Genomic DNA, 272142 nt, shown 5'->3' with positions numbered 1-272142 from the left:
TCCCGTGTCTGCAAACCTAGAGATGTGTACAGTAGGTAGATTGGCCGTGCTAAATTGCCCCTTAGTTCGAAAAACGAATTGGACACTAAATTTTAAAAAAGCGAGTGGAGTAAGCAGCATTCTTTGCAGTGTGAACCAGCAGTGATGTCATTGGGCTGTAAATCACATTAAACAGATTTTTAGAAACACCCCCAAATAGGAAACAAAAAGCAGTTAAATACAGAACACTTTTAAAAATAGTTTTACATTTTAAATTAGTATTAAAAGTAGCTTAAGTCAATTAATAATTTAACAGCATTCCACAGACAGATTGAAAAGAGATTTTTTTAATTCCGTCGGATTTTGATAAGGAATTGGGAAAGATTATTACCTCTGGTTCAGCTTTCAGTTCAGAGCGGGGATAAAGATTAGGAAAAAACTCTTTTCAGAGGATTGTTTCCACATGAATACTTTACTGCAAGAAGTGTTTGACCATTGTTTTTTTTAAGGGAATAGTGGATAAATATTTGAAACAGAGAAAGGTGACGCTATGGCGTGTGAGAGCAGGAAATTGGATTAGTTTTGGGTGCTTCAACTATGGTCTGCTGAAATTCTATCTGACCTGCTCCCCTTCCTCCTTACAGTTCTCCTGTTGCCCACAGCCTTTAACGCACACATGCTGTGTCAGAGGATCCACATTAATAATTTAGCAAATATCTAGTATAACATTGAGTCCCTTATAAAATTTTAGTGAAAATTATTTTGAAAATCAAAAATGGTACTCTTTATTTGGTGCCGAAAAGTGACTACACTTTTAATGGATCAATCACTATAGGTGAGTTGATAATTGAGTTAATTCACTAGCAGTCTCAAAGGGGCCCATGATGAGAAGTTAAATGTCCTTATCGATTATACAGTTAATTAGAATCCTCTTCTTCGATCAGCAATGCCTATCTGGATTTTCTTTTTTTTATAAATGTTTTTTATTGGGTTTTTGAACAAGGTATATTTACCGTTATGTACACAGGATAAGAAATATATATATATATATATATATATATAGAAGGGAAGGGCACACCCAAACATACCAAAGAAAAGAAAATAGTACATAGTAAAAAAAAAAACTAATAAAAAATAAAATAGAATAACTGGGAGGGTATTGTGCACCAGCTCAACAGCATCAACTCTGTACACCTGGCACATAGGGAGGGGGGGGGGGGGGGGGGGGGGGGGGGTGGGGGGGGGGGGGGGGGGATTGGGGAGGCAAATATACATTCGGGTGCCGGAGAGATAATTACAGTGGGCGATACTCGGCTGTGTTTCATGTTGTTGTCGCTTGCTTCTCCCGGACAGATCTCACTGCCGTCTCGCGCTCGCCTCCGCTTCTGCTGTTCCTCCCGTCTTCCGTCTTTATTCTCCTCGTTCCCTGCTCCTGGAGATGCCATGCTCGTTTTTGTATCCCATGTCTTCCTTCCGGCTCTCATTTCTCTGCCTCCCCCACCTCCCTGGTTCTCCTCTCTTGTTCCCTGTCTCTTCCCTCTCCCCCCACGTGGTTCGCCTTTCTTTCCTCAGGTTTAGCTGTCTCCCCCCCCCCCCCCCCCCCCCCCCCCCCCCCACCTCCCTCTCTCCCCAGTCTATCTCTCCCTTTCATGCTTTGGCCACTTTCCCCTGATTCTTGGCTACTTTCCCCTGATTCTTGGCCACCCGGCTATTCTTCCTCTTGTTCGTTGGCCACAAACAGGTCCCGGAACAGTTGCGTGAATGGCTCCCACGTTCTGTGGAAGCCGTCGTCTGACCCTCGGATGCCAAATTTGATTTTCTCCATTTGGGGAGATTCTGAGAGGTCAGACAGCCAAGCTGCAGCTTTGGGTGGTGCTGCTGACCGCCAGCCAAACAGGATTCTACGGCAGGCGATCAGGGAGGCAAAGGCAAGGGCGTCCGCCCTCCTCCCCAGGAATAGATCTGGCTGGTCCGAGACCCCGAAGACCGCCATTTTCGGGCATGGCTCCACCCTCACCCCCACCACTTTGGACATAACCTCGAAGAAGGCTGTCCAGTACTCCACCAGTCTGGGGCAAGACCAGAACATGTGGGCGTGGTTGGCCGGGCCTCTTTGGCACCGTTCACATCTGTCCTCCACCTCCGGGAAGAACCAACTCATACAGGTTCTTGTTAAGTGGGCTCTATGTACCACTTTTAGTTGCGTCAGGCTGAGCCTTGCGCACGTGGAGGTGGAGTTGACCCTATGCAGTGCTTCGCTCCAGAGTCCCCACCCTATCTCCATCCCCAGGTCGTCCTCCCATTTCCTTCTTGTTGCGTCCAGTACGGTGTCGGCCCTTTCTATCAGTCGGTAATACATGTCACTACAGTTCCTTTGTCTAGTATGCTTGCGTCCAGTAGTTCTTCCAGTAGTGTCTGTTGAGGCGGTTGTGGGTGCGTCCTTGTCTCCTTTCATAGGAAGTTTTTAAGCTGCAGATACCTTAGCTCGTTCCCCCTGGCTAGCTGGAATTTCTCTGTCAGTTCGTCCAGTGTTGCGATCCTGTCGTCCGTGTATAGGTCCCTGACTGTCAGTGTCCCCCCGTCCTGTCTCCACCTTTTGAAGGTGGCGTCAGTCAGTGCTGGTGTGAACCTATGGTTGTTGCAGATGGGAGCTTTGTCCGACATTTTGGTCAGGCCAAATTGCTGCCGCAGTTGGTTCCAGGATTGGAGGGTGGCTGTCACCACTGGGCTGCTGGAGTGTTTTTTGGGTGGGGATGGGAGTGCTGCCGTGGCGAGGGCCCGGAGGGAGGTCCCCATGCAGGAGGCCTCCTCCGCGCGCATCCACTCGGCCTCTGGCTCCTGGATCCATCCCCTTACTCGCTCGGCTGTTGCTGCCCAGTGGTAGAATTGTAGGTTTGGAAGGGCTAGGCCCCCCTGGATTTTGTTTTTTGTAGGACCTTCTTTGGGATCCCCTCCTCCTCCCCCCCCCCCCCCCCCCCGCCCCCCCCAATACAAACACTATGATTAGTTTGTCCAGCACTTTGAAAAAGGCCTTGGGGATGTAGATCGGAATGGATCTAAACAGGAAGAGGTACCTGGGCAGTACGTTCATTTTGATTGTCTGGACTCTCCCCGCGAGGGAGAGTGGGAATGTGTTCCGTCAGACTGGTGAGGTTCCATTTGTGGATCCCTTTCCAGTCATGGACTAGTTGGATCCCCAGGTAGTGGAATTTGTGTCGGGCTTGTTTGAACGGCAGCCCCTTTAGTGCTGCCCCCTCCCTACTTGTGGGTGTACCGAGAAGATCTCGCTTTTGCTCATGTTGAGTTTGTAGCCCGAGAAGGCTCCAAACTCTTTCAGGAGCGCGATGATTCCGTCCATGCTGCTCTGTGGGTCCGAGATGTAGAGGAGCAGATCATCCGCATAGAGTGAGACTCTGTGCTCTCTGCCTCCCCTTCGGATCCCCCTCCAGCTTTTTGCTGCCCTGAGCGCGATTGCTAGTGGTTCGATCGCTAGAGCGAACAGCAGTGGGGACAGTGGGCATCCTGCACCCCTGTGCAGTTGGAAGCATTGGGAGTTGGTATTGTTGGTCCGTACGCTCACCATGGGAGCGTTGTATGGAGACTTACCCAGGAGGTGAACCCTGTTCCAAGCCCGAACCGCTCCAGTACCTCTATGAGGTATTTCCATTCGACTCTGTCGAAGGCCTTTTCTGCATCCAGGGAGACGATAACCCCGGAGGGGGTCATTATCACGTTCAGCAGACGCCTGATGTTCGAGGTGAGCTGTCTACCTTTGACGAAGCCTGTCTGGTCCTCTGTGACCACCTCAGGTACACAGTCTTCTAGCCTTTTGGCTAGGATTTTGGCCAGTATTTTGGCGTCTGCATTCAGCAGTGAGATGGGTCTGTATGATCCACATTCCGTTGGGTCTTTGTCTTTCTTAGGTATCAGCGAGATTGAAGCCTATGCTATCGTGGGTGGCAGTGTGCCCCTAGCTAGCGAGTCTGTGAACATCTCCCGCAGGTGCGGGGCCAGCGCTGTCGCCAATTTTTTGTAGAAGTCTGCTGGGTAATCTGGATTTTCTTAACTGCTCTCTGAATATCTGGAGGAAAACCATTCTGAGGCAGACATTCTTATGTTTCCTGAAAGTCATAAATGTTTTGCAAAGTGAACTGAACCATACATGAATGTACGGTAGGCCGATGTGGCAACAGTGAGAAATGAAAATTCATAAATAGAAATGAAAGAGTAGCAACTAATCTACAATATTTTTGTTTCCATGTGTTCGAAGCAGCAGGTGAAATATCTGGCTCCTCTCAATTTCAAAAAGTTTGAGAACCTTGTTGTAGTGTGGAATTATGGGGGAAAATCACCCCATCTCCAGCTCCTCACAGACCATGTTAGGGAACTGGAGCTGGAGCTGGATGAACTGAGGATCATTCGGGAAGCTGAGGGGATGATAGATAGAAGCTACAGGGACATAGTTACACCTGAGAACAAAGGTAGCTGGGTAACAGTTAGAGGTGGGAAGAGGAGGAAGCAGTCAGTGCAGGGATCCCCTATGGTCGTTCCTCTCAACAATAAGTATACTGCTTTGAATACTGTTGGGGGGGATTACCTAGCAGGGGTAGGCACCAGGTCCGGCTCTGGGGCTCAGAAGGGAAGGGGGGAGATTAGGAGACCACTAGTTATCGGGGACTCAATAGTTAGAGGTACAGACAGGCGGTTTTATGGGCACGGGCGAGACTCTTAGATGGTTTGTTGCCTCTGGGTGCCAGGGTCCATGACGCCTCGGATCGTGTCTTCAGGATCCTTAAGGGGGAGGGGGAGCAACCAGAAGTCATGGTGCACATTGGTACCAACGACGTAGGTAGGAAAAGGGGTGTGGATGTCATAAACGAGTTTAGGGAGTTAGGCTGGAAGTTAAAAGCCAGGACAGACAGAGTTGTCATCTCTGGTTTGTTGCCAGTGCCACGTGACAGCGAGGCTAGGAAATAGGGAGAGAGTTGAACACATGGCTGCAGGAATGATGTAGGAGGGAGGGCTTCAGGTATTTGGATAATTGGAGCGCATTCTGGGGAAGGTGGGACCTGTACAAGCAGGACAGGTTGCATCTGAACCAGAGGGGTACCAATATCCTGGGAGGGAGGTTTTCTAGTACTCTTCGGGAGGGTTTAAACTAATTTGGCAGGGGAATGGGAACCAGATTTGTAGTCCAGCAACTAAGGTAGCCAATGTTCAGGACATCAAAGCGTGTAGTGAGGCAGTGGGGTAGGTAACACTGACAAAGGAGAGTACTTGCAGGCACGGAGATGGGTTGAAGTGTGTATACTTCAACGCAAGAAGCATCAGGAATAAGGTGGGTGAACTTAAGGCATAGATCTGTACTTGGGACTATGATGTGGTGGCCATCATGGAAACTTGGATAGAAGAGGGGCAGAAATGGTTGTTGGAGGTTCCTGGTTATAGATGTTTCAATAAGAATAGGGAGGGTGGTAAAAGAGTTGGGGGTGGCATTGTTAATTAGAGATAGTATAACAGCTGAAGAAAGGCAGTTCAAGGAGGATCTGCCTACTGAGGTAGTATGAGTTGAAGTCAGAAATAGGAAAGGAGCAGTTACCTTGATGGGAGTTTTCTATAGCCCCCCAATAGCAGCAGAGATGTGGAGGAACAGATTGGGAAACAGATTTTAGAAAGGTGCAGAAGTCACAGGGTAGTAGTCATGGGTGACTTCAACTTCCCAAATATTGAGTGGAAACTCTTTAGATCAAATAGTTTGGATGGGGTGGTGTTTGGGCAGTGTGTCCAGGAAGCTTTTCTAACACAGTATGTAGATTGTCTGACCAGAGGGGAGGCCATATTGGATTTGGTACTTGGTAATGAACCAGGGCAAGTGATAGATTTGTTAGTGGGGGAGCATTTTGGAGGTAGTGACCACAATTCTGTGACTTTCACTTTAGTAATGGAGAGGGATAGGTGCGTGCAACAGGGCAAAGTTTACAATTGGGGGAAGGGTAAATACAATGCTGTCAGTTAAGAATTGAAGTGCATAAGTTGGGAACATAGACTGTCAGGGAAGGACACAATTGAAATGTGGAACTTGTTCAAGGAGCAGATACTACGTGTCCCTATCAGGCAGGGAAGAGATGGTCGAGTGAGGGAACCATGGTTAATAAGAGAGGTTGAATATCTTGTTAAGAGGAAGAAGGAGACTTATGTAAGGCTGAGGAAACAAGGTTCAGGCAGGGCGCTGGAGGGATACAAGATAGCCAGGAGGGAACTGAAGAAAGGGATTAGGTGAGCTAAGAGAGGGCTTGAAAAATCTTTGGCGGGTAGGATCAAGGAAAATCCCAAGGCCTTTTCCACATATGTGAGAAATATGAGGATGACTAGAGCGAGGGTAGGTCCGATCAAGGACAGTAGCGGGAGATTGTGCATTGAGTCTGAAGAGATAGGAGAGGTCTTGAAAGAGTACTTTCTTCAGTATTTACGAATGAGCGGGGCCATATTGTTGGAGAAGACAGTGTGAAACAGACTGGTAAGCTCAAGGAGATACTTGTTAGGAAGGAAGATGTGTTGGGCATTTTGAAAAACTTGAGGATAGGCAAGTCCCCCGGGCCTGATGGGATATATCTAAGGATTCTATGGGAAGCAAGAGATGAAATTGCAGAGCCATTGGCAATGATCTTTTCATCCTCACTGTCAACAGGGGTGGTACCAGGGGATTGGAGTGTGGTGAATGTCGTGCCCCTGTTGAAAAAGGGAATAGGGATAACCCTGGGAATTACAGGCCAGTTAGTCTTACTTCGGTGGTAGGCAAAGTAATGGAAAGGGTACTGAGGGATAGGATTTCTGAGCATCTGGAAAGACACTGCTTGATTAGGGATAGTCAGCACGGATTTGTGAGGGGTAGGTCTTGCCTCACAAGTCTTACTAAATTCTTTGAGGAGGTGACCAAACACATGGATGAAGGTAAAGCAGTGGATGTAGTGTACATGGATTTTAGCAAGGCATTTGATAAGGTTCCCTATGGTAGGCTTATGCAGAAAGTAAGGAGGCATGGGATAGTGGGAAATTTGGCCAGTTGGATAATGAAGTGACTAACCGATAGAAGTCAGAGAGTGGTGGTGGATGGCAAATATTCAGCCTGGAGCCCAGTTACCAGTGGCATACCGCAGGGATCAGTTCTGGGTCCTCTGCTGTTTGTAATTTTCATTAACGACTTGGATGAGGGAGTTGAAGGGTGGGTCAGTAAATTTGCAGACAATACGAAGATTGGTGAAGTTGTGGATAGTGAGGAGGGCTGTTGTCGGCTGCAAAGATACATAGATAGGATGCAGAACTGGGCTGAGAAGTGGCAGATGGAGTTTATTCAACCTCTCTTATTAACCATGGTTCCCTCACTCGACCATCTCTTCCCTGCCTGAAAAGTGTGAGGTTGTCCATTTTGGAAGGACAAATATGAATGCGGAATACAGGGTGAAAGGTAGGGTTCTTGGCAATGTGGAGGAGCAGAGAGATCTTGGGGTCTATATTCATAGATCTTTGAAAGTTGCCACTCAAGTGGATAGAGCTATGAAGAAGGCCTATGGTGTGCTAGCGTTCATTAGCAGAGGGATTGAATTTATGAGCCGTGAGGTGATGATGCAGCTGTACAAAACCTTGGTACGGCCACATTTGGAGTAGTGTGTGCAGTTCTGGTCACCTCATTTTAGGAAGGATGTGGAAGCTTTGGAAAAGGTGCAAAGGAGATTTACCAGGATGTTGCTTGAATGGAGAGTAGGTCTTACAAGGAAAGGTTGAGGGTGCTAGGCCTTTTCTCATTAGAACGGAGAAGGAGAGGGGAGACTTGATGGAGGTTTATAAGATGATTAGGGGACTAGATAGAGTAGACAGTCAGAGACTTTTTCCCAGGTAGAACAAACCATTACAAGGGGACATAATTTTAAGGTGAATGGTGGAAGATATAGGGGGGATGTCAGAAGTAGGTTCTTTACCCAGAGAGTAGTGGGGGCATGGAATGCACTGCCTGTGGAAGTAGTTGAGTCGGAAACATTTGGGACCTTCAAGCAGCTATTGGATAGGTACATGGATTACGGTAGAATGATGGGGTGTAGATTAATTTGTTCTTAATCTAGGACAAAGGTTCGGCACAACATCGTGGGCCGAAAGGCCTGTTCTGTGCTGTATTTTCTATGTTCTATGTTAAGTGAATAAAAGGTAAGAGTAGTGATCATTGATGACGGAGGACCAAAGTACCTCAGTGCCCCGCCTCAAATGCCCGGGAATATAAATTGACTTGCTGTATTCTTCACAAGCTCCATACTAGGTAATCATATGTAATCTTGTACTCAATATTAGAAGGTGGTCAGGGCATTGTGCAGAAGTCCAAAACCCATTTATTTACAGCCATCTCCAATACGCAATGGTTGTCGATACTGCAGCCTGCTGTAGGTGTGCATCAACACCTGCCAATTCCATAATTTCAATGCATCTTCACAACACTTAATGTTGCAATGGAACCTTCGGATACAAATCTGCGTGCCATGGGGGAATTTCAACTCACTTTGTAAATAGTTACAAGATCTTTAGGTGAATACTAATAAGAGTAGTTATTGGTTCAACTTAGCTCATCCACCCAGAATAAAGAAAAAATGTGTCATGCCCTTTAAGTCTCTTCAAAAGAACTGTTTTGTTCCACTACTTCACCCTAAAGATAGTTACCAGTGTTACATACGAACAAGGAGCAAGAATTGGCCTTTCAGCTCCTCGAGCCTGCTCTGCCATTTAAGAAGAATATGGCCGATCTGAGACCTCAAATCTGCATTCGCCTAGCATCTTATTATCCCCTTGTTTACCAAGAACCTATTCACCTCTGCCTTAAAAATATTCAAAAGATTCTGCTTCCACCAACTACTGAGGAAGAGAGTTCCAAAGACTCTCGACTCTGAGTGAAAAAAGTTCACCTCATCTCCATTTTAAATCGGTGATCCCTTATTTTTAACAATGACCACTAGTTCTAGATTCTCCCACAAGAGGAAACATCCTCTCCACATCCACACTGTTAATATCCCTCAGGATATTATATGTTTCAATCAAGTTGCTTCTTACTCTTCTGAGCTCCAGGGATTATAAGCCTAACCTGTCCAACCTTTCCTCATCAGGCAACCCACTCAATGTAAGTATTAGTCAGGTAAACATCTCTGAACTGCTTCCTTCCTAAATAAGGTGACTGATACTGAACACAATCTACTCCAGATGTGGACTCACTAGGGCCCTGCACAACTGAAGCACATCCTACCTACATTTGTACTTAATTCCCCTCACAATAAATGAAAACATTCTAGTAGCTTTCCTAATTAGTTGCTTTACCTGGAGACGGCCTTTTGTGATTCGTCTAGTAGGATATCCCAGATCCCTCTGTGCTGATCATTCTCTGCATGAAAACATTTTGGATATCTGACATAATTGTCTTTGTGGCAGTTTTAGTCTTTGCCCCCTTGTTCCACACTATCCAGATCAATGACATCTTATATCGGAGACAGTTATCACTACATCATCCCAACCTTTCAAATTACCATCCTGATGTGATCCTGCAACTAATAAATCTGAAAGCCCTTTCCGAATAATATATCATAATGGGCAGCACGATAGCACAAGTGATTAATACTGTGGCTTCACAGCGCCAGGGTGCCAGGTTCGATTCCCTGCTGGGTCACTGTCTGTGTGGAGTCTGCAGGTTCTCCCCATGTCTGCATGGGTTTCCTCCAGGTGCTACAGTTTCCTTCCACAGTCCAAAGACGTGCAGGGTAGGTGGACTGGCCATGATAAATTGCCCTTAGTGACCAAAAAAAAAAGGTTAGGAGGGGTTATTAGGTTACGGGTATAGGGTGGAGGTGAGGGCTTAAATGGGTCGGTGCAGACTCGATTGGCCGAATGGCCTCCTTCTGCACTGTATGTTCTATCATCAAGTCCTTCCGTTCTACAGTTCTATTATTCTCTTTTTTAATTATCAGATCTAACCATGAATTTATCAAATGGTGGAGCAAGTGCAAGAGGCCAAAGGACCTGCTCCTAATTCTTAAGATCATTATGAAAAAACTTGCATGAATTTCCTATTTTGTTTGTTTGCCCTGAACTCTAAATTGCCTTCTGTAGTTCTCTGCCCAATAGAAAGCTTATTTGGATCCAAATACTTCACACTATGTAAATCTTAATCCTCCATCAACGAACACTATTTAACGATCGCATGGCGTATGAGTGAGAGCGTGACGTGGCCATTTGATCATGGGAGAGGTCAAAATCTGGGCAGCACGCTAGCACAGTAGCTTCACAGCGCCAGGGACCCGGGTTCGATTCATGCTTGGATCACTGTCTGTGTGGAGTCTGGCCCATTCCCATTGACGAGAACCGAATCCCGCACTGACGTAGTGAGAAACCAATTATCACCAATCCATACAATTAAGAGGAACAACCCCCTATCTGATGTCGTCCTATATTCTAACCGCCTCCCCAGCAAGTTGTCATGGGGCGCCGATTAGTACACCTTATGAAAACATGAATCTGGCTGAATGACTGCTGTGCGGATCCGAGGTGGTGAGTATCCATCTTCAATCCCAGTTAGTTTCCTGGGGGCACTGCTGCCCCAGCAGGGGGGCTTTCCCCCCCCCCCCCCCCCTCCATCCATGTGGGGCGGCCTTGGCGGGTTCTGGTGGTGGGCCATCGGTGGGGAGGGGTAGGGCCACCCCTGGGCTAGGGGTGTGGTGGGTGCCTCAGCGTCCATGGGTCTGCCATACCACCCCGTGGATCATGTGTACCCATAATAAGGGCAACAGCAGCTCCTACCCGTCTGTCCCACTGGCCACCCACAACTCCCACTGACCGTGGCGGCTTCTGGCAATCGTAGTAAAGTGAACACTTCACAGCCCCAAACATGGGGTGTGTGATCTGTGAGCTCCTGCTTTCTTGCTGCAAGACTGCCTGAGGGCTTGCTAATGTTCCTTGGCTGTTCCCAGACTGCCTGGAGGATAGAGGGATGCCCCTGCTGCCTGGAAGAGGGAGAAGTGGATGTGTTACTGTAAGCCTACTTGTGACAATAAAATATTATATTACGTGGAAAATTGCCCAGGTGTGTACTGTACACGAGAAACAGGACAAATCCAATCTAGCCAATTACCGTCCTATCAGTCTACTCTCCATCATCAACAAAGTGATGGAAGGAAGGCAGCACGGTGGTACAGTGGTTAGCACTGCTGCCTCACGGCATCAAGGATCCAGGTTTGTTCCCAGCCCCAGGTCACTGTCTGTGTGGAGTTTGCACATTCTCCATATGTCTGCATGGGCCTCACTCTACAACCCAAAGATGTGTAGGGTAGGTGGATTGGCCATGCTAAATTTGTCCCTTAATTAGGAAAAAAAAAGAATTGGGCACTTTAAATTAAAAAAAACAAAAGAAAAATGATGGAAGGAGTCATCAACAGTGCAATTAAGTGGCATTTACTCAGCAGTAACTTGGTCACAGAAGTTTTATTTAGGTTCCGCCAGGGTCACTCAGCTCCTGACCTCATTACAATCTTGGTTCAAACTTGGAGAAAAGAGCTGAATGCCAGAGGTGAGGTGAAAGTGACTGCCCTTGACATCAAGCCAGCACTTGGCTGAGTACAGCATCAAGGAGCCTGAGCTAAACTGGAGTCAATGGGAATCAGGGGAAAACTATCAGCTGGTTGGAGTCATACCTGGCAAAAAGAAAGATGTTTGTGGTGGTTGGAAGGTAATCATTCAGCTCCAGGACACCACTGCATGAGTTCCTTGGATAGCTATTCCTAGGCTTAACCATCTTCAGCTGCTTCATTAATGACCTTCCTTCCATCATGAGGTAAGAAGTGGGGATGTTCCCAAATGACTGCATAATGTTCAGCACCATTCGCGACTCCTCAGATAATGAAGCTGTTCATGTCCAAATGCAGAAAGACCTGGACAATATTCAGGCTTGGACTGACAAGTGGCAAGTTACACTTGCACCACACAAGTGCTAGGCAATGATCATTTCCTACAAGAGAGGATCTAACCATCGCCCCTTGAAATTCAATGGCATTATCATCGCTGAATCTCCCACAATCAATATCTTGGGGGTTATCATTGATCAGAAACTGAACTGGACTAGCCATATTAATACTGTGGCTACCAGGGCAGGTCTATGGCTTAAATACATGAATAGGATTGGAATAGAGGGATATGGATTCAGGAAGTGTAGAAGTTTTTAGTTTAGACGGGCAGCATGGTCGGCGCGGGCTTGGAGGGCCGAAGGGCCTGTTCCTGTGCTGTACTTTTCTTTTTTCTTTGTTCTTTGTAATCCTACGGTGAGTAACTCACCTCCTGACCCCCAAAGCCTGTCCACCATCTACAAGGTACAAGTCAGGAATGTAATCCATTTGCCTAGATGAATGCAGCTCCAACAAGAATCAAGAAGATCAACACCATCCAGGACAAAGCAGCCCACTCGATTGCTCCCCCTTCCACAAACATACAAACTCTCCACCACCGACAAACAGTGGTAGCCAAGGTTCCTTGGACAGCACCTTCCAAACCCATGACAACTACCGTCTAGAAGGACAAGAGCAGCAAATACCTCGGAACCCCACTGTCATGATATGCACTCATGCACATAATGAGATACAGACAGGCAGTGAGACACCCAGTACAGCCAATCAACACACAGGACAGAACACAACCAACCACCAGGCAGAACACCAGAAGGTGATTTCCTACTATAAAACACACGAGGCATCAGCACTCTGCCTCTTTCCACTGGTGACAACTGTAGTGACAGTCAGGGTGTATATATCAGTTCGCACCTTCTACACGTGGCTCAGAGCTAGCCTGGTCTAGTTATTTATAGTAAGCACGCTTAGGTTAGCCGAGTGTCAAACCCACAGTGAATTGTGTGCACTGCTTAACAGGTTCAATAAAACGTATTGAACCAACATCAACATTTGGAGTCTACTTTCCAGTGCAACTGCCTCCAGTTGCAGTCCGTGTTACCCCATGCAGATTAACATGGCATGGTACCAGTCATCTACTTTCTCTAAGTGGCTTACCTCGAGTGATTCCGTGATGACCAGCAAGTGCCTTTTAGTGGCATGGAGAAGATCCAGGCCCTTCCACAGCTACGGATCTCCGGCAATCTCGGCGCCAACTGGCAGGTCTTCAAGCAAAGATTCCTTCTCTACGTTGAGGCCTCAGGCCTCGAGGATGCGTCCGATGCCAGAAAAATCACCTTGCTCCTATCAACTGCAGGAGACCAAGCCATCCAGATTTTCAACTCGCTTGATTTTACAGACGGCCAGGACAAGACCAAATTCAAGACCATTTTAGACAAGTTCGACAGTCACTGTGAAGTCGAAACAAAAGAGAGCTTTGAGCACTATATCTTCCAGCAATGCCTTCAGGGTAAGGATGAACCTTTCCAATCCTTTCTAACTCAGCTCCATATATTAGCGCAGTCCTGCAATTATGGTGACACCGCTGATTCCATCATCAGGGATCAGATCGTGTTTGGGGTGCACTCTGATTCCCTGCGGGAGAAACTCCTCAAAATTAAGAACATGACCCTGCCAACCACGATCGAGACGTGTATAGTGCATGAGCATGCGTGAAATCGGTACTCCCGTCTCAAATCGGCAGAATACGAAAAACTTGCCTCCCACGAGGCCGAGGGTGTACAGGCCATCGCCCGGATGCAGCGCCTCAATATCGATGAAAGCAGCCATTTTGCGTGCTTCCCGGGGCCCCACGCATGCGCAACATGAACGTGAGAACGAAGCGGCCGAAAACCAAACTGCGCAGGTGCGAACGTCGGCTGACCGAATTGCGCATGTGCGACGACGCACGGAGCGTAACAACGTCAACGTCATGATGTGCCCGAACTGTGGCACCGCCCATTTAAAGTGGCAAAGCCCTGCAAAAGGCAGGCGATGTTTAAATTGCGGGAAGCCTGGACATTATGCAGCCTTGTGCAGGTCTGCAACACCAGTCAAGGGCCAGCGATCCCAATTCCAATGCAAGCGCGTTCGATGTGTACAGCAAGGTTTACTGGATTCTGATCCTGGTAACACTACGGATCCAGAGGACGACTGCCTGGAGTCCCCCTATCGTGTGGGCATCATCACTACATGTGAGTATGCCTCCTCAAATTCAGCAAGGCGCCTGTCTATCCTCAATGTGGATTCCACGGACAAATGGCGTGCTGTCATACACGTAAATCAATGCAGCATACGGTTCAAGATGGAGACTTGTGCTTCTGCCAATCTCCTATCTCAAACTAATTTTGACCGCATTAAAAAGCAACCCAAAATTCTTCCGCCAGCCTGCCAGCTGTTCGATTATAATGGTAATGCCATAAATGCACTAGGATCCTGTCACCTATTCGTCTCCAACAAGACCATCAATGCCACACTGCGATTCGAAATCGTCAAGCCTGATAAAGCATCCCTGCTTGGTGCCCATGCGTGCAAGCTACTCAACCTCGTACAGCGAGTCCATGTCATGTCTTCTTCTGCCAATGTGGATCTTCAGGCTGACATTGATGACATCCTGGTTCAATATCCGGATGGTATTGTTATAACCGTATGCCATTCGGCATTGTCTCAGCCTCTGAAATCTTTCACAGGATCATGGAGCAGATGATGGAGGGCATTAAGGGTGTGTGTGTCTACGTAGATGATGTAATCATATGGTCCACGACCCCAGAGGAACACATATCTCGTCTCAAACAAGTCTTTCAACGTGTCCATGCAAACGGCCTCAAGCTGAGCAAGGCCAAGTGTTCCTTTGGCCTGTCATCCATCAAGTTCTTGGGCGACCAGATATCCCAGCCGGGTGTGTGACCAGATTCGGACAAGGTCAAGGCCATTAATGCCATGAAGACCCCGGAAGATTAAAAGGCAGTACTACGTTTCCTCGGAATGGTGAACTTCTTGGAAAAATTCTTTCCCAACATGGCCTCACACACCACGGCTCTCAGGCATCTGGTGAAGAAGCCCACTGCATTCCAGTGGCTACACACATACCAAGCAGAGTGGCTCAAGCTCAAAGCAAAGCTCGCCACTGCTCTGGTACTAGCGTTTTTTGACCCGGACAGGGAAACAAAAGTCTCCACAGATGCAAGCCAAGATGGCAGTGCGGTGCTCCTCCAGAGGGATGACTCCTCGTCCTGGGCTCCAGTTGCTTATGCGTCAAGGGCCATGACTCCTACTGAATAGAGGTATGCCCAGATAGAAAAAGAGTGCCTGGGCCTCCTAAACGGCATTGTAAAGTTCCGTGACTACGTCTACGGTCTACCACATTTACAGTGGAGACTGACCATAGGCCCTTGGTCCATATCATTCATAAGGACTTGAATGACATATCGCCCAGGCTTTAGCGCATTCTCCTTCGACTCCGAAGATACGATTTAGAGTTAGTATACACACCAGGCAAGGAACTGATAATTGCGGATGCCCTGTCCCGCTCCATTACCTCACCCTGTAAACAGGGGTTGACTTCATCTGCCAGATTGAAGCACAGGTGCAGCTGTGTGCCAGCAACCTCCCGGCCTCAGATGAAAGGGTGACCAGCATTCGTGAAGAGACTGCCAGAGACCCTCTTCTGAAGCGTGTAATGCACCACCTTGCAAATCGCTTGCAAAAATGGCAATGCCCTCAGTTCTTCAATGCGAAGGACGACCTGACAGTCGTCGAGGGGATCCTCCTCAAGCTAGATCGTATCGTTATTCCTCACAGTCTGCAGAGTTTAGTGCTCAAACAAATCCACGTCATGAGTGACAATGGTCCCTGCTTCAACAGCCCAGAGTGGTACAATTTCGCCAATTTGTACCAAATCAACCACATTACCTCAAGCCCACACTACCTGCAGTCCAACAGGAAGGTTGAGAAAGGGGTTCATATAGTGAAGCAACTGCTCTGCAAGGTTGCGGACTCAGCTTCTGGCTTCAGGGAAACCCCTTTGTCCACCGGTATGTCTCCGGCATAATTCCTCATGAATAGAGACCTGCAAACGACTGTTCCGGCCATACACTTACCAGACCTGGATTACCTCCTAGTGCTGCAAACGGTGCAGCAACTCAGGGACCAGCAAAAGCTGACATACGATGCTCATGCTATCGATTTGCCTGTGCTATCTCCGGAAGATTCTGTTCGGATCAAGCTACCTGATGGAGGCTGGTCAGCCCCAGCCGTTGTTGTTCGACAGGCTGCTCCCAGATCGTTTCTAGTTCGTATGGCTGATGGCTCCATTGTCAGGCGCAATGGAAGGGCACTGCGCAAAGTTGCCTGCCCACCACTAGATCCTACTTTTCCGTCTGTTGTTATGCCTCCTCGGACACCTCGCACCACGAGGCCACCAATCTGGCAGCAATCCCGCCTGTCAAGGCACCGTCATCCCCATCCCCACCGCTCAGGCGGTCGACAAGGATCCAACGCAAGCCCCAAAGATTGGACTTATAGACATTTATCTTATAAATTTTGTTCTGTACCTGCACGCTGGACACCTCCTATGTATATATTCATCCACTTTCCATTCAATGTAAATAGTTCCACATGTAAATACAGTCACATATCCTCCAAGAAGCCAACATTTTTTTTTAAAAGGGGCGATGTCATGATATGCACTCATGCATATAATGATATACAGACAGGCAGTGACAGACACCCAGTACAGCCAATCAACACACAGGACAGAACACAACCCATCACCAGACAGAACAACAGAAAGTGGCTTCCCACTATAAAACACACGAGGCATCAGCACTCTGCCTCTTTCCACTGGTGACAACTGTAGTGACAGTCAGGGTGTATATATCAATTAGCACCTTCTCCACGTGGCTCAGAGCTAGTCTGGTCTAGTTAATTATAACAAGCACGCTTAGATTAGTAGAGTGAGAAACCCACAGCAAATTGTGTGCACTGCTTAACAAGTTCAATAAAACGTATTGAACCAACATCAACGAATACTTTCCAGTACAACTGCATCCAGTTGCAGTCCGTGTTACCCCAGGGTGATTAACACAACACCCATCACCTGGAGGTTCCCCTCCTAGTCACTCACCACCCTGACTTGGAAGTATATCGCCGTTCCTTCAGTGTTGCTGGCTCCTGCCCTAACTGCAATGTGGGTGTACTACACCTCAACATTGCAGCGCTTCAAGAAGGCAGCTCACCACGATCTTCTGATGAGCAATTAGGGATGGGAAATAAATGATGGCCTAACCAGCGACACCCACATCTCATAAACAAATTTAAAAAAATATATATATATAGTCAACAGTGACAAAGTACGAACAAGATATGAGTAAGCTGCAAAAAACAATACAAGCAGGTCCTTCCTTAATCAAAAATGCACAAATCAAAAAGTATCCTAAACCAACCAATTATTCAAATAATTTCCTAATATTTTAGATATCATTTGCCTGTTAGATATTCCATCATATTACTATATATTTGAATGCTTTACAGTAGAATATTAAAATAAATTGCATTAAATTGTCTCCAGTGTGTAACTTGACCTGTAAAACTAGATTTTAAGAAAATGTATTATTGCCATACCAGGCTCTGCTATAACCCAGATTCTCATATGTTTATTTGCAGATTTGTATCCAACATGGCGCCAACTCCCCTCATTTTCCTTGCAGCCTGTTTACTGCTTGTCACTCGCATCCCTCCCTCTGTGTGTCGTGCTGTAGATTTGAAGATCTTTGACAAACGGGACCCCAATGTCAATACAGCCACTGATGAAGAAAATGACACACCTCTTTCCTCCAATCTGAAGGAAAAATTGCGCCAGTCTTTGGAACAAAATCCTAATTACTTGAAGATTAGTTCTTGGCTACCACCAAATTACCAGCAGATGGTGAAAGATATCTTTGCTAAAGAAGCCACTCGTTTCCTACGTGAACCTTCCTTAAATACAAAAAGCCTCATGTCCACTCAAGAAGCTGACCAAGATATGCTAGCGGCCTTTGCAGGACGCTCCAAGAAACGCGGTATCGTGCACACTTCCTTGGATGTCACGTTTAAACTCTTGCTAGAAATGATCATGATTTCAAAGTTGGAATTGGAACACAAATTGGCAGCGAAAAATCGTGAAATTATGGACAAAGTTGGCAAATGATGCATGTGTTTTGACTCTAATATTGATGACTTAGTTCTGTCATCAAGTTTGAGTTTAATCTCTGAGATTCATCATGTGGACCCCAAAGTCACTAAACAAAGCACTAACCAAATCTGTCTTATGAAACCCATGTAAATCTGAAAGAAATGTTCAGTTGAATGAAATGAAAATGAAAATCGCTTATTGTCACGAGTAGGCTTCAAATGAAGTTACTGTGAAAAGCCCCTAGTCGCCACATTCCGGCGCCTGTTCGGGGAGGCTGTTACGGGAATCGAACCGTGCTGCTGGCCTGCTTGGTCTGCTTTCAAAGCCAGCAATTTAGCGTTGTGCTAAACAGCCCCTGGCTGTTACAGCTAAACAGTTCCAAAATGACCAAATAAATAGATTATTCGTGAAATATTTGTTCAGCCTGAAATAATTTGTTGGTCTCATATTTTAGTAATAAAAATGATTTAAAAGCATTAGTTTGACTCAACACTTTGTTCAGTCTGAAAAGGCTGTATGATTAATGGTTGTAAAGGGACTAGGGTTATCAGGCTGCATCTTTGATTCTGTTAAAAGCCCATGTATAAAATAATGAAACCAATTATTGGTTGGGTTATTGAGTAGCTAACAGTTTCATTAATGTTTGACTTTAGGAATGGTGCAGAATTAAAAACCTTCAAATTAGTAATTGTCTTGGGGATAATATCTTCAAGTTTAACATTAAACACAGTACTGGAAAATAGTTTTTTTTACTTGATCCTTGTTCAAGTAATTTTGTGTTGGCTGATTTTAAGAAATTCAATTAATAGTAATTTACTTGTTAAACCAAACCGTCTTTTTCTAAAACATATTAACATGAATAATATTGAAGATGTTTTGCTTCTGTGAGAAGAATTGACTAATTAAATATTGTCATTAGATAAAGACAGTATAATGTGTTTTATGATGGACACTGAATAAATATATTTTGATGCAGGACTTTTGAAATAAATCTTTAGCATTGTCTTCAAACAGTGACTTCCGGAGGCGGCCATGGAGTTGAGTGGTCACTTTTTTGGTAGCTCCCGCTCGTGGTGGATCTTTGTGACCTTTTTCCCCCCGACTTATGGGGGATTTGATCGGCAAAACAGGAAATTGGTGAGGTAGAGGAGTAGGATTCCTCACCAGTGTCTGGATTCGTGGACCAGAAGTGGTCTGAAAAGGAGAGATCGTTGGTTAAAGAAGGGAGTGGAGTCTGCAACACAGAATAATATGGCCAAGGCTCAGGAACTGGGTCTGTCAGCCCAATCGTCAACAGAGCTGCTGGTGGACTTTCTCCAGGAGAACTTTGCCAAGCAAAGACAGGTCTTAATCTGGACCCCATTAAAATGGGGATTGACCGGGTGGAGCAAAGATTGGAAGCCTAGGCCAGGCGATCCAGAAGATGGAAGTGGCGGTTTTTGAGCATGATGACCAGCTAGCCACAATGACGGTGGAGATAGGAATGATGAAGGACCACCAGAAAAGGCTGCAAGAGAAGGTGAAGGTTCTGGAGAACAGGTCGGGGAGGCAGAACCTGAGGATCGTTGGCCTCTTGGAAGGCAGCAAGGGATCAGACACAGGAGCATATGTGGCTTGTATGTTCGAGAAACTGCTGGGGGAAGATGCGTTTACCTGGACCTTGGAGGTGGACAGGGTGCACAGAGCGCTTATGGGGAAGCTGCTGAGGGTGATGGTGGTACCAATGCACCAGTTCCTGGACAAGGAACAGATCTTGAGGTGGTCCAGGCAGACGAGGAGCTGCAAATGGGGAGACAACGAGCTGCACATTTACCAGGACTTGGGTGTGGAACTGGCCAAAAGAAGGGTGAGCTTCAATGAAGTTAAATCGACCCTTTTTAAGAAGGGTGTGAAGTTCGGCATGCTGTACCAAGCTCGTTTGTGGGCCACTTACGAGGGCCAAGAACTTTATTTTGGATCGCCGGATGAGCCGATGAACTTTGACTGGCAGGTGATGGAGGACATTGAACTTGGATGCGAGTAATTCTGTACTTATGCTTCTTAGATTTTTTTTCTCTTTGGGTTCTGTGTGCATTGTTTTTGGACTAAATTTTGGGCTGTTGCTCAGTTTTGTTTGCGTATGAACCTTGTTCTTAATGGGGGATGGTGGGTGGAATTTTTTTCGTTGTGTTTGTTGGGAATTGTGATGTTTTGCATATGTATGTTTAGGCAGTGGGGGGGGGGGTGGGGAGATCAGTGGGGGGTAAGCTGCTTGGCACCATGGGTGGGGGCTACCAGGCTAGCTGGGCAGGCTAGCTCATGGAAGCGCCGTGGGGGATGAGCAGGTGAAAAATTGTTTTGAGGGGGTTGGGATTGTTATTTTGTTTTTTTTGGGGGGGGAGGGGGAATTGTTCTGCTGACAGGGGAGGGACTGGCACTTGGAGACAAATTGGAGGTCGAGGACGGTGGGCATCCGAGGGTGGGCCTGAGGAGGCATGGGCTGAAGGCTGACCTAACAGGGGTGATGGCTGATCAGAGTGGGGGTGGGGGCGGGGGGGATGCTCCCCGACCTGGCTGATCACATGGAACATAAGAGGGGTGAATGGGCCGCCCAAGAGGGCTCGCGTGTTCGCGCATTTGAAGAGTTTGAAGACGGACGTGGCAATGCTACAGGACATACACCTGAGGGCAGTGGATCAGACTAGGCTGAGGAATGTATTTCATTCGGGGCTAGACTCAAAAACTAGAGGGGTAGCGATCTTGATCAATAAGCGGGTGTCATTTGAGGTGGGGAGTATAGTGGGGGATTCAGAGGGTAGGTACCTTATGGTGAGAGTGAAGCTAGGAGGGATGCCGGTGGTATTAGTGAATATCTATGCTGGGACAACGCTAAACTGGGATGATGCGGAGTTTATGAGTCGGGTGTTGGGGAAGATCCCGGACTTGGACTCAAATAGGCTGATCATGGGGGCGGACTTTAATACGGTCATTGATCTGAGGTTGGATCGGTCGAGTTCAAAGACAGGGAGGGTAACAGCCACAGCGAAGGAACTAAAATAGTTTATGGGGCAGATGGGCGGGGTAGTTCCATGAAGGTTCAGACGGCCAAGAACAAAGGAGTTTTCCTTTTTTTTCCCACGTGCACAAAGTGTACTCCCGGATTCATTTTTTCATTTTGAACAGGGCTTTGCTGGCGGGGGTGGTAGATGCTGTGTATTCGGCGATTGAGGTGTCGGACCATGCCCCACACTGGGTTGATCTACGGGTGAGCAAGGAGGGGGCTCAGTGCCCGCAATGGAGATTGGATGTAGGACTTAGTTGATGAGGAGGTGTGTGGGCGGGAAGGGAGGCCATCCAGAATTATTTGGAGATTTGCTGTATGTTGCACCAAGGGCAAGAATGAGGATGAATAGACCTACTGGACGCAAGTATCCTAGAGAAAGGGAACTGTAGTGACATGTATGACCGACTGGTAGATAGGGACGACACCGTACTGGACGCAACAAGGAGGAAATGGGAGGACGACCTGGGGATGGAGATCGGGTGGGGACTCTGGAGCGAAGCACTGCATAGGGTCAACTCCACCTCCACGTGCGCAAGGCTCAGCCTGACGCAACTAAAAGTGGTACATAGAGCCCACTTAACAAGAACCCGTATGAGTAGGTTCTTCCCGGAGGTGGAAGACAGATGTGAACGGTGCCAAAGAGGCCCGGCCAACCACGCCCACATGTTCTGGTCTTGCCCCAGACTCGTGGAGTACTGGACAGCCTTCTTCGAGGTAATGTCCAAAGTGGTGGGAGTGAGGGTGGAGCCATGCCCGATAGTGGCGGTCTTCGGGGTTTCAGAACAGCCAGATCTATTCCTGGGGAGGAGGGCAGACGCCCTTGCCTTTGCCTCCCTGATCGCCCGCCGTAGAATCCTGTTTGGCTGGCGGTCGGCAGCACCGCCCAGAGCTGCGGACTGGCTGTCCGACCTCTCGGAATCTCTCCAAATGGAGAAAATCAAATTTGCCATCCGAGGGTTGGACGACGGCTTCCACAGAACGTGGGAGCCATTCATGCAACTGTTCCGGGACCTATTTATGGCCAATGTACAAGAGGAAGAATAGTCGGGGGAAGGTAGCGGGAGGGGGGGGGGGGCTACAGGTTCGTTACGGGGGTTCGATGGCTAGCTAAGGCCCAAAACCAAACTAAATAAACATGTTGAGGGGGGGGGGGGGGGGGGGGGGTGGGGCGCAGTTACTACTACGAAGATGCTTACCTGTAAATATGTATGTTAATTTTTGCGTGTTTGTTTTTTTTCTTTTTTCTTTCTCCTAACAATTTGTAATTTGTTCAATATAAAATATGAAAACTGAATAAAAACATTTATAAAAAAAAAAGAATGAGGATGAATGATGTGAGCTCACAAAGCTTTGACACACGCAGGAGTACGAGGCAGAGGTGCCCGGTGCCGCCATGCTGTTTGCGGTGGCCATAGAGCCATTGGCGATGACAGTCAGGGGGTCGACGGAGTGGCAGGAGGTTATGAGGGGACAGAGGGAGCATCGGGTGTTGCTGTTTGCCGATGACCTCTTGCTGTATGTTTCGGATCCGTTGAAGAGCATGGGAAGGATTATGGGCCTGTTGGGGAGGTTTGGAGGGTTCTCAGGGTACAGGCTGAATGTAGGGAAAAGCAAGGTATTCTTGGTGAATGGCCTGGCACAGCGGGCTAATTTAGGGGGAATGCCATTTACAGTAGAGAGGGATAGGTTTAGGTACTTGGGGATTCAGGTAGCGAGGGAATGGATGGGGCTCCATAAGTGGAACTTAACGAAGCTGGTGGTGGAGGCTAGGGAGGATATTAAGAGGTGGGATACACTGCACTTAACGCTGGCGGGGAGGGTCCAAGTGGAGAAAATGAATATTCTGCCGAGATTCTTGTTTATCTTTCAAGCTCTCCCGCTCTTTATATAAAAGGCCTTTTTCTGGGATTGGATTGGATTTGTTTATTGTCACTTTCCGTGTGGAGTTTGCACATTTTCCCCATGTCTGTGTGGGTTCACCCCCACAATGAAGGGGAGGCAGGGGTGTAGTGGTATTGTCACTGGACTAGTAATCCAGAGACCCAGGGTAATGCTCTGGGGACATGGGTTCAAATCCCATCAGAGAAGATGGTTGAATTTGAATTCAATAAAAGCCTGGAATTAAAAGTCTAATGATGACCATGAAACCATTGTCGTTGTTGTAAAAACCCATCTGGGGAAGGAAATCTGTTCTCCTTATCTGGCCTACATGGATTGGATTGGATTTGTTTATTGTCACGTGTACCGAGGTACAGTGAAAAGTATTTTTCTGCAAGCAGCTTAACAAATCATTCAGTACATGGAAGAAAAGGGAATTAAACAAAATTCAAGAAAATACATGAGAATACATAATAGGGCAACACAAGATACACAATGTAACCAATACACATTGGCATCGGTTGAAGCATACAGCATGTAGTCTTAATGAGGTCAGTCAATAAGAGGGTCATTTAGGAGTCCGGTGACAGTGGGGAAGAAGCTGTTTTTGAGTCTGTTTGTGCGTGTTCTCAGACTTCTGTATCTCCTGCCCGATGGAAGAAGTTGGAAAAGTGAGTAAGCCGGGTGGGAGGGATCGTTGATTATGCTGCCCGCTTTCCCCCCGGCAGCGGGAGGTGTAGATGGAATCAATGGATGGGAGGTAGGTTTGTGTGATGGACTGGGCGGTATTCACGACTCTCTGAAGTTCCTTGCGGTCCTGGGCCGAGCAGTTGCCATACCAGGCTGTGATGCAGCCCGATAGGATGCTCTCTACAGTGCATCTGTAAAAGTTGGTAAGGGTTAATGTGGACATGCCGAATTTCCTTAGTTTCCTGAGGAAGTATAGGCGCTGTTGTGCTTTCTTAGTGATAGCGTCGACGTGAGTGGACCAGGACAGATTTTTGGTGATGTACAACCCTAGGAATTTGAAACTGCTAACCATCTCCACCTCGGCCCCGTTGATGCTGACAGGGGTGTGTACAGTACTTTGCTTCCTGAAGTCAATGACCAGCTCTTTAGTTTTGCTGGCATTGAGGGAGAGATTGTTGTCGTTACACCACTCCACTAGGTTCTCTATCTCCCTGGAAAGTAGGCACGATCATTTCTGATTTTGTATGGGCGGGGAAGGTGCCGAGGTTGGGGATGCAGAGGCAGCGGGGGGGTTGAATTTGCCGAACTTGCTTCATTATTATTGGGCGGCGAATGTGGACAAGGTATGGCGGTAGTGGGAAGGAGAAGGGGTAGAGTGGTTTAGGATGGAGGAGGAATCTTGTAAGGGGCCTAGTTTGAGGGCTATGGTGACGGCAGCATTGCCAATGGCTCCGAGTAGGTATTCAAGGAGCCCGGTGGTGCAGTCCACAGTGAAGATATGGGATCAGTTGAGGAAGCATTATAGGGTGGAAGGGATGTCTGTGCTAATGCCGCTGTGCGAGAATCATTAGCGGAGGGAAGTGGGGCTGGTCAAGGTGAGGAATCTGTATTTGGAGGAAGGGTTTGCCAGTCTGGAAGAGCAAAGGGAGAGTGTAGTGCTGCCGAGGGGGAGTGAGTTCAGGTATCTTCAGGTTAGGGACTTTGCGCAAAAGGTCTGGAGGGGGTTCCCTAGGTTGCCAGGTACACCCTGCTGGATGTGGAAGGGGAGGGAAGAATTGGGGATACATACAAGTGGCTGGGGGAGCAGGGAGACGAGTGGGTGGTGAAGATCAAGGAGAAATGGGAAGCGGAGTTGGGAGGAGAGATCAATTGAGGAACATGGAGTGAGGCACTGCGCAGGGTAAACAAGCTCTCCTCATGTGCAAGGATGAGCCTGATACAGTTTAAGGTGATACACAAGGTGAATATGACTTGGGCGAGAATGAGTGGGTTCTTTCAGGGGCCAGCAGATGAGTGTGAGAGGTGTTGGCGGGGGCCAGCGAATCACACGCACATGTTTTGGGGTTGCCAAAAACTGGGAAGATTCTGGGTGGGAGTGTTCGCAGTATTAGCCAAGATAGTGGAGGAGGGAGTGGGGCCGGACCCTTTGGTGACATTTGGGGTTTCAGAAAAGCCAGAGCCAATGGCGAGGCAGAAGGCTGATGTCTTGGCCTTCACCTCTCTGATTGCACGGCGGCGTATTTTGCTGGAGTGGCGGTCGGCATCGCCACCGGGGGTAGCATCATGGTTGGGTGATCTGTGTGGTGATATGCATCACTGTAAATACACAGGGGGTTAATGTAAATACACTAAGACTAAGTAAACACTCGAAGTAGCACCAGAGAGATCATGACATGCAGACATATAGCTAATGAACACATAGAATAGGACACGACCAATGGGCAGTCAAGACACCCAGAGGTGACACTACCATAAGGGGGCTATCCATATAAAAGGACAGGGCACATATGCTCTTTCTCTTTCCACAGGCGACACACAGAGAGAAGGACAGGGGCAGATCAGAAGCATCACACCCACCGCATGGCTTAGAGAAGACTGGTTATTTAGATTGAATTACTATAGCAAGATTAGCAGGAGAGTCAAACACAAGTAGGAGAATTGTTAACTGTTCAATAAATGTGTTGAACCTATCTTCAAGTCTGAACCTTCCTTTGTCAGAGCATACATCAAGGAAATGAATGAAATGAAATTAAATGGAAGCAGCTTAAGCTACATGAAGAAGCATAACACAACATGGTATCATTGAGTACCTGTTGAATCTATATAGTTCAACTCAAGATCCGTGACTACCAGCAACAGCACCCAGGCAAGATGTTCGAGATTCCGGTTCCTCAGCAGCTCAGGTACCACGGCAATCTCAGTGCCAACAGAGATTTGAGATTTATATGGTAGCATCCAACTAGATGGCGTGGCAGATGCTGAGAAGATAAAGCTTCTACTCAGTACGAGGCACAGGTAGGCTTTCAGCAGAGGAAAACGGCAGTTTTGATTAGCAGCCATCTTGAGAAAGGAGCCGCACATGCGCAGTTCCCCAGAAGATACGAAGATACGAACCGGCAAAACAGTGTTTTGCACATGTGCAGTTGCGCAAACAGCGCACAGTAAAGGAAAAGCGATTTGCACATGTGCAATCCATTCCTACACTCTACATCACAAGCATCATGATGTCAGAGACCCCGGAACATGCCCACTTAAAGGGGAAATGTCCCAAAATAGTGAAAAAGAAATTTGAAGCCGGAAAACACAATTCTTTCAACTGGAACGACAGCACAATGCCTGAACTTCAGCCAGTAACCTCAGCAGAACACTGCAACAAGCAGTTAGCATGGCCCTAAGAGATGATTTAGTCCTTGAAGACTACGACTCAGACATTGATTTCTTCCTTGGACATAGCGAGCACAATGACAGCTCCGACACAAACAGTGATGATATGGTCCTTGAAGACTACGACTCGGAAGATGATTTCATCATTGGACGTGGCAACCTCAGTACCAAATCCGAACCGCAACAAGATGATGTGTACATTTCAGAATTCGACACAGACATGGACGAGTTCTTCGGATTTGAGGATCCTCAGCCCAGCACAGACGACATCCTGACCCTTGAGTACAGGATTCTGCTGCGGCCTGATGCCAAGAGACAGAGAGCGGTACAAGCCCACAGAGAATGGCCTGACGCCAAGTGACAGAGAGCGGTACAGGGCCCACAGAGAATGGCCTGACGCCAAGAGACAGAGAGCGGTACAGGGCCCACAGAGAGTGGCCTGACGCCAAGAGACCGAGAGCGGTACAGGGCCCACAGAGAATGGCCTGACGCCAAGAGACAGAGAGAGGTACAAGCCCACAGAGAGCAGCCTGACGCCAAGAGACAGAGAGAGGTACAAGCCCACAGAGAGCAGCCTGACGCCAAGAGACAGAGAGAGGTACAGGGCCCACAGAGAGCAGCCTGACACCAAGAGACAGAGAGCGGTATGAGCGCACAGAGAGCGGCCTGACACCAAACCAGTACTCCACGCACCACAAACAGTGGTCCACCCACCACAAAGAGTCCCCGACTCCACAGAAAGCGATGACAGACTTCACAGCGAGACCACTGCACAACTCGTTGACAGACTCCAAGATGGAAGCAATGCAAGACTCCAGAGTGCAGTCCTTGCATGAACAAGCCCATGAAGGTCTAGCAACCTTATCTGAGAAGCCAGCAGCAGACGATGCAAGTCTGCCATGCTCAAGTGCACTGCAAGACAACTATGACAGTCTGCCACGCTCACGTAAACAACAAAAAGACTATGACAGTCTACCCAGATTATTTTGAGCCCAGAGAAGAAGACTCTGACAGTCTACCCAGCTCACCTAACCGAAAAGAAGACACTGAAGGTCTACCCACTTGATGCGACCATCAATTCAACCAGAGACACGAGTTGGAGTAAACTGTGGCTTTAATCGGCTTACAACTGAGCCTGCCTGCGACTGTGCTGAACTGAAGGCGGATTCGCAGGACTGCAGCACTTATACTGAAGGGAGAGAGCCACGGTTGGAGCCTTGTAAATGCTCCTCATCTCCCCCTGTGGGCAGATCCACGCAACGGCTCACAGATGGAGCCCACAGGGACACAGTAATGTACAGTGTGAATTATAGTGGTTACACATTCACCACATTCACCCCCTGTTAAAAAAACAACACCAGCTGGGGTGACGGGTCTACAAGTTCAGTCGGTCCGGCGCCCAAATCGTGCGTTGCGACCGACAAAGCATTGGTGTAGCAGCCGTTTCGAATGGCTGTGGAAGGATGTTCGGTGCGGGTCCGGGGGTGGACTCCGAGGATGGTTCTTCCTGAGCTTTGTTCCTGCGAACCGGTGTGTCGGGCGGAAGGGAGCGCGGGAAGCAAATAGGCACAGGGCCGCAGGGCTTGGGAAGTCGGTGAGGTGTAGTATGGGAGGTACATCGGCGGTAGTGGTAATAGAGCCTGCGGGTGCCAGGTCCCGGAGGGAAACGGTGTCCTGTCGGCCATCGGGGTGTTCAACAAACGCGTAGTGGGAGTTTGAGTGCAGGAGTTGGACCCTCTCTACCAGGGGGTCGGTCTTATGTGTCCGAATGTGTTTTCGGAGAAGGACAGGGCCCGGTGTCCTCAACCAGGGTGGAAGCAAGACCCCCGTAATAGTTCCCCTAGGGAAGGCAAATAGGCAATTATGAGGAGTCCGATTCGTGGCCGTACAAAAGAGGGACCTAATAGCATGGAGCGCATCGGGGAGGACCTCCTGCCAGTGGGAGGTCGGGAGGTTCCTGGACCGTAGGGTCAGTAGGATGGTCTTCCAGACCGTTGCGTTCTCCCTCTCCACCTGCCCATTTCTCCTGGGATTATAGCTGGTAGTCCTGCTCGAGGCGATGCCCTTGTCGAGCAGGTACTGACACAATTCGTCGCTCATGAAGGATGAACCCCTGTCGCTGTGGACATAGTTGGGGAAACCGAACAGGGTGAAGACACTGTGCAGGGCTCTAATAACTGTAAGGGAGGTCATATCGGGGCATGGGATGGCAAATGGGAAACGGGAGAATTCATCTATAACGTTGAGGAAATAAATGTTGCGATTAGTTGAAGGGAGGGGCCCTTTGAAATCGATGCTCAGGCGTTCAAAGGGTCGGGATGTCTTTACCAGGTTGGCCTTGTCTGGTCTATAGAAGTACGGTTTACACTCCGCGCAGATCGAGCAATTCCTGGTGACGGCTTTAACCTCCTCAGTGGAGAAGGGCAGGTGGCGGGCGTTGATGTAGTGGGCGAGCCGGGTGACCCCCGGATGGCAGAGGTCATTGTGGATCGCCTGAAGACGGTCGTCTTGCGCGCTGGCGCACATGCCGCGGGACAGGGCATCTGGGGGCTCGTTGAGCTTCCCCGGTCGATATACGATATCGTAATTGTAGGTGGAGAGTTCGATCCTCCACCGCAAGATCTTGTCATTTTTGATCTTGCCCCGCTGCGAATTGTCAAACATGAAGGCAACCGATCTTTGGTCGGTGATGAGGGTAAACCTCCTACCTGCGAGGTAGTGCCTCCAGTGCCGCATGGCTTTCACAATGGCTTGGGCTTCTTTTTCAACTGAGGCGTGTCAAAGTACGGAAGAGGAGAGGGTTCGGGAAAAGAACGCTACTGGCCTGCCTGCCTGGTTCAGAGTGGCAGCGAGAACGACCTCTGAGGCTTCGCTCTCCACCTGGAACGGGACAGACTCATCTATTGCACTCATGGTGGCCTTAGCGATGTCCGCCTTAATACCGGCTGACAGTGGGAAGAGGGTGGCCTTAAATAGTGGGCGGGCTCTGTCCGCATACTGGGGGACCCACTGGGCATAGTAAGAAAAAAATCCGAGGCACCTCTTGAGTGCCTTGGGACAGTGAGGGAGAGGGAGTTGTAAGAGGGAGCGCATATGGTCAGGGTCGGGTCCTAGGACTCCGTTTTCCACGATGTAGCCGAGGATGGCCCGCCTGGTGGTGCGGAAAATGCATTTCTCCTTATTATATGTGAGGTTGAGTTTTTGGGCAGTTTGGAGAAATTGGGGGAGGTTGGCGTCGTTGTCCTGCTGATCATGGCCGCAAATCGTGACATTATCCAAGTACGGGAAAGTGGCCCGCAGCCCCTACTGGTCCACCATTCGGTCCATTGCTCTTTGGAACACCGAAACCCCGTTCGTGATGCCAAAGGGAACCCGGAGGAAATGGAGGAGGCGGCCGTCTGCCTCGAACGCCATGTAGTGGCGGTCCTCCAGGCGGATTGGGAGCTGATGGTATGCGGATTTCAGATCCACCGTGGAGAACACGCGGTACTGTGCGATCTGGTTTACCATGTCTGCAATCCGAGGGGGGGCGGGGGGGTGGGGGGGGGGGGGGGGGGTACGCATCGAGGTGCGTGAACCGGTTAATGATCTGGCTGTAATCGATCACGATCCGGAGCTTTTCCCCGGTTTTGACAACCACCACCTGAGCTCTCCAGGGGCTGTTACTGGCCTCTATGACTCCTTCACGCAACAGGAGCCGGACTTCAGATCTGATAAACACCCTGTCCTGCAGACTATACCTCCTGCTACGAGTGGCCACTGGCTTGCAGTTGGCGGTGAGGTTAGCGAAGAGTGAGGGGGAGTCGACTTTCAGGGTTGCTAGGCTGCACGTAGTGAGTGGGGGCAGGGGCCCGCCGAAGCTGAGTGTGAGGCTCCTGAGGTTACACTGGAAATCCAGTCCTAGGAGGAGCGGGGCGCAGAGGTCTGGGAGCACGTACAATTTGAAATTCGTATAATTGTATTGTTAGAGTCGCTGAGTGCGACCCCGAGACGAGAGAGATTGTTTGCTGCATTGGGAATACCAGGTCTGGGTGAACGAAGCTCTCTGTGCTCCCGGAGTCGAAGAGGCACAGTGTCTCCGTTGATCCGGACGGCCGTCATGGAGCTTTTGAGGTGCTTGGGCCGCGACTGGTCCAAGGTGACGGCGCTGAGTTGAGGGTAGATGGCGGCGTGGTCGGCGGTGCTGGAGTGGCCCCTCGATGACTGTTCGAGTTGGGTAGCGGGTGATAGCCAAGATGGCGGCCCCGTTGATCGCACGTGGCGGGCGGTGAGGAAGATGACGTCCAAGATGGCCGCCCCATGGATCACACGTGGCGGGCAGCGAGGAAGATGACATCCAAGATGGCCATCCCCATGGATCGTACGTGGCGGGCGGCGAGGAAGATGGCATCCAAGATGGTGGCCCCCATGGATCGCACATGGCCAGCCGCGTGGGGGAAGATGGCCAAGGTGGCGGCCCCCGTGAGTCGCACATGTTGTGCAGAGGCGGAGGCGGTAGACACGCTGCCACATTACGGGGTCTGCAAGCCTGAGAGTTGGAGGAGCGAGTGTTCGAGTTGGGGTTTCAGTTTTTAGATTAGGCCAGGCAGACCTTAGCGAAGTGCCCTTTTCGCCCGCAGCTGCTGCAGGTCGCATTGCGGGCCGGGCATTGCTGTCGAGGGTATTGGGGCTGGCTGCAAAAATGGCACGATAGTCCTCCGTGGTGGGCAGGTGGCCGCGCGGCGCAGGCCTGGGGCAGCCTTTGGTCGGGGGTCCACGATGGGGTCGCGTGATCGGCCAGGAACGCAGTTAGGCTTTGAAAGCGACCTCCAACGAGGTCGCCGGCTTTACCGTGTCCTCCAGGTCCTGGGCCCCTTTCTCAAGAAGAGGCTGCCGCACATAATTTGATCGGACCCCTGCAACATACACATCTCGGACGGCGAGTTCCATGTGCTGAGAGGCTGTCACGGCCTGGAAGTTACAGTCACGTGCTAGGGCTTTGAGGTCGCGTATATAGTCATTTAGTGACTCCCCAGGGTGCTGGCGACGAGTTGTGAAGATGTGTCGTGCGTAGACTTGGTTCACGGGCCGCACGTACAGGCGGTCGAGCATCGCGAGGGCCTCGGTGTAAGTTGAGTAGAAATACGATGGCTCACCCGTGCTTGGAGAAGACTTAGTTACTGTTCATCTGTAACAGAGGAGGTCGTCGACATAGCCAGGTAGGCCTTGAAGCACCGAAACAAATGCAAGAAAATGTCCTTTGCCTCTGCGGCCTGTGAATCGAGTTCCAGTTGGTCAGGTTTGAGGGCTGTTTCCATAGTAGTTCTTTAAGCCGATTAAATTGATGCGACCATCAATTCAACCAGAGACACGAGTTGGAGTAAACTGTGGCTTTAATCGGCTTACAACTGAGCCTGCCTGTGACTGTGCTGAACTGAAGGCGGACTCGCAGGACTGTAGCACTTATACTTCCTGAAGGGGGCGGAGCCGAGGGCGGAGGCCTGTACATGCTCCTCATCTCCCCCTGTGGGCAGAGCCGCGCAACGGCTCACAGATGGAGCCCACAGGGACACAGTAATGTACAGTGTGAATTATAGTGGTTACACATTCACCACACCACTGTATGTGCGACAAGTGACAAAGGCTTCACAATTCCCACACAAGATGTGTGACATCTCAGCGAGACTGACAGACCTCAGCTAGTATGTACAGAAGCACTCAATGATCAAAGTGAGGTTACTAGTGACTCCTGTGACACCACGTTAATTCAAACCTCATCCACTCGAGCCTCTCCACAAGAAAATGTATTCCTGAACGTTTTGAGTCCGGACGGGGAGCATCAAGACACATCAGATGATTCAAGTGACACCTAAGATGATTCAGGTGACACCTCAGATGATTCAAGTAAACCTTAAATGACTCCAGACGGGGAGTGTCAAGAAACCAAAGCTGATTCAGGTGACCCAGAAAGGACTCCAGATGGGGAGCATCGATAAGTCAAAGATGATTCAAGTGAAGCGGACATGACTCCAGATGGGGAGCGTCGAGGAATCAGAGACGGCACGCTCAATCAAACAGCAGATACCACAAAGGACACTGACACAAGTAACTTTGTGAAGGACTCGAATTCTCCACTCGGTGTGGTCATTGAGCGCTACAAACAGAACAACAAAACCTACAAAAACAACAACACAGACAACAACAAGAAGCGTACCAAAGGCACCAACGTCAACAACAAGCACGACAAAAACAACAACACTGGAACAACGACTGGTACGACATGGTACAACTCTGCAAATGCATGACAATGTAACAGCACAGCTCCTAACACTGGCAAGAGTAAAGCCATACCATGGCTTGACAGCAAATCTCACCGATCCAAATTTATTCCACTACAAACAAGCAGACCAGATTTCGAGGCAGCTGACATACGGCATCAATACCGCAAACACAGACACCAGTCCAGGTCAGACAGGAAAGATGACATCAAGAATCGCTACCACAAGCATCAAAAAAAAAGAGTCCAAATCAGACAACAAAGTGATTTGACCATTTGCACACCTCCTGATGATTTCTTGGTCCTCAAGCACAAGGACACTGACGTCATTCACAAGGGAATGACAACATCAACATCGACACTTCCATAACAAAATAAGAAAGCCACTCGACCATATAAATTCATGAACTTTGGACTCATACATATTATTTGGTATTGTATAATCATCACTGTCATCATGACTTGTACATGTTATCACTTATCTACCTATTTTGTTCAATTTTCTTTAACACTGTACAGAAAATATGTAACATGAATAAAGGGGGCATGTGGTGATATGCATCACTGTAAATACACAAGGGGTTAATGTAAATACAATAAGACTAAGTAAACACTGGAGGGAGCACCAGAGACATCATGACTTGCAGACATACAGCTAATGAACACATAGAATAGGACACGACCAATGGGCAGTCAAGACACCCAGAAGTGACACTACCAAAAGGGGGCAACCCATATAGAAGGACAGGGCACATATGCTCTATTTTTTTCCACAGGTGACACTCAGAGAGAAGGATAGGGGCAGATCAGAAGCATCTCACCCACCGCATGGATTAGAGCAGACTGGTTAGTTAGATTGAGTTACTATAGTTACATTAGCAGGAGAGTCGAACGCAAGTAGGAGAATTGTTAACTGTTCAATAAATGTGTTAAAGCTATCTCCAAGTCTGAACCTTCCTTTGTCAGAGCATACGTCAAAGAAGCAGCTTATGCTACATGAAGAAGCAATACACAACCATCTACGACTTCCTGCGGTTAGAGAAGATAAAATATGAGTTAAGAGGCTCTTCACGGGGGGGTTTGAGGAAAGGTGTGGGATGTTTGTGATCGTGTCTGAGAGGGGGAAAGGAGGAGGGCGGGAGGTCGTGGGAGAGGGGAGGGGTTAAAAAACGGAAAAATCTGTACAGACTGTATAGTTGACTGCTGGGAAGTATGTTTCCCGGGTGTTTGTTTGCTGTAACCTGTTTTGATACATGTTTGTAATAAAATACATTAAAAAAAAGAATTATTTGGAGATAAATGACACACGGGAGGTTTCAGCAGCAACGGTGTGGGAAGTGCAGAAGGCAGTAGTTAGTGGGGTGCTGATTTTGATATGGGCTCATAGGGAGAAAGTGAAGTGGGCAGAAATGGATAGGTTGGTTAGATACTCCACGATTGCTTGGAGTCTGTGGACTGGTACATATTCAAGGCCGCCGCAGCTTACCTGGACGAGTACATAACCATCATCACAGACTTCATCAATAAGTGTGTCGAGGACCATGTACCAAAGAAGACAATACGGGTATTCTCCAATCAGAAACCCTGGCTCAACCAAAAGGTTCACTCCCCGCTGAAGTTCCGGACGGAGGCGTTCAAGTCTGCGATCCTGACCAATATAAGAAATCCAGGTACGATGTACGGAAAGCCATCAGGGATGCCAAAAGACAATACCACATCAAAGTAGGGTCCCAGGCCAACGACACAAACCCACGACGCCTATGGCAGGGCCTACACAAGATCACAGGCTACAAAGCAAGGCAGAATCTCTGGGGCTGGAGCATCCCTCCCCGATGAACTGAACAAGTTCTATGCCCGCTTTGAACAGTCATCCAACGCATCAGTGCCACCCGCCCCAACAGCCCTGGACACACCCATACCCACTGTTACAGCCTCGGAGGTAAGAGCTGCCTTCTTGAAAGCGAATTCGCGGGAAGTGACAGGCCCTGACGGAGTCCTGGGCGAGCACTCAGAACCTGCGCTGACCAGCTGGCGAGTAAATTCGCAGATATCTTCAACACCTCACTCCTCTGCTCTGAGGTCCCCACCTCCTCAAGAAGACCACCATAATACCAGTGCGAAAGAAGAACAAGGTAGCCTGCCTCAATGACTACCGACCGGTGGCCCTGATGTCTGTTATCGTGAAATGCTTTGAGCGGCTAATCATGAGACAGATCAATGCCAGCCTCCCAGATGGTCTTGATCCATTGCAGTTCGCCTACCGCTGAAACCGATCCATACCAGATGTTATCTCTCTGGCCCTCCAATCAACTCTCGAACATCTTGACAACAAAGACACCTATGTCAGACTACTGTTCATAGACTACAGCTCTGCCTTCAACATTATCCCAACAAGACTAATAACCAAACTCTGTAACCTTGAACTTGACCCCTCCCTGTGCAGCTGGATCATTGACTTCCTCACCAACAGACCGCAATCTGTCAGAATAGGTAACAGCACCTCCTCCACAATAGTCCTCAACACCAGGGTCCCATAGGGATGTGTGCTCAGTCCTCTACTGTACTCCCTATACACACGATTAGGTGGCAAGATTCAACTCTAATTCAATCAATAAGTTTGCAGATGATACGACTGGGGTGGGTCGTATCTCAAACAACGACGAATCAGACTACAGATGGAAGATAGATCACTTGGTTGCATGGTGTACCAAAAACAACCTCTCTCTAAATGTTGGAAAGACCAAGGAACTGATCATTGACTTCATGAAGCACAGCACGTCACACACACCCATTTGCATCAATGGTTCCGAAGTGGAGATGGTCGATAGCTTTAAGTTCCTGGGGGTCACCATCACCAACAGTCTGTCCTGGTCCAGTCATGTTGTTGCAACAGTCAAGAAAGCTCAACAATGTCTCTACTTCCTATGGAAGTTAAAGAAATTTGGGATGTCTGCATCGACTCTCACAAACTTCTACAGATGTGCGATAGAGAGCATCCTATTCGGCTACATCGCAGCTTAGTATGGCAACTGCTCGGCCCAAGATCGCAACAAATTGCAGATTGTGGTGAGCTCAGCCCAACGCATCACACAAACTTTCCACCCCCACATTGATTCTGCCTACACCTCCCTACTTGCCTAATTCCAGACCCTTCTAGCAGGCAGAGGATACAGAACTCTGAAGACCCGCACACCCAGACAGAGGAACAGCTTCTTCCCCACAGCTACTAGACTCCTCAACGACTCTCCCTTGGACTGATCTGTTCCCTGTAAGAACACTATTCACCACGCCCTAAGCTGCTCTCAGTAGGCCCTTGTTTCGCACTGTAACCAATCAGTATTTGTTGATGTACCATTGTCAATGTACTCTTTCGATTATTCTTTTGTCTACTATGTATGATCTGTGTACGTTCCCTTGGCCGCAGAAAAATACTTTTCACTGTACTTTGGTACATGTGACAATAAATATCAATCACTCAATCAATCCAGGTGGACAGAAGGTACTCTGAAGCCCTGGAGGTGGGGCTGTTGAAGGAGCGGCAGAAGCTGTTTGGAGTTTGGGCTGATGTCTACAGGGCAGGCAGTGGGGCAGTTGATGAAGGCGAGAGAGGCAATATATGAGTATGGTGAGCAGGCCAGTAGGATGCTAGCACACCAGCTCATAAAAGGGAGGCGGCCAGGGAGATAGGAAGAATGAAGGACAGAGGGGGGAACACAGTCTTGGACCCAGCAGGGTTGAACGGGGTGTTCAAGGAGTTTTACAGTCGGCTGTATAAGTTGGAGCCCCCAGCTGGGGTAGAGGGGATGGGGCAGTTTTTAGAGTGGTTGGAATTTCCGAAGGTGGAGGAAGGATTGGTGGAGGGGTTGGGAGTCCCGATCAGGATTGTAGAAGTAGTAGAGGGATTGGAGGCCATGCAGTCGGGTAAGGCCCCAGGACCGGAAGTCCACCCAGTGGAATTTTACAAGAAGTTTTCTGGGATCCTGGACCTGCTGCTGTTGAGGGCATTTAATGAGGCAAGGGAGCGGGGTGTTCTTCCCTCAACAATGTCACAGGCTTCAATCTCATTGATCCTGAAGCAGGAGAAGGACCCAGAGCAATGGGGGTGATACAGACCAATCTCCCTCTTAAATATTGATGGCAAAATGCTGACCAAGACTTTGGCCTCAAGAATAGAGGACTGTGTTCCAAGGATGATAGCCGAAGACCAGACGGGGTTTGTCAAAGGCAAGCAGTTAACGTTAGAAAGCTCTTGAATGTAATCATGATGCCCTCCAAGGGGAGGGAGGTGGAGGTAGTGGTTGCAATGGACGTGGAGAAGGCCTTTGACCGGGTGGATTGGAATTATCTGTGGGAGGTCCTGGGGCGGTTTGGGTTTGTGCAGGGTTTTGTAGACTGGGTCCGGTTGCTGTACCAGGCGCCGGTGGCGAGTGTGCGGATGAACCAGGTGAGATCGGACTACTTTACACTGCACAGGGGACACGACAGGGATGTCCACTCTCCCCACTGTTGTTTGCCTGGGCTATAGAGTCATTGGCGATGGCGCTGAGAGCGTCAAAGGATTGGAAGGGGCTAGTCTGGGGGTGGGTGGAACACAAGGCCTCGTTGTATGCAGACGACCTCCTCCTGTATATTTCTGACCCATTAGGCAGGATGGGAGAGATTATGCAGATATTAGGGGAATTTGGCCGGTTTTCAGGGTACAAATTGAAATGGGTAAGAGCAAGGTTTTTGTGATCCAGGTGAGAGGGCAGAAGAGGAGGCTGGGGGAGGTGCCGTTCAAAATAGTGGGAGGGTGTTTTCAATACTTGGAAATCCAGGTGGCACGGGGATGGAAGCAATTACATAAATTAGATCTGGCCTGGTTAGTTATGCAAATGAAGGAGGTGGGACATGAACCGTTGTCACTAATGGGGAGGTTACAGACCGTAAAGATGATGGTTCTCCCAAGACTTTTGTTTGTTTTCCAGCGTCTCCCTATTTTTATACCAAAGGCCTTTTTTAAATGGATGAATACAGTGATCTCTGGGTTTGTGTGGGTGGGTAAAACCCCAGGAGTAAGAAAAGTGCTGTTGGAGTCGAGGGTTGGCACTGCCGAACTTTAGGAACTATTACTGGGCGGCATATATAGCCATGATCAGAAAGTGGGTAGTGCAGGAGGGGTCGGTGAGGAGCGGGTAGAGGCGGCATCTTGTAGGGGCACAAGTTTCGGAGCACTGGTAACGGCACCTCTGCTATTCTCGCCAGCACGGTACTCCACAAGCCCGGTGGTAGTGGCCATGGTTTGGCCTGAAAGTTTGGGGGCAGTGGCGGAAGCATATAGGAGTGGAGGAAGTGTCGGTGTGGGCTCCAAATTGTGGTAATCACCGGTTTGCGCTGGGGAGGTTAGATGCGGGCTTTTGGAGGTGGCAGGGAGCAGGTATTGAGAGACTGGGAGATCTGTTTACCGATGGGCGCTTTCCCTGTTTGGAAGATCTGGAAGAAAGTCTTCTTCTAGGGGCTGGTTTAGCTCACAAGGCTAAATCGCTGGCTTTTAAAGCAGACCAAGCAGGCCAGCAGCACGGTTCGATTCCCGTACCAGCCTCCCCGGACAGGCGCCGGAATGTGGCGACTAGGGGCTTTTCACAGTAACTTCATTGAAGCCTACTCGTGACAATAAGCGATTTTCATTTCAAATTTTCATTTCAAGCGTTTGAATTGCCGGGAGGGAATGGGTTTCGTTATCTGCAGGTGAGGGATTTTGTGTGAAGACAGGTTTCGATCTTTCCGCTTCTACCACCACAGGGGATACAGGACAAGGTAGTTTCTAGAACGGGAGTGGAGAAAGGGATGGTATCGGAAATCTATAAAGAACATATGGAGTGGGAGGAAACCCAGATAGCTGAGCTAAAGCTTAAATGGGAAGATGAGCTGGGTAAGGAGTTAGATGCAGGTCTGTGGGAGGATGCTCTCAGCAGAGTCAACACGTCCTCATCATGTGCCAGGCTCATCCTGATACAATTCAAGGTGGTTCACATGATGGTGGCCTGGGTGAGCAGGTTTTTTGGGGTAGAGGACAGGTGTGTAAGGTGTGCAGGTGGGCCCGCAAACCATGGCCACGTATTTTGGGCATGTCTGAAGCTTAAGGGATTCTGGCAGGGATTTGCGGATGCCATATCCACGGTGCTAAAAATGAGGGTGGCGCCGAGTCCAGAGATGGCGATTTTTGGAGTGTCGGAAGACCAGGGGGTGATAGAGGCTGACGATTTGACCTTTGCCTCTTTGGTAGCCCAGGGACGGATCTTATTGGCATGGAGGGACTCAGAGCCCCCAAAATTGGGGGTATGGGTTAGTGACATGGCTGCGTTTCTCAGGCTTGAGAAAATTAAGTTTGCCCTGACAGGATCATCCTTAGGGTTCGTCTGGAGGTGGCAGCCATTTATCAACTTCTTCAGGGAAAACTAAACTGTCAGCAGATACAATAAGGTGGGGGGGGGGGGGGGGGATTAAGGGGGGCGGGGGAGTTAGGTTAGTTTAGTTTCGGCGGGAACAGTGAGAAGAGATAGAGGGGGATGTTACGCACTAAATTATGTTTATATTTGTATTTGTATCTTTTGTTGTTATAAAACAATAAATGCCTTCATATAATGTTTGTTTAAAAAAAAGCATTGTCATCATACCATATGAAATACTGTCAATCATTTAAAAGGCAAATCTGGTAAAAATTTGAATGCAAAGGACAAGAGACGTATCGAATAATTTAGGAATGTAGGAGAAGAGGTAGGGCATTTGTAAAGGGAGAATTGGACATCATTGGATGATAGATATTACTCTGATGTCAATTTAAAACTTTAGTTCCATTAGACTGGGAGAAGGTACAGAGTTACACAGTTCTAACTGGGGAAAAACAAACTGCTAAGTGTAATAGTACAAGGACACAATTTGTCTCGGACGAGATCAGTTTCCAGGGGTGGGATTTGCAAGTGTCAGATTTCAATATTTGTTGCTCAATGTGGGACACTGTACTATTTGCTATGGCTCCAATCTGACTGTTGATAACAGAGGGGAAGATAGATGGATAGCATCCATGCCTTGACAGGAGCCATTAAAACAGCAGGGGAGAGGTGATCGATGGCTACACCCGAGATATCAGGCGACCGATCTCACCATTTGCAAACCAACATACGTGCATTTGTAATGTTTGTACACTTTAATTTTTTTTAAATTAATTTTTAAAAAAAAATTTAGATTACCCAATTATTTTTTCCAATTAAGGGGCAATTTAGCATGGCCAATCCACCTACCCTGCACGTTTTTGGGTTGTGGGGGCGAAACCCATGCAGACACGGGGAGAATGTGCAAACTCCACACATACAGGGACCCAGAGCCGGGATCGAACCTGGGACCTCAGCGCCGTGAGGCGGTTGTGCTAACCACTAGGCCACCGTGCTGCCCCTTTGTACACTTTAATTAAGCATGTGGATTCTTAATGCGATTCTAATATACTATGCGTGATGTAACCTTAATCAATAATCCCGATTGGACAGAGATAACTAGTAACAAATGATTGGATAATGCTAATTTCTTATAATCGAATTTTGAAGTACAACAATTTATTATCATTAAATTAGGGCTTCGAAGGGTAGCACGGTGGCCTAGTGGTTAGCACAACCGCCTCACGGCGCTGAGGTCCCAGGTTCGATCCCGGCTCTGGGTCACTGTCCGTGTGGAGTTTGCATATTCTCCCCGTGTCTGCGTGGGTTTCGCCCCCACAACCCAAAAATGTGCAGAGTAGGTGGATTGGCCACGCTAAATTGCCCCTTAATTGGAAAAAATAATTGGCTAATCTAAATTTTAAAAAAAAATGAGGGCTTCGCTGGTGTCCCACTTTGAATGCCAGGAGCCCATACTATAGCTTGAATAAAACTGGATCCCTTACTCCAAGAGTCTTTGTCTGGTTTCTCATGAGTGGATGTGTGAAGTACAATAAGGACGAATAGCTGTACTTTTCTCCGCAACACCATTCAACATTGGAAGAATAGACTTAACAGGAACAGATAATTCAGATTCCTTCACAATCCGCTTAATTTAATCCACCTTCTGTTCCCGCACATATCCTCTTAGGTTTCTATTTTATAAACATCTGTGTAATTGCCTTTAAAGTATACATGTGGACTCTGCTTCTAATACATTTTGTGGCAGAAAAATTCCATTATAACCATGCGCAGGTAAAGACATTTTTTCCAATCTCTCTTACTGTCTGGTTGACAGGTTATTATACTTCCCTTACAACAACTCTTCATAATCTTGAAGATCTCCTCTAGTTACCCCACAACAACAGCAGCAGCTAGTGTTTAGATAGAGCTTTTAACATAGTAAAACATATCCACGGGCATCATCAAACAATGATTTGACAACTAGGACAACAAGATATTGTTCAACTAGGAGCCAGCAAAAGTCAGTGAGCACAGGGGTGGTGGATGAATTGAACTTGCTGCAAGTTAGGATAGACAGCAGACATCGCGGATTATGGAGATTAGAAGATGGGAGGTCAGCTAGGAATGAATTGGAACATTGGAACAGTCAACCTAAAGTTAATCAGCATGGATCAGGTTTTTAATAATAGTTGACCTGAGGCTGGGGTGATGGTATGGAGATGGAAGTAGGTGATTTTAGTGCTGCCATGGCTATGTGGTCAGAAACTCATCTTGGGGTCAGCTCGGACACCAGGTTGGAAACAGTCTGGTTCAGCATCAGATGATGATGTTGAAAAAACGGGGATTGTGGCAAGGAGCAAAGACAATGGGGTAAGCTTTCCGGTCCCATCCACCGCGGGAATCGTCACAGGTGAGGTAGATACTTTGACAGATTATTTAAAGGTCTGTTGACCTCTGGCAGGAGTCTTGGATGGACGCGACCTGAAAATCCCACCCAATGACTTTGGTCTTCCTAGTATGCTGCTGGAGAAAATTTCTGCTCATTCAGTACTGGGCGGCAGATAAGTCTGCCAATTTTGAGAAAGTGGCGTGATCAAGGGAGGTGGGTAAGTAGAGCTGGATGTCATCATCATTAATGTGGAACCTGATGTGTTTTCAGACAGTGTCATCAAGCGCAGATGGAGATGTAGCTGTGATGGAGAAAAACTCCAGCCTCTCAATTCTCTCTTCATAGCCTTTCCCCTTCCATCATCTTTCCTGAGGAATATTGTAATGTCTGCTTTTTAAATATATTTTTCTGAGGATTGTTCCCATTTTTTAATAACAATAAATGCAACAAATAACAGAAGAGTTGATGCCAAACTGGTACAGACAGAACAAGAGTTCTTGCCAACATAAATACAAGCAAAAGAGTGCAGAATAGATTCAGAACAGGTCAGTTGAGGAATCAGTGCCCCTAGCTTAAACATCAGATGAATCCCTCACAACAGAGGTTGCACACACCAAAGGATATGTGATTCAGAGAAACAACTTGAAATTAATTAATTAATTAATTAATTAAAGTGAGTTGAACTAAGATGAATTCACTCTTGGAAAGCCCAGCAAATGCATGTCAGCCAAAGTGGGGCCTATGAATTTAAGGTAGGGGTTCCATACTTTACGAAACACGTCGGGTTTAGAGTGGAAAAGAGATGCCAAAGTTTCCTTGGGATGCATTCCACAATCAGCCTCTGCCAATTTTTGATAGAGGGATATTACCCACTAATCCAGCAGTAAATGTCAGAATATCATGTAGATATTTCCATTAGAATCCGTAATACTCCTGATCGGGAGACCCAAAATCAGAAATAGAGGATTAGATTTGTCCAGTCCCCTGACAATATGGTTGAATCTAAACAATGAATATAATCGCCCTTGATCACCTGGAACTTTAGGCACACGGGGGTAAGGAAGGCTCAAACCTGTGTCCAACACTAGGCATAATTTGAGAACAGTGTAGTATCTTGAATTGGGCGTCCTTCATCATACTGCAAAGAAAAGTTCTGGCATAATCCCATATCTTACCCCACGTTTCCTCATCACTCTGGATAGCTAAATGCTTTTCCCATGCCTGCGGGGCATTCAGAATGGCGATGTGGTCCCTGGAGTTCAAAACATCTTACTAACCAATTGAGTAGGCTCCACAGAAATCAGGATTCTTTCCACTGTTGAAATTGAGGATTCAAGACGCAGGGAAGACTTAATTAAGGGTAAATTCTCTAAGTTGTAAACACTTAAAAAAGGATTGCCTTGGGATGACAAATTGCTGACGTGACTGCTCAAAGGATGATGAAAAGGGATCGCTAAACATGTCTCCCAGCCTACAAATGACTCTATCTCTCCAGATATCTAATCCATGGTCAATTAGACCAGGTGGGAAGTCTGGACTGCCCTGACTAGAAGAGAGCAGAAGTCAGTTTAGGTCTCCCTTCTAGTCAGCAAACCAACCTCCACGCACTAAGAGTATTAACAATAGCAGGATTATCACACTTACCAGTGCCCACCTCAATGTCACTATAAAATAACAAGACCTGTAGAGGGACAATTGACTGTACTGCTTCAATTTCAAGCCAGATTGGCACTTGATCCATCCTGATCCAGTTTCTGATGAATCTTAGATGAGAGGAAAGCTGATATAGCCTAATATTCAGGAAACACACTCCTCCAGGTCCTTGCCTACCTTCAGAATCAAAGATATATTAGCAGCAATATTCCTAACTCAAAAGAGAGACAATACACACTCAGCAAAGGGTCTAAATAAAAATCCTTGAACTCCCTATAAAACTTAGCTCCAAAGCCATCAGGTCCTGATTCCTTACTCGACTAAAGCTCTTTGATGGCCTTTCATACCTCCTTTCTAGAAAGAGGAGCATTAAGAAGCCCATGCTAGCTTTCTGAGGCCACAAGAAGCTTTAAGGAAGAGAAGAAATGCTCCATACCTGCCAACTCTCCACCAGATTCCCCAGACTTTTATAATCCCGCATAGAATTCCCTAAAAGTCCCATTTATCTCTTCAGTCTTTGTAACCCTTTCCCCTCCCACAAGCCACATATAGGGGATTGCTCTAGAGTCAGTCTTCTTCTTTGTCAAGCAGACTAAGTATGGGCGACATGGTGGCACAGTGGTTAGCACTGCTGCCTATGGCGCTGAGGACCCGGATTCGAATCCCGGCTCTGGTTCACTGTGGAGTTTGCACATTCTCCCCATGTCTGTGTGGGTTTCAACCTCAGAACCCAAAGATGTGCAGGTTAGGTGGATTGGCCACGCTAAATTGCCCCCTAATTGGAAAAAATAATTGGGTGCTCTAAATTTATTTTTTAAAAAGCAGGCTAAGTATTTTCTTAGCTTATTTCCAAGCTCATACAACTTCTACCTTGGAAACTTCAAGTTTTTCTCCACCTGCCGAGTCAATAAGGAGTCCAAAGCCACCCTCGCTGCCCCAATCTCCTTGAACAACTGTCTACTGGGAGTCTTCTTATAACTCTCCACCACCACCATCACCAAGCGATCCTTCAGCCGCAGCTGGCTCTCCAGCATCTTGCGCTTTTTAGTAGTTCTATATGAGATAATCAGCCCCCTAGCATAAGCCTTACACATCTCCCAAAAATGGAGGGGTGATACTGGGGTCGGGTTAACCAAGAGGAAAAACACAAACTCTCTTTTAAAGTGTTCAGTGAATTACGTATCTCTTGTCAGGGAGATATCAAACCTCTACGCTCGCAATAACCAAAAAAAAACACAACCACAGTAGATCAAAGGGGACATTCTTCATTGAGACTGAAGACCTGCACGATTAACCCCATAGTCATACTGTCCTTAACATCTGGATAAATTCTCCAGAACAAGGAGAATAAAAGAAATGTCAACAAGGGAATTGGAATCGATTGCCCTTCCCAGGTGACCTGTATCCACCACCCCCACCCTTCAATAATGACACCACTTGATTCTGCCATGACTAACACTCAGACAATAGAAGAAAAATGATGGATACTAATCACATTGCTTTTCTACCGCAACTAAAATGAGATGATACGATAATACAGTAGTAAAAGTACTAATAGGAGTCCTTGAAACACTCCAGAGTAGCAGAAGACAATAATTCAGTGTACATATTATAGCAACTCCAGTCAACTGGATACAAGATAATACAATCAGTCAACAACACCATGATGGGACAGAGTACACATTAGAGTTCGAGTTAGTCCGAGCAGCAAACCATCAAGCCTTGCCACAAAGAGTCATTGGACTCGTAACATCAGCTCTTTTCTCTCCCTACAGATGCTGCCAGACTTGCATTTCCAGCATTTTCTCTTTCAAGACAGAAAGGTGAATAAGTGACCATACTGCAAGCTTGTATAAACATCAATCTTCATTCAGTACCTAAACAATAAATTGTTTGTGAATAAATCGTTTCCTGTATTCTGCTTCATGAATTCTGTCCTCTTTTTCTTCTTGTGACTTCAGTATTGACTTGTGGGAAAGAATAGAACATTACACATCTATTATCTGTGGCTAGAGTTTCAGTGAGATCTTGAATGTTTATCCCATGATGAAAATAATTAAAGGAAGCAGATAGGCACATGCTATAAACTTATCAAATAATAAAACAATAAATCTGCCCATAAAATTTTTAATGTAGAAGCTCATTTTGTTGTACTCAGAGATTTTATGATCATTATCCCATCAAAAAATAGCGAGAAGACATCTGGTGACAGGATGTGCTGAGCGGTCGCAGGCAACGTGGCTCTCCTCTGGGAACTCAGAAAATCGGCACGATTAGCACGAAAATAGGGGTTGAACCCCCACCCCCTCATCTACACCCCTCGAGGGCCACCATATGCTTCGGGATATCTCAAGGACCCGAAAAGAGGATAGAATCTGTAAAACCCTAGAGCAGAAGAACGGGACGTCGGGGAGCACGCGGGGTGAGTCAGGACCGGCCATACCCAGGCAGGCTGGGTTGCCAGGGCTCATACCAGACTATCCAGCGATAAGCTATGACTCAGGAGCTACGAAAACACATCAAGGGACGCCATCAAGCTCAAAATGATGGCAACAGTGAAGGCGGCAGTGGCAGACATCTTGGTCCCCTTCAAGGTGATGCTAAAAAGGATAGTTGGAGACACAAGAGGAGACAATCATAGACCTGGAGAAAGCGGCGTCTGACCAGAGTGACCGAATTGCCTCCTTGCAGACAGAAATGACAAGATTGGCAGCAAAGCAAGGGATACTGAAGGGGAAGGTCGAGGACCAGGACACCGGGCACGCTGGCAAAATCTCCACATCGTAGGTCTGCTGGAGGGTATCGAGTGGAGGACCCCATATTGAACCTATTGAAAGAATATCTACCAAAAGGCGTGTTGAAGGTACATAGCTTTCTGCTTTGACTGTTGAACCTTAGTTGCCAACATCCTTTAGAGGTCAATTACTAGGGGACATAGGTTTAAGGTGCGAGAGATAAGGTTCAGAGGAGATGTCCGAGGTAAGTTTTTTATGCAGAGGGTGCCTGGAACTCACTGCCGGAGGAGGTGATGGAAGCAGGGACAATAGTGACGTTTAAGGGGCATATTGACAAATACATGAATAGGATGGGAATAGAGGGATACGGACCCCGGAAGTGTAGAAGATTTTAGTTTAGACGGGCAGCACGGTCGGCGCAGGCTTGGAGGGCCGAAGGGCCTGTTCCTGTGCTGTACCTTTCTTTGTTCTTTGTATCTAATTTTGTGAAAAACCTGGTATTAGCCATCTCTGACATGATCTCTTCTTCTTGGATATGGGATAGTGTTCCCTCTTAATATTATTATGCATATTCTTAGTTCTCCATTAAGTTTGCCTATGCATAGGGCAGCACGGTGGCCTAGTGGTTAGCACAGCTGCCTCACGGCGCTGAGGTCCCAGGTTCGATCCCGGCTCTGGGTCACTGTCCGTGTGGAGTTTGCACATTCTCCCCGTGTCTGCGTGGGTTTCACCCCCACAACCCAAAAATGTGCAGAGTAGGTAGATTGGCCACACTAAATTGCCCCTTAATTGGAAAAAATAATTGGGTAATCTAAATTTATTTTTTTTAAATAAAAAAAGGTTTGCGAATGCATACCATTGAACTGACCCAGTCCGTTGGTTTAGTCACCTTGGATATGATGTCTGGATGTTGCATTCGGTCAAGTTCAGTCTTGAGACGATCTCTCAACTGAGCTGGCACTCTCCTGGGTGCATGTATTACAGGTTTGGCATCTTTTTTCAGTTGGATACTGTATGTAAATGGTAGTGTGCCCATTCCAGAGAATACATGGTCAAATTTGCCCCAAATTTGTTCAATTTCATCTTTAAGTGTGACATTTGAATTATTGGTTGCATGTATCCTTTGAACCAAGTTGAGTTTGATGCAAGCATCCACCCCAAGTAGTGATGATTTGTCATTTTCGACTATTTCGATGTCCAGTGGCATGCTGATGTCAGCATTCTGAACGATGAGGCAGCAGGAACTTCTCATTGCTATGGCATTGCCATTATAGTCAGTCAATCGACAGCTGGATTTTTTTATTTGTGGTTTACTGTGCACTTGTCTTAAATCCTTTTCCGTTATTAAATTCGCATGTGCACTGTATCTAATTTGAATGGAACTTCAGAGCCGTTAATGTCGAGTACTACTATCCACTCTTGAATAATTTTGGAGAGCTAATATATTGGATTATTATCACAGTCCAACGCATTCACACTAGTAATGGCATTGACCATAAAAGTATCTTTCAGTGCATATTGGGAGGAATCATCATTATCAGTTAAGACTTTTTTTCTTTTCCTTCACTCTGTATACTCTGAATCTTCCTATAATCGTTGTACGATCTTTTAAATTTATTAACTGTTGAGGCTGTTGCCAAACGGCACTGTGCTGCAAAATGATTGTACTTGCAATATTTGCAACATTGTTTGCCTATTGCCGGACAGTTCTTTTAATGTGTGCATGACCACAGCATGTGCACGTCATCGTGCTCGTGGCATCACTTTCAAAATGGGCATCAGCTGTTGTGCGCAGTTTTCTATGCTGCAGCGCAGCATTAATGGCATCAGCCATATTTCCCGACTTCACACCTTTTTCATTTGCCCCGGACTCTGCATATTCAAAGGCTGCTTGTTCATTGACTTTGCACATATTAATCGCTTCATCTAGTGGCAAAATTGGTCATCTCAGCATTTTTCTCGCATACATTCATCATTAATTCCAAAGACAATTTCATTACGAAGCATTTCAATCAGCAACGGAGGAGAGGTTACACACTGCGCTCTTAATTTTAAAGCAGTGATAAAAGAATATAACGAATCTCCTTTTTCTAAATATTTGGCGCTTGTATATCTCTTTCACTTGCTTTTTGCAGTGATCATCAAATTTTTCCAGCACCGTATTATACTTTTTTTAATCCTCATCTGCAAATTCAAATGAGTTGAACAGTTATGATGCATGCGGTCCAGCCAAATTACGAAGAAGCATGATTTATCTCTGATCAGAAGCATTTTCTAGCGCAAAGGTAGATAAGAAAACTTCAAACTGTTGTTTGAGAAATTTCCAATTTCGACACAGTTTACCGATCGATCTGAAGTGTTCCAGATTTTTCAGACTTCCATCTTACGATCCATTGTTTGTGCAGATTTTTCAATGAGTTTAGCAGCATAACTGTTATTCTGAATTTTCTTAAAGCTATACTATCTAAACTAATTGCTTATTTTTTAGAAATAAACTCCTGGTACCATGTGGTGTCCTTTGTGGTTCAGATCCAAGGATGGTTGGCATAATGTTCACAAAGACCACAACTAGCTTTGTATTAAACAAAGCTAAAGATTTATTTACACTGCTTAATTGAATGTGGCCTCTTAATTCCATATAATAAACAATTGACAATAAATATACAATTTACACTCATCTATCACTAATCTCTACACTAATACAATAACTATGATCTGCTCTCACTCACAATAGCTTTCCTACAGTCTTTCTCCTCATCTTCTCCAGAACACTCTACCAGAAGGCTTAGCATTGATATAGTTCTACATCTAGCTCCCTCTACTGGTTGATTCAGACATAACATTAACCCTTACAGTTCTGTATATTTCTCATAATATCACATAGTGCTCCCATGCCGAGCATCCGGACAAACACCGCCAGTTCTAGACACTTCCTGCTGCAAAGAGGCAGTAGGTAAGGATGCCCTTTATCCCCCTACTGTTTGCCCTGACAATCGAGCTACTGGCGATTGCCCCCAGAATGGCAAAGGGGTGGTGAGGTATGCAAAGGGGAAACAGAGAACATAGAGTTTCATTTTCTGCCGATGACCTGCCCCTCTACATCTCAAACCCCAGTGTCAGTATGGAAGGGATAATAAAACTCTTACACGCTTAATCTCAGCAAGGACGAGACCTTCCATAGTGGGGAGTGACAGAGCTGGGAGGACCGCCGTTCAAATAGGCCCAGACTAAATTCCACTGTCTGGGGATCCAAATAGCCCACAACTGACACGGATCCACAAATGGAACATGGCAGGGAGGATACAGACGATCAAAGTGAAAATGCTGCCCAGATTCCTCTTCCTGTTCAGATCCCTCCTGATCTACATCCCCAAGGCCTTTTTCAACACAGTCGGCAGGTTAATTATGCCGTTTGTGTGTGTGTCGTTGGCCACAGTACAAAGAGTATGCGGAAGGTGAAGGAACCGGGAGCAAAGCGGCTGAGGATGGAGGAGCATTCTTGCACATCCCTCCGACGCTGGCCACAATTGAGGAATTGAACAAACGGATGTGATACAAAATGGGATAATTAGTTAGGATAATGTTGAGGCTGGAACAAAGGAACTGGGCTAAGCATGGCTTGGATGGGTTGGATGGGGGGATGGGTAATTGCTAGGATGAGAATGTTGAGTGAAAGCCCCCCCCCCCCCCCCCCCCCCCAAGGGCTGAAGAATGTGAAGTGAGCCCAGGGCAGAAGAATGTGAAATGAGCCAATCAGGATATATGGCCAGGTTAAGAAGTGTATAGGGATAGCCTATGGGAATTTTGCATTCATTACTATTGCCTTTTTTGGTCGTATGTATGTGAAATTTGATGCAACTTGAATGTATCTGAACAGAAATGTTTTGTCCTTTGTGCACTCTGGCTGTGGAAGATCCAGGAGACATGGTTATGTCCTGCTCTCCCAATAGAGTGAGTCACCCAGCTAGCTGGTTAAAATAAACAATAATTGATACCTGCAAATCCATCTCAGATTTTATTGAGACCAGACTGACGGCAAAAGAATCAGGATTAATATTTGATGCCGAAACCCTGGATTTCTCCAGACCTCTCATCTGCAAAATCAGAATTGGACTGATCTCGGACAGGGAAAGAGGAAATGGGCCCACGATATGAGTAGCTGGAAAATGACCATGTCGATTTTCCTCTCTCTCGTAGTCTGATTACAGTCTAATCATTCGCATTTGATCAGGTAAGATCGTCTCGACGAAATCAAAGGTCAGTCTGGCGGATTAGAAGAATTAATTTCAGTCGATGCAGGTACGGCTGAGGGGTGGAATGTAATTGAGTGAAAACGGAGGAACAATTCACCTGGTGACTGATGGAATGTTGCTTCGTAAGTCAGTTGCATGAGAGTTGAAAATTAAAATTGGTTATATTAAATTACACTAATTCGGTTAAGGTCTTTTTTTTAATAAACAATTTTATTGAGGTAGTTTTTGGCTTTGTAAACAGTTACAGATATCAACAGAAATAAAGCAAAAAAGGCAAAAATGTGCAAACATCCACGTACATTCAATACTTCAATACTTCAATTGTAACATACTGCACAAGCCCGCTCCTCTCCCACCGGTACTACCCGCCATTTTATCACTCTTACTCTACTCTACTCTAACCCCCCCCCCCTGCTGACGCTCACTCTCCCGCAAAGAAGTCAATAAATGGTTGCCACCTCCGGGCGAACCCCTGTACAGATCCCCTCAAGGCGAACTTAATTTTTTCCATACCCAGGAAACTCGACATGTCCGCAAGCCACAACTCAGTCTTCAGGGGCTTTGAGTCCCTCCACGCCAATAGTATTCGTCGCCGGGCTATCAGGGAAGCAAAGGCCAAAACATCGGCCTCTTTCTCCCCCTGGACTCCCGAGTCTTCCAAAAATTGCCACCCCTGCACCCATCGCCACCCTTGTTTTTAGCATCCAGGACATGACGCCCGCAAATCCCTCCCAGCACCCCCTAAGCTTAGGGCATGCCCAAAACATGTGAACGTGGTTCGCTGGTCCTCCCGCGTACCTAGCGCATTTGTCCTCTATCCCAAAGAATTTGCTCATCCGAGCCACCGTCATATGGGCCCGGTGAACGACCTTAAATTGAATCAGGCCGAGCCTGGCACATGTCGCGATCGAATTTACCCTACTCAGGGCCTCGACCCACAGCCCGTCCTCCATTTCCCCGCCTAGCTCCTCCTCCCATTTAAGTTTCAGTTCCTCTGTCTGGGACCCTTCCTCCCTCATGAGCACCTTATAAATATCAGAGACTCTACCCTCCCCTTCTTCCCCCCTAGAGACTATTCTGTCTTGGATCTCCATTGGCGGGATGCATGGGAAAGATGGGACCTGCCTACGAACAAAGTCCTGCAACTGTAGGTACCTAAAATCATTTCCCCTTACCAGCCCAAATTTCTCCTCCAAGCTCCTCAAACTCGCAAAGCTCCCTTCCAGGAACATATCGCCCACCCTTCCCAACCCCGCCCGCCGCCATACTCGAAACTCCCCATCCATACTCCCGGGGGCAAACCGATGGTTGTCGCAGATTGGTGCCCAAACCGACGCCCCGTCTCCCCTACATGCCTCCTCCACTGGCCCCATATCCGCAGGGTCGCCACCACTACCGGGCTGGTGGAGTACCTGGCCGGCGGCAGTGGTAGAGGAGCCGTGACCAGGGCTGCCAAGCTGGAGCCCCTGCACGAAGCCGCCTCCACCTGCTCCCAGATAGACCCCGTACCCACCATCCACTTCCTTATCATAGCGATGTTGGCCGCCCAGTAATAATTAATCAGACTCGGCAAAGCCAGCCCTCCCTCGCTGCGGTTCCTCTCCAACATCGCCTTCTTCACTCGCGGGGATTTTCCCGCCCAGACAAAGCTCATGATAATCCTGTTAACTCTTTTGAAGAAGGACTGTGGGACAAAGATCGGGATGCACTGAAAAACAAACAGAAATCTAGGGAGGATTGTCATCTTTACAGTCTGCACCCTCCCTGCCAGCGACAGCGGAGTGCATCCCATCTCTGAAACTCTCCCTTCATTTGCTCCACCACCCTGCCCCAGTCTCGTGCAACCTGGATTCCCAAATACCGGAAATTTTCCTCAACCAGCCTAAACGGTAGCCCTCTCAATCTGTTCTCCTGGCCCCTTGCCTGTACCACAAACATTTCACTCTTGGCCGTATTTAATTTGTATCCTGAAAACTGGCCGAACTTCCTCAACATTCCCAATATACTTCCCATCCCGGCCACTGGGTCCGACACGTACAGGAGCAGGTCGTCTGCGTAAAGAGAGACCCTATGTTCTACCCCGCCCCTCATCATCCCATTCCATCCCTCTGCGGCTCTCAGCGCAATCGCTACCGGCTCTATGGCCAGCGCAAACAGCAGCGGGGAGAGCGGGCAGCCCTGTCTGGTCCCTCGGTACAGCCTAAAGTACTCCGACACTTCTCTGTTAGTCCTGACGCTGGCCCTCGGGGCCTGATATAATAATTTGATCCAATCCACCAGTCCCTCCCCAAACCCAAACCGTCCGAGCACCTCCCATAGATAGTCCCACTCCACCCGGTCAAAGGCCTTCTCGGCGTCCATGGCCACCACTACATCCACCTCCTTGCCCGCCGGGGGCATCATTATCACATTAAGTAATCTTCTCAGGTTGGCCACCAGCTGCCTACCTTTCACAAACCTAGTTTAGTCCTCCCCAGTCACCTCCGGTACGCAGTCCTCCATTCTAACCGCCAGTACCTTTGCCAGGAGCTTGGCATCCAAATTAATTAGGGAAGTTGGCCTGTAGGACCCGCACGCCTCCGGGTTTTTACCCCGCTTCAATATCAGTGATATAGTGGCTTGTGACATTGTCGGCGGCAGGGTCCCGCTGTCCCTTGCCTCATTGAAAACCCTCGCCAAGACCGGGCCCACCAGCTCAGAAAACCTCCTATAGAACTCTACTGGGTATCCATCCGGCCCCGGGGCTTTCCCCGACTGCATGGCCTTTAGGCCCCCCAATACCTCCTCCACTCTAATCTGGGCCCCCAGATCATCCACTCGCCCCCCACCTACTGTTGGGAATGTTAACCCGTCCAGAAACCTTTTCATCTCCTCCGGTTCTTCCGGCGGCTCCGAAGTATACAGCTTGCGATAGAAGTCCCGGAATACCTTATTCAATCCTGCCGGGTCCTCCACTTTGCGCCCCTCCCCATCCATCGCTCTACCTATTTCCCTGGTCGCCGCCCTCCTCCTGAGTTGCTGCGCTAACAGTCTGCTAGCCTTTTCCCCATGCTCGTACACCATTCCCCTCGCCTTCCTAAGCTGTTCCACGGCCCTACTCGTGGATAATGCCCCCAGTTCCGCCTGTAGTCTCTGCCTCTCCCTGAGTAAAACCTCCCCCGGGGACTCCACGTGCTCTTCATCTATCCGACCCATTTCCCTGACCAATCTATCCATCTCTGCCCTGTCTGCCTTGGCTCTGTGGGCCCCAATTGAAATCAGCTCCCCCCCGCACTACTGCCTTTAGCGCCTCCCACAGGGTCGCCGCTGAGACCTCCCCCATGTCATTCACCTGCAGGTAATTTTGCATACACCTCTGAAGCCTCTCACAGATCCCCTCCTCCGACAGTAGTCCCACGTCTAGCCTCCATTGCGGGCGTTGACAGCTCGCCCCCCCCCCGATCTGCAGGTCTACCCAGTGCGGGGCATGGTCTGAGATAGTAATTGCTGAGTATTCCGTGTTCTTTACCTCCCCTATACAATCCCTGCTTAGTACGAAGAAATCTATCCTAGAATATACTTTATGGACGTGCGAGTAAAACGAGTAGCCCCTTCCTGTCGGCTGTCTGGCTCTCCAGGGGTCCACTGCCCCCATTTTCTCCATAAACCCTTTCAGCTCCCTTGCCATTGCTGGGAGTCTACCCGTTCTGGGACACGACCAATCCAAAGCCAGGTCAAGGGCCATGTTAAAGTCCCCCCCCCCCCAATTATTAGCCTGCGAGAGTCCAGGTCCGGGATCTTCCCCAGCACTCTTTTAATGAAGTCCACATCATCCCAGTTCGGGGCATATATATTCACCAGCACCACTCTTCTCCCCTCCAGTCTGCCCCGTACCATCAGGTATCTGCCCCCCCTGTCTGCGGCTATGCCCTCCGCCTCAAATTGCACCCGCTTGTTGATCATGATTGCCACCCCCCTGGACTTCGAGTCCAAGTCCGAGTGGAAGACCTGGCTAATCCAGCCCTTCCTTAGCCTGGTCTGGTCAGACACTTTCAGATGTGTCTCCTGCAACATAATTACGTCCGCCCTCAGAGCCCGCAAGTGCGCGAACACCCGCGACCTCTTAACCGGCCCATTCAGTCCCCTGACGTTCCAGGTTATCAGCCTGGTCGGGGGGCACAACCCACCCCCCCCACCACGCTGGTCAGCCATAGCCTTTCTCGGGCCGGCCCCCGGCCCGTGCATCGCGCCATTCCTGGCCCGCCTGTTGGCTGCCTCCACCCTCGACCTCCTTTCCAGTGCCTATTTAAAGTCCCTCCCATGTCAGCAGAACAACCCCCCCCCCCCCAACAACATCCCCCGATACCCCCACCCCTGCGGTTAAGGTCTTTAACGGGTTGAGGGAATGTCACAGAGAGAATTCAGTTAAGACCGCTGATGGAATGTTCTGGAGACAATTCAATTCCGTACAATTAGAATTGGCTAAAATTGGTTATATTAAATTACACTAATTCGGTTAAGGTCTTTAACGGGTTGAGGGAATGTCACAGAGACAATTCAGTTAAGACTGCTGATGGAATGTTCTGGAGACAATTCAATTCCGTACAATTAGAATTGGCTAAAATTGGTTATATTAAATTACAGTAATTCGGTAAGGTCTTTACCGGGTTGAGGGAATGTCACAGAGACAATTCAGTTAAGACCGCTGATGGAATGTTCTGGAGACAATTCAATTCCGTACAATTAGAATTGGCTAAGTTAAAATTTATTCTTGGGAGATATGTTTTCTGAGTGAAACAAAGAATTGGGAGATGAATGGCCACTAGGGGGAACCAGTTTCGAACCGTATCGGAAAGTGGAATTCTCAGGATTTGGTAAAATTATATTGTGGTTCTTTGAAAATTCAAACTTTTATTGTTTGGTTGGTTGAGATGAATGAAAGTATAATGATTTGAATTCCTTTTGTTTGAATGGAGATTTCCAATGAATGAATGAGTCCGTTTAATAAGAATTGTGAACATCCTCTGGTATTCCTAGTTTTTAAAATGTTGTGTTTTGCAAAACGAAGTTGCACATCAATTAGGAAGTATACTCGGCAGTTAAAGTGAGATTTAAAACAGGGTAAGTATTTGAAAGTACTTTAGAAAATCTGTAATAATGATTAACATTGTGGGAGTTAATTAGAACATAATTCTCAGGAAGTAAACAAAAAGCAAAATCAAAATGTATAAATTGGGATTTGTAAATGATTAGTTTTAACTCGGAATCGTCTTGGCTGCTCAAAAAAAATTAAGAAATAAGAGAACAAAGGAATCTAAATTGAAATGTGAAGACTAGGCATTCGGTGTGCGCCATGTGCTCCTTTGTTAGAGGCAGCCATGATGTACCTACAATTAAAAATTTTGTTCGGTGTGTTCCAAATTTGTAGAGATTTCAGTATTTTCTCTGGAAACTCACTACACATCAAATTTACTGATCGGGTATTTTCATACAGCAAAGACTATGGATTTTTTTTGGACTACATTGCAGATGGAGCTTTAAGGAATAAAGATATGGGACCGGAGCTTAGATTAGGAGTATTACTTGCAGTATCAGGAAATGAGAATCTGAGGGCAGAGAAAGATTAATAAAAATAGATGCAAAAAAAAAATTAAGATATAAACACCAATTGATAACTAGAGGAGACAAGGAAAGCAAAACTAGCAATACCTTTTGGCACTAAACATTACGTATACTGTAAATTTGCCACAAAGATATGTTAATTCCCTGAACCACTTTCAGGTAATAGTAAGGGAGCTGATTAAACATGATTTGGCTTTAGTATATATTGATGATGTGTTAATTAGAGATGATGGTCAGGGGGACACATGTTGAAAGAGTGACCAAAGTTGTTAAAACACTTAGTAAAGTAGGATTTAAAATAGGGTTAAAGAAATGCCAGATTGGCAGGAGCGAAGTCGACTATTTAGGGTATTCAGTGTCAAAGGCAGGTAGGGAAGCCAGTGTTGGGATGAGAGAGAAAGTTACTTGAATAACAGCGCCTGTTTCATGAAACGGGGTTCAGAAAATCATGAGAACTTTGGGGTATTTGAGACACCGATGGAAGAATGGTCATGAGAGTATGCAGGCCCTCTTTTTTCTCGGAGCAGCAAAAGTAATTTGTACGTTTTAATCACAGCTGATAGAAGCATAGGGGAAGTTGCATTAGAGAATTGGTCCCCACTTTAAAATGATTCATTGTGAACATAATGAACCATCGTGTCAAAGGTGTGGCACGTCCTGTAGCCCAGTAGTTTGGTCAAGGAGTAATCATATGAAACCTAGGAGAATGACAGATACAGCGTAGTCAGAAGATTTGATATTGCATTTAGAACAATAGAAATGGGGAAATGCTTCGGCTCAAAGCAATACTGATGATTGAGGTTTGTGACCACAAGATAAATTTTGACCATGGGATTGTGTGCTAATGACAAATTGTAATTACTGCAGAGAAAACCTAGCTGACGACAAGTGATTGGGAAAGGGTGTGCAAGCTTGTGGACAAGTGACAAACTTGTGGTATCGATTAGTGAGGGAGTACGTAGTTTATGCTGTTGGGATGACCTGGGGACGTAAAATTAGCCTAACAGTGCTTAGAGACTGTATCACTGCAATGATTCCATGCCACAGGATAGATCATATCCCCCAACCGCTTGGGCAAAGGAAAAAGGAATGTAAGGGTGTGGGTGTCAGGATGCCATTGAATTGAAACCTGTTAGCAGCATCGATAGGACAGATGATACAGCGAAAATGTCATGTTCGGAACTTATCCTGTCACAATCAGAATTAAAAACATTGAAGTAGATGCAGTAGCAATATCTGAAATGTATCAGGGAAAGTTTCGACCTGATTGAATCACTGAGTTAGAAAAAGAGGAATGGTGTGCAATGGAAATCCGGAAGTCCTGGAGAGGGTACTTCTGGAATAGCCAAGCAAGGATAGGAAGATAAAAATCAAGAAATAGGGCCCTCTCCGCCTTTGACCTGTTCATTTGGGTTTCAGATGAAGCAACAATAATACAGATGACGAACCTGAACAATACTCCGGAGAAGAATGTTTCAGACAGTATGGGGAAAAAACTAATGATACAATTGGCTACATATTTGAGGGAATTAAATGATAGAACTCGGAAGAAAAATCTTACGGGTTAGAATCAAATCAAAATATCAAATTATTACTGAATAGTGAAACCTCCGGTCAGACATCTCTAACTGGACATTATCTGATGGGTGATCTGTGGTCACCAGGAGGTGCGTATTACGCTGTATGGTTATTAAGGGTCTTGGCAGACAGCAGCGACTGACAAAGAACCCCCATATTTTAAGTGACAATAGTTTAAGAATCATGTCCTGTAAGTTGTTAGGGACTGTTATGTATGGATTCAATTGGGTTGTAAACCCAAAAAGTTAACTGTATTAAATGTGCGAGTGGTGTTATTGCAAAAAAAAAACGGATAATGGCAAGTATACACTTCATGCTGTAAGGAAAATGATAACGGACGAAAGGGCTTTGAAGAAAACTGAGCTATTGTCTCAAGTAAGCCAGGACTGGCAGATTACATGGTCCAGTACAATGTTCGATGTTAGAGTAAGGAAGTCAGGAATAGAAACAGAATCGGTTGAAGCTCCTGCAATTAATAAAGCAAGATAATCAGTGGATAATACATGATATCATAATTTACCATTCCGATGAGAAACGGAAAGCACTTCCTACATTAAAAAAAAATCAGTGAGGATAAAAGACCTTTTGGTCGCTGATGGACTGAGTTGTGTGATGTCTCTAATGGACATGAGGAGGCTTTTTATGGTGCTGCTACCCCAAGGTAGTCAGATGCCTTGGAGGTAGTGGAACACACGGATATGGCTATTGTGTTACCTTCCTGAGTGGCGACAGCTATGGTTCACGGTGATTAGATTTGAGGAAAGAACAATACAAAGGGTCTATCGACACTGGTCTGCGAGATGGATGCATTTATCATTGATTTCCGTGCACAGTTTACAAATCATGACATGTACATACGAATGACAAGGATGAAGGATAGTTGCTAGTCAGTACAACTATAAAAGGAATATAAACCCTACAGCAGGATTCAGCTCAGAGTTAGTTCTCATAGCTCAGTCATGGGGTTTTACCTGATGCATGAATTGATAATACTTGTTATTATAATTGTATACTGTATAATCATTGGATGCCTTAATATGTGTTGTAAGCTGGCTATGGCTCGGATGATGCCGATAGACTTGGCCCATCATTACTCACCAAGATGACATCCCGTTACCGGTTGACCATCACACCATAAGGAAGCTGAACGGAGAGCCAGTGGCTGTAAAAATGTGATGAGGTGTTTATGTACGGAATACAAGCTCAGTTAAGTTCTGATAACGGGCCCCATTTTATTGGACAGATTAACGAGGAGTTCTGCTCCCAGTTGAGCAAACTCCAGCAGTTCCACTGTGCGTACTGGTCACTGACGGCCAGCTTGGTTGAGAGACACAATCAGACCCTCAAAACCAAATTGGCCAAATTACAAGTGGACAGGGGGTTAGCATGGTTTAAGTTGCTCCCCGTTGCCCTCTTCCAGCTGCGGGTCACACCTGCGGGATCGGCCCGGCTCTCTCCTGCCGAGATCTTTTATGGCAGGCCCATTAGAACATCCTGGAACCTGCCTGTTCCCAGACTGGTCCAGTTTCAACATATGACTAAAGAAAGGACTAACTATGTTCTAGCCCTCACTAAAGCCCTCAAGGAACTCCATAGCCAGGTTCGAGTGACTCACCTGTCACCGTCCCCATTACATAGCTCGCTTGAAAAATGAAAAATGAAACATCAGTGCAGCCTGGTAGTTATGTCATGGTTAAGAACTGGACTCGGAAAGGGTTGGAGCCACAGTGACAGGAGCCCTTCCAAGTTCTCCTTACCGCCCCTGCTGCAGTTAAAGTGGAGGGGCGGAGTGCTGGGTCTACCTCCACCACTGCAAAATGGTCAGTCACTAACCTACCTCCTTTCCCCAGCGCTGTTTTACAGGTGTGGAGCATGACGGATTGGATATGGATCGCCTGTGCTGTCCTCGGCTTTGCCTCACTTGGAACACCATCTATACCTGTAATCCCGACCAAACTACAAGGACATTTCACTTATGCAGAGGTGACGTTCTCCGCTGCCCCCATGTACGAGGGCATAGTATTGACTCATGGAAGGTTATCAAGTTAAAGGACAATGAAGGGCTCATGAAACAATTATATCGGTCCTGGCGATGGGAAGGGAACATTGCATGGACATTGCCTTGTTTTGGAGTAAATGTGCATTTGATTTTGGATGTGATAAGACTGGCGCCATAAAGGTAACATCAGGCCGTGTGGAGGGGGGTAGGAAAAGGTTGTAGGGGAGAGAGGAGGAATAGCAAGAGGATGGAACGAGTAAGAAGGGAGGCACGACGAGAACACAGGTTATCAGGAGGTATACTTACTTCACTTATGCCCAGAACGAGTGAAACCTGGGCAGCATGAATCTCTTCTACCAAATCTACCACCGCATGTATGGCCAGGGACTGGTTGTCTGCTACCCGAACCCTGCATCGGTGTCTAGGTTATTTTCCGACTCACCGCTTTGGGGAACTCCCCAAAACGGTGGTTCACTGTCAGAGTTCCGAGCCACCGCCCGAGCAAGTTACTCTTCCTTACGATCCGTGTTCGGCCCCACCAGCTATTTGCCTTCCCCTTCCTCGGGATAACTCCTATCACAGTATGATAAGCTTCAACGGTGGAGGGCGTATATACCTAGCCACTTCACTCCCAATAGAGATTCCCGGTCATACGAGAATTGTTTCAGCAATGAGGGGTACGGCTGTTTGCTGGTAGAAATGGAAATGAATATAACATGTCTGTTCTCCACTTGTACTGATCGGAAGTGTCGCGTAACCCTGACATCAGGTCAATGCGTCTGTTACAACACTACCTGCGTCCCATTGACGGCAGGCCTTCAGCTCCTTTGTGGCTGGGCGAATGCCTCTCATATCACTGTTGGGACTAGAGCTCTCCGCATTGCTAGGAAGCCCAAATGGGCATTCCAAAGCTGGATAAACTGGGCCACTGGGGGATCCCTGCTCAACCGATATACTGATTGTGATGCTAGCCTGTATACAGATCAAGGATACTACTTCCTATTTAATGGCACAGCGACCAATGTTTTGTCACCTTAATTTTCCCTGGCAAATCGCGATCAGAACTGCCCCTCTGTGTGCGGGCAGTCTCAGCAGAATCCTGCGAGAGGGGAATCCTGAGCACAGTTAGGGATTGGACCAATAGGTTATCATGAAATGATAAAAGGAGGGAATGAGGAATTGAACAAACGAATGTGATACAAAATGGGATAATTGGTTAGGATAATGTGGAGGCCGGAACAAAGGAACTGAGCAAAGCATGGCCAGGAAGGGGGGAGGGGCAGTTGCTAGGACGAGAATGCTGAGTGAAAGGCCCCCTCCCCAAGGGCTGAAGAATGTGAAGTGAGCCCAGGGCAGAGGAATGTGAAATGAGCCAATCAGGATATATGGCCAGGTTAAGAAGTGTATAGGGATAGCCTATGGGAATTTTGCATTCATTACTGTTGCCTTTTTTGGTCGTATGTATGTGAAATTTGATGCAACTTGAATGTATCTGGACAGAAATGTTTTGTCCTTTGTGCACTCTGGCTGTGGAAGATCCAGGAGACATGGTTATGTCCTGCTCTCCCAATAGAGTGAGTCACCCAGCTAGCTAGTTAAAATAAACAATAATTGATACCTGCAAATCCGTCTCAGATTTTATTGAGACCAGACTGACGGCAAAAGAATCAGGATTAACACAACCACAATCCCATATCCCCCAGCCTGATACATGAATTGCCCAGTGATAGTAGCCATGCTCCAAATATGGTACCGAATGACCTCGGTCTAACCAAAATGTCCACCATGGCCCCCATCTGCAACAACCACAGGTTTACTCCCGCAACAGAGGGGTGGATGGCAGGACGAGTGGTCTTTGATGGTTAGGGACATGTACACAGGCGATAGAATAGCGACCTTGGGGGAACATGGAGAGGTACCAGCTACCAAGAGGAAATGAACTGAGATATATTCAGGTCAAAAGGTTCCTCTGCAAAGAGACAACAACGCACCCCCAGATACGAGGACACTCACTAGTAGACAGGCCGCTGAACGCAGGTTGCCTGGGAGGGGAAACTTTGTGGATATGTATGGGAGACTGTAGTAGGAGGTACACTCACCCCTGGACGAAACAAGGAAAAAATGGAAGGAGGAACAAGGTATGGAGATAAGTGGGAGGACTCTGGATCGAAGCACTGCACAGGGCTGAGCCTAACGTAGCAAAAGGTGCTGCACAGAGTGTACCTAACCAGGACTCAAATGAGCAGGTTCTACCCAGAGGTGGAGGACATTTGCGAACGGTGCCAGTAAGGCCCAGCTAACCACACCCACATGTTCTGTCCTGCCCCAGTCTTGTCGGGGACTGGACATCATTCTTTGAGGCCATGTCCAGGGTTGTGGCTCCGTGCCCAAAGGTGACAGCCTTCGTGGTGTCAGATCAGCCAGAGCTCTTCATGGGAGGGGGGGGGAGACCTCCTTGCCTTTGCCTCCTGGATGCCCGCTGGAGAATTCTGCTCGGCTGACGATCGGCAGCACCACCCAAGGCTGCCAACTGGCTGTCTGACCTGGCGGAATTTCTCAGGCTGGAGAAAATAAGATTTACCATCCGTGAACCAGAAGAAAGCTTCCACAGGATGTGGAAGCCGTTCACCAACTTGTTTCAAGATCTGTTCGGAGCCAGCAACCAATAAAGTAGAGGGGGTGGGGGAGGAGGGGGGGAGATCCAGGACTAGCCATGGAACAGTGGAGAAAGAAATGTGGGGAAGGGGGCACGGAGGAGGGGGTAGGATAGGAGGGGGTGCAAACACACACAAATTAAACGCGAAGGAGAAGCAGGAGGGATAAAAGACACAAAAGACTGGCTCATAGGCAAGCTAAAGCCTGAACCGACATGAAGGCACAATTCTTCCAAAAACGTTTCTAACTGTGGTACCGAGCGGGAACTTCCACCCACTTCCTGGCGTTCAGCCTGGCAATGCCGGGAATGCACTTCAACCATAATCAACAAGGCCCCACGCATTCCACGCCACCGAATCGCCGGGACCGCGCTCGCCAGTCCCCTCGCTGACAAGGTGGAGTAGCCCTTAAACTGCACTTGCACAGACAACCCCATCCAGCTCGCACCCATGGAGCCGAGAAGACTGATCCCAAGATTTGGAGACGTAGACCTGAGGAGGTTCCTCTATACGGTGGAGGTCAGGAGGGATGTCCTGTTCCCCCAAGGGTCCCGGTGGGTGAGCCACAGGGTAGCCAGTGCGGCGTGGGACGAAGTAACAGCTGGCATCAGCTCGGGAAGCGTGACCAGGAGGACTGCCCTCCCGTGTCGCAAGAAGGTCAATGACCTAAACAGGCAGCATGGGTGAGTTGACACAAACGCGCCCATCCTCCCTCGGTAACTTTTTGCCCCCAATGCGAGCATCCACCCCCCAACCCTCCATGCAACCCCCAACCCTCCCTTCACCCCCTTCTCCCTTCAGACACCCCACCCTTCCAGCACCCCCGCCATCACTTTGAACCATGCGTGCGGCCAACGATGCCCTCTCTGTGTCTCTGCAGGAGAAGCTCTTCCACAATTGTCGGGAGTGGAACCCAGACCGGCAAATGTGTGCCGGACATAAGAATCCTCACGACCTTCAAGGAATGGGCACTTGAGGTGACTAGTGTGGCCGAGGACAGAGCAGTCACGAATGCGGAGCTCGACGCATGCCGCAGAGGAAAGGATCCACCATGCCCCACCCTGAGGGCCTGTCAAACATGAGTGTATTGCCATACAGACTGACCAACCCTCACATCAGCCACGTGTTCATTCTCCCGCAGATCCTCCAGCCAAAGGCTCCAGTCCATCCGAGGTGGCCCCTCCCCTGCCTCCCATGAGACCACCTCGAGGAGAGCTACGACCTGGATCACGTTTCTGATCCCGCTGCGACACAGCAAAGATGCCGTCGGTCAGGCCTTCTTTTTTACCCGCCACGTTTTTGTGTCTAGATCTCAGTGATTTGCTTTTGTGCTATCTCACTGGTCTTGCATATTTTTATGGCATCTGCTAGTTTTAAATTGTTTTCCCTCAGCAATTACTCACATAATTTATCATAGTGCAGACCGTATGCAATTTGGGCTTTTATCAATGAATTAAGGAGGTCTGCAAAATTGCAGGATTGTGCTCTGAGACATAGATCCGTGACAAAACAGTCAAAATTTTCGCCCAATCTTTGCAGTCTCAACATGAATACACAGCGCTCGAAGGTTTTGTTTTTTTGCAGATGGCAATAGTTATCGAATTGCTCGATGATTTTTGAGTAGCTCTTCTTATCTTCTTCCGAAGCGAACTGAAAAGTATTATGCAGATCAATTGCTTGGGGGCCGGCTACTTTCATTAGAAACGCTATTTTTCTCTCGTCTGAAGCTTCTTGGAGACCACGAGCTTGCATGTAAAAAGTGACCTGTTGCTTGAAAGCACGCCAGTTCGCATCTACATTCCCAGGCGTGAGCAGCTGGCTGGGAATCTTCAATGATTCCATCTCACTTTGGCGATCCTGATAGTATTTCATTTTACCGACAATTTTTTATTCCGAGCCTCCGCTTGTTCTCTTGTGTCTTGTCGACGTATCTAACTTTCCCGAACTGTTCTTTTCCGACATCCACTCCAAGGTACCATGTAATGTTCTTTGATTGGGCTGATGTGGAACCTCGACATTACTGTGTGAACAAAGGACACTAGACGTATTTTATAATCAAAGTTATTTATTAATAACACTATTCTAACAAATAACTAAAATGCCTAAGATGAATACATAGAACATAGAATATACAGTGCAGAAGGAGGCCCGGCCCATCGAGTCTGCACCGACCCACTTAAGCTCTCACGTCCTACCCTATTCCCGTAACCCAATAACCCCATCGAATCTTTTTGGTCACTAAGGGCAATTTATCATGGCCAATCCGCCTAACCTGCACGTCTTTGGACTGTGGGAGGAAACCGGAGCACCCGGAGGAAACCCACGCAGATACGGGGAGAATGTGCAGATTCTGCACAGACAGTGACCCAGCAGGGAATCGAACATGGGACCCTGGAGCTGTGAAGCCACAGTACTATCCACTTGTGCTACCGTGCTGCCCAATAGTTGGAAATAATTGTCTAACACTAACTTACACTAAGATACAACAGAGCTACTCTAATATGTGACTACTATCAACTCCTAACAAACATCTTCAGCCGGAACACATGGTGCATCCGGTTCCTGGGACGTGCATACTCTCCCCACCTGCTGGTCAGATGCTAGAACTACAACAGTGAAACAAATGCAGATGATGATGGACTATTCATATTATATACTGATGATAGTCCACCTATTATCACAGTGAGCACCATACCATTGCTGATGTAAATCAAGGGGAGGCAGGAATCCCCAGGCGAGACAGCAATCGGAGGTCTGCTGGATCCCAGGACCCAGCTGGGTCCCAGCCAGATGCTGAGCCTAGGGAAGAGCTGTAAAGACATTCGAGAACAGCCGGGACATTAAGAGAGGGAGGTCAGCGACACTCCAGCAGGTCCATAGCCGACTGTAGGAGTACCAGATGTTATGGGCACAGGAGATGTCGCCGGCAATGCGTGACACCGAGGCCAACATTGCTAGGGTGGTAACCACAGTGGAGAACCTGGTGCACGACATCAGCATCAGTGAAGGTGTCCAAGGCATAGCACAGTCGGTAATGGCCATGGCTGAGGGCCTCATCAGAATGTCCAACTTGCTAGGGGATGTGACCCTAGTACCAGGCTGGTCTTGATGAGTGCTGCGGGACATGTCCAGTCCACAAATGGGCATGGCAGAGGCACTGAGGAGCTTGTTCCATTCGTAGGTGGGCATTGGAGAGGTGCTGAGGAGTATGGCTCAATCACTAAGGAGCCGAAGGCACCGACACGACAGCGTAGACCTTGGGGAACATCCTGTCCTGGCAGAGCCAGTGATTCAGTGGCAGCCAGAGCTCGAATTAGCTGCCCCTACATCCCAAGGTGAACCGCCGGGCCCTATAGGCGGGAGAGGCCGCTGGGTGCCAAGCCGAACTCGTTCAATAGAGTGATGATGGTGGCCACCAGCTTCCCAGAGATCCACCCCTCTGATGAGTCCGCATCTCAAAGTGAGCACACAGGACAGGGCAGCACATCTGGGCATGTGCCAACAACAAGTGTGCCGGGGCCCTTCGCCCACAGAGTTCCCAGAGGGGGCCTGCGAGAGGCATTGAAGGCAGCTGGCCCTCCCCAACTCCAATGCGCATCTTGGGGAGACAACTAGACGTAGCGGTAGAGCAAGGAAGATGAAGCACGTTAAGGACACTGAGGGCAGCGAGAGAGGGGGGAGTGGGCAGTGGGGTAGGTAGGGGGTGAGGAGGGAGGTGAGGGGGTGGTGGGGAGAGTGGGGCAGCACCAGTGGGAGAGTGGGGTACTGTTGGATACCTGTTGCACATTAAAACTCCTTGACCACAAGCAGTATGATGCCTTCATGTCACTTCTTTCGCAATGCAGGCCGACCTCCGAACCCTTGACCCATCCCTCCAAGCCTTACCCCATCCCCGTTGCAGTCACCCACCCTCCAGCCGTAGATATGTCCCCAGAACTTTGTCCCATCACCTGGATGTTTGGATGTTGGCTGCTGTGTGTGTGGTGTTGCCTCCTACAGTGTTCAAGCACAGTGCCCAGGCATCAAGGTGTGATTGGGATGCTAGGCGATGGCTCCCACATAGCACATGGCCCGCCTCCCCATGCAAATCCACTTGGGTTGTATGAAGTGCTCACTTAACCACGATCGCCAATTCACTATTAGGCCTTCAGCCGTTGAGCCAGAGGCCTTGGCAGTCGGTGACGGCAGATGGGCAGGGACGAGGGTTGCCCCGGAATGGGTACACACGATTACAGGTGTTGGCATGGTGGAGCCGCTCGTGGCTGCCCCTGCATCAGCCCCCACTCCCCCCCCCCACTTCCCACAGTGGCCCAACTCTTCCACCCCCGTCAAACCAAGGGTCCTCAAACCACCCAACGAGCACTGGGGCGGCATGCCAGCGTCCCTGGGAGCAAAGATGACTAGTCACCTCCTTGGCTCCCCGCAGCAGCTCTTCTGCCAGGTTCACATTTTTCAAAAGGAGTACTAATTGACGCCAGTATGAACACTTGCTGGGGAGGGCACTGAATCATGGATATGGGGTCGCTCCCATTAATTGTATGGAACTAAGGCTTAAGTGATGATAATTGGTTTCTTGCTACACCAAGGCAAGATCCCGATTTCGCCTACGGGAGCGGCCTGTTGCATCGCAAACTGTTTGTCACTTGGTGCGGTTCTCATTTTCAGCCTCTCGTGCTATTCACCCGCTCATTTTGCTCAAGCGAGAGCACGAGACTGGACAATCGCACCCTACGTGACGGAAATATGTGTCTCAGCCATATTGGAGAATGTCAAATATGTAAGAAAAGTGCACCTGTTAAAGGATGGGTGTGGTCATGAACACATTTGGTGTTGGGACGCTCTTCTGCTGTGAATATATGTGTTGGTTTAGCATTGTTTTGTAAAGTGTTGGATACAAAATATGAAAACTTAATAAAAATATTTTCAAAAAAATATATAATATAAAACTATAAGTAATTAGATACAATTGAAATAATAGATTTTATTGAGAATTATAACATGCAAGAAAGTACTTCAAAAGTTAATTCCTTACTTAATGAGTTGATAATTAAGATATTTTGTTTTTCTACTTTACTGTTTGAATTAAACTGCTCCATTCCCTCCTGAAAACAGTCCTGTAATGTATATTAGAACCAGATAAAGCTGATGCTTTATCTGATTTATGGTTGGTTCTGCTGCAGAGGGGAGGGATGATAAGTGTGACAGTACAATAATTATAGGGGATTAAATTGTAAGGGGAATAGACAGGCGTTTCTGTCGCCGCAAACGAGACTCCAGGATGGTGTATTGCCTTCCTGGTGCTAGGGTCAAGGATATCTCGAAGCGGGCACAGGACATTCTGGAGGGAGAGGGTGAACAACCAGTGGTCATGGTACACATCGGTACAAACGACATTGGTAAAAAAAGGGATGAGGTCCTAAAAGCAGAAGACAAGGAGCTAGGAAGGAAGTTAAGAAATCAGCCCTCAAAGGTAGTGATCTCAGGATTACTACTGGTGCCACGTGCTCGTCAGAGTAGAAATGACAGGATATATAGGATGAATACATGGCTGAAGGGATGGTATCGGGGGAGGGTTTCAGATTCCTGGGGCATTGGGATCGGTTCTGGGGGAGGTGGGACCTGTACAAACTTGACGAGCTACACCTGGGCAGGACTGGGACTGATGTCCTTGGGGGATTATTTGCTAGAGCGGTTGGGAAGTGTTTAAACTAATTTGGCAGGGGGCTGGGAACCGATGCAGGATGTCGGAAGGTAGTAAAACAGGGACAGAAACAAAAGGCAGTAAGGGAGAAGTTTAAGGCAGAGAAGCCATAGTCAAAAATCAAAAAAGGCGACAGTACAAGATACAGTGACTGAGGGGAGCTCAGGTGAATAGGCCCAGTAATACTAAAAGGAATAAAATGGGAAGTAAAAACATAAATGGAAAGCGACGCGGCAGGTTGTTACATGAAGATATGGGTTTAACGACAAGGAAAATTAGGAGAAATATTCAGAGGCAAAATAACTTAGGAGAGGTTATTAATCAAGGTGTTAAGATTCAAAACAGAGGTATAAAGGCCAACCTAAGTGTACTTCATCTGAATGCTCGCACTATTCGGAATAAGGTAAATGAGTTGATGGTGCAAATCATTGTGAATGACTGTGATTTAGTGGCCATTACTGAAACATGGTTAAAGGATGGTCACGACTGGGAGTTAAATATCCGAGGGTATCAAACTATTCGGAAGGACAGAGTGGATGGTAAGGGAGGTGGTGTTGCTCTGTTATTTAAGGATGACATCCGGGCAATAGTAAGGGATGACATCAGTGCTATGGAGGATAAGGTTGAATCCATTTGGGTGGAAATCAGGAATAGTAAGGCAAAAAAATCACTGATAGGAGTAGTCTATAGGCCACCAAATAGTAACATTATGGTGGAGCAGGCAATAAACAAAGAAATAACGGATGAATGTAGAAATGGTACAGCAGTTATCATGGGGGATTTTAATCTACATGTCGATTGGTTTAACCAGGTCGGTCAAGGCAGCCTTGAGGAGGGGTTTATTGAATGTATCCACGAAAGTTTCTTAGAACAGTATGTAATGGAACCTTCGAGGGAACAAGTGGTCCTAGATCTCTTCCTGCGTAATGAGACAGGATTGATTAATGATCTTATAGTTAGGGATCCTCTCAGAAGGAGAGATCACAATATGGTGGAATTTAAAATACAGATGGAGGGTGAGAAGGTAAAATCAAATACTAGTGTTTTATGTTTAAACAAAGGGGATTACAATGGGATGAAAGAAGAGCTAGCTAAGGTAGACTGGGAGCAAAGATTTTATGGTGAAACAGTTGAGGAACAGTGGAGAACCTTCCAAAGGAATTTTCACAGCGCTCAGCAAAGGTTTATACCAACAAAAAGGAAGGACGGTAGAAAGAGGGAAAATCGACCACGGATATCTAAGGAAAAAGGGAGAGTATCAAATTGAAGGAAAAAGCATACAAAGTGGCAAAGATTAGTGGGAGACTAGAGGACTGGGAAATCTTTAGGGGGCAACAGAAAACTAATAAAAAAGCTAAAAAGAAGACTAAGATAGATTGTGAGAGTAAACCTGCTCAGAATATAAAAACAGATAGTAAAAGTTTCTACAAATATATAAAACAAAAAAGAGTGGCTAAGGTGAATATTGGTCCTTTAGAGGAAGAGAAGGGAGATTTAATAATCGGAGATGAGGAAATGGCTGAGGAACTGAACAGGCTTTTTGGGTCGGTCTTCACAGTGGAAGACACAAATAACATGCCAGTGACTGATGGAAATGAGGCAATGACAGGTAAGGACCTTGAGATGATTGTTATCACTAAGGAGGTAGTGATGGGCAAGCTAATGGGGCTAAATGTAGACAAGTCTCCTGGCCCTGATGGAATGCACCCCAGAGTGCTAAAAGAGATGGCTAGGGAAATTGCAAATACACTAGTGATAATGTACCAAAATTCACTAGACTCTGGGGTGGTCCCGGCGGATTGGAAATCAGCAAACGTGACACCACTGTTTAAAAAAAGGAGGTAGGCAGAGAACGGGTAATTATAGGCCAGTTAGCTTAACTTCGATAGTAGGGAAGATGCTGGAATCTATCATCAAGGAAGAACTAGCGAGGCATCTGGATGGAAATTGTCCCATTGGGCAGATGCAGCATGGGTTCATAAAGGGCAGGTCATGCCTAACTCATTTATTGGAATTTTTTGAGGACATTACCAATGTGGTAGATAACGGGGAGCCAATGGATGTGGTATATCTGGATTTCCAGAAAGCCTTTGACAAGGTGCCACACAAAAGGTTGCTGCATAAGATAAAAATGCATGGCATTAAGGGTAAAGTAGTAGCGTGGATAGAGGATTGGGTAATTAATAGAAAGCAAAGAGTTGGGATTAATGGGTGTTTCTCTGGTTGGCAATCAGTAGCTAGTGGTGTCCTTCAGGGATCAGTGTTGGGCCCACAATTGTTCACAATTTACATAGATGATTTGGAGTTGGGGACCAAGGGCAATGTGTCCAAGTTGGCAGACGACACTAAGATGAGTGGTAAAGCGAAAAGTGCAGAGGATACTGGAAGTCTGCAGAGGGATTTGTATAGGTTAAGTGAATGGGCTAGGATCTGGCAGATGAAATACAATGTTGACAAATGTGAGGTTATCCATTTTGGTAGGAATAAAAGCAAAAGGGATTATTATTTAAATGATAAAATAGTAAAACATGCTGCTGTGTAGAGAGAGCTGAGTGTGCTAATGCATGAGTCGCAAAAAGTTGGTTTACAGGTGCAACAGGTGATTAAGGAAGGCAATTGGAATTTTGTCCTTCATTGCTAGAGGGATGGAGTTTAAGACAAGGGAGGTTATGCTGCAATTGTATAAGGTGTTAGTGAGGCCACACCTCACATAGGAGTATTGTGTTGTTTTGGTCTCCTTACTTGAGAAAGGATGTACTGGCACTGGAGGGTGTGCAGAGGAGATTCACTAGGTTAATCCCAGAGCTGAAGGGGTTGGATTATGAGGAGAGGTTGAGTAGACTGGGACTGTACTCGTTGGAATTTAGAAGGATGTGGGGGGATCTTATAGAAACATATAAAATTATGAAGGGAATAGATAGGATAGAGGCGGGCAGGTTGTTTCCACTGGCGGGTGAAAGCAGATCTAGGGGGCATAGCCTCAAAATAAGGGGAAGTAGATTTAGGGCTGAGTTTAGGAGGAACTTCTTCACCCAAAGGGTTGTGAATCTATGGAATTCCTTGCCCAGTGAAGCAGTTGAGGCTCCTTCATTAAATGTGAAGAATAAAGGGATTAAGGATTAGGGTGTTCAGGCCGGAAAGTAGAGCTGAGTCCACAAAAGATCAGCCATGATCTCATTGAATGGCAGAGCAGGCTCAAGGGGCCAGATGGCCTACTCCTGCTCCTAGTTCTTATGTTCTTATGTCTTATGTTAAAATGCTAACGATTCAAAGAGGAATCGCGAATGAGTAGACAATTAAGTGTTGACCACCAACCAGGACCATAAATCGACCCTGCAGGAGGTATGAAAGAATCGGTAGTTAAAAGACTGGATTGCTAAATTGGAGATCCGCTTTCAAACTTTGATTTTGGAAGGAAAGAAGAGGAAATTGTGGGGGAAAAGTGAAGAGTAAAGTCTATGTACTCCATGATAGTCCTCAATACCAGGGCCATGTAAGGCTGCGTACTTTGCCCCCTACTATACTCCCTACACACATGACTGTGTGGCAAAATTCAACTCCAACTCCATCTACAAATTTGCTGATGTCACAATAATAGTGGGTTGGATCTCGAACAACGATGAGTCAGAGTACAGGAGGGAGATTGAGAACCTAGTGGTGTGGTGTAACAACAACAATTTCTCCCTCAATGTCAGCAAAACTAAAGAGCTGGTCATTGATTTCATACATCGACACAATCCTGTCTGCATCATTGATGCCGAGGTGAAGATGGTTGACAACTTCAAATTCCTAGATGTGCACATCACCAACAATCTGTCCTGGCCCACCCATATCGACGCTACAACCAAGAAAGCACAATAGCGCCTATACTTCCTCAGGAAACTGAGGAGGTTCAGCATGTCCACATTGACTCTTACTAATTTTTACAGATGCACCATGGAGAGCATCCTATCTTGCTGCATCAGAGTCCCAAGACCGTAAGAAACTACAGAGAGTTGCGAACACCACCCAGTCCATCACACGAACCCGCCTCCCATCCATTAACTCTGACTACACCTCCTGCTGCCTTGGGAAAGTGGGCAGCATAATCAAAGACCCCTCCCATCTGGGTTATTCTCTCTTCCAACGTCTTCCATCGGGCATGAGAAACAAAGTTCTGAGAACACGCACTAACAGATTCAAAAACAGCTTCTTTCCCACTGTTGCCAGACTCCTGAATGACACTCTTATGGACTTATGCACTGATATGATCTCTCCACACATCTTCACCCGATGCCTGCGTTTATGTATTTGCATTGTGTATTTTATGTTTGCACTATTATGGATTTTCTTTTCATGTACGGAATGATTTGTTTAGAGCTGCACGCAGAATAATACTTTTCATTGTATCTCGGTACACGTGATATTAAACCAATCCAATCCAGTGTAATGTGGAGCGTGGTTGGAGATTACAATCACGGTGTATTCGCTCTGACTATCTCTGGAAGCACCGATTTCCCCACTACAAAGAAGTTGATCTTGCGGGGCGGCGGAGGAAAGGAGGTCCTCCTTCAGAGAGGCCAGCCCGTCGATCGGTGGGCACCGATCGTGGGCCAGACCCCTTTTGAGGGCCCCCCCGGTGCAAGAACCCCCATCCCCACCCCCCACAGGCCGTCCCCCAGCATTCCCGTGCTGTTCCTGCCGGCAGCGATCAGGTGTGGACAGCGCTGGCGGGAACCTGTCGTGATGGGCAGGACGTTCGGCCCATCCGGGCCGGAGAATCGCCGCTTGCCCGTTACAAATGGCAAGCAGCGATTCTCCCAGCGGCCAGCCGTGAATCTCGCCGCGCCGGTTTGGGGGCAGTTGAAGAATCGCATGTGGGTACCGGGGCGACGTGGCGGGACTTGCTCGGCGCCCCAGCGATTCTCCCACCCGGCGTGGGGTGGGGAGAATTCCATCCCATAATCTTAGAATAAGAGGGAGCGATTTAAAACAGATTTGAGGAAAAACTACTTCTCACAAAGGGTTGTGAATCTGTGGAATTCGTTACCCCAGGGTGCAGTTGATGCAGGGACAGTGAGTAAATTTAAGGAGGAGTTAGACAGATTTTTAATTGGTAATGGGTTGAAGGATTATGGAGAATAGGCAGGACAGCGGAGTTGAGGCCAGGATGGGATCAGCCATGATCACATTGAGGGTGTTCAGCTCGGGAGGCTAGTTTGCCTACTCCCATTCTGTTAGAACCTGCCTGAATACTATTGGCTGGGGACTATTGGGTATGTTTTATAGGGCCAATCAACTAATTAGAAGAACACAAATTAACCGGTGGACAAATTAAAAGAGGCCACTCCCAAACAACAAATGGAGCTCAGCCCAAAAGTAATAAAGAGGGAACGGAAACTTAAAAAACCATCAAACCAAGATGTGAAAATTGGGGTCTATAAAGCAATCCAACCCCTGCGGTGCCTACCGAGCACGGAAGGCCTCAAGAATGCCCGTGGACACCGCATGCTCACTCTCCAGGGACATCCGGCCATGAATAAAGCCGCGGAAGAGAGACAGACAGTCTGGCCGGACGACTCCCTCGGTCGCCGCTACCTGGACCTGTTAATGGCAAGTTTTGCCAGGCCCAGGAGCAGGTTCACGAGGAGTTCCTCCTCTTTGCCCGCCCCTTCCACACCAGATGCCCATAGATCAGGAGCGTGAGGCTGAAGTGCAACAAAACTTTAACAACAACAATGTTAAGAAATCAAAAAGGGGGTGCAACCTAGGACATTGAACATAGACGTGGCTCACAGACTCCACTAGGCCGCAAAAGTGGCAAGGCTCTTGGAAGTTCATGAACTGGTGCAGACGCTGATTGCACAGCACTGCTGCGTGCATCACCCTCCACCCCGGGGAGGACACCTCCGTCAAGGAACCTCCAGCAGAGACCTCCACCGCCGGATGGCGACAAGGCACGCATCCAGATGGTGGGCGAGGACAAGGAGGTGGAAGGTGTGGGTATCCTATAACTCTTAGGGAGTATGAGCTCCCCCAATGAGGAGGACGGGAAAATCATTAGCAGTTTCACCTGCATAAATAAAGCTGGCCAGTGTGATCCCAGATAGAGGAGTGAAGCAGTGGTGAAGTACTACTACTGCTGCTGCTGTATATATGTAATTGTAAATTAAAGTATTTCTTTTGACTCTACAAACTCGTGCTGGATTCTTTATGGCCCTCACAAAATGCTCCTAGGTCATATGTTCCAGGGAGAAGATGCTCTGGCTGATTTTGCAATCCAGACCTTGGTCTGTAGCATTGTAGGTAGATGAGGAACATAGCCATGATAGAATTGCGGAGCAGACTCAATGGGCTGAATGTCCTAATTCTGCTCCAATAACTTATGAACGTATGAACTTATAACATCATCCTCTTACTTATCAGTATGGCTATCCCCCTGGCAGTAGGTTCTTCTCTCTCAGATGTGTGTCTTAGAGGAAGACCATGTCAGCTTTCATATTTTTCAGGTGGACAAAGACTCTGAATCTTTTAATTGGGCTGTTAAGTCCCCTGACGTTCCAGGTGACTATCCTGATGTTGGAGTTTTGTGTCCCCCGCCCCAAGCTCCAGCAGGATCAACCATGCTTACCTTGTGGATGTGACCCTGCACTCCGGGTGGGAAACTTTCCCACTTTCCCTTTGTTAGGGGGGCATCTAAAATGGTGGCGGTCGCCGTACTCACCAGGATGCAGGCAGGAGCCCTGCACGCTGGGGTTTCCCTTTGTTCAGGGACCCTCCAAAGTGGCTACTTGCAGTGCCATCTTTCCGTGTTCCATGTTTCTGAGAGCGACCTGCTGAAGCCAGTCCAGAGCCCTTCCTCCCTGTCGATTTGTTCCCCCTGTGGATTTGACCTCCCCCCTTGCAGCTCCTCCCTAGCCCCCCATGGACCCTCTGCTTCTCTTTACCCCGCTGCTTTCCTACCCCCTTCCCTTGGTGTTGTGCCACTCCTCCTCACCCACCAGATGCTCCGCGGCTCCCCCTCACTCATACCTCCTGGTGCTAGCTTTCCCATTAATAATAATAAATATAATCGCTTATTGTCACAAATAGGTTTCAATTAAGTTACTGTAAAAAGCCCATAGTTGCCACATTCTGGCGCCCGTTCGGGGAGGCCGGTATGGGGATTGAACCCGCACAGCTGGCCTTGTTCTGCATTATAAGCCAGCTGTTTAGCCCACTGTGCTAAACCAGCCCCTAGTCTGGTGGACCCCGCCTGGGGTCGGTCTGACCCCCTCCTATGCCAATTCTGGTGGTATCCCCTCTGTCTCCTCCTCACCCTCTCCTACGCTCTGCTGTACTTGCCCCCTCCTTACTATGAGCTGGTTCCCTATGCATAACGAGCGATGCAGTCCCACGCAAAATTTTCCATTGGTTCTTCTCTGTCTGCTCTGTGCCTTCTCCATCACTGTCTCCCTTGCTGTCAGTCTAGGCAGTTCTTTTGGATGAACTGTCTGCTTTTGCAGGGGCAGTGAAGTAATGTTTCTTGCCCTGATATGTTACCCAGAGCCTGGCTGGATACAGTATCCTGAATTTAATTTTGTTTTTGTACAGGGCCGATTTGCCGAATTAAATTCTGCCCTGCACGTTACTAGGTCCGCCCCAATGGCCTGGTAGACTCTGTGTCCATTCCAGCTGCAAGGCTTCCTCTGTCCAGCCCAGCAAAGGATCCTTTCCTGGTACTGGTATTTGTGCAGTTTGGCAATGACCGCTCTCGGCTGCTCCCCCGCTTTGGGTTTTGGTTGGAGCGGGCTGAGCTGGGTCGATCTCCGGCTGCTTGGGAAAGCTCCTGTCCCTCCCCACTAGGGTACCTAGGGCGGAATTCTCCGCTCCCGGGAAAAATCGTGAAGGCCGTCGTGAACTCGGCCGAGTTTCACGACGGCCTCAGAGGCCGCTCCTCTCACCGTATTCACCCCCACCCGGGGGGCTAGGAGTGGCGCTCGGTTATTCTCGGCCGCCGGGCCTTGATGCTTGCGTCAAGGCGGCGCGCCGAGAATGACACGACGGCAGCGGCTATGTGACGTCAGCCGCGCATGGGCATGTTGGCCGGCTCCAACACACGCATGCGCGGCTGACGTCATGATGGCTGATGGCCCAAACCCGCGCATGCACGGTGGCCATCTTCCCCTCCACTGCCCCGCAAGACATGGCGGCTTGATCTTGCGGGGCGGCGGAGGGGAAAGAGTGCGTCGCTTTGAGACGCCGGCCCAACGATCAGTGGGCACCGATCGCTGGCCAGTCCCCTCACAAGCACGGCCGTGGTGCTCACTCCCCTCTCCGCCCCCCACAAGCTTCAAATAGGCCTTTGGCGCCCATGTTTACGACGGCAGCGACCAGGTGTGGTTGCCGCCGTCGTGAACTGATCGGGAATGGAAGGCCGCCCGGCCCATCCGGGTCGGAGAATCGCCGGTCGCCGTGAAAAATGGCGAGCGGCGATTCTTCCGAGCGGGGGTTGGGAGAATCGCGGTGGGCACCAGGGGGGTGTGAAATGAGTCGCCCAGCCCTCCCGCGATTCTCCCACCCGGCGTGGGGAGCGGAGAATCGCGCCCCTAGCAGTTGGGCCACGTAGTCGGACGGGCCCCTCCCCTCGATTCCTTCTGGCAGGCCCACTACTCTGATGTTCTGCCACCTTGACTAATTGTCTTGGTCCTTCCCATTCAGTCTCCGCTGGGTGGCCACCAACCTCTTAATTTTGACCTCCAGGGTGATGGTCCTGTCGCTCTAGTCCATTGAAGCTTTCTCCATCTCCTTTATCATGCTCCCCTGGGCCTCCAATCTCTTTCCCATACTGTTGAGGGCCATCTGCATGGTGGCCAGCGGCTCTGCCACAGCAACCTTGACTGCCGCCTTTATGTCTTCTCTCATATTCTTCAGTTCCCTGGTGAGGAACATCTCCCATCCATCACAGGGCAGGGAAGGGGGTTGGGGGGGGGGGGGGGGGAGGGGGGGGCAGGGATGGGTTGGAGCTCGTTTTTTGGGTCGCCGGCCTCCCTCCCTTGCCTCATGGGTCTGCTGAGCCGCTCGTTTGCTGCTCCTTGCTGCAGTTTTTGGTGTCTCTGTGGCCTCTTGAACTGCTGCTTCCTGGCATCCTTGCTGTATTTCTTTCAGGGTGGGGAAATGTTTTAGTTGGCTTTTGTTGGCCAAATTCGGCTAAAAGTGCCTATTATCCTGTCTTTCGGAGGAAAGCCACCTGATGTGTGACTACTCAGTACATCCCCATCACCGGAAATCCCCAAAGAGTAAAAATAATCAAATGCGACACATTGAGCAAATTTTACTCTGAATAGGGACATCAAATGACATGTCTTCTCTGTGGGTTATAGCAACAATAGGGAAGTCTTATCGGAATACAAAGCTTTTTAGGAATATTGGAACAGGATTAGTTTATTTTGCCCTTCCCGTCTGTTCTGCCATTATTTATCTCAATTTCATTTACCTAAATGTGAACTATATCTCTGGACACCCTGACTTTAACAAAAATCTATCAATCTCAATCTTGCGAGTCCCAATCATTCCAGTTTCAATAACTTTTTGGGGGAGAGAATTTCAGATGTATGGAAGTAACTTTCTTACTAGAAAATGTGGGGATGCCCATGACATTCTCCTGCCACCTCAGAAGGCAAGGAGTCAGAGTCACTGCATACACGCTAAACAGCAACTCAAAAATAACCATGATGTGGAGATGCCGGCGTTGGACTGGGGTGGGCACAGTAAGAAGTCTTACAACACTAGGTTAAAGTCCAACAGGTTTGATTCAAACACTAGCTTTCGGAGCGCAGCTCCTTCCTCAGGTGTCGTTATCAAAAATAACGACAGAAGCAAAATGACATGATACTTAACAAGCAGTCTGCCAGGCATTGATGCACCCTATGCAGAAAGCCACTTATTACAGTCTCCTGTAGCACATTCTTGGTAATACAATCTCTGATGTTAATTTTCATACAATTATGAAGGTTGAAGACCACCAGATAATATTGCTGTGGACACTTTTACATGCATGTTGCAGCCTGGAGCTATGGATAATAATGGCAGAGTCTCCAATGGATGTATGAAATCCCAACATCCATCCATGGATGACCGGCTGACCAGGAATCTCTCCTGCTCTTATTGCCTACCATTGGTGTATGTTGGAAGGATTTGCAAGTTAATTTTCAATGTTATGACTCCACCAGTTCCTGGAGTGGGACCTGAACCTGAAGATTCTGGTTCAGAAGCAGGGCCACTACCACTGCACCACAAGACCTCCCACAATTTTGTCAGACTCCCTTCCTTTTTTTTTTTTAAATAATTTTTTTTGGAATTTTTTACAGAAAATATAAAAATATAACAACAAGTATAGCAACAAGCAGTAATATGCAACTAACAGCCCCATAACACTCACAATTCCCCCCATACCATAACATCACATGTATCACACTCCCCCACATAATCAACGTCTCCCCCCCTCACCCCCCCCCCCCGGGTTGCTGCTGCTACTGTCCCAGTACCCTATCGTTGAGCCAGAAAGTCGAGGAAAGGTTGCCACCGTTTAAAGAACCCTTGCACCGATCCTCTCAGGGCGAATTTAACCTTCTCAAGCTTAATGAAGCCCGCCATGTCATTGATCCAGGTCTCCACGCTTGGGGGCCTCGCGTCCTTCCACTGTAGCAAAATCCTTCGCCGGGCTACTAGGGACGCAAAGGCCAGCACACCGGCCTCTTTTGCCTCCTGCACTCCCGGCTGTCAGACTCCCTTCCTAACCACCATTCAAATTCTACCCATGTCTTTGTCACAAGTTCTCCAGTTTCTCCAGTGTTGTCCTCTCTGAAATCTCAAACTCCGCCCCATGCAAACTCCAACTCATCCAGGCTTCTAACATTCACATCTTGAAGACCTGTCATGGATCAAAGGCAACGTGCTATGTACCTGTACCCATTGGAATGAGGCTGCTTTTTTCTAAGGACTCCTTCAATTTATAGGGGAGCAGAATGTAAGACAGTAAAAGGTATAGAAAAGGTGAATTTGGAACTCTATCTAATATTAAATACATTAAAGTGACAGAAATGTTAAGAGGAGGCTCTTCATCAAGCCCCCAGAATGAGAATGGCCACGAGCAGGAAGGCGGAGGGTAACAGGGGAAGGGGTTGGTGCGAGCCTCCGATCCAGTTGATGACATGGAATGTCCAGGGTTTAGGAGATTTGGTCAAACAAGCGAGGGTGTTCATGCACTGTAAGAGTTTGGAAGTCCATGTGATGCTGCTGCAGGAGACCCACTTGCGTATGAAGGACCAGGTAAGGCTCTGTAAAGCGTGGGGAAGTCAAGTGTTCCTTTTGGGCTTTGATAGTGGGGCACGGAGGTAGGCAGTTCTGATGACCTAAAAATCTGGTTCCAAATGGAGATGGTGGTGGAAGATCAAGGGGGAGGTATGAGATGGCAATGGGAGTGCTGGAGGGCAAATCGGTGGTTTTGGCGAGTGTTTACGTACCAAATTGGGACGGTGTAAGCTTTATGTAGAGGGTGGTAGCGGTGATCCCAGGCATGGACACACACCAGTTGATTTTAGGGGTTGACTGAATACAGTCTTGAAACCGAAAGAGGACTGCTCCAGGCCACAGTCACTTACCCCTTTAGGGATTGTGAAGGTATTGCCGGTGTTTATGACAGAGGTGGGGGGAGGTGAGCCCATGGCGATTCTTACAACTGAGGGGAAGAGAATTTTCCACTCGGATCAACTTTTTTATAATGGTGAGGGCTCTGCTGCTGGGTGTGTGGAAAGCGGAGTACTCTGCGATTGCGATTTCCGACCATGCTCTGCCCTTGGTGGATGTGGTTTTGGAGAGGGGGCCGGCGTGGAGTTTGGATATGGACCTGGGATTTTGTGTAAAGATGGCAAAAATGTTTGATGATTATGTAGAGTTCAACAGGGATGGGATGGTTTTGCCCTTGGTGTTGTGGGAGCCCTGAAGGCTGTGGTGAGAGGAGAGTCGATTGCTTATAAGGCACAGGTGCATAGGGAAGCAAGGGAGGAACGTCAGCGGCTGGTGGATGAGTTATTGGAGGTGGATGGGAAATATTTGGAGGACCCTACCCCAGAACTTTTGGGAAAATAGGGAGCTGTTACAGGCACAGTTTGACCTGGTGTTCATGGCAGTTGAGACAGGCGAGGGGGTAGTTTATGAGTATGGGGAGATGGCCAGCAAGTTGCTGGGGTGCCAGTTGAGTCGGCAGGCGGTGTCCCGGGAAATCATTCAGATGCGGGATGGGTGGGTGGGGTATTGGTTTCAGCCCTGGAGAAAGTGAAGAGAATGGTTTAGGCATTCTACAAAAAGCTGTATAGCTCGGAATCTCCGGAGGACGATTCTGACATGGTTGATTTTTGTGGAGGGGTTAGAGTGTCCAAAAGGTGGCGGAGGAGGTCCAGAAGGGATTGCAGGAGCCGCTGGGGGCAGAGGAAGTTAGGAAGGCAATTGGGAATATGCAGACAGGGCGACACAGTGGGGTAGTGGTTCGCACTGCTGCCTCACGGCGCTGAGGTACCAGGTTTGATCCCGGCCCTGGGTCACTGTCCGTGTGGAGTTTGCACATTCTCCCCGTGTCTGAGTGGGTCTCACGCCCACAACCCAAAGATGTGAAGGGTAGGTGGATTGGCCATGCTAAATTGCCCCTTAATTGGAAAAAACAGAATTGGGTACTTATTTATAATTTATAGAACAAAATGAGAATAAGCAGACTGGGAAGGCAGATGGGTTCCCGTTGGAATTTTATAAGAGGTTAGCAGGTAGGTTGGTCCTGCTGCTGGTGGAAGAATTTGAGGATATTTGGCTCAGGGAGTGCTCTCAGAAACAATGAGGCAGGCTTCCATTTCACTACTTCTGAAGAAGAATAGGGAATCTGGGGCATACCGACCAATCTCGTTGCTGAACGTGGACGCAAAGATTTTAGTGAAGATGTTGCCGCTGAGGTTGGAGGGGTGTTTCACGCAGGTCACTGGAGAAGATCGGACAGGATTTGTAAAGGGTAGGCGATTGTCTTCTATTGCGCAGGATCTATTGAATGTGGTGTTGTCTCAGACAGAGGGCGATGAGCAGGAAGCGATTGTGGCAGTAGATGTAGAGAGGCCTTTGATAGGGTGGAATGAGGTGTCTGTTCACGGTGCTGGAACGATTTGGGAGAGAACCGACGTTTGTGTCGTGGGTTAGGCTGTTGTACCAGGAACCAAAGGCTATTGTCTGGACAAATAATGTAAGCTCGGTCTCCTTCCTACTGCAGAGGGGAGGGAGGCAGGGGTGCCCTCTGTCCCCTCTCCTATTCACATTGGCGATTGAGCCTTTGCACATCTTCTTGAGGAGTTTGGATAAGTGGAGGGAGAAAATGTAGAGGGGGGGGGGAAGTATCGGGTGTCTCTGCCTGCCGATGACCTGTTGCTGTATGCCACGGATCCTGTCCCGACAATAGGGGACATAATGGGGAAACTAAAGCATTTTTGAGCTTTTTCCGGATATAAACTGAACTGGGACAAAAGTGACTGTTTTCCGGTCACCCAGCCAGGGAGAGGAAGTAATTTGGGGGGTTTTGCCGTTCAGGCTGATGAACTCGCATTTCAGGTTTGGGGTACTAGTGGCAAAGGATTGGCTGCAGCTTCGGAAGCTAAATTTTTCAAGCGGGGTGAACAGGGTGAGGTCAGACCTGCAGAGATGGGACAGTCTCCCACTGTCATTAGCTGGGCGAGTGCAATCGGTGAAGATGAATACCTTGCCATGGTTCTTGTTCCTGTTTCAATGCCTGCTGGTGTTTCTGCCAAAGGCGTTCTTTATAGGGGTGGAAAGCATGATTTTGTTGTTTATATGGGCAGGGAAGGTGGCGAGGATCCGAAGTGTGGTCTACAGAGGGACCAGCAGTCAGGGGGGTTTGGGCTGCCCAACCTGCTTTACTACTATTGAGCGGCAAATGCAGAGAAAGTGTTGGGTTGGTGGGGGGATCACACTGGATTGGATTGGATTTGTTTATTGTCACGTGTACCGAGGTACAGTGAAAAGCATTTTTCTGCAAGCAGCTCAACAGATCATTCAGTACATGGGAAGAAAAGGGAATTAAACTGAAATCAAGAAAATACATGAGAATACATAATAGGGCAACACAATATATACAATGTACTACATAAGCATTGGCATCAGATGAAGCAGACATGGGTGTAGTGTTAATGAGGTCAGTCCATAAGAGGGTCATTTATGAGTCTGGTGACAGTGGGGAAGAAGCTGTTTTTGAGTCTGTTCGTGCGTGTTCTCAGACTTCTGAATCTCCTGCCCGATGGAAGAAGTTGGAAAAGTGAGTAGGCCGGGTGGGAGGGATCCTTGATTATGCTGCCCGCTTTCCCCAGGCAGCAGGAGGTGTAGATGGAATCAATGGATGGGAGGCAGGTTCGTGTGATGGACTGGGCGGTATTCACGACTCTCTGAAGTTCCTTGCGGTCCTGGGCCGAGCAGTTGCCATACCAGGCTGTGATGCAGCCCGATAGGATGCTCTCTATGGTGCATCTGTAAAAGTTGGTAAGGGTTAATGTGGACATGCCGAATTTCCTTAGTTTCCTGAGGAAGTATAGGCGCTGTTGTGCTTTCTTGGTGATAGCGTCGACGTGAGTGGACCAGGATAAATTTTTGGTGATGTGCACCCCTAGGAATTTGAAACTGCTCACCATCTCTACCTCGGCTCCGTTGATGCTGACAGGGGTGTGTACAGTACTTTGCTTCCTGAAGTCGATGACCAGCTCTTTAGTTTTGCTGGCATTGAGGGAGAGATTGTTGTCGTTACACCACTCCGCTAGGTTCTCTATCTCCCTCCTGTATTCGGACTCGTCGTTATTCGAGTTCCGGCCCACTATGGTCGTATCGTCAGCAAACTTGTAGATGGAGTTGGAACCAAGTTTTGCCATGCAGTCGTGTGTGTACAGGGAGTAGAGTAGGGGGCTAAGTACGGAGCCTTGCGGGGCACCGGTATTGAGGACTATTGTGGAGGAGGTGTTGGTGTTCATTCTTACTGACTGTGGTCTGTTGGTCAGAAAGTCAAGGATCCAGTTGCAGAGTGGAGAGCCAAGTCCTAGGTTTTGGAGCTTTGATATGAGCTTGGCTGGGATTATGGTGTTGAAGGCGGAGCTGTAGACAATAAATAGGAGTCTGATGTAGGAGTCCTTGTTTTCGAGATGCTCTAGGGATGAGTGTAGGGCCAGGGAAATGGCGTCTTATGTGGACCGGTTGCGACGGTATGCGAATTGAAGTGGGTCAAGGCGTTCCGGGAGTATGGAGGTGATGCGCTTCATTTTTTTTTATATAAATTTAGATTACCCAATTATTTTTTCTATTAAGGGGCAATTTAGCGTGGCCAATCCACCTACTCTGCACATTTTTGGGTTGTGGGGGCGAAACCCACGCAGACACGGGGAGAATGTGCAAACTCCACACGGACAGTGACCCAGAGCCGGGATCGAACCTGGGACCTCAGCGCCGTGAGGCGGTTGTGCTAACCACTAGGCCACCGTGCTGCCCCGGTGATGCGCTTCATGATCAGCCTCTCGAAGCACTTCATTACAACTGACGTCAGGGCCACCGGGCGGTAGTCATTGAGGCACGTTGCCTGGTTCTTCTTTGGTACCGGTATGATGGTGGTCTTCTTGAAGCAGGTGGGGACCTCGGAGTGGAGTAGGGATAGGTTAAAGATGTCTGTGAATACCTCTGCCAGCTGGTATGCGCAGGCTCTGAGTGCACGACCAGGGATCCCGTCCGGGCCCATCGCCTTCCGTGGGTTCACTTTCAGGAAGGCCGATCTGACTTCGGAAACTGTGATGGTGGGTATGGGTGAATTATGGGCTGCTGGGGCACTCGACAGCGGATTGTTGGTTACCTGCTCAAACCGAGCATAGAATGCATTAAGTTCATCGGGGAGGGGTGCGCTGCTGCCAGAGATACTGCTCGGCTTCACTTTGTAGCCCGTTATGTTGTTTAGTCCTTGCCACAACCGCCGAGAGTCTGTCTGTGACTCTAGCTTAGTTTGATATTCTCTCTTGGCATCTCGGATGGCTTTGCGGAGGTCGTACCTGGATTTCTTGTATAGGACAGGGTCGTCTGCCTTGAACGTCTCAGATCTGTCCTTCAGTAGGGAGTCAATCTTGCGGTTGAGCCATGGTTTCCGGTTGGGGAACATACGTACTGCTTTCTTTGGCACGCAGTCGTCCACACATTTGCTGATGAAGTCTGTGACGGTGGTGACATACTCATTTAAGTTAGTCGCTGAGTTCTTAAATATGGACCAGTCCACTGTCTCCAAGCAGTCACATAAGAGCTCTTCTGTCTCCTCGGACCAGCACTGCACAACCTTCTTAGCTGGATTCTCCCGCTTGAGTTTCTGCTTGTAAGCCGGGAGAAGGAGCACAGTCTTATGGTCTGATTTCCCAAAGTGCGGTCGGGGGATGGAATGGTAGGCGCCCTTGATTTTTGAGTAGCAGTGGTCAAGAGTGTTGTCGCCCCTAGTGGGACAGGAGATGTGCTGGTGGAATTTTGGCAGTACACTCTTGAGGTTGGCTTTGTTGAAGTCTCCGGCCACAATGAACAAGGCCTCTGGGTGTTCTGTTTCATAATTGTTTATGACTGTGTACAGTTCATCCAGCGCCTTCCTCACTTCTGCCTGGGATGGGATGTAGACCACTGTGATAATGGCTGAAGTGAACTCACATGGAAGATAGTATGGGCGGCACTTTACGGTCAAGTATTCCAGGTCTGGGGAGCAGTAGGTCGCCAGGGTCACCACATCCAAGCACCAGGAGGAGTTGATGAGGAGGCAAACCCCTCCACCCTTCGCTTTGCCTGAAGATGCCGTGCGGTCCGCCCGGTGAATAGAGAAGCCTTCAGGTTGTATGGCACAGTCCGGTGAGGCGGGGGTGAGCCATGTCTCTGTGAAACAGAGCACACAGCAGTTTCTTACTTCCCTCTGAGAGGTAAGTCTGGCGTTAAGTTCATCCAGCTTGTTTTCAATCGCTTGGACGTTTGCCAGGAGTATGCTGGGGAGAGGGGTCTTGAAACCGCATTGCTTCAGTCTAACCTGCAGACCGCTGCGTTTCCCTCGCTTTCTCAGTCGGCGGCTGCTGCTGGATGATCCTGGGATCCGATGGGAGACGTCCGCCCTTGTGGAAGGTAGGTGGTTGCGTCTGGAGTCAGTTAGTGTAAAGGTGGAGGTAGGGCCTGTGAGGGGACAGGATTGCGAGTGCTGGCGACGACCCCAGTCCCGCTCTCTCCAAGGAGGTTCTCGGGGAACCCGGTGGTGGTGGATACACTGAAAATATGGAGGCAATTACAGCTGCACTTTAAAGTGAGGAGAGGGTCAAGGATGATACCGATCAGGGACAACCATATGTTTGAGCCGGCTCCGATGGATATCAGGCTTAGGGGATGGGAGGATAAGGGGGTGGCAGTAATGATGGATTTGTTCCTTGAGGAGAGGTTTGCGAGTTTGGGAGAGTTAGTGGAGAAGTACAGGCTTGCAAGTCGGAGGCGTTCAGGAAGTTGCATGTCTGGAATTTTGCAAGGAAGGTTTGTTTGTGTTTTCTGGTTGCGCCGCCTGTGTCACTGGCTGGATTGGAGGAGGGTAAAATTTCTGGTATCTATGGGAGGCTGCTGTGGTGGAGGGCAGGGCTTCGCTGGAGGGGATTAAGGTGAAATGGGAGGAGCAGTAAGGGGTGGAGGGAGGGGTTGTGGTGTGAGGCCTGATGGAGGTTGAACACCACGTCGTCATGTGCATGCCTCGGGCTCATACAACTGAAGGTGGTGCATCGGGCACACTTAATGAGGGTAAGGATGAGTCAGGTGTTTGAGAGGGTAGAAGATAAGTGTGAGCGGTGTGGGAGGAGCTCAGAGAATATGTTCTGGGCATGTCCTAAGCTAGTGACCTTTTGGGGTTCTTTCTTCAGCACCATGTTGCCGATCTTGGGCAGGGAGCTAGAGCCGGGTCCACTAGAGGCCATATTCCGAGTGCCAGAGCCGCCGGAGCTACAGGCGGGAGTGGGGGCAGGTTTGTAGCCTTCGACTCGCTGATTGCTTGTAGGTGGGTTCTGCTGGAGTGGAGGTCAACTTCTCCCCACGTTCCTCGGTGTGACTGGGGACCTGCTGGAACTTTTGTATTTGGAGAAAGTTAAATACACGTTGAAGGGGTAGATTGGGAGGTGTTATATAAGATGACATGGATTTTAAAGAGCTGGTCATTATCAGCTGTTGGGGTTGGGGGTGAGGTTTGGGGGGCTGCTTTGTTTTTGTGTTATGTTTTTGTACTTGTATATAAAATTAAAAATGTTCAATAAAAATATTTACAGAAGAGAAAAACTGAGGAAAAGCCGACTGGGCGTGAATGGATATGTAATATAGCCTCACGGTAGCATGGTGGTTAGCATCAATGCTTCACAGCTCCAGGGTCCCAGGTTCGATTCCCGGCTGGGTCACTGTCTGTGTGGAGTCTGCACGTCCTCCCCGTGTGTGCGTGGGTTTCCTCCGGGTGCTCCGGTTTCCTCCCACAGTCCAAAGATGTGCGGGTTAGGTGGATTGGCCATGCTAAATTGCCCATAGTGTAAGGTTAATGGGGGGATTGTTGGGTTACGGGTTACGTGGGTTTAAGTGGGGTGATCATTGATCGGCACAACATCGAGGGCCGAAGGGCCTGTTCTGTGCTGTACTGTTCTATGTTATCTATTAGCCTATAAAAGAAGCAAAGACAGAGAGTCTGAAAAAAGACTTAACTGCACGCTACCATTTTTGCATTCACAAACTTTCATACATGTGTGTGTCTGTTCATTAGTGTGTCTATGTGAGTGTTCCAGTGTGTGTAGCTGTGATTACATTGAGTGATAAATAAACATTTATCTATTTTAAAACCTTACGCGAAAGCCTCTCATTTGTCCAATCTTAACAGTCAAAGCACTCTGAGAGTTAAGAAATGTTTTATTCTTTCGAAGTGCATATCTGTCTTTGGTCAGTCAAGAGGTAGAAAAAGGGGAGTCATTCCACCATCTCTCCCCTATCCTTAACAAGGCATATAAATACTAAAAGAACGGTCCAAGTAGTATAAGGCTCCTAAAAGGGGATTTGTGCGTGCAGGCAGATGCATGGCTGAAGTATTAAATGAACACTTTGCATCTGTCTTTACCACAGAACAAGATGCTGTGAAGGTCACGTGAGTTTGGCCATGTTCGTGGTGAACACACGCAGATCCTTTGGGAGAGCGCGATATTGGGACCTGTACAGCACTATGTAGTGGACCTTGGCCAACAATGCGTCAGTCCAGAGAGGGAAGATGTCTGGCCGGGAAGGTGAGGATGGGACTGGCGGCAGCGGGGAAAGGGAATAGAGAAGGCAGGGAGATTGAACAAAGGGGGAAAGAAGAAACCATTAAAACAACCCAAAAAAATGAACAAGGACGTGGATGAGGACGATGTTGCTTTCAAACAGAAAAAGAAGGATGAGCAGAAAAAGCTTGAAGAGATGAAAGCAAAAGCTGCAGGCAAAGGGCCACTCAGTACTGGAGGCATCAAAAGTCTGGCAAGAAATAACGAGCACAGGAATGTCCCAAATGAATTAAGTCGACGCTTCATCACTTGTCTATCCTCAGAGGGTGGAGGACTACATTTGCAACCTGCTTTTGTTATTTTCTGTTTAAGCTTTTGACCTTTCCTTGTAAATTGTATATTTGTTTAAAACACCAATAAAGTTTTCTCCTGTTTAAAAAAAAACAATGCGTCAGTCTGTGTCCATGCCTTTACCTGGCCTGCCATAACTCGCAAGGGCTCCATAAAGTGAAAGGCTGCAATTACCTCATCTGATGAGGCAGGCGTTGGCGCGCTGGTGGGCAAAAGGAGTCAGCTGAGGGCATCCCCATGTGCAATCTTCGTTCCTGGACGATGTTCCAACACGTATTCATTTGTCACCCGGAGCAGTGCCCAGTGTTGAGTGCGGGTGGGCGCCACGGTGAGGGGGGGGGGGGGGGGGGGGGGGGGGGGGGAGGATTACCTTATCCTCCTTAAACAATCCAAACAGGGCCTTGTGGCCATGTAAGCCGTAAATGTATGCCCATAAAAGTACTGTTGGAATCGCTTCACCCAAAGACCAACGCTAAACCTTCCTTCTCGATCTGTGCGTAGTTCTTGCTTCGCCGCAACCAGGGTGCGTGAAGCAAATGCGATGGGCAGTTCTGGTCCATCATCAATCAGTGCGTCAGAACAGCCCTGAAGCCGTAAAGTGAGGTATCGCAGGTTAACAACAAGGGTTTGGATGGGTCAAAATGGGTCAGCAGATGTAAAGTTGGTAGCCATTCTCTAGGTCCTTCATATGCTCCCGGTCAGATGAATCGGTGACCAACACGCCATCCAGATAAACTGCTGTCTGAGGCAATCCTCTGAGAATATTCTCCATTACCCTCTGAAAAATGGCACATGCGGAAAAGATCCAAAAAGCAACCTGGTGTGCTCAGACAGACACACCTCTTTGTGTATTGATGGTCACGTACCTCCGTGAGGCCAGGTCCAACACTAATTGCAGGTAAGCATGACTTATGTCGAGCTCGTTGAAAGTATGCTATCCGCTGAGCCGTGCATATAGGTCATCAATCCTGGGCTCCGGGTAACAGTCCAAACAGCACACTGAGCTAATCATTATCTTATAATCCCCGCAGAGATGGATGGAGCCATCAGGTACCATGATTGACACAACTGGCGCTGCCCAATCCTCGAACTGTGCTGGGCAAACGATCCCTAATTGTTCCAGGCAGTCCAATTCTGCATCTACTTTCAACTTCAATGTGTAGGGGATGGGACAGGCCCAAAAATACCGTGCTGGACCTCGGGGTCCACCAAAATTCTGGTGGAGGCCCCTCGGATGGCACCTAGTTCATCTTGAAAGACGCCCAGAAAGCGCACCAACACTGCATCCAACCCGTCGGGGTACATGCAGCACACCAGTTGCCAATCCAGCAGGAGGTGCTTCAGCCAATCCAACCCCAACAAGCTGAGGCCCGAACCTTTCACTACCACCAATGGCAAGTTTGCTGACTACTCCATATTCCACAGGGACTTCCTCTGTGCCTGTGATCTCCAAGGGCTCCCCTGTGTATGTTGCCAGCCCTGCGTCGGTCTCCCACAATACCAAGCCGTGGATGCCCGAGCAGACCCGGGTGTAAGTGCAGTGGCTGATTACTGAGACCGCAGCCCTGGTATTGAGCTCCATCTGGATAGGGAACCCTTTGATCTAGACCATCACCTGGATGGGCACCAGGGGATACAATAATAAAATAATAATAATCTTTATTATTGTCACAAGTAGCCTTACATTAACACTGCAATGAAGTTACCGCGAAAAGCCCGAAGTCGCCACATTCTGGTCCCTGTTCGGGCCACTGAGGGAGAATTCAGAATGTCCAATTCGCCTAACAGCACATAATTCATAGGTGGTGGGCACTCTCCACCTGGTCTTCCACGAAATGTGCCCGTCCCTTGGGACAGTCATTGGGGTGAGGCAGCATGCAGGTTCTCCACTGGCATCTGTTTTGCCGGCTCCTCTGGGTACCATCCTGCATCCATCCTGCAAGACGGGAGTCTCTGGTATGGGGGAGTGCCGGCGTATTTCACTGGGAATATACTTAAGCTGGTCCTGGCCTCAAGGAATGTGACGCCAATGATAGGAGTCCTGAACTACAGCTCGGGGAGGGGGCATTCTCCCTCTAGCTTGGAACCCTAGGCTGAGGACAGCCATTCCATGCAATTCCTGGATGCTGCGCTCTGTGTCCTCCCAGGACAAGGCCATTTTGATTGCCTTCTACTCAGACCAACCGATCTCTGAGGGCCTCAGATAAGGTTGGGCTGAACTCGCAGAACTTGGCACGTTTTTGTAAATGGGCCAAGAAGTCGGTCACAAACTCTCCCTGGTTTTGGAAGGCAATGTGAAAATGAAAATGGCGACTACAAGTGGCAGCTTAGGATCAAAATGGTTGCTGACCAAGAAACCAACTTCGCAAACTGGCAGATGTTGGGTGAATCCAGGAAAGTTAAACACTTGATGATACTCTAGATGTCTGCCGCAGACCGTAAGGAAGGTCACCTTTTGTCTTTCAACGACAGCAACGTTGTCGAGCCAAAGGATGTAACTCATTCGCTCGATATATTGGGTCCAGTCACCCGTCTTGGTGTCGAACAACTCTTTCCAGATAGTGGCATACTCACAGCTTGGACAGAGGTCTCCTGAGGCCTAGTCAACATGGGCCTGGTCAGGAGAAAATAGAGTCTCTTACAGCTCCACTTTACCCTCATCGCCAGTGTAAAGTTCAAGGTGAGTGAGCACATTGAAGCAATGGCTGTAAGAAAAACTCAAATTTATTTTATCTATTATACTACTCCCCAAAGAGTCTTCCGCGTCTGGCCGACACTTGGGCCGGGATATTTATGTCTCAGAGGCCCCTGACTTAAGGGGATATCTCTGCCCCCTCATCTCGGGAGAGTGTGCTCAGGTGATGCCACAGGGACTCTGAGGTTAGACCCTGTGGCCTCTGGTCGGGTTATAGCAATGGGAAATAGTAATAGGTAAATTGCTCCTACAAGGAGGCTGAACGGCCTCTTTATAAAAATATATTTATTCACAGGAGGGGTGTTGCAGGCTGGGCCAGCATTTATTTCCCATCCCTAATTTCCCTTGAGAAGGTGGAGGTAGCTGACTTCTTGAGCCGTTGTAGTCCATGTGGTGTAGGAATACTCACAGTATTGTTTGGGAGGGAGTTCCAAGGTTTTGACCCAGCGACTGTTGAAAGCCACCCCCCCCCCCCCCCCCCCCCTCCTCCCCAGCCCTTGCTTTCAGCACCAACCTCCTTCCTGATGCTGGGTACCTTTATCAATCAAAGAGTGCCCGACTATGAGGGACACCACCCAACAAGCCCCCCCCCCTCCTCCCCAGCCCTTGCTTTCAGCACCAACCTCCTTCCTGATGCTGGGTACCTTTATCAATCAAAGAGTGCCCGACTATGAGGGACACCACCCAACAAGCCCCCCCCTCCTCGACCACCCCGCTCTGTCTGAAATGGTTTATCCTGAATCCTCAGACTGTGATAGCTGGTTCTGGACACACTCATTGTTGGTAACATCTTCCCTGCATCTACCCTGTCTAGTCCTGTTAGAATTGTATAAATCTCAGTGAGATCCCCCCCATCTCTTTCTTCTGAACTCCAGCAAGAACAATCCCAACCTAGTCAATCTCTCCTCATATGACAGTCCCGCCATCCCTGGAATCAGTCTGGTAAACCTTCGCTGCACTCCCTCGAGAGTAAGAACATCCTTCCTCAGAGAAGGAGACCAAAACAGCACACACTACTCCAGCTGTGGCCTAACCAAGGCCCTGTATAGTTGCAGCAACACATCCCTGCTTCTATACTCGAAACTTCTCGCAATGAACAACTTCAGGAAAGTCATTCTGCAGAATCCACAACCTATCTGATGAGCCATGTTAGTTGGTGAGTTACTGTAAGTTACTTTAGTTAATTGTACTACATATAATCGGCAGGTCACTGTTAGAAAATTTACAGCGCTGTCAATTGTTTTGTCACCTAAATGGCCACTGCTTATGTCGTTGGATTCACCAAAGTGGTTTTGTCACAACGATTAACATTTTACTTGATCCTAGGATGTTCTGGTATGTGAAGTTCATTTTCGAGCTGAGAACAGATTTTTGACTAGTCATAAACCCTTAACTGTAACTAAAAATTGGTGTTTGTCTTTTTCAGCATTTAAACGCTTGTAATTATATGTGTCTCTGCCTTAATTGAGGGATCACCCATGCTTGCAATGGGTTAAACATCAAACAATATCCGATCAACTATTAGTTGTATTATGGCACAGTGCCACGTTTCTGAAGTGGATTAGACTGGCATTTCCAATTCTCATATTCTCTTGAATGAGGTTCAGAAAGTAGCATTAATCCCACTGTCAACACGTTTATACTAGATCAGTATTTATAGAACATAGAACATAGAACAGTACAGCACAGAACAGGCCCTTCGGCCCTCGATGTTGTGCCAAGCAATGATCACCCTACTTAAACCCACGTAACCCGTATACCCGTAACCCAACAATCCCCCCATTAACCTTACACTACGGGCAATTTAGCATGGCCAATCCACCTAACCCGCACATCTTTGGACTGTGGGAGGAAACCGGAGCACCCGGAGGAAACCCACGCACACACGGGGAGGACGTGCAGACTCCACACAGACAGTGACCCAGCCGGGAATCGAACCTGGGACCCTGGAGCTGTGAAGCATTGATGCTAACCACCATGCTACCGTGAGGCCCTGGTATGGTATCCCACACTTAAGTATTAAATGTGGCTCTTTTCTCTTAGAGCAGATATAAAAGAGGCTTCTAATACTTGTGTTAATCATTTTGTTCCCTTTTCTGCTGACAATAATTTTTCTTAATGATAGGAAATTCAGGGTTATTCAGCTATTGGGTTTCTCCTTGGTGGCCATGAATGAGAATGCTGACAAGAAGCACACTTCTGCACGGTGGACACCCTCCCTCTCCTCACCTCCTGCTGCTCTGCGATTCCACGCTCGCTGACCAAACCTGGCTAGAAACAGAGCATGGTTCTTAATTTGTCTGAAAGCTGTTAGCAAAATGGCTAAATAGGTGCACAAAGTAATTTATTGTCCATGAAGTTTTTTGATGTTTAGAGAATCTGATAAAGCATTGGCTATGGATTGGGTTTGGGTTTAATGGCACGTGTACCGAGGTACAGTGAAAAGAATTGATCTGCGTATAGTCCAGACAGATTGTTGCATGCATGAAAAACCTACGCAAATACTGTTTATACATAGACATAGATATCAGGTGAAGCATAAGGAGTGTAAGAAGATGTGTGAAGCGATCAGTTCAGTTCATAAGAGGATCTTCGGGAGTCTGATAACAGTGGGAAAGAATTGCTTTTTGAACATGTTAGGATAGGAATGTCTGAAAAACAACTTTAGAATGGACACAAGATCCTGGTAAACAACAGGTGACAGGATGGGGTTAAATCATGAGCTGATCACAAGTCATCATTTTGCTTGAAGTAAATTTTACTGAATAATATAGAAGTGACAGCTCCAAGGATTGGATCAAGTACAACTGGGGTGGGCTATCGATTTCTGGAAAATGCTATAATTGATGTGTTTTTATCAGTGTTAGCCAGATTGATCTTATCATTTACACAGATCTCTCTCCGTGTACACGAAACCAAGCTTGGAATAATAAAGCCGTCTTCACCAGGTTAGTGTCTGCTGAGCTGTTTATTAAGCTAAGCCATAACTATGAGGGAGGAACCCCACATAAAAGCTGGCTCAATACTCAGGGCTTAGAAAAACTCCTACTGGAGATTAAACAGTTCCTCGATGGACTGGGCATGCCAGTGGTAGTTACAGCAACTCATCAGCTGAACACAAAACTGAACAAAACTGGACAAGAATTGGAAAGGATATATTCCATTTTAAAAGGACAAATGCTGTACAGAAAACAGAAACCATATCTGCAGGCAGGCAGCAGAATATACATCCCGAAGACTCATCTCGGTTAGGAACAAAGGAGGGCCATGAGTCATGACAGGGCCAACGGAAAAATTATGCAGGAAGATCTGCATGGCCCGAATTCACTCCAGGAGAAACAATGGCAGGTAAATGAGTTTTGCCCTGGCCAGACGAAATCGCACTATACTAATGGGAAAAATGAATAAAGTTCTTCCCAACGTCCACTTGAGCCATTTGCAAGAGATCAGCAGTCTCCGGAGACATCATGGAATCTTTTGTGGAGAAAGTGATCACATCATTTTCATCCCGCCAGCAATTAGGCCTTTGTCCTGGAACTCACCTGCGGGAGGGGCCAGTCAGCTCCACTCAGGTTTTGCCCTTAAGAATAGGGGACTCAGAGGCTCTCACTCTCTTCCTTCACTCTCTCTTCACTTGCTATGGGGCTCCTACCAGACTACAAGACAGAAGGTCTCAAATACCAGACTACACAGGATCAAGGCCCAGAAGTCAAACGGACCAGTCAGTTTTGAGGAAGAGCCAAAGAGACATATTCTTCCTGGGAACAGTGAGTACACTCCCTCAGCCCACAGAAACTTCCAATTAGGTTAGATTGTTGAGGTTGGGCTGGGCGAGTGGATATATATATGCTTAAGTAAACTTGTGCAAAAGCAAGAATTTTTGACATGCTGCTTAGTTTCTTGCTTCCATTAGTATTTTCATAACCGGTGTTTGTGTGTTATAGTCTGAGTTGTGGAGGGCCTAATTTTCGTGAATAAATTATTTATTTTTAAAATCTACCATTCTTGTAGTCTCACCTTTTTTTCACTGTCTGCTCTGGTTGAGTCACTATAATTGCCAGAACATAATTCCATAGTCGAGGATCCAAAGGGAATCTGAGCGCTTCGAACACGCTCACTCAAGAGAGGCTATTGGTCAGTAATAAACAGTGGTCCCTCTTTCTCTCTCTCTTGTGAAGTTGTACTAGTGGGGCACTTCCAGGTGACATTTCACCATCACAGGAGAGAGAGTCACACAGGCGTAGGTGGCAGTCAAGATAACTGGCGCGGCATAAGGACAACCTCACTGGTTAGGCATAAACAGTGAGACTTGTTCCCTCTCTTCCACTCCCATCCCCGCCAGCAAAACACAGACAGCGAAGCTGTCCCAGTGCGACACTTCCGGGTCATGGTTTCAACACCTGCAGGAAAGAGACACCCACAGTTATCTGTGACACCCAATACCAGTCTGTTGTGGAGTAAAGGAAACCCTGTTCCACCAGTCGTTGGGTAGGAGATGGACTGAGAGAGGTCATGGACAGCATCAACTCCATTCAGGCGGGGAAGCTGCCGGGACCCAATGGGGTGCAGATGGACTTCTACAAAAAATTTGCAACAGCACTAGCCTCGCATTTGTGAGAGATGTTTGCAGACTCACTAGCGAGGGGCACCCTACTTCCAATGCAAACACAAGCCACCATATCACAGATATCCAAAAAAGATAAAGATGCAACAGAATGCAGATAATACAGACATATTTTGCTGCTCAATGAGGGTGTGGAAATACTCACAAAAATCCTGGCTAAGTGGCTGGAAAACTGCGTACCTAAGGTGGTCACAGAGGCCCAGACAGACTTTGTCATGGGTAGACAGCTGACTGCGACCATCAGATGACTACTGAATGTGATAATGACCCCATCCGGTGAAAGAACACTAGATATGGTCGTCTCCCTGGATGCAGAGATGGCCTTCGACAGAGTTGAGTGGAAGTATCTCATAGAGGTATTAGCATGGATTGGGTTGGAGACATGGTTCAGCTCATGGGTGAAACTCCTGTATAACACCCCCAAGGTGAACGTATGGACCTACACCGCCAGCTCTGAATACTTCCAGCTGCACAGAGGCACAAGGCAGGGATGCCTTCCACTCTTATTCACCCTGGCAAATGTGCCATTGGCTATCACCCTCAGGGCGATGAGAAGCTGGAAGGGAATCCGCAGAGGAGGCAGAGAGCACAGAGTCTCGCTCTATGCGGATGACCCACGCTTCTCTACATCTCAGACTGCAAAGCGGTATGGAAGAAATCATGAGACTCCTGAGAGAATTTGGAGCCTTCTCGAGCTACAAACTCAACCTGAGCAAGAATGAAGTATTCCAAGTAAACCCGAGACAGAGAGGGATAGAGCTGGGGAGGTCTACCATTCACACTAGCCCAAAGCAAATTCTGCTACCTGGGGATCCAGACAACCCACGACTGGACACGGATCCACAAGTGGAACCTGGCCAGTCTGGCAGAGGAAGTAAGAAAGGACCTACAGAGATGGGATACACTCCCGCTCTCCCAGACAATCAAGGTAAACACGCTGCCTGGGTTCCTCGTCATGTTTTGATCCATACCGATCTACCTCCCCAAGGCCTTCTTCAATGCAGTCAACAAATTGTTTATGCTGTTTGTGTGTGGGGAGGGAAAGAGCCCAAGGAACCCCCCAAAAAGTCCTACAGAGAAGAAGAAACATGGGGTCTGGCCGCCCCAAACCTACAGTACCACCACTGGGCAGCCAAGGCAGAAAGACTGAAGGGATGGGTGAAAGAACCAGAAATGGAATGGGTGAGGATGGAGGAGAGCTCCTGGACAGGGATAACCTTCCCGGTCCTCGCCATGCAGCACTCCCATCGCCACCAGCAAAACACTCAACGAACCCAGTGTTGGCAGCCACTCTCCGAACCTGGAATCAGATGAGGCAGCACTCCGGCTTAACTGAAATGTCCACCATGGCCACCAGTTGCGGCAGCCACAACCACATCACGCCAGCCATGTTAGACACCAGTTTATTTTTTTTTTTTTTTTTAAATAATTTTTATTGAATTTTTCAAAATACAAACATTTTAACCCCCCCTACATTTACATTTAAATTATAACAAAACAAAGTCAAACCCCCCTACTTAACAAGAAAAAGAAAAAAAAAAAAAGAAAAAAAAAAATCCCCCCCCCCCACCCGCGCGTCCCCCCCCCCCCCCCCCCCCCCCCCGCCGGCGAACCGACAGTCAGACCAACTTATCCTTTCTAGCAGCGTCCTCGGGCAGGCCTTGCCCGTGCCACCGCCGCTACCGTACTTCCTTCGTCGTTGTCCCCCCCCCCCCCCCCCCCCCCCTCCCCCCCCTCCCCTCCCCTCCCGGGTTGCTGCTGTTATGGCCTCAGTTTCTATCTCTGATCCAAGAGGTCTAGGAAGGGTTGCCATCGCCTGGAAAACCCCTGCACCGACCCTCTCAGGGCGAATTTGATCCTTTCCAATTGGATGAAGTTTGCCATGTTAGACACCAGTTTAAAGAGGTGAAGACAAGATGGAGGGGTCACTGACTGTGAGGGACTTCTACACAGAGGACAGAGTAGCGATCCTGGAGAAACTGACAGGGAGATTGCAGCTACCCAACAGGAATGAACTCCGACACCTACAGGTTAAGAACTTTCTCCACAAGGAGAAGAAAACATACCCACAGCCCCCAGGGACACAGTGCTAGAGGAGCTACTGGACATGGGTAATCTGGGAGGGAGGAACTGCGGGGACCTGTACGGACGACTATTAAAAAAGGCACGCTCCCCACTGGATGAAACATAGGGAAAATGGGAGGAAGAACTAGGGATAGAAGAACTGTGCAGGGCGAATTCCAATTCCACAAGCGCAAGGCTAAGCCTCGTGCAACTGAAAGTGGTGCACAGAGCGCACTTGACAAGAACCCGAATGAACAGGTTCTTTCTGGAGGTGGAGGACAAATGTGAATGGTGCTAGGGAGGCCCGGCCAACCACACCCACATGTTCTGGTATGCCCCAGACTTGCCAGATTTTGGACAGCCTTCTTCGAGGTGATGTCCAAGGTTGTGGGGTGAAGGTGGAGCCGTGCCCACGACTGACGGTCTTTGGGGTATCGGCCAAGAGTGGGAGGGCAAAGGGGAAGGGGAAAGAACCCATATATGTAAATAGATGACAATTTCTCACTGTATAATCTGAGACCTAAGAGAATATCTTAAACCAACAAAAAAAGGGAGGGTGTTGCGGGGTGGGGACCAAGGAGTGGGGGTGGGGGGGCAATACCAATGGAAACTTATTGTACATTGTACCCGATGCATATACCCTTGCCTACTGCACAGTGTAGAAAACGGCAATAAAAATGTTTTCAAAAAACAAAATTGCACTCTTTGGCTGAAAATGGTCCCAAAGAATTGCACGAAATAGCCCTTCTTCAGTCTCAGATCATACGTGAGAAATTGTCATCTATGTACATATATGGGGTTCTTTCCCCTTCCCCTCCCAATCTTGGCCGATACCCCAAAGACTGATATCTATTAGATATCTGACAACACAGCAACTTAGTGATGCTGATGGGAACAAACAGAAAAATCTACCAAGCATTAGAATGCAAATGCACAGAAAAGATGCAAATGCATCTGGTAAAGGATTGGACTAAATATTAGGCAGCAAGTATCTTCAATATCATACAGCAAACAGTCATTTGGGGGGGGAAATAATAATAATCTTTATTATCACAATTAGAAATAATCATCCGTTTCTTTATTTGACGGTACCCTTGTGGATAGCACAATTGCTTCACAGCTCCAGGGTCCCAGGTTCGAGGGTCCAGAGGACGACTGCCTGGAGTCCCCGTATCGAGTGGGCATCATCACCATGCATGACGAGGCCTCCTCACACTCACCAACACACACGCCCATCCTTAATGTAGATTGTGCGGACGGGTGGCGTGCCACAGTACAGGTCAACAATTGTAACATCCGGTTCAAGCTGGACACCGTGCTTCGGCCAATCTAATATCCAAAGCAGATCTGGCTCGCATCCAGAGGCAGCCAACAATTCTTCCGCCGGCCTGCCAGTTGCTCGGCTACAATGGAAATGCCATCACGGCGCTAGGGTCCTGTCACCTGCAGGTATCCAACAGGGCTGTCAAGGCCACTTTGCGGTTTGAGATTGTCCAGCCCGGCAAAGCTTCTCTGCTGGGTGCCCATGCATGCAAGCTCCTCCATCTAGTTCAGCATGTTCATGCCATGTCCTCATCTAACAACACTCTGCAAGCCGACATTCAGGAGCTCCTACTGCAATACCCGGATGTGTTCAGTGGAATGGGTATGCTGCCCTCCCGCTATAGAATTCTGCTCAGGCCTGATGCCACCCCTGTCATCCATGCGCCACACCGGGTGCCGCCACCCCTCAAAGACCGTCTGAAGGTGCAGCTGCAGGAGCTCCAGGATCAGGGAATAATATCCAAGGTGACGGAACCAACTGACTGGGTCAACTCGATGGTCTGCATCAAGAAGCCCTCTGGAGAACTGCGCATTTGTATCGATCCCAAGGATCTGAACCGCAACATTATGAGGAAACACTATCCGCTCCCGAAGCGGGAGGAGCTGACGAGTGAAATGGCGCATGTCAAATACTTTACAAAGCTGGATGCATCAAAGGGCATCTGGCAGATACAGCTGGACGTGTCCAGCAGGAAGCTCTGCACATTTAACACTCCCTCCGGGAGATATTATTACAACCAAATGTCATTTGGCATTGTGTCGGCCTCCAAAATCTTTAATCGAATAAAGGGACAAATGCTCGTGGGCATTGACGGTGTACAGGTCTATGTTGACGTCGTCATCATCTCGTCCACGGCCCCGGAGGAACATATTGCCCGCCTGCCGCAAGTCTTCAGGCGCATACATGCCAACGTCCTGAAGCTCAATAAAACCAAATGCTCCTTTGGCAGGTCGTCAATTAAGTTTCTGGGCGATCAGATTTCACAACAGGGCGTGCAGCCAGACTCAGACAAAGTCCAGGCAATCAACACGATGAAGACTCCAGAGGACAAGAAGGCAGTTCTCCGTTTCTTGGGGATGGTGAACTTTCTGGGGAAGTTCATTCCCAATCTCGCGTCACACACCACGCCCCTCAGACACCTTGTGAAAAAGTCCACCACTTTCCAGTGGCTGCCCGCATATCAAGTGGCTTGGGGTGAAAGCGAAGCTAACTACCATTCCTGTTCTAGCCTTCTTTGACCCAGCAAAGGAGACCAAGATCTCCACAGATGCCAGCCAGGACAGCATTGGGGTGGTGCTCCTGCAGAAGGACCACACCTCGTCCTGCGCTCCAGTGGCCTACACATCCAGGGCCATGACCCCCACTGAGCAACGCTATGCTCAAATATAGAAAGAATGCCTGGGCCTTCTCATGGGCACTGTGAAATTCCACGATTATGTATATGGTCTCCCGACCTTTAACGTAGAGATGGACCACAGACCCCTAGTGCACATTGTACACAAGGACTTAAATGACATGACACCCAGGCTCCAGCATATTCTCCTTCGACTCCGCAGGTATCATTTTGAACTGGTTTAAAAACCTGATTATCGCGGATGCCCTATCCCCTGCCATCACCTTGCCATGTAAGCAGGTAAACTTCATGCACGACATCGAGGCGCAGGTGCAACTGTGTGCCAGCACCCTCCCGACATCCGACGAACGACTCGTCATCATTTGAGGAGAGACCGCCAAGGATCCTCTGCTGCAGCGGGTCAAACAAAACCTCATGGATGGCTGGCAGAAGGGGCAATGCCCCCAGTACTACAACATAAAGGATGACCTGACTGTTGTCGAGGGGATCCTCCTGAAGTTGGATCGCATTGTCATTCTGCGCAGCCTCCAGAACTTGGTGTTCACGCAGATACACGAGGGACACCTCGGTATTGAGAGATGCAGGTGCCGGGCCCAGCAGGCTGTTTATTGGCCTGGCATCAACGAGGACATCTCAAACATGGTCCTCAATTGCGCGACCTGCCAGCGCTTCCAGCCTACTCAGCCCAAAGAAACACTCCAGCAGCACGAGATTGTGACCTCTCCATGGTCTAAGGTCGGAGTTGACCTTTTCAAGCTAACGGGTGTGACTACGTCCTGATAATTGATTACTTCTCCAGCTACCCCGAGGTAGTGAAACTGTTTGACCTAACATCCAGGACTGTCATAAAGGTCTGCAAGGAGGCATTAGCCAGGCATGGTGTCCCGCTCACAGTCATGAGCGACAACGGTCCCTGTTTTCACAGAGAAGAATGGTCCAACTTCGCAAAGCAATACCACTTCCAGCTCATCACCTCGAGCCCGCATTACCCGCAATCTAATGGGAAGGTCAAAAAAGGGGTCCGCTTCATGAAGCAAATGCTCTGTAAGGCTGCGGACTCAGCTTCGGACTTCAATCTCGCTCTTCTGGCGTACAGGGCAACTCTTCTGTCCAGCGGTATGTCTGCGGCACAGCTCCTAATGAATCGTAACCTGCGGACGACTGTTCCAGCCATTCATGTACCTGACCTGGATCACCTTCCAGCGCTGCAAAAGATGCAGCAGATCAGAACCCGGCAAAAGCTGACATATGATGCTTATGCTACTGATCTGCCCGTGCTCTCTCTGAAGGACGGTGTTCGCATCCAGTTGCCTAGTGGAGGCTGGTTAGCTCCAGCTGTTGTTGTTCGACAGGCTGCTCCCAGGTCATTCATGGTTCAGCAGTGGTAAGTAGATGCAAAGGAGGTGGCTCTCGCCAGGGTACTACATTTTTAGCCCTTTTCGCCCAGTTTCTGGTTGTACTTTTGTACAAATTCCTGCTAATGGATAGAATAAGGGAAACGTCCAGAAAGACCAGGGCAAAGACAGTTGAAGAAAGACATTTGTCAATGGAATCAGAAGCTTCTCGGGGCTCTTTGTTGGAGAAAATGGCAGAGGCTACTGCTGGCCACTCTGGTCACTCAACTAATGGCCAAGATATTTACTAGCATCTTGAATTTGAGAAACAGAGGAGGTCGATAGAAGTGGCTTTGGCTCCCATTCAGTCAGCATTGGAGAAAAGCAATGAGTTGGCAAAAGCACATGGTGTTGTGATAAAGGGAATGGAGGTGTCTTTCTCAGCATAGCAACCAGAGTGCCTCTCTGGATGCTGAGATGTTGCAGATGGCCGATGTGAATAAATTACTGAGGGCTAAAGTGGACGATTTGGAGAATCATTCTAGGAGGCTAAATATCAGAATTGTGGGGTTACCAGAGGGATTGGAAGGCCCAACTCCCACAGAATATGTTTGGGAAGATGGTGGGGGAAGGGCAGATTTGCTTCCCTCCTGAGCTAGATCGAGGGCACCAACCACTCAGGCAGAAGCCCAGTCCCAACGAACTGCCATGGGCTGTTATTATAAAGTTCCATTGGCGGGATTCTCCAATAATGGTTGGGGGGTTAGGGTTGGATGTGTTCTTGCTTGATGACTGTGCTCTTTGTATACTGAAACGTGAAACGTCTGTTTTATATTTTATTATTATTTTAATTTGTTCAAATGAAAAAGTTTTAAATAAAAATATTTTTTAAGCTTTTTGTGTTCAACCCCACAAGCTACAACTTCACATTCCTTTGCCCTGAGAGTGCAGCATAACAGGATAAAAATAATTCTGGCAACGAGGATGGGATAAAATTATTTTCAATCAAGGAAAGAAAATATAAGCTATCAAAGTTGAGGAACAGTCAACAGCGGTAAAGTTGTGGGGCAGTTCAATTGCAGGAACTCACGATACGCTACTTCTGGTGGCCAGAAATCAATGCTCAGATCAAGGAAAAAGCAGGACTGTGCCACTTGTGGGCACAAGTCAGTAACGTACTCCATTGTCACTATCACATCCATGGTAGTGACCTAAAATGTCTTGGCAATGTCTACACATTGACTTTGCAGGTTCATATGAGCAGCACATGTCCATTGAAATCATTGATTTGGGAAACCAAATAAAGGACCACAATTCATGAAGTTTGAGGGCTACCTAAAGATGGAATCAAAAACACACAATCAGCATCTTACCACCCATCCAGAAATGGTTTATCCAACAGATTTTTCAAGTCCTTGAAGCCTGCAGTGAATGCCATCAGGACCAAGGTTCATTAAACTGCCATCTAAACAGTTTCTTGGTGATTAATCAGTGACTATATGTGCAGTGAAATCACATGCTTGAGTGACTGGAATGCACTTAGTGCACTTATATCTCTTTGATGTGGTCAATGTTTCAAAACATTGGGGTTTTACCACTTAGGCCACTGAAGCATGAAAATAAATGAATGGGTCAAAGCTGCAGATTACTTTACAAGCTATCAATCATAGACCACTACTCAAAAGCTATGAATGCATTACAGATAGTGGATCTGTAGGAACATGACACAGGCACATCTGCTCTCCTTTAAGGAATGGACACGTGGAGCCACAAGGTGCGTCTTACAGCTCAAATGCTTTCCATTGCCCCTGTGTGGTCTGCTCTCTAGCTTCCAGACAGGAGTCCATTTTCAGGGGGGGCCACTGTATGGGGGGTGTCCCATCGTCAAGGGGTCCCTGTGAGGGGGGCGGTTTCATGCAACTGGAATCCCTGTGGGATATCCCTCTATCACAGGATATCCCTGTAGAGTGTCTCTCTATTGCAGGTGTCCCCGTTGGGTGACTCCCTAGCACAGGGGCTTTTGTGGTGATTCTCCCTATCACAAGGGTTCCTGTGGGGGTTCCCTTAATATACTGATCCTTGTGGGGGTTTTCTTATCACACGGGCTGCAGTAAGAAGGTCTCCCTATAAGGGGTACCTGAGTTGGGTCAACCCTGTATTTGACGTGGGGGACAGCCAGGTAAACCAGGGGTTGGGGACTGTTGTGCAGTGCGGTGAGGATGGGGGGGGTAGGGGTTGGGGCCACATTGCGGTGCTGGGGGTTTGAGCCTCAGATGAATAGTCTCTACCATTGTAGCCCTGGCGTGGTGGACTTCGCGGCCCTTGGCCCACTGGGAGGTCCACCATGCCATGGTCACGATTGTAGAGACCACAAGTGAACTGCGCCCACAAGATTCCTGGTCCAGGGTCCAGAGAATCGCGGGAGGATAGGGCATAGATTATATGACTATTTGCATGTTCCTGCTGGCATGTTCCTTCATGGAACTCATTCACGATATTGCCCAATGCCTGATTCTCCATCCCATCGGAAATGCATTCCGGGTGCCCGATGACGGAGAATCCAGCCCTTTGTTTCTCTAAGCATGTTGTTAAGTTGCAATACTTGTAAAGCCCTGAGAAACACTGAGAGCAATTAACTATTTTTTGGCTACTCCACTCTGTTCCATTCCTTTCTTATCTTCCTCCTTTGCTTTCACTGCTCCATGGATCCTCCAGAGTTATTTCTGATTGTGTTTTTTACCTTTTCTCTTTCTGGGGATGTGGTTGTCGCTGGCAAGTCCATCATTTGTTGTTGCCCTAGGCCATTTTCAGAGGCCAACGACATTTTGTTTAGGTCTGGAGTCACACAAAGGCCTGACCATGTAAGGATGGCAGTGTCCCTCCCCTAAAAGGGAATTGGTGAAGCAGATGTTTTTTTATGATAACAATAGTTTCATGGTCACCAATACTGAGACTAGCTTTATCATAGAGCTCAGCTATCATAGAATTTACAGTGCAGAAGGAGGCCATTCGGCCCATCGAGTCTGCACCGGCTCTTGGAAAGAGCACCCTACCCAAGGTCAACACGTCCCCCTATCCCAATAACCCAGTAACCCCACCCAACACTAAGGGCAATTTTGGACACGAAGGGCAATTTAGCATGGCCAATCCACCTAACCTGCACATCTTTGGACTGTGGGAGGAAACCGGAGCACCCGGAGGAAACCCACGCACACACGGGGAGAATGTGCAGACTCCGCACAGACAGTGACCCAAGCCGGAATCGAACCTGGGACTGATTTCAAATTCTGTAAGCTGATTTGTGGGATTTGAGCCCATTAGCTGGGTTTCTAGTCCAGCACCATTACCACTGTCATCAGGTCCCCTATATGCAGCACATTATGGTTTCTCACACATTCTTTGCTGAGTTATGAATGAGTACCATCCCTAAGCAGTCCAAATGGTACAATCTTTGTCATAAACGGCCTGATAATGAACGGGCTACATTAATTCTAGCTGAGGTGTGCGTTTCATTCCATATGTACATTGCTATCTGGGATTCTGAAGGGGGTCATTAGGTAGACTGCAGCAGCTTGTCCTGTCTCCCAGCAACTCTCCAATCATCTGTGCAAGTTTCCAAGAATAGAATGTTATGGAATAATCATCATGGATTCCTCATGGATACTTTGACATACATTATGTTTCTGTAGTCAGACAGAACATGAACCAACAGAACCCATTTTTCAAAGTAGTTGGGTTGATGTAAGGAATCATCGCCATATGGTTTCTATCCACTGCACTTGTCATTTGAAGAGTTTTGAGCTGTGCTTGCGTTAGTTGGCTGCAGATCATCTTGTAGCTACAAATAGCTCTGTGATATATTCTGTAATAAAGACAACTCTTACCTCACATAATTCACAATGCTTCAATACAGCTGATTTACTTTGTGGCATGTGGTCTTATGATCTACGTTATAATTGTAAATCATGCCTTCATATTTACTGATCAGTTTGCTGTCAGAAAGTGAGGTTATGAACCTAGGAGCAGAATCAGGCCATTAAGGCCCTCTGGCCTGCTCTGCCATTCAGTGACATTATGGTTGATCAGTTTGTATTTCAAGTTTTACATTTCCATCTACCAGTGATAACCGTAGATTCTTGTTAGGCAGGGGAATCTATCTACCTCTCCCTTAAAAATCTTCATGACCCCACCTCCACTGCCTTCTGCGGCAGAGAGTTCTTAGTCGCATAACTCTTTGAGAAAAATTATTTCTTCTCATCTCTGTCCTAAAAGGACAACACCTAAATTTAAAATAGTGCCTCCTAGTTCTAGACTCACCCACAAGAGGAAACATCCTTTCCACATCCACCTTGTCCAAGACCACTCAGAATATGACATACTTCAATCAATTCCAGTGGAAACACATCCTTCATTGTGATTTGGGTAAGTTGAATGAGTGGGAAAATGAATGGCCGATGCAGCATAATTTGGAGAAATGCAAGGTTATCCACTTTGGTAGAAAAAGGGAGAAGGCAGACTATTATCTGAATGGCAATAAATTATGAGAGGGGAATGTGCAGCAAGGAATTGGTGTCCTCGTACACCAATCCCTGAAGGTAAGCATGCAGGTACAGCAGGTGGTAAAGGTGGAAAATGATGGGTTGGCCTTCAAAGCGAGAGGATTCAAGTAACAGGAGCAGAGGTGTCTTGTTGCAATTATGCAGGACCTTGGTGAGGCCACAGGTGAAATATTGTGTGCAGTTTTGCATAATCTCACAATTTTCCACATTGTATTCCATCTGCCACTTCTTTGCCCACTCTCTTTATGAGGAGAGATTGAATCAGTTAGGATTGTAAGGGCTAGGCAGCAGGGTGGTGCAGTGGTTAGCGCTGTAGTCTCATGGCACCGAGGTCCCAGGTTCGGTCCCGGCTCTGGGTCACTGTCCGTGTGGAGTTTGCATATTTTCCCCGTGTTTGCATGGGTTTCGCCCCCACAACACAAGATGTGCAAGGTAGGTGAATTGGACATGCTAAATTGCTCCTTAATTGGAAAAAATTAATTGGGTACTCTAAATTTATTTTTAAAAAGGATTGTAAGTGCTGGAGTTCAGAAGAATGAGCGGGGATTTCATGGAAACCTCTACAATTTTAACAGGACTAGACAAGGTAGATGCCGGAAGGATATTCCAGGTGGTGGGTGTGTCCAGAACCAAGGGGCACAGTCTGAGGATACAGGGTAAACCATTTTGGAAAGATTAGAAGAAATGTCTTCACCCAGAGAGTGGTAGGCCTGTGGAATTCGTCACCACAGGAAGTAGTTGAGGCCAAAACAATGTATGTTTTCAAGAAGCAGTTAGATATAGCACTTAAGGGAAAGGATATGGGGGGAAAGCAGATTAGGCTATTGAGTTGGATGATCAGCCATGATCATAATGAATGGAGGAGCAGGCTTTAAGGGCGGAATGCCCTCCTCCTGCTCCTATTATCTATGTTTCTAGTCTGTCTAACATTTGTTCATATGACAGCTCGCTCATTCCATGTATCCATTTGTCACACCCTGCCAATCAAAAAGACCCAATTATACATACTCTGTTTTCTACCAATCTTCTATCCATGCTAATATGTTGCCCCCTACAGCATGAGCATTTATTTTATGCAATAATCTTTGATGTGGCACCATATCAGATGTCTTCTGGAAATCAAGTAGAGCACATCTACAGGATCCCCTTTATCCACAACACATGTTACTCTTTATACAACTGCAATCAATTTGTTCAACATGACCCACTCTTTATCCTTTTCAATGTATAATTCAATCATATTGTGGTAGCAGCTACTTGGGGTACCTTTACACTGAAGCCATTAATTCATCCTGTCACATTACACAGGATCAAGTCCAAAATAACCAGCTCTCTTCCTGAAGGTGTTGCTCTAAGAAACTATCTGGACACCATTCTATGAACTCCAACATTAGTTTTTTTTAAATAAATGATGGATTACCTGATTGAATGAAAATAAAACACTGGTATTTTGGAAGAACTTTCCTTTCCATTATGTGATAATGAACACCATGGATTACGAGAGCTATATGTAAACGCATCAGATCTTGTTAAATGTATTAAAATGCACTTTGCCATTGACTTTGACATACAAACTGCACAGCTCAGAAAGATTTGCTGTGGAAAATTCTATGAATGTGCGTATCCTTTTTAATGCTAGAAAAGGCAATTATTCTATATCCTTGACATAAACCGTGGTTTCATTTACAGGAGGGTTAGCAGATGAGAACCACGGTCAATCAACAATTTGGCGATAATGTGGAGCCATTGTGATTTTGCAGATAGAGTTTGAAAGAGGCGACATTTAAAGATGGTTAAAGTGCAGAGGATAGGAAACATAAATCATTCTACGGTTAAACTTTCCGACATATACACCTAATTTGGTCAAGTGTTTTTACTTGTTCAACCTACAGTACAGCATTAAGAATCTGAAAGTTGGCTAGGTCGCAGACATTTGTGGATTCACACATTCCGATGTGAGGGAATGAAAGTGACTCTGAATACAAATGGAGCATTTCAGAAAATATTACCCACGAATGTTACCGGAAGTTTGTCATGATGTATGTTGCGTCTTGTAACATTGTAATAATGTACCAGTAACCTCCCGAGATGCAGGACATGGGGAGGCGAGGTGAATGACAACATTGAGATCAACCAGGGCTGGGGAGTAATAATCACATCCCAGTGTGGGCAGAGGAGGGTGTGGTGTATGTGGGATGGGAGAGGGAGAGGGGGGTGGTGTATGTGGTATGGAAGATGGGGAGGAAGGTGGTGTATGTGGGATGGGAGAGGGAGAGGGGGTGGCATATGTGGGATGGGAGGGGGTGGTGTATATAGGAGGAGAGAGGGGTAGGGTGGTGTATGTGGGATGGGGGTTGGGTGATGTATATGGGATGGGGGGAGCAGGGTGGTGTATGTGGGATGGGGAGGGTGATGTATGTGGGATGGGAAAGCCTGTCAGTGAGGAGACGGGCGTTTTTGCCACACCTCCAGCATCTAATCACCTGGTGGTGTGAGAAAGTTTGTTATTCTATTTAGCAAATGGATGTCCATGATATAGCAAAATTCACCATTTGGGCCATGAATTGTCTCATGGAAGTGAGGAAACTTTAAGAATAATCGATAGTTTTAGTTATGACAAACTCAGGCCATTTTTTTAAAAAATTGTTAGATTTATCAAAATCAAGAGCTTGCAAAAATATTTCAATGTTAGAACATAATCGCAGTATCTTTGTACAGGAACTGCAGACCTCATTCCATGGTCAAAACAATGCCTGTTAGGTTCTTTGAGTCGAACATTTCGTGTCAGGTCTTTAATACCGTAAATGCCAATCACAGCATTTCCTCCGGGTATATCAAATGCTGGAGACACTGTGGACAATTATAAAATTAGGGCTTCCATTAACTGAGCCTGGCCGGGGTTTTCAATGCATTTTGAAGTGAAATATTGACATCCTGCTCTGATTATTGACACTTTTCATCGGAAATCTGTCTGTGGTCAATGCTCTGTAAATACCCAAATACTGATTCACACTCATATAGGTTTGGATAACTAATTAGTCCAGCTGTAATTGTGGAAATGATTTTCATGGCAAGGTATTACTGGTCTTTGCTTTATATTCCTAGCGGTTTTGTTTCCAAATAACCTGTGAGATTGTGTGCAGTAAAGAGGCGATGCTTCTATCCCGTTGTTACCTGTATTACTGCTGAGTGATCTATGAAAGGACGGCGGTGAGTTATGGATATTGTGTCAATTTTGAAGCTTTGGATATTCAGGTCATAAAAATGGCTGGTATATTCTGATCAATGTTGCAACAAAGAAGTACGTCAGGATTTGCGTGGCTGAGAGTTGATATATGCAGGTAGAAGGGTTTAGATAGTAGCGACCATTGATTTTCAAAGATTGCTACCTATTACTTGGTGTGGGTTTCATTGTGTTGAAAATGAGCAATAACACCCTGTGTGCCTGACGGGCCGAGAGTTTGAATTTGTTAAATTACAAGGATATCATCATCTTTCCAAAACGACAATGATTAATTAGATTAAAGGAGCCTTGGTGAAGAAATTAGATGCCAGTAGATCGTTATTTTAGGATTGTTGATCTGCGCCACAAGTGAAGCCTGTTATGCTCGGTTACCTATTGAGTCAGGTAGCTTCATATTGATTACTTTTAAATCAGCTCTCCAGCCAACATTTACACAATAAAATATAAGGTAAACTAGACAGTTGTGTCTACAGATGTCTTTTAATCAATGAGAATGAAAACAATCTGAGAATGAGGAGGCTTTTCTAAGCTGCATGGTTAATATTTTTCCCCAATATCCCCCGCACCACTCGAACAGTTACAGACCGAAGGTCGTCTCGGGGATGGGCATCTTCGGACTTTCAACACAGCTGGAACTGTGCATCCAAACATGTGCTTTCAACACAGCTGGAACTGTGCATCCAAACATGTGCTTTCAACACAGCTGGAACTGTGCATCCAAACATGTGCTTTCAACACAGCTGGAACTGTGCATCCAAACATGTGCTTTCAACACAGCTGGAACTGTGCATCCAAACATGTGCTTTCAACACAGCTGGAACTGTGCATCCAAACATGTGCTTTCAACACAGCTGGAACTGTGCATCCAAACATGTGCTTTCAACACAGCTGGAACGGTGCATCCAAACATGTGCTTTCAACACAGCTGGAACTGTGCATCCAAACACGTGCTTTCAACAGAGAGGAACTAACCACCCAAACATGTGCTTTCCACACCGCAGGAACTATTCAACAAACATGTGCCTTCGGCGCAACTGGAGTGACTCACCCTAACACGTGCCTTCACCATAGAATAATTATTCACCAAGCATGTGCTCTCAACATATCTGGAGCGACCCGCCCTAACATGCGCTTTCATCATAGAGGAACTATCCACCCACATATGTGCTTTCAGGCGCGAACTCTGACTTTCAGTCGGGCTGATGACATCTTCAAGAAAACTATAAATGTTTTCTAGTTTGCTATAGTGGGGGTTGAGTCAATATCGATGGTCGATGAATGAAAGAGCTGAAACACTTTTGAACAAGACTGCGATTAGGGGAGACTTTGAATGGGTTTTGGTTTCAAGATCAAGCTCTTAGTAAACTCTTGGTTTTGTTTTCAGATGGAATAGAGCAGTAAACGTGTGGTTTTGCATGCAAATGGTGCCAGAATGTGCGAAACACAGTTGATAATGTTGCAGATTTACCTTTTCCTTTGGCTTAATAAGACTCGGGTATGCAATATAACTGGTGACATTTTCGATGAGTTGAACCATATAATAATGTGTGAGAATTAAAATATCAATCGTTTACAAAGAATACAATACTGAAAAATTAAAATGAATAGATGTCTCGGCAAGTTGAGAATTTTACATGTTTTAAATCTAAAATTTGCAATGGCTTAACCTAATTACATTTAACCCAGAGATCTGGGAATGTCATTACATTAATAAGTTTGCCCATTTCCTCAGTGTTCTGTGAGCAATAGAGTTATGAATCAGTTTATAAAGAATTCTGTTTATAAGTGTATTTGGCAAATAATCCCCAATATCTTCATTAGCATTTGAACCGTTTTTATTCCCCGGCTTGCAGATGTGCTCTCCTCTATATCCAGCATTGAATGAGAGTTTCTGGTGCGAGGTCACAACTTCCAATTGAACACCTGGGCTCTATGACTAATAGGGCTTTGAGGTGTAGATCTGTCCCCAGGGCGCCATCCCTGGATATGGATGGATAGGTTGCAGCGAGAAGTGTAGCTATCTACTCGGGTAAGCAATGTGTGTTTTTAGTTGATCAATCTTATAGAAATTCATGCGCACACTTAGAAATGTAGGAATTGATAAACTACAAATGTTGTTTTCCTACTTTCACATGATACAATGATGATGGAATTGTTGACCAATCATGGCAGTTAATCTCCAACAGACCCGAGCATGAGCCGGGAAATCACCAGTGGGGAGGGCTTTGGTTGACCCACACAGGTCCGAAGTCACCTGCTCGTCCTAAACAGCCGGCTCTTAACGTGTCTTGTCCATATTACTCATATTGCAGTATCCCAACCACTGTCTCCTTTGGTAGTCCGATCTAAAGATTTATCACTCTCCCACTGCTTACTCCCTCAGCTTAGTTTTGAGAAGCTACTAAAGTTTGGATTACGCATCCTGCACCTAAACTATCTGGACTTAGTTATTAAGAGTGGGAGAGATGTCTGCACTCCATATCGATATTCTCGGGATCATGTTCCTATTCTCACTAGATAGAGACAAGTTATCAAAGGATTGGGGGTCTGCAAACGTTGAACCATTGTTTAAAAAAGGCATGAGGGATAGATCAGAAAATTATAGGCTGGTCAGCCTATAGGTGTCAAGCAAATGATTGGAATCAATTCAGCAACGTTAAATTGTCACTTAGAAAGGCATGGATTGGTCAGGGATAGTCAGCATGGTTTTGTGAGGGAACATCCTGTCTTACTAAATAAAATTATTTAAGGAAGTAACAGAGAGGATTGATGAGGGCAGTACAGTGGATATTGTCTACATGGATTTCAGTAAGGCACTTGACAAGGTCGCACATGACAGTCTGTTCAGAAAAGTGGGATTTCATGGGATACAGGGGGATGTAGCAAGTTGGATCCAAAGTTGGCTCAAGAAATAGAGTGTAATGGCCAATGGATGTTTTGCGAATGAGAGGCGGTTTCCAATGGTGTTCCAAAGGGCTCAGTGTTGGAGCCCTTGTTGTTTGTAAATATCACCGATTTAGATTTAAATGTGGGAAGCTTGATCAGGAAATTTGCAGATGACACACAAATTGCCTGTGTAGTTGATAGTGAAGAGGATTGTTGTTATCTCCAGAATATTAATGGCTTGATTAAGCTCCGGTTGTTTCCCGAGAACAGGGGAGACTAATTGAGGTGGACAAAGTTATGAGGGTTTGGAGAGGATAGACACGAGCGATTTGTTTCCCCTAGCTGAGGGTCAATTACCGAGGATATAGATTTAAGGCCATTGATGGCTAGGACTTGAGGGGACTTGAAGAAAAACGTTTTCACCCAGAGGGTGGCGGGAGTCTGGAATTTACTGCCTAAGATGATAGTCGAGGCTGAAATGCTCAACTCATTTAACAGATATCTGGATCTGCATGTGAAGTGCTAGAACCTGATGGGCCACCGACCAGTTGCTGAAAAGTGAGATTAAAATGAGCGGCTAATGGCGGCGCTGACACGATGGGCTGAATGGCCTCTTCTGAGCCATAACCTGTCTATGGTTCAATAACCAGCCCAGGGGTGGGGATATGATTCTCAGTAGTTTGAACTGGAGACCCTTAAACATGGTGCTGGGTTTCTATGCGTGTTAAACCTCGGGCTAATTAAAACTAACGTGAAGTATGAAAACACTGGAATCGCTTAAGAGTGAAATCCCGGACTGGTACAATCTCATTGCTCCTTATATCGGCGGTGCAAAGCAAACTTTTTTTTAAATGACATGCTTATTGTTAGTACAGAGCTAACTAAAGTGTAAACTGATTAGGAGTTTGGATGCTGTTGGTTGAGGTCCACGTGTTTCTGCATTGACTGCTGTTGGAGTAGATTCCGCAGATACACTGCTTGGGCTAGTCACTGGAGTGACCACCTTCAAGAGTGAACTGTGGACATTTACAGCTCAATCCACATCAGAGTTCAATCACTGAAACAACATCATTCTACATCTGCCGGAGCCGGTACACCCCAGCCCCCAGCTAGAATCAGCTCCCCGCGCGGAAACCCCCAATTTCAGCACCAGCAGTATTGGGCTAGGATGTTAGTGAGGACTCACTACCCGATCTGCCTCATTCGGCAACTTCCCACCAGTTGAGCAACTCCCTGGAGCTCACTTACATTATTCCTGATGACATATTAGGTGCTGCATTTAAAAAAAACATCAGGTGAACTAGTTCCAATTCATAAATGGAAGTTGTTGATCAAAATTCACGCGTTAGAAAAAAAAGCCCATCATTGGTTTATGATTGAATAACGCTTTTAAAATCGGTGCAATAGCGCGCGCGCCGGCTAGTTAAATTTTAATCGGTATACTTCAGCGGATGAGCGTGTCATCTGCGGCTACATTATATATATTTATGTGCTGTAGCAGTGGGAGCTGACATGAGCAGAGCTGCATCTGTGCAACGCCTCAATCCATTTACAAGCGGTGTCTGCAGAGACACTGACGTCAGCCCAGGCTGCTGGCTATTATATAAAGCTGGTGGAGATCCCAATGGGTCAGAAAGTGCCAGCAGACAGCTTCTGCCAATCATCCATTCTCTCCAACTTCAGGCACACTTTGCACTTTCCATCTCAACAATAACCAGGTAAGCGAGGAAACATCAACTCCACTAATAAGCAGAACAAACCTGTCCTGTTTGAATTTTTTTTTAAGAATGTTGCAAGTTGGGTGGTAAACCAGGTTGAAGATTGTTGTCAGTGGCGTTAAGCAATGGGTGATAGATATGATTTTAAATTGATGCATTAACCGCTTTGAATTCGTGTTCTTTTACTTTCCAGTAATTGTTCCCTTTTGGTTTTCGTTCCCCTCATCAAACCTGAGTTGCAGTTAACATTGGCTCTGCTGAGATTGCCCAGCAACCAGCCACAGGGGTCCCAAGAACGTCCCGCGTCAGTGCTGGCTACTCTTGTCAGTTGAATGTCTGACTAACACCACTTTCCTTTCCGACCAACCAACACAAGGATCCATTTAACAAACTTTCAATTCAAACAGGAAATGGCGGGAAATGCTCAGCAAGTCTGCCAGGATCAATGGAGAGAGAATCGAGGGCGAAGAACAGATGCTGCCAGACCCCATGGGCGTTTCCAGCACTTTCACTGTTAATTTCTGATTTCCAGCATCCGCAGTATTTTGCTATCATTTTACTAAATTTGCAATGCTTTCCTTGGTCTTGATTCTCTGATTCTCAACCCTTCAGAAAGAGTTTTTTTAAATTCTAGTTAAAACCCATAGCCCTTATCCATTAAAGTAAATAGCAGTGGCAAGCAGCATTACTTTGAAAAAGGTTAGGGTGGCACAGTGACCCAGTGTTTAGCACAGCTGCCTCATGGCACTGAGGACCCAGGTTCGATCCCAGCTCTAGGTCACTGTCCATGTGGAGTTTGTATATTCTCCCTTTGTTTGCATGGGTCTCACCCCCACAACCCAAAGATGTGCAGGTTAGGTGGATTGGCCACGCTAAATTGCACCTTAATCAGGAAAAACAAATTGGGTACTCTAAATTTTAAAAAAACCTTTGAAAAAGGTTACATTTCTGTAACCACCTCCCAAAGTTATTTTAATACTTTTGTTTCCTGACTAAGCAACTTTAAGGGCATATTTTTAAAGTAATGAAGCAAAACTTATAAAGTGCATTATTTATAAATACATGAGTAGTTAAGTAGAAAGAAAAACTGTAATTTTTTTAAGTGAAAATTTGTTACTGAGCTGCTTAAGTCTCTTTATTGTATATTTAACTGCATTCTAGTACATCCCTTGTAATGGACATTTTACACCAATACATGATTCTCATTAGATTTATTAGTTAAAGATATAATTATATTTAATTTAGAACATGCAAACTATTTTAATTTTCTATGTATGCACTGTTTAATACTTTGCAAAATTCAAACAATAGAACTGGGTCAATCCAGATAATCAACTCACAGTTACATGGTATAATGGGGGGTTGGGGGAGGGGTATATAGGGGGGAAAGAGCATTAGAGAGGTCACCTTTAATGCACCAAACAGCCTTTTACCATTTATAACATTCTTTGTATTTTTCTGAAATCTCTCTCGCGACAGAAGAGATTAACTTCCATCAATAGTCAAAGTTTTTGAAAATGCATTCATTGGAATAGAAATAGTGAGTTAAACTAAATTTTAAGGATATCAGAAGATTGTGTAATTACATCCATTTTATTCCTATTTCTTACTGAGGGCTATAATATTACTGTTAAAAGGAATCGAGTGTTGGACCAATTAACAATTGTTGCCAATACCTAATTATACTCTCCGGCTTTTAGTTCTTCACGGTTCACTACCATGAATGAAAGAGGATTGCGAATAATAATAATAATAATTTCTGGCTGACTGACCACCTCATTGCGATACTTAGTATCTTCATCCTATTTAAAGTGAAAAACAAACTAGTAAATTATATTTTACAATATCCACTTTTCTGAACTAAGGTCATTTAGGGCAAATAAAGTATGAGCTCACACTTTCCCAGAAATCACCTTTATGAAAATATTTTCTTTTTGCACGCCTCTTGTGTTTGAAAACAGAAAAGAACTGAAAAAGGCTAAAATCATTTTATCACAATAACAAAACTCCTGTCTTTAGGTACTGAAGCAAATTCACCCATCTTCATGGAAATTATTCCACTTTAATACAAATGCATTTTGCTGACAATTCGATATGATAGGAAGCGGACTGGACCGCCATTAACATTAGCCAATGATGGTCTAGTACAGTGTTTAAGTTATGCTGTCTGTTTGCATTGTCCTTGTGTAAGATGGACAGCATAACTGCTGCAAACCTGCATCAATTTAAATGTTTTCTACTGGTGTGAAGACAAATTTGCACTAATTTTAACTGTAATCAGTCAGATACGAAAACTTGAAAATTTAACTTTGACATTTAATAATAGTCTTGTACAACAGCTGAACAACAGTCCCAATTTAAAAAAAATGTATTTTCATTCAAATTTGAACATTTTTACGTTTAGCACACATAGCATTACAAAACAAGGTAAACACAATACCAATCCTTGAACCACACACACCCCAACCAACCTCCCCACCTCGCCAATCCACCAAAGAAACGGATAGTAACCAGCTGGTTGAAACAAACCCCATCTTTCCCGATTTTAATAACTGTGAAAGAAACTGCAGGAATTGAGTCACAGAGTGGGGTTACAGCACAGAAGGAGACCATTCGCCTCATTATGTACATGTTGGATCTCTGCAAGAACAATTTGGCTAGTCCCACTCTTGCACCTTTCTCCATAGCTTTGCAAAACAATTTCTGTATGGATACTTATCCAATTCCCTTTTAAAGTCATGATCAAATCTGCCTCCACCACCCTCTCAGACTGTGCGTCCCTGATCCTAAATACTTACTGTGTAGAAAGGTTTTCCCTTATATGACTGACCTTTAGTTCTTCTGGCCATTCACCTGTAATTGGTAGCCTCTGGTTCGAGAACCAGTGTAAAACGCTCCTCCCTCTCTTTTATGTCTAGATACCTCCTAACACTCCATCAAATTTCCTCTCAACACTCTTCTCTCTAAGGCGAACAGCTGCAGATTCTCCATTCTATCTGCATAACTAAGTCTTGTGTTTTTTTTTTAAATTGCTAGCAGTTGAAACCTGCCATAGTGAATTGCATTTAAGTAGAGCTGTGCAAGGGCATTCTTCACTGTCCAGACATACCGTGTTGAAATTGACACAATTATACATTGACAGTAAAATTGGGCTAAATTCAATTTGCATTAATGCTGCAGGCAAATTATATTATGGGGCGATTCTCCTCTCTGCGGAACAGGGCCTGGGCGCGACTTATTCTGGCTTCCATAGGGGGGCCAGCATGACACAGGAGTAGAAATTTCCTCCAGTTAAATCTTGGGAAGACCAAAGCCATTTTATTTCGGCCCGACCACAAACTCCATTCCCTACACGGCATTTCTCTACCTGACAACTCCCTCACCCCTCCGAATGTCTGTATTTTTCTCCAACCTCACAACCTTGTTTTCTTCCTTTTAGAAGCTCCTTAAAACTTACCTCTTTGACTAAACTTTTTATTATCTGCCCTAATGTCCCCTTACTTGGCTCAGAGTCACGTTTTGCTTTGTAATTCCCCTGTGAAATGTCTTGCGATGTTTCATTACATTAAAATGCTATCTCAGTATAGCTTTCAATATTAGTCAGATGGACTGCATCCATTGTGAAATCTTTTAATACTCAAACCCCTTTTCCAGTTCATATTTAGATATTTCCACCATATTTATAGTCTATCTTTAGCTCCCCTTTTATCTTTAAAGATGCAGTACATTACAATTTGCTGCTATATTTCACATTTTCAGATTTTATCCAATTCTCATGTCGACCTGGTTCTCCCACTTGACTTGCCCTTCCCCATTGCTGCCCAATTTAAACTGCAAATTTAACCAGTTTTCATTGCCAGCACTAAAGTAGGACTCTGAAACAGCCACTGTTTTATGTTACCATAGATGAATGGGCCTCATGAGGAGCTGGTCTCCATCAGTAGCATTGCTGAGCAGAATAGATGCAGCTCCACCCAGCTGGTGGCGCTGCAGTCACCCACCAGTGAAAAAGAGTGACTACTAGTGAAGAAAAAAATACCCAGAATTGGCACAAAGAAGTTTATGTCACACAAAGGGCAGTATCAGAGAATCATAGAACCTATGCAGTGCAGATATCAGTGCAGATAATCATGCAAAGTGCTACACTGCACAAATTAATAAAATTAATTTACTGTTGCCATAGCTCAGTCTGCCATGCTTTGCTGTGTAGAAGAGAAATCATAGTTGTTTCATTCAAAACTTAGTTGAGAATTTGAAAATTTCGAAAGAAAAAAATAATGAACACAATTTGACAAAAGGAGATCTTCTAAATTGGGCATCCCTACGTTCACTGCTGGTTTGCTACTGGATGTAGTGAGGCGCATGTAGTGAGCTGTGTGGCATCACAGGACTCATGTTATCATTTATTGGAACAGTAAAGAGTAGAGGTACCTGCGAGGTTCCTGTGTCATAAGAATTGAGCATTGTTGTGATATTCACTGCTACTTGTCCATTGCAAAAACTCCCTACATGTGTTAGTGGATTGGACAGACATCACAGCTGCAACCTCATTGATGAATGACAGTCTGCCCAGGTAGTTCGATTTGAGTCTCCCATGATTGCTGCATTCTCAGGTCTATCACAATGTGGCCAGCTAACGACTATATATGTGTAGTATTAGTTAATAAACTCACTGTTCGCCAAATGTTGGTCTCATACCTTAAATGATGAGGCACAATTAATAATGCAAATATTATAACCCCTGTTCTTCATGGAGATGTAAACGTCCTTAAGCTGCACAATTCTGCCCCTTTGTGACATTTTGACAAGCTGTGCCCAATATTTAAACATTTCTGTAGATTTTAGAAATCCTAATTTTTACAAGGTTGAAAAATTCATATACACTTAAATGTTCCACTGTTCAATTTTTTTTATTTTACATCAAAAGAAAACAAGCAGCAAGTACATTTTGTGAAAACAGTTTGATATTACAATTAGAATTCTGGATATTTCTACAAATGTTTTGTGAAGATTATGCAGGATGTTGCCCTGGGTGTTTTGGGGAACCTGTGCTAATGCAAAATGTTGAAAAGGAGCATGTCACTCAGTGCCTGAAAGAGAATGATAGGTTAATGTTTTAGGTAAGAACCTTTATCAGACCTGCCACTGAAAAAGGATCTCACCCAAAATGTTTTCAACAATTTCTGCTGTAATTTCCTGTTCTTTGTTTCAGATTGACATTGTTTTGGTATTCTCTTTACCTGAATCACTTGTAGTTTGCTGTCCTTCTGCATTACTTCAGACTCTTTTAATTAGTGGTGATAAAGCACCACAGCACATTACTCATACTTAAAACATATGTAAATACTATGCTTTGGATTCTGTCTTGTACACAATGCAAGAGGTTTCCACAGATGGAGTGCATTTAAATTCCAGCCGTGCCTTATTAAAATACACATAAATCTACATAACTCCAATAAGTGTTAAAAATCCTCTCGTGTTGGCGTGCATTTAAAACTAATAGCTATACATTGAAAATATTCCTACAGGCAGTCAACAGCATATAAATGGATGAAATGCAATTTTGTCTTTTTAAATCTATATACTGAAAGGGTGTACATTTGAGCACAATGATTGCAAATGTTTGCATTAACACAGTTCTTGAAAGTTACATTCATCTACTAAATCAATATTGTAGATTAGAAATATTAATTCTGCAGTAATCGACAAAGTTGCCCTTCAAAGTAAAGTTCCTTCCGTTAATTTGTAAGCAGTGAATTTCTTCTTACTGTCAAATTTGCTGAGAGGTTAGTGTTATTACAAAACAGGAAATCCCGACAGGATCAAATTTCTTAGTGCAGGGCTTGAATCCAAAGCACATAGTGTGACTTCAGGCGTTATATTTTGGTGCATCAAAACTAATGGACAATTCTCCATTTCTGTATAGCTCATAAAGTTATACGGCTACATCCAGTCACAAGTGAGAAAGTACTAATGAGATATGAGTAAGCAGCAAACAAACAACACAAGCAGGTCCTTCCATTTATTTTCATCAAAATGCACAAATCAAAAAGTATCCTCAACCAACCAATTATTCAAATAATTTCCTAATATTTTAGATGCCATTTGCCTGTTCGATATTCCATGGTATTACTATATATTTGAATGCTTTACAGTAGAATATTAAAATAAATTGCATTAAATTGTATCCAGAGTGTGTGAAACTCTTGACCTGTAAAACTAGATTTTAAGAAAATGTATTATTGCCATACCAGGCTCTGCTATAACTCAGATTCTCATATGTTTATTTGCAGATTTGTATCCAACATGGCGCCAACTCCCCTCATTTTCCTTGCAGCCTGTTTACTGCTTGTCACTCGCATCCCTCCCTCTGTGTGTCGTGCTGTAGATTTGAAGATCTTCGACATACAGGACCCCAATGTCAATACAGCCACTGATGAAGAAAATGACACACCTCTTTCCTACAATCTGAAGGAAAAAATACTCCAGTCCTTGGGACAAAATCCTAAATACATGATGATTCGTTCTCAGCTACCACCAGATTCCCTGATGATGGTGAAAGATATCTTTGCGAAAGAAGCCACTCGTTTCCTACGTGAACTTTCCTCAAATGCAAAAAGCCTCATGTCCACTCAAGAAGCTGACCAAGATATGCTAGCGGCCTTTGCAGGACGCTCCAAGAGACCCGCTGAAACACCCAATTCCTTGGATCTCACGTTTCACCTCTTGAGGGAAATGATCGAGATTGCAAAACATGAGAACCAACAGATGCAGGCAGACAGCAATCGTAGAATTATGGACACAATTGGCAAATGATGTATGTGTTTTGAATCTAACATTGTAATGACTTAGTTCTGTCATCAAGTTAGAGTCTAATCTTTGAGATTCATCATGTGGACCCCAAAGTCACTAAACAAAGCACTAACCAAATCTGTCTTATGAAACCCATGTAAATCTGAAAGAAATGTTCAGTTCCAACATTACCAAATAAATAGATTATTCATGAAATAATTGTTCAGCATGAAATAATTCTTTGGTCACATATTTTAGTAATAAAAATCATTTAAAAGTATTAGTTTGACTCAACACATTGTTCAGTCTGAAAAGGCTGTATAATTAATGGTTGTAAAGGGTTATCAGGCTGCATCTTTGGATTCTGTTAAAAGTCCATGTATAAAATAATGAAATCAAATGTAGATGTTTTAATGATTGGGTGACAAACATTAATAGTTTAATTAATGTTTGACTTTAAGAATGGAACATAATTAAAAACCTTCAAATTAGTAATTGTCTTGGGGATAATATCTTCAAGTTTAACATTAAACACAGTTGTGGAAAATAGCTTTTTTTTACTTGATTCTTGTTCAAGTAGTCTTGTGTTGGCTGATTTGAAGAGATGAAATTGATAGCAATCTACTTGTTAAACCAATCAGCCTTTTTCTAAAACTTACTCACATGAATAATATTGAAGATGTTTTGTTTCACTGGAGAAGAATTGAGCAATTGAATATTGTCATGAGATAAAGACAGCATTATGTGTTTTATGATGGATACTGAATAGATATATTTTGATGTAGGCCTTCTGAAATAAATCTTTAGCATTGTCTCCATACTGTCTGAAATACTGTCAATCGTTTAAAAGGCAAATCCGATAGCAATTCTAATGCAAAGGACAAGAAACATATCGAATAATTTAGGAATGTAGAAGAGGCAGGAAATCCAACTCTGGAAGAGTGGTGTTAGCAGGAACAGATAATCCAGGTCACGGGGCTCTTACATTTCTCCACAATCCACCTGATTTAATTCCACATTTTGTTCCCTGCCCATATCGTCTGAGGTTTCTATTTTATCAAGGTGGCATGGTGGCACAGTGGTTAGCACTGCTGCCTCTCGGTCCTGTGGACCCGGGTTCAGTCACGGCCCCGACTCACGCTCTGTGTGGAATTTGTACAATTCTCCCCATGTCTGCGTGGGTCTCAGCCCCACAACCCAAAGATGTGCAGCACAGGTGGATTGGCCATGCTAAATTGCCCCTTAATTGGAAAAAAATAATTGGGTGCTCTAAAGTTATTTTTTTTAATATTTCTATTTTATAAACATCTGTTTAATTGCCTTTAAACTATACATTGGACTCTGCTTCAACCACATTTTGTGGCAGAAAATTCCATTATAACCATGCTAAGGAGATATTTTTTCCAATCTCTCTCTTACCATTTGGTTGACAGGTTATTATACTCCCCTTAAAACAACTCTTCATAATCTTGAAGACCTCCTCTAGTTACCCCACAACAACAGCAGTAACTAATGTTTATATAGAGCTTTTAACATAGTAAAACATATCCATGTGCATCACAGACATTATCAAACAACAATTTGACAACTAGGGATATTGTTCAACTGGGAGCCAGTATGTCAGTGATCACAGGGGTGGTGGGTGAATTGAACTTGCTGCAAGTTAGGATAGACAGCAGACATGGCAGTTTATGGAGATTAGAAGATGGGAGGTCAGCTTGGAATGAATTGGACCATAGAGCTAATTAGCATGGATCAGGTTTTTAATAATAGTTGACCTGAGGCTAGGGTGATGGTATGGAGGTGGAAGTAGGTGATTTTAATGCTGCCATGCCTGTGTGGTCAGAAACTCATCTTGGGGCCAGCTTGAAGACAAGGTTGGAAATAGTGGTTTCAGCATCAAATAGTTGCCAAGGTGATGTTGATGAAAAAAACAGGGATTGTGGCAAGGAGCAAAGACAATGGGATAAGCTTTCCGGTCCCATTCACCATGGGAATCGTCACAGGTGGGGTAAATAATTTGACAGACCACTTAAAGGTCTGTTGACCTCTGTTAGGAGTCTTGTGGTGGACGCGACCTGAAAATCCCACCCAGTGACTTTGCTGCTGGAGGAAATTTCTGCTCATTCAGTACTGGGCGGCAGATAAGTCTGCCAATTTTGAGAAAGTGGCGTGATCAAGGGAGGCGGGTAAGTAGAGCTGGATGTCATCATCATTAATGTGGAACCTGATGTGTTTTCAGACAGTGTCGTCAAGCGCAGAATGTAGCTGTGATGGAGAAAAACTCCAGCATCTCAATTCTCTCTTCATGGCCTTTCCCCTTCCATCATCTTTCCTGTGGAATATTTTAATGTCTGCTTTTTAAATATATTTTTGAGTATTTTCCCCATTTTTTAATAACAATAAATGCAACAAATAACAGAAGAGTTGATGCCGAACTGGTACAGACAGAACAAGAGTTCTTGCCAACATAAATACAAGCAAAAGAGTGCAGAATAGATTCAGAACAGGTCAGTTGAGGAACCAGAGCTTAAATGTCGGATCAATCCAACAATAAGGTACCACAGCAAGTGGGGAAAAGACAGCAAGATCATATTAATGCAGAAGGATCACAATACAGGCCGCGCACACCAAAGTATTTGTGATTCAGATTAAATTGAGTTGAACCAAGATGAATTCACTCATGGAAAGCCCAGCAAAAGTAAGACAGCCAAAGTTAGGCCTAAGGTAGGGGAAACATATCGGATTTAGAGTGGAAAACAGATGTCAAAAGCTCCATGGGATGCATTCCATAATCAGCCTATGCCAATTTTGGATAGAGGGATATTTGTCACTAATCCAGGAGCAGAGAGTATTCTAATGAGCAGTAAAGGTCAGAATATAATCTAGGTTTTTTTTTGTTAGAATTCATAATTCTCCTGTTCGGGAGACCCAAAATCAGAAATAGAGGATTAGACTTGAAGGCTCTCTCAAAAGTCCTCTCCAGTCCCCTGACAATCCTGACCAATAGGATTGAATCTTGACACAGGCGCACAGACAATGAATTCTATCGACCTGTCACTTTAGGCACATCAGGGATAAGGAAGGATCAAACCTATGTCCAACACTAGGCATAATGTGAGAACAGTGTAGCATCTTGAATTGGGCCTCCTTCATCTTATTGCAAAGCAAATTTTATAATAATATAATAATCTTTGACACAAGTAGGCTTACATTAACACTGCAATGAAGTTACTGTGAAAAGGACCTAGCCACCACACTCCAGCGCCTGTTCCACTACACAGAGGGAGAACTCAGAATGTCCAATTCACCTAACCTGCACATCTTTGGTCTGTGGGAGGAAACCGGAGCACCCGAAGGAAACCCACGCAGACACAGGGAGAACGAGCAGACTCTGCACAGACACTGACCCAAGCCGGAGTCGAACCTGGGACCCTGGTGCTGTGAAGCAACAGTGCTACCCACTGTGCTAAAGTTACTGGCATTATCCCGTATGTCACCCCATGTTTCCTCATCAATCTGGATAGCTAAGTGCTTTTCCCATGCCTGCAGGGCATTCAGAATGGCGATGTGGGCCCTGGAGATCAAAACATCTTACTAATCAATTGATTAGGCTCCACAGAAATCAGGATTCTTTCCACCATTGACTTTTTATTACCATTTTCAAAATTATGTACATTGCTGTTCGTTTTCATTTATTGTACAGTCACAACGGTTTCTTCTTAGGTTTCTCTATCTACTCTATCTGGGTCAGCATACAATCCTTTCTACCACCCTGCCCCCCCCCCCCCCCCCCCAGCTCCCCTCTCCCTGACCCCCCCCCCCCCCCCCCCCTCCCTTCCCCCTTGTTCACTGCTGCCCCCCATTCTTTCTTGCTGGGTTTTGTTACCAAACCTTGCTCCCCTCCCCCTCCCCGGGTCCTTCCTTGCTTACCTCTTTCTATCTTGTCTTGGCTATTTCTCCCTGGCTACTGGCTATTCATTTATTTATGTGCTGGCCACAAACGGGTCTCGAAACAGTCAGGTGAATGGCCCCCATGTTTTGTGGAAGCCCTCTTCTGACCCCCGGATGGTGAATTTGATTTTCTCCATTTGGAGAGATTCCGAGAGGTCGGACAGCCAGTCTGCAGCTTTAGGTGGTGCTGCTGACCGCCAGCCAAGCAGGATTCTATGGCAGGCGATCAGGGTGGCAAAGGCAAGGGTGTCCGCCCTCCTCCCCATGAAGAGATCTGGCTGGTCTGATACCCCGAAGACCGCCACGTTCGGCCATGGCGCCACCCTTCATCCCCACCACTTTGGATATTGCTTCGAAGAAGGCTGTCCAGTACCCAGCCAGTCTGCGGCAGGACCAGAGCATGTGGGCGTGGTTGGCCAGGCTCCTTGGCACCATTCACACTTATCCTCCATCTCCGGGAAGAACCTGCTCATTCGGGTTCTGGTCAAGTGGGCTCTATGTACCACTTTTAGCTGCGTTAGGTTGAGCCTCGCGCATAAGGAGGTACAGTTGACCCTGTGCAGTGCTTCTCTCCTGAATCCCCACCCTATTTCAAACCCCAAATCTTCCTCCCATTTCCTCCTTGTCTTGTACAGTTCAGTGTCGACCCTCTCTGCCTGTCGTTCGTACAAGTCACTATAGTTCCCTCTGTCTCAGATGTCTGCGTCCTGTAGCTCTTCTAATAGCGTCTGTCATGGTCGTTGTGGGTATGTCCTCGTCTCCTTCCGTAGGAAGTTTTTAAGCTGCAGGTACCTGAGTTTCTTGCCTTTAGCTAGTTGGAATCTCTGCGTCAAGTCTTCCAGTGTTGTGACCCTACTGTCAGTGTATAGGTCCCTGACTGTCAATGCCCCCTGTCCTGTCTCCATCTTTTGAAGGTGGCGTCGGTGAGTGCTGGTGTGAATCTGTGGTTATTGTAGATGGGGCTTTGTCGGACATTTCGGTCAGTCCGAATTGCTGTCGTAGTTGGTTCCACATCTGGAGGGTGGCTATCACCACTGGAGTGTTTCTTGAGCGGGGATGGGAGTACCACCGTGGTGAGGGCTCGGAGAGAGGACCCCTTGCAGGAGGCCTCCTCCATACGCACCCTCTCGGCTTCTGGCTCCTTTGTCCATCCCATCATTCTTTCTGCTGCCGCTGCCGAGTAGTCGAATTGTAGGTTTGGGAGGGCTAGCCCTCCACTGGATTTTGTTTAGTGTAGGACCTTCTTTGTGATCATAGCATTCTTTCCCCCCATACAAACGCCATGATTAATTTGTCCATTGAGTTGAGAAAGGCCTTGGGGATGGATCTTAGGAGGAAGAGGTATCTGGGCAGCGCGTTCATTTTGATCGTCTGCAGTCCCCGCGAAGGAGAGTGGGAGTGTGCTCAATCTTTGCCGGTCCTTTTTGACTTTCTCTGTCAGACTGGTCAGGTTCCATTTGTGGATCCCCGTCCAATCATGAGCGATTTGGATCCCCAGGTAGCGGAATTTGTGTCGGGCTTGTTTAAACAGCAGTCCCACGCTGCACCCTGCCCCCTGCAGATTCACCGGGAAAATTTCACTTTTGCTCATGTTGAGTTTGTAGCCCGAGAAGGCACCAAACTCTTTCAGGAGCGTGATAATTCCTTCCATGCTGCTTTGTGGGTCCGAGATATAGAAGAGCAGACATCCGCGTAGAGCGAGACTCTATGCTCTCTGCCTCTTCTTTGGATCCCCCTCCAGTTCCTTGCAGTTCTGAGCGGAATCGCTAATGGTTCGATCGCTCGGGCGAACAGTAGCGGAGACAGCGGGCTTCCCCCCTGGTGCCTCTGTGCAGCTGGAAGTACTGGGAGCTGGTGTTTGAGGGAAGACTTAATTGAGGGTAAATTCTCTAAGCTGTAAATATTTTTAAAAGGATTGCCTTGGGATGCCAAATTGCTGACATAACTGCTTAAAGGATGACAAAAAAGGGATCTCCAAACATGTCTCCCAGCCTACAAATGGCTCTATATCGCCAGGTGTCTAATCCATGGTCAATTAAACCAGGTGGGAAGTCTGGACTGCCCTGAATAGGAGAGAACGGAGTAAGTTTAGATCTCCCTTCTACTTGGCGGACCAACCGCCACGCTAAGAGTGTTAACAATAATAGATTATCACATTTAGCAGGTCCCCCCCTCCCCCCTTTAATGTCAGGCACACGCAGCACCGGCCGGCGGCAACGCAGGCCGAGCGTTGGAGCTTCGATGACATTCAAAGACTATTCCAGACTGTTGGGAGTGAATTATGCCTTGCTTTATCCTGCAACGCTGAAAATTGTATCTGACAATTCTGTCAAGTTGTTCGATAATCCATCTACTGCTTTGGCTTTCCTTATATCCATGAGGGGCTTATTAATGGGTTGATCGTTTGCTGCTCGGACAAACTCAAGCTCTAATGTGGACTCTAATGCTACACCCTTTTACTGATAGATTTCTTGACGTTTTTCAGCATATTCTACCAATACTAATCCCAAATACTTCCAGGGCATAACAGCAAATATTAATTCAAGGACTAGGTAGATAAACATCGGGCAATCAGGATAAATTGAGGATTAAAAGCGAGTGGCGCTAGAGTCCGCAGAAAAGCAGCTACTCCCACGCTCACATCACGTGGCCCCCAATATCTGCTTTTTAATAGATCATAAATTCAATTCCTCCAAGACTACTTTCAGTGCCCAAGAAATACGCCGCTATGAAATAACTGGAATCACTTATAGAGTGGGCTGAACTGCAATAAATTATGATGCAAAGACTTAACAGCCAACTTGCATCTTTTAATGCTGTGGATCTAATTTGTAACTTTAAAGTGTAACTGTTATAAATTATACAACATGAAAATTTAAGATGTAGCTGACACTGGTAAAGTGTTTGGTCACATTGTTCCTGCTTGATGTTGTCTTTACTTCCAGCACATTGCTTTTAACTTCCACTTCAGAATTATGTATGAGTTTCAATGATTATGCAAAATCTAGGGAAAATGGTTTGAAGAAAATAGCAGGTTATCTAAAACTCCACAATAAATTACGGGATATTTTGTTCATATAGAAAATAATGGTTAAAGAGTTAAATAATATCTTGTGCATTATACACAAAGCTGTCTTCAAAATGTCAACCTCCATTTTGAACATCAATTTAGATATATTTTAATAAACAACTTGCACTTGAGGCAAATCATAAATTTGACTCAAATTATTTCAAAATTGCATTTAATCTTAGTAATTAATAATTGTGAATAATTGCATGTATAAAATTAAGTAAAACTTATACTTGGGATTCAACATTTTTAATCAGCAGTTATTACTTGACATATCTGCCTCTTGCTTCTGTGGATTTCATTCCAAGACCATTTCACTAAAACATGTACAAAATTTGAAAATAAAATATGATTCAAACATTTTCAGAAATCAACAATATTTAATTACGAGAAATAATTACATTTTAACATTTATGCAACCAACAGTAAAATCCAAACTGTCCTCATTTGCAAATACTGAATCATCTGATGTGCACTCACTTTTTTAAATATAAATTTAGAGTATCCAATTCCTTTTTTCCCAATTAAGGGGCATTTAGCGTGGCTAATCCACCTACCCTGTACTTCTTTGGGTTGTGGGGGCGAAACCCAGACAAACACGGGGAGAATGTGCATGATGTGCACACTTAATCAATAATCCAGACTGTGTTGAAGCTGCTGTTTAATCTAGGTGCAGATTTAATATGAATGGTTTCAATTATGAGGATATATTTGCAAAAGATTCCTTAATTCAAAGTCATTTCATTGAAGAACCAGCATAATAATGTCAATCAGAGTTACATCTTTTACTGTAGTCAATCCACATTCCAAAATCAGTCATTGAACATCACAAAGGCAACATCAGTAGAGCCGCAATGCATCTGACTCATAGAACCATAGAACTCCTACAGTGCAGGAGGAGACCATTAGGCTCATTGAGTCTGCACCAACCCTCTGAAAGAGCATCCTACCTAGGCCCACTCCTCCACCCTAGTCCCGTAACCCCACCTAACCTGCATATCCTTGCACTGAGAGGAAACTCACACAGACACGGTGAGAAAGTGCAAACTCCACACAGTCACCCAAAGCTGGAATCGAACCTGGGTCCCTGGCGCTGTGAGGCAGCAGTGCTAACCAGCTGAACTCTTCTCTCTTTCTCCCTCTTGTAAACTTTATCTATCACCATCTTTCTATCATGCCATATAGGGCATCATCTATTGTTCCAAACTATCAATTAAATTTTATTGACTTTCGTCCAAAGTAGGATAGAACTTAATTATCTCACAGAAATAAAATTATAACAAACTAAACAAATTATAATAATGGGGAAATAACTTTGCCTGAAGACAGTTGTCTGAAAATTCTAAACTAACTAAATTATGTAAAAAATTCAAAATAACACCATAAATGTTTTTCCAAACAATGCATCAATACACAACCTTATTTTCAGTAAGAAGGCCCAATATTGCAATGGTGGCGCAGCAACATTATCTTAGTGTTTATCACGATCTTTAAACTAACATTTAATTACATCGCTGAAAAAATACAAAAGCATTTGGTCTAATTGAGAAGCTACAACACTGTGTTGATTGTTTCACACAACTACTATCGACAAGACAGAAAGGTGAATAAGTGACCATACTGCAAGCTTGTATAAACATCAATCTTCATTCAGTACCTAAACAATAAATTGTTTGTGAATAAATCGTTTCCTGTATTCTGCTTCATGAATTCTGTCCTCTTTTTCTTCTTGTGACTTCAGTATTGACCTGTAGGAAAGAATAGAACATTACACATCTGTACTTGTGGCTAGAGTTTCAGTGAGATCTTGAATGTTTATCCAATGATGAAAATAATTAAAGGAAGCAGATAGGCACATGCTATAAACTTATCAAATAATAAAACAATAAAGCTGTGCATAAATTTTTTTTTATGTAGAATCTCATTTTGTTATAGACAGAGATTTTATGATGATTATCTCATCAAAAAATGGGAAGGACATAAAACTATAAATAATTAGATAGTTAAAATAATTGATTGGAATGGATTTGTTTATTGTCACGTGTACCAAGGTACAGTGAAAAGTATTTTTCTGCAAACAGATCATCTAGTGCATGAAAACTTAATAAAAATATTTTCAAAAAGATAGAGAGGATATAAAACTATATCTAATTTGATACAGTTGAAATAATTGATTTTGAGAATTATAACATACAAGAACGCACTTGAAAGGTTAGTTCCTTATTGAATGCCTCAAGAATGAAGTTATTGGAATCTTAACTTATGTGATATATTTTCCTAAGTACTGTTTGAATGAAATAGCTGCATTATAGCCTTAAAACAGTCCTGTAATGTATATTAGAATCAGATAAAGTATCAGCTTTATGGTTAAGATGCTAATGATTCAAAGAGGAATCACTGAGAGAGTCTGTGGCTTTACAACACAGCAGTTAATCAGTATGACACGAGCAGAGAGATAACTAGTCACTGTAGGACTCAGACTTTGAAACTTTAGGTCACATAAGAAACTTTACCTTAGTACAAGTTATATATTCGAAACCTCCAACCAACTATCCAAGTTAAGATGCAGTGTTGTGAGCAGCACTATTCCTTTTCTTCACAATTCATTAAAATACACAGCCCCCAAAAGTATGTGTGTGTCTGATTAGCTAATGAGTAGACAATTGACTGTTAACCACCAACTAGGACCATGAATAGCCCCTGCAGGAGGTATAAAAGAATAGGCAGTTCAAAGGCTGGATTGCTAAAATGGAGGTCCATTTCCAAACTTTGATTTTAGAAGGAAAGAAGAGAAAGTTGTGAGGGGAAAGTGAAGAGTGAAGTTTATGTACTCCATGATAGACCTCAATACCGAGGCCATGTAAGGCTGCGTACTTTGCCCCCTACTATACTCCCTACACACACGACTGTGTGGCAAAATTTGGCTCCAACTCCATCTACAAGTTTGCTGATGACACAATCATTGTGGGTTGGATCTCGAACAACGATGAGTCAGAGTACAGGAGGGATATAGAGAACCTAGTGGCGTGGTGTAACGGCAACAATCTCTCCCTCAGTGTCAGCAAAACTAAGGAGCTGGTCATTGACTTCAGACATTGACACACTCCTGTCTGCATCAATGGTGCCGAGGTGGAGTTGGTCGACAACTTCAAATTCCTAAGGTTGCACATCACCAACAATCTATCCTGGTCCCCCACGCCGACTCTATGACCAAGAAAGCACAACAGCGCCTATCCTTCCTCAGGAAACTAAGGAAATTCGGCATATTGACTCTTACCAAATTTTACAGATGTACCATAAAAAGCATCCTATCTAACTACATCGTAGCCTGTTTTGGCAACTGCTCGGCCCAAGACCATAAGAAACTAAAGAGAGTGGCTAACCCAGCCCAGTCCATCGTGCGAACCCATCTCCCATCCATTGACTCTGTCTACCTCCCGCTGCCTTGGGAAAGCGGGCAGCATAATCAAAGCCCCCTCCCACCCGGGTTATTCTCTAATACATCAGGCAGGAAATACAAAAATCTTGGAACAAGCACTAAAACGTTCCACAAGAGCTTCTTCCCTGCTGTTACCAGACTCCTGAATGATCCTTATATGGATCGAAGTGATCTCTCCACACATCTTTCTTCACTGATTAGTACAACACTCCTTATGCTTCACCCGAGTCTGTATCTATGTATTTACATTATGAATCTATCGAATCTACTGAACAATACTTTTCGCTGTACCTCGATGCATGTGACAATAAACCCAAATTCAAATCCAAATCTAAATAGGGGCCAACTTTGACAGAGACCTGAGCTTAAAATGTTGCCTGAACTATCCTCAAGGTGGATATGACCACCAGGCTCGCAGAATATTTTGTCGGCGAAAATAGGAGCGAAGCCGTCACCAGTATGCCCAACCCAAACTCCCTACATGTCCTCAGCTCAACCGGCACTCAAGCGGCCCCTTTTCCACATTAGTCGTCCAATAATATAAAAGCAAATTTGGCAACGCCAGCCCACCATCCCCCACAAATTTTGTGTCTCTCTGTAAAACTACAAATTCTCTGAATCTTAGCCACCCATATAAAAGCTGCTATCAACTCATTAATCCTCCCAAAAATTGATTTAGGGAGGAAAGCAGGAAGATATTGAAAAAGAGACAAAAACCATGGGAGAATATCAATTACCATAGACTGGGCTCTGCCTGCCAAGGACTTGGGAAGGTTATCCCACCTTTGCAAATCTTGATCAGGCAGGGCGAAAGGGAAGCACCCCCAGGTCAGCTTACCACCCCATGAGGTCCAATGGAAAATACTCAGTCTTTCCCAAATTATTTTTCATTTATAAATTTAGAGTAACCAATTTTTTTTTTGTCCAATTAAGGAGCAATTTAGTGTGGCCAATCCACCTACCCTGCACCTCTTTGGCTTGTGGGGGGTGAGACCCACGCAGACACGGAGAGAATGTGCAAACGCCACACAGACAGTGACCCGGGGCCGGGATCGAACCCGGGTCCTGGGTACCTTGAGGCAACCACTGCGCTACCATGCCACCCCGTCTTTCCCAAATTTAACTTGTATCCCGAAAAAGAGCCAAAGCTCTTCAGTAGCTCCATTATATCATCCATAGTGGGGACTGGTCCGTCACAAAAAGCAGCATGCCGTGGGCATATTGGGATAATCTAAGCTCCACCCTGCCCCCCCCCCCCCCCCCCCCCCCCTTCCCCAACCCAATTGCAAGTACCCTGAACTCAGAGTATTGGTACACACACTAGCCAAGCAGGCCTTATGCAATAGATGAACAAACTTTGGTCCAAGCCCAAACTTCTTCAAAACTGTAAATAGGTACTTCTACTCCACCCTGACAAATGCCTTCTCAGCATCCAAAGTCACAACCGCCTCTGGAACTAGCCCCGTCAGCAGGGAGAGAACTACATTTAACAGTCGCAACTGACGTCTGACAACTTACCAAATCTTGTCCGATCTTCATTATCACTCCAGGGAGACAAGGCTCTAACCTCAACCTTAACACCTTAGCCAATGCCTCGGCATCAACATTCAGCAACGAAATAGGACAATACGATCCACATTCCACAGGATCCTTGGACTGGATTCTCCGCCCCGCCGCGCCACCTTTCTATTTCACCCCACTGGCGGGATGCTCAGTTACGCCGGCTGGTCAATGGGCTTTCCTATTGTGGGGCAGTCCCACGCATTTGGGAAAGCCCCGGGCTGCCGGCAAACTGGAGCATCCCACCGGCGGAGAATCCAGCCCTTTATCGTGCTTCAGCAGGAGGGTAATTGATCGCCGGAAGGGAGCCCCGGGTCAGAGAGTCGTGAAACATGTCCACCAGCAACGACACCAACTCTCTGGAAAACATCTTACAAAACTCCACTGGAAACCCATCCGGCCCAGAGGCTTTACCTGTTTCCATCCATCCTACCTGCTTAGACTCCCAGGACATGGCTGTGCCTCCAACTCTTCACACTCCTACTTACCCAGCAGAGGAAATTCCAAACCCTCCAAAAATGCCAACGAATCCGACACCCCCACTGGAGGCTCCGACCTATGAAGATTCTTATAGAAAGATCAAACGCACCATTAACTCCATCCGGGGCGGACACCAGCTTGGGCTTGCGTCCCTGACCTGAATGATCCATCAGAAAGCCACCTGCCATCTCTCAACTGGTGAGCCAGGAGGCGGCTAGCCTACTCCTCATATTGATAAATATGAATGCCGCATCTGGCGCACTGCCTTACCCATAGACAACAGATCGAATTGCGTCTGCAGTTTCTTCCTATTCACCAGGAGCTCCAGGGTAGTGTCACTCCAGAATATCATCCACTAGGTTTTGGCGCTCTTCTCTTACCTCCCTAGCCATGTGTGCCTAGTATGGTATAATCTCCCCTCCAACAACCGCTTACAAGGCCTGCCACAGCATTGTAGGAGAGACGGACCCGTTCCCATTGAATGTCACATATTCATAGCCTTGGAAATGCACCCACAAAACCCCATATCCACCAATGGCCCCACATCCAACTTACCATGTCAGATGTTGAACAGGGCCCACCTCTAAGAACAGAGGTCCACCAAGTGCAGTGTATGGTCCTAAATGACTATAGCTGAATATTCTATCCTTCTCATCCCGGGGTGAAGAGACCTGTCCATCAAAAGTATGTCTTTCCTGGGGTATACCTTATGAACTGGGGAAAAGAACGAGATTTCCTTATCCTCCAGGTGCATGAACCGCCATGGGTCCATCCCCACCTCTGCTATAAATGCTAATAGCGCCTTCGCTATCCCTGAAGGAGCCAATGACTTTAGTCTAGAGCGGTCTAACTTCGGCTCCAGCACGCAGTTTAAATCTCCCCTCAGGATCAGCTGCTATGTGTCCAAATCTGGGATGGAGGTCAACACCTTTCTTATAAATGCCACATTGTCCCAATTTGGGGCATATACATTTACCAACACTACCAACTTTCCCGCCAATGCCTCAGTAACAATCATATACCTGCTACCCAGGTCTGCCACGACCTTATGCGCTAAGAAGTAAATCCGCTTGTTAATTAAAATTGCCACCATCCAGGCCCTACTGTCGAAGTGTGAACAAAGTACCTGGATCACCCACCCCTTCCAATGTCTGGACTGGTCCCTCACCTGCAAATGAGTCTCCTGTAAAAGCACCACATCTACCCTTAAATTCTTCAGGTGAGAGAAGACTCTCGACCTCTTCACTGGACCCCATAACCCCACACGTCCCACGTGACCAACCTGATCGAGAGTCGTTCACCAACACCACCCCAACCCGATGTCAGCCATTTACAACTTGAAGGATTATCCCGTACCCACACCAAAAAACCAGGCCCAAGGCCCACCCAAGATGACAGGCTCCCCCCACCACACTCCCATTCACTAGCTAAAACCTTGCTGCTAGCGAGGTAACCCCCGGTCCAGGTAAAGATTAAGGAACAAGGAAAAAAGCTCCCTAACCCATCCAGTTACATTTGTAAAAAACAAAATCCAACACCCTTGCAGCACTCAAATTCCCACCAGGGACCATGCATTTCCATTACTATTCCTTAACCACTACTTGCATTAGTCCCCCATCCCCTCCGCCCACATAAAGTATGTAAACCCCGAATAACAACACATATATACAGTATATAAGAAATCCCAAACAAACCCATCCCATCAACAACTATAACAGTCCTCACCAAACCCTTTTCACTGAGTCCAAGCCCCTGCTCTTTGGCAAAAGGCCCCACCTTCTCCACTGTATCAAAATAGTGGTCTTTCGGCCCAGCGATAACCCGCAACCTCACTGGGTACACCACCCTGAACCTCACTCCACTCTGGTACAGCGTTGCCTTCACATTATTATAGGCCACCCGCCTCTTCACCATCTCCGCTCCAACGTCCAGATATGTCCGGATGGTGATCCCCTCCCATCTTGAGTCTCGATTCTCGTTGGTCCACTTCAGGACTCTTTCCTTCTCTCGGAAGTTTTGGAATCTTACAGCCACTGCCTGTGGTGGATCGTTTGTTCGAAGCTTCTGCCGGAGAGTTCGATAGATCCTATCAAACTCTGGAGGGGACATCTTTTCATTTCTCCCCCTCCACGAGCTCCCCAACATCTGAGAAACATACTCAAGTTTAATTTGGGCCCTCCATCCCCTCCAGCAACCCCACGATTCTCAGGTTTTGCCTCCTTGACCTGTTCTCCACATCATCCACTTTCATCTTCAGGATCTTGTTTCTCGTCCCCACCAATGCGACCTCGGCCTCCATGAGGCGATTTGATCGCTGTACCTCGACAAAAGTTTCTTCCACTCCCTTCAACACTTCTCCGTGCTCCTTCACAGCCTCCAAGGTTTTCTCCACCTTCTCTTGGATGGGACCAAGTGCCTCCTCAATCGACTTTGAGGGTTTCCCTTGTTTCTCGAAATGCTTCCCGAGCTGCTCGAGGCCATTGCCTGTCAGTATATCGGCTGTAATAGGATCTGCCGCACCCGCTGGAGTTGACTCCGCCATCTTCCCTCCTGGTGAGCCACATGGACACCCCAAATCTGTCGAACTTTCTTTCCACCAGCCTTTTTTTCGAGAATTTCAACATTCTTTCCTCAACGGGCAGACTAAATCTTCAGGTGCACCGAGTTTGTTCACCCAAATTCCTCAGGATCTGAGCAAAAAGGTACAAAAAAACAAGTCTCTGACGGGAGCTACCTAGTGTGCGACCTTCTCCTACCTACCGACACCAAATTTTTTGTAATGTTTCTGTGCTTCATCCCGTTTTATTTCTTTTTTTTTAAAAGTTTTTTAAAAAATTTAGATTACCCAATTATTTTTTCCAATTAAGGGGCAATTTAGCGTGGCCAATCCACCTACTCTGCACATTTTTGGGTTGTGGGGGCGAAACCCACGCAGACACGGGGAGAATGTGCAAACTCCACACAGACAGTGACCCAGAGCCGGGATCGAACCTGGGACCTCAGCGCCGTGAGGCAGTTGTGCTAACCACTAGGCCACCGTGCTGCCCTATCCCGTTTTATTTCTTGCTGTCTATGATAAAAGCATTCTTTTTGTTTCTTAAAATTATAGATTAACCCCACTCAACTACCCACTGGAGATAAATTGAAGTCTGATTTGGAAGTGATTAAAAATAACTATGGGTTCATTCAAAATTGGTAGCACAGTGGTTAGCACTGTTGCTTCACAGCGCCAGGGTCCCAGGTTCGATTCCCAGCTTGGGTCATTGTCTGTGCGGAGTCTGCACATGTCTGCATGGGTTTCCTCCGGGTGCTCTGGTTTCCTCCCACAAGTCCTGAAAGATGTGCCGTGAGGTGAATTCTGAATTCTCTCTCTGTGTACCAGAACAGGTGCCAGAGTGTGGCGACTAGGGGATTTTCACAGTAACTTCATTGCAGTGTTAATGTAAGCCTACTTGTGACAATAATAAAGATTATTAAATTGCCAAATTGAATCATGAAGCGTTCCTACGCTACTCCGTTAAAAAGAGAATGAAAACATCTGCCCACACTTCACTGGTTTCCCACATTTACAGTGCCTCTAATTCTACAGTCAATTGCTAGAAGCAAGATAACAATGCTGTTATAAATGAATAAGAACCACAATTCTTGGTGGTCTGTATGGAACAGCTTTTCTTGCTACACTTTGCAGGAAATCTGCATGAAAACAGATAGTAGCTCTCTATGTCTGATCCTGCGATGTGTATTGTAAATCCAACTACAAACAACATCCAGCAAAGGATAAAATCATAGCCCTGATTTGAGATCAATTTTGAGATCAACTTCAGGATAATTAAATTTTACACGATTTGAAGCTGAGCAAATCAGCACGTTCACTTCATGCCCACCTTTATATGCATCACTCTTATTCACTTGAAATAGGAAAGCTTGAGTTACAGAATAATTACTGCTGTTGCTGGCAAGAGCAGTTCTAGATATAAGCCAATTTGATTCAAAGCCATTAAGTTTAGAAGTTTCCAGGTTCAGGTCCCAACTTGAAATTAGACAGCCTCTGATTCTGTCACCACAATTGGCCTCAACGACATGGAGATTAAGGGAGGGAATGAAAAAAGAATGAGCCAGCGTCCTCACTCCTGATTACTAGCCGAGGGCCCCGGCCCAAAATGTGCGTCAGAAGAGTAATAGAGACTCACACTCGCCTCCACTGCAGCAGAGATTCACCAACATTATCAGGGAAAATACACACACTAACATTGCAGCTCAAGCACCAAGTATCCTGCATCCTGCTTCAGCTGGACCATTGAAGAAATGGAGTCCTATTCAAAAGAGTCATCTAATTTAAAACTTTTTACCAAACACGTTGGGGTGCTTTGTGACCTGCTGAGAATGTTATATGAATGTGAGTCGTTTTTTGCGTACTATTGAAAAGATGCTGATGTAACATTTACACGGAGGCAAGAAGTGCCATTAAGAAACAACCTTGATAGCACTGGCAAGTGAAGAGGGCGCTGGCTCAAGCAGTTTGCCACTGGTGGGATGCCCATCCAGTAGGGAGCAGGAGGTGATTGCTCCAGCGAGAGAAGGACCTGTCCAAGAGCTTTGTCACTCACAGCGAGTTCGGAAATCACCGGACAAACTGCATTTGTAATGGACTGAATTTGATGCTCTACCACCTTTGGGTTATATTTGTAAATATTCACTTATCTGTTGTTGTGCATATAATACGACACTAAAAGGGATGTGGTGTCATTGCCACTTTTCAGGGATGTTGCCCTGAAAGAGTTTTGTGGCTTGCTAGTCGATTGGGGGGCAGAGATGGAGCCTTGCTTGGACTTGTTCCAATAGTTAGGGTTTGGGCCTGGAGAGTTAAGATCTTTGTTTCCTTGCTCTATAGAGTGCACAGTTGTTATGTCAATGAACCTTCATTAGTTCACTGACCTGGGTTTGAGCCTTAATTCACTACATTACAGCTTGGTTCATGTTCCTCCAGATTGTGGAATGGAGTATCAAAAGCTAACAGATGCCTCCTATAGCTGACACCCTTGTGGGAGAATCTGCCAACCAATCTGCCACATGCTCACAGTCTATAAGTTCTGCTTTATGTGAGAATGCTGTTCAGTGACCACAGCAATGACTCCCCCTCACCACAAGTCAACTTGCACCCGGCGCTGATCATTTCCCACTGAAATGTTAGATCTTCTCTAATGGAATGTAATAGAGGGCGGCACAATGGGACAGTGGCTAGCACTGCTGTCTCACAGTGCCAGGGACTCAGGTTCGATTCCGACCTCAGGTGACTGCCTGTGTGGAGTTGGCACATTCTCCCCATGTCTGCGTGGGTTTTCTCCGGATGCTCCGGTTTCCTCCCGTATTCCAAAGATGTGCAGGTTAGGTGGATTGGCCATGCTAAATTACGCCTTAGGTGGCGCAGCTGTAATAGGGCAGGGGATTGGGCCTAGGTAGGGTGGCCTTTTAAAAGGTTGGTGCAAACTTGATAGGCCGAATACCTCCTTCTTTCCTGTAGGGATTCTATGATCACTTGCAAATATAAAAAGACACAATATGTAAGCAATATGACTTCAAAATATGCATACAATGGAACAAGGGACAGTCAGTTACAAATAGAATTTTAGGAGAGACTTATCAAAGCAAGAGGTGTAATTGTAGACTACTGAACAAAGGATTTTTGGCTGTACATAATGAATCAAGTTAATTTTATGGACATGCTCTGTTTATTGATATGTTATGTTTATGCACAGGTTTATTTCCACTATTTACTATGCCGAGAGATTGTACAATAGGATAGACAATGTAAATTTACCAGACATTTGGGATTCCAGGGCAAACATCCCTGAAATGGTTTTGCCAAAATTTACATCCTTTTCCATTGAGCAAGTTACATTTTAGTCACTGGTGTAGTAGCTCTTTCAATCTCTGGCCATTGAACTATTTCGGTCTTTGCAAGTCTTTCAGATCCTTCTTGGCAATCCATTGATGATTGCTGTAGTTTAGCCATTACTTTGGGGATGTAGACATAGTAAAAATAGCACTACAATGTTTGCAATATTGTTTGACAAGAATAAATAATTTTGGTAGGGTGGTCTGCACAACCTCCTTCTAGACTCAGTTTGCTCGGATACTGTGAGCCACATGTGAGGTCATCTTCATTTGTGTTCATCAAAATACATTTTCATGCATATTTATCTTTGATGATTGAATAATGGATAATAACATCTAGTTGTGTATCACAGTTTAACAATTATAGCAAATAAATGTGCTGATTTGTAAGAATGCCAATCTTCAAATGTAACCAAATAAAGGAGTTCATTAATAGTGTCATTCAAATGCTTTAAATTAACACTAAACCTAAATTGGCTCATTGTTAATCAGCCTTTTTAAAAAAATAACTTTATACATTCCCAGTTTTGAAAAATGATCTCAGTTTGGTCAATATTCAGCTCAGTACAGGTTATAGAGGTATGAAGAAGTTATAATTTTGCAGATCTGTTCATTTCAAAATTGTTATATTATGTTCTCCACTTTACACAAAGGATCTTGTTCATTACTCATGTGTTTAGTGATGAAATAGCAGCCTGACAATACACTGGAACCCCTGCTTTGTGTATAGATTGGTCTTGAAAGAACTATTCAAGTTTTGTATAAGAGCACTACCAAGATCAGTCATTTTGAAACTTAGGGATACGACCCGAGGGTGTCAGGATAGTCGTGGAATGATCAGTTGCGTCGTTCCCCATCACGGGAAGAAATGATCAAAGAAAGGCCGAAACCGACTTTTAAAAACGTCAGCCACCACCAGCTTTCAAGAATGCCGGCTGTCCCACTCATGCGTGCCCCCTCAGCCAGATCTAACAGTATGCAGGCCCGGAGCCCAGCGGGGTAGACTGTCTCCTCCTGACATCAGCGCGCTGTCCCAGGACTAGATTTTCTTTCTTTTTTTAATCGATGGAGTCTTCCTGCCAGAAGGGGCAGCAGAGAGCAGGTCACGTGCCCAACACACTGACGACACATGCTCTGGGTGTGAAAGGGGGGATTCCTCCATTTTGTAGCTGCCAGGAAGCAAGCAACAAGACTGTGTGAAGAACAGAAGACGGTAATTTTGTAATACGGAAGAGGGCCCGAGACACAAACAGGCTCACAACTGAATCTGCTCGAGAGAGCTTCTGAGGAAGGTCCATGGCAGGACAAAGCAGTGGGGGTGTGAGCTGTGTGCAGAGTTCTGGTGAACAGTCGGAAATCGGGAACAAAGAAGTATAAAGATGATTTCCTGAGGTATGGCATTGTTAATTTTGCCAATGCTTGGTACTACGGCGCTGAGGACCCGGGTTCGAATCCCGGCCCTGGGTCACTGTCCGTGTGGAGTTTGTACATTCTCCCTGTGTCTGCGTGGGTTTCACCCCTGCAACCCAAAAGATGTGCAGGTTAGATGGATTGGCCACGCTAAATTTCCCCTTAATTAGAAAAAAAATAATTGGGTACTCTAAATTTATTTTTAAAATGTTGCCAATGTGTGTTATACGCAGGAAAATACTGATAAATGAAAGTTTAAAACCCTCAAAACTTCGAAGACGCTTCAAGGACAAACTTCTTGATTTTTTTCAAAAGATGCAGCGAGAACTTAAATCACCAGCTGAAGTCCTTAGCAGGAATGTAACATTGAATTACAAAGCAAGTGAGATTGTGAGGACCTAGCAGGCTCACCTGCCGCATTAAAGGTGAGAAAAAATGGTGCGTCGCGAAGGTCAGCTGGCATGGACATGGGTTATGAAGGTCAGTGGTTGATAAAAGTGGGTCCCGGGAAAAAAGTTTTAAAAACACTGACTTAGATAATGCAGTTAATGATTTGAAAATCCCACAACGTTGCAAATGAATGGGCTTCAATCTATTCAAACTCTTTATCTCTGTGGCTGACAGTTGGCACAATTTTAGTATTCGCCTTTTCTGGCAGTTTTTCTTTAAACATCAGCAAACAATAAGTTCAATGGTTTGAACTAAAATTTATCTACTGATCTTCCTCTTTCAGAAAACCAAACAAGAGTTAATATTTGGCTAACTTAGTCTTTGATGTTACAATTTCACAGATATTTCTTGGATAATTACAACCAGGATTGGTGGAAAGTTTGTTTGAATATCTCATTTTACATCAAGCTGAAAAAGACCAATTTTCCTCTGAAGCTCTGATTTCTGGTGCACCCTGTATGTAGCCAGAGGACTGATGATCAGAAATGAGATGAAGCTAAAGGCTCAACTGCTTCTACTTTTGATTGCTCACCATCGACCATTTCTCCTTCCTCTTCAGCCACTCCGCCTTCCTCTATCTCTTCTTCCTCTATCTCTTCCTCTTCTTCTCCCTGGCAATCTGTACAATAAAAGTAAAGAGAACTCATTAGAAACCTCAGCCCTGATCTGTCCTGATCCTCAACAGTAGCCTTCCTGATCAGCCCTGGGGAGTTATTAGCTCACTTGAGTCACAAGCTGACGTCTCCGCCCCCTCCCTCCCCCCACCCCGCTAAGGTGCCTAATTTGTAATGTATTTCCAGTCAGAAGCCAAATGAATCTGCCAGAAAATTAGGAAATGCTAGTAAAACATACTGAAAAGTTGCATTCAAAAGTAAATCAGCTTAAAATTTGATGCACTATCAATTACACAAAGACGAGAGTAGGATGTAATCGAGGCTTTATTACACTGTGATGTGTGGCCTCCTACAGCAGCTGACGAAATGGCTGCAGTATGGGGAGCACACATATTTATACTCCGCCTACTGGGCGGAGCTAGCAGGCATAGATCTATCCCCATACCTGTAGTTCAGGAGCCTTACTGTAAAGCACCTATATCGACATCCTATATATACAATATATACATCAGTGGTGACTACCACAAAATGCTTTCTGCAGTAACCCAAACCATGGTACAGCCACAGAAAATTTGGCAGAAGACTTTAACTTGGAGAACACTGATGAACGTTTAAGTTATGTCAGTAGTGTATTTAATCAGACCCAACCACATACACCCTTCATATATATCTACAAAAATGTTATGCACAGCAACAACAATGAGGGGAAACCACTGGATAACCAGCAAAATACAGTGGAACAAGCTCTGGTGGTGGGGTTTGCAATGGGAGCTCAGCAGTGATCAACAGTATTCAACATATGCCATCAGTCAGCATTCTTTAAATGTGAGCTTCGGAGGAGAATTCCTGTACCAACACCTAGCTCCTTCTCACCCCGGCTCCACATTCAGCTAGGTACATACATTTTTTAAATTCCTTGTTGCGTTCAGCCTAACATGACTGCTGCATGTAGGTCTGGCTTTCCTGAGCAAATTTGATGCAGACCTAGCCGTGGGGCCCCTCAACCAGACATGAAGCCTTTTATTTTCATATACTGAAAGGATGTAGCAGAGATTTCAGGTAAGGGTACTGCCACAAATGTATTGGTGTTATATGGCAGATAGTTCATATGCAATGACTGTCTACTGCCTGCCCAACACATTGGAGCCTTAGCAGACTACTTAACGCTCGAAATACCAGTGATACTCGGAAAAGTATCTTGGCAAAGTTAGGTTAAGTGGTGTTGCTCTGATTGGAAAAATGCTGGAAGGGGTGCAGTCCAAAAATCAATGCTGGGACCATTTTTGATCTCAGATATTGAACCTGGGAAGAGAATAAAAGACTAACATTTATATAGCACCTTTCACAACTTTAGTTACTTCCATACATCTGAAATTCTCTCCCCCAAAATGTTGTTGAAACTGGAATGATTGGGACTCGCAAGATTGAGATTGATAGATTTTTGTTAAAGTCAGGGTGTCCAGAGATATTGTTCACATTTAGGTAAATGAAATTGAGATAAATAATGGCAGAACAGACGGGAAGGGCAAAATAAACTAATCCTGTTCCAATATTCCTATAAAGCTGTGTATTTAGATAAGACTTCCTTATAGTTGCTATAACCCACAGAGAAGACATGTCATCTGACGTCCCTATTCAGAATAAAAACGATTTGTTCAATAATGTGTCCCGTTAGGTTATTTTTACTCTTTGGCTGAAAATGATCACAAAGAATTGCAAGTATTAGCCCTCTTATATCTGATATCTATTAGATATCTGACAACACAGCAACTTAGTGATGCTGATGGGACCAAACACAAAAATCTATGAAGCATGAGAATGCAAATGCACAGAAAAGCTTCATCCGGTTAAGGATTAGACTGAATATTAGGTAACAAGTATCTTCAATAACATACAGCATACAGTTATTTGGAAAAAATAATCATTTGCTTCTTTATTTGACGAAAATGAACCTTCTCCCCATCCACGACTTTACATCGGGAGGCGGCGGCATAGTGATATTTGTGGTGATATGCCTGTAGATAATATTCCATGTATGCAGCAGTGTGACCTTCCCCCAGTAGGTGTCATCAGATAAAAGTCAGGGCAGATCCGGTGATCCTCAGAAGTTGTAAGATGTTGTGCATAGGGGTAGTTTCAGGGGGGCCTAAAGATAACTTACTCTGCATCTTATCATTACCATACCACGTGTGCATAATAAAAATCCTGGTTTGGACAAGTCACTAGCAGTTCTGTGGAGGCCTTACTAGACAACGAAAACCGAACACAACAGTACTGTCATTGGACTAGTAATAACCCAGAGATGTAGGGATATGATCTGGGGACCTGGGCTCAAATCCCACCATGGCAGGTGATGGAATTTAAGTGCAATAAAATATCTGGAATTAAAAGTCTAATGATGACCATAAAACCATGAAACCATTGTCGATTGCCGTACAAACCCATTTGGTTCACTAATGTCCTTTAGGGAAGGAAATCTGCCATCCTTATCTGGTCTGGCCTATATGTGACAGGGACCAGGAAGAAAAATGCGGCGAGCCGTTCAAAACTCCATTGATTTTGGCTGGACTGGAAGATTCTGCAGGCGGGAGGAACGGTGAAATTCCACCCTCTATGTTTTCAATAAAGTTAATGGAAAAAAAATTATCCATGGCCCCCCAATTATTCTAATAAATAAAAGAATACTGCACTAAATACCTGACTGGAAATTTATCCTTTGCAGCACCTGTTCGGCTCTTCCGAGATTGACCACAAAATGATCCATGTTTTCATACCCAGGCTCCGTTCTCTCCAACTGGGCCGCTTTTGAAGTATCAATAACTCTAAGAGAGTCAGCCAATGAAATATTATTACAGACAGGTTGACATGTACACTGACATTTAAAAATCTATTGGAACAGTATTCGAGATACTTCTGTGGTTTAACTGTAGTGGAAGTAAAGCATTTCTCCATTTTGTTTAATGCTTTCTACCTAGAAATATCATGATCGCATTGAATTTGAAATGATTGCTGCAAATAATGTTAAAGACATGAGAGGGCATTTCTCAGTTATATTGTGTTACTTGCTTCCTGCTGTGTTTCATGTTTGTTCCTAGTTGGAACAAGGTCACTTTAAGAGTTTGATCAGGTGATATACTGATGATGTCATCTGCAGTTTGGGTGGGCTAACAGTCAGTTTAGTAAACACCTTTCCAATAAGGCTCTTAATTGTTTGTACCTTCATTGTCTGCAAGTCTATCCTTTAAAAATACCACAAAGAAAACTGGCGAGGAGGTCGGAACCACATTGTCAGACTCCCGGACAATAAGAAAAAATGAAAAATCGTTGATCTGTGCGCAGCCATCCAAAAAGGATTAAGAAGCTAAGAACTTTGCAACACAAAAACTGGCAATTGAGGGGGTGCCAAAATCGGTTGCAACCATCAATTGGATTGATATTTAAATCCAGATTTCAGTGAAAATATCATCTTGAATGACACTATTAGAGACAGACTAGTGTGTGGGCAAAGAAGCAAAGCTATCCAGAAAAGGCTGTTAAGAGAAAGCAAGTTAGACCTAACAGCTTTAGAGGTTGCGATCGCTATGGAACTAGCAACTATGGAAGCGCAACAATTAAGCTTGAGTACTAAAATCCGTAAAATGTCATTGCTGTGGTGGCTAGGAGGTGAACAGTCACACACGCAGTGCCTCCCTCCTGGTGATTGGATTTTTTGGCCCTTTCTGCCCAGTTAATGGATGATTTTTGGGAAGAAATTAGTGCAGCGTGATGAAATGAGATCCCCTCTTGAGTGACGTCTGGCGGATACAGTACAAGGCAGAAGGATTTCCTCGGATTCAGAAGGTCCTTGAGACTCAGAGGTCTCTGTGGCATCGTTGTCCCTTCCGTGGACAACCGAGAAGTTGGTGGACTTCTTAACAGGCGAATATAAGAAGCAGCGACAGGTGTTCGCTGAGGATCTGGTAAAGGGGATTGAGGGGGCACTGGCACCTATTCAGGCTTCCTTGTACAGGATGGATCAGCAGATAGAGATACAGAGGGCGACAATCAGGAAGTGCAGAAGACGCACACTGACTATAGCGATCGGATTGACTCTCTGGAGGCAGAGATGGCCTTGCTGGCAGATGGTGTTAAAGACCAAGTTCGATCATCTGGAGGATCGCTCCAGGTGGCAGAATTTACGAATTGTTAGGCTGCCGGTGGACCTGAGAGGTACAAATGCCACAGATTACATCCCTTAGATGTTTGGTAAGTTGGTAAGATCCCCCCCGAGTTGGAACTGGCCATTCGATCATTGAGGCAGAAGCCCAGATCAGGGAAAGCACCATGGGCCACCATAGTCATGTTCCGTAGGTACCTGGAGAAGGAACAAGTCCTGAGGTGGGCGAAGGACCAGCGAGATGGTAGATAGGAGGACCATGCCATCAGAATATACCAGGATGTTAGGGAAGAGTAGGCAAGAACATGCGGTGTTTAATAAGGCCAAGGCTGCGCTCTATAAGAGCAAAGTGTGATTTGGGATGGTGTACCCGGCTCGGCTTCGGGTCACCTACCAGGAGGAGGAAGCGAATGATTTGTTAATAGACACGAATCGGGGGTTAACTGAAGTGCTTGAGGAATATGGGTGGGATTCTCCATAGCCCGATGCCAAAATCGTGATCGGCGATCATGCGGAGAATGGATTTCCATGCTGCAATCGGGGCCGGTGCCAGTTTGACATGCTTTGCCCCCTACAAACAGGTGTCATTGTGCCGCGTGCCATTTCAACGGCGTTGGCCCGTCATCAGCCAGTCCACCGGCGATGCTTCGTCCCTGATTGGCCGGTTCCTGATGGCGCGGAACACATGTGATCCCAACCGTGCGGGAACCTGGCAAGATGGCTGTGGAGTGTGTCCAACTCCGCCACACTCGGCCAGGATCCGTGCTGCTGGTCCGGGGGGACTGGTGGGGGTGGCCATGGGGTGGATTGTGTGGTCACGGTTGGCTGGTTGGGTTCGCGCCATGTTGTACAGCGCGACCTGTGCAGGTTGTCAGTCGTGCGCATGCACGGCCCCAGGACCTGGCCATTCTCGGCACGGTCCACAGGAGTTTTAGTTGGCGCCGATGCTAGCCCCTCACCGGTTCTGGAATCGGTGAGGGCTTCACGCCGAATGTTCGGGCGTGAAAGTCCACACATGCTCCACTGTCGTTAGCAGTTAGTCTCCCAAATGGAGAATCCAGCCCCTGTTTGTTCATTGTTAAGTTCTTGTGTATCTGTATTTTTGTGGACCTGTCTTTGGAGCCGGGCTGCCCTCAGCAATCCCCGTGGAGGTTGAAGAAGGCATTACCTGCGGATAAGGGATTTTGCGAGTCGGTATCCTCCTATATTGGGAAGTATGCAGAGTTTAACAAGAACCAGGCAGTGTCGCCTTCCATTCTTTGGGAAGCATTGAAGGCAGATATTGGGGGGGGGGGGAGAGATAATTTCTCACAAGGCATATAGGCATAAATCTGAGAGGGTGGAGAGACTGAAGCTGGTGGATTCCAACCTTGAGGTGGACCGCCAAGACTTAATTGCCCCAACACCAGAGCTTTTGACACAGAGAAATAAATTGCAGATGGATTTTGAGTTGTCAACGGGGAAGGTGGTGAGCCAGCTGTATTACTCAAGGGGAACATTTTATAAGTATGGGGAGTAGGCCAGCTACCTGTTAGCTCATCAGCTGAGGTGGCAGGCTGCCTCCTGGGAGATAGTTCAGGTTAGGGGCTCGGGTGGTAGGTTGGTGTCTGCCCCAGAGAAGGTTAATGAGATGTTTGAGACCTTTTACCTTGAGCTACATAAGTGGGAGCCTTCGATGGAGGATATGACACTCTTAAAATATTTGGACAGGTTGAGCTTCCCAAGGGTGGAGCAGAAGAGAAGGCAAGAGCTGAAGGCGCCGATTGGACAGGATCATTGGGATCGTTAATTGTATTTGTTCAATGCGGAAGGGCAAAAGCACCGGGTCCGATGGATTCCCCATTGCATTTTATAAAGTTTGCTGGTCTATTGGTTCAACTACTGTCCCGGGGGTTGTTGCTGGCCACACTGGCATAGGCATTGATTTCGTTGATTCTGAAAAAGAACAAGGATCCCACGGAGTGTGGGTGTTGGCAGCTCATCTGGAGCACTGCCTCCTGGGGTGATTTCAGAGGAGCAGGCAGGATTTGTTAAAGGCTGGCAGTTGTTGGCCAACATTAGGGAGGGAGGTGAATGTGGTGTTGTCCTCCACAGTGACCGAGCCAGAGGTGATTATTTTGTTGGTCATGGAAACGTTTGACAGGGTTGAGTGGAGGAGATACCTCTTCGAGATTTTGGGGCACTTTGGCTTTGGGCCAAAATTTATGTCTTGAATTAGGCTTTTGTATAGGGCCTTAACTATGAGTGTTTGTACTAATGCCCTGAGCTTCAGGTACTTTCAACAGAACAGGGGTACAAGGCAGGGGTGCCCATTATGTCCATTGTTGTTTGCCTTGGTAATTAAGCCTCTTGCATTGCGCTCAAATCGTCTACCAGTTGGAGGCGATAGAGGGGGGAGGGAACATTTCTGTAAAGACAATTGGGGAGGTCGGTACTACCGAATCTGTTGTGTTTTTACTGGGTGGCAAACATTGAGAAGGTGTGGTGGTGTGATAGGGGTGGTGTGGTAGTCACCACTGTTGTATTATATTGTATATATGGATATTACGGTAAGGCCCCTGTACTACAGGTACGGGGGTAGATCCCTGCCTGCTGGCTCCGCCCAGTAGGCGAAGTATAAATGTGTGTGCTTTCCGAACTGCAGCCATTTCAGCAGCTGCTGTAGGAGGCCACACATCTCTGTGTAATAAAGCCTCAATTACATTCTACTCTCGTCTTCTCATAATTGATAGTGCATCAATTTATTACACATTTTTCAGAGATGCACCTCCGCATCAAGCCGGATCGCCTGCAGCTGCATCCTCAAGCAGACAACGTCAAAAAAGGACTTTGAACATTGGCGAGCTTGCTTTGAAGCATATATCGGGTCTGCATCAGACTCAATCTCAGAAGCACAGAAGCTCCAGATTCTGTACACGCAGCTGAGCTCCAACGTTTTTCACCTCTTCCAGGGCACGCCTACCTATGCAGTGGCCGTGGCGCTACTGAAGGAGAATTACACTCAGCAGACCAACAAGATCTACGCCAGGCACCTCCTGTCCATGCGGCACCAACTTCCCGGTGAGTCTGTGGAAGATTTCTAGCGTGCCCTGCTCGCCCTGGTGAAAGACTGTGACTGCCACTAAACATTCAAACCTGCTAATGAGAGACGCGTTCGTTATGGGAATAGGGAGTGACTATATCCGCCAGCGCCTCTTAGAAGGGGCCACGCTGGAGCAGCATGGTGGCGCAGTGGTGCACTGCAGTCTCACGGCGCCGAGGTCCCAGGTTCGATCCCGGCTCTAGGTCACTATCCGTGTGGTTTGCACATTCTCCCTGTGTTTGCGTGGGTTTCGCTCCCACAACCCAAAGATGTGCAGGGTAGGTGGATTGAACACGCTAAATTGCCCCTTAATTGGAAAAAAATAATTGGGTACTCTAAATTTATTTTTAAAAAAGAAGGGGCCAGGCTTGACCTCGCGGCGACCAAGAAACTAGCACTCTCGCTCACGGTCGCCTCGCGCGACGTACAGGCTCATGCCACCTACCGCACGGCCAACACACACACAACCCCCCCCCCCCCCCCCCACCCCCGTGCATCGTGGTTCCTGCCAGCGGCCGCCCCATCATGGACCCCATCAGTGAAATCCCCAGCCAACCCCACGCCTGCGATGCGCAACAGCCAACCAACCACGGGGGGCCCCAAGTGCTGCTTCTGCGGACAGACAAAACACCCCCGGCAGTGCTGCCCGGCGCAGAGCATGCTCTGCAAGGTCTGTGGCAAGAAGGGACATTTCGCTGCAGTGTGCCAGGCCCGCTCAATCGCCGCTATTGTCCCGGCACCCACCACGTCTCCCTCAGGGACCTGGCACCAGCTGGGTCCCCACACACCCCCCCACCCCCCTGCCCTGGCGCCACCCTCCCTCCCCCCAGCGCACCCCACCGCAGCCCCCGATCCAGGATAATCCGTCCTCCCCTTGCTCCCATCCGTGGGTGAAGACGATTTCGACACGCTCCCGGAGTCACGAAGACCAAGCCGACGCCTGAGTCGCCACCAACACTGCGGCGCTCCCAACGACAGATCAAGGTGCCCGATCGTCTATATTTGTAACCTTCTCTGTAATTTTAAAACCAATCTGTATGTATAAAGTATTCCACCACCCCGCTGGACTCATTTTTAACAGGGGGTGAATGTGGTAGTCACCACTGTTGTATTATGTTGTATATATGGGTATTACGGTAAGGCCCCTGTACCACAGGTATGGGGGTAGATTCCGGGCTGCTGGCTCCACCAGGTAGGCGGAGTATAAATGTGTGTGTTCTCCGAACAGCAGCCATTTCAACAGCTGCTTTAAGAGGCCACACATCTTTGTGTAATAAAGCCTCGATTACATTCTACTCTTGTCTCATCATAATTGATAATGCATGAGGTGGTTTACCGACCTTGGCTCTCTACTGGGGGTGGATGAAGGAGGCTTTTTGTATAGGATGAAGTCTGAGGGCCCTTGTTGCTGCTTCACTCCCGTTCTCTCATCAAGCTCAATGATAACAGCCTCTTGAGGATTTGGAATCAATTTGGCCAGCATTTTAAATTAGGCTCTCTGTCGCTGTTGGTGCAGATTTGTATCAATAGGTTTGTACCACCTGATTTAGGTTCAATGTTCAGGGCATGGGAGAGGGAGGGGTTAGAGAACTTTAGGGATGTTTCTGGAGGATAGCTTTGCCGGTCTAGATAAGATTTTGGAGAAGTTCCAGCTCCCGAGAGAGAACGCATTCAGATACTTGCAGGTGCTCAAGCTTGTATGAAAGGAACTTCCTTTGTTCCCCCTGGTACCAGTGCCCTCGCTTATGGCTAGGGTCCTGTCCTTGGATGAGCTAGGGGAGGGAATAATCTCAGACACTCATGGTAGTTGTTGACAATGGAGCAGGCATCACTGGAAAATGGAAAGAGGAAATGGGAGGACGAGCTGCGTTTGGTCTTCTGAGGTGGGGGGGGGGGGGGGCGGGGAGTGTTGAGTGAGGCTCTTTTAGGGTCTACTTCACTTCCTTGTGTGCAAGGATAAGTCTGATAGTTCAAGGTGATGCACAGGGCGCACTTAGCCAGGACACCTATGAGTGGGTTCTTCTCGAGGGTGGAGGATAGGTGCGTGCGCTGCTCCAGGGGGCTGGCGAACCACATGCACATGTTCTGGTCTTGCCCCAAACTGGTTCATTTTTGGGTCTCCTTTTTTGAAACAATGTCAGGGATTCTGGGTGTTAAGCTGGAGCCGTCAGACTCGTCAGACTTGACAGAGGCAGATATCCTGGCCTTCGCCATGCTAATAGCCCGGAGGCGTGTCCTGCTTGGGTGGAGGTCTCCGGTGCTGCCCAAGACTTCTGCTGTTAGGGATATGGAGGAGCCCATCTTAGCCTTCATGACCAAGATTCGCCAGAACTGCAAGTTCGGATCTGCGCTTAGCAATATGCTGCACAACCATTTAGTTTGTGGAATGTAAAATCTCATCACCCAAAAGAAACTCCTGGTTGAAATTACCATTACATTAGAAAAGGTGTGGAGATGCCGGCGTTTGACTGGGGTGAGCACAGTAAGAAGTCTTACAACACCAGGTTAAAGTCCAACAGGTTTGTTTCAAATCACTAACTTTTGGAGCACTGCTCCTTCCTCAGGTGAATGACTGTGATTTGAAACAAACCAGTTGGACTTTAACCTGGTGTTATTAGAAAAGGTGATCGAGGACTTCCAGTGGCGGCCATGGAGTGAGTGGTCACATATTTGGTGGATCCTACTCGAGGTGGAATTGGTTGGTCCTTTTCACCCGATATTGGGGGTGTTTGCTGGTGCAAACTGCATGAACAGTGAGAGACAGGAATTTTCCTCCAGCGGGGCTGGTTTCTGACTTGCCAAACAAGGAGTATAATGAGCAAGTGGCAACAGTCTGGCCAGGAGCACTTTCGAAGTGCGACAGAGGAAAATGACGGAGGACTCTCGATCATCATTGACTGCCCAGTGGTCTCCCCAAGCCATTGATGGAGTTTTTGAATGTCACGTTCCAGCAGCAGAGGACCTGACTAAAGTGGCAAAGCTGATCAAGGTGGACATTCAGAAAGTGGCGGCGCAGAGTTCGGCATTTCGGAAGGTAGAGCCGTCGATGGTGGATATGAGGACCGGTTAGCCTCATTGGAGATAGAGATGGTGCTTATGACGGAGGGCCAGAAGCGGTTGGGGGAGATGGTGCAAAACCTGGAGAATTGCTCCAGGAGGCAGAATCTCTGGATTGTGGGTCTGCCTGAGGGGATTGAAGGAACGCAGTATGTGGCAAAGATGTTTGAGAAGCTGGTAGGGGGGTGGAGGACACGTGTCTGTATGATGCTCTAGGGGGTGGAACAGGCACACGCAGCATTGAGGAGGAAGCCAAGGCAGGGGAGCAGCCAAGGTTGATGGTGCGATTGATTGCATCATTTTCTGGACAAAGAGAAGATTCTGCGGTGGGCGGAGAAGAGAGAATGTACCAGGGAAGGAAACATAATGTGTATCTGGGTGTGGTGTTGGCCAAGCGGCTGGCTGGGTTCAACAAGGTCAAGGATGCCCTCTGCAAGAAAAGAGTGATGCTCGGGGTGCTGTACCCTGCTCATCTGTAGGTCACGCACCAGAATCAGTAACTTTATTTTGACACACTGGAGGAGGCAAGTAATTTTAAGAGAGACCATGGACTGGGAGGCTTGTGAGGGCACTAAACTTTGGAGTAGCCAATATGGGGAATATGGGTGTGTATGCCGGGCGGATTGTTGTATTAACCATGTGCTGGTGTGGATTGGTAAATGAGTTCAACTGTTTTTGGAGAATTGCTGATTAGGGGTGGTAGAGGGGAAGGGGGGTAAACTGCTGCCTCAAGTGGGGGACACCATGCTAGCAGATAGGCGAGTTAACAGGAGTGCAGTTGGGGGAACGATAAATGGAGGGTGTGGAGGGTTGGTTTTTTTGCTTATTTGTTTATGGGGAGGGGAAAGAGGGGGTTGGGAGGGATGCTGACGTGGGCGGAGTTGGTGAGACGCAGTTGGTTAAGGGACGACAGCGGCGGACATCTTGGGGAGGCCCAGGGGATCAGCAAGGTGTGAACCTGGGGAGCTGGTTAAAGAGGGGCTATGGTTGATCAGGGAGAGGGGGGAAGGGAGCCCTCCCGACGTGGTTGATTACGTGGAATGTTTGGGAGTTGAATGGGCCGATTAGGAAGTCTCATGTTTTCGCTAATTTAAGGGGTTTGAAGGAGGGCGTTGTGTTTCTTCAGGAGACACGTTTGAAGGTGGAGGACCAGACCAGGTTGAGGAAGGGCTGGGTGGAGCAAGTATTCCATTAAGGGTTGGATATGAAGATGAGGAGGATGGCTTTTGAGGTGGGAAGTATGATGATAGACCTTGGGGGTTGATCTGTGATGGTGATTGGGAGGTTGAGGGGAGCCCATGGTGAGTGTGTGTGCCCCAAATCTAGACCATGTGGAATTTTTGAGGCGGATGTTGGCAAAGACTCCGGACCTGGACATGCACCTGAATCATGGGGACAGGGCTGGACCGGTCATCACAGGTCCCTAAAGGGGTCGACAAAGGAGCTGTCGGAGTTTTTGGAATGCATGGAGGGGCAGACCCGTGGCAGTTTGAGAGGCTGAGGCGAAGGAATTTTCATATTTATCGCATGTCAACCAGGTGTACTCTCGGATTGACTTCTTTGTCCAGGACAAGGTTGGATCGGACTATTCGGCGATCGTGGTGTCTGACCACATGCCGCATTGGCTGGATTTGTGGACCACATGCCGCATTGGGTTGGTTTGGGTCAGAGGTTAGGAATCCTGCAGTGAGATGTCATGAATGTGATGGAGTACTCCCCACATGCCTGGATGAATGCGGCTCCAACTACACTCAACAAGTTCAACACCATCCAGGAGAAAGCAGCCTGATGGATTGGCACCCCCTTCCACAAAAATTCATTCTCTCCACGACCGATATACAATATCAGCTGTGTGTACCATCTACAAAATGCACTGCAGGAACTCACCAAGGGTCCTTAGGCAGCACCTTCCAAACCCACAACAAATGCTGACCTCGCCAGCAAATTTTTCACATCCGATTTTTAAAAAAATCTGTGCTGCTGCAAATTAACCATCAATCAGCTGCGCAGGTGGATAGGCACCCAGTCCTCAAGATCGAAGACCTCTACGCCAAGCTGGCGGGAGGCTTAACCCACTCAAAATTAGGTCTCAGCCACGGATATCTACAATTGGAATTGAACAGAGTCTCAAGTTTGCCACGATAAATACACATCAGGGTCTATTTCACTACATTTTGCCAATACTACACTTCCCTTTTAACATTACTCATATACATTTGCTTCCATCTAAAAACATGTTGGTGTGGAGAAATGTTACTTGAAATTGTAATTTGAGTTTAGTTTTAGCTGTGAAGGGTATTTTAAAATCCCATTTGGTATAGTAAGTCGCCTCTTCCATCTCCAGGAGCAACTGGTTGCAGCATTGAAAATTTTCAAATGCATATTTCAATATGGTTACATGGATATACTGTACTTACTCATCAGAACTAGTGTAAATATATCCCGTAGATGATTACAAAGACAGTTGTTACTGTTTGAAGAAAGAACAGCTGCTTCCTATCTACAAGGATTAGTGCAGGCTTCTTGTCTACGAGAGATGATGCATGTTTCCTACCAGAGGCAAAATTCCTACTGTGACTAGCATTGTAGTGAGACTGCAGCTCATTCATTCACACTCCATCAAAAGAGGAGCTATGGAAGCGAGAACATATGAGATTGTGAGCGTGGGACAGGGAGAGAGGGGCACTGTGTGAGAGTGAGCAAAAGTGTGGAAGAAGGAGAGATTTTGTGAAAGAGAGTGCAAGAAATTGGCTTGGGAGATAATATAATAAATTGAAAGGTATGTAAGGTGCCTAATGGAAAGATTATCAAATAAGTCTTACTGGACCATTATTACAGCAGAAATAAAGATGTATTTTTAATTCCATACCTCTTGAAATTAACTTACTTTGTAATCAGCTGCTTTGTATTCTGTGAACAGAGAAATGCATAAAATGAACTGGATTATAAATAAAACCAAAAGATTCCACCTTGGTATAGTTATTGCAAAAATCAAATGATACACAGACCTGCAGGAATACTGCCATCTGAGGTTCCTCTGTAAACTGCAGAGCTGTTTCTACCAGCTTGCTTGCCCCCTCCAGGTGATCTCCATGCTGCCTCATCAGAGATCGGACATATTGCACTTTCTCCTCCTGTTCACGAGTAATACATTGAAGCATTTCCTTTTTTCTCTCTTCCAGAATAGCATACAGCGCATCAAATTTTTCACAAAGGAGTTGTTTTTGTCTTCTGCTGTTATCCTGAAAACATATGTGATGCACGATCAATTGCACAAAGACGAGACTTGGATACAATCGAGGCTTTAATACACAGAGATGTGTGGCCTCCTACAGCAGCTGGCGAAATGGCCGCTGTACAAAGAGCACACATATTTATACTCTGCTTACTGGGCGGAACCAGCAGGCAGGGAACTACCCCCACACCTGTAGTACAGGGCCTTACCAGAAATCACCTAATATATACATCAATGGTGACGACCACATTCGCCCCCTGTTAAAATTGAGTCTGGCGGTGGTGGTGTAGAACTATATACAAGTACATTATTTAAAATACAGAGAGAAAGAAAATTGAGTCCAGCAGGGTGGAGGAGAACTATATACAAGTACACGTTTTTTTTTTAAATACAGAGAGAATTATACAGAAGGATGATGTTTCAAGAGTCCCGATCAAGTTACAGGTTCAGTTGGTTCAGAGCCTTGATCTGCCGCTGGGAGCACCGCAACGGTGGCAATGATTCCGGTATCGGTCTGGCCCTCGGTGACTCCGGGAGCGTGCTGAAATCCTCGCCATCCTTGGATGTGGGCAGGGGGAGGACGGATTGTCCTGGGGCGGGAGATGCGGCTGGGTGGCGCCGGGCCGGAGGGGTGTGTGTGGGGAACCTGCTGGTGCCAGGTCCCTGAGGGAGACAGTATCTTGGCGGCCATCAGGGCACGCTATGTAGGCGTAATGTGGGTTGGTGTGGAGTAGCTGTACCCTTTCGACCAAAGGGTCCGCCTTGTGGAGTCGAACATGCTTACGGAGGAGTACGGGTCCTGGAGCTGCAAGCCAAGTCGGGAGTGACACCCCGGAGGTGGACTTCCTGGGTAAGGCAAAGAGATGTTCATGGGGTGTGTCATTAGTCGCAGTGCATAGGAGCGACCAAATGGAGTGGAGTGCGTCGGGGAGGACTTCCAGCCAGCGGGAAGCCAGGAGATTTCTTGACCGTAGGGCCAGCTAGACGGCCCTCCAGACCGTCCCATTCTCCTTCGCCACCTGTCTGTTTCCCCGGGGGTTATAGCTGGTTGTCCTGTTCGAGGCAATACCCTTGTTGAGCAGGAACTGACGCAGCTCATCGCTCATAAATGAGGATCCCCTGTCGCTGTGGACATAGGCGGGAAATCCGAACAGAGCGAAGATGGTGTTGAGGGCTTTGATGACGGTGGCAGACATCATATCAGGGCATGGAATGGCGAAGGGGAATCTGGAGTACTCATCAACCACACTGAGGAAGTACGTGTTTCGGTCGGAGGAGGGGAGGGGCCCTTTGAAGTCCATGCTGAGACGTTCAAAGGGGCGGGAAGCCTTCACCAGGCACGCACGGTCTGGCTGGTAGAAGTGCGGCTTGCACTCCGCACATACTTGGCAGTCTCTGGTGATTGCCTGACTTCCTCAACGGAGTAGGGCAGATTGTAGGCCTTGATGACGTGATGCAAACGTGTGACCCCCGGGTGACAGAGGTTGTCGTGCAGAGTCCGGAGTTGGTCCACCTGTGTGCTGGCACATGTACCTCGGGATAGGACATCGGGGGGCTGGTTGAGCTTACTGGGGCGATACAAAATCTCGCCGTTGTAGGTGGAGAGCTTGATCCTCCACCTCAAGATTTTATCGTTTTTGATCTTGCCCCACTGTGTGTTGTTAAACATGAAGGCTACTGACCGTTGGTCAGTGAGGAGAGTGAATCTCCTGCCCGGCCAGGTAATGCCTCCAATGCCGCACAGCTTCAACGATGGCTTGGGCCTCTTTTTCGACAGAGCAGTGCCAAATTTCAGAGGCATGAAGTGTGGCGGGCAGAGCAACATCTGAAGCGTCGCTCTCAACTTGAAACAGTAATGTCTCGTCGACTGCATGCATCGCGGCCTTGGCAATGTCGGCCTTGATACGGTTGAAGGCCTGGTGAGCCTCGGCCGTCAGGGGAAACAGAATAGATTGAATGAGTTTGGGACCCACTGGGCCTAGTAAGAAAAGAACCCCAGGCATCGTTTGAGGGCCTTGGGGCAGTGAGGGAGGGGGAGTTCCATGAGGGGGTGTATGCGGTCGGGATCAGGGCCCAGAACTCCGTTCTGGACCACATAGCCGAGGATGGCTAAGCGGTTCGTGCTGAATATGCACTTCTCCTTCTTAAAAGTGAGGTTGAGGAGAGATGCGGTGTGGAGAAATTTGGCAAGGTTGGCGTCATGGTCCTGCTAATTGTGGCCGCAGATGGTGACATTATCCAGGTACGGGAAGGTGGCCCGCAGTCCGTACCGGTCAACCATTCGGTCCATTTACCGTTGGAAAACCTAGAAAACCGTTGGTGACGCCAAAGGCAACCCTGAGGAAGTGGGAAAGGCGGCCATCTGCTTTGAAGGCAGTGTATGGGCAGTCCGCCTTACGGATGGGGAGCTGGTGGTAGGCGGATTTCAGGTCCACAGTTGAGAAGACCCAGTACTGTGCACATCTGATTGACCATATCAGATATGCGTGGGAGGGGTACGCATCCAGCTGCGTGTACCGATTGATGGTCTGGCTGTAGTCAACGACCATCCTGTGTTTCTCCCCAGTTTTCACCACGATCAGTTGGGCTTTCCAGGGGCTGTTGCTGGCCTCGATTATGCCTTCCCGAAGTCGTCGCTGGACTTCGGACCTGATGAAGGTCCTGTCCTGGGCGCTGTACCGTCTGCTCCTGGTGGCGATGGGTTTGCAATCTGGAGTTAAGTTTGCAAATAGTGGGTCGACCTTTAGGGTCAAGAGGCCGCGCACAGCAAGGGGTGGTAAGGGCCTGCCGAATTTCAGTGTTAGGCTCTGGAGGCTGCACTGGAAGTCCAGGCCGAGTAGCAGGGCAGAGCAGAGGTTGGGGAGGACGTAGAGGCGGAAGCCGCTGAACTCCACACCCTGGACGGTGAGGGTGGCAATGCAGTACCCCCGGATCGTCACGGAGTGGGACCCGGAGGCCAGGGAGATTCTCTGGTTGGCGGGGTGTACTGTGAGGGAGCAGCGCCTTATCGTATTGGGGTGAATGAAGCTCTCGGTGCTCCCGGAGTCCAGCAGGCAGGAGATTTCATGCTCATAGATCTTGACATTGGTGGAAGCAGTTGACAGGTTGTGTCGGCGCGACTGGTCAATTGTGACCGAGGCGAGATGCGGCTGGTCGACGATGGTGGCAGGCGATGAGTTGCCCGGGGGGGCATGGGTCCTGGCATCGTGAGGAAGACAAGATGGCGGCGCCCGATGATCCTGGGTAGAACAAGATGGTGGCGCCCACGGGCCGCACTTGGTAGGGGTTGAAAAAGATGGCGGCGTCCACGGGCCGCACATGGTCCGAGGAGGGGAAGATGGTGGCGCCCACGGGCTGCACGTGGTCCGAGGAGGGGAGGATGGTGGCGCCCACTGGTCGCACGTGGGGGGAGTCGGAACAATAGCGGCGACTGCGTGGGCCTGGCACGCCGCAGAGAAGTGTCCCTTTTTGCTGCCGGCCTTACAAAGGGCAGTCCAGGCCGGGCCGTGCTGTGTTGTCGGGGGGTGTTTAGGCTGCCCACAGAAGTAACATTTGGGTCCCCGGGGTTGGTTGGCTGCCTCGCAGCCAAGGTATGGGGTTGGCTGAGGGGGGTCACTGGTGAGGTCCATGATGGGGCGGCCGTCTGCAGAGTCCACGATGCGCACGAGGGGTGGGCCGCGCGGCCGGGGGCGTAGGCCTGGATGTTGCGCGAAGCGACTGTAAGCAAGAGCGCTAGCTTTTTAGTCTCAGCGAGGTCGAGTGTGGCCCCTTCTAAGAGGCGCTGTCGGATGTAATCGGACCCTATCCCTGAGACAAAAGCGTCTCTCATGAGCAAGTTCGAGTGTTCCATGGCTGTGATGGCCTGACAGTAACAGTCTCTAACTAGGGGAATCAGGGCATGCCAGAAATCTTCCACTGACTCGCCGGGAAGTTGACGACGAGTGGGGAGGATGTGCCTGGCGCAGAGCGTGTTAGTCCACTGGGCGTAGTTTTCTTTCAGTAGCACCATGGCTTCTGCGTAGGTCGGCGCATCCTGGATAAGCGGAAAGACGTTGGAGCTCAGCCGCGTGTAGAGGATCTGAATCTTCTGCGCTTCAGGAATTGGGTCTGACGCAGACCTGACGTCAGCTTCAAAACAGGCTGGCCAATTTTGAAAGTCCTTTTTGGCGTTCTGACTGCGAATCCAGTTGAGGGCGATCCGGCTTGATGCGGAAGTTCATCTTCTGAAAACTTTAGTATATTAAATTGATGCACGATCAATTAGACAAAGACGAGAGTTGGATACAATCGAGACTTTAATACACAAAGATGTGTGGCCTCCTACAGCACCTGGCGAAATGGTTGCTGTACAAGGAGCACATATTTATACTCCGCCTACTGGGTGGAGCCAGCAGGCAGGGAACTACCCCCATACCTGTAGTACAGGGACTTACCGCAAATCATCTAATATATACATCAGTGGTGACTACCACAATATGAAAGTCTGATTATAGAAGGGACAGACAGATGGAACCAAATAATGGACACAAAGTATTGCAGTGGACAAAACTGGCTTTTAAAAAGAAAGCTACAATGTTGCACTACAGTTTCTGACATTAGGAAGCATTCCCTGCCGACTCCACAAATGCTACTCGGTAAAAGACATCTTAAAGCAACTTTTCCTCCTGTCCTAATGAGGTGCGTCACAACTAGAAAGCCACGCCTCACATTGCCTTGCACAGAATACCATATAATTATGGCATAGATTACAATATACTTGTACAGGTTAGGTAGATTAGCCATGCTAAATTACACCTTAGTGTCCAAAGACGTAAGGTTTGGTGGGTTGGCCATCATCAATGTGCGGGATTACAGAGATAGGCAGGGGAGTGGAACTCCGGTGGGGTGCTCTTTCGGAGGGTTGGTGCAGACTTGATGGGCTGAATGGCCTCCTTCTGCACTGTAGGGGTTCTACTTATGGCACAAAATACAATATACTCATGGCACAGATTTTGAAATCTCACCCGAGATCGAACTTTGTTCAATTTTACTCCCTCTCCATGATCTACAATCCGTCCATCAGCCTAAATATTGAAGATGGACAGGAAAGACCTTGAAGTGACCATTAAGTGGCCACTTAAAGGCCTTAATTGGGGCAACGGTAGGCTTCCCATCTGAGGCCCGGCCCGCCCTGGTGTAAAACTGGGTCCATGTCGTGCAAACTGTTAACGTTAAATTGTTAATGGTTCGATCTTTACCACTTCCACCCCTGGCAAGGTAAACCTATTCCCTGAAACTTATTGCCAGCCCAGAATCTCAGCTGAAAGAAATTTCCAAATATTAAAGGAACTTAGTTGCTCGAGTAACTTTGGATTGGGTCCTCAAATAAAAGGTCCGCTCCCCAGAAGGTTTCAACCTAACAAATTTAACTTAGGATAGAACATATATAGCAGTATATCTTAGCAGAATGAACTATTGTGGAATTTCCCAATATCAGCTCTTAGGATCCTAACTTAGAATCCTAGAATATTGTTATTTTATATGTGGGTTCTCAAGAGAATATAAGATTGAGACACCAACTTGTGTATACTTCTTTAATACATACTTCATATTCAAACCAATTGCAGCTTATACATGAGCACTATAGATGGTAAATAAAGCTAATCATAGCATGTCAATAGGGTTTTAAAATACTTGCAACTTATAAGTCCGCTGTAATAAACAGTCTTGTTGGATAGCAAACAAAGGTTGAATAAAATAATTCTATGCACAATCCCATATGATTGCTTATGATTTTGAAGTGCCTTTGCCTCAATTATAGGGAACCCAACCATAGACTGGACTCGAGCTGTGGCTGTAAAGATAACTGACTAATGGCTGAATAAAAGAGAAAACGCTGGAAAATCTCAGCAGGTCTGGCGGCATCCGTAGGGAGAGAAAAGAGCTAACGTTTCGAGTCCGATGATTCTTTGTCAAAGCTTTGTCTTTTCTCTCCCTACAGATGCTGCCAGACCTGCTGAGATTTTCCAGCATTTTCTCTTTCGTTTCAGATTCCAGCATCCGCAGTAATTTGCTTTTATCTAATGACTGAATAAGTGTCTGAACTAATAGACACTAATTTAAAGCAAATTTAATTGGGACTGAAAAGGGCTTTCGTTGTGTACTGTATTCTTTCACAAGAACAAGTTGCTTATCAAATGTGAGAATGTCCTCAGACGATATAACAATTTGGAAATGCAGGTGGCTAGTTGGCTGCTTCCCAACTCACAAGAGACTCAAGGTTGACCTGTTTACACCTGGCAGCCTGGTAACAGCCCAAACACAGCAGCCATATTTCAAATGTTTTATGTCAAGCTGTATGTTTTTAACCTTTTATTTGATAATGCTAATTAACTGTTTTAATTTGCCATTAGCGTTTTTCATAAAATTACCAGTAGGAGCCACTAAGCAATAATCAGAAGTAGGAATCTGGCAGATACTTATTCTAAAATAAAAGCAAATTGCTGTAGATGCTGTAATCTGAAACAAAAAGAGAAAATTCTGGACAATTTCAGCAGGTCTGGCAGCATCTGTGGAGAGAAAAGGGAGCTAACATTTCGAGTTTGACAAAGAGTCATCCAGACTCGAAACGTTAGCTCCCTTTTCTCGCCACAGATGCTGTCAGAGGTGTTGAGATATTTATTCTCACTGGTGCAAATGTGCTGAATCCAGTTATCCAACCGAGATCAGACAACTTCAGGACACAGCGTGAATCAAGCCTCAGCACCTCTGCTCTGCATTATCTATCCAATAAGTCTTTACCAATTGAAGCATCAAGGGAGCTCATGTAACTGCTACATGGCAGGAGGAGAGTAGTGAATTGCATAGTTTCCAGCCAAAGTGATACCTAGTCCAATGTTTCATGCTGTTGTGCCAATGTTGCTACACTCCTACTAATGGAGTTTATTATGCAAGACTGCAAAGGGCCAGATGGGCATAGATTCACCACAAAGTAACTTTTATGTTGGTCTATCTAGAATTTCCAATAAATAAACGAGAGCTTTTGATGTATCCCAGTTTACTCACAAAATGCAAGGCACACAGAATGAATTGGCAAATGCAGAGGTAATACTGTTCAGGTTAACAGGCTCATAAACTTAACAGTGTACTATTTCTGAGATTTTTATTACACTATATTGAAATAAAAGATGGCACCCAGTTGACTGTTTCAAAAATTCAATTATTTTTCTCTCCAATACATATTTTGGATTTATTGGAGCAAACCATTTGCTAATAATGTCTTTACAAGTACAATTGTTATTGCATTTTGAATTCCATGGCCTTGACCAAAAACTATAATGGAAAGAAAACATTTGAAACGAGACACTTTTGCAGCTGGTATCCAGTGACCCAACTGGAAAGTTCAAGTACAAACAACAGAGGCGGTGAAGATTTTGTCCAGTTTTGATGTTCCGCTCTTCCTAATTGTAAAGTGCACTCATTGTCCAGGCCTCGATGCCAAAATTAAGCAAGGAGCTTGACGGCTAATTTTAAAATCACATCCTTGTAAGACGTAACCGGTATCACATGTAGAAAGTAATTTAGAATTCTCCTTTGCTTAAGCCTTTCATTGATCAAAGGTGAGGCTGAAAGCTCACTATTAGAAGGACTGTGAGCACAATTCAGTCATGTTATGCTTGACGTTTGGAGCCAAGATACCTTATTACAGGCAGATTATATTGGCTATATACATTGGACATTCTAGGTTTATCTGGAACACTATTCAAGCTTCATCAGGCATTTTGTGTATGCACACATTAGTGCAGTGCTGCTCCGAAGGAACTATGGAGCCCAGAATGTGTATTACGGAGTCACAGATATTGTATGTGTTCAACACATAATATAATAATAATCACTTATTGTCACAAGAAGGCTTCAATTAAGTTACTGTGAAAAGCCCCTTGATTGGCACCCCTTCCACAAACATCCACTCCTTCCACCACTGATGGACTGACACTGAAACTGTGGCAGTCACGTGTACCATCTACAAGATGCACTACAGTAATTCATCAAAACTCCTCAGACGGCACATTTCAATCCTGCAAGCACTGCCATCTGAAGGGGCAAGGGCAGCAGACGCATGGAAACACCACCACCTTGAAGTTCTCTCCAAGTCACTCACCTCCTGACTTGGAAATATATATTGGTGGTATATGCCTCCTGATCAGCACTGTGGTGTACCACATGGACTTCAGCTGTTCAAGAAAGCAGCTCCCCACCATTTTCATGGACATGGAGAGGCACAAAGGGGGTCTATGATTTTTGGGTTGACGCACACAGGGGATCCCCAAAGGGACGTGGGCCCCCTTCTTGCCTGATTTTAGCTCGTGCAGTGTAACCTGCTTGGTTACCTCGCTTTCCCCAGCCTTACCCAGCCACCTGTATTATGGTGAGCAATTACAGATGGGAAATAAATGTTGGCCTAATCAGTGATGCCCAATCTTATTAATTAATTGTTTAAAATCTGCTTCCATTGATGTCAGGGTTAAGAACCAGAGGACACCAATATAAGATGAATGACAAAAGAACCAACAATGACATGAGGAAAAACGTTTTTATATAGCCAGTGGTTAATGGGTCTAGAATGCACTGACTGAAAAGGTGGTGGAGGCAGATTAGAAAATGGCTTCCAAAAGGAAATTCGGTAAGTACCTGAAGATAAAACATTTGCAGGGCTATGGATGAAGGATGGGATGTTGGACTTGCAAAGTTGCCATTGCGGTTGTTCAGCGGTAGCAGTGAGAGCAGTAACCAGGGGGCTGTCGGGAAGGTAGGTTTCCAACTTTAAAAACTTACCTTTTAGGAGAAGCGGCCTTCAGTTGTTCAACGGGAGCAGCGAGAGTAGTAACCAGAGGTCTGTCGGGAAGGTAAGTTTCCAACTTTAAAAACTTACCTTACAGGAGAAGTGGCCTTTGTCTTTTAACTAACTTTTTTTTCTGAGTTTTTTTTGTTTCAGAGCAGCAGGAAACGGGAAGTCTGCCATGGGGATTTCTGGGAAGGTGCGCAGTACCTGTATGTGAGTTGGGCGGTTGCTAAACCCGACACACTACACTTCTAGTGTCCCCCACTCTTCCACCTCCTCTAACCTAAGGGGTTGAGTGAATATCAGGTAAGCTCTTCCTTTCTTTTTCTTCTTTTATCTATAGGGGATGGCAGAGAAAGCAGTGCAATGTTCCTCCTGCAGAACATTTGAGGTGAGGGACGCCGTCAGTGTCCCTGCTGATTTCACCTGTTGGAAGTGCACCCATCTGAAGCTCCTCAGAAACCATGGTAGGGAACTGGAGCTGGAGTTGGATGAACTTTGGTTCATTTGGGAGGCAGAGGTGGTGATAGATAGAAGCTTCAGGGATGTAGTTACTCAGAAGAATCAAGATAGATGGGTGATGGTGAGAGGGGCTGGGAAGAAGCAGTCAATACAGGGATCCCCTGTGGTCGTTCCCCTTAGTAACAAGTATACTGCTTTGGATAAAGGTGGGGGGGGGGACTTACCAGGGGTAAGCCATGGGGTACAGGTCTCTGGCACAGAGTCTGTCCCTGTTGCTCAGAAGGGAAGGGGGGAGAGGAGTAGAGCATTAGTCATTGGAGACTCCATAGTTAGGGGGATAGATAGGAGATTCTGTGGGAACAAGAGAGACTCGTGGTTGGTGTGTTGCCTCCCAGGTGCCAGGGTCCATGATGTCTCAGATCGTGTTTTCGGGATCCTTAAGGGGGAGGGGGAGCAGCCCCAAGTCGTGGTCCACATAGGCACCAACGACATAGATAGGAAAAGGGATAGGGATGTAAGGCAGGAATTCAGAGAGCTAGGGTGGAACCTTAGAGCTAGAACAAACAGTTATTTTCTCTGGGTTGTTACCCGTGCCACGTGCTAGTGAGATGAGGAATAGGGAGAGAGAGCAGTTGAACATGTGGCTACTGGGATGGTGCAGGAGGGAGGGTTTCAGATATCTGGATAATTGGGGTTCATTCTGGGGTAGGTGGGATCTCTACAAACGGGATAGTCTACACCTGGATCAGAGGGGTACCAATATTCTGGGGGGGGGGGGGGGGGGTGGGGGGGGGGGGAATTTGCTAATGCTCTTCGAGAGGGTTTAAACTAGTTCAGCAGGGGATTGGGAACCTGAATTGTAGCTCCAGTATACAGGAGGTTGAGAGTAGTGAGGTCATAAGGTTTCAAGGTTGCAGGAGTGTACCGGCAGGCAGGAAGGTGGTTTAAAGTGTGTCTACTTCAACGCCAGGAGCATCCGGAATAAGGTGAGTGAATTTGCAGCATGGATTGGTACCTGGGACTTCGATGTTGTGGCCATTTTGGAGACATGGCTAGAGCAGGGACAGGAATGGTTGTTGCAGGTTCCGGGGTTTAGATATTTCAGTAAGCTCAGGGAAGGTGGTAAAAGAGGGGGAGTGGTGACATTGTTAGTCAAGGACAGTATTACGGTGGCAGAAAGGACGTTTGATGAGGACTCGTCTACTGAGATAGTATGGGCTGAGGTTAGAAACAGGAAAGGAGAGGTCACCCTGTTGGGAGTTTTCTATAGGCCTCCAAAAAGTTCCAGAGATGTAGAGGAACGGATTGCAAAGATGATTCTGGATAGGAGCGAAAGTAACAGGGTAGTTGTTATGGAGGACTTTAACTTCCCAAATATTGACTGGAAACGCTATAGATCGAGTACTTTAGATGGGTCCGTTTTTGTCCAATGTGTGCAGGAGGGTTTTCTGACAGTATGTAGATAGGCCAACAAGAGGCGAGACCACATTGGATTTGGTACTGGGTAATGAACCAGGACAGGTGCTAGATTTGGAGGTAGGTGAGCACTTTGGTGATAGTGACCACAATTCAGTTACGTTTACTTTAGCGATGGAAAGGGATAGGTATATACCGCAGGGCAAGAGTTATAGCTGGGGGAAAGGCAATTATGATGCGATGAGGCAAGACTTAGGATGCATAAGATGGGGAAGGAAACTGCAGGGGATGAGCATAATTGAAATGTGGAGCTCGTTCAAGGAACAGCTACTGCGTGTCCTTGATAAGTATGTACCTGTCAGGCAGGGAGGAAGTGATCGAGCGAGGGAACCGTGGTTTACTAAAGTAGTTGAATCACTTGTCAAGAGGAAGAAGGAGGCTTATGTAAAGATGAGACGTGAAGGTTCAGTTAGGGTGTTCGAGAGTTACAAGTTAGCTAGAAAGGACCTAAAGAGAGAGCTAAGAAGAGCCAGGAGGGGACATGAGAAGTCTTTGGCAGGTAGGATCAAGGATAACCCTAAAGCTTTCTATAGGTATGTCAGGAATAAAAGAATGACTAGGGTAAAGAGTAGGGCCAGTCAAGGACAGTAGTGGGAAGTTGTGCGTGGAGTCCGAGGAGATAGGAGAGGTGCAAAATGAATATTTTTCATCAGTATTCACGCAGGAAAAATGAAAATGAAAATCGCTTATTGTCACGAGTAGACTTCAATGAAGTTACTGTGAAAAGCCCCTAGTCGCCACATTCCGGCGCCTGTCCGGGGAGGCTGGTACGGGAAAAGACAATGTTGTCGAGGAGAATACTGAGATACAGTCTACTAGACTAGTAGGACTTGAGGTTCATAAGGAGGCGGTGTTAGCAATTCTGGAAAGTGTGAAAATAGATAAGTCCCCTGGGCCAGATGGGATTTATCCTAGGATTCTCTGGGAAGCTAGGGGATTGCTGAGCCTTTGACTTTGATCTTTATGTCGTCATTGTCTACAGGAATAGTGCAAGACTGGAGGATAGCAAATGTTGTTCACATGTTCAAGCAGGGAAGTAGAGACAACCCCGGTAACTATAGACCAGTGAGCCTTACTTCTGTTGTGGGCAAAGTCTTGGAAAGGTTTATAAGAGATAGGATTTATAATCATCTAGAAAGGAATAATTTGATTAAGGATATTCAACATAGTTTTGTGAAGGGTAGGTCGTGCCTCACAAACCTTATTGAGTTCTTTGAGAAGATGTCCAAACAGGTGGACGAGGATAAAGCAGTTGATGTGGTGTATATGGATTTCAGTAAAGCATTTGATCAGGTTCCCCACGGTAGGCTATTGCAGAAAATACAGAGGCATGGGATTCAGGGTGATTTAGCAGTTTGGATCAGAAATTGGCTAGCTGATAGAAGACAAAGGGTGATGGTTGATGGGAAATGCTCTGACTGGTGTCCAGTTACTAGTGGTGTACCACAAGGATCTGTTTTGGGGCCACTGCTGTTTGTCATTTTTATAAATGACCTGGAGGAGGGTGTAGAAGGATGGGTGAGTAAATTTGCAGATGACACTAAAGTCGATGGAGTTGTGGACAGTGCAGAAGGATGTTACAAGTTACAGAGGGACATAGATAAGCCGCAGAGCTGGGCTGAGAGGTGGCAAATGGAGTTTAATGCAGAAAAGTGTGAGGTGATTCATTTTGGAAGGAATAACAGGAAGACAGAGTACTGGGCTAATGGTAAGATTCTTGGTAGTGTGGATGAGCAGAGAGATCTCGGTGTCCATGTACATAGATCCCTGAAAGTTGCCACCCAGGTTGAGAGGGTTATTAAGAAGGCGTATGGTGTGTTAGCTTTTATTGGTAGAGGGATTGAGTTTTGGAGCCATGAGGTCATGTTGCAGCTGTAAAAAAACTCTGGTGCGGCCGCATTTGGAGTATTGCGTGCAATTCTGGTCGCTGCATTATAGGAAGGATGTGGAAGCATTGGAAAGGGTGAAGAGGAGATTTACCAGGATATTGCCTGGTATGGAGGGAAGATCTTATGAGGGAAGGCTGAGGGACTTGAGGCTGTTTTCGTTAGAGAGAAGAAGGTTAATTAGGTGAATTAATTGAGGCATAGAAGATGATCAGAGGATTAGATAGGGTGGACAGTGAGAGCCTTTTTCCTCGGATGGTGATGGCTAGCACGAGGGGACATAGCTTTAAATTGAGGGGAGATAGATTATAGGACAGATGTCAGAGGTAGGTTCTTTACTCAGAGGGTAATAAGGGCGTGGAATGCCCTGCCTGCAACAGTAGTGGACTCGCCAACATTAAGAGCATTTAAACGGTCATTGGATAAACATATAGATGATAAGGAAATAGTGTAGATGGGCTTTAGAGTGGTTTCACAGGTCGGCGCAACATCGAGGGCCGAAGGGCCTGTACTGCGCTGTAATGTTCTATGTTCTATGGCAGAGATCTGGCATGGACGTGGCGGGCCAAATGGCCTCCTTCAATGTTATAATCATTCTCTGATGCTATTAATGGTACAATTAGTTTACTAAAATTTAGTTATAGCAAGAAGAAACTAAAAGTAATATTTTGAGTGTTGGAATGTATTCCTCGACCCCACCTGTCGAAAAGTCAGTCAGCGCCAAATTGACTTTAAATCTGTCTACCCTGCAATGACAGTGCTCTGGGGATGGTTTTAATTCATTAAGAGTGAAATTCAGCCTTTCAGGGACACACTGAGTGGGATTCTCCGGCCCCCCCCCAGTCATTGTTTTGGCAGCAGGAGGTGGCATGGCATTCGCTGGTGGAGTATTTCTCTGCTCCCATCGTTGTCAATGGGAATTCCCATTAAAGCCACCCCATGCTGCTGGGAAACCTGCGGGAGGGGTGCACTGCCACCGGGACTCACATCCCACTGGCGTGAATGGTCGGAGAACTTTGGCCAATGTCTTGCTAGATTGTCTCTACAGTCTACACTCCCAGCTGAACCAGAGTACAATAGTGGCCACTGCTTGGACGACAAAGAGGCCAGAGAAGAACTGAAGATTGATACTGGGACATTTTGGCCATGGCCATTTTTGTAACTCCAGAGAGGGGGAGGAAGGAGGGTGGGCTTTTAGAGGCCAGGGGAGAGGCACAAAGGGGGGGGGGTTTATGCTCTTTGGAAATATGGGAGGAGAAGTGGGCCTCTTACTTACCTGATTTTAGTCCATGCAGTGTAATTTGCTGGGCTACTTGACTTTCCCAGCCTTACCCAACCACATGTATTGTTGTAACAGGGTGAGCATTTGGTCCTTAAATTCCATTAATTGTCCACCTGAAGGCCTGAATAGGCCTGAGGGCAAGGAGGACTGCCTGACACCTTACCCATAATATGGAGGACAGGTCGGGTGTGGACATGAAGGTGACGGGCTGGCCGCCCACTTTTTTAAAATAAATTTAGAGTACCCGGTTAATTTTTTCCAATTAAGGGGCAATGTAGCATGGCCAATCTATCCACCTTGCACACCTTTGGGTTGTGGGGGCAAAACCCACGCAAACATGGGAAGAATGTGCAAACTCCACACGGCCAGTGACCCAGAGCCAGGATCGATCCTGGGACCTCGGCGCCGTGAAGCAGCAGTGCGAACCACTGTGCCACCGTGCTGCCCTCTCGAAGCATATTAAACAATTCATGGGGAATCAAAAGTTCAAAAATAGCAAAACACAGTAGGAAAAGTATTTATTATGGATCGTGTGTTGAATTATGGAAGTTACACTCTAATTGCGGAACAAATTAATTAAAAGCAAATGAGAAAATGCTGGAAAATCTCAGCGGGTCTGGCAGCATCTGTAAGGAGAGAAAAGAGCTAACTTTTCAAATCCAGATGACCCTTTGTCAAATGCACTGACTGAAAAAGTGGTGGACCCGGGGACCCGGGTTCAGTTCCGGCCTTGGGTGACTGTGTGTGGAGTTTGCATGTTCTCCCTGTGCCCGTGTGTTTTCACTGGGTGCTCCGGTTTCCTCCCACAGTCCAAAGATATGCTAGATATGTGGATTGGCCATGCTAAATTGTCCTTTAGTGTCCAGTGTCCAGCAGGTTAGGGTTATGACAGGAGTGGAGTACTCTTTCAGAGAGTTGGTGCAGGCTCAATGGGCCTCCTTCTGCACAGTAGGGATTCTATGATTCTAGTACTGAGGCTTCTTGGTATCATCGTAACAGTTGTCAATACTTCGCATAGGAGTATATGTTCTGCTGGAGATAATTCAGCTGTATTTTCCAGGCAAGATGTGACTATTTAGTCGTAGGATAATAGATTCATAGAATACTTAGTGCAGGAGGAGGCCATTCGACTCATTGAGTCTGCTCCGACCGTCTGAAAGACTACCCTCTCTAAGCCCACTCCCTCACCTAACCTGCACATCCCTGAACACTAAAGGGCAGTTTTTAAAATCATCTTGGAACTTTGTTATTTAATCTCAGGTCCTGAAGTCTGCCCTGGTGGATACTGGATGAGTTGGAAGCACTATGGGTGATGAGTGGAATTATAGGTTGGCATGGCAGTCACGAGGGCTATGGGGTGGATAGAGGAAATTAAGTAGCATGGGTTGGCATGGATGGGACATGTGAAGCATGTGGAGTGAGGGCTGGATGCTTGTCTTATGTTTTTCTGTTTGTAAAAATAAAGCTTCGATACAGTTGGCTTTCCCCAGCCCTCCTCTGCACCAGGCATCCTCCATGCCAGGTACCCCCAGCACCTGTTCCGGGTTCACCCAACCCGACTCCTAACATAACCCTCTACGCCGAGTCGAAAGTCTGATATTCAGTAAAACATTTTCATAATTCGGGCTTGCATAGCCTGGAATTCGAAAAGTCTAGGTCCATGCGTCCCTCAGAAAAGCCAGAAGGGGGAGCAGGGTGCTCAATCTAGTATTCCCTCCGAATCGCTCTGCAATATCCAAAGTTCCACCTTCTCACAGAGACAGCGCTCTCACAAAATTCAGATCCAATTATATGTCTGGACTAGGCACCCACTTGAAGTCAGTCTGTTGAGAGATTTTACCCAGGACAAGTTCGCCCTCTATTGGTAGTAAATATTTTACTTGCCTGCACACAAGGGAAACATCCACATATACAGATTGCAGCACCAGGATACCACGATTTTCCATTAACCCTGTACTGGTCATTCGGTGCATTTCTAGAATACAGTTAGGCATTATGAATAACGTGGTTTGATTTAGTGGTTTAAAGGTTAGTGATTTACATGACACTTTCTTTTCCAGTCAGAAGACCTCCAGGAGATGGGCAAAAGTTGTGGATCACTGAAGATACCGATTCATACAAGTAGATCCATCGTATCGTCCTCCGAGTTTAGTGAGACTGATATCACTGTCTGTATTTCTTTTAGTTTTTCTCTTAATCATGTAATTTGATCATCAATTGTAAGTGAAATACCTTTAAGCATATTAAATATTCAGTTAAATGGCAAATGAATGGGAAAAAAGGAATATCAAAGCAGGCCATTTGGCCCCTCGAGCCTGCTCCACCATTTAACTCGATCATAACGGATCTTCTACCTCAATGCCATTCTCCCACACTTATGTCCATAACCCACGCTGCAGTTTTCATAGTTTTATTTGTAGAATCAGGTTCTCTCAGAATAGTGTTACCCTCCACCCCAGTGAGTACATTCAACAATTCTGACTATTATGAAATATCAGTTCTTGGAATGGAATAATTTTCCACAATCTTGTATTTCCCTAGCTTGGTCTATGCAATCCAAAAGGTTAAAATTAGATTTGCTGAGAATCTGTTCAAATATGATGCTCCATTGGTCTAATGTAGTAAGAGCTCAGTGTGTAAGGTGTACGAAAGCACAGGTGCAATTGGGTTTATAATTACTCCCCCTGTCCATTTCTGATTTTGCGCTCATCTATTTGTTTCTGCCAGACCTCTTCATTTAACCTTCTCTGGATGATTCCAGATTAACCCTAAAGTTAACATCCCAATTTCTTTATCTGAAGCAAAAGCTGACCTACTTTCCCCTCAGACTGGCACCATAGCTCTCCCTGCTGCATTTCCAATTTGTCTCCAATTGCCCGAGCGTCAATCAACTGAAATCTCCTCCAGCACCAACCTGCTTCTGACTGTCCTTATCCCTTTGTGGAATCCCCTGATGTTCCTTAATTCTCTCTCAAAGATATATACCCTCCGACTGCATTAAAGTTACTTCATTTACTATTTGAAGTGGCATTAACAACAATAGAAGGACCAATAACAGAGTGACTTGTGGGGGTTTTACTTTTTAAGTAAACAGATGGTAGCAGCACAGAAGTGCACAAGAGCTTAGAAATTGCAGCACATTGGGTCGCCTGCAGTGGTGGGGCAGTGGGGAAAGTTGGAATTTAAAGTTTTTTTAAAAGTCTGGAAAAAAAGTCATTGATGAAACTGTGGCAAAAATATTTTTTTAATCTTCTCAATATATTAAAGAAAATTATTTAAAGGAAGAGAAGTGGAGAGAAAGAAGGAATTATGGGGGTGCCCAAATGCCAGCTTCAAAGGGCCTAAGGATGTGGAATGATGGAATCAATGGGTGCTGGGATGGAGTGGGGTAAACAAGGCTGAAAGAAATTAGAGGTATAGTAGAGCAAGGCTGTGGAGTGATCTAAAGACAACAATTAGACATTTTAAATCTAGTCTATTACAATGGAGTGAGTCCATGTAGATTACTGGGGATGGCGATAATTGTCAAGTAGAATGTAGCAAAAGATAAAATGTAGGCTACTGAATTTTGGAGAAACTGGAGATTGAAGGATGGAATGCTGGAATGGTGAGCATTGGAGTAATCAAGTTTGGCTGCAACAGTAGTGGTGAGGTAGAGGTAGGAGGTGCTTCAGAAGTGTAAATAATGCTGGATGTGTTATTTGAAGCTTTGCTTTGGGTGGAACATTACGCACGATTTCATACAGTGTGGTTCTGCCTGAATAGGCTTTGCTTTGGGTGGAACATTACGCATGATTTCATACAATGTGGTTCTGCCTGAATAGGCTTCCAGATTGGGGCAGGTTTCAGGGACAATGGAGTAGAATTTTTGTCTTCCCAATATGCAGTGGAAGGAAGTGGTAGCACCCTCTGCAAAAAGCAGGAAGTATGAGGCAGCTCTTCTGCTATCATGGATTTCTTCATACCCAGTTAGGCTTCTTAACCAATCATCAGCCCTTTCAGATAGATAATGTTACATGGCAGGGACATGCCTGAAACAAAGAATGAAACAGGAAGAAAGTTGGTACACCTCCGATTTGCCAATTCCCTGACTGTAACAAGGGAGTTCATGATGTAGGCTCAAGTTCCAGATTCCTGATCTTAGTTGTGATATTTGGGAAGTCACCAAATACAAGCCAAGTACTTTCTCATAGGAAAATGGCAAAAAAAAATAGAAAAGGCTCGTCCCCCACCTTCGGCTCAATTACATATTGGCAGCACTTGCAAAGAAGGCAAATTTCCAAATATAGTCTGTGCTTCATCACTTTTTTGGTTAAGTTTTCTTGCTGTATTAAATATCGAGTATGATGAATTAAATAAAAAGATAAAAAGAGAAGCTCCAGAACTGGCTAATTAAACATGATTCAGCAATCTTCCTGACTGGAAATGCGGATCAGGAGGTTAGTAGACAATTAAGGGACATCGAGTGGCTGATTCCTGCGTCACTTTAATTCTACTGCACATGCAATGCACCTGAAGGAAGTTAATGCTTTGAAAATCCTAACAACCTGCTTGTTGGAAGCATTCCTCTGTTATGAGATAGGTTGCACGACGTAAAGAAAACACCCAGCCTAAAAAACATGTTGAGAATGCACTGAGCATGCCTTAGGAGGCATGTAAACATGTTCCCGTGGTTGAAACCACAGCTGGCAGTATCACTAAATCCAAAAGCCAGTAAAGCAGTGTGGTGAATGTGCTTCATGTAATCCACACTGTATAGTATTGTGTCCTTGTGGGCTCTGTCTGTGAGCCGTTGTGGCCCCTCCCACTACTGGAAGTATAAGGTGCTGCAGCCTTGCGAGCCTGCCCTCAGTTCTTCTGGTCGCAGGCAGGCTCAGTTGTAAGTCTATTAAAACCACAGTTTACTTCTAATCGTGTCTCGAGTGAATTGATGGTCACATCAAGCAGACACTGTCAGCGCAACAATAAACATGGCCAATCTGCTTTGTGGAGATTTTTGAAAGAGTTTCCTGTACCACCAGGTCAACATTACAACTCAACTATAGGTACCCATAGGAAAAAAACATTAAAATAAATTTGGAGGGTTATTAGGCATGATTCTGGTGTTGTTCATCAGGTGCACTCAATGTTTTCCCAGCGGTTATGCTCATGTGCTACTCCAATGAACGTGACATAGAGGCTTTACTCCCGTAGATCCAGAACAATGATCGTTTCTCGGCACTTTGGCCAAGATCAAGTGTAGTATCTGTTGGGCCTTTTGGCTCAGATCTGCGGTGGAATTCTCCGACCCCCCGCAGGGTCGGGGAATCACCCGGGGCCGACGTAAATCCCACCCCCGCCGTGGCTGGAATTCTCCGCCACCCTGGAATCGGCGGGAGCGGGAATCACGCGGCCCGCGCCAGAGTGGTTTCCGCTACGCCGATGGCGCCCCCCGCGGCGGTTCTCTGGCCCGCAATGGGCCAAAGTCCTGCCGCTGACAGGCCAATCCCGCAGATGTGGTTTAAACCTCTTCTAGTGCCGGCGGGATTGGAGGCACGAGCGGGCCCCCGGGGAGGCGCAGGGCGATCGGACCCCGGGGGGTGCCCCCACGGTGGCCTGGCCTGCGATTGGGACCCACCGATCGGCGGGCGGGCCAGTGCCATGGGGGCACTCTTTTTCTTCCGCCGCCGCCATGGCCTCCACCATGGCGGAGGCGGAAGAGACCTCCTCCACCGTGCATGCGCCGGTGGTGACGTCAGCGGCCGCTGACACACCGACGCATGCGCGGACCGGCGAAGGCCTTTCGGCCAGCCCCGACGCCGGGCGGCATAGCACCAAAGGCCGTTTGCGCCGGTTTAGAGCCATCGGCGTAGCGGAAACCACTCCGACGCGGGCTTAGCCCCTAAAGATGCAGAGAATTCTGAACCTTTGGGGAGGCCCGACGCCGGAGTGGTTGGCGCCGCTCCGCTACGCTGGGACCCCCCGCCGCGCCGGGTAGGGGAGAATCCCGGCCCTGGTTTGTCTCGCTTGCAGGGACCATGAATTGGATTCAATTTGAAATTTGAATTGGTTTTTGGAGCAGGCAAGGAGCTGGATTAGGGGTTTGCCCCTGTCTACACTCTGAGGCCTCGCTTTGTAACTCAGGAAAAGTAATTTTAAAAAATCTTATCCTGAACAATAAAATAAAAACAAAACACTGTAGAGTCTGTGTTACAGACTCAAAACGTTAATTCTGGGCGTGATTTTGCGACCCCTTTGCACCTGCTGTCGCTCTCCATGCACCGGGAGCATCACACACACGAGGCGCCCAAATCGGACTTTGTGCCAGACACAAACCTGTGCACGAGTCACCCTCGTTGGCAATGATCCAGAAAATCATATTTAAATGACTCATTAAGCTCATTTAAATATGCGCCGCCGGGTTAAGCCCTCACCCAGGCCCCATTTAGTACTCCACAAGCGGAGACCAGACATGCTGGCCACTCCTAGGGTCGCAGGAGCCCATTGGAGCCCCTTCTCTCCCAGGTGGTCAGGCACAGGGCAAGGCAGTACCCTGGCACTCCCCCTGGCACCCTAGCACAGCCAACCTGGAACTGCCAGGGGTGTCAGGTTGGTATTGTCAGTTCAGGGATACTCTCTGGGTCCCAGGCTGCCAGTGCCAAGGGTAAGGGCCTGAGGGGGGCCATGCCCATGAAAAGGGGGGTACAGGGGGATTATGAAGGATGGGGGGGGTTGAAGGGGAGTATAAAGGGGCATTATAAACGTTGACTGGGTGAATGGGAGGATCCTGAATAGGGGGCCCTTAAAAGATGACTGTGGGCGAATACTAGTCTGGATCTCTCCCTAAGCCGACGGGAAACACCCCGGGAAGAACAGGGAGAATCGCGGCCCCTGTTTTTCTCTCGCTACAGAAGCTGCCAGACCTGCTGGATTTATCCAGTATTTTCCAGTGCAAGAAAAGGCCATTAGGCCCATCGAGTCTGCACCAATCCTCCAAAAGAGCACCCCACCTAGGCCCACTCCTTCTCCCCGTAACCCCATCTCATCTGCACACGAAGGGACAATTTTATCATGGCCAATCAACCGAACCTGCACTTATTTGGACCGTGGGAGGAAACTGGAGCACTCAGAGGAAATCCACACAGACACGGGAAGAATGTGCAAACTCCACCCAGTCACCTGGAATCGCACCCTGGCAATGTAAGGCAGTATTGCTGACCTTGACTTATAGATTTATTGAATTTGGATGTTGTTTGGGGAAAGCGGAAGTCTTCAGAAGTTCAGGGATTTGAGATATATTTTGGAAAAAGGGATATGTTCTACATAAACTGTTTGTGTCTTCATGTACTTTCTTTAAATTGTTTTTATTAAAGTTTTCAATTTGACAAAATCCGACAAAACATACAAATTTTTATAAAACTCGAAATATCAAACAAAAAAAGAAAGAGAACACAATCCCGGCGCCCCAGCAACTGGCGGTGATTATTTCCTTGAAGTTATAAAATGCCGCCACCTCCAGTAGAAACTGAATGATCCCAGCACGGTGTACTTCACCTTCTCTCAGTATAAAAACTCCATTAGATCCCCGAACCTTGCCAGGGCACTTGGTGGGACAAGCGACTTCCATCCCAGCAGGACTAGCCTCTAGGCGATCAACGAGACGAAGGCAAGGACATCAAGCTTGGCTCTCGTCTGCAGCCCCGGTGAGTCTGACTCCCCAAACATGGCAACCACAGGACAGGGCTCCGATTCAATATTGAGAATCGGCGACATGGTGCTAAAGAAGGAGACCCAAAAGCTCACAGGTTTGGGACAGGACCAGAGCATGTGCTTGTGATTGGCCGGGCCCCCGGAGCACCGCCCACACCTATCGTCTACCTCTGGGAAAAGAATAATAATAATGGCTTATTGTCACAAGTAGGCTTCAATGAAGTTACTGTGAAAAGCCCCTAGTCGCCACATTCGGGGAGGCTGGTACGGGAATTAAACCTGTGCTGCTGGCCTTGTTCTGCATTACAAGCCAGCTGTTTAGTCCACTGTGCTAAACCAGCACCATACTCATCCTCTCCTTGATTAGATGTGCCCTAAACACTACTTTAAGCTGGATAAAGCCCAGACCCGCACGTGTGGACATAAGAGTTGATCCTATGAAGGGCCTCACTCCACACCTAGCCAAGTCCTACAGGCTCCAGCTCCCCCTCCCACTTCACCTTCATTCCATTCACTGAGCTTACTTCTTCAGATAGAATCCAGCCATAGATTCCACGCATAGATTCCAGGCGGGTTACGCTCCTCAGACCCCACAGGTAAAGGGATCCTTTCCATTAGTGATGTTATTGGCACCTCTGGGAAAGTCGGGTATGTCTCTTGTACTAAATTCCGAACCTGATGACACCTAAGCAAGTTGGACCGCTAGAGCCCGTACTTCACCATTAATTCCTCTAAGATGGTAAATTGCCTTTCCCAAAATAATTTGCCTATTCTCTCCAACCCCTTCCTTTCCCATACCCCAAACACGGCGTCCAATCTCGCCAACTCAAACCTGCGAATCAAACCTGTGTCCCAACTCTTTGCCCTCCTCCTCCTCATCAGAGAAAATTCCAGACCCTCCAAAAATGCCAACATCTCCAACCCCCTTCTCTGGCAGCTCTGATTTGTAAAGATTCTTATAAAAAGCCTCAAATGCACAATTTACTCTAGCTGTAACGGACACAAACTTAATGTTCAAGTCCCTGACCTGAATGATTTCCATGGAGGCCACCTGCTGCCTCAACCGGTGAGCAAGAGGTAACTAGCCTTCTCCTTATATTCATAAATGACCCCCCTCGAACGCCACAGCTGGTGTACCGCCTTAACAGTTGACAACATTTCTTCCTATCTTCTAGGAACTCCAGGTTAGAGTCCCTCGAATACCTGCCACTTCCAGAATATCGTCAAGTAGCTTTTGGTTCTTTTCCCTATTCATGTGCACCTTTTATAATATAATTTCCCCTCTGAGGGGAATGTCAAGGGCTCCCACTGTGTGGAAGGAGAGACAGACCCGTTCCCATTGAACCCTACATTCTCATCTACAGCCTTGGAAATGCGCCCACAAAACCCTATAACCGCCAGTAGCCGTTCGACCAACCTCCATATGGGCTGTTGAGCAGGGCCCACCTCTAAAACCAAGTCCACCAAGTTCAGAGTGTGGTCTAAAATGACTATAGCTGAAAATTCTGCTTTCCTCACGGCGGGAAGATTCTTGTCGGGTGGCCTGATTTATATTACAAGAACACTTGTAGCTAAAGCTAAAGTTTTTTCTGGTCAAACATTTGTGTGTGAAATTATTTTGCTTCTTGCATTTGAAATACTGCTTTCCCCATGCTGGGCAATTCTTCTTTTGCTGTGTATTCTGCGCCCTAGAGTATTTGCATCCTGCTCTTTGTCTGCGATTGCTCTGATCTTTTGGCTTGGACTGTCTCTCAGCATAACATCTCTCCTGGTCTATTCTGTCTTACATATGGAGGAGCTGATGTTTCACAACTTCCACATTTTGATGCACATCTATTGTGTTCTTCAGTGTCAGTTTCCCACCTTGTAGTAGACTTGTACTCACTGAGGGAATTGTCACGCCGAAGACAACTCCAGCGGGATGCCACCACCAAACACATCTTCCCTTCACTCCCTCTGTCAGCATTCTGCAGAGACCGTTCCCTCCGAGACAATCTAGTCCACTCCTCCACCATACCCAGTACCTCACCCATCACCCATGGCACCTTCCCATGCAATTGCAGAATGTGTAACACCTGCCCCTTTACCTCTTCCATGCTTAACATTCCAGGCCCAAAACACTCATTCCAGGTTAAGCAGCGTTTCACTTGCATCTCCTCCAATTTGATCTACTGCATTCGCTGCTCCCAATGTGGTCTCCTCTATATCGGAGAGACCAAACGCAGACTGGGTGATCGCTTTGCTGAGCATCTTCGGTCTGTGCGCATTCAGGATCCTATTGCTTGCCATTTTAACAAAAGACCCTGCTCCGGTGCCCACATGTCTGTTCTTGGCCTGCTGCAATGTTCCAGTGAAGCGCAATGCAAACTGGAGGAAGAACATCTCATCTTCCGGTTAGGCACACTACAGCCTTCCGGCCTGAACATCGAATTCAACAACTTCAAATGATCAGCCCCACCTCGACCCATTTGTTTTCATTCCATTTTAACTGTCTTTTACCATTTCTTTCTTTCTTGAGATACGTTCAATTTCCCCCCCCCCCACCCCCCCCCAATCTTATCCACCTTTCCTGCACCTTTCTCCTCTTTGCTTCCCCCTTCCCCTCCCCCCACACCCACAGTTCATCCTCTGATGTTAGTTTCCCTGCTGTTTGACCTTTCACATCTTTTGTCCTCTCTGGGGACTGCCATTAACACTCCTTCCCCTTGGTATCTGTGGCCATTAGCACCCGGTTTCCCTGGGTTTCTGTGGCTATGACTCATCTTTCATTCTCACTCCACAGTATAAATATTTCACACTTTCTCTGTCTTCTAGCTTTGACAAAGAGTCATCGGACTCAAAACTTTAGCTCTTTTCTCTCCCTACAGATGCTGCCAGACTTGCTGAAATTTTCCAGCATTTTGCCTTTCGTGTCCTTGATATCACATTGGAGCTGGATGACCTCAGCGAGCTATGCTACAAACTGAGAAATCTGCATTCCTGGACCATAGTGTCATCTCATGGGTGCAGCTGTCAAGTTGCTTTCATAGCATGGGCTTCCAACGGTTTTCAATACGAACAGCCATAGGGCTGTCTGGTTATGCAACTTGTAACTCACTCAGACCTCCAGTAGGAAGTGAAGAGCCTGGTTTCAAAGTGACAAAGAAATAGTCAAAATATATTAAAAGGGGAGCCCTCGCACTGACTATTCTTTTGAGGTGAAACTATCAAAGTTACGTTGGTTTTCTCCACTTATTGAAGGATCTGAGACACTGCAGGGAACACACTGAATTACTTACCAACATTTATTATTTGTTTAAGTTTTTAAATTTTGCATAGGTTTCTGTAAAGTTATGCACACAGGCTGAGTGATTTGATTAAACAGAGGGAGAATGGGAATTTGGTCAGCGTGCTAATTATTTAAACCAGGAGGCAACATTGAAGATGTTAATAGAAACATAGAAAATAGGAACAGGAGTAGGGCATTCATCCAATCGATCATGCTCCACCACTCAATGTGATCATTGCTGATCCTCTATCACAGTGCCATACACCCGCTCTGAATGATTAATAATTAATTAGATCCAAGTGAAATGAAAAATGAAAAAATGAAAATGAAAATCGCTTATTGTCACAAGTAGGCTTCAAATTAAGTTACTGTGAAAAGCCCCTGGTCGCCACATTCCAGCACCTGTTCGGGGAGGCTGGCACGGGAATTGAACCCGCGCTGCCTGCCTTGGTCTGCTTTACAAGCCAGCAATTTGGCCCACTGTGCTAAACCAGCCCACTGTGCTAAACCAGACTACAGAATAAAGTTAACTAAGTGGAGGATACTAACATTACAAGGATCCAAACTGCACTAATTAAAAATATGGTGTGCCAAGGATTTGAGGGCAGCTTCACAAGGTTAAATTTGGGCAAAGCAGTGGATCAAATGAGAAGGGCTTTCCGTAGATGGGACATGCTCCCACTGACGCTGGCGGGGAGGGTTCAGACGGTGAAGATGACGGTCCTTCCAAGACTGCTTTTCTTTTTTCAGTGTCTCCCGATTTTTGTCCCAAAGGCTTTTTTCAGAAGTATGAATGCGGTGATATCAAGGTTTATATGGGCACTCCTGGAACCAATCCGCGGAGAAAGGGGCTTGGCTCTCCTGAAGTACCGTCCTGCAAAGGTACGAGCAAGTGGGACAGGCCATTACCCACGGCAGCCTCCGCGCCCACTTCCGGGACCCGATTCTCCCCCCCGGGCAGGGCTAGGGGCGGGCCCCAGGGCGTCATGCCGGCGCAGCCTTGACGACCGTCGTCAAGGCCGCACGCCAAGCGTCACGCCGGCTGACGCACACGGCAAGACGTGGCGGCTTGATCTTGTGGGGCGGCGGAGGGAAAATAGTGCGTCCGTTATGGACGCAAGGCCCGTGATCGGTGGGCAACGATTGCGGGCCTATGCCCCCTTGGCATGGCCGTACCACGGCCATGCCAATCGGGCCCCCAGATGCCCCAAATGGGCATCTGCCGCCCGTTTCACGACGGCAGCGAGCAGATGTGTTTGCTGCCGTGTTAAAACGGGCATGTAGGCCCGGCCGCTCGGCCCATTGGCCTCGGAGAATCGCCGCTCACCGTAAAAAATGGCGAGCGCCAATTCGTGGCGTGGGGCGGGCGAATTTAGAGTGCCCAATTCATTGGGCGCGATTCTCCGCCCCCCCCACGCCGGGTGGGAGAATAGCGGGAGGGCCTCCTGACATTTTTCACGCCCTCCCGCTATGTTTCTTAGATAAACAAGTAGGAAGGAGGTGCCTCCACAAGTTTCTGAATTATAAACATACAAATTAAGAGGAGTAGACCACTCAGCCCTTCGAGCCTGCTCCACTATTCATTATCATGGCCGATCTGATTTTAACTTCAATACCACAATCCTGCTTACCCCCGATAGCCTTTCACCCCTTCAGAAATCAAGAATCTATCTAGCTCAGCCTTAAAAATATTCAAAAACTCTGCCTTTGGAAGAAGAGAGTTCCTGAGACTCATAGCCCTCAAGAGAAAAGAATTCTCCTCATCTTTGTCTTGGGAGTGACCCCTTATTTTTAAACAATAACCCCTAGTTTTAGTTCTTCAGCAAGAGGGAACAGCCATTCCACATCCACCCTGTTAATACCCATCAGGATCTGAAAGTTTCAATCAAGTCACCTCTTATTCTCCTGATGAGTGGATACATAACAAATCTCTCCAGGCTTTCCTCATAATACAACCCATCATTCCTAGTATTTGTCTTGTAAACCTTCCCCAAACTGCTCCTAATGCATTTACATCTTTCTATAAATACTGTACACAATATTCCAGATGAGATCTCACCAATGTCCTGCACAATTGAAGCATAACCTTCATAATTTTTCAATCAATTTTCCTCCCAGTAATGCTAACATCCTATTAACCTTCCTAATTACTTGCTGTATCATTTGTGATTCATGCACAGCTCACTCAGATCCCTCTGCATCTTTATTTGAGGAGAAGTTGCATTCAAAAAAGGACAAATGTTGGAGGCTGAGAATTTCCTGGAGAGCTAGTTCCAGGATTTGGTCACTCTTCAGCCCCACATGAGAGGACATCAGGCAGTATAAGAGTCAGGCAGTGCAGAAATTCTTGGGACACTCTCAAACTAATTTGCACCACTGGATACCGGGGAGAGAGGCCAGACTTTGGTGTAGGATAACGCAGTCTAGAACAGCTTTGGCATCATGAACAAAAGACAGCACAAGGTGGTCCAGCAAAGTGTAGAAATGCAATGGTAATAGGGAATTCAATAGGCAGGCATTTCTGAAACCACCAACATGAGTCTCATGTATTGCTTATGTGACTGTGGCAAAGGTAAACTCCCCCACCTAGTCCTTCTTGACTTGCTCACAGTCTTCGACACAGGTTGACCTCACCATCCACCTACATAACTTCTCGACTGTTGTCTAATTGGGTGGGACTGCACTCACCTTGTTCCATTGACATGGTTATGAGAAAAGGTCATGAAATGGCTACATCATTCATCACAGTTAATACCAGATATTTTTTAACATTTATTTCCAACCCTCATCCTGTGACTTCAAAGAATTACTAAGGGTGCTGACCCCCTTGAGATCAGACTTTTTCAACTGACAACAAAAATAAATTTTCCTCTTCATATATAGTCTGTCAAAGGGGCAGCACAGTGACACAGTAGTTAGTACTACTGCCTCACAGTACCAGGGACCTGGGTTTGATTCCGACCTTAGGTGACTGGATGGAGTTTGCACGTTCTCTGTGTCTGCATGGGTTTCCTCTGGATGCTCCGGTTTCCTCCCACAGTCTAAAGACGTGCAGGTTAGTTGGATTGGCCATGTTAAATTGTCCCTTAGTGTCCAAAGGTTAACTGGGGTTCCAGGATTTCGGGGATGGCCGGCCTAGATGAGGTGCTCTGAAAGAAGGTTAATGTAGACTCACTGGGCAAATGGGCTTCCTTCTGCATTAGATTCTATGATTCTATGAAAATGTGATTGGCAAAATAATATTTGAAGTAAATCAGTAGGGAACAATTAACAGGAAGGCAGAATTTCTCTATTTAAAGCACATTCTGAAATAGAAAAAAAGGTTATGCTTGATTTCATTTTTGGACGCATAAAAGCTTAAGTTTAAATTTAGGAAACCATGCTGTACTTTGTTGGGATTTGAGATATCAGCACTTTGATGCTGCAGCTTTTAGCATGATGAAAAAAAATAGATTTGCATTTAAATGGTCTGTTTTGATGTATCATTCTAAAATCAGCAATGAAACAGATTCCATGTTTAAAGAGGTAAACTTCAGCTGCAATTTTAAATGCTGCGAAACTTCATGCTCCTCTGCTGCAGATTACCACCTGCATGGCACTGGCATCACCTTTACATTCATATGAAATAACACATTGAACAATCAGACATATTTAAAATGGTACAGTGCCCCAGGCACTTGCCTTCTTTTTATTTGTCCTTTTATCAATTAACTTAAAGACTCCCAGTTGCCAAATGTTTGCAAGGAAACAATAGCTAATGACAAACTCAAACAATACTGGTGCTTACTCATCTCTATTGTAAACCAACTTGCAATTTTACAATGTCTTTAACACAATAAAATGTATGAGGCACTGCATTCAGATTGACACTGAGCCAAACAGGAGATATTAAGGTGGCTAAGAACTTGGTGGCAAAGGTAGGTTTTACAGAGAATTTTAAATGAGAACAAAGAGTTACAGAGACAGAGGGAGAATTTCAGGGTTTAGCCCCCAGGTAGCTGAAAATACGGCCACCACTGATGGAGCAAATACAATTGAGGATGTGAAAGAGTTCGAAAGTGGAAGGGATGGGAGGTTCAGGGGGGATTTGAGGAAAACTTTTTTACCCAGAGGGTGGTGACGGTCTGGAACGCACTGCCTGGGAGGGTGGTAGAGGCAGGTTACCTCACATCCTTTAAAAAGGTACCTGGATGAGCACTTGGCATGTCTTAACTTTCGAGGCTATGGACCAGGTGCTGGCAAATGGGATAGGATTGGCAGATCAGGTGCCTTTCAGCGGTGGTGCAGACCCGATTGGCTGAAGGGCCTTTTCTGCACTGTATTTTTCTGTGATTCTGTGATTTTGGTGGGTTGCAGGGCTGGAGAACTTTACAGAGAGGGGAAGAAACAAGACCATAAGACCTAGGAGCAGAATTAGGCCACTAGGCCCATCGAGTCTGCTCCGCCATTCAATCATGGCTGATACTTTTCTCATACCCATTCTCCTGCCTTAATAACAATAATCTTTATTCGTGTCACAAGTAGGCTTACATTAACTAATGAAGTTACTGTGAAAAGCCCCTAGTCACCACATTCTGCCGCTTGTTCGGGTACACTGAGGGAGAATTCATAATTCTCAGCTGGTAGGGAATTGAACTCGCACTGCTGGCCTTTGTTCTGCATCACAAACCAACTGTCTAGCCCACTGAGCTAAACCAGCCCCATCTCCCCATAACCCCTGATTCTCCTTATTAATCAAGAACTTATCCATCTCGGTTTGAAAGACACTCAGTGATTTGGCTTCCACAGCACTTCAATGTGTAGGCAAAGGCATCTTAAGTAACTATTTCTCACATTTCATCCCACCAGCCTCCGTACGCAAAGCATAATCCTCTGACATTTTCACCAACTCCAGCGTGATGCCACCACCAAACACATCTTCCCTTCACTCCCTCTGTCAGCATTCCGCAGAGACCGTTCCCTCCGAGACAATCTAGTCCACTCCTTCACCATACCCACTACCTCTCCCATCACCCATGGCACCTTCCCATGCAATCGCAGAAGGTGTAACACCTGCCCCTTTACCTCTTCCATGCTTAACATTCCAGACCCAAAACACTCATTCCAGGTTAAGCAGCGTTTCACTTGCACATCTTCCAATTTGGTCTATTGCATTCGCTGCTCCCAATGTGGTCTCCTCTATATCGGAGAGACCAAACACAGACTGGGTGATCACTTTGCTGAACATCTTCGGTCTGTGCGCATTCAGGACCCTGACCTTCCTGTTGCTTGCCATTTTAACAAAAGACCCTGCTCCCACACCCACATGTCTGTTCTTGGCCTGCTGCAATGTTCCAGTGAAGCGCAATGCAAACTGGAGGAACAACATCTCATCTTCCGGTTAGGCACACTGCAGCCTTCCGGCCTGAACATCGAATTCAACAACTTCAGATGATCACCTCTACCCCACCTCGACCCATTTGTTTTCATTTCATTTTAACTGTCTTTTACCATTTCTTTCTTTATTAATATACGTTCAATTCCCCCCCGCCCCCCAATCTTATCCACCTTTCCTGCACCTTTCTCCTCTTTGCTTCCCCTTCCCCTCCCCCCCACACCTACAGTTCATCCTCTGATGAGGCAGCAGGGTAGCATGGTGGTTAGCATAAATGCTTCACAGCTCCAGGATCCCAGGTTCGATTCCCGGCTGGGTCACTGTCTGTGTGGAGTCTGCACGTCCTCCCCCTGTGTGCGTGGGTTTCCTCCGGGTGCTCCGGTTTCCTCCCACAGTCCAAAGATGTGCGGGTTAGGTGGATTGGCCATGCTAAATTGCCCGTAGTGTCCTACAAAAAGTAAGATTAAGGGGGGGTTGTTGGGTTACGGGTATAGGGTGGATACGTGGGTTTGAGTAGGGTGATCATGGCTCGGCACAACATTGAGGGCCGAAGGGCCTGTTCTGTGCTGTACTGTTCTATGTTCTATGTTCTATGATGTTAGTTTCTCTGCTGTTTGACCTTTCACGTCTTTTGTTCTCTCTGGGAACTGCCATTAACACTCTTTCTCCTTGGTATCTGTGGCCATTAGCACCCAGTTTCCCTGGGTTTCTGTGGCTATGACTCATCTTTCATTCTCACTCCACTGTATAAATATTTCCCACTCTCTCTGTCTGTTAGCTTTGACAAAGAGTCATTGGACTCGAAACGTTAGCTCTTTTCTCTCCCTACAGAGGCTGCCAGACTTGCTGAGATTTTCCAGCATTTTTCCTTTCGTTTCAGATTCCAGCATCCGCAGTAATTTGCTTTTATCTTAGGTAACTACCTTGGATGTAATGGTGACAATGGAATACGTTCCTGATTTGTGCCCACAAGTGGAACAATCCTGCTTTTTCTTTGATCTGAGCATTGATTCCTGGCCAGAAGTAGCTTATCGTGAGTTCCTGCAATTGAACTGTACCTGGGTGTGCTTCAAGTAATTATTCCAATACGCTTTGTCACATGTTTGGAGGAATTATTACCTGCATCTCCCATAACAAGCTTCTGTCCTATATTGTTGAGTTTTCTGGAATCCTGCGCATGCGCGGGGAACTTCTTATGCGCGCCGGCCCCAACGCAATATGGTGTGGGTGTTCAGGGGCCGGCCGCGGGTGGAATGTAGGCCCGGGGGTGGGGGGGTGGGGAGGAGGCCATCCCGCCGATCGGTGGGCCCCAATCACGGGCCAGACCCCTTCGGAGGCCTCCCACGGGTGAAGGAGCCCTCTTCTACCCCCCACAGGCCCCCCCCCCCCACCCCCCCCAAGCGTTCCCGCAGAGTTCCCGCCAGCAGCGGCCAGGGGTGGACGGCGCTGGCGGGACCCTGTCGTGTTGGAGCAGCCGCCCATCTGGGCGGAGAATCGCCGCAAGCGGCGATTCTCCGAGCGGCCCGGCACGATTCACGCGGCACTGGTTTCGGGGGGGGGGGGGTGGGAGAATCCTGTGTGGGGGTCAGGACGGCGTGGCGCAATTCGTGCGGCGCCCTGGCAATTCTCTCCCCCCCTCCCGCCCAATGGATTTGAAAATGAGGATGAGAATTTCAAAATGGAGTCTTACTGGAATGGGAGCCAATATAAACCAGGGAACGTAGGAGCGATAGAAGAATGGGATGGACAACTATTGTAATCTTGGACTTTTTATTAATTGAATTAGAAACTTCTCGAGGAGAATGTGGCATACTGGTAATATCACTGGACTAGTAATCCAGCAGCCCAGGCTCATGCTCTGGAGTCATATCTTCAAATCCCACCACATAAACTGATGGAATTTGAAGTCAGTTAATAAATTTGGAATTGAAAGCTCATCTTAGTGATGGTGGCCATGAAACTATCATCGATTGTTGTAAAAACCCATCTGGTTCATTAATGCCCGTCAGGGAAAGAAATCTGCCATCCTCACCCATGTCTGGCCTACGTGTTACTTCAGACCCAAAATAATGTATGTGACTCTCATCTGCCTTTTGAAATGGCCTAGCAAGCTATTCAATTCAAGAGCAATTTCAATTTGACATGGGCAACAAATGCTGGCCTTGCCCACGAAGGAATAAAGGAAAAGTAAATTGAATGGATTATAACTCAGAGGTCATCTATTCACATCTTTAGTCACAAATATATTGGTGCTCGTCTCCTTACCTCAATAGTTTTACAAATCTCTTCCAGCTGAGTGACGATTGCTTGGATTCTGTCATTTCCTGCCACCAGCATTGCAATACCATCACTGAGCTCAGTCTGCAAAAAATATCAACGCTTATCATACCAGAGTACCAGCTATTCTAGTCAGCAAAGATAACATAAAAACATACTTCTCCTGTGGATTGAACAGTCCTGCAGTCAACCTAACAGCAACCCCTTGAAGATCATTTTGTAACACTCACTTAATAATCTTTATTAGTGTCACAAGTAGGCTTACATTAACACTGCAATGAAGTTACTGTGAAAAGCCCCGAGTCGTCACATTCCAGCGCCTGTTCGGGTACACAGAGGGAGAATTCAGAATGCCCAATTCACGGAACAGCACGTCTTTCAAAACGTGTGGGAGGAAACTGGAGCACCCGGAGGAAACCCACGCAGAAACGAGGAGAACGTGCAGACTCCACACAGACAATGACCCAAGCCAGGAATCAAACCTGGGACCCTGGAGCTGTGACACAACAGTGCTAACCACTGTACTACCGTGACATGTACTTTGAGGTACTCCGGCATTTCTACACCAAAAGGAACCATGACTAACCCTACATTTCACTCAGCCTACTGATCCAATAACCAAATGAAGCAGGGTTTGCAATCTTCATAAGATATAGGAGCAGAATTAGGCCATTTGGCCCAACGAGTCTGCTCCGCCATTCTATCATTCTTCCAACTGACCCCATCAGGTGCTCATCCCTGTCTTTGCTTCCCTTTCTCCCCAAGTCTTGTTTTCCCTTCCACTTTTTCTAATTTTATTTTCCATGAATTTGTAATTTTTGTATAGCACAACTTCATTCATTTTTGCTCCTGTTTCTCTCTTCCTCTTTCCCTTCTCTGAATCCATGTGCAATTGTGCCTGACAGTCATCAAAGAAGAGTGCGCTGGGAAGTTGAGAAGCATTTGTTTTAATAACAAAGTCAAACATTGGAAGGATCAGGAATAGGGCATTCCATCCCTTGAGCCTGTTCTGTCATTCAATGGCTGATCTGTCCCTTATCTGTATCTACATGCCTCTGGTCAAATGGCAGCAACAAATCATAGGATATCTACCAGGAGAATATGGGAATATGGGAAACAGGTAGTAGATATCATAAATAGTAGCTCACCTGTAATAGGAGGCTATAGTGGTGAAAACCAAGACAAAGGAAGACAGTAAAAATGTATTTTCTTAAGAGACCTTCCAGACGATTTTATAACATATGTAACTCCAATTACTTTCAGGGGTGGAGGGGAGGGGGGGCAGGAAAATGGTCAATGAATGGCTACCCTACTCCATTACACTGGGATTCAGATGTAGGCCCAACCCAAACTGAACTGCTTGTTCACTAGCAGGGTAGCATGGTGGTTAGCATAAATGCTTCACAGCTCCAGGGTCCCAGGTTCGATTCCCAGCTGGGTCACTGTCTGTGTGGAGTCTGCACGTCCTCCCCCTGTGTGCGTGGGTTTCCTCCGGGACCTCCGGTTTCCTCCCACAGTCCAAAGATGTGCGGGTTAGGTGGATTGGCCATGCTAAATTGCCCGTAGTGTCCTAATAAAAGTAAGGTTAAGGGGGGGGGGTTGTTGGGTTACGGGTATAGGGTGGATACGTGGGTTTGAGTAGGGTGATCATCGCTCGGCACAACATTGAGGGCCGAAGGGCCTGTTCTGTGCTGTACTGTTCTATGTTCTATGAAAAGCAACCCATGCCTAAATCACCAGAACAGGATCCTACCCATTGGGTCATCTGGAATTCAACTAGGTACTCAAATAATAAAACTAGATTTTTTTTTTCTTGGCCAATTAGAGTAAAGCACAGTATCAAATTATAAAATAGATAAATGCCAGGCAAGTGATCGCATTGTTTTGCCAAGACACAATCAGCTCCCAGTTTATGTAAAGTAAACATATTACTTATAAAGTAAACCATTTGTCACATCAGTGCCAGAATTTATCTCTGCAGAAATCATTAGATAGGTGATGAACAGTAAATCAGTTTAGCTTAGTGACATAGATTTTCTGTAAATATGAACGTATGAACATATAAACAAGCAAATTAGGAGCAGGAGTAGGCCATTTGGCCCTCGAGCCTGCTCCACTATTCAATAAGATCATGGCTGATCTAATTGGCCTCAATTCCACATTCCGCCTACCCCTGATAAAACTTTGACTCCCCTTGTTTCTTTTTTTAAAATTTAGAGTACCCAATTCAGTTTTCCCAATTAAGGGACAATTTAGCATGGCCAATCCACCTAACCTGCATATCTTTGGGTTGTGGGGGCGAGACCCACGCAGACATGGGGAGAATGTGCAAACTCCACACAGACAGTGACCCAGAGCCGGGATCGAGCCTGGGACCTCGGCGCCGCGAGGCAGCAGGGCTGACCCACTGCGCCACCGTGCTGCCCCCCTTGTTTCTTTTTAATACATTTAGAGTACCCAATTCTTTTTTTTTTCCAATTAAAGGGCAATTTAGCGTGGCCAATCCACCTCCCCTGCACATCTTTGGATTGTCGGGGTGAGACCCACGCAAACACAGGGAGAATGTGCAAACTCCACACTGATAGTGACCTGGGGTTTGACTCCCCTTCTTAATCAAGAATCTATCTAGCTCTGCCTTAAAAATGTTCAATGACTTTACCTCCACTGTTGTCTGGAGAAGACAATTCCAGAGATCCACAACTCTGAGGGAAAAATTTCTTATAATCTCCATCTTTAATAGAAGACCCCTTTTTAAAAACTGTGTCCCCATGTTATTGTCTCTCCCACAAGGGGAAACATCCTTTCAGCATCCACCCTGTCAAGTCCCCTCAGGATCTTACATGTTTAAAAAAAACACCAGTCAATCTTCTAAATTCTAATGGGTAGAGACCTTTCCTCCCTCCCCCACCCTTCTCCTGACACATCCAGCAAGTGAACCTTCTCTGAACTGCTTCTAATGCATTTAGATCTTAATGAATATATGAAATAATGGATATTTATGTCCCAAATGAAAACAAATATTACTCAAGATACCTTTTGACGTTTGTAGACATTTTGAAGAGGAGCCACTTCGCAATCTTTGTGAGCGCCAAAGACTTTGCACATTGAGCAAGTTGGAGCCTCACAAGTTAGACAGTAGATATTAATCTTTTCTTCTTCATGCTCTTCACACATTAACTGCTGGTCAGATTTGGTGTGCAGAGGCCTGAAGGAAACAAATTATGAGAAGTGTTAAAGTTAAACTAAAATAAAGTGACACTGTGACCATAACTTCAAGAAGTTAACTATTTCTCAAAAAACAATTGCGCCTCTTCCACCAACCCTGCCCCAATATACCTCGACCCCCATCCAACACACCCCGAACCCTACCCATAGGCCCAACTGTAGCCAATCCCACCCTTAACCCCACCTCTAAACCCAACCCTCACACTAATCCCACCCTCAACACACCCAGTGGTAGGGGAATTATTGGAAAAAATTCTGAAGGACAGAATGAATCTCCACTTAGAGTGGCAAGGATTAATCAAGGATAGTCGGCATGACTGTCGGGGGAGATCATGTATAATAAATTTGATTGAATTTTTCGAGGAAGTGACTAAGTGTGTAGATGAGAGTAGTGCAGTTGCTGTAGTGTACGTGGACTTCAATAAGGCTTTTTACAAGGTCACGCATGGGAGACTGATAAAGAAGATAACAACCCATGGAATCCTGGGTAATTTAGTAAATTTGATCCAAAATTGGCTTCATAGTAGGAGGCAGAGGGTAATGGTCAAAGGTTGTTTTTGTGACTGGAAACCTTTGCCCAGTAATGTACCACAGGGATCGGTACTGGGTCTCTTGCTGTTTGTAGCGTACATTAATGATCTAGACTTGAATGGGGGAGGTATGATCAATGAGTTTGCAAATGATATGAAAATTGGTGGTGTGGTAAATAGCAAGGGGGAAAGATAACAGGATGATGGGCAGAACAGTGGCAAATGGAATTAACCTAAAATGTGTGAGGTGATGCATTTTGGGAGGACTAACAAGGCAAAGGAATACATAATGAATGGTAGGAAACTCAAAAATGCACTCGAAAGTGGTCGGACACTCTAAATTTATTTTTAAAAAGGATAAACTTTCCCCGAGTAGATGGGTCAATAACCAGGGTAAGGTCCAAGAGTTCAAAGGGGATTTGAGGAAAAACATTTTCACCCAGAGATTGATGGGAATCTGGAACTCACTGCTTGAAAGGCTGGTAGAAGCAAGATCCCTCACAACATTTATGAAGCATTTGCATACATGGATATGGAGCAACTGGAAAATGGGATTGGAATAGATAGGTATTTGATGGTTGGCACATACACAATGGGCTGAAGGGCCTCTCTTTCTGTGCTGTAAAGCTCGATAAGCAAGACAACCACAATGCACCCCCCCCCCCGCATAAACCCAATCCTACACCCAACCCCATGCAACATACCCCCAACACCACCCCAAAACACTCCCAACCCCACCTGCAAATTTATCCCCAACCTTACCCCAAACCCAACAAACCCGTTGCAAAACTCCCTCAAACCCAACCACAACCATATAACGTGCCACATATATGTGTAAACCAAAGAAAACCTTGTAAAATTCATCAGCTTTGAAAGTGTGATGTTTAATAACTAACCATACATAGAACATAGAACAGTACAGCACAGAACAGGCCCTTCGGCCCTCGATGTTGTGCCGAGCAATGATCACCCTACTTAAACCCACATAACCCGTATACACGTAACCCAACAATCCCCCCATTAACCTTACACTACGGGCAATTTAGCATGGCCAATCCACCTAACCCGTACATCTTTGGACTGTGGGAGGAAACCGGAGCACCCGGAGGAAACCCACGCACACACGGGGAGGACGTGCAGACTCCACACAGGCAGTGACCCAGCCGGGAATCGAACCTGGGACCCTGGAGCTGTGAAGCATTGATGCTAACCACCATGCTACCGTGAGGCCCCTGTGCAGAGGCCCCTGTACATTCAGAGAAATAATATAATAATGATGATAGCAAGATAAAATGTAAATAAATGATTAATACTTAAATAAATCTAAGGGGACTTAGCAAGTGCTTTCCTTAACTCAGTTATAGTACTTTGTCTTCGATTCAGTCAACCATGGCCTGAAACCCTATTTCTAGAACAATTATTTTGTCATTAATCACGCTGCTGTTTACGGAATATTAATGAGCACAAACTGGCTGATGTGTTTTCCTAAATTACAATAGTGACTACACTTGATTGGCTGCAAAGCACGTTTGATTGTCTATGAATGTGAAAGGCACAATATAAATTATTTTTAACAGTCAACAATTAGACTATTGACCCACTATTGTTATCTGGATAAGCATGACACAACTACAACCTAGATTCTCTGAATGAATGAGACCAAAAGATTCTGAAGTGAAAAGTAATTAAAATAACTTTGCCATTGAGAGTTTGGTTATATCATTAGAACGACTTACATGAAGTTTGAATTAACCTCACTGTGCGGCCCATCAGTCACAGGTTCCTATTGTAAAAGGTGGTTTTATACCAATAGTGCTGTTGATGGTGCGGTGTCATATAACGGGCAATAGCAATGTCACACAAATGTGTAGAGTCAGATTCCCCCCCTTTTATTCATCAATCATGAGTCACTGGCCTTAAACAGGCTTTGATTTAGACCTCCAACAACAAATAAGTTGTTGGAATCTGAGCCTGAATTTTACATTGCTCGGGCAAGCGGGCATTCTACCAGGAAGCATGTGAAATTTCACAAGACAACATCGGGCACGCATCCTAATGTCATCATGCACACGTGTGTTATTTCGGTCAGCAGGCATTACGTGAGAGTGAGAGCCAGAAGTTTAGTCCATTAAGGGGCCAGTTGAAAGCAATTTTACTTTTACACTTGGGAGGGCTGGAAAATTGGCCAAGTGGCCGTTACATTTTAGCTGCAACATTGATCCAGAGCAGGATGAAGTGTCAGGGCTGAAATAAAATTTGACAAGGTGTTTGGGGACTGAGTGCTTGAATGCACAATCTAGACTGTTTGCCGAATTTTTTCATCCATTTGTTTTGTACTGGTTTTCATCTCCCTGAGACAACTCTACAACAGCTGTCCTCATGAGGGAGCTGTCTCAGACAAGCACCAGCACGCATCCTCCTTGTCTCAGCCAAACGTGCCCATGCAAGAGGAGAGAAATTCAGGCCCTGGAATTCTTTGTTAGTTGAAGCAAGGGTCAATACATTTTTAAAGGAAATCAGAATCTTTATTTGGAACAGTGGAAGAGGGCTATTGAGAGAGATAAAGGCAATGGGAGTAGTTTTGGATGGTTCTCAATAAAAATCAGCACAGGCCTGATCCAAATAGCCTCGTACTATTTGAGAAACCTCAAACAAAAGATGAAGAGGTAACATTGGACCACTGATGTCATGCTTGTCCATTTGAATATTGCTCTGAAAAACCCAGTTACCTGTAAAAAAAGCCTTACCAAAATTGTAAACTGTGGAACTCAAAAGTTTCCTTCTTTCTGTCCTCCGTTTTCCGTTTTTTTGTCCCAAGCTTGATGCTCCCTCAGCAGTATTGCCCAACTTACCTTCTCGTTCCTCTTCTTTCCAAGCATGCTGGTTTCTTAATTTTAAAACTGTGACCATTTTTACCCATTACTATTTGGATTTCCATTGTGGGGCAGTCCACTCTGACCTCAAGGGGATTTGATATTGTCTCTTCACACTTACGAACAATGGAATCCCTAAATGGAACTGGGGGCAAACATACTTCTTTTCCCACCTTAGCTGAAAGAATAATGCAGGAGTGAACGGTTGTAAGGGGGGTGGAACAGCGCAAACTGTGAATCAGCAAAAACAAAAGCAAAGCTGCAGAAGAATTCTGCAGTTGCAAACCATTCACTAAAGTACATGTATTCTCTGTCCAGTTGTCTCTAAATAAAGCATATTGTGTAACCTGGATGATTCTTGCTTGTAGATGTCAATGATATTTTCCACCAGGAGATTTCTCTGCAGGCCATAAACTCCGTGGCGATCAAGTACAACCTCATGTCGGCAGGAAGGGCAGCGAAAGCGGCCCCCTGAAGGCACTGTGGTCGAGCCCCTGGACTGCCAGAATGGGTTGGAAGCCTGAGAATGACACACCAAATGAAAATGTCAGTCAGCTCTGCAAGATTAGTCAGCTAAACCACCTGTTTACACATACTGCCTTGTCTTCTTGCCAATCTTCCTCTTTCGTAGTTTTTATAAATTGTTTTTGTTTTGCTTCGATGATACAGTTATGCAGCTGAACACCAGTGCCATCTACCATGCATCCGATAAGGAGAAATGTGCTTTTTTAAAGAAAGGGATGAGCTGGACTCAGTTACAATTTCTCCCCTCCCACCATGATTGGAATCTGACATATTTTCTTTCTCAATTCCCTTCTCTACTGTTCCCCATATTACTTGCAGTTCTGCTCTGAACAATTTCACACACGAGCAGGCTGAAAACCACCTTATCAAAAATATTTTTCTGAAGGGCACTTTTCACCTGATTAAAAAGTCTATGCATTTACTAAAAATATGAACACAGAGAAAGCAGATACTCAAACACCCAAATTATTAATAGTACACTAAAGTTAACAACTATACCATGGCCAAATATTGGTAACAACCGAAACACCTACCTGGAAAACATCATTGGCACATTTTCTACACAAGTTATGCTGACACGGTAAAATCACTACTGGTTTTGTGAACATTTCCAGACAAATGGGACAAATAAGTTGCTTCTCCAAACTGTCCATTGTCTGTGCGCCTCCAAGCATCGGTTTGAATCCCACCGCAAGGTTCATCCCCGAAATCAGGAGGTTCACTTGATCGGTGAAGTTGTACTTAATTTTTTCCCTTTCTGCAGAGCTCTGTTTTTTTCTACCCTTTGCTCTCGACTGAAACATCAACTGCTGGGCAGACAGTTAAATTTAGAATCATTTCACGGGGGTCGTATCTTTTTTCTTTTAAGCATTAAGTCACATGGGCCAACAGTTGAGAGCCCTGCATTCCTCACTCCATATTTATCTCCTGAAATCTGAAACTGAGACGTCGAGCAGCCATTTGTTGGGCAGCTCCTCTCCCAGTCAAGTGATCTTTAGTCATGTTTTGGTATGCCACAGATTAGGTACAAATGCAGCAGTAAATTGCTAAAACAAAATTTCAAATGCTTTCAAAATCAACTTCCACTTTGAGTTTCAAATTCAAAAACTGGAATTAAATCCATAGAAGAAAAGGTATTGAGGTCATTTGCTCCCAATGCCCGATAAGTGATTTTAAATCAATGCAGCTTTTGACCTCTGCACAGCCAATTCTTTTCTGCTCAGCAATATATTCTTGTTAAGTGAAGACCTCTTATTTCACTTTACAAATATTCATCTACTCTCACGAATAACACGTACAGAGTGTGAAAAGATTGCAAACTTATTGATTCGGAATTACTCAAAATCCACAGGCGAGGGCAGCACGGTAGCTCAGTGGGTTAGCCCTGCAGCCTCATGACTCCGAGATCCCAGGTTCGATCCCGGCTCTGGGTCACTGTCTGTGTATGCGTGGGTTTCGCCCCCACAACCCAAAGATGTGCAGGCTAGGTGGATTGGCCACGCTAAATTGCCCCTTAATTGGAAAAAATTAATTGGGTACATTAAATTTATGAAATAAAATCCACAGGCTGATAAATGAACACAAATGATAACATCATGATTAAATTGGGTATAAAGTATAACCACAAATGAGTAGCACCTACCAAAACATTGCCAGTTTCCTATTGGATTGTAATTAAGTGCCCAATTTTGCATGCGAGGTCACAATAACAAATGAAGGACAGGACAGCCTGAGTAAAAGTAGATAAGGAAGTCCGTGTGGAGTTTGCACATTCTCCCCGTGTCTGCGTGGGTTTCACCCCCACAACCCAAAGATGTGCAGGTTAGATGGATTGGCCACGCTAAATTGCCCCTTAATTGGAAAAATAATTGGGTACTCTAAATTTTTTTTTAAAGTAGATAAGGAATTGGGTGAAAGAAAAGCAGCATCTAGGGAGGAATGCCAGGCTGATCTGAAGCACTCAATCGTGAGACTCATGGATTACTACTCGAATCTCAACTATTTCCAACTATAAACAACCAAGTTCATTACAAATGATTGCACCTCCTCAGCTTTTTCCTCCTCCTAACATCATCACCCTCCTCCTCAAAATGAGCCACCCTTAATTCCTGCCCTCACAAATTGTCATCCAATTTACAGACACCTTTTCCTCTCCAAAGTCATTAGATGCATGTCACCTTTCAAATCCACACCCATTTCCTCTATTTAATGTTTGAACCTTTGCCTCACCTGCCACAGCATGAAACAACCCGAACAAATGTCGCAAATTACATATGGCCATGACCATAGTTATGTAGCTCCGAGCTTGCTGCAGCCTTTGAGACAATTGGCCCCATCATCCCCCTCCAATTATTCCCCTCTGTTGTCCAGCTGGGATGGATTGCCCTTGCTCAGTTCCAATTTAACTATCTAATTGTAGCCAGAACATCTTCAGCAATGGCTATCTACCTGCCTCCATTGAGTTACCTCTGGAGTTCCCCCAAGGATCCATCCCTTGCACATGTAGACATCTTTGGCAAGGCCAGCTGTCGTCGCCCATCACCAATTGCCCTCAAGAAGGTGGTGGGTGAGCTGCCACCCTCAACTGCTGCAGATAATGCCTCGCAGGTAACTCATTCACACTCGCATTCTCATACCATTTGAGTAAAGATGGACGTATGAGCTGACAACATTTGGCCCACATGATCGAGGCCTCATGTTGCATCTGCTGCTTTGCCTTTCACTTCACTCATCTGCCTGCCCATACCCTCCACCTCACTGAGACATGTTGCTTGCTACCCACATGGAAATTGATCAAACACCACCATTCTACATATCCTTGCAGTGCGGAATAGATCAGTGATCCTTTTCTTTCATTGGACCTAGATATGCCGGTGGACTCTATACATCTGCTGGCATCAACAGCGGTTGATGTCCTGTTCCTTGGTCAGGTGGGATGGACTCCTGATGCCATTGGTAGGGAGTTACACCCCCTGTCGTTCTCAGGCAATCCAGGGGAGGATCTGCAGGGAGACATTGCTGAAACATGAGGCCATGTGGTATCTCTAAGCCGTGTGCTAGCCGTGTCTGGAGGTCAGGGTGACGATCCAGGAGTTCTGTAGCAGACTATCCAAAACAGATCCTCGTGGTTTGGCAGCACGAGAGCCATGTCCTGTCCAGGTGCTGCACGAAAATAGCTCTTGGCCCTCTAAACCCATCTAAATGGGTTCAAAGAGACACAATAATATGCCAAGAATGGTTCCAGGGATGAGAAACTTCTGTTATGAGGATAGATTGGAGAGGTTGGGACTGTTCACCTTGGAGAGAAGAAGGGTAAGAGATTAGATAGAGATGTTCAAAACCATGAGGGGAATGGTCAGAGTAGATAGGGAGAAACTGTTCTCATTTGTAAAAGAATGACACTTAGGAACACTCAGTAAACAAACGTAACTTTATTATGGTATGTCCTCTTATACCAGCTGCTTCTCTATTTCTTGCTGTACTTCGCATTCCTTGCATACATTACTACAGTAGGGCTCTATGGTGAGTCAAAGGGACAAATATATAGCATTTCCTTCCCGCTTAATCTAAACGTCCCAAAATAAGTTGAACATGAACAATAGTCAATAGGTTAGTCACTACTATAAATGCAGGCAGTTTGGTCGTCATTGACAGCAAACCGTTGCCATTTTCATCTTAACACTTATGGGTACCACTGGTGTTTTCATCTTCACACTGATGAGCGATGGTTGATTTAACTGGAGGTTGTCATTGCGCCCGAATAGACTGGGAGGTGTTGATTTCCTTGACGGTATCTGTTGGTGTAGTGGTTGCAGGAAAGCACCATTTGGTAAGGCCGAAACTGAATTCTCAACAATTTTAGCATATCTGTTTTTTCCAGTCCATAACTGGTCTGCATATCCCCTCCGAATAATGTCATCTGAGGTCTGGACAATGTAAGAGAAATCTTCAGTTTGCGCAAAGACTGTGGCAGGAACCCATTCCTCCCCTGAAGAGTAATTCCGGGCCAAGACTCCTTGTCCCTGGTGTAAAACTCTGTGCTTCACCTTGCTTTCATGCTGTTCACTTGTGCTTGTTGTTGTTGGCACACAAGATTCTTGGTTTTTAGAGGTTTTAGAAGATAAGATGCAGAAAACAGCTATTTTTTCATCATGAGTAATGCAGGAGAGATCTTGGTTGTGGCATGTGTAGTGTTCCGATAGGACAGCAAGAATCTGTTGAGGGTGTTGGAAAAGCAAGCCTTTGTCTTTGATTGCTTTCAAAGCATGGGGAGGTAGTGGCATACTGGTTTTGTCACTGGGTTAGTAATCCAGAGACCCAGGGACAGCCTCTGAAAATCTAGGTTCAAATCCTGCCACTGCCGATTGTGAATTTGAATCCAATAAATATCTGAAATGAAAAGTTTAATTATGACCAAGAAACCATTGTTGTAGAAAAAAAGACCTGGTTCACTAATGTCCAAAGATGATCTCCAATGCTTCCTTTTCAATCTGGGCATATTTGCACTCAACTTTGCTTATGGTTTGAGAATCAAAAGCAATGGGTCTTTCTTCATCCGATTTTATGATGTGGGAGTTCACCACTCCTACACCATAAGGAGACACATCACAAGCTAAGGGTAAAGTAGGATCAAAGTGCGTGAGGGCTTCAGATTTAAGTAACACTTTGTTGGCCTGCATGAAGGCGTTATTGTATTGGTCTGACTACTTCCACATCTTGTTCTGGTACAAGAGGTTATGTAATAACTTCAGAATTGTTGCCAGGTTTAGGACAAATCTTCCATAATAATTCAACAATCCCAGGAAGGCACGTCACTGGCATATATTTCGCAGAACACGTTCCTCTGTTATGGCCTTAACCTTAGAATGAGATTTGTGAAGGCCAGTGGTGCCAATCACATGTCCCAGGTCTCAACAGCTGATTGGAAGAATTCACACTTGTCCGTATGGGCTCGCAGACCATAATCTTCCGATCTTTGAAGAGTGGCATCCAAGTTTCAAAGGTGTTCCTCTTCATTTATTCCAGTGACTAGGATGTCATTCAGCTATCACTGGACTCTGCTCAATCTGCTCCGGATCTAATCCATTTCCCTTTACAAAACTGTAGGAGCAGATGTGATACCGAACAGCAGTCTTCGGTACAGGAGCAAACCCTTTGTGTCATGATTGTCAGAAGTTCCCGTGACTCTTCTTGCCCACATTTATCTGCAAGTAGGCCTGGCTCAGGTCAACTTGCATACAGTTGAGTCTCTTACAAAGAACAAAACAGCACAGGAACAGTCCCTTTGGCCCTCCAGGCCTGCTCTGACCACGGTACCTGCCTAAACTAAAACCATATGCACTTATGGAGTCCGTATCCTTCCATTCCCACCTTACCCATATATTTATCTAGATGCCAAATAAATGCTGCTATCGTACCTGCTCCCACCACCTCCCCAGGCAGCGCGTTCCATACATTTACCACCCTCTGTGTAAAAAAAACTTGCCTCGCACATCTGTTCCAAACTTTTTCCCACGGACTTTAAACCTATGTCTCCTAGTACCTGTTCGCCTACCCTAGGAAAGAGCATCTGACTATCCACTCTGTCCATGCCACTCAATCGTCTAGACCTCTATCAGGTTATCTCTCAACCTCCGTCATACCAGTGAGAACAGACCGAGTTTATCTAACCTCTCCTCATAGCTAATGCCCTCCATACCAGCCAACATCCTAGTAAACCCCTTTTGTACCCTCTCCAAAGCATCCACATCTGCCTGGTAGTGTGGCGACCAGAATTGTACACAATATTCCAAATGAAGCCTAACTAGGTCCTATACAGCTGCAACATGACTTGCCAATTTTTATATTCAATGCCCTGACCGATGAAGGCCAGCATGCCGAATGCCTTCTTAACCACCTTATCCACATGCGTTGCCACTTTCAGTGATCGGTGGACATCCACGCTCAGATCTCTGCCTGTCATTGCTCGCAAGAGTTTTGCCATTTACTGCATAATTCCTACATGCATTGGACCTTCCAAAGTTTACCTCATACTTGCCCGAATTAGACTCCATTTGCCATTTATCCGCCCAAGACTCCAACCAGTTTATATCTTGCTGCATATCTGAGGTACAGGCAACTAAAAACAGATAAAGCAGTTGAGGAATACAAGGAAAGGAGATAAGAGCTCAAACAGGGAGTTAGGAGGGCAAAAAGGGTCATGAAATGTCCTTGGTAGACAGCATTAAGGAGAATCCCAAGGCACTTTATACATATATTAGGAACAAGAGGGTAGCTAGAGAAAGAGTTGGCCCACTCGAGGACAAAGGAGGGAAATTATGTGTAGAACCAGAGGAAGTAGGTGAGGTCCTTAATAAGTATTTTGCATCGGTATTCACAAAGAAGAGGGACATGTTGATTGGTGGTGTCTCAGAGGGATGTGTAAACACTTTAGAACAGGTTGTTATTACGAGGGAGGAAGTGTAAGCATTAAGGTAGACAAACTCCCAGGGCCAGATGGCATCCTATCCTAGATTACTGAGGGGGGCAAGAAATTAAATCACTGGGCCTCTGACAGAAATCTGTGTGTCCTCATTGGCCACAAATGAGATCCCTAGGGCAGCACACTGACACAGTGGGTTAGCCCTGCTGCCTCACGTCGCTGAAGTCCCAGGTTCATCCCAGCTCTGGGTCACTGTCCGTGTGGAGTTTGCACATTCTCCTCATGTTTGAGTGGGTTTCACCCCCACAACCCAAAGATGTGCATGGTAGGTGGATTGGTCACGCTAAATTACCCCTTAATTGGAAAAAATGAATTGGGTACTCTAAATTTATTTTTAAAAAACAAAAAAAAACAAACAAGTGAGATCCCAGAGGATTGGATGATAGCCAATGTTGTACCGTTATTTAAGAAGGGTTGCAAGGGGTAGCATGGTAGCACAGTTGCTTCACAGCTTCAGGGTCCCAGGTTCGATTCCCACTTGGGTCCCTGTCTGTGAGGAGTCTACGCATTCTCCCAGTGTCTGCGTGGGTTTCCTCCGGCTGCTCTGGTTTCCTCCCACAGTCCAAAGTTGTGCAGGTTAGGTGGATTGGCCATGCTAAATTGCCCTGAGTGCAGGTCCACAGATCCTTAAAAGTGGCAGCACAGGTGGAAATGGTGGTAAAGAAAGCATATGGCATGCTTGCCTTCATAGGACGGGGTATCGAGTATAAAAGCTCGAAAATTATGTTATAATTATGTAGAACGTTGGTTAGACCACATTTGGAAGACTGTGTCCAATTTTGGTCACTGCACTACCAGAAGGTTGTGGAGGCTTTGGAGAGAGTACAGAAAAGGTTTACCTGGATGTTGCCTGGTATGGAGGGTATTAGCTATGAGGAGAGATTGAATAAACTGGAATTGTTCTCCATCGAGAGACGGAGGCTGAGGGGCAACCTGACAGAGGTTTATAAATTATTAGGGCTATAGGTGAACAGTTGGAGGCTTTTTCCCAGGGCGGAAATGACAATTACAAGAGGCCACAAGTTCAAGGTGAGGGGCGGGGAAAAGGTTCAGTGGAGATATGCGAAAAAGGTGGTGGTGGTCTGGAATGCACTGCCAAGTGAGGTGGTTGAGGCAGATAGGTTAGCGACCTTTAAGACTTATCTGGACAGGCACATTAACAGACGGTTAGTCTAGATAGGACACGTGATTGGTTCAGGTTTGGAGGGCCAAAGGGCCTGTTTCTCTGCTGTATTGTTCTTTTTATCCTCTGGCAATCCTCTTCACTATCCGCAATTCTACCAATTTTGGTGTCGTGGCACCTGGAAGGCAGTATGCCATTCAAGTGGATTGGTGACTGTGCTACAAAGGAAACTGTTTCAGAGCTGTAGGACTTTCTTGTGCTGTACCCCCACCACACTCTTTTCCCCCTTCCCCTAGAAGCATGTGGTCACTCACTTCCTTTTTTGTGCTTCACTATTTATTTATACAGTCACTACCGTCTGAACCCCGTCTTCCCAACTTGTAGCCAATTAGTCCTCTGATTCGATGTTCTTCTGTTCAAGCAATAGAACTCCGGCACTTTGTGCAGTGCTCCAGCTGAACACTGCAAAAAGATGTACCACATTATGCATGCACACACCATCTCACCAATAATCTAATTCCACCCTTTTTAGGCTTCTAAATTCCAAGATTTATATTTGATTTAATTAGCACAAGTAAATTCTTCTTCACAAAAACTTGAGTAGATTTCCTAGTGTGTTAATCATGACAATTTAACAATCAGCTAGATAATTTTTTTAAAATTCATTTAGGGGATGTGGGCGTCTCTGGTTAGGCTAGCATTTATTGCCCATCCCCAATTGCCATTGAGAAGGTGGTGGTGAGTTTCCTCCTTGAACCACTGCAATTCTGGAGGTGCTGTTAGGGAGGGAGTTCCAGGATGTTGCTCCAGCAAGTGAAGGAGCGGCAATATATTTCCAAGTCAGGGTGGTGAGTGACTCGGAGGGGAACCTCCAAGTGGTGGGGTTTCCAGGTATCTGCTGTTCTTGTCCTCCCAGATGGTAGTGGTAGTGGTCATGGGTTTGGAAGGTGCTGTCTGAGGAACTTTGGTGAGTTACTGCAGTGCATCTTGTAGATGGTACACACGGCTGCCAGTTTGTTGGTGGTGGCAGGTCTGAATGTTTGTGGAGGGGGAGCAATCAAGCGGGCTGCTTTGTCCTGGATTATGCCGAGTTTCTGGAGTGTTGTTGGAGCTGCACTCATCAAAACAAGATGGTGGACAGGCTTTTGCGGGTTTGTAGGTGAGTTACTCGCTGTAGGATTCCTCGCCTTTGACCTGCCCTGGTAGCCACAGTATTAATATGGCTAGTTCAATTTCTGATCAATGGTGACCCCCAGGATGTTGATTGTGGGGGAAGTCAGCGATGATAATGCCATTGAATGTCATGGGGCGATGGTTAGATCCTCTCTTGAGATGATCATTGCCTGACACTTGTGTCAGCCCCAGCCTGGATATGATCCAGGTCTTGCTGCATATGGAGATAGACTGCTTTATTATCTGAAGAGTCGTGAATGGTGCTGAACATTGTCCAGTCATCTGCAAATCTCCCCACTCTGGTACAGGCTTAGAGGGCCGAAGGGCCTATTCGTGTGCTGTATTGTTCTTTGATTTTATGATGGAAGGGAGGTCATTGAAGAAGCAGCTGAAGATGGTTGTGCCTAGGACATACCCTGAGGGACCCCTGCAATAATGTCCTGGAGCTGAGATGATTGACCTCCACCACCACAACCATCTTCCTTTGTGCCAGGTATGACTCCAGCCAATGGAGAATTTCCCCGATTCTCATTGACTCCAGTTTAGTTGGAGCTCCTTAATGCCATGCTCGTCAAATACTGCCTTGATGTCAAGGGCAGTCATTCTCACTTCACCTCTGGCATTCAGCTCTTTTGTCCATGTTTGAACCAAAACTGTAAAGAGGTCAGCAGCTGAGTGACCCTGGTGAAACCCAAACTGAGCGTCTGTGATCAAGTTATTGCTGAGTGACGCCTCTTAACACTGTTGATGACTCCTTCCATCACTTTGCTGATGATGGAGTGGACTGATAGGCGGTAATTGGCTGGGTTGGATTTGTCCTGTTTCTTGTATACAGGACACACCTAGACAATTTTCCACATCGCCAGTATTGTAGTTGTATTGGAACAGCTTAGTTAGGGATGCGGCCAGTTCAGGAGCACAAATCTCCATGACTATTGCCAGGATATTGTCAGGGCCCATGCAGTATCCAATGCTTTCAGCCTTTTCTTGATATTACATGAAGTGAATTGTATTGGCTGAAGACGGACATGTGTGATGCTGGATACTTCCGGAGGAGACCAAGATGAATCATCCACTCGGCACTTCTGGCTGAACCCTCATCAATGAGGATGGGGATATTTGTGGAGGCTACTCCTCCAGTGAGTTGTTTAATTGTCCACCACCATTTACGGCTGGATGTGACAAGACTACAGAGGTTAGATTTGATGCGTTTGTTGTGGAATCGCTTAGCTTCGTCTATTACTTGCTGCTTATGCTGTTTGTCACATATGTAGATCTGTGTTGTATCTTTACCTGGTTGACACCTAATTTTTCAGTATGCCTGATGTTGCTCCTGGCATGCTCTCCTGCACTCTTCATTGAACCAGGGTTGATTCCCCTGGCTTGGTGGTAATGGCAGAGTGGGGGATATGCTGGGCCAAGAATTGCAGATTATGGTTGAATACAATTTTGCTGATGGCCTACAGCGCCTGATGGTTGCCCAGTCTCAAGATGCTAGATCTGTTCAAAGTCTATCTCATTTAGCACGCTGGCAGTGCCATACAACACGATGGAGAGTATCCTCGATGTGAAGACTGGACTTTGTCTCCACTGTGTGGTGGTCACTTCTACCGATACAATTATGGATAGAGGCATCTGCAGCAGGCAGGTTGGTAAGGGCGAGGTCAAATATGTTCTTCCCTCTTGTTGGTTCCCTCACCACCTGCTGCAGTCCCAGTCTTGCAGCTATGTCCTTTAGGACCTGGCCAGTACGGTCTGTGGTGGTACAACTGAGCCACTCTTGGTAATGGACACTGAAGTCCCCCACGCGCTCTTGCCACCCTGTGTTTCCTTCAAGTGGTGTTCAACATGGTTGAATACTGATTTTGGGGGTGGGGGGGGGGGGGGGGGGGGGGGGGGTTTGAGAGAAGAGACATAGGGAATTTACCAATAAGCATATAACAACCTTCTTTAGCTGTGAAAATATTGCGAAAAATAGATTAAACCGTAACACATGCCAGCCAACATATTAGGAATCCACATTTATTGTCAAGTCTTTCATGAGAAAATTGTACAAAATATATTCTGATCACATCAAATCCAGATGCAGCACAGTCGAGTTTAAAATTGTAATATCACTGTTCCCTATAAATGAATGTTCACTATCTCTTTACAGCGAAAAATGCAACTGAAAAGTACCATAAGCCCTTTGACCATTAAACCATTTTAGATTTTTCATGACAGTGGATGTTTCTCATTACAGCAGTCTTAGTATAAGAGATGGGAGCAAAATGAATCTCCTTTCAACCCTTTTGTTGAGACAGAAATCTGGACAATGAGACAGCATCCTTTTCTAGCTACATTCAATCAGTGATATATTTTAATTTAAAGCTTTCTCTTCTCGTTAAAACATACATAATTTTGAAAGCCAAAGCAGCATCATGATGGCACAGTGGTTAGCACTGCTGCCTCACAGTGCCAAGGACCCAGGTTCAATTCCAGCCTTGGGTGACTGTCTGTGTGGAATTTGCACGTTCTCCCAGTGTCTACGTGGGTTTCTTCCAGGTGCTCTGGTTTCCTCCCACAGTCCAAAGATGGTCAAGCTAAATTGCGCCTTAATGTCCAAGGTTAGATGGGGTTACAGGAATAGGATGAGAGCGGGCCTAGGTAGGGTGCTCTTTCAGAGGGTCAGTAAAAAATCTGTGGGGCAAATGGCCTCCTTGTGCACTGTGGGGTTTCTATAGAATTCATGACCTCTCCTTTCATAAATAATTTACTTTGTTACGAGAATAATTTCCCATGCTTTAGAGGGAAGAAAATATGCTGTTCTTACCTGATCTTGCCTACATGACTCCAGACACACAGCAATGTGGTGGACTCTTAAATGCCCTTAGAAACGGTCCAGCAAGCCAGTCAGTTCAACGGCAGTTAAGGATGGGCAACAAATGCTGGTCTTGCCAGCGACACCCACATTCCATAAAATAATTTTTAAAAAATGTTGGATGCAATCAACATCATTGACAAAACAGCGCTGGCACTTTTAAATTTTGTTATCTTTCTTTCCCAACCAACGACCAGCTTCACTGGCTTTTAGCCCATCGGTTGATTTAACTGTACATTCCTACTTGCAACAGGTAAACCAGCTCCGATCAGCTCTTAATTTTAGTAGGCTAGAGAATTTTTAAAAAATCTACCAGAAATGCTCAAAAAATATGGCTTACTAAAAGGAAGCTGTCTCACTTCATGAAGACTTGGACTTCCCCAAAATCCCATTACTGAGTAACATTCTAAGCAGACAACATATGATATGATAAACAGATAGAAAAACACCAAGTTCAGAGTAACATGGCACATGCTCTTATACACTTAGAATTCCAGAGGCAACCCCTACATCAGACTAAAATTGCATAGCATTACATTTAAATTCAAAGCAACCAAATTTGTTTGTACAAAATTTTTGCCATCAAGTTTCAAAATTGCATATACAAATAATATATTTAAACATTGAGAAAAACAATTCCAGTAATTCATGGAGTATGGCTAATCATCACAAGACATTAAAGGGATATTATTCAGAGCAAATAGTTCCAGTATTTAGTGCAGTTCCAGAAATGCTGTGCTAAAGTGTCTGTACCGAAACAAATAGTCTTAAATGCTTTCAAAGGGAACAAGATCATTTACTATTGCCAGTGATTTACTAAATAATTCCAGCAATGTTTACAAATTGATTCAGACATATTGTTCAGAAGTGAAAGTATTAGACAGTGATTCCACCAGATGAATTAATTCCACATTTCAGATGTTTCTCATCACCTTGAGTTACAAACATGAAGGTTGGTCAAGTTACAAAAGTATTGCCTCAAAATTAAATAAGCGCACTATTGCACATAAGCTCACATTTAACTCCAAAGGCAGTAGGTTATGAATTCATGATTCGGAGATTTTTTTGGCTATGTTTGATATAAGTAGAGAACTTTAATTTTTGATCTTGACTCATTCTAGGGTACAATGACAGCTACAGAATGGTTCTGACCAGTCAGCCTGGCTTCAAATTACATTTTGTTCCACAGCAAAGAGGGAGCTCTGTGCCTACATACTCCTTCATACACAGAGCTAGGTTCCAGATATTAAATTCTAAATATTGAATATGCGGTATCCTGAATACTGCTTTAAACTATACTGGAGTTATACTTATTTGGCATTAAGCCCAAGCTGTAGGAAACTCTTTTCATGTGATCTAACGCTACTGCCACCTCGAGTGGGGACAGGATCCAGCTCGGGAGTTATAATACCCTGCATTTTATTTGGCAGATATGCTTATATTCAGTGATAAACAGCGTATGCTTAACAATATATCTGTATTCCTACAAAGCACAATGTTAAAAGCATGTTTTAGTACTAAGTAGTCCCTAATCCATTAACCAGACACAATGTACATGACTGTTGTTCAAAATATTAACCTTCATTTTGATCAATTGGCACAGACAGCATAATAGGAAGCACTTAACATTTACTGCTGCAGATAACCTGCGTGACTTGGCCAATATCTCCAATGAATGATGTAGATGTTTGCAGTAAGTAAACAATCATTTTTTTTTTTTAAAGAGGGACATTTACCCAACCTCTCCCCACAACTGCATAGGCTTAATTTAGAACCTCACTCCCCCCACTGTCCCGAGTTATTCATCTGGTAGAATAAAAATAATTTCTGCTGAAGGCGAGATTAACTAGAATTTAAGAAACGTTCCCCAAAAACAGATTTTTGTTTATTAGCAGCATGTACCTCACCAGTTTAAAGCCTTAAAATCCAGCTTATACTTTCCATGTATAAAACAAACAATTTGGTTGCACAAGTGTCAATTTCCAGGAAAAATGCAATTCAAGGTTTCCAGTGGATGGATTAATAAGTATGTAACTGTCAGGGGCATACAAGAGCTATATTCCTGTTCTGTGGTAGAAACACTTAGTTCCAAATTCCACTTAATCTTTGTACTACGTGTTTCCTTTGGAAAACTTTCAAACAAATGTTAATGGAAATTCATGCATTGATATTCAAATGGCAGATTCTTTACATAATGGAGGTTTTAAAGGGATAATGTTAATCAATATTCCAATAACCGTTAGTAGCTCTCCATCCCGAACATGGCTTTATAATTCTGTATAAATGATACACTGATCAAAATTTTTGGTTTTTACAGATTTGGTTTGGCCTTTAAAATTATAGTAGCTCAACAATTTTAACCTCAATTATATTTCAAAGAGGAAATTCCTAGGAAATCAACACTCAAATGATATGTTCTGCCCCCTATAGTCCACAACAGTGTTCCAACAGAAATGTTAACTGCAAAGGGTGTTTTGCAAAGCAGAGGAGAAAAAAAAGTATTTTGTGAAAAGATACACTATCTTATGCCAGTTATTTGCATGAAAAATACATTTCAGTATGAAACAATCAAGGTTAGTGAGCAAAATCTTCTATGAGTAACCCTTTAAAATAAAGTAGGACTATGCATTTATTGAAAGAAATCCACTTGGATCAGAATATTCAATTGAATCTATGCTGCAGAACTGCCACACACCTTGAGATCTTTGTATGGTTCTAAAAGTGGATAAAGTAGGATTTGTAAACAAGAACCTCATTGCCAAATTAACTTTGCATCCCAAACATGAAACAGCAGTAACTAAAACTCGGGAAATTCAGAACATTTTACCTACGATGGAGGGACGTGATAAAAAAAACATGTGCCTCAGAAAAGAATAATTGACTCCGGTTTTCATACACTGCAATTGAACAAATATTAATCAGCAATTACCAAGAAAGATGCTCTGTAATCACTGCATGACATAAAAATTATGCTGTATCGGTATCAACGTTGACCTTTTGTTCATGGAAACATGGATTATCAGAATAGATGCTAGAAATTCAAACTGCCTTGTTAAAAAAATGACAGTTCTAAAGCTGCAGAACATGATAGAAAAATAAACAATACTGGCCAAAAAGGTGCCATTTTCATTGTTTATCCACAGTAATGACAATCATGTGAAAAGTACACATTTTGTAAAAGTAATTTTCATAAATTTGCAAGATGACAAAAGTTAAAAATGGCTATTTTGTTTTCATACAGTATTATACATTTATGCAACTCACAGGTAGTAGTCTCCAAAACAATGCCCGAGCAACTTGTGCAGACTTGCTGCCTTTCAGACTACGTTTATTTAATAGAACAAGTTTTCTTCAGATGTGTAATTAGAAGCCAATTCAAATGTTCAGAGGGTAGGTTGACCAAAAATGTCTCGCATGTCTCTGCCGGAATATTATCTACTTTCTGGAAATGATCAGAAATTAAAAAACACAAGTATAGAAAGATTTTACTTGAGCTGGATTCATCAAATATTCATGTTTATATATGGCATATTCTAACCTGACACCTGGACTTAGTCAGTGTCATAAAAGGTATTTCAAATGGGTCCTAAAAATTTTGCTATAACATACTGCAGCTTTCAAGACCTTTTCTACCAGACTTATTCCGTCTCAAAAGGTTTACTATTGAGAAAATTTAATTACTGAGGTTTGTTAGCTGTAAACATATGCTTTAGAAAATGCATAAGTATGGAAACTTAATGCACAGTAATAAAATTCATACAGTTAAAGGAACATTTTAAAAGTTCAGTATAATAAATATAGCATGCAGGTTCCAGTATTTACAATTAGATAAACCAATAAAAATAGTGGCAAATTCTGCCATTTATCAATTATGTTGCATACATCAATTAAATATACATTTCATGATTCCTGGAAAAGCATTTTACTTGTCATTGTGACAGCACCCAAACCTGTTTCAACAGGATTCAATTTTCAATCTTATTACAGAATTTTTGTTCACCCACAGTATACACAAGCAGATTTTGTTGTTTTTGATGGGAAATTATGAAAAAATGGTATAATCTATTACAGTACACTTTCCAGTGTTAATTTTAATTGGCCAAAATCAAACACACAGGGTGAAGCTGTAGATTCAAGTTTTGTTCTACTTTTAATTTCATTATAAATTCCATTGCTTTGTTATTTTTAATGACTATTGTAGAAAAATACAAAAACACAAAGATGTGCAGTTGCAATAGTCATATAAATGCCATTTATAAAATCCACCCATGCATCAAGTGTGCATGACGACCAGCTCAAGAAAATCATGTTCAAGCCTGCGGCTCATTAAAGCAACATTTTCTCATTTAATTGCTGCCATAGCATATTACAGAAATTCACCAGTTGTTAAAGGATTTACCAAAGGTACCTTTAAAGCAACAGTGTTGCACACCTCAGAAAAAAAAAAGAATCCTTGAAATTGGCTTTTCATTAGGTTATACGGGGAAATTCTGTAAAGGGTGAATTAATTTTGTTTTGTAAAGTTAAACTATAGTTTATCAAACATCATCAGGTTTGTAATTAACACCGTACTCCACATGTAGTCCTCTGATAGATTCAATGTCACTCTGTGCCCAACAGGTTGATGTGATGTGCCGAGTGTGGGTGAAGAAAGTTTACATGCTTTGCACTTGTGCTAGTTTGCTTTTCACTTCCAGCCTATACCACTGGATAGCAGCAATGTGAAAAGGAGATCCAAAGGCGCAAGTCTCTCTCGGTTAGTACACAGCCTCTCTATTGGCAAGTCCTTAACTGTGCCTCATGAAACACAGGGACACTGGGTCCCTCGAGGCCTCAGGAATTTGGAGAAAGTTTGTCCTCTAGACATGCTGCGTGCTGACCCATGGGTGTGGGCATGCCTTGGCATTAATGAAGCAAGTTCCCACATATGGGGAAATGGTTCCACTGCCTGGTGATTGATATATGAAGACTAAGAAAATAAACCCTGATCGAAAATCTGGAGTGCAAAGACGAACTGATGCCCAACTCTTTCAGGGAACTCCTACAACCAGGAGAGTGCCAAATAATGTTTTGCATTCCACTGGACACATCCGGGGAGGTTGATAGGGGGACCATGGCTTTTGAGCAGTCCAGGATCTCAAAATTTGACAGTCCTGTGCCCTGGAGAGGAACGTTCCAGTTTCCCTGAACACAAAGTTGACCACCAGGGTGCAAGCCATTATCTCACAAGATTGATGTCTGCCAGACACTGATAGATTCAATGTTAGGAAATCAAAACTGGACCCGCATTTTCCCACCTTAAAATTTACTTCGAAAAATATGGAGAGAAATGAGAATGTAATAATACATTAGTTTGAACTAGGAAATTGCTATTCAAAACTTCCAATAAATCAAAATTCTGATGATAGTTAGCACTGGATTCACAGCTAAATGCATTGCAGATCTGAATATCACTCATCACCTATGATTGAGATGTAAATTTTTGTCAAATTACAGATAGATTCATTTGACTGCTTTAAAAAAACTAACTGTAATTTAGCTCATAGCATACATCCAGAGACTGTGGATTACATCTTCCCACATACATTCCTGATAACTAAATCCACTGAGTCATAAGTAAATAACCTATTTGGCACAAGACTTCAATCACTAATCAAAAGTGCAGTGTTGTACAGAGTACATTCTTATTAGGTCAAATAGCCATTTTTAAGAAAACCAAAGCTTTATGGATCTAACTTTTGGTGAACGTCTATGTTCTATAACTTTAAGGGCATTTAAGTGGTCACTGGATAGACATATGGATGAAAATGGAATAGTGTAGGTCAGATAGGCTTCAGATGGTTTCACAGGTCGGCGCAACATCGAGGGCCGAAGGGCCCGTACTGCGCTGTAGTGTTCTATGTTCTATGTTTCTCACTGAATGAAATAATAATTCCAACATCACCTAAAACTAATAGGTTGCTTCATTCAAATAAAAAGTAATGAGCTGGCCAAATAAAAAGTGCAATGAATTGCAAATCTATGCAATGAAGAAACTATTTTCTAATCCATTAAAACTGAAATATTCACGACACCCGTTATCCCCAAACTAAATTTGATTTGGCCACTATTTTGCACATGCTTCAGAAACGGACTGGCTTTGGTAGTAAACGTAGTAAAAGTGTACTCTGGGCCAAAGATGTGTACGATATATACATTTTCTTCAATTAGCAGTGTTTTACTTGTAGCTAACGTAGTATTTTGAAAGCCTAAAATCAGTGCAACTTTAAATTACCATTTTTATTCGCTTACCAACTCAGACATCTGGTTCAATGGAATGAAGTTATTAAGATTTCTGCACACTACAGACCTAGTATATAGCTATACTTGTTTTTTAAAAAAGCCTGTAGGACTAATTAAAAAAAAAAAAACAGCCAAGTAACCCCTTTGCTTAAAATAGATTATATCTCATAAGAATGTTTCAGTTGCTGTGGTTGAACATAACACAAATGTAGACTGTACAATACATTACAAAACAAATTTACAAGTGTGTTGGTTGAGTGTGATGATCGTTCAGAAAAAAATGGCAAACTATAAATTACATACATGTTCAGTTAAAATTAATTTTCAGAACCCTGCTCAAATATCCTTGGTTAAAATGAATTTTCGGACCCTCTGTTTTCATGTATCACTTCTGCAGCCCGACATTTGATCAGCTGACAGCTAGGTTGATTCAGATTCCATCGATTCCGACTGTGGTTGAATTATGATCGGGATATTTACACCTAAAGAGGAAAACAAAAAAGTTGATTATTTATAATGTGATATAGCCCCAGCATAAAATGCAAGAGCAGATAATTTTTTTTTTTTTTTTTAAATGCATTTGTGCACAGGGTGTGGCCGTTGCTGTCCAGGCCAGTATTCATTGCCCATTCCGAATTACCCGAGAGAAACTGATGAGGTAGTGGACAGCTTTGTTTGATAATTAAATGGCATATTAGCCAAGTTCAAAACAAAATCAGAACATTATGTTCAGTAGAAACAGTAAGGCTCTGGAGGTGTGACGTATCATTTACCATGCAAGTGAGCAATCTGAAGGTCAGCATTATGGCAGGGATTTGTAGCTAGCTCGCAATTGATCAAACATTGACTTCATTTGTTGCATTTGATGGCGAACTAACTAAAAGTAATAATCGTTACATGATCATGGTCAGAATCAAGCAATTTTGGCACGATGGTGCAGTGGTTAGCACTGCTGCCTCACGGCACCCCGGATTCGGCCCCAGCCCCGGGTCACTGTCCGTCAGTAGTTTGCACAGTCTCGCCGTGTCTGCGTGGGTCTCATCCCCACAATCCAAAAATGTGCAGGGTAGGTGGATTGGCCACACCAAACTGCCCCTTAATTGGAAAATATATATAACTAGGTACTCTAAATTTATTTCATTTTCAATTGAAAAATAATTAAGCAGTTTTAGAAAAGGGGAGGGGAAGGGAACATAAAGATGCATTTAAAAATGCTTTTCTTATGCCCCATAGATCATAAAACATGTCACATGCGATGCATTATTTTGAAATGCAGTGACTGTTATGGAGGTAAATGAGACATTTAAAATACTGGGTGAAGCTCAGGAAAGCCTCAGGAATAAACCCAGCTTTGTATGTTTTAATCTGAGCATGGTGCACAATTGTCTGCAGCATTTCTGGCTTTGGGTAAATGTATGGGTAAATGGAACAGGCTTAAAATATAACCGTTTAACAATTGAAAATTGACCTTATTTATGAGCTAAGTTATTTGAAATGTTACTACACTAATACTCTGCTATCCAAAAGGAACATAATACACCATCCAGCCTCAAGTATTTAAGATTCCATTAGCCATCAAACAGCATCAGATAGCAAGCAAGCAAAGTCTGAGACTTTTGGAATATTACACAGAATACTTCGGATCTGAGCCTCAAGAGAATATGTAATACTTGCATTTAAGAGGCCTGATGAAAATCGCGGTGTTATTTAACAAAACAGTTCACATAGCACAACAAGAATAACATTTTATTACAAAGTTATTAGGAGGATGAAACTGCAAACAATCACAAAGCTGATGGAGCAATTTTTAAAGAAATGTTATGATCTATGCAGCAATCATTAGTTTGCAAGCTTGAGGATATTAGTAATGACAAGAAGTCAAAAATCCTCAAATTCTCTTACAAGCATTTACACCTGTTGTTTTTCATCAGCGTTGTCTGAGGATGACCTAGGTACTGGTTGGGTGATAACTGCTTCCCCTAATGAAAAATCAACAAGAAAATTCTCAGAAAAATTTTGCTTCTGTTAGTTATTCAATACACTGAAATGTTTTAATGACGAAGCAGTTTTGCATCCAGACAACGGTGGCATGAGGGGCATGTACATCCCACACTGTATCCGGTGAGTCACTGGAGACACAATGCCTACAGGGGAAAAAGTTTTAGATTAATTTGTTAATGCACTCTTATGTAGTGTGGGAATGTGGGCATGTGTTCCCATATACCAAGCATATTAGTTTTGTCTTCAAGTAGGCCCTTTTTGGGATCAAAAGCAACAAATTTAAAGCCCGTGCCAAAATCTACTAATATAAAAAACACTAATATATGCCTTTAAAATTAAAGAACAAGTTAATAGATAACAAAAGCTCTGAAGTTCTTTTGTTTCCAACATCAAATTTACAGGAGCTCTCAGAAGGAGTCAAGTAAGATGGATAAGTGAGATTTCAAGCCATTAACTCCAACATTCTTCAGTACTGGGTGAAACCCACAGGGCTGATTGCATTTCACATCATTTGGGTTTTCAGGTACAGTACATAAACTTACATTACAACAACCTTAGCCTGGGCTAGCGACAGTCTAAAGTAAATAACATGGCTAGAAAAATAACTGGATAATAAATACATAGAAAACGCAGTAAGTTTCTTTTTGATACGTTCACTACAAAAATTGCAAGATAAACAGTGCAGACAAACAACTAGACTTTCGGCACCAAAGGTCAATGAGAATTTAAAAATTGCGTTTTTGGCATGTTTTTGAATTTACGCAAATAGGATATTTGACATGTAATTTCCCTACTGGGCGATACCATGCCAGCATTCTCATTTTCTTTTTAAATACTTTTTATTCAAATTTTCAACAAATTTTAACCAACAAGAGAAACACAGTACCCCCCCCCCCCCCCCCCCCCCCAACAAATACAAAAGCAATAAATTAACAAAAATAATGAACATGAAACCAAAGACCCATCCCCCATAGCGAACAAGTAACCCCCCCCCCCGGGTTGCTGCTGAAGTTGTCCACCCCCTAATGCTCCGCCAGGAAGTCTAGAAACGGCTGCCACCGCCGGAAGAACCCTTGCACCGACCCCCTTAGGGCAAACTTGACCCTCTCCAGTTTGATGAACCCAGCCATGTTGTTCATCCAGGATTCCGCGCTCGGGGGCTTCGCATCCTTCCACTGTAAAAGAATCCTGCGCCGGGCTACCAGGGATGCAAAGGCCAGAATACCGGACTCTTTCACCTCCTGCACTCCCGACTCCGATGCTACCCTGATAATTGCGAGTCCCCAGCCCGGCTCCACGCTGGAGCCAACCATCCTCGTCAAGGTCCCCGCAACAGCCCCCCAAAAGCCCTCCAACACAGGACATGCCCAAAACATGTAGGTGTGGTTTGCTGGGCTCCCCGAACACCTGACACACCTGTCCTCTTCCCCAAAGAACCAGCTCAGCCTTGTCCCAGTTATATGCGCCCTATGCAGCACCTTTAGTTGGATTAAACTAAGCCTCGCGCAAGAGGAGGAATTGACCCTCCCCAAAGCATCCGCCCACGTCCCCTCATCGATCTCCTCTCCCAGCTCCTCCTCCAACTTCTCTTTCAGCTCTCCCACCGAGGCCCCCTCCCCATCCTGCATCACTTGGTAGATTGCAGAGATCCTCCCCTCGCCAACCCACGTCCCCGAGAGCACCCTGTCCTGAACCCCCCTTGGCGGCAACAGTGGAAATTCCGCCACCTGCCGCCTAACAAATTCCCTAATCTGCATATACCTGAAGGTATTCCCTTGGGGGCGGGGGGGAAAGAGACCCCACTTCCTCTCCAACTCCTCGAAGGTCGCAAACTTCCCATTGAGAAAGAGGTCCCCCGTCCGCCTGATATCTGCCCTGTGCCAGCTCAAAAACTCTCCGCCCATCCTCCCTGGTACAAACCGGTGGTTCCCCCGTGTGGGGGACCAAACTGAAGCCTTCACCACCCCCCTATGCCACCTCCACTGCCCTCAGATTTTGAGGGTAGCCACCACCACCAGGCTCGTAGAATATCTTGCCCGGGGGGGGGGGGGGGGGGGGGGGGGGGGGGGGGGCAACGGCGCAGTCACCAATGCCTCTAGGCTTGTGCCCACACAGGAAGCCACCTCCATCCTCATCCATGCCGCCCCCTCCCCTTCCATCACCCACCTACGTGTCATTGCCACGTTCGCAGCCCAGTAGTACCCACACAGGTTGGGCAGCGCCAACCCCCCCACTTCTCTACCCTGCTCCAGGAATACCCTCCTCACCCTTGGGGTCTTCTGTGCCCACACAAACCCCGTAATACTCCTACTGACCCTCCTGAAAAAAGCCTTCGGGATCAGGATAGGTAGACACTGGAAGAGGAACAGAAACCTCGGGAGCACCGTCATTTTGACCTACTGGACCCTGCCCACGAGGGAGAGTGGCAACACATCCCACCTCCTAAACTCCTCCTCCATCTGCTCCACCAGAATCGTAAAGTTGAGTCTATGCAGGGCCCCCCAGCTCCTGGCTATCTGGACCCCCAGGTATCTGAAGCTCCTCTCTGCCCTTTTCAGCGGAAGCTCCCCATCTGTCTCTCCTGGCCCCCCCGAATGCACCACGAACAGCTCACTCTTCCCCACGTTGAGATTATACCCGGAGAAGTCCCGAAGAATCCTCATCACCTCCGGCATCCCCCTCACCGGGTCTGCCACGTACAACAATAAATCATCCCCGTACAACGACAGCCGATGCCCCCCCCCCCCCCCCGCCCCCCCGCACTATCCCCCTCCAGTTCCTCGACCCCCTCAGCACCATGGCCAGGGGTTCGATCGCCAATGTAAACAGCAGGGGAGACAGGGGGCACCCCGTCTCGTCCCTCGGTACAGCCGAAAGTTCTCCGACCTCCTCCCATTTGTAACCACACTCGCCACCGGGGCATCATACAACAGCCTCACCCACCTAATAAATCCCACACCAAACCCGAACCTCTTCAAAACCTCCCAAAGATATCCCCACTCCACCCTGTCAAAAGCCTTCTCCGCGTCCATCGACGCCACTATCTCCACCTCCCCATCCACCGCCGGCATCATTATGACATTGAGAAGCCACCGCACATTAACGTTCAGCTGCCTCCCCTTCACAAAACCCGTTTGATCCTCGTGTATAACCTGCGGCACCACGTCCTCCACCCTCCTGGCCAATATCTTGGCCAGCAGTTTCGCATCCACATTGAGGAGCGAAATCGGCCTATATAATCCACACTGAAGGGGGTCTTATCCCGCTTCAGGATCAGTGAAATCAACGGCCTGGACATCGTCGGGGGCAAAGCCCCCCCACCCTCGCCTCATTCAAGGTCCTCACTAACAGCGGGCCCAGCAGGTCTGAAAACTTCTTATAAAATTCAACCGGGAACCCATCTGGTCCCGGAGCCTTCCCTGACTGCATGCTCCCCATTGCCTTAACCAACTCCTCCAGCTTGACTGGCGCCCCCAGACCCGCCACCTGCTCCTCCTCCACCCTCGGGAACTCCAGCTTGCCCAAGAAGCGGTCCATTCCTCCCTCCTCCACTGGGGGCATTGACCGGTATAACTCCTCATCGAAGGTCCTGAACACTCTGTTAATGCCCCTCGCACTCCGCACCAGACTCCCTCCTCCATCCCTATCTCCCTCACCGCCACCCGCTTCCGGAGCTGGTGCGCCAACATCTGACTCGCCTTCTCCCCGTATTCGTATACCGCCCCTTGCGCCCTCCTCCACTGCGCCTCCGCTTTCCTGGTGGTCAAAATATCAAACTCCGCTTGGAGACTAAGACGCTTCCTCAATAGCCCTTCTTCTGGGCCCTCCGCGTACCTCCTATCCACCCTCATAATTTCTTCCACCAACCTCTCCCTCTTCTCCCCCCTCTCTCTATGCGCCCTGATGGAAATCAGCTCCCCCCCTAACCACCATCTTCAGCGCCTCCCAGACCACCCCCACCTGCACCTCCCCATTATCATTAGTTTCTAAATACCCCTCGATGCACCTCCGGACCCGCCCGCATACCTCCTCGTCCGACAGCAGCCCCACCTACAACCTCCACATCGGGCGTTGGTCCCTCCCCTCCCCCAGCTCCAGATCCACCCAATGCGGGGCGTGATCCGAGATGGATATCGCCGAATATTCCGCGCCTACCACCCTCTGAATCAACGCCCTGCTGAAGACACAAAAGTCAATCCGGGAGTAAGCCTTGTGGGCGTGGGAGAAGAATGAAAACTCCCTGGCCCCCGGCCTCATAAACCTCCAAGGATCCACCCCTCCCATCTGGTCCATGAACCCCCTCAGCACTGTCTTACCCGTCCTGGAACGATCCAGAGCTGGGTCCAGCACTGTATTGAAATCTCCTCCCATTATTAAACCCCCCGTCTCAAGGTCCGGAATCAGGCCCAGCATGCGCCGCATGAAGCCTGCAACGTCCCAATTTGGGGCGTACACATTAACCAGTACCACCCGCTCCTCCTGGAGCCTACCGCTCACCATCACATATCTGCCACAACTGTCCGCCACCACATTCGACGCCACAAACGACATTCACTTCCCCACCACAATCGCCACTCCCCAGTTTATAGCATCCAACCCCGAATGGAACACTTGCCCAATCCACCCCTTTCTCAACCTCACCTGATCCGCCACCCTAAGGTGCATCTCCTGGAGCATAGCCACATCCGCCCCCAGCCCCTTCAAATGTGCGACCACCTGGGCCCGCTTGACCGGCCCGTTCAGCCCCCTTACATTCCATGTGACCAGCCGAATTGGGGGGCTATTCACCCGCCCACCCCACCGGTCAGCCATCACTCTTCCTCGGCCAACCACGTGCCCGCAGTCCCTGCACAGCCCGTTCCCCACAGTGGTAGATCCTCGTCCCGACCCCTCCCAATACCTTCAGTTCCCCTTCGGCCCTTCCAGCAGCAACCCGGTACCACCCCCTGCTCTCTTCTCCCCCCCTCCCCCCCCCGCTCTCTCTCCCCCCCTCCCCCCCCCGCTCTCTCTCCCCCCTCTACCACCCTTCCCCCCAACCAGCACAGTCCCCTCCCGTTCCGACTCCAACGCGGAAAAACCCCGCCCCTCGACCCAAAACGCGGGAAGAGTAGGCCCGCGCCACTACGGGCCTACAAAACATCCCACAAGCTTCCCCACTAGAAAAGAAAAAGACAAAAACCAACACAAAAGACATAGGAGAACAGAGCCTCCAAATACTTATCAGTCCCCAACCCCCCCTCAATCCTCAGTCCGAGTCCAGCTTCACTGCCTGGACAAAGGCCCAGGCCTTTTCCGGGGAGTCAAAATAACACTGGCGGTAAGTGACCCAAAGGCACGCCGGCTGCAACAGGCCAAACTTCACTCCTCTCTTGTGCAGCACTGCTTTCGACCGGTTATAACCGGCCCTCTTCTTCACCACCTCCGCGCTCCAGTCCTGGTAAATTCTGACCTCCGCATTCTCCCACCTGCTGGGCCCACCTAAGCACACATTCTCGGTCAACGAACGGTGAAACTGCACCAGCACCGCCCTTGGCGGCTCGTTAGGCTTGGGCCTTCTCACCAACACTCGATGGGCCCCCTCCAGCTCCAAGGCCCTTGGAAGGACCCTGCTCCCATTAGCGAGTTCAGCATCGTGACCACGTAGGCCCCCCAAGTCCGATCCGTCCAGCCCCTCCGGGAGGCCCAGGATCCGCAAATTCTTCCGCCGCGAGCGGTTCTCCATTTCCTCCAGCCTCGCCTGCTATTTCTTGTGGAGCGCCTCATGCGCCTCCACCTTCAGGCCTAGGATTTCATCCTCATTCTCCGAAACCTTTTGCCAGACCTCGCGGATCTCTGCCCCCTGGGCAGCCATGAGCTTGTCAAGTGAGGCCTTTAGCGGTTCCAGCAGTTCAGCTTTCAGCTCCCTGAAGCAGTGATGCTGCACCCACTGCTGCCACGCTGCCGGTTCCCCGCCCGCCGCCATCTTGGTCTTCCTCCCTCGCACCTTTCTCTGCTCCAGAGCCGATTTTTTTAACCGCCCTGCTCCTGGTCCAGTCCATCCACCGGCAGAAAAGCGTTGCTGATGTCTTCCCACACTGGGAAAAGTCCGTCCAGCGCAGTTAGGGGCCAGTCCGTAAATAGCGGGAGCTGCCGAACGTACGGCTTAGCTCCACATCACCGCAACCGGAAGTCCCCATGACAGCATTCTCATTAAACAATAAAATACTTGTCTCTCATCTTTGATAGCTCACGATAAATGCTCAGCATCATATGGATATACTGATGGAACCCAAATGGCATTTCCCGTCAGACTTCCCTCGTTCAAGTTGGTCAAGTCTTTTTATATAGATAGAATTTACAGCGCAGAAGGAGGCCACTTGGCCCACTGTAGCCACCTGGGGTGGCCACGTTCCGATTCCAAAATGGATGCCCGCAAAGCGTACAGGGAAAATTGGCCAGCTACAAGGAAAACAAGCAGGTGCAAGGTTTCCTGTGTATTAAGATTTGCAGAACCCAGACAGAATCGAAACCAATAGCTATCTACATACTAATGAGCGTTCCCCAGAAACAATCAGAAACATTGAAACAATCGGGACCAAGACAGACTCCCCGGCGCCAGTGGGAGCTAGGACAAAGGCAGGCCAACAGACACATAGGGCCCGCCCAACGATCAGGGAACAGCTCCAGTATTGGAGAAATCGATTAGAACGATTGAAACCTGGTCCAATTAATTGGGACCAAGTCCGGGGTCTGCCCAAAAGGGCGCGAAACCCCTGGGACCTATAAGATAGCGTCCCCAAGTTCAGTTCGCTCTCTTGGCAGCTCTCAAAGAACTCTTGACCGTGACTCTCAGCGAGGAGACACCTGCCTAGCAGCTGCATCAACCAAGTAAGTCTCCAGTCAACGCACGCTACGAGATAGACGCTCCTAGCTACTATTCCATACCAGCTTGAAGCCAGCAGATTCAGAACCGGACAAAGGCCATTGTTCCTCTGACCTGGTGGGCCATTCGAAAGCTAAGTATAGGCCTTTAGTAGCAGTGATAGTTTAGTAAGTAGAGTTTATGCATGAGTAGTGATTAACTGTGTGTATAATAAATGTGTATTGATTTGAAACTTACTAACTGGTGTATTGAGTTATTAATCAGTACTTGGCCTTGAACCTCGTGGTGGTATCAGAAAGATGCCTGGCGACTCTAGAGCAAAGGTTATTAAAACAGAGCAATTAAAGAGAAAGCATAACGAGCAACAACACCGAGTCCGCACCGGCCCCCGGAAAGTGCACCCCACCCAATCCCATGCCTCCACCCTTCCCCGCAACCCCACCTAAGCCCCCCGTCTGCTAAGTTTATATGTGTGTTCTTTAGAAATCCATTAATACAGAGGCTTTGTACATACTGCTCCTCGAAATATAGTCCCTAGTTTTGAAAACTTTCATGCCATAGTGAGCATTGCAAACTGCTAGCCTGTCACAAACTGGTGACACATCGATGCTGCAATTAATAATGTCATGTTTTAGGGACAAAACCAGCAACTACAATTGGATTATTTCTCTACAATGGCACTTAATTGCTTGAACTGATTCCAGATGCTTCAGTGGACATAATTGTGTCCCCAAGAGCAAGAATGGTTTATATGGCTCTTGAAAGCAGACTTTAGATAACCCCAAGGACAGGTTGGGGATTATCAGGCAAGGGGAGGGGAATGTTTCATTTATATAGCATCTTTAACATAAAACGTGCAATTCGGAATGAATCATAGAATTTACAGTGCAGAAGGTTGCCCTTTGGCCAATCGAGTCTGCACCGGCCCTTGGAAAGAGCACCCCATTTAAGCCTATCGCATCCACGTAACCCAGTAACCCCACCTAACCTTTTTTGGACACCAAGGACAATTTAGCGTGGCCAATCCACCTAACCTGCACATGTTTGGACTGTGGGAGTAAACCGGAGCACCCGGAGGAAACCCACGCAGACACAGGGCGAACATGCAGACTCCGCACAGACAGTGACCCAAGCTGGGAATCGAACCAGGGACCCTGGAGCTGTGAAGCAATCATGCTAACCACTGTGCTACCGTGCTTTGGAGTAATCAAGCCTAGAAGTAACCAAGCATGTTGAGGGTTTCAACAATAGATGAATGGGGCCACGGTCGAAGTCAAGTAATGTTACATAGATGGAAAAAGGCGGTGTTAGTTGCGCAGATGTGGAGGTCGAAAGCTCACCTTGAAGTCAAATATAACAAAGGTTGTGAACAGTCTGGTTCAGTCTAACATAGTTGCAATCAGTGGCAATATTTTGTCAATATTTAATTGGAAAAAAATCTGGAATGCTGGAAGTCAGACAATTTAGAAATAGAGGGGGGGTCAAGAGAAGTGGCGACAAGGTAGAGCTAAACACAGTCAGTGTATATGTGCAAACTGATCCCATGATTTCAGATGATATTGCTGAGGGGCAGCATGGAGATAGGAAAAAGGTACAAATTTACTGAAAAGGCTTCAAACTGTCCAACAGTTGCAACAAGTAATATCAACTGGCTGAGCCTATTTATATGAACCAAAAAACTGATTTAAATATGAATATCTGGATCACAACCTCACTCAGTGATTCGCGACAGCTCAGTGCCCGGCGCAAAACTCTTTTTGGGTCTCTTCCTCGACAAACACGGGGAGAATGTGCAAACTCCACATGGACAGCGGCCCAGAGCCGGGATCGAATCTGGAACCACTGCGCCACCATGCTGCCCAACTGGGCATATATTTACTTACCTTCTGGGCAAGAGAGGTTGATTAACAATCATTAACAATAATCATTGTGAATTCTGGTAGTTATGATCATGGCTAGGCGTCACAGTCGGTAGCCCTGCTGGATTCGGTGGATTGGCCATTCAAAATTTCCCCTTAAAGTGTCCAAAATATGCAGGTTAGGTGGGATTATGAGGATAGGGTGGAGGTATGGCTTTGAGTAGGGCGCTCTTTTCCAGAAGCCGGTGCAGACATGATGGACTGAATGGCCTCCTCCTGCACTGTAAATTCTATGATTCCATATCACTTTAACCCGTTTTTTTAGAAATCAGGGTCTGGATTCTCCGCACCCCAACTCCGAAAACGTGTTCGATGACAGAGCGGAGAATCCAGTTTCATGCATGAAATCGGGACCGCCACCGGTTCTGCGATTCTCCACCCCCCGAAAAGAGTCGCCGCGCCGAGTATCCACCACCCGAGGCCATTGCCAGAGGCCCACCCCACTATTCTCCGCCCCCCGACCAGCCGAATTTCCGACTGCGTGGATCTAATCTGGTCCTGCTGTTCATGAAACTCGTTAGGCTTACGCGGTCTCAGTCTGCGGCCACCACAGTTGGGGACGGGCCGATCGGAGGGCAACAGGGCCTCATTCAGGACTGGGTTGTTTTTTCACATGCGGTCCGGGTCGGGCAAGTTGCCGATTGAAGGCACTATTTCCACGGTCCAGGTCCGCGGTCAGAGTACGCCATGGAGCACGGCGCGGCCGCTGGAGGCCACTGCCATGCGCATGTGTGGCCCCTGACCAGGAAGTGCGGGGGGGGGGGGGGGGGGGGGGGGGCGTATTGGCACCTGAAGCTGTGAGCTCCACAACAGCTGCCTGCTAGCTCCCTGCAAGGCTGTGAATCTGTGGCCATTTGACGCCAGTTTTCCTGGCATAAAAGACTACAGTTTTCCCAACGGCATGGGGACATACTCCCGAAAACAGAGTATCCAGCCCCAGATCTTCCTTCCCGAACGGAAGCATGAACAATCTCCAGTCATCAGTCACCTTGACTGATCTAATTTAAATAGCTAAAACACTGGCTTATTTTTTTTTTAAACTGTGTAAGCAAATGGGTTGTAAGCGAATTAAAATCTTGCCTGTCATGTCCAGAGCGCAACAGTACAAGAAAGAGAGAGAAGTAGACTGCACTGAGCAATATACATGGTGCCATTACTTTTGGTAAATCTGAATTTCAGGCAGACAGATCGCATCGAAAAGACAAACAAAAACAGAAACGCTGGCAAAAAGTCAGCAGCTCTGGTACTCATCTGTGGAGGAAGAAACAGAGCTTGCGTTGAGACCATTACGACTCTGCATATTGCTCCGGCTTACAGAAATATAATCAGATAGACTGGGCTCATGCTGCACAGCCGAAGGTAAAGACAAGGGAAAGCAAAAGCATATATATTTAACCAAACTGCAGCGTACTCCCAAAAATTTTAATTCCTCAGAAAATTAGGTGCTGTTGAATGCACTGTTGACATGGCGGAATAATGAGGCAAAACTGCACCATACTAATGTCTGCATGAATACCTCACACACACACAAATGCAGTAGATAATTTTCACAATTGTAAAAAATACTGGCAAAACATTTTTTTAAATTCCTTCAAAAGGGATGTTGTTCGGCTTGAGATAAGAAAGGCTGCCTAACATTACAACATCTTATACCTTGACCTAAAGGGTACTTGCTCTGACGTGACTTTGATTTTTCTGCTGTTTTCTTTACTCTATTCTCTAAAGTCTCTCCCTTATAAACAATGCCCTTTTAGCTTTACTTGATGCTTTAAATGAACAGATACATAATAAGCTACATTTTTCATAAAGCAAATGCTAGGTATCAGAGAACAACCGTACCATTATGGATGTTTAGTTTACCATTCATCCACAGGACTTCTTAGACAGCACAGAACGAGGCCATTCGGCCCATCTTGTCCATGCCAGTTCCAGGACTCGGGTGCCCTTTCTAACCCCACCTTCCTGCACCTGGTCCAGAGCCCTATAATAATAATCTTTATTGTTCAAATAGGCTTACATTAAGACTGCAATGAAGTTACTGTGAAAAGCCATGAGTCGCCACATTCTGGCACCTGTTCGTGGACACGGGAGAATTCAGAACGTCCAATTCACTTAACAAGCACATTTTTTGGGACTTGTGGGAGGAACTGGAGCTCCTGGAGGGAACCCACCCAGGCACTCCGCACGGACAGTGACCTAAGCTGGGAATCGAACCTGGGACGCCGGCGCTGTGAAACACCCCAAATTGAGGCAACTGCTAGCAGTTAAACATTAGTTAGCCTAAAGGAGAGGTTTGTCCAACCTCTTCACTTGGAGGGTTGCATTTAAATTTTATTTTCCTCACTCGAAGGCAAATTGATGCAAATTTTGGCAAGATTAAGATTGGCACATTAAACACGAATTTAAAAAAAAATTAATGTCAAAGCAATAAACTGATAACTTTAATTAATAAATTTGATATGGGGGTTGACATATTTGTTACTGATTATTGTTTATTGTTGGGTGTAAATTTGGGAGAAAATGTTAAAAAGGAGAATAAAAAATATTTTTTTAAAACACTTTAATTAATAAATATGACTATTAAAAAAAATGCCATGCCAAGTTTGCTGGGCTAGAGAAATGGGAGAGGTTCAAGCGACCACAGGGGAGAGTTCAGTTACTGGCAGGTGCGGGACTTTGCGCACAAGGAGCTGCCTTCATTCTCTCAGGTATCAGAATACAAGCTTTTGGAGAAAATGTTGCTCCCAGATGAAAGGGCGGATGGTAGGATGGGGACATATATGGGTTGTTGGGAGAGCAGGGCATGACCTTAGTGAAAAGGATCAAGCGGAGGTGAAAAGAGGAGTTGGGGAGGGAGATAGGATGTGGGCTTTGGTGCAAAATAATGGGTCGAGTGAACGCAACTTCCTCCTGTGCCAGGATGAGTCTTACGCAATTTAAGGTCGTGCATAGTGTCCACATGACTCGGGCCCAAATGAGAGGCTTTCACCCGGAGATAGTGGATGGGTGTGAGAGAGGGCCGACAAACCATGTCCATATGTTTTGGGGGTGTGAGGAGTTGGAGAACTTTTGGGAGGCGGTGTTTAGGAACCTATCGATGATTGTAGAGTTTGAGATGAAGCTGGAACCTATGGTGCCGATCTTTGGGGTGTCAAGGTGCCAGAATTGCTGGAGCGGAAGGGGGCCGAAGACATGGCATCCGCCTCTATTGCCTGACAATGGATACTTTTGAAATGGAGAGCTGCTACGCCACTGGGGATCATGGCATGATTGGGAGACTTGTACGAGTACTTCAGGTTGGAGAAAATCAAATGTGCCCTAAAGGGGTCGGTGGAGGGCTTTGAGGTACGGTGGATGCTGTTCGTGACTTTATTTGAGGAGCTGTTTGACGTGGGGGTGTGGTGTAAATGTACAAACTGTACACTGTTCGATGTTACGGTTGTGTTACTATGTTGAACATGTTTGGAATAAAATACTTTTTTTTTTTAAATGCCAAACAGCAGAGTTAACCAGTAAAGCCTTTTTGCTGAAGAAGTAGTGTGAGAGAGAGAGAGAGAGAGAGAGAGACTAGTCCCATGTCCTGGTCACTTGGGAAGGGGTGGGGACCAGAGCCGAGCCAAGGAGTTTGGTTTACCCAACACTGATTAGCACTCACCTCTGGTGGCACACACTCCGCTGGTCATGAAGAAATTCATATGAAAGCAGGTTGGCCTTTCAGCCTGGGCTTTTCCTCCTCGCTGGCTTGCTTTAGGGGTAGAATTTTTGAGGGGGAGGTAGGCAGCAGGCTGTGCATGTACTCAGCTCACTCCCAGTCTCAGGGTTCTTGCTCTCTTCCCGACACACAACCCCCACTCAGAAGGTTTGGACACCGAGGAGGTATTTGGGACCCTGAGGAAGGGTGCACTTCCTCACTCCGCCCTGTCTGGGACTCCAGCGGCCCTGGATGAACTGGGTCCAGGCTGTTGCTGCAACTCTGCTGTTCCTCATGGCCTCTCCGGCCCACTTGAACCCTGTGCTCTTTAGGGGCCATGCCTGCATAGCAGGATGAGAGTGAGGGCACATTGTGGAAATGAAGAGAAGGCACCCTGCCTTCCACTGCCTCTACAATCAGAGACGGTTTCTCTCCAGGGTTTGATGGTGATGGGCTTATAGCAGCAAATGTGTGGTCTGTGATCGGAGGTGCAGCTTTTTGCATTATTTACCTATAGGTGGAGCACTGGCTCCCTGTGCAGAATGTAGAGGCTTGGGGAGCGTGGTTGTGGCCTTTGGAACATGGGTTGGACAAGCCTGCTATTGGATATAAAACCTTCCTTGTTTACAATCACCATAAAATCATATCTGCTCCAAACTCTTTGAGGAATTTTTTTTTACAGTGTCACAGCAAACTGTATAAAATCTAAGCATAAAGGAAGGCATGATGGAATAAAATTGAAGGTTTGCTCTGTGACCATCGGGATTCAAGTTATGTGCAAATCCAAAGAGTACAGCACCTCTTTTGGAGCCCTGGAAATTTTGGCACATCCAAATAATCAAGTAACTCTTAGAGATTGAGAAATTAAGACCTGAAATTCCTGGGGACAGAAAACTATCGCACCTCCAAAACCAATGTTATGAACATTAAATTCAAAAGGTATCAGTTTGCGAGTTCCTGACCTTTATGTCACAAGGCTGTATAATCATCAACTGGACTATTTTCTCTCATTCACAAGAACTGCAGTAGAGGATCTATCAAATATCTGAGAGAGCAGGATTCTCAAAATTACCAACCATATGGCATGCATAATTGCAAATGTTTACCACTGCATGTATATGAAAACGAGGGATGCGAGCAATGCATTTAATGTCCATCCTCATTGATTAATGGTAATGAGACATCTTCCTCAACCATTAGAGCCCTCGTGGTGATGGTGTTTGCCATGATGCTGCGAGATTGCAAATATGAAGCATAATCGTTTTGAGTGAGTGAACATCAACACAAAAATGGAAGTATAGATCAAAAGACCACTTTGAGGAGGCCAGTTCCCAATTAAATAGTGTCATGTAATAAAATCCCAGCCCAAGCCAAATATCATGGATCTTTTACTGGCAGAGATTAAGAAACGGATGTTTCTATTTAGGGTTGTGCCATTCTGCAGGGGCTGCTGATGCTTTTATTTAAGTGAGCAGTGGGTGCATCCAGAATTTACTGGAGGAGGAAAAGACCAGAGCATCCTTTGACCCAGCTGCATGCTGAATGGAGGACATATCCTGGAATCTGGTTCATGTAGCTAATGTTATTTAAGAGGGCAGAGTGGTGTAAAGGTAGAGAGAATGGCTGTTTTCAGCTTAGTAATTCCACCTATCCTTTTTTGAGTTCACAAAAGCCATATGTGCATATGGGTAGTGTGTAAATGTTAACTGCGCCAGTGTGATTCCTAAAGAGGTGAATGCATTACCACTTGTATTGCAAACAGATATGACTATGGGGTGTATTATTGCTTCACAGGCCAGCATTGCAGAGGAGGTCTAGTGCAGCCAAAGGTCAGCAGATCAAGTGCAAGATTAGAGACTCTGCAATCTAGTTTGCCAGGAATAAATATTACATGATCTCCCATTGTTTTCACTCCCAGATACTGCAAAGAGTGGCAGAGGCTGGTTTAGCTCACTCGGCTAAATCGCTGGATTTTAAAGCAAACCAAGCAGGCCAGCAGCCCGGTTCGATTCCCGTACCAGCCTCCCCGGACAGGCGCCGGAATGTGGCAACTAGGGGCTTTTCACAGTAACTTCATTGAAGCCTACTCGTGACAATAAGCGATTTAAATTTCATTTCATTTAGCCAAAGAGTAGAATTCACTACTGCACAGAATAGGTGAAGTGACTAGTTCATGTATTTAAGGGAAAGTTTGATAAACATGAGGGATAAAAGAATAAAAATTAATATTGGCCTGGTTAGAGGAAGAAGCGAGAGACTTGAGTGAAGCATAATGCATGGAGTAGTTGAACCAGTCTTTGGGCTGTAATTCTATGTAAAATTTTGTTTCCACATTTAGCTTGCTTTCATCTTCTGAGGTTTCATTTTCACATTAATGCAGAACTCTGCTTTTACAATACCCACTATCCCATGGTCTTCATAGGAAATCTGAGGTCAGAATCTGTGTACCAGATATGTAGATTATTTTCCTCAGCTCCTGGTTGGATGATGTTGATGGCAGTGAAGGACAAACTGAATCGCTTGAACAGGTTTAGGCAAAATGTTTGCACAACCTGAAGTTCTTAAATTTCCTCACTTTTTGAATCGCAGAATGATGTAGAAAGGATGGATTTGCCAAGGACATGTGAAATCCAATAAGACTATTCTTTCCCCGTAGCCCTGTGAATTGGTTCCCTTCAGATACTTATCCAATTCTCTTTTGATCATAACTCTCTGTATTCGTCCCTCACCTATGGCACCGTTCTAATTAACCACTCTGTATCCTTGCTAAGACCCTTTCTATAGTGCTCAGAATTGAACACAAAATAGACGCCGAGTCCTAACCAGAGATTTATAAAGGTTTAGAGTAGCCTCCTTACTTTTGCATTCCATACTTCTATGAATAAAGGTGCCCTTGGCCTTCATATTAGTCTCCTCAACTTATCCTGCAAACTCAAACATTTGTGTAAATGTACCCCTAGGCCTCTCTGTATTAAGTTTACTTTGCCTCCCGTCTGCCCATTTCACGAGCCTCTTTAAATCCCACTACATGTCCAAGTTGTCATCTGCAACTTTGAAATTATGCCCTTTATACACAAATCCAAGCCAGTAAAATACATCACAAAGGTCAGTAGTCCTATTCTAAACCTCTGTGGAACAATATTGTTTTCTTAAAAAAAAACAACCACTATTCTCTCTGCTTTCTATCCCTTAGCCAATTAAAAATAAATTGTCACTGTTTCTTTAATTCCATGGGCTTTAATTTTGCTAACTTCTCCATCAAATGCCTTTTGAAAGCTTAGATAAACATTAACCACATTACGCTCGTCCAGCCTCTCGGTGACTTCAAAGAACTGAATCACGTTCGTCAACTGTGATGTGTGTTCAACAATCAGTGCACACTTTCGTTCCTTAGCCCATTGGATTGGATTGGATTTGTTTATTGTCACGTGTACAGAGGTACAGTGAAAAGTATTTTGCTGCAAGCAGCTCAACAGATCATTCAGTACATGGAAGAAAAGGGAATTAAACATACGTTTCCAAATTTCAATATTACCCTGGATTATCTGTAAAACCATTTCCCACCACTGATGTTAAGTTGCCTGATCTATAATTGCGAGCATCAGCTCTCTCTCCTTTGTTTTGAAAAGGTATGATGGATGTGATATGAGGCAATGGGTACCATCTCAGGACAGTGCAATGCTAATTTGTTTGGGCATTACAATGGAAATCCAATATATTCTGGAGATCTTGAATTCACAATCAAAAGAAAATTGTGCCCACCTGCTAGAGTAATCAACGAGCAATTATAGTTCCCAATAGATTACTCAATTAAAGTGGTAGTAAGAAAGTAGGCGCTAAGTACTACATTAATGTAGTGTTACAAGTGAAAGCGAGCACTTTTTGCTCAATGCATTATTTTTCATTTTACTTTGTGAGTCATTTTCTATCTGCAACAGGACCAGGACCAGTCATGGATCATGACACTTATCTGGGATATTTATTAGCAGCGAGATCCCAGAGTAGTTTAGCTAGTTCTTTTTAAAATGAAGTAAAATACGTATGGATATGAATATTTGCTTGAAGAAAGCAAATATCTTTATTCTCCAGCTTACTGAGACAGTTGTTTTGTATTCATCTCTCCTTTCTTTGAACTATTTTTCTGGTCAAACTTGAATTTTATGAATCCTATTTGAGCAAGTCTTTAAATGTTTTAAAAAATTAATTTGCAGGATGTGGGCATCGCTGGTTAGGCCAGCATTTATTGGCCACCCTTAATTGTTCTCGAGGTAATGGGGAGTTGTCTTCTTGAACTGCATTAGTCCATGTGGTGTAGGTACACCCACAGTGCTGTTATGGAGTGAGTTGCAGGGCTTTGACCCAGTGGCAGCGAAGGAACAGCAATATGTTTATAAACTAGGATTGAGAGTGACTTAGAAGGGAACGTCCAGATGGTGGTGTTCCCACATTGTAGCTGATGTGGGTTTGGAAGGTACTGCCTAAGGAGCCTTAGTGAGTTCCTGCAGGGCAGCTTGTAGATGGTACAAACTGCTGCTACTGTGCATTGTTGGGGAAGGGAGTGAGTATTTTGGATGGGGAAGCTACCGGGCAGCACGGTAGCATAGTGGTTAGCACAATTGCTTCACAGCTCCAGGGACCCAGGTTCGATTCCCAGCTTGGGTCACTGTCTGTGCGGAGTCTGAACATTCTCCCAGTGTGTGCGTGGGTTTCCTCCAGGTGCTCCGGTTTCCTCCCACAGTCCAAAGAAATGCAGGTTAGGTGGATTGGCTGTGCTAAAATGCCCTTAGTGTTGGGTGGATTATGGGGATAGCTTGGGTAGGGTGCTCTTTCAAACTGACTTGATGGACCGAATGGCCTCCTTCTGCACTGTAAATTCAATTAAATAAAGCGGGCTGCTTTGCCTGTATGGTGTCAGGCTTCTCCATTTGTTGTAGCTGCACTCATCCAGGCAAGTGAAGGGTATTCCATCATATCCTTGACTTGTGCCTCGTCTTGTAGATGGTGGACCAGCTTTGGGGAGTCAGCTGAGTTACTTGCCACAAGTATCCTTGTAGATACAGTATTTATATGGTTAGTTAAATTCAGTTTTTGATCAATGGCAAGCCCCAGGATGCTAATAGTAGGGAATTCAGCGTTGGTCATGCCATTAAATGTTATGGGGCGATGGTTAGATTATCGCTTGTTGGAGATGGTCATTTGGATGGCATGAATGTCACTTGTCATTAATGAAATAATTGTAACAAAAATGTTACTGTGTGAGCAGTGTTAAGCACATATATGTTGAATTATTAAATACACAAAAATCCGAGAAATTTAAATAATCAACTGGTTGAATAAATGCAACCAACTTTATTAAGGATTAATTCAGACTTTTAAAATAAAGTGTACATTGTAGAGAAAAGGCTATGGGAAATGTATGAAAAGTATATGTCATCTTCACTAGTATCAGTAGCTCATGTGACCTTGAAACCCAAGAATTCGTGGTGGCGTCAGGTCCAAAATAGTTTGTAAGCCAAGGGCGGAGTGTAGTATATTTAATTAGGTGGAATCTGAAGCCTAAACTAAATCACATTAGTATATTATGGACATAATGCACATCAAGTCTTTAGATCAAGTCAGCATTGTCACAGTCACATAAACCTAAAGTAGTTTTCAATTCAGTATTGAATAAGCCTACCTTCAATTTGGGACTTAATAATAATAGTTGCTACAGTGATTACAAAATCACTTGCAATAAATCAGAATTGCTATGGAGCAGGAGGCCTTTTGGCCCATTGTGTCAGCTCTAGCTCTTCGAATGAGCAACTACCAATCCCCCTACCTTTTCCCATAATTCTGCATATTCTTCGTCAGACAACAGTCTCATTCCCTTTTGACTGCTTCAATTGAACCTGCCTTCACCACACCCACAGGTTGCACATTCCAAATTCTTAACTCGTTCCTGACATCACTTTTGCTTCTTTTACTAATTACTTTAAATCTGCACCCTCTCATTCTCGATCCTTTATGAGCGGGAACAGCTTTTTCTACACTGTCCAGACTGCTCATGATTTTGAATACCTCTTTAAAATCTCTTGTCTGCCTTCTTGTCTCCAAGCAAAACAGTCCTAACTGCTCCAATCTCTCTTCATAACAGTTCCTCACCCCAGAACTATTCCTATGAATCTTTTCTGTACCATCTCTAATGCTTTCACATCCTTCCTAAAGTGCAGCACCCAGCATTGGGCACATGCAATCTTATAGTGGAAGGCAAACTAGTAACATATGCAAATTTAACATAACCTCCTTGCTCTTGTATTCTATGCCCCGATTAATTAAGCCCAGGATAGTGTATGGTTTATTAACTGTTCTCTTAACCTGTCCTGCCTTCTTCTAGATTGATACGCATGTCCTTCTGCTCCTGCACACCCTCTGAAGTTGCATCCTTTATTTTGTAATGTCTCTCCATGTTCTTCATATCAAAAATTAATCAATGCACATTTCTCTGCATTGAACTTCCATCTGCCACCTGTCTGCACATTCCACCAACTTGTCTATGTCCCCTTTGAAGTTCTACACTAGCTTCCTCACAGTTCAAAGTTCCCAAGTTTTGTACTATCCACAAACTATGAAATTGTACCCTGTACACTAAGATCTAGGGCATTAATATGCATTGGGAAAAGCAATGACCCTAACACTGACCCCCCTAGGGAACTCCATTACAAATCTCCCTCCAACACGAGAAACATCCATTAACCACTACTTGTTTCCCGTCAGACAATTCCGTATTCATGTTGCTACTATACCTTTTATTCCATGAACTACAACTTTGCTCACAAATAAATAGCACAATTAAATTTCAAATATGTACTTGGTCTATGCTGCACCTTTAGGAACACAGTTAAATATTAATTGAAGCACTAACTGTTTCTGACCTCTCAATTCTGAACCGTTAAGATGGAGTAAAAAGAAATTCTGTTTACATCTTGCATTCGTGTGTGGAATCTACAACAGAATCGGGCTATTTGATCTAACTGGTCTATATCAGTGTTTATAAGCCATCTGAGCTACCTCCAATTCCAAGTGCTTCTTAACACCCTGTTTCTGCACTGGTCTATTTTCCTCATTCGGACGTATCCATCAGCCCCCATTTTCAATGCAGCAATGCCACCTGTAGCGATCATTACATGTGGTAGCAAGTTTTGTGTAAAGAAGTTCAAGCTGAAATCTTTATTTGATTTGGTGGAGATTCCTACTTATGCCACCTTAAAATGGAGTTGGGTAGATTTTCATAATCCAAAGGTATCAAGGGATATAGGTCAAAAGTGGGTCATGGAGATAGGTCACATTTAATGTTGGGACAGGCTCAAGGAGCGCAATGGCCTATCCCAGCTCTATATTCCAAGAAATAATGACCTCCTTGCTCATCCTACAGCAATGAACCTCTCACTTAGCTGCTGTAAATTTCATTTGTCATTTATCCAGTGCAGTCCTCAACATTAAGGTACACTGCCTCCCAATTTGGTATCAGCTGCAAATTTCAAAGAGTGGAACAATGGGAAATTATTCAGCGGTAAATATAATTCCATGTAATTTATAGTCCCATTCCTGGGGGCACAACTTTCCACTAAAGTTCACTCAGCTCCTATCTTTGGTTTTCTGTTTTGTAGATTGTTTGGATTGGGTTTGATTATTGTCACGTGTACCAAGGTACAGTGAAAAGTATTTTTCTGCGAGCAGCTCAACAGATCATTAAGTACATGAAAAGGAAATAAAAGATAATACATAATAGGGCAACAAGGTATACAATGTACACATAGCACCGGCACGGGTGAATCATACAGGGGTGTAGAGTTAATGAGGTCAGTCCATAGAGGGTCATTTAGGAGTCTGGTAACAGCGGAGAAGAAGCTGTTTTTGAGTCTGTTTGTGCGTGTTCTCAGATTTTTGTATCTCCTGCCCAATGGAAGTAGTTGGAAGAGTGAGTAAGCCGGGTAGGAGAGGTCTTTGATTATGCTGCCCGCTTTCCCCAGGCAGCGGGAGGTGTAGACAGAATCAATGGACGGGAGGCAGGTTCGTTTGATGCACTGGGCTGGGTTCAAGACTCTCTGAAGTTTCTTGCAGTCTTGGGCCGAGCAGTCTTCTTGAAGCAGGGACCGCGGAGTGGAGTAGGGACCGGTTAAAGATGTCCGCGAACACATCTGCCAGCTGGTCCACGCAGGCTCGAGTGCACAACCAGGGATCCCGTCCGGACCCGTCACCTTCTGAGGGTTCACTTTCAGGAAAGACGATCTGACTTCGGAAGCTGTGATGGTGGGTATGGGTGTGTTATGGGCTGCTGGGGCACTCGACAGCGGATCATTGGTTTCCTGCTCGATCCGAGCATAGAATGCATTGAGTTCATCGGGGAGGGGTGCGCTGCTGCCGGAGATACTGCTCGGCTTCGCTTTGTAGCCCGTTATGTTATTTAGTCCTTGCCACAACCGCCCAGAGTCTGTAACGCTAGTCTGTGACTGTAGCTTGGTCTGATATTCTCTTGTGGCATCTCGGATGGCTTTGCAGAGGTCGTACCTGGATTTCTTGTATAGGTCAGGGTCGCCTGACTTGAACGCCTCAGATCTGTCCTTCAGTAGGGAGTCAATCTTGCGATTGGGCCATGGTTTCTGGTTGGGGAACATACACACTGCTTTCTTTGGCACATAGTCGTCCACACATTTGCTGATGAAGACTGTGACAGCGGTGGCATACACATTTAAGTTGGTCGCTGAGTTCTTAGTTTGTGATCTAATCAGTTGCTGGCACTTGACTACACATTCCCTGGTCTTATGCAGCACATCACCACTCTTCATCAGACCCATCATTGACCCAAAACACTTTCTCTCCACAGATGCTGCCCAACCCGAGTATTTCTGGTATTTTCTGTTTTTATTTCAGATTTCTAGTATCTGCAACATTTTATTTTTGCAACAAAGAAAAAAATTGATCCATAGTCCTTTTACTATTTCAAAAACTGAGTTGGTTAAATGCAGAGTGAGAACAGGATTTGAAATCAATATAGATAGGTATAAAGAGAAATAAGGACATTGATGAACTGCAGAACAAAGGTGAATAATGAAATACAAAAAAGGAGGGAGAAAATTTCCATCCATTTGGCAAATTTAATTTCCTCAGAATATCCCAAAGTGCTTCACAGGTAATTACTTTTAAGATGCACAATTTTACTCCATCGCCTTTGGGAATGAAGAAGCATTCTCGCAGGCACTTCCTTTGGAGTGTTAATAGTCTATAGATTGCAATGGCTTTAGTTCTGCATGCTAAACGCATTAATTGCACACAATTCAAATTACTGGGCTCATTCATTAGGAAAGTTAATACATCATGATACCGTCTCTGTCATTAGTTAGAATTTCAATACCAAGGAAAATTGTCCTTGGTATATTTTGCACAAAAAGAGCTAAGGTTTAAATTTTATTTCACAGAATTTGATGAGGGTAACCGTGACAAAGTACCTTTAAAATTGGCAATATTTCCCAAGTGGCAGAGCAAGCCATGTACCCAGGTGAACTTGATCATGCTCTTCTCTTGGGCAGTCCCTCAGCATCAAGGATGACTTGCTTCCACTCCAAGGAGGTCGATTCTACCTGATCCTGGCTCCACAGACATTGCCACAGGTTTGTTTGGCAGGTGGTGCTTGATGAGGTGGGTGGGTGGGATGCTCTGGATTCTGCGCTCTCCTTCTGCTGTTTACGCTTCGCCTCCATGTGCTCCATCCTATGATGCTAGAGGCGATTGAAGATGCTTTTTTCCAGGTTGCGCGTTCTCAGGCAAACGATGCCCATGCTCCAGCGGGAAAGTTGTATTTATTTAGGAAGGCTAGCAAGAGTGATTGCTTATCATTGCGGAGCTCAAAGTAGAGCACTTGTTTTGGGAGTCTTGTGTCGGGCACGTGGGCAATGTGGCCCACCAATCGCAGCTGGTCGAGTGTAACTAGTGCCTCGATACTGGGCTGAGAGAGGACGCTCACTCCAATACGCCTGCCCTGCCAGTGGATTTGCAGTATTTTGAGGAAGCAGCGCTGGGGACATCTCTCCAAGGATTTAAGGTGTCTGCTGTACCTTGTCCATGTTTCTGATGCATACATGAGGGTGGGGAAATCTCATCTGCTCTTGACCATGAGCTTGGTGTTGAGTTTAAAGTCCCGGTCTTCAAATATTCTGTTCCTCAGGTGTCTGAAGGCTGCACTGACACACTGGAGTCCATGTTGGATTTCGTCATCAATGTCTGCTCACACAGAGGAAGCTCCCGAGGTATGGGAAATGATCCATATTGTTCATGTCCAAGGGCTCACTGTGGATCTTGATGGATGGAGATGGGTATTGTGTGGCAGGAGGCGACGAGAAGAGAACCTTTGCTTTCCAGGTTTTTAGGATGAGGCCCATTCTCTCATATACCTCATGATGAATGCGTCAACGAGGGTTTGTACGTGGGCTACAATCAAATGAATCTGTATAATCTTATTAACTGTGAAGTATACAATTCATCATGCCTGTATAAAGTACCTCTTAAAAAAGAAGTGTGGGGACTACAGTTCTAACTTGTTCGTCTCAAAACGTTGCCGACCATTCTAATTTTGCCAATCGGTAGTGGTTTGTCAATTAGTGATAGGAAACAACATTAAGTGAAATATTTAGTCATTTAAACTTTTTCAAGAAGAGTTATGAATTATAGTGCTACACAAACTGTTTACTGATGTGGTAGTGTGGCTATTTAAGAGGACATTAATTGCCTCAAGTGAATGTGCAAAACGGTGGTGTATATGGGAACCTACTTGTTAACACCGACTGACAAAGCAATTTAGAATAAAGCTTACTTTTTCAAATTCAGAGGGATAAAACTGAAAATGCAAACATTTCTTTCACCAAAAAGTAGTTGAGTAAATTTTATACAATACTGACTGCTTTAATTTAATCCATATTATACAATTTCTATCTGCAGATTGCTCAGCGGTTTGTACTTGGTGATTAAAGAGCCAAAACTTCATTCAAGAAGTGATTGTGATATTCAATAGACTGAAGCAATATTTTGGGGCAATTTAATCCAGTAAAATTGTACTGCCATATTACTCTTTCCTTTTAACACAATTAACAATTTAAACAAGCCATAGATCAATTAGAGATCAAATTTAATAGATAAAAGCCTGGAGTTTGAGGTTACAAACGTTAGGATTAAGATTGTGACAATGCAAAATTTGAGGCAGATTTTACATCCAACTGGTCCCAGAATGATACAAATGCATTCAAAACCACAAACTTGGTCCCATAACGTGGTCTATATACAAATTACACATTTTAAATTGGAGTACTGTGCTACCTTTTGAAGAGTTTAGTCTTGTACCATGGAAATTAAACGTGAATGAAACAATTTATATTTTTGGAAAGTTACTTGTCCATGGGTGAGGAAATTGAACATGAATAATTTTGACAGTGCATTAAATTAGGAAAATGTCAGAAGAGGGAATTATTGAGTTACACTTGTTAACTGGTGTATCAACACCCGTTATGGCTGTGCTCAAAGATTAAGCACCAAGTTGTGTAGTGGTCTTTGACTGAAAATAAAAATTGTACTTTATTGGTCTCTATAGCACAAGTTTGATTCTTGACAAAATACTTTGAAATAAAAAAAATGGGGCTAAACAATTGAAGTTTAGAAACAGTTTGGCACAAATCACAGTGTCATTTATTATTTGATAAACCTATTGAAACAAACAGCAGCATCAGAAAGTTACAATGTCTCTGTGGAAGAGTGCAACAATGATTACTCAAACAATTGTCTCAGCCAATTATAACAAATCAGATTTTCCAACTGTGAAGTTTTGGAATTCTGACACGAGGACAATTTGGGACTGAGAGAAGATGGAAACTCGAAAAGGTTTCAGACAATGTTACACTAAGACACCAATGTTCAAAAACATAATTCCAACAATGAACGCACTTAAAACTTAACCAACTAAATGGAGTGACAAAATGTTTCTTCGACATGCTTTCAAGTAGGAGTTATACAACTTTCCCTTGATTGGTCACCTTCAATTATTTTGTCAACACTTTCTAGTACAGGGTTCTATTAACAGGTTATTCTTCGCTCCGGTTTTCTGCTGTTACTCATCTCCCTCATCAAACTTGGTCCATGGCTATTAGCAAGGGCCCTTTCAACAGTGGTGAAAACATTGCTTTCAATTATTCTCAGCTAACATTATTCCAAAAATATTAACAAGTTTTATTTTCTCATGACTGCACATATAATGCTAACTGCCAGCAATGGAAAGCATTTTTACCACATGCTTTTCAACAAATTCCATCAAGAAACATTTTGTCACAGTAAGGTAATTTAACATAGGGAATATTCCATCCCATTATTGGCAGTATCTAACAATCTTTGATGCCATTTCTACTTTTGGAACACAAGCACCTGAAAATGTAACTGTTAGCAATACAAAGTTTTCATTTGGGTGCAACATTACACTTCAGTATCAAATCCCGTCACAGTTAACAACAGAAAATAGAATTTATTCTTGTACTCATGGGTCACATTCAAGATGAATACTACATAAAATTCTGGGAACCTCTGTACATTTAGGAAAGCATTTAGCCATCTTAAATCACAAAAATGAGAATAATCTTCACATCCGGTAGGCTTTCAGCACCAGATATATATGAATATTTCCAGTATTTGAATCATTGTACTTTATACTTTCAAAAACTGATTAACGAACCTGATCATTACACATATTGAACTGACATGCACTATTTACAGCTCAGCAGTTCTAGATAAAGACGACTTGGCTAACTTGCCCGAATGATTAATTTGGCAATGTTGTTTAAAAAGTCTTTTTTGCCAAATTTCAATGGTCAATTTAATATAAATGGTTTGCCTTGCACATCTTAATGAAAAACAAAATATCTGCACAGCTAACAAATAGTAACCATTTGTACAGACTTACCACCATCAGCACTTTGTTCTGCTCTAATCTGTGCCTCTAAATCTTCAGGATTGATAACATCATAATCTTCCATTTCTCCTGATGGTTTGCATTTTCCACAACAGAAGCAACAGCAACAACAGCAGCAACATCCTGTGAAAATGCCACAGCAGACAAGAAGAGCCTGCCACATAATGAAAAAATTATTATGGTTAAAATTGTAGGGAAAGAGCTTTCTACTTACTATGACATTAAAAAGCAAACAGAGTAACTGAACTACTTTTAACAGTCATCACCTGACTTTATTAACAAATGTATTAAGAGCTTACTGGGATCAAAGAGACTATCTCAGATCAATGTACTTCAATCAAACGTCAGAACTTGGAGCTAAAAAAAATCCACAGAGCTCTGACACATTTAAGATCATGGTGTTTTGGGCAGCATGGTGGCATAGTAGATAGCATTGCTGCCTACGGCGCTGAGGACCCGTCCCCGATCCCGGGTAACTGTGCGGAATTTGCATATTCTCCGTGTCTGCGTGGGCTTCACCCCACAACCCAAAGATGTGCAGATTAGGTGGATTGGCCACACTAAATTGCCCCTTAATTGAAAAAAAAATTGAGTAGTCTAAATTTTTTTATTTTTTTTTAAATCATGGAGTTTTTAGTTGAATCTCAATTGAAGCATTTCAGTTTTAGGGAATTTTCCATTATCTTAAACCATGCAAGTTCAAAATGAAACTACTTGCATTAAAAGAACATTTCAGCAAGTTAAAATGTGAACCTACTGTGTACACTTCACACCACCATTTCAGGCTAACAAAATGCAGACGACAAACTTCTGCAATGTGGTTTTGCAGGGTCACAACTAAAAAAATGCTCAAACATTTTAGTTTCCTGCAATCTGAAACAGGTTTTTTGCAACACAAAAGGATAAAGAGGCCATATTGTCCACCCAGCATGATCTACCATTTTGTTGATCATGGCAGCTCCATCTTTAAGCTCCCATCCTCTTCCTGTTCTCCAACTAGCACCCCCAAAATGAATTTCCATATGGATATTTAAAGGGAAATTGAATTGGAGACGTCAGAAACATTAGGTATACACAAATGTACTCCAAAACCTATTCATGATATTGGACCAATAGCCAGCTTTAAGGTATGTTTCATTTTGATGCAGCAAAAAAATAAAAATAAAAACTGGTGAACATCTGAATAACAGGAATAGCAGAAACACTTCAACAGCTCACCCATTTTACATTAGCAAAGGATTTGTGTAAATGTTTCTAAACTTTAAGATGCAATTTATAAATTCAACCGCTTTAGATTTAAAATAAAACCCACCTTAAACCAACATTTGTTCATCAAAAAGTAGTATTTGACACTCTCTTCTCCAAACTGCTCAGCCACATATAGTCCCATTGAGCCATGCTCATCATAGATGCGTTTCTTATTATCATCATTCAGAATAGCATTTGCATTGTTTATTTCCTTAAACTTCTCTGATGCATCAGGATTGTCTGGATTTTTGTCTGGGTGATACTTGAGAGCAAGTTTTCTGGTTGGAAAACAAAATGATAAAATCTTCAAGACTATAAACTGGTCACAGACGCTGCTGAAGACAAACTGTTCTTGTACTAAGCATGTCTCAAAAAACATTTTTCTTACATGTTTGAAATACTCAGGTGGTAAAGAAGCATTTGTGGAGAAAGACATTTCTACCTCCACAGGTACTGCCAGATATGCTGAGCATTTCCAGCACATTGTTTTTCATTCATATTTCCAGTATTTTGTTTTTCTATTAGTATCAGATTCAAAATAAACTGGTTCAAAATAAACTGGAAATTAAATCAGCTTCTTTAACCATATAACTAACGGAACAGCAACTTCATTCTAAATAAGTACTATCACAATCATAAAGTTACATTTTACATTGTAAGCCTGGTTCACAAACCAGATCACCACAATAATATCTTTGACTCTTAGTTTGATCAAGTATCAGCATTCAAATTAGTTTATTTAGATGTTGATACAATATTAAGAATTAAATTTGAACTAAAAGCAACTCAGTAGCGCTCGTTAAATAGTGTGATGAGTTGACAGAAGAGAATTTTTACAATAGATGAAGCAATATCAGAATTAAATATTGCACGAGGCAAGAAGAAAAACTGAAGTGTTTATGATGCGGGAAAATTGCTGCTGGAATATGGGGGTCATTTTAAAATCAACAGCACTATACACAAAAAATGTAATGTTTTTTCAATCTCATGCTCAGTTCAGTAATTTCAGCAGCTCAGCTATACCACTGCTGACTCTTGTATTCAGCTAACTAACCCTGCTGGCTATCATTTTTTTAAAATTCAAATCTGATTGGAGAAAGTAGGCAAATTTCAGTCCACTTTATATCGCAAAAGATTTCCCATGGACAGTGAACATCAGAATTGGTCAACCCTACCTTAAGTCAGGGCTTTACCTCAATATTCAATTTGGAAATTGATACGCCCTGCATGTTATTTACTAGCATTTTAGCTAGCAGAACTTTGCGTCTAACCCACAGAACAGGCATCCAACATGAGAATGTAAGGACACAGGAGCTTATGGAAAGAACTCTGCCATATTAGAATAAGTGTTCATAGCCAGCTCTTGGCTTTCTTGAAGTATTTTTTCTTGCACTTACTTTTAAAACACAACTCTAATACTTGCACCAATGGATTTTGCAGTGGGAATTCCCTTCAGAGGTGCTTGAAGTAGGAAGACAGAGAGACATCAGGGTGGTCAAGCTGCATAAGAGATGCTCTGGATCACTCATGGGTATCTCAACACCTACAGGCTTGAAGAAAGCTCACTTTGGCAAAACCAGTGCAGATGGTGACTCCCATTCCCAAGAGGTGAAGAAAGCAGAGCTAATAGCAACACTAAAACCAACTGCAACTTCCAGCCACACTGCACTATTAAAGCATGCAATTTGAGTGTTCTAGGTACAGCAAGCACAGTCCCAGCGACATCCTGGCTTCTGTAATGACCAGAGCTTTAGAAATATCCACACTAATGGACGATGGTAGTGTAGAGGTAACGTCACTGATGAGCAATCCAGAGACCCAAGTTCATGCTTTGGGCTGAGGGGTTCAAATCCTAATGCAGCAGTTGGGTGTAATTTGAATTCACTTAATAAAAATCTGGAGTAGTCTCAGTAAGTGACATGAAACCCATCTGGTTCATCCTTTAGGGAAGGAAATCTGCCAATCTTACCTGCTTCAGCCTACGCGCGACTCTGGACTCTGAAATGGCCTGGCAAACCACTCAGATCAAGGTCAATTAAGGATGAGCAGCATACGTTAGCCTTGCTAGTGACAGCCACATACCATGAAAGAAGAAAACTCAAATGCCCCTAGCCAAGAGAACTCAAATATCAGTACCTGTTTGACAATGTTGAAGATTGCCAGCTAATTCCTTCTCACAAGACCATGAAAAATAAGAGCAGTAGATCATACTGCCTGCTGCACCAATTCACAAAGCTGATCTGCCTCAAATCCACTTTCCCACTTGTTCCATATATCCTTCTATTCCCCAAGAAATCAAAACATTGTCAATCCCAGCCTTTGACATACTCAACAATGAAACATCCACCGCCCTCTGGGGTGGACAATTCCAAAGGTTCACAACCGAATGCAGAAATTTCTCATCTCAGCCCGAAATAAACTGACCCCTTATTCTGCACTGTTGGGCATCATATTTCAGATGTGACATGAAACGGAGAACAGCTCTCCTCAGCTGGATATTAAAAAAACATCTCCTTCGAGACTGGCATTACCATTCAATAAAATAGCATAAAGTAGGCCATTCAGTCCATCATGTCTGTCCTTGCTCTTTGAAAGGGCTATCCAATTAGTCGCAGTCTCCTGCACGGGCAGCACAAGTGGATAGCACTGTGGCTTCACAGCGCCAGGGTCCCAGGTTCAATTCCCAACTGGGTCACTGTTTGTGCGGAGTCTGCACGTTCTCCCCGTGTCTGTGGGGGTTTCTTCCGGGTGCTCCGGTTTCCTCCCACATGCCAAAGACATGCAAGTTAGGTGGATTGGCCATGATAAATTGCCCTTCGTAACTAAAAAGGGTAGGAGGGGTTATTGGGTTACGGGGATAGGGTGGAAGTGAGGGCTTAAGTGGGTCGGGGCAGACTCGATGGACCAAATGGCCTCCTTCTGCACTCTAGGTCCTACGTTCTGCTCTTTGGTCTTGTAATTTTTTTCATTTTCCCTTTTAAATCCTACTATTGAAGTAATATCCATCAAAATCCATTTAGGAACTTGTTGGGTAAAATTTCTTCCATTCCTCCCAATTAATTATTTTACAAATTAAACGCAAATCTGTATTCTCCCATTACTTTACCATCACCTTTGGAAACTGCTTCTCTTTACTTTCACCCCTCCATTATTTTAAACGTTTCTATCAATCTTCTTAGCCATCTCTCCTCCAAGGGGAACCACAGCTTCCCCAATCAACCCTGGAATAATTTCAGGTAAATTTCTTCTGTACCCTCACCAAAACAGTTTCATGTCCTTCCGAGTGTAGTATCTGGAACTAGACAACACTCAAGTTGGGCTGAACTAGCGTTTTATATAGATTTAGCATAACCCCCTGGCTTTCTGTTACAGACCAGGGTCCCATACACTTTATTAATATCTTTTTTTTTCAAACTTACTCCTACCACCTTCAAATACACTTTATTAATATCTTTTTTCTTCAAACTTACTCCTACCACCTTCAAATACATGCTCTTGCACCATAGCAGGGCCCTCCACCATCAATGTTCTGGATGTCATCATAGACTAGAAACTTAAGTGTCCAATTATTTTTTTTTCCCCCCAAATAAGGGGCAATTAAGAGTAGCCAAAGCACCAACCCTGCCTAACTTTGGTTGTGGGGGTAAGACCCACGCAGCCACGGGGAGAATATGCAAACTCCACACGGACAGTGACCCGCGGCTGTGATCAAACCCGGGTCCTCGGCAACGTGAGGCAGCACAGATTGACTAGAAACTTAAACTGGACCAACTACACAATTGTCATACTCATCAAAGCTGTTCAAAATGTGAGGCTTCTGCAGCAAATAATTCACCTTCTGACTTCCCAACACCCTACCACCATCAACAGGGCATACATCAGAGGAGTGATGGAATATTCTCCAATTGCCTTGAAGGGTACAGCTTCAACTAAGGAGTTTGGCATTATCCAGGGCAATGCTGTCTTCACGATAAGCAAACGCTTTCAGTGGTTTAACCGTTCACTCCTCCATCGGTGCTTTGTTGCTGCAGTGTGCACCATCTACTACATGCACTGCAGTAACTGGCTGAGGCTTCTTCAGCTGCACTTGTCAAACCCATAACCTCTACCATCTAACAGGATAAAAGCAACAATATCTCCTCCAAGTCCTACAACATCCTGACAAGTATATTTCATTGTTTTTCCTAATTGTGGCTGGGTCAAAATCCTGGCACTCCTTTCCCAACCCTATTGTAGAATTGTATTCATAACAGGCAGAAAATATATAAGAGGCTCACTGCCACCTTGGGCTGAAAAATAAATATGGTCTTGGCACAAAACTCTTCCATGCTCAAATGAATGAAAATGACAGTCATCAGACTCAAAACGTTAGCTCTTTTCTTTCCCTACAGATGCTGCCAGACTTGCTGAGATTTTCCAGCATTTTCTCTTTCGTCGAAAATGAATATAATCTGGACTGATATTTAAATGCAGTATTGAAAGAAAATATTCATTGTTAGGAGGTACCATCTTTGAATTGGGATGTTACATTGATAAACAGTAACTGTTCAGGCAGATAAAAATCTAATCAAGCCTGAAGAAGTTTTTCTGGTGCTCTGGTCAACATTTATTGGCTAACGGGCACCCCATAACAATTGGGTTGTAACTTCTGAGTTCCAAGCTTCTCCCAGACTCTGTGTCAAACCTGTTTTCAACATGGTCCTCAGAAAACCTGGCTCTTGCTAAATGTTCTTGCCACTGTATCCGAACATCAACCATATGTGTGCAGTGGGCATAAAAATTAAAGATCTAACCCAGCAGTAAACACAGCACGCCCATACTGTAAACAGTGTAAATGCATTTGTAAAGTATTCAAACACATTTCAAAATACTGAACAATAAAACTCTACTGTTCTATGACAAGTTCACAGAATAGTTATTGGAAAATTAAATTGCAAAACATTAAATAGTCACGATTTTTTTAAAAAATGATTATTTTTTTTAAAATGTTTTTCATACCTGTATGCTTTTTTGATTTCCTCTGGTGTAGCTCCTTTCTCCAATCCTAGTGACTTGTATAAACTTTCACCTGTTCGGGACATTGTACGTTGAAGTCGTGGTGTAGCCATGTTGACAGGCAGCTTTAAGAGAAAAGCATATTTTAGCTTGATATGAACTTTGCAGCATTTCAACATGTATATTCTTATTAAATGCAGCTTCATCATGTAGGCCCTGTGCCAGTTTTTGATAACCGCACCAGCCCTTTATTATCTTTAAAATACAAGGATATGGCTATAATAGTTTGTTTGTGGCAACAGGCAGACAACTTGTGAAATCAAAACTTCAAAATTGGGAAGTGTCCAATTAGAAAGGGAAGTTTCCCTACTTTTAGTATCCAAAGATTCACAGGTTAGATCACAAACCAAAATACAGACTAAAGCAAATTTAAAGTTCCTAACTATTATGAAAATGGGACATAACTCCCAATCAGATGTTAGCCACAATACACTGGTGACACAAACTCTTGCATAAAGCATTTAATTTCAATACTGTCAGTTTAGTTTTTAAAAAAATATTTTTTATTCTCCTCCTTTTTCACATTTTCTCCCAAATTTACACCCAACAAACAATAATCAGTAACCAATGTAATGTCAATCTCCATATCAATAACAACAATCCCATCCTCCCACCAAACCCTCAAACAGCAGCCCGCATGCCAACATAAACAAATGACAAAAAGGAATCAGGAATCACCCAGTGACCATGAACACGTAGTATTCCTCTCCCCAACCCTCCCAGTCCCCAACCCCCCGTAATGTGCGATGTGATCCAATTCTCAAAAGTGCATAATGAATAACGCCCATGAATTGTAGAATCCCTCCATCCTTCCCCTCAGTTCAAATTTGACCTTTTCAAGCGTCAAGAATTCCAGCAGGTCCCCACCGCCACGCCAGGGCACAGGGTGGAGAGGTTGATCACCACCATAACAGGATCTGCCTTGGGGCGCTCAATGAGGCGAAGACTGAAACATCTGCCTCTGCGCCCTTTTCCAATTCCGGTTGGTCCGACACCCCAAATATGGCCCCCCAGTTTCAAGTGCACCACTTGAGATTAACCTAAACACCTCCTTCCAGTAATCCTCCAGCTTTGGACAGGACCAAAACATATACCGGGATTTGCGGGGCCCACCCCGCAACGTTCACACACATCTTCTACCCCCTCAAAGAGCCGGCTCATCCTTGTCCTTGTAAGGTGCCCTCTGGACACCACCTTCAGCTGTATCAGCCTCAATCTCGTACACGGGGTGGGGGCATTCAACCTCCGGAGCACTTCACACCAGAACCCCTCCTCCATACCCTCTCCCAACTCTTCCTCCCACTTTGCCTTGATCCCTTCCAGCAGCGCCTTCTCCTCCTCCAAAATAATCCCGTAAACTGCCACTGTCAGTTTAGTTGCTGTACATGTTTGTTCAGTGGAACAGTCACAATTCTGTTCAGGTGTAGGGAAGATGGAGAAGAAGAAGGGATGAATCACATACATTTAATCAATGTTAGCTAGATCAAAACCCAAGTCTGAAGGTACATTAGGCTGGTTGTCACTTTGCCCATTTTTCGACTTGTATATCTGGCCATCCAAGACAGGCGTTGTAGCTTGTGGATGGAAAAAAAAAATTGGGGACAGGGTAAGCCCCACTAAGTCCAACAAACTACGTGTTAAAAGATATTTATCCAAGCTACCCAGTTTCTCACCATAATCACTCAAAATTATTTTTTTCTTGCCAAAGATGCAGCTAATTGCCTTTCACTAACCTGTTATATTCTGTGAGGGAAAATTTTATCTCATTTCTTACTTTGAATTCCCAAATATATAAATTACCATTACCTGGTATTTGAATCATTCACTAATGAACAATTTAACAGGGCAAGTGTCAATTTTGGGTGGCATGGTGTCACAGTGGTTAGCACTGCTGCCTTACAGCACCAGAGACCTGGGCTCGGGTCCGACCTCGGGGGACTGTGTGGAGTTTGCACTCAGTGTGGATTTCCTTTGGGTGCTCCGGTTTCTTCCCACAATACAAAGATGTGGTTTGGTGGGTTGGTCCTGTGTCTGTATTGGTCGCACCCCCACAACCCAAAGATGCGCAGGGTAGGTGGATTGGCCATGCTAAATTGCCCCTTATGGGAAAAAATAATTGGGTACTTTTAAATTAAATAATAAATTGGCCTGAGGTGGAGTTACGGGGATAGTTTGGGCCTAGGCAGGGCAGGCTCTTTCAAAGGATCGGTGCAGACTCGATGGGCCGAATAGCCTCCTTCTGCACTGTATAAGGATTCGATGAATTTCATTCATAATTCTAAATTTAATCTCAAAACATGTCGCCTTCCCCAAAGCGATGAATCCTAAATTACTTAATTACTCTCAAAAACTAAAATTTCTTACGTCCAGAATGTCTCCACACGGCTCACCCTCTGGATCACTTTTAAGGTGAAGAGGAAGTGCTTAAAAAAAATTGCTGTGGTCTGGGGCGGTTTGAATGACACACCCAGTGAATAGATACAGAATTCAGCTCAACATGCGGGCAAGATATCATATGGCAAATGAAAATGTGGCAATTAGCTTGGCTGCTTCTATTTACAACACAACATAGAACATAGAACGATACAGCGCAGTACAGGCCCTTCGGCCCTCGATGTTGCACCGACATGGGAAAAAAAAACTAAAGCCCATCTAACCTACACTATGCCCTTATCATCCATATGCTTATCCAATAAACTTTTAGATGCCCTCAATGTTGGCGAGTTCACTACTGTTGCAGGTAGGGCATTCCACGGCCTCACCACTCTTTGCGTAAAAAACCCACCTCCGACCTCTGTCCTATATCTATTACCCCTCAATTTAAGGCTATGTCCCCTCGTGCTAGCCACCCCCATCCGCGGGAGAAGGCTCTCGCTGTCCACCCTATCTAACCCTCTGATCATTTTGTATGCCTCTATTAAGTCACCTCTTAACCTTCTTCTCTCTAACGAAAACAACCTCAAGTCCATCAGCCTTTCCTCATAAGATTTTCCCTCCATACCAGGCAACATCCTGGTAAATCTCCTCTGCACCCGTTCCAAAGCTTCCACGTCCTTCCTATAATGAGGCGACCAGAACTGTACGCAATACTCCAAATGCGGCCATACTAGAGTTTTGTACAACTGCAACATGACCTCATGGCTCCGGAACTCAATCCCTCTACCAATAAAGGCCAACACACCATAGGCCTTCTTCACAACCCTATCAACCTGGGTGGCAACTTTCAGGGATCTATGTACATGGACACAGAGATCCTTCTGCTCATCCACACTACCAAGAATTTTACCATTAGCCAAATATTCCGCATTCCTGTTATTCTTTCCAAAGTGAATCACCTCACAGTTCTCCACATTAAACTCCATTTGCCACCTCTCAGCCCAGCTCTGCAGCTTATCTATGTCCCTCTGTAACCTGCAACATCCTTCCGCGCTGTCTACAACTCCACCGACTTTAGTGTCGTCTGCAAATTTACTCACCCATCCTTCTGCGCCCTCCTCAAGGTCATTTATAAAAATGACAAACAGCAACGGCCCCAGAACAGATCCTTGTGGTACGCCACTCGTAACTGAACTCCATTCTGAACATTTCCCATCAACCACCACTCTCTGTCTTCTTTCAACTAGCCAATTCCTGATCCACATCTCTAAATCACCCTCAATCCCCAGCCTCCGTATTTTCTGCAATAGCCGACCGTGGGGAACCTTATCAAACGCTTTACTGAAATCCATATACACCACATCAACTGCTCTACCCTCGTCTACCTGTTCAGTCACCTTCTCAAAGAACTCGATAAGGTTTGTGAGACATGACCTACCCTTCACAAAACCATGCTGACTATCCCTAATCATATTATTCCTATCTAGATGATTATAAATCGTATCTTTTATAATCCTCTGCAAGACCTTACCCACCACAGACGTTAGGCTCACCGGCCTATAGTTACCGGGGTTATCTCTACTCCCCTTCTTGAACAAAGGGACCACATTTGCTATCCTCCAGTCCTCTGGCACTATTCCTGTAGCCAATGATGACCTAAAAATCAAAGCCAAAGGCTCAGCAATCTCTTCCCTGGCTTCCCAGAGAACCCTAGGATAAATCCCATCGGGCCCCGGGGACTTATCTATTTTCACCTTGTCCAGAATTGCCAACACTTCTTCCCTACGCACCTCAATGCCATCTATTCTAATAGCCTGGGTCTTAGCATTCTCCTCCACAATATTATCTTTTTCTTGAGTGAATACTGACGAAAAGTATTCATTTAGTATCTCGCTTATCTCCTCAGCCTCCACACACAACTTCCCACCACTGTCCTTGACTGGCCCTACTCTTACCCTAGTTATTCTTTTATTCCTGACATACCTATAGAAAGCTTTTGGGTTTTCATTGATCCTACCTACCAAAGACTTCTCATGTCCCCTCCTTGCTCGTCTCAGCTCTCTCTTTAGATCCTTCCTCGCTTCCTTGTAACTATCAAGCGCCCCAACTGAAACTTCATGCCTCATCTTCACATAGGCCTCCTTCTTCCTCTTAACAAGAGATTCCACTTCTTTGGTAAACCACGGTTCCCTCGCTCGACCCCTTCCTCCCTGCCTGACTGGTACGTACTTATCAAGAACATGCAATAGCTGTTCCTTGAACAAGCTCCACATATCCAGTGTGCCCAACCCTTGCAGCCTACTTCTCCAACCAACACATCCTAAGTCATGCCTAATGGCATCATAATTGCCCTTCCCCCAGCTATAACTCTTGCCCTGCGGGGTATACTTATCCCTTTCCATCACTAGCGTAAAGGTCACCGAATTGTGGTCACTGTTTCCAAAGTGCTCACCTACCTCCAGATCTAACACCTGGCCTGGTTCATTACCCAAAACCAAATCCAATGTGGCCTTGCCTCTTGTTGGCCTGTCAACATATTGTGTCAGGAAACCCTCCTGCACACATTGTACAAAGAACGACCCATCTAATGTACTCGAACTATATCTTTTCCAGTCAATATTTGGAAAGTTAAAGTCTCCCATAAGAACTACCCTGTTACTTTCGCTCTTTTCCAGAATCATCTTCGCCATCCTTTCCTCTACATCCCTAGAACTATTAGGTGGCCTATAGAAAACTCCCAACAGGGTGACCTCTCCTTTCCTGTTTCTAACCTCAGCCCATACTACCTCAGAAGAAGAGTCCCCATCTAGCATCCTTTCCGCCACCGTAATAAGTTGCAGAGACCATATTTCTGACTGATCCCCTTGGAAAACAATACACATCCTATTTATTCGGAACACCTAGTTTGCCATCATCAGGTAGGCAGGTGACATATAGTATAATGCTGTTGTGATTATACAGTATGGCTGAAATTTTACTGTCCTGTTTGTTTGCTGCTGACAAAATGGAGGAATCGCAATCGCACCCAAAGCAGGAATCTGAGACCAAGAGAAAATGCTGGAAAATCTCAGGTCTGGCAGCACCTGTAAGGAGACAAAAGAACTTAACGTTTAGAGTTCAGGTGACCCTTTGCAAAGAGTCATCTGGACTCAAAACATTAAGCTCTTTTCTCTTCTTACAGATAGACATAGACATAGAACAGTACAGCACAGAACAGGCCCTTCAGCCCTCGATGTTGTGCCGAGCTACTCAAACCCACGTATCCATCCTATACCCGTAACCCAACAACCCCCCCCTTAACCTTACATTTTAGGACACTACGGGCAATTTAGCATCGCCAATCCACCTAACCCGCACATCTTTGGACTGTGGGAGGAAACCGGAGCACCCGGAGGAAACCCACGCACACACGGGGAGGACGTGCAGACTCCACACAGACAGTGACCCAGCCGGGAACCGAACCTGGGACCCTGGAGCTGTGAAGCATTTATGCTAACCACCATGCTACCGTGCTGCCCTGATGTTGTCAGACCTGCTGAGGTTTTCCAGCATTTTCTCTTGTGGCCTTACTAATGTCTATTTAACCCTGGGCCATCGTACCAATGACAAAAGTCAAGAATATTGATCAACCATTTCAACCAATGTAATTCATATTTTAACCAATTTATTTTGGGGAGTTTTCCTGTGCAGTAGTACGCAAAGGAACTGGGTAATGAAAGTAGTCTTTCATTTGTGCATTCTACCATTTCACTACTCTGACATGATTTGCATCTTCCTCAGCCATACAGCAGAAGGCAACAGCAAATCACAATAGGATTTTGCCAATCATGGACCAATCCAATGGAAGCTCATGTTCACCAACACCCACTTTGGACATGGTACCTAGAAGAGGATTTGTTGGTAGTCAGCTGAAAGCAGTTTGATACAATTCAAGTGTATTGGTGGGACACTTCAGAGAGCAGTTGAGGCTAACCACGTTGGCATGGAACTAACAGACAGATTCCTCCCCTGAAGGGTGACATTGAACCAGTTAAGTTTCTATGACAAACGCTCAGCCTTCATTCACTTTTTCTAGGTCCAGCTTTACATTTCCAAATTTTTATTTAACCAAATTCAAAATCTCAAACTACCATGAGAAATGTTTAAACTCCTGTTCTCTGGATTACTAATTCAGTCACATAGCCACTCCACTACCACATTCTATGAACGTATCCTAAAACACAAGTATTACGATCCCGGACCAGACCCTAAATGTTGCAGGGATACCGGACAGAAACCCCAATACTTAATTTAATTTGTAAGACTGTGTGGAAAGGATACTTTGCCCCAGGAGTGATTTCAGGCACAAATAGGGATATGGTATGTTGAAATGAGCTTTATTACTAACACAGTATTAATAACTTCATTATAAATAAATAGTTGTCAATTACCAATTAAACAATGCTCATCAACACAATAACCCATAACTGCTATTTTTATTGCCACTCAAACAACACCCATCTCAAACCAAAATCCACTGTTAAATAGTTAGCAGACTCAGGAAAACATGTTGTGAAGAGACATCTTGGATTAACCACTTTGAGAAAGCGATATCCTTCAGGAACCAGCTGCAGATCCTTGCCTGTCTCAACTTACTGTTTAAACTGACGACCCTGTTCACAAGCAACCATTTTAACTCACTATCTTGAGATCAACTGCTTTGGATCTGCCCCCAGTTAAATCTTTAACTGAAATGCTTGGAAAGTAACTGTTAGTCTGTCTACAGGCAGATCTTTAACTGAACTGTATTGAGAGCAGTTGCTTGTCTTCTGTTCACATCCCAATCAAAAACTAAACTGAAACCCCAACAACTGACTGCCTCAGCCCGTGGCTCCTCCCATTAACTACCTCATCTCACTAAGCTGAACACAATGTCTCTATTTATTCTCCATGAATCCTCTTAATATAAACAAATATCCATTAGCCCAGGCATTGTCAAACTCGCGGGCGGGTGTTGGGAGGATCGCGGAGTCGTCCGTCGCGGCGTTCCCTATCGGGCAAATCCGCAGCAGCCGGCTATTAATAATGCCCGCTCCAACTGGCCTTCAAAGTGGCCGCGAAGATATAAAAAATGCAGCCACACTGTGCATGTGCGCCCGATCATCGGTGCGCATGCGCAACATGCGCACCGATGATCGGGCACGCATGTGCAGCGCGGCCACATTTTAAAAAATATCTTCGTGGCCATTTTGAAGGCCGATTGCAGCCTGCATTAATAGCCTGCTGCTGCAGCTGTTGCGCGTGGATTTGCGCGATCGGAGACGCAGAACATTTAAAAAATATATATTTTAGGTAATCTTCCTGCCTCAAGGGCGGCAGAGAGCAGGTCATGCCACCCGAACGTCGATGTCACATGCTTTGGACGCAATTGCAATTCCTCCATTTTGTCAGCAACAAACGAGCAACAGGATAGTAAAATTTAAAATGGATCGGTTTGTTATAAGGAAGAGAGGGCCAGAGACACAAACAGGCCATGATCTCACAACTAAACCTGCTGGACAGAGTGGCTCAGGAGAATCCACAGCAGGACAAAGCAGTGCTGGTGTGAGCTCCAGGTCCTCTGGTGAACAGTCCATTAAGCAGCTGAAATCAGGCACAAAGCAGTATAAAGACGGTTTTTTATGGTATGGATTTATTAATTGTGCCAATGCAAATCAGGATGCAAGGCCCATGTGTGTTGTATGCAGGGAAGTACTGGCAAGTGAAAGTTTAATACCCTCAAAACTTCAAAGGCATTTGAAAACTAAGCATGGGGAGTTTGAGGACAAACCTCTTAATTTTTTTTCAAAGGATGCAAGGAGAACTTAAATTGTCAGCTGAAGTCCTCAGCAGAAATGTTACATTGAATGACAAAGTACAATTAGCTACATTAAGCTACCATAGACATGTAGCTAAAGAGAAAATGCCCCACACTATAGCAGAGAGATTAATTCTCCCTGCAGCATTATATTCCATAGTCATAGATAAGAGGTTCGTTGAAAAAGTGAAATGCATCCCACTTAGTGACAGCACAGTGGCTCGCTACATTTCTCATATTGCTGAGAATTTAGAAGCCCAGCTTATTTATCATTTAAAGTCAGCGCAGACGTTCTCAATACAACTGGATGAAAGTACAGATGTTTCAGATTGTGCAACTTTGCTAGTTTAAGTTAGGTATGTTTGGCACAATGAATTTGTTGAATATTTTCTGTGCTACCTGACTTTAGCAACCCGCACAACTGGCGCACAAATTTTTGAAGCTTTGAATAGTTTTGTGGTTGGAAAGTGCGGGCTCGACTGGGTTCTTTGCTGAGGAATCATGTGATGGAGCAGCCAACATGACTGGGAAAAACAGCGGAGTTATAATAAAGATTAAGGAGGCAGCTGGTCAGGACATTAGAACATAGAACATAGAACAGTACAGCACAGAACAGGCCCTTCGGCCCTCGATGTTGTGCCGAGCAATGATCACCCTACTTAAACCCACGTAACCCATATACCCGTAACCCAACAATCCCACCATTAACCTTACACTACGGGCAATTTAGCATGGCCAATCCACCTAACCCGCACATCTTTGGACTGTGGGAGGAAACCGGAGCACCCGGAGGAAACCCACGCACACACGGGGAGGACGTGCAAACTCCACACAGACAGTGACCCAGCCGGGAATCGAACCTCGGACCCTGGAGCTGTGAAGCATTGATGCTAACCACCATGCTACCATGAGGCAAACAATGTTTGGAATCATTGTTTTATTCAGTGAGGCACTGGCATCGAAAGGATATCCATCCGATCCTGAAGTGGTGTTGAAAGGAATAGTGAAAATTGTGAATTTCATTAAACACAGCCCACTAAATACCAGACTTTTTGACACTCTGTGTTCCGATATGGGGGCTGAGCACATTTATTGTTCCTCACAGAAGTACGTTGGCTGTCAAAGGGTCGGGTGCTACTCAGAGTTTATGAACGGAGGTACGAAATCCACCCTTTTCTCCTTGAGAAATTGTCCCCTCTGGCTGATTAGTTTGCTGATGAAACTTGGATGCCAACAATGTCTTACTTTGCAGACATCTTTTTAAATTCTAAATGAACCGAACCTCAAATTGCAAGGGAAGGATTATGATTGCTTTTGACACTGAAGAAATCGAAGCTTTCCCATAGGTATTGAAAGTTTGGCAATTGCGAGTGCAAAGCCAAAAGTATGTGTTTCCCACACTGCTTCGACACATCGAAGAAAACAGCATTAGTAAGGAAACTGTAAATGGACTGGCAAGCCTTATTCAGTTGCATCTGGCTGCACTGATCAATAATTTTGGTCACTACTTTCGAGAGGACAAGCTTAAGATTTTGGGAGAGAAGAGGTGGGTAGAGTCTGAGACCCCAGAGTCAATTATTAACTTGCAGCTGACTCCAAATGAAGAAATTGAGCTTATGCGCCTGAGCTGTGACAGTGCGTTAAAAACACGGCACAAGTCAATGAGGCTGTCAGCATTCTGGAGTAGCGGCTCTAAGAAGTAGCCGGAGCTGAGTAAAAGAAGCATTTTGTTGCTCTTGCCCTTCACAACGACCTACATGTTCAAGTTTGGATTTTCTATCCTCACAAAAATGAAGACGGCACAAAGGAACCGGCTGAATCATTCACCCGATATGCGCATAGCCCGCTCTTCCTGTGAACCTGTTGGAGTGAGATCGTGAGGACCAAGCAAGCTCACCTCTAGAGAAAATAGTCGCGAAGGACGGCCGCATGGGTCCTGAAGGTTGTCTGCCTTGAAAACCAAAACATGACTGCAGCAGTCTTACACACACACTAACCCAAGGTTAACCCTTACTGCACCAAATACATATAATACAAAGTATCTGAAATTCCTACATTCATTACACAAGCAAATAGCAGACATTCTGACCACAATATTTCAATATGGAATCTGTGCTAGTTAAGGATTGCCAATGTCATACCTCAGTTGAAAACAGGATAAAAAATAAACCAGGTAACTGAAGAGCACTAAGCTGAACTTCTACATTGGTTAAGCATCTGTAGGTTACAAAACACACAAATATTAACACTCACTTCAAAAAGACATGCATTACTTAAGAGTTGCCAGTGCGAATTTAGAAAAAGTAGATAAATGAGAAGCTAGAAACTGAAAAGCAGAGAAATATAGTGCTTTAATGTACAGAAGTCACTGTAAACAAGTGGACAGGTACAAAAACTCATTTAAACGGCTTATGCAATGTCAGCTTCCATTTCAAGAGCGTGGAATACAAGTTACAACGGTTGCGCAAATTAAACTACAGTTGTGTAAAACTCTGGTAAACCATGTCCAGAGTACTGCTGTCAAATCTGGTTCCACACTAACAAAATATGTTTGCCTTCAACAAAGCATAGCATATATATGCAGCTGAATGATAGCAGGGTTAAAATGGTTAAATGAGGACGTGCTGCAAAGACTAGGCTTGCATTCCCTTTAGATTAAAAGCAACACAACTGAAGTATTGATCGGGTAAAGGGAAATAATTTCCTCAGGTGACAAAATACAAACGGTGACATGACCGTAGAATTAAAAAATGATTTATGGAAGCACACATTCACCCATTAGCAGTGGAAATTTGGAAGCCCCCACCCAAAACGGTATTGATTTTAGTTCCACAGTTCATAGCTATCCATGCCCTTAATGGGAACATGAATGCTTCAGACAGAAGCATCGAAAATGTTGAGCTCCCAAAACGAGACTGATAGCAATCTATAATCAGCAAGCCTGAACTATGCACTAAGCTCAGTGAGAGGGAATACTGTATATGTAGGTTTAAACATTTGTACGGAGCTCCACTTAGTGGGCTCATTTCTAATGCTCCAGAAATCATATTATTGCAGTTTCTCATAACATTTCTTAAAAATTCAGAAAGTAATTTTCCCAAAGAATCTCAGAAGACTCAAGACCATTTGTGCGTTTCTAATATGTGGCTGGACTGGAGTTTTATTACAGCTAAAATAGTGGATTAACAAAAAACTAAGAAGTGAACAAAACTCTATTAATGAAGCAATTACTTCCATCAGACTCAATGCAGTATTGCTGTAAAAGAGACAAGCTGTCAAAGCTTTTCATCTGTCACGCATCAAGACAAATGCAAGATTGCCCAATTTTAAAAGTAACAATAATTTATACGGCACGAAGAATAGGACGACGATTAGTTGGCATGTTGACTTTAATTGGTCGAGACGTTTTATTGTCACCTTTCTTTTGTTTACTCAAAAAAGGTGCAATGTCTGGACAAATTCCTTTAGCCTGCAGGGGACAGGTCCCTGCATAGGAATTTATGTAGTTTCTGGAAAGCGAAAGGGAGTCACACTGCAAGCCCGACTAATAATTTAAACTGGTTGCTCGTATAATTCTTAGCACACTCAGGATTGTTCAGCAAGGGCTGCCCAATAGCAGAATCATATCTAACGTTAAACATTCTGAGTTTTGACAGCACAGATTAGTTAAGTATGATTAGAACTCTACTTTTTGCAAACAGTCAAATGCAAGTGCTGTTTGATATGATCCAGCAGTTGTTCGGACAAATGGCCTACGCATCTGGCACTGAAATTGATATCACATTTTACTCATTTGTTTAGTAGACAAAATCTTTTTATCCCAGCCTTAAATGTACTAAATGGTGGAACAAGACTTACAACACCTTTGAGTAAAGTAATTTCTCCTCATCTCAGTACTGAATGATCGGTCCCTTATCCTGAGACGGTGTCCTCGTGTTTTAAAATCCCTCACCAGTGGAAATAATCTCTCAGCGTCAACCCTATCAAGCCCCTTCAGAATTTTCTGGCTTCAGTGAGATTTCCTCTCATTCTTCTAAACTCTCGAGAACATAAGCCCAATTTACTAAGCGTCTCATCATGGGACAATCCCCTCATCCCAGGGATCAATATAGTCAACCTGCACTGTACCTCCTCCAAAGCAAGTATATCTTTTCTTTTTTTTTAATTTAGGGGCAATTTAGCACGGCCAATCCACCTACCCTGCACACATCTTTGGGTTTTTATTTGTTTATTTTTTTTATAGGATGTGGACATATCTGGCCGGGCCAGCATTTGTTGCCCTACCAAGGGGCAACAAACAATTTCAACTAGTTGCTGTCGGTCTGGAGCAACCCTCCCCGATGAACTTAATGCATTCTATGCTCGGTTTGAGCAGGTAACCAACAATCCGCTGTAGAGTGCCCCAGCAGCCCATAATTCACCCATATCCACCATCACAGTTTCCGAAGTCAGATCGGCCTTCCTGAAAGTGAACCCACGGAAGACGATGGGCCCGGATGGGATCCCTGGTCGTGCACTCAGAGCCTGCGCATACCAGCTGGCAGAGGTATTCACAGACATCTTTAACTTATCCCTACTCCACTCCGAGGTCCCCACCTGCTTCAAGACGACCAGCATCATACCGGTACCAAAGAAGAACCAGGCAACATGCCTCAATGACTACCGCCCGGTGGCCCTGACGTCAGTTGTAACGAAGTGCTTCGAGAGGCTGATCATGAAGAGCATCACCTCAATACTCCCGGAACGCCTTGACCCACTTCAATTCACATACCGTCGCAACCGGTCCACATCAGACGCCATTTCCCTGGCCCCACACTCATCCCTAGAGCATCTCGAAAACAAGGACTCCTACATCAGACTCCTATTTATTGACTACAGCTCCGCCTTCAACACCATTATCCCAGCCAAGCTCATATCAAAGCTCCAAAACCTAAGACTTGGCTCTCCACTCTGCAACTGGATCCTTGACTTTCTGACCAACAGACCACAATCAGTAAGAACGAACACCAACACCTCCTCCACAATAGTCCTCAATACCGGTGCCCCGCAAGGCTGCGTACTTAGCCCCCTACTCTACTCCCTGTACACACACGACTGCGTGGCAAAACATGGTTCCAACTCCATCTACAAGTTTGCTGACGATACGACCATATTGGGCCGGATCTCGAATAACGACGAGTCGGAATACAGGAGGGAGATAGAGAACCTAGTGGAGTGGTGTAACGACAACAATCTCTCCCTCAATGCCAGCAAAACTAAAGAGTTGGTCATTGACTTCAGGAAGCAAGGTACTGTACACACCCCTGTCAGCATCAACAGGGCCGAGGTGGAGATGGTTAGCAGTTTCAAATTCCTAGGGGTGCACATCACCAAAAATCTGTCCTGGTCCACTCACGTCGACGCTATCACCAAGAAAGCACAACAGCGCCTATACTTCCTCAGGAAACTAAGGAAATTTGGCATGTCCACATTAACTCGTACCAACTTTTACAGATGCACTATAGAAAGCATCCTATCGGGCTGCATCACAGCCTGGTATGGCAACTGCTCGGCCCAGGACCGCAAGGAACTTCAGAGAGTCGTGAATACCGCCCAGTCCATCACACAAACCTGCCTCCCATCCATGGACTCCATCTACACCTCCCGCTGCCGGGGGAAAGCGGGCAGCATAATCAAGGATCCCTCCCACCCTGCTTACTCACTTTTCCAACTTCTTCCATCGGGCAGGAGATACAGAAGTCTGAGAACACGGACAAACAGACTCAAAAACAGCTTCTTCCCCACTGTCACCAGACTCCTAAATGACCCTCTTATTGACTGACCTCATTAACACTACATCCTGTATGCTTCAACCAATTCCAATGCTTATGCTTATTGTATATCTTGTGTTGCCCTATTATGTATTCTCATGTATTTTCTTGAATTTTGTTTAATTCCCTTTTCTTCCATGTACTGAATGATCTGTTGAGCTGCTTGCAGAAAAATAATTTTCACTGTACCTCGGTACACGTGACAATAAACAAATCCAATCCAATCCCATGTAGGCCAGATAAGGAGAACAGATTTCCTTCCCCAGATGGGTTTTTACAACAACGACAATGGTTTCATGGTCATCATTAGACTTTTAATTCCAGGCTTTTATTGAATTCAAATTCAACCATCTTCTCTGATGGGATTCGAACCCATGTCCCCAGAGCATTACCCTGGGTCTCTGGATTACTAGTCCAGTGACAATACCACTACGCCCCTGCCTCCCCTTCATTGTGGGGGTGAACCCACACAGACATGGGGAAAATGTGCAAACTCCACACGGAAAGTGACCCGGATCAAACCCGGGTCCTCGCCAGTGCTAACCATTGTGCTGTGTCGCCGTATCCTTTCTTAATCTGGGCCGGTTTAGCTCAGTTGGCTGGACAGCTGGCTTGTACCGACTGAGGCTATTCATGAAGGCCCCACCTTCCCAACCTTTCCTCTTGCCCAAGGTGTGGTAATCCTCAGGTTAAATTACCACCAGTCTGGTCTCCGCCTCAAAGGGGAAAGCAGCCTATGTCATCTGTGACTGTGGTGGCAACTTTACTTTATCCTTTCTTAAATATGGGGACCAAAACTGCAGTTTTTCAGATGTGGTATCACCAAAACTCTGCACAACAATTGTAAGAATTCTTTATTCACGTACTCTAATCCCCTTACAATAAAGGCCAACATGCCATTGCCTTCCTCATAGCTTACTCCACCTGCATGCCAACTTTGTGTTGTGTTCAAAGTGACTTGGGTGTGTAGCTGTACATCAATACATATCATTTTTACACCGTTTACAAAATATATTCTGCTTTTCTATGTTCACAACAAAAGTGAATAGCTTCACATTTCCCTACATTATACTCCATCTGCCATCCTGTTGCCAACTCATTTAACCTGTCTATATCTCTTTGCAGCCTCAGTGACTTTCCCCACAGCTTGGTCTCAAATTCAGAGATGAACTTAAGCACGAGATGCATCACATTAAGATGTTTAAGGTGATTCTAACATGAAGCTGCGGATTCCAAGACAGCAAATGTGTCATCTACTTTTGGGAATATGCAAGGGGTAGGAGATTAGGGTTGTTCTATCAAAACGTGTTTCTCATGAAAACTGGGCAAAAATGGGCCTGAGGGGATCCCACGGCAACACCATTGATTTGAGCATACATGGTGTACTTAAGATGAATTTAACTGTGCAGGTTACTGAGTTTGTGTGTTCAATTAATAGAGATTCAGAACACAATGACCAGTCTGGATTGCCTTGGTAACACAGCGCACATGTCTAAGGCTCTCTTACCAGTTCTCTCCAGCTTTGACAAAGTCACCAGACTCCCCTCTCTCCACAAATGCTGTCAGACCGGCTGAGATTGTCCTGTATTTACTGTTTTTGTTTAAGATTCCAGTATCTGGAGGGCAGTGCAGTTATGCTAGGTGGTGACTCTAATGGATACAAATGTGAATTTGTTATTAAGGACAGTGTGCATTTTGTCAATATAGTTGTGCCTGTTAAGGATGACTATTCTAGTCCCTTTGTCGGGCCTACGGATTTGTATATCTGGGTAGGCTTCGAAGATTCGCAACACCACCAGACATTCAAGATGCAAGTGAAAATTGGACAAGGCATCGTGTATCTCACAAATGCATACACTAGATTGGCTGGGCATGCTTTCAAGGACCATATTTTCACTGGAGACTGGTTTATGGCAGGATAGCTGAGAATAGAAGAGGTCAAACACTGAAAATACCTCTTCCCGTTTGATGTGTGGCATAGCAATACCAAAATTGAAGTCATGCGCGAAGGCAAACTCCTTAATTTTGGAGGGTAGATGATAAACAAGATAGCGTCAAAAACATATCTCCTTTTTCAGCAATACTCCTTTTTCAGCAATACTCAAGCTTTGTAGTACCAAATAGCTAGTTGCATACTCGAGGACAAAGATCAAATTCGGTTATCAACAACATTGTTTGAGTCATAGGTGAGTTAAGAACAGGTAAATACGCGATTGAATTTCTACGAGGGTGTATTAGAAAGCGAGCTTACTTCCAAGGAAGTACGCAGGGCATTCAGCGCCAAGGCTTGTTTAAAAAAAAATTAAAATCCATGTAACATCACAAAAACTTTCTCTTTGTGATGGGTTTTGAAAAGGAGAGACAATATAAACCAAATGACACAATTTTAAAGGTGGTCAAGCAAGAGAGGGGGAACTGGGGGGTTTATGAACAGAAACCTTTGAAGGTAGCAAAACAAGTTGTGAAGGCACATGGGATCCTTGGTTTTAAAAGCAGGCTTGGAATACAAAAGAAATGAAGTTGTGCTAAATCTTTATAACCCATTGGTTAGCCTCAGCTGGAGTATTATGTACTTCTGGGCACCACACTTGTACGATTTAAGGTTTTGGAGAGAGTGCAGTGAAGATTTAATGGAATGGTACCAGAGAACACAAACTCAAACCCCTCTCTCATGTTCCTTTCTCTACCGAGTAGTACTATACTCCCAATGCTTCACTTGATGCCTGTGTCTACGTATTTACATTGTGTATTTATGTATGTCCTATGGTTTTTCATGTATGGAACACTGTCTTGACTGTACGCAGAACATTACATTTCACTCGGTACACGTGACAATAAATCAAATTCAAAATAAAGACTTAAGTTATTTGAATAGACTAGAGAAGTTGGGTTATTCGCCTTCAAGCAAAGATCAAAGGGAGATCTGAGAGGGGATTATAAACCTCGAAGGCTTTTGACAAAGTAAATAAGGAGAAACTATTTCCATTGGCAGAAAGGTTGGCAGCTAAAGGACAGAGATTTAAGACAACTGGCAAAAGGACCAGGAGGAAGACATGTTGTTATTAAATAATGCAAGTTGTTGTGATCTGGAATGGTTGGCTTGGAAGGGTGGTGGAAACAGATTCAGAACAACTTTCATAAAATGGAGATGCCGGCATTGGACTGTGATGGGCACAGTAAGAAGTCTTACAACACCAGGTGAAAGTCCAACATGTTTATTTGGAATCACGAGCTTTCAGTGCTGCTCCTTCATCATCCTTTCAGAAAGGAATGGATACATACTTGAAAAGACAAACATTGTTCAGGCTGCAGGGAAAGAGTAGCATAAATTTCCCATCTCTTTCAAAGGGTCAGTACAGGTGTGATGGGCCAAATGGTTTCCATCTGTGCTCCATAGTTTTTTCTCAAAAATTAGTTACTCCCAATTCTATAATTTGCAAGTTCATTGAAAACCCACCTAACCAAGACTTGAACTAGTTATTTACTCAGATTACTCATTGGTTTGTGAACAAATACTTGTTCCAATATATTTAATCAACGTTTCAGAGAAACAACCTCTTTGAAAGTCGAGCTGCCCAGAAATGTATAATTCTAGCAAATCTCCCTTGAACATGGAAGGTTAAGTCGAGAACGCCCGTTTCTCTAGTCTCTCCATGCAAATAAAGTCCTTATCCCTGGTACCATTCTAGTGAATCTCTTCTGCATCCTCCAAGGCCTTGTCTGCTCCCAGGGGGACCTAAAACATCCATGGCAACATTTCAAAGTCGAGCTGGGGAACTCTACCCAGTGTCCTGGCCAATATTTATTTGGTCACCACGGTAGCACACGTGGCTAGCACTGTGGCTTCACAGTGCCAGGGTCCCAGGTTTGATTCCCACTGGGTCACTGTCTACGTGGAGTCTGCACGTTCTCCCCGTGTCGGAGTGGGTTTCCTCCCACAGTCCAAAGACGTGCAGGTTAGGTGGATTGGCCATGCTAAAATTTCCCAGTAGTGTCCAAAAAGGTTATGAGGGGTTACTGGGTTATGGGGATAGGGTGGAGGTGAGGGCTTAAGTGGGTCGGTGCAGACTCGATGGGCCGAATGGCCTCCTTCTGCACTGTATGTTCTATGTACCACCATGGTGCTGTTTGTGGGACCTTTCTGTGCACAATTTGGTTCCTGCATTTCTTCCATTGGCTACACTTCCTTAGCTGTAGTACTTTAGGATAACCCGAGGTTACGGAAGCTGCGAGATAAATGAAAATCTTGTGGCATTAACCACCTCCGAGTCTTAACATCAACCTACCAAATTGAAATCCTCAAACATTGTTCTTCATGCATCATCTTTTCCCGAATCTGAATACAACTTTCTGTTAGACTAGTTAATGCATTTGTAATTTGTTTACGTTAGCTAAAAGAGAAAAGAAGATTACAGCTGATTAACTGGTTGATTAACTCAGCGGTACAACTGGCGATCGTAGACCAGCTTTATTATATATTCAAAAAGCAGCTAATGCGTACAAGTTGTCTATTAAAATTAACATGTGGGGTTGCTGAACATACCATCAAATTAAGGCAGCACTTCGAGAATTCTTACAAATGGAGGCAGGCACTACTGACTGCACAGCGACTATAAATCTATAAAATTCTAACAGGACTAGACAGGGTAAATGTAACAAGGATTTCCCTGATGGTGGGAGTTTCCGGAACCAGGGGTCACAGTCTGAGGATACAGGGTAGACCACTTAGGCCAGAGATGAGGAGAAATTTCTTCACTCCGAGAGGTCAGTCTGCAGAATTAGCGAAAGTTGCTGAGGCCAAAACATTATATATTTTCAAGAAGCAGTTAGATATAACACTTGAGGCAATGGGGATCAAAGGATATTGGGGGGTGGGGGTAAAAGAGGTGGGATATGGCTGGATTATAATTAGCTATGGTCATGATGAACGGTGGAGCAGGTTTGAAGGGCCAAAGGGCCTTCTTCTGTTTTTATTTTCTGTGTTTTGATGTAACTTCAACAACTCGTCCCACTGCCCACCACCAAACGCATTCACTCCCACCACTCTGGTAAAACATAATTCCAATCTTTTCATGGTCTCCCCATCCTCATCGACTCCCATCTTTCCCAAACCAGCTTCACTGCAAAATCCCCCAACAGCACTTACCACGACCGTCCCTATCAGAAACAAAGCTGATGTTAAGTTCCACTCAAAAATCTTGAGCACTGAGACATCGGCTGACATCGCAATGTCGATGGGAGTGAAATACTGTCAAAAGTGCCATGTTTTGTATGAAAGGTTAAACCGAGGTGGACAAAAAAAGACAACTTCAAAGAGAGGGGTGTTATCCCCAACGCCTTGAGTGTTATTCATCCCTCAGTCAACAGAGAAGAAAAAAAGTGATTATCTGGTCATCATCAGGTCACCATTTGTGAGATCTTGCTATGTACATGGTTTCTATATTACATCTAAAAACAACTAGGCAGCCGGTGGTGGCAAGAGCTACATAAATGAAAGTTTTTCCAACTCCATCCCCCCCTCCCGTCTCCATCCCATCCCTCTCCCTCCATCCCATCCCCCCATCCCATCCCATCCCCTCTCCAACCCTTCCCCTCTCCAACCCTTCCCCCTCCCTCCAACCCTTCCCCCTCCCTCCAACCCTACCCCCTCCCTCCAACCCTACCCCCTCCCTCCCTCCAACCCCCTCCCTCCAACCCTACCCCCTCCCTCCCTCCAACCCTACCCCCTCCCTCCAACCCTACCCCCTCCCTCCAACCCCCTCCCTCCAACCCTACCCCCTCCCTCCCTCCCTCCAACCCTACCCCCTCCCTCCAACCCTACCCCCTCCCTCCAACCCTACCCCCTCCCTCCAACCCTACCCCCTCCCTCCAACCCTACCCCCTCCCTCCAACCCTACCCCCTCCCTCCAACCCTACCCCCTCCCTCCAACCCTACCCTCGCCCTCCAACCCTACCCTCGCCCTCCATCCCTACCCTCGCCCTCCATCCCTACCCTCGCCCTCCTCCCCTCGCCCTCAATGATTAAATGACAAGAGCAGAAAGCAGACACCAGCCGCCCGGCGGTTCCATTTCTCTAATTCTTTTTCCAACCCTGTGCGAGCTGCAGTGGTGTCGGCCTCAGCCGCATCGCCCACGCGGAGAGCGGGCAGAATGAAGACCCGCGCCTTACCTTCCGGCCCGGGTCCGGCCCCGGGATCAGGATCGGAGACTGGAGTGGCGGCCGCGCGCAGCCGGCGGAAGTGCAGCCGGAAGTGCGCATCACGTGGTGCAGCGGCAGCTTTGTCTCCAATGGGAACCGCTGCTCGGGGGGGGGGGGGGGGGGCCACGGCCCCGGGTCAGGAGCGGTGGGGCCACGGCCCCCGGGTCAGAGGGGGTGGGGCCACGGCCCCCGGGTCAGAGGGGGTGGGGCCTCTGCCCCCGGGTCAGAGGGGGTGGGGTCACGGCCCGCGGGTCAGGGGGTGGGGTCACAACTCTGGGGTCAAGGGATGGGTTCACAGTTTGACTCTTGGATCCCGGCATTGGGTGGGCGGATTGGTTCATGGGGCTGGCTCGGTGTTGGCTATAATGTCATTAGATGAATGCTTTGGTTAATGGCACCTGAGAATTGCATTGGTTAATGGTGTTCCACCTCTCACCCTGCCGCTGATGTTGCCGCCGCCCCCTCAACTTGCACTGGCGTGGAGGTGAGGGGACAGCCGCATGGCCGGAAGGCTGAGAGGAAGACCAACAGAGCGATTCGCCAGCGGTCAGGTTTGGATCCTTCTGACCCAGTGCCCCTGGCTACTAACTCGGGTGGAGCCGTTCTGCCTCACCCCACCATCACCCATCAACGTGGCAGTACTCGTATTCTATAGGATAGTAAGAAGTCTTACAACACCAGGTTAAAGTCCAACAGGTTTGATTCAAACACGAGCTTTCGGAGCGCAGCTCCTTCCTCAGGTGAAAGGCGAGGTATTCACCTGAGGAAGGAGCTGCGCTCCGAAAGCTCGTGTTTGAAACAAATCTGTTGGACTTTAACCTGGTGTTGTAAGACTTATTACTGTGCTCACCCCAGTCCAACGCCGGCATCTCCACACTATAGGATAAAAAGAGAGAATGTTCTTTAAAAAGTTGTCAGTCCTCTATGGAAAGTCAGCCAATTAGGACGGGATGCATCCTAAATTTTTTGAGGGGTGATGGACATTAGAGACCCTTTGGTCTCAATCTTTCAATCCTCCTTGGTTATGGAGTTAGATACATAGAAGATGGGTGCAGGAGGCCTTTTGGCCCTTCGAACCGTCTCCACCATTCATCACGATCATCCAACTCAAAGGGCATCACGGTAGCATTGTGGATAGCATAATTGCTTCACAGCTCCAGGGTCCTAGGTTCGATTCCGGCTTGGGTCACTGTCTGTGCGGAGTCTGCACATCCTCCCCGTGTGTGTGTGGGTTTCCTCCGGGTGCTCCGGTTTCCTCCTACAGCCCAAAGATGTGCAGGTTAGGTGGATTGGCCATGATAAGTTGCCCTTAGTGTCCAAAATTTCCCTTAGTGTTGGGTGGGGTTATTGGGTTATGGGGATAGGGTGGAGGTGTTGACCTTGGGTAGGGTGCTCTTTCCAAGAGCTGGTGCACTCGATGGGCCGAATGGCCTCCTTCTGCACTGTAAATTCTATGGTAAATAGACTAATCCTGCTTTCTCGCAATAGCCTTTAATCCCATTCTCCCCTAGTGCTACATTCGAATATATTCGAAGTTTTAGCATCAACTACTTCCTGTAGCAATGAATTCCACAGGCTCACCACTCTTTGTGTGAAGAAATGCCTCCTTATCTCCATCCGAAATGATTTACCCAAGTTTACGGGCAGCATGGTAGCATAGTGGTTAGCACAGTCGATTCCCAGCTGGGTCACTGTCTGTGCGGAGTCTGCATGTTCTCCCCGTGTCTGCGTGAGTTTCCTCCAGCTGCTTCGGTTTCCTCCCACAGTCCAAAGCTGTGCGGGTTAGCCATGCTAAATTGCCCTTAGTGTCTAAAAAATGTTAAGTGGGGGTTACAGGGATAGGGTGGATACGTGGGCTTCATTGGAGTGCTCTTTGTAAGGGCCAGTGCCGACCCGATGGGCCGAATCGCTTCCTTCTAGACTGTAAATTCTATGATCCTGAGACTGTGACCCCCGGGTTCTGGACACACCCATCATTGGTAACATCTTCCCTGCATCTACCCTGTCTAGTCCTGTTAGAATTTTATAAGACTCTATGAGATCCCCCCCTCATTCTTCTGAACTCCAGCGAGACCAATCACAACCTCGTCAATCTCTCCTCATATGACAATCCCGCCATCCCCTGGAATCAGTCTGGTAAACTGTTAGCACAACTGTTTCACAGCGTCAGGGTCATAGGTTCGATTCCCGGCTTGGGTCACTGTCTGTGCGGATTCTGTACGTTCTCCCTGTGTGCGTTTCCTCCCACATAGAACATAGATCATAAAGTGCAGGAGGCCATTTGGCCCATCGAGTCTGCACCGACCCACTTAAACCCTCACTTCCACCCTATCCCCGTAACCCAATAACCATTTTGCTCACTAAGGGCAATTTATCATGACCAATCCACATAACCTGCACGTCTTTGGAATGTGGGAGTAAACCGGAGCACCTGGAGGAAACCCATGCAGACACGGATAACGAGCAGACTCCACAAAGACAGTGACGAGGGGAATCGAACCTGGGATCCCGGCGCTGTGAAGCCACATTACCCGAAACAGTCCAAAGATCTGCAGGTTAGGTGGATTGGCCATGCTAAATTGTCCTTAGTGTCCAAAATTGCCCTTAGTGTTGGGTGGGGTTACTGGGATAGGATGGAGGTGTGGGCTTGGGTAGGGAGCTCTTTCCAAGAGCCGGTGAGCCACTCAATGGGCCGAATGGCCTCCTTCTACAGTGTAAATTCTATGATTCTAAACCTTCGCTGCACTCCCTCGGGAGCAAGAACATCCTTCCTCAGAGAAGGAGATCAAAACTGCACACAATACTCCCGGTGTGGTCTCACCAAGGCCCTGTAGAACTGCAGCAGCACATCCCTGCTTCTATACTCAAAACCTCTCACAATGAAGGCCAACATATCATTCGTCTTCTTTACCGCCTTCTGCACCTGCATGCTTACCTTCAGCGAATTGTGCACAAGGACACCCAGGTCCACTGCACACTCCCCTCTCCCAATTTCCAACCATTCAGGTAGTAATCTGCCTTCCTGTTTTAGCTTCCAAAGTGAATAACCTCACACTTATCCAAATTATACTGTATCTGCCATTGATTTGCCCACTCGCCCAACCTGTCCAGATCATGCTGGAGGATCCCTGTATCGTCACAATTCACCCTCCTACCTAACTTGATATCATCTGCAAACTTTGAGATGTTACATTTTGTTCCCCCATCCAAATCATTAATATATATTGTGAATAGCTGGGATACCAGCACCAATCCCTGTAGTACCCCACTAGTTACTGCCTGCCAATTTGAAAAGGACCTATTAATCCCTACTCTGTTTCCTCTCTGCCAATCAGTTTTCTATCCACCTCAATACATTTCCCCCAATCCCATGCGCTTTAATTTTGCACAATAATCTCTTATGCGGGACTATGTCAAACGCTTCTGAAAGTCCAAATATACCACATTGACTGGCTCACCCTTATCAACTGTGCTGGTTACATCTTCAAAGAATTCCAACAGATCTATTAAGCATGATTTTCCCTTCATAAATCCATGCTGACTCTGACTGATCACGCCACTGCTTTCTAAATGTTCCGCTATAAAGTCCTTGATAATGGATTCAAGCATTTTCCCCACTACCGATGTTAGGCTTATGGTCTATAATTCCGTTTTCTCTCTACATCCTTTTTTGAATATCGGAGTGACGTGAGCTATCCTCCAATCTGCAGGGACAGTTCCAGAGTCTATAGAATCCTGGAAGATGACCACCAATGCATCCACTATTTCCAGAGCCACCTCCTTAAGCACTCTGGGATGCAGATTCTCAGGCCCTGGGGATTTATCCGCCTTCAATCCCATAAATTTTCCCAGCACCATTTCTCTACTAATGCTGATCTCCCTCAGTTCTTACCTCTCACCAAACCTTTCATTCTCCAACATTTCTCGTGTCTGATTTGTGTCCTCATTTGTGAAGACAGAACCAAATTAGTATTCAATTGCTCAGCTATTTCTTTGTCCCTTATTATGGATTCCCCTATTTCTGTCTGTAGGGGGCCTACATTTCTCTTTACCAATCTTTCTCTTCACATATCTACAGAAACTCTTAGTGTCAGTCTTTATGTTCCCTGCAAGCTTCCTTTCGTACTGTACTTTCCCCTTCTAAATCAATCCCTTTGTCTTTCTCAACTGCTCCCAATCCTCAGACCTATTATTTTTCTTGGCCAATCTGTTTGCTTCTTCCTTGGATCGGATACTATTTCTAGTTTCCTTTGTAAGCCATGGATTGGCCTACTACCCATTTTGCTTTTGTGCCAGGCAGGAGTGAATAATTGCTGTAGTTCCCCCATGCGTTCCTTGAATGTTTGCCATCGTCTATCCACTGTCATCCCTTTCAGTTACTCTCCCCCAATCTATCAAGGCCAACTCACGCCTCATATCTTCACCGTTCCCTTTATTAAGATTCAGCACCCTAGTCTCCGAATCAACTACTTCACTCTCCATCTTGATAAAAATTTCTATCATGTTATGGTCGCTCAACCCCAAGGGGTCTCATACAGCCAGATTGGCAATGACTCCCTTCTCATTACACAGTACCCAGTCTAAAATGGCCTGCTCTCTAGTTGGTTCCTCTACATAAATGGTCAAGAAAACCATCCTGTATACACTCCAGGAATTCCTCCTCTACGGCATTGTGGCTAATTTGATTTGCCCAATCTATGTGAAGATTAAAATCATTTATGATCAATGATATTCCCTGGTTACATGAATCTCTATTTCTTGTTTAGTGCCATTCCTAACCTTAGCACTGCAGTTTGGGGGTCTATACATGACACCCACTAATGTTGTTTTGGTGGTGTAAAGGACTGGAAATAGTTGGGTGGTATAGAGGACTGGAAATATTTATTAAAAATGTGGTAGGATGAATTTTGCAACTACCGGCCACTCAGTCTACCATCAACTGCAGGGAAATTTGAGACGATATCCAGGACAAAATTGGTTGATATGTGGAAGTTTGTGCTACTCAGTAAATGACAGCATAGAGATTTTTTTTTAAAAATGCAAACAGTATTTGATGGACTTCATTACATTCTTGCATGAAGTATAATAGTATAATAATAATCTTTATTGTCACAAGTAGGCATACATTAACATTGCAATGAGGTTACTGTGAAAAGCCCCTAGCCGCCACATTCGGGTACACCGAGGGAGAATTCCGAATGTCCAATTCACCGGATAAGCACGTCTTTCAGGACTTGTGGGAGAAAAACGGAGCACCCAGAGGAAACCCACAGAGACACAGGGAGAGCGTACAGACTCCACACAGACTGTGTCTCAAACCTATAATCGAACCTGGGACCCTGCTGTGTGAAGCAACAGCGATAACCACTGTGCCACCATGCCACCCAGAGCAGCAGAGCTTTTAATTACAATACCCAATTTTTTTTTCCAAGGGGCAATTTAACGTGGCCAATCCACCTACCCTGCATATCTTTGGGTTGTGGGGGGTGAGACCCACGCGGGCAAGGGGAGAATGTGCAAACTCCACACGGATAGTGACCCAGGGACAGGATCGAACCCGGGTCCTCAGCACAGTGGGAAGTAGCAGAGTTGATGGCTGTGATGCAGTTCAACATTAATGTGAACTTAAGGTTTTTGACAAAGTACCACATAGTAGACTTGTTAACAAAATTAAAGACCATGGGATTAGAATGGCAGCATGGATACAAAATTGGCCAATAGGAAGCATAATAAATGGTTATTTTTTTATGCTGGGAGGAAGTTTACAGCTGGTAGGACCACTGCTAGACGATCTGGGGTTGAAATATTGGGCTCAATTTCAATTTTGCATGTAATATCTATGCCAAATCCTCCCCAAATGAGGGGAGGACAGTAACAGGCTTTAGGAGGACACAGCAATGGCCATACATTGGGGCACAGTAACCTCATTGCATACCGTGCTGGGGCAGTACAAGTGATTAGCACTGTGGCTTCACAGCGCCAGGGTCCCAGGTTCAATTCCCTGCTGGGATAGTGTGGAGTCTGCACGTTCTCCCTGTGTCTGCATGGGTTTCCTCCGGGTGCTCCGGTTTTCTCCCACAGTCCAAAGATGTGCAGGTTAGGTGGATTGGCCATGCTAAATTGCCCTTAGTGACCAAAAAGGTTAGGAGGGGTTATTGGGATAGGGTGGAAGTGAGGGCTTAAGTGGGTCGGTGCACACTCAATGGGCCAAATTGCCTCCTTCTGCACTGTATGTTCTATGTTACATCGTGGATAAAAATGTAAGTTTTGATCAG

At 45.8% G+C, this 272142-nt stretch overlaps 4 protein-coding genes across 12 annotated transcripts; 2 read left to right on the top strand and 2 right to left on the bottom strand.

Annotated features, from left to right (window-relative positions):
* Positions 1-17603: 17603 nt before the first annotated feature.
* Positions 17604-18246, top strand: LOC119966828 (UI-like). Its single transcript, XM_038798803.1, has one exon. The coding sequence runs from the start codon at positions 17614-17616 to the stop codon at positions 18121-18123; it is 510 nt and encodes a 169-aa protein (XP_038654731.1). The 5' UTR covers positions 17604-17613; the 3' UTR covers positions 18124-18246.
* Positions 18247-110439: 92193 nt separating this feature from the next.
* Positions 110440-120646, top strand: uts1 (urotensin 1). 3 transcript variants are annotated; one of them, XM_038798802.1, is made up of 2 exons: positions 110440-110509; positions 119378-120646. In XM_038798802.1, the coding sequence occupies exon 2, from the start codon at positions 119391-119393 to the stop codon at positions 119898-119900; it is 510 nt and encodes a 169-aa protein (XP_038654730.1). In that variant the 5' UTR covers positions 110440-110509; positions 119378-119390; the 3' UTR covers positions 119901-120646. The 3 variants fall into 3 exon arrangements, with proteins under 3 accessions (XP_038654730.1, XP_038654728.1, XP_038654729.1); XM_038798800.1 differs by lacking the exon at positions 110440-110509 and adding an exon at positions 111840-111924; XM_038798801.1 differs by lacking the exon at positions 110440-110509 and adding an exon at positions 112906-113084.
* A 7285-nt stretch (positions 120647-127931) lies between these two features.
* Positions 127932-194788, bottom strand: trim54 (tripartite motif containing 54). Its single transcript, XM_038800026.1, has 9 exons — positions 194500-194788; positions 193789-193961; positions 189847-190018; positions 186802-186897; positions 154052-154285; positions 153931-153953; positions 143446-143570; positions 140667-140753; positions 127932-128648 (listed from the first exon to the last, which is right to left on the bottom strand). The coding sequence occupies exons 1-9, from the start codon at positions 194767-194769 to the stop codon at positions 128638-128640; spliced, it is 1191 nt and encodes a 396-aa protein (XP_038655954.1). The 5' UTR covers positions 194770-194788; the 3' UTR covers positions 127932-128637.
* A 9961-nt stretch (positions 194789-204749) lies between these two features.
* Positions 204750-265965, bottom strand: dnajc5ga (DnaJ (Hsp40) homolog, subfamily C, member 5 gamma a). Of its 7 annotated transcripts, XM_038800022.1 has the most exons (8): positions 263955-264059; positions 261176-261318; positions 256000-256075; positions 245590-245711; positions 240656-240869; positions 239335-239497; positions 213788-213864; positions 204750-212367 (listed from the first exon to the last, which is right to left on the bottom strand). In XM_038800022.1, exons 4-7 carry the CDS (start codon positions 245697-245699, stop codon positions 213794-213796), a joined length of 558 nt encoding a protein of 185 aa, XP_038655950.1. In that variant the 5' UTR covers positions 245700-245711; positions 256000-256075; positions 261176-261318; positions 263955-264059; the 3' UTR covers positions 204750-212367; positions 213788-213793. The 7 variants fall into 7 exon arrangements, with proteins under 7 accessions (XP_038655950.1, XP_038655951.1, XP_038655949.1 ...); XM_038800023.1 differs by lacking the exons at positions 261176-261318; positions 263955-264059 and adding an exon at positions 265838-265908; XM_038800021.1 differs by lacking the exons at positions 256000-256075; positions 261176-261318 and adding an exon at positions 265838-265889.
* Between the last annotated feature and the right edge of the window lie 6177 nt (positions 265966-272142).

The sequence above is a fragment of the Scyliorhinus canicula genome, chromosome 6 (genome assembly GCF_902713615.1).
Source record: "Scyliorhinus canicula chromosome 6, sScyCan1.1, whole genome shotgun sequence".
NCBI lineage: Eukaryota > Metazoa > Chordata > Chondrichthyes > Carcharhiniformes > Scyliorhinidae > Scyliorhinus > Scyliorhinus canicula.
This window is presented reverse-complemented; position numbering and strand designations above follow the sequence as displayed.

Bases quoted from the DNA above. Each gene is read 5' to 3' on its own strand.
- LOC119966828 (XM_038798803.1), top strand. From the start codon at position 17,614: ATGGCGCCAACTCCCCTCATTTTCCTTGCAGCCTGTTTACTGCTTGTC.
- uts1 (XM_038798800.1), top strand. From the start codon at position 111,899: ATGGGCCACCGACCAGTTGCTGAAAA. The intron at 111,925-119,377 runs GTGAGATTAAAA...GTTTATTTGCAG, and splicing joins CACCGACCAGTTGCTGAAAA to ATTTGTATCCAACATGGCGC.
- trim54 (XM_038800026.1), bottom strand. From the start codon at position 194,769: ATGTTTCAGTCGAGAGCAAAGGGTAGAAAAAAACAGAGCTCTGCAGAA. The intron at 190,019-193,788 runs GTTACACAATAT...TGTTTCCTTCAG, and splicing joins TACAAGCAAGAATCATCCAG to GCCTCTGCACACCAAATCTG. The intron at 143,571-153,930 runs GTAAGTTAATTT...TGACTCTCTTAG, and splicing joins ACAAAGCAGCTGATTACAAA to AGTTATTGATACTTCAAAAG.
- dnajc5ga (XM_038800019.1), bottom strand. From the start codon at position 265,927: ATGCGCACTTCCGGCTGCACTTCCGCCGGCTGCGCGCGGCCGCCACTC. The intron at 239,498-240,655 runs GTGGGTTTTATT...ATTATGTGGCAG, and splicing joins TGAACAAATGTTGGTTTAAG to GCTCTTCTTGTCTGCTGTGG. The intron at 213,865-239,334 runs GTAAGTCTGTAC...ATTTTTCATTAG, and splicing joins AGAACAAAGTGCTGATGGTG to GGGAAGCAGTTATCACCCAA.